This window comes from Grampus griseus, assembly GCF_964374135.1.
Source record: "Grampus griseus genome assembly, chromosome: 1".
NCBI classification, from domain to species: domain Eukaryota; kingdom Metazoa; phylum Chordata; class Mammalia; order Artiodactyla; family Delphinidae; genus Grampus; species Grampus griseus.
Genome location: NC_139017.1, coordinates 170761881 through 171036598, shown reverse-complemented (window position 1 = coordinate 171036598; position 274718 = coordinate 170761881). Strand labels below are relative to the sequence as shown.

Sequence of the window (274718 nt, the reverse complement as noted above, 5' to 3'; positions counted from 1 at the left end):
TCCTCCTCCCCTCCTGCCACCACCTTCCTGGTGATGGGGGTTTGCTGGGAGCGACAGGGCTGCGCGGCCTGCTGACTCAGCGCCTGGAGCTGGGACTTGCTTAACAACCAGCACAGGCCCCGGGCAAACAGAGCCGCGGGCCGCCACGCCCGCACCACAGGAATGCAGCGGCATTCCTGGGGGTGCCTGCAACTGGGGGCAGGTCAGCACCTTGCTCTGCCACCTTGGCACCGGGAGGGAGGAGGGGGCCTCAGACAGAGGCGCAGGGCCTTACAACTGTCCAGGCCCTGGGACCAGCCTGCTGGGATCCCAGCCCACAGCTTGGCATCTGAGACCGGGGGCCAAAGTGAGGTCGTGAGGCTCTGACATCTTTATGAGCTGTGTGACCTTGGACAAGGCCTCTCTGAGCCTCAGTTTTCTCATCTGTCAAGTGGGGGATAAATGATTCTGGTGCAACTGCTGTGAGGATTGGATGAAAGCACGCAGGTCCAGGCCTCAGCACAAGCCTGCCTCACCGAAGGATTCAGTGAAGGGGGCCCTCAGGCATCGCCATGACAGAATGAGGAGGTCTTCTGGCTCTGGGGCCCTAGAAGGAGAATGAGGCCCAGAGAGGGATTTTTACCTCCCTGACGTCACACGGCAGGGCAGAACCTCAGGGTCCAACTGCTCCCCTCATCCTCTACACCCACCCAGAGCCCTCACTGTTGAGACCCGCACTCCCTTCTCTCCCAGGTGAGTCTGAGTCCCAGGTCAGTGAGGACCCCCAGGCCCCACTCCTCACACTGGCCGGGGGCAGACCTGGTACAGGAGGCTCTGGGTGGGGAAGCCCTGGGCTTTCATCTCCCCTCGTCCTGGCACTCCGGCCTCGTGGGGTCCCCTGTCCCTCCTCGGCTCTTCTACCAGACCTGGCACAGTCCGGGCGGCACTGCAGCCCTCGTTCCCCAGTGCCCCCCTCAGGCGCTCAGGAGGGGAAGCTTCCCCTAGGAGAGCCCCTCTCTCTTCCCTTCTGCCAGCTGGTGTGTCCTCTCTCTGCCTGCCTTTGCCCTTTTCTCTGTCTCTGGAAGAGGCCACAGGACAGGGGTGTCTTAAGCACAGAGGAAACTTGTTTCATGAAAAAAGCCCTGCGTGGGAGCTGGGTCACCTGGATTTGAAGCCTGGCTCTGCCTCCGACTTGCTGTGTGAACTTGGGCAAGTCCCTTCCCTTTCTGGCCTTCCAATTCCCATCGTTACCTACACTGCCGCTGGCCCTGAGGACTACGTGAGATCAGGGGGTGCCCAGCACATAGTACGGAGTCCCATGTGAGTGTCCCCAGCTCCTCCCCAGCACCCGCAGCCTCTCACTGCCTCCTTTAATCCCCCCAGATCTGCCTGCCTTTGATACTCCTGTCGGTGGCTGAGCCAGGGTTCTGAATAGGAAGCTGAGGGCTCCCAGGCTGTGGGGAAGCAGGCAGGAGCGGAGCCTGCCAGGCCTGCGCACGGGAGGGGCCGCGGGCCCCTCGCCATTCACCACTAAGCCTGGGTCCGGATGCCTTTGTGCCAAGAACAAAACCCCAGGGATCAGTTGTCCTCAGACCTGCCTCTCAGCTCCGGAAGGGACAGGAGCCCGGGCCTGAGGGTGGAGGGCGCCCCCTCCACGGGCCCTGGGATGCCAGGGGCTGGCTTCACACCCCAGAAGCTCCTCACTGTCCCAGGGTGTGGGGCTGTGGTGGGTGAGCAAATCCGGGTTCAAATCCCACATTTTACTCATGAAGAGATTTGGGTGAGCGTGTTCACTCCTCTGGGCCTCGGTTTCGTGATCCGTGAAGTGGACGGACGTTATGATGGCTCCAACCTCATGGGGTGTGAGGATTCAATGAGACGCTGCATTCAGCGCTTAGCAGTTTCTGGGGCCCCTTAGGTGCCCTACAAACGCTAGCTGCCCTCAGACTAGCTTCACTCCTGCCTGGGTCCCTGGGGCTTAGGCCAGACCACAATTTGGGGTCTGAGTGCAAAATATGTGCGTGTGAGATGGAGGGGCTCTGAGCAAGCCTGGCCCCCGACCCAGCCCGCCTGCTCTTCCTCGCATAATCCCCTCCATGGTCCCCACGGCACACAGGTCACTCCCAGCCAGGTGCCCTCGACCCAGGGCTGCAGGGACCCCTGCTGACCAGGCCCCAAGTTAATGCCGAGCCTGACCCTGTCCCTCCTCCTGGCCACGCTGCCCCGCCTGGCCCTCGGACTCAGGCCTCATCGTGGCTGGTTGCTCCCAGCCCGGAATGACCGCGAAGCTCTGGCAGGGGCAGCCCCCTTGGGGGGGTATCTGGGAGAAGCCTCAGGGGCCCCGCCTGCTCTGGGGTCCCTCCTGGGCCCCTCAGGCCTGAGCGGTGCCAGGGGACGAGGCTCTGTGTCAGAGGTGGCTGAGAGCAGAGCCCCAGGCAGCTATGACTTGAGTTTCCCAGGCAGGGGGCCAGGAGGCCCGTGGGCACACTCTGCCTGGGGCCTGGGTTCCAGCCAACCGTCAGCAGCAGAGATTGTTGGGTCGGTTTTATTTTAAACAAAAAAGAACTTTGAGTGGAAACATGTGTCTCTTCTTCTCCCCTCCCCCTCTCTCCCTCTCCTTCTCTCTCCATTTCGTTCTCGAATATTTCTCTTTTGGGGGCCTCCCTTTCTCTGTTTTTCTCTGTCTTGCTCTATTTCACTCTGCCTCCCTGCCTCTGTCTCTGTCTCTGTCTATCTCTGTCTTTCTATCTCTTGACTTCTCTGTCTTTCTCCATCTCTTTCAGGGGTCGAGGGTGGTACCGGACTCCCTCCCTTGGGGTGTGGCCCAAGACGTAGCATCCCACCCCTCCCTACAGGTGCAATCCCCAGCGGTCCCCTCCCCTGGTGTCTGAGGAGCTGAGGCTCCAGGACCCCAATCTTCCACGCTCCTGCTGTCGGCCCCTCTTCAAACCCCAGCTTCCCCAGCTCTGTCCCTCTTGTGTCTGTTTTCTATACCAGGCACCTAGACAATCATTCTGCAGCTTAAAACAAGTTTTCAACCACTGGTCTGGTCCAAACCGCCAATTTTGCTGCCAGAGAGACTGGTGTCAAGGGGCGGGGGTGGGGTGGGGGGAGGGACCATGAATTGCCCAAGGACACACAGGGAATTAAGGGCAAAGCTGGGCAGACCCAGGTCCCCACCCGCAGGCAGCATCATCTACACCTCAGGAAGGGGAGTGTTCCACCCCCAGACTCACCTTCACTCCACTTCTCAGGGCCTGGGGCTTGCAGGAGGGTGGTCACCAGCAAGAGGGAAATTGTAGGCCTTGACTGGTCACCCATTCCCTCCAGCACAGCCGTGTTCCTGCGCCACTACCTTCCAGCCCCTTCCACCACTCACCAGGTAGCAAAAAAGAGACTGTCCATCCAAGGACCGGGTCCAGGTCCCAGCTCAGCCTCTGAGTCCTTGTGCGACTATGAACATGACCTTTCCCCTCCCTGGCCTCAGTTTCCCCATCTTTGCAGCAGAAGGCTTGTCTTTGCCATAGGTCCCTTTCTGCCCTAATATTTTGTTGTGTTCTCCTGTTCTTTACAAAGAATCTTTTAGAACACCTGGCCAGGAATGCAGTCTTCCCTCCCAAAGTGAGAAGGACCCTTCTCAACATGATCAGCTCCCCTTAGCTGCCAGGCTCACTGCCCCTGGATGCAGGCGTCTTAGATGCCAAAACCAAGAGGAGAGATGCAGAGTGGGGCATGGCACCGTGATCTGGTACCCCACTGTCAAAGGAGGGCTCCCTTGGGTGCCCAGGGTCCTGCCAGCATTCAGGTAGGGATAGGAGGGGCTGCATGGGTGGCGGAGGGGAATTCCTCCCCCCTCCCACGGTACAGGAATTAAGCCAGGGTGAAAGGAGGGGATTAGCCAGACTCGGGCAGATGAGCCTGTCTTTCCAGGTTTGGGCAAACTCTGTTGTCACCACTGAGCTGCTCTGCCCACCCCCTTGCTCCACCCGCTTCCGGAAGTGGCCCAAACAGAAGGGCGGGGGGCTTCGTGGTCACCTCCACTGGGCAACCCAGGAATCCTTGGGCCGGGAATCAGAAAGGAAGGATAGGCTGCCCAGGAGTCCAGGGGTGGGAAGGGGATGAGGTGCCGGTCTCCCACAGCTGAGGCTCCTGGCTGCCCTCTGGGCCCCCTCAACACGCCCCAGCCAGGGCTGGAAGGTGGGACCTTCCACGGTGCCCCCCTAGACTTGCTGATCTCCCGGCCTCTGGGTTGGAGCGTAGAAACAACCCATTTCATCCTCACGACAGCCCTGCAGGTAGGAGCCATCAGCACCTCCACTTTACAGCCGAGGAAGATGAGGCACGGGAAGGGGACGAGCCTGGCCTGACAGGCTGGAGCTGTGGCTCGTCTGGCTCAGGGAGAGCGTGTTGTTAACATTTCATGAGTGTTGTGAGCCAGCTTTCATTGGTTCCTTGAAATAACCGTGAGTGGAAGCATCTACACCATAGCCATCAGCAAATGAGGCAAACCAGAGCATTTGTTTTCTCCTTTGAGAGGGCCCGTTGGTAAACATTTACCAGCTCACCAGTGGCTGGAGGCCTCAGCTTTTATAATGTCTCGGGAGGGTCCCAAGCTTAGAAAGTTTGAGAGCTCAGCAAGACTGCTCCCTTGTCTCAAGATCTGTGACAGATCTGAGTCTGTCTGACTCCAAAACCAAAGAAATTCCTTCCTTCCTTCATGATGCCAAGAGATAGCTTCTCCTTCTACTCCGCCGTGATAACTTCCTGTCCAGATCAACAGACCGTCCTGGCTGTCCCTTGGGGGCAGCGATTAAAGGTACTGCAGGGTTCAAGGTGCCTGGCCAGTATGCCCTGCCCTCTGACACTATGCGATCAATTCCATAAACATTTACCAAGCACCTCACTTAACCTCCCTGAGCCTGTTTCTTCAGCTGCAGAAGGAGGTTCATCCACCTGACAGCATTCATTCATTCATCCATCCATTCATTCAGTCAGTGGCTCCCATGTGCCAGTCACGTAGTGTCTTGAAAAGATTGGGATCAGCATTCCTGCTCTGAGCCGTGGCTCTGCCTCTGCCTTCCCATGTGACCTTGGGCCTCAGCCTTCCCATCTGTACTTTGACATCGTCTGTAAGGGTTTATTCCAACTCCGCCCGCATTTCAGGGGGTGTTGCAGGGTCCCAGGACAGCTGTTGGTGAAGCAGCTGGAAGTGACGGTCATCAGGGTAGCTAGCCTGGCTGAGGACACAAAGGCAACAGCGGCTTATGCCCTGGAGACAAAAACACCCATGTCATTCACACCAACAGTGGTCCCTGTTTCTGTCTACTTGAATGGAGAGTTCAGAGAGCAGGGAGTTGTGGGATACTCAGGCAAGACTGCCCGATGGGGCAATAACACAGTAACAGCGAACATTTTTTTTTTTTTTGCGGTACGCAGGCCTCTCACTGCTGTGGTCTTTCCCGTTGCGGAGCACAGGCTCCGGACGTGCAGGCTCAGCAGCCATGGCTCACGGGCCCAGCCACTCCGCGGCATGTGGGCTCTTCCCAGACCGGGGCGCGAACCCGCGTCCACTGCATCAGCAGGCGGACTCACAACCACTGCGCCACCAGGGTAGCCCCAAAAGCGAACATTTAATGAGCACTTAGTCTGCGTCAGGGTCTGTGCTAAACACACGCTCTAGATCTCATTTAACCTTTACAGACTCGCAAGATGGGAACTCGTATGACACCCATTGTGCAGGTAAGGAAGCTGAAGCTCAGGGCAGGGAGGTGACCAAGATCACCCATTTATTGATAGCGAGTTATTGTTTCATAGGGTCAGAGTTTCAGTCTGGGATGATGACAAAGTTCTGCAGATGAATAGTGGTGATGGTTGCACAACGATGTGAATATACTTAATGCCACAGAGCTGGATACTTAAAGATGGGTAAGATGGTCAATTTTTCATTATATGTGGTCTATTTTAACACAATAAAAAATCAACTAAAAAAGTATTTATGGATCTCCAACTATGTTCCAGGCACTATGCTGTATATCTCGGACACCAGGGAACAAAGCAAATGATTATCTCTGCCCTCGTGGAGCTGACATTCTATAACAGTGCCATCCAAGAGAACTTTCTGTGGATGGAGTGATGGCTGGATGGCAGTGTTCTGTATCTGCTCTGTGCCATATGGTGGCTCCTGAGAACTGGCATTGTGGCCAATGCCCCCGAGGACCTGGCTTGAATTTTATTTCATCTCAATGAATTTAAACGTAAATAGCCACCTGTGGCCAGTGCCCACTGAACCGGAAGGTGCAGTTCTCAAAGGTCAGTCGTAGCACAGGTACATGGTAGAGCTGGGGTTAGAACCCATGGTTGTCCGTCTAACCTGGCTTTGTCTTCTTCAAGCTTTTCACCACTGTGTGTCAGCAGTGTGGGCCTCCTGCATCTGAATCACCAGGGAAGCACGCTCTGAATTCAGATCCCCGGGTTCTCCCTCAGACCCACTGAATCAGAAAGTCAGAGGATGGGGCCCAGGAGTCTGTATTTTTGTCGAGGTTCCTGGGTGATTCTGAGGCACAAGAGTTCAAGTTTGAGACCCACCACACTACTTGTTCAAGACTCCCAGCTGGGGAGGGTTTGAATTAGGTCTGACCTGTGCTGGGCCTCCTCAGCCAGGCCTAGGTCTGCCCAACCCGACTAACCCAGTAACTTGTTCTGGCTACCAGCCTGTGATTCCCTGAAGAGCGAAAAGATTTGGCCTTTCCATACTCTCTGCGGAGGAGCTGGGGACGGCTCCTGAGCTCCCTGTCTCATGCCCCAATCTCTGGGTTCCCCAGTCAGCCAGTTCAAGGCTTGGGCCCTAGCTGGTGGGCAGCAGGAGAGACAGGCTTGGCCCAGCTCCCCAGGGCAAACCAGCCTGGTCAAGTAAGGGGAGGAAGGAAGCAAAGCCAGGCCGGGGGCCAGTGGGGACAGGGGTGAGAGGTGATGCGGGCCTCAGGAATTTGAAAACAAACATTTAGCCAGCAAAGGAAGAGGCTGCTGTTGGTTGCTGAGCTAGGGCGGGCCCAGTTCCCTCCCTCCCGAGGCAGGGGTGAATCCCACTCCTGCTGATCATGGCCCCTGGCTGGAACCAGTGCCTGGGGAGTTTCCACTCACCAGCAGGATGGGAAAGTCTTTTGGGGGGTGTGCCCAGACACTGGAGCATCCTGGCTGGAGTGAGGAGAGGAAGCAGCAGAGAGCAGGGTGCTGGCAGTACCCAGGAGGAGGCCCAGCAGCAACAAGTTGCTTCATCAAGCTTTTATTGAGCACCCAAGGTATACCAAGAATTCAGAGACTAAAGCACTGCCCTACTAGAGAGGGAAGCAGGCGCAGGGGGAAGATAATACTGAGGGAAGCCCAGGAGCCTCTGCAGAGGATATCAGAGAAGGCTTCCTGGAGGAGGTGGCACCTGAGCTGAGCCCTGAAGGACACATTTTGCCAGGGCAGAACAGAAACATAATTCTCACCCCTCCTTTTCCCAGAGCTAGCACTCAGTGAATGGATGAGTGAGTGAGTGAGTGGCCAGCAGATATGTGGAATGAATGAATGAACGACCTACGAAATAATGTGGAGTCTGAAGTCTCAAGGTCCAGACTGCAAAATCCAGCTTCCCACCACTCAGCTATGAACTCTCCTCCTAGTCCTGGGGCTGTGCTCCCATTTGGTATCGGGAGACTCTGGAGCCAGCCTGTAGGGGTTCAATCCCAACTCAGTCACTTACCAACTGTATGACTTGGGGTAAGTTACTTAACTTCTCTGTGCCTCCATGAAATGGAGGTAGTAAGACAGCTTACTTTTGTGATGACTGAGTTAGTACAGACAAGGAAAGGGCTTAGAACAACGCCAGGCATGTAGCGAGAGCTACCTAAGTGTTTGCTAATATTGTTTAGGCACTAGCTTATTCATTAATTCACTCACTCACTTATTCATTCACTGATTCACTCTACTCAATCCACCACTCCCTTCCCACTCTTCCCACTTCACCGGTCATTTGTTGAGCAATCCTGGTCCCCAGGCTCTCTCCCCTTCTTTCCCAGCCCCCCTTGCGAGTCCTGGATGGTGCCCACCACACTGCTAATTACAGAACAACTTCACTAATTCCTCCCAAACCCAAAAAAAAACAAGAAGACGCTGTCTGGAGCAGGGGTGCCGTGCTACACCAGAACCAGGGTGTGGGCACTAAGCCTACAGCATGGGCTCCTTGGCCGGGGGCCATCACCTGGAGCTGCCCCGGAGAGGACCAGGCCTCCCCTCCGAATCCCCCCACAAGGCAGTCTTGTCCGCTCTCCTCTTGGACAGGCTGGATTCTTCCAAGTCCTGACCTCGCCCAGATGGTGGCCTCTGGCCGTGTCCATTCCCTGCCCACACCTCAGGCTCTGCTAATGCCAGGAACTCAGAGCCGGCTCAGGTGGGAGACTCAGGTGGGAAGCTCGAACCCATTTCACCAGTGAACCAGGGAGCTGTATGATGAGCACGACGATTGATGCTGATGGATGTGAGGTGGGCGAGCAGAAGATTCCACAGCTCCCTTCTCCCCCACAGGCCCTGGGAAAACAGGTCATGCTGGAGGAGAGTCTGTAAAAGCCATTAATTCCCTGAACACCTCTTGCCTGCCGGCACCCTCTGGGCCCCTTCTATCCTTTGAACAGTAAGGCCCAGTGGGGTGACAACCTGCATCTCATCAGTGAGGAAACTGAGGCTCAGAGAGGTAAAAGGACTTGCCCAAGGTTACAGAGCCGGTACGTGTGGTCCCGGAATTCACACCCAGGTCTCCTGACACCCCCTCCTACTGCAGAGCGAGCAAGTCTGGCATCTGGGAAGTTGGAGAGAGGCTGGTTCGGGGCATGACGTGATGTTTGGGCTAGAGGTTGGGGCAGGAGAGAAGGAGAGCGAGAGAGGCAGGGCTGGTTGCCAGGTAGGAACAATGGTGCAGGGTGGGTAGCGGGAACCTGGCCAGGTCCGGGGATCCTGGGCAGGCCCTGCTGGGCCCTGGAAGCAACAGGTTCATCTCGTAGAGCTGCTAGGGTGATACCAGCCTCAATCCGTTGACTCAGCGATTGCGTCGGCCTTTTCCTGGAAACCAGCAGACTCGGTGGGGGTGTCCAGTAGGGAGGCACCTGTTTGGGAAAAGGGGATGTGGGCCCCCCTTCCTTCCCTATGCTCCTCCCCGAGCCCGTCCACATGTCCTCACCTCCAGGTGCACTGACTGCACGCTTGGACCCCCAAACCACCCCCAGCAGCCCGAGTGGCTGTAGGGCTGAGTGGCCAGCGTGCCACTGGGGCCCTGAGTGACCAGTGCCACCAGCCACTACCTCAGCCGAGAAATACAGCCTTCCAGCACATGTCCACCCCTGCCTTTGCAAAGCCTTGCTTCACCCCACCCTGCGGGGGGCAGGTGTAGACAGGCATTGAGGCAAGGTGGATGTGACACCATTTGGTGTCACTCTTCTTTGGCGGGTCACAGCTTGAGGGATATCAAAGTCGGGTTCGAGGCATCCCACTACCCGCTGGGCACAAGATTTACCGGGGGGGGGGCCAGGAGCACCCCCAGTCCACAGGCAGGAGGAGGGAGGGGCAGGAGGCCCAGCAGGGCCAGTCACAGGCACTTGTCACGCCCTGGAGGGAATAATAGGATCAGGGGCGCAGCTGCTGAAACTGCATCATTCCCACACCCAGGCAGGATGTGAGCAAAGAGGGAGGGCAGAGGCTCCGGGGGAGCCAGGCAGAGGGGCTGAAGCCTGGCTGGGAAGCAGAGATGGCCTGTGAGCATCTCAGTATCTTCACTTCTCTCTGAGGCTCGGTGGGCTCCTATTCATCCAGGGGTGTGCTGGTGAAGGATTAACAAGCTCTGACGTCGGGTGGTGACAGGGATGGGGGGCAGCTGGTTTCAGTAGCGTAAATACGCCCAGCATGGCTCATTTCCAGCACCAGCCTGACATCACTGAACGCAGAGCTGGGAAGGGCTGCTCCTGAGCGACCGTCTGAGTGAACCGTGGTACGACACTGCCCCATGCTTCCCATCCCCATCTGCCCACCTTGCAGGGCTGCTGTGAGCACCGTGGTGACTGGCGGACATGCATGGGCTTCCTGAGTTGGGAACCGCTGCAGAGCTGGGAGAGGGTGGTTGTTAGAGCAAAGGACTTCAGGGAGTAGGCCCTGGGTCGGGTGGGTCTGGGTTCAAAGAGGCTCTGCTTCTTATTTGCTGTGTGACCTCACTTCCTCTCTCTGAGCCTCTGTTTCCTCCTTTGAAAGATCTGGAAGGTATATATAGAACCTGTTTGGAAGGTTGTCACAGGGGTTAAGGAGATAAACAACGTGGATGAAATGACAAACAACATTTAGTACCTGGTGGGGGTGATTTTATGGTCGCATTGTGCAGCCAAGACCTTGGCATAAAGATTCAGACATCCCAGGGCCAAGTGGGTGGTCTCCGGAGCCTCTGGAGATAAGCATCTTTCAGTCTTAGGAATTCTCCCTTCCCCTTCGCTCCACCTTCGGGGCAGTCTCAGAAGGAAGGGGCTCTGAACCCAGCTCAGACACCCGCTGCCCACATACATGTATTCAATAAGCCTTAAGCACCCCTGAGAGCTCGGCCCATGCTGGGACCCCTGAAGGAGTCAGAGTGCACGGCCCTCAAGGTGCCGGCCGTCCAAAGGGAGCATAGAGAAGGTGACGTACCCTGTGATGCTGATGCCGTGGATTCCAGGGCTATGGGAGCAAGAAGAGGGCTCCTGACCCAGCCCGGGAGTCAGCGGGGGGCTTCCTGGAGGAGGGTGTCACGACCAACCGCCATCTTGCTTGTCAGACGTTTTCCTCTCAGAACTGAAGTCAGGACTGGGCATGTGCTCCTATTTCCCAAAGGCTGTGCCATCTCTTGCCCCCTGGCCAGCCCGCTGCTCTGTGCTCCTACCCTCCAGCACACAGCTAAGCATCAAGAGGGCTCAAGACCCAAGGATGTGAGAAGTGGGCAGGGCACCACCCTCAGAACCTCTGGGTCCCAGTCCGGGGCTCTGCTGCCCTCTAGTGGCAGGACTGAGAAGTACTCTGCTCCCTCTAGAGCAGCGGTCCTAACCTTTTTTGGCACCAGGGACCGGTTACGTGGAAGACAATTTTTCCACAGACGGAGGGGGATGGCGGGTGGCGGGAGATGGTTTCTGGATGATTCAAGTGCATTATATTTATTGTTCACTTTATTTCTATTATTATTACATTGTAATATAAAATGAAATAATTATACAACTCACCATAATGCAAAATCAGTGGGAGCCCTGAGCTTATTTTCCTGCAACTAGATGGTCCCATCTGGGGGGTGATGCGATACAGTGACACCCGAAGTGTGTTGCTTATGTCCAGTCTACTAGGTAAGATGCAGCTTAATTGTCACTTGCCACTCACTGATAGAGTGTTTTGTTTTGTTTTTTAAATGTTGAGTCTTCTTTTATTTATTTTTATTTTTGGCTGTGTTGGGTCTTCGTTTTTGTGCAAGGGCTTTCTCGAGTTGTGGCAAGCGGGGGCCACTCTTCATCGCGGTGCGCGGGCCTCACACTGTTGCGGAGCACAGGCTCCAGACGCGCAGGCTCAGTAGTTGTGGCTCACGGGCCTAGTTGCTCCGTGGCATGTGGGATCTTCCCAGACCAGGGCTCAAGCCCGTGTCCCCTGCATTAGCAGGCGAACTCTCAACCACTGCGCCACCAGCGAAGCCCACTGATAGGGTTTTGATATGAGTCTGCAAGCAATTGATTTATTATGGTCTCTGTGCAGTCAAACCTCTCAGCTAATGATAATCTGTATTTGCAGCCGCTCCCCAGCGCTAGCATCACTGCCTCAGCTCCACCTCGGATCATCAGGCGTTAGATTCTCATAAGAAGCGCACAACCTAGATCCCTCGCCTGCGCAGTTCATAGTAGGGTTCACGCTCCTATGAGAATCTAATGCCGCCGCTGATCTGACAGAAGGTGGAGCTCAGGCGGTAACACGAGCGATGCGGAGGGCTGTAAATACAGATGAAGCTTCGCTCGCTGGCCTGCCGCTCACCTCCTGCTGTGTGGCCCAGTTTCTAGTAGGCCACAGACCGGTACTAGTCCATGGCCCAGGGGCTGGGGACTCCTGCTCTAGAGGAAACTAGTTAATGAACAGCAATCACTTTTTTAAAAAAATAATGATGATGATATTCATCATTTTACAATTTGTAAAGTACCTTCTCAGTCAATCATAGGCAGCAGGGGGAGGGTGCAGGATACTGGACTAAAATCATACGGGATTTAAGTCCTGAGTCAGGTTCCAGCTGGTTATGTGACCTTGGACAAGTCATGTCACCACTCTGAGCCTCATTCACTCTGTAGAATGGGTGACAAAAATAGGGTTATTGTGGGAATTCCCTGGCGGTCCAGTGGTTAGGACTCTGCACTCTCACTGCCAAGGACCCGGGTTCACGGGACATGACCAAAAAAAAAAAAAAAAAAAAAAATTAGGTTATTGTTAGGATGAAATGATGTTAGGATGAAATGACCTTATGCATGGCGCATAATTTGAACTGAAAACAAAACCACCATAATTGTTATCATAATAAAACTTGCCCAGTCTGCCATATATCATAATGCTTTTTGTCAAGTCCTTTTTCAAACTGTCACCTCCTTTAATCTGCATTATCATTCCAATTTAACAAGGGAGGGAATTGATCAAAAATGGGAAGTAACTTGCCTAGAGCATCATGGCTTATAAGTGGTAAAACCGGACTCAAAGCCAGGTCTGCCTGACTCCAGCTCCAGTGCTCACTTCCCCACACCCTGCTTTGGAAACTCTAAAGCACCTTAAAATTCCCCGAGTCCTTATTGCCTGATTTAAATAAACAAGCACAGCCTCCGCCCCCTTCAGCCTCTTTCTCCACCTTCTCCCACACCCACACCAATGCCGGGTGGGCCTAACAGCTGACCCCTTCTCTCCTTGCTGACCAGGTCCCTGGCCCTCAAGGCAGCACGTGAGCCAAGAGCTTGAGAGTGGCTTCCAAAATTCATCTTGTCCGTACTCCTGCACCCCAGTCCAGCAGATGACTGTTCATCCTGTTCTTCACGCTGCTCAGGGGAGGAGATTCCATAACTCCACTTCCTCCACCCGCCCAGGTGTTTGTTACAGTTCCCACAGCTCAGAAGTTCTACTTTATGTCTAACCAGAGTCCTTCCTGCTGCAGTTTCGGCCCATTTCTTTTTGTTCTTCCTCTGAGGAGTGTCAGAAATATAATCTTGGGCGGATACTTGAGGCCCAGAGAGAAGGACCCTGGAATGGGGAAGGATCACTCAGGGACAGGAAGTGAGAGCTGAGCCCAGGTTCAAATCCAGGTCAGGGCAGCAACAGTGGCTGAGCTGGTCTCCTGGCGCCCAGGGCAGCCTCATCCGCAGCCTGAGGACACCTGTGCTCACCCCCTGCCCCACTGCCACCATGTGGCTCCTAGCAGGGGTGTGGTGTGGGAACCGAGGGGCGGAGCAGGTGCGAGGGGACACAGAGACCTCAGGCTCAGGAGTCACGTGGAGCTGGGTTCGAATCCCCTTAAGCCCCTCAACAAACATTTGCTGAGTGTCTCCTCTGTGCCAGGCGCTGCATGCGGCACTGTGGCCACAGCCGGGGTCCCTGCCCTGGTGGAGCTCACAGTCCAATGGGGCAGTGACAGTCAACAGGTCAATAGATAAATAAACAAGGAATCCCAGAGTGGCAAGAGGGGAGGTAGGGAGACCACGTATGCCACGGTGATTATGGAAGGGGTCCTGAGGAGGTGGCATTTGAGCCAAGTTCTGAATAACAAGAAGGGGCCAGACCTGAATATCTGAAGGGAGAACATGCCAGAAGGAGTGAGCAGCCAGGGCAAAAGCCCCGAGGCTGGAACGAGCTTGTAGTCTAAAGACCAACTAGAAAGATGGACAGGGCAGTGAGACTGCATGGGGTTCTCGTTTCTGGACTCACATGGTGCCTTTCTCTCCCTTTTCTTTTTTAAAGGATTTTTTTTTTTTTTTTTTTTTTGGCCGCACCTCGCAGCATGTGGGATTTTAGTTCCCTGACCAGGGATCAAACCCACGCCCCCTGCAGTGGAAGTGCGGAATCTTAGCCACTGGACCACCAGGGAAGTCCCCCGTGCCTTTCTCTTTGAGTGTCAGTCTTCTCTGTAAAATGGAATCAACAATACCCCCTTAACATGAAGATGGACATACAGGCCTTACCCCAGGGCTTGGTAAGTGGTCAGTAAATGGCACCTGGTATTTTTTTTTTTTTAATACATTTATTTATTTATTTATTTTTGGCTGCGTTGGATCTTCATGGCTGTGCGAGGGCTTTCTCCAGTTGCGGCAAGCAGGGGCTACTGTTTCGTTGCGGTGCGTAGGCTTCTCATTGCGTCTCCTCTCGTGTTGCGGAGCTCGGGCTCTAGGTGCGCAGGCTTCGGTAGTTGTGGCACGCAGGCTCAGTAGCTGTGGCTCATGGGCTGTAGACCGCAGGCTCAGTAGTTGTGGTGCACGGGCTTTGTTGCTCCGCGGCATGTGAGATCTTCCCAGACCAGGGCTTGAACCCACGTCCCCCTGCATTGGCAGGCGGATTCTTAACCACTGCACCACCAGGGAAGCCCGGTACCTGGTATTTTATCATTGCTCTAATAACAGGTTCATGGGTGGCATCCTTCAGGTTTACTTTCAACACCATGCCCCAGCCCCAAACTACCCACACCACGCACACGGGCTGCTCAACCATTCAGTGACGTGTTGAAGTGTTTTAGGTCTTGTCCAAGTGTACTGCACTTCACAGTTTATAAAGCATTTCCTCCCATCTTTCCATTGCCCTGCAGAGTTAGGTGGCTGTGGAAATCTTTGGAGTCACTGGATGGCAGAGTGTCTGTCTGTCCCGGGCCCACAGCAGGTGCTCAAAGGATTTCAGGTCCAGGTCCTGCCACTCCTGCCTCCATGATGAACTTTCAAATTCCAAAGGCCTTTCTTACCAAACTTCCTTCATCTGCAGAAAGGATCATTTTCCAGCCACATAGATTCCTAATCCTGGGAGGTTCTGAATCACAGCTAAGCTCTGTTGGAATCAGAAGCTGAGCCTCCATGTAAACCCAGAAAGAATACTGGAGCAAGAATGATCCTTGGACCCTCTCACATGGAAGCAAATCAGGAGCAGGCCAAAGTCAAGGTCAGGTCAAGGACTCAAGCCACTGACTCCTTCTCTCTTCCTGACAGGAAACAGCTTCTCCTCAAGCCGCTGGTTCCCAGAGGAGGGCAAATCCTGGGTATCTCTGCTCTGCTGTGTCCTTGTCCTGCCACCTCCATTTCAGCTTTTCAAGTTGTAGCTTGGGTGACACCACCTCCAGGAAGCCTGCCCTGATCCCTTGTAAGAGCTGGCTGCTCCCTTATTTGCCCACCCACAGCCCCAGGGTTCCTCCCACCAGGGTTAAGTTTCTGTTGAAGTTTACTCACAGGTATAAAGTACACAGATCTTGAGTGGTTAGCTGAATGGATTGTCCCCAAATGAACAGCCTGTATAAACAGCATCATCAGACTCCTCCCCCATAAGTTACTAGTCCTGCCGCAGGGCATCTCCACCCTGACCTCTACCCCTCAATTAGTTTTGTCTGTTTCTGTACTTTATGCAAAAACAATTATCTAAGAAGTCCCCTTTTGCGTCTGGCTTCTCTCTCTCTTTACGCATAGTTGCCGATGGTTTATTCTCATTACTATTCCAATGTGAACGGTAATACTCATAGCATTCCCATGTGTGACTAGACCAGAATTTATCCATTTCACCATTGATAAGCATCTGGGTAATTTCCAGTATTTTTGCCAGTTAATGAACAGTACTGCTAAGAACATTTTAAATAGTTCGTGTTTTGGGGGGCACGTGTGTACAGATTTCTGTTGGGCGTATATGCAAAGAAAGAAGCAAGGGACTTCCCTGGTGGTCCAGTGGGTAAGACTCTGTGCTCCCAATGCAGGGGGCCCAGGTTTGATCCCTGGTCAGGGAACTAGATCCCACATGCCGCAACTAAAAAAGATCCCGCAGGCTGCAACTTAAAAAAAAAAAGATCCCGCACACCGTAACGAAGATCCCACGTGCCGCAACTAAGACCTGGCGCAGCCAAAATAAATAAATAAACAAACAAACATATATATATATTTAAAAACAACAAAGAAAGAAGTGAAATTACTGGGTCATAGGGTGGGCATGTACTCGGCGTTAGCAGATGCAGCCAAATTGTTTTCCAAAGTAGTTGTGCCAGTTTACACACTGCCAGCAGAGTAGGAGAGTTCCTGCTGCCCCACATCCTGCCCTACTCTCAAAACTGTCTGGTAGCCCCCGCACTGCATCTGTTCACTTGTCTGTCTCACCAATTAGGGTAAGAGGAAGCTGTCTGAGCCCACCTGGCCCACAGGAGACACAAATGAGAGAGAGGAGAATGAAGGGGATTAGAACGAAGCACAGAAGGGGACTTCCCTGGCAGTCCAGTGGTTAGGACTCTGCACTTCCACTACTGGGGGCCCGGGTTCGATCCCTGGTTGGGGAACTAAGATCCCACAAGCCACGTGGTGTGGCCAAAAAATAAACTGTAACAAAATTAACTCTAAACAGACTGCAGTAGGGCTTCCCTGGTGGCGCAGTGGTTAAGAATCTGCCTGCTAATGCAGGGGACACGGGTTCAAGCCCTGGTCCGGGAAGATCTCACATGCCGCGGAGCAACTAAGCCCGTGCGCCACAACTACAGAGCCTGCGCTCTAGAGCCCGCGAGCCACAACTACTGAAGCCTGCGTGCCTAGAGCCCGTGCTCCACAACAAGAGAAACCACCACAATGAGAAGCCCGCACACTGCAATGAAGAGTAGCCCCCGCTCGTTACAACTGGAGAAAGCCCGCGCGCAGCAACGAAGACCCAATGCAGCCAAAAATAAATAAATAAAATAAACATATATATATATATATATATATATATATATTTTTTTTTTTTTTTTGGCGGTACGCGGGCCTCTCACTGTTGTGGCCTCTCTCGTTGTGGAGCACAGGCTCCGGACGCGCAGGCTCAGCGGCCATGGCTCACGGGCCCAGCCGCTCCGCGGCATGTGGGATCTTCCCGGACCGGGGCACGAACCTGTGTCCCCCGCATCGGCAGGCGGACTCCCAACCACTGCGCCACCAGGGAAGCCCAAAATAAATAAAATTTAATAAAATAAATAGACTGCAATAAGTTAAACTATATTAAAAAAAAAAAGCACAAAGAGGGAGAGAGGGAGAGAGAGGAGAGAGGGAGAGAATGAACAAAGAAAGGTGAATATCTCTGTGCTGTGGGCTCCATGCTGGCTGCCCCGGAGGTAAGCGCCTGCTGGGGCTGAAGCTTGGCTCCTGGCTCACCCTGAAACCTCACTGTGCCCTAAAAATGAACAATTGAATAAGTTTCTTTCTCAATTCATTTCAGGATAAAGTCTTCTAAACAATACGTTCAGAGTTTGGGAACTTTTGGGGGGGCGGAGAACAGCAGGATCCCCTCAGTCACTGCAGAAGGGGCTTGGCACTGGGCGGGAAGCCTTTGAGATGAGCTCCTGGAAGCCCACGGCTTGGACACTGGCTGAGCAGACAGCCTCAGGGGCCAAAACCCCTGCCCCAGACATGCCCACCCATCTCCTGTCCTGCCCAATAGCACCCCCACCTCCCTCCGTCTCCTGCAGCAAGCAGGGGCAGGGCCCTGGGTCCTTGGCCAAGGCCAGATGCCAGGGCACAGCCTACTGGGCAGAGGTACCACTGAGAGAGGGGCTCCCCCAAGATGGCTTGCCTGGATATACTTCCTGAAGTAGACCCCATGGGACCCTGTGCAGCCTGCCTCTCTGCCCGGCAGCACGGCCCCAAAGAGAGCCACCCCCTGCCCCCGCCAGCTCCCAGCAGCCTAGCCCAGACTCCGGTGTCAGCCAGATGTGCCAGGGCAGGTTGAATGAGGAGCGCTTGTTTCCTCTGCTTTGCCAACCTGGTGCCAACCTTGGCTATCTCCGTGCAGATTCAGTACTGGAAGAAGCAGAGAGGCCGTTTGGTCTTTACTCAGTGCAGGGAAGTCCCATTCCTGGACTTTCCGAGTTCCTTAAATCCTCAAGAAACAGAGGCCTCACCACCTCACAAGGGCTCCCGTGTTTTGGCTATGCAGCTCTCACAATAAAAGCCACCATTTTCTGCAATTTCTTATGGACCAGGCACTGTGTCAACCTTACATACTTTATTTCACAGTGGCTCCGTGAAGTAGGTACTATTATCACCATCCCCATTTTGCAGAGGTGGAAACTGAGGTTTAGAGCCATTATGCATCTTGCCTAAAATCACATTTTGTGTGTGTGTGTGTATATATATATATATATATATATATTTTTTTTTTCCTACCTCTGTCTGATGAAAGGGCCTAGAAACAGTGACACCTCAATAGCAATGAGCACATCCAGTGCCCAGATCTTAGTTTCTAAACACCACCCTTCAGTAAAAGGAACCATGCTCCTTAGAGAAATGGCTGATTCTGGTGCTGAGAAAGGGAAAATACAACATGAACCTGGAGCATCGTGTGCCAGAAAGTAAGGAAATGCTCAAAAAGAAAAAAAAAGGATGGGGGATATCACAGACACAGGAGCTAATCTGACAGAGTTCCCAATGGCCAAAGCTGGAACAATCTGAACAATAAAATAAATAACTTAGTATTGAATTATAACCCAAAGAATAAAATAGATAAAGGCATGGGTCCACGCTGATAGAAATAAATGGGGGGAGGGGGAGGTGGGAGGAGGAAAAATCTTCCTAACAGAAGAATTCAAAATAATATATGTAGATATAGCTTCCAGGAGGTGGAGTATGGCTTCCCCCCAACTTGAGTGTGGGCTCCACTTGCTTCAAATAACAGACTGTGAAAAGGAGAAAATAGTTACTTCACAGTGGAAAAGGCTGGCAGACACCAAACTCAACCATGTAATCAAGGTTAACACAACCAGTAATAAGTCATGGGGACATGATGTGCCTCCTGGGATGATGTGACAAGAAGGGCACTTCACCTCTGTGGTCTTCTTTCCCCAAACCCACAGCTCCTGCCCAGTCACGAGCATCACACAAACCCAAACAGAGGGACAGTCTAACAAGATACTGACCAGAACTCCTCAAAATTGTCAAGGTCATGACAAACAAGGAAAGACTAAGAAACGGTCACAGACTAGAGGTGTCTAAGGAGACGTGACAACTGCATGCAATGTGGGAACATGGACTGGCTCGTGGAACAAAAAAAAAGGACATTAGTGGGAAAATCTGGTGAAATCGGAAGAAAATCTAGAGTTCAGTTAATAGTCATGTACCAGCGTTGGTTTCTTAGTTTTGACAACTGTTCCATGGTCATGTAAGATGTTACCATTAGGGGAAACTGCATAAGGGGTATACAGAACTCTCTGTATAATCCTGCAACGTTTCTGTAAACCTAAAATTATTCCAAAGTAAAAGCTATATTTTAAAAACTCATACGGGGGGGCTTCCCTGGTGGCGCAGTGGTTAAGAATCCGCCTGCCAAGGCAGGGGACACGGGTTCAAGCCCTGGTCCAGGAAGATCCCACATGCCGCAGAGCAACTAAGTCCGTGCGCCGCAGCTACTGAGCCTGCGCTCTAGAGCCTGCGAGCCTCAACTACTGAGCCCACGTGCCACAACTACTGAAGCCCGTGTGCCTAGAGCCCGTGCTCTGCAACAAGAGAAGTCGCCGCAATGAGAAGCCCGCGCACCGCAACAAAGAGTTGCCCCTGCTCACTGCAACTAGAGAAAGCCCACGCGCAGCAACGAAGACCCAATGCAGCCAAAAATAATTAATTAATAAAAAAAAAGTCATACGGGGGACTTCCCTGGCAGTCCAGTGGTTAAGACTCTGCACTCCCAATGTGGCCCAAAAAATAAAAAAATCATACAGGATATAAATGAACCAGCATTCAAATTCAAATATGTCTGTCCCCTTAGCCCATACATTCCACCTTCCCTGCACCATCTCATGTTAGAAAGTCATTCCCAAAGCCTTCTTCATGGGTCTGAGCTTCTTCCCATCTGCCCATGTTTGCCCTCTCGGACCACCCTAACTCATTTGTTTCCTTTGCCCCATGACCTCCTCTTGAGAGATGAAGGATGCTCCTATCCCCTCAGGTGCGTACACATCTCCAAGCTCATTATTCCCAGGTCCTTCCACTCTCTTGGGTGACTTGGGTTTCAGTGAACATTGGCCTCCCTAGCACCTACTCCTCCTTTGCAGCAGCCATCAGATTCCACTTGGGGATCCATTGGGGTTCCAGAGAATATAACCTGGTTCCAGAGATAAAGCACATGACTTAGGCTAGGTCTATTAGCACACACCATTCCTTGGCCACCGTGATCAGCCCAGAGGTAGCAATGTGACCCAAGCAGGTCTAAAACATCCCAGGACTTTGACAGGGAATGCTAGGACAAAGACAATTCTCTTCCTCCATTTTGGATGTAAATGAAGAAGCCCCTGGAAGCCTTAGGATGAAGCCAATTATAGGGAAAACAGTGTAGAGAAATGGAAAAAGCTGGGTTGTCAGTGACATCAATGAGCCACTGGATCAAGCCTTGCCTGAAGCCCATCCTGCCACTACACTTCTCAGTTGGCTGAGAAATGCTCCCCCCCCAAAAGATATCCACATTCTAATCCCTGGAACCTGTGAATGTTATCTTATAGGACAAAGGCAGGGGAGGGGGGTTCTTTGCAGATGGGATTTAAATTAAGGATTATAGGATGGGGAGATTATCTGGGTGTGCCCCAAATGCAACCACATGTATTCTTTTATTTTTTTTTTAATTTATTTATTTTATTTTTGGCTGTGTTGGGTCTTTGCCGCTGCGTACGGGTTTTCTCCAGTTGTGGCGAGCAGGGGCTACTCTTCGTTGCAGTGACCAGGCTTCTCATTGCAGTGGCTTCTCTTGTTGCCAAGCATGGGCTCTAGGCTCATGGGCTTCAGTAGTTGTGGCTTGCAGGCTCTAGAGCGCAGGCTCAGTAGTTGTGGCGCACGGGCTTAGCTGCACGTGGGATCTTCCCGGACCAGGGCTCGAAGCCATGTCCCCTGCATTGGCAGGCGGATTCTTAACCACTGTGCCACCAGGGATGCCCCAACCATATGTATTCTTATAGGAGGGAGGCAGAGGGAGATTAGACAGACACACAAAGAAGGCAATGTGACCGCGGAGGCAGAGAGTAGAGTGATGCGGCCACAAGCCATAGAATGCTGGCAGCCACCAGAAGCTGGAAGAGGCCAGGGAACAATTCTCCCCTAGAGCACATCTCCTCTACAAGACAGAGCACAGCCCGGCCGACACCTGGATTTTGGCTCAATGATACTGATTTCAGACTTCTGGTCAGAATTGCGATGGAATAAATTTCTGTTGTTTTAAGTCATCTAGTTTGTGATAATTTGTTAAAGAAGCTGTAAGAAAAAAATCCAAGAACTAATATATTCTCTTTAATATTTAAGACTGTTTGAATCTGATATTTTGTTAATTGCAGCCCAAAGCAGTCTAACTGATATAGAGCCCCTCTCTCACCCTCCTCTGGTTAAGAGGTAAACTCTACAGAAGGGCCAATGCCCAGTGGGAGGCAGCCAGAGACCCTCCTGATCTTTAGCTGGGGAAATAGGGCTGGGGTGGAGGCAGCACCAAAAGGCTCACAGACTCCAAGCAAAGGCATTATGGGACTTTATTTACAGACAGGTCACAGCAACCAGGGCCCCCACAGGCTCAGGCCAGAAGACTCCAGATATATATACATGTACAGGTCCCAGCACCCAGCAGCACCACAGCCATTGCCAGCCAGGTCCCTGCCAGAGGGACCAAGAGTCAGGCAGTGTCGAGGGCAGGAAAGGGAGAGGGCCCCAGCCCTTGCCAGATATCAGAGGTCACAAGTTGTGGCCCCCAAGCCAGAGGAAGAAACTACCCTCGTCCCTGAATTGTGGACACTGAGTAGTATGACAGGGGAGAGTCCCTCCTGTGTCCAGCCTGTACTCTCAACGCCAGGTCTCGGAACAGAAGTCCCAGTGCCAGCATCTTGGGGCATGGAGACACTGCAGGCCCCCTCCAGGCCTGTCCAGGAGCCGGGTGTGGAGCAGGTGTCCCAGGCCATGGCTGCCCATCACACGGGCTCCCCCAGTTTGCTGGCGGCAGTTGTGATCCGCTTATTTTCCCGGAGGTTTCGGAGGCGGGCACTGAGGCTGCTGATCTCTTCCACGTAGGCCTGGGGCACCCACCCTTTCTCACCATCTGCCAGGCGGACCCCCTCCAGCCAGCCTAAGGGCACATAGGCCAGGAGTTGCATCAGTGGCATCAAAGGAACACCTGGGCTATGTCTGCGAGGAAACACCTAGGCCCTGATACAAGCCTCGTCTGCAGCCCTGGGGCCGAGGTGACATCATCTCAGCATCCCCCAGATCCCGGAAGGAGCATGCCTCTAGCAGACTTGTAGATGAGCTTCTGACCTGTTTTTCCCGACATCCTCTGAGAAGGGATTTCCCACTCTCCCTCATCAGTTACTCTCAATCCTAATCTTTGCAAGCAGGAAGTTCCTCCTCTTGTCTAACTTGATTCTTTTTTTTTTATTTTTTTTTTTTAACTTGATTCTTGAATGCTGTGGTTGACCAACACTTGCATAACCTTTTTCCTGTGCAGTCTTAGCTACCTAGCTACTTCCTGCCACCGAAGCCCCATCAGGGCGGCCTTCCCAGGAGGCCCCTCTCACCATCACTGGTCCGGGTCCTCACTGCCAGGATGTCAGTCTTCTCCAAGGTCAGCTCATCTGGCTGCAGTGCCTTGTATGTCCTGACACACTGAACCTGGGGGCGGTCTGAGAGCCCAAGGGAGAGTGAGGGAGTCCCCAGGGTAGGATGGGGCAGGGGGAGGCAGGGAAAGGCAGCAGGAGCAAATAAGGGCTGGGAGGGTAGTCTCTGCTGCTGCTTTTCCTCTGTCCACCCTGGCCACTCTTTTCTCTGACCCTAAACACAAGTTCTAGGTGAATCCAGTCTCTCCCGGCTTCAATACTGCTTCCGTGCCTGGGCTCTCATCTTCCCAGCCCAATTCAATACTTTGTTCCTAACTTCCTGGTCTAACTGCCCCCAGAAAGCCCCCACAAAACAGTAATGGTCCCTTTGTATGTCCCCTCATGCTACTCTGGTGTTCCCTCCAGTCCCTCCTTCTCAGCTGAGATTCAAGCCACATCACTCCCCTATTTATAATCCTCCAGGGCTTCCCGCTCCTCTTAGAATAAAATCCAAAGTCCTCCCCACAGCCTACAAAGCCCTACACAGCCTGGTGTGGCCCCCCTTGCTAACCTCCTCACCTCCCTCATCTTCCCCTCTCTCCTTCGCTCACGAAGCTCAGTCACACTTGTCACCCTGCTGTCCCTCAAACACTCTAGGCTCCCTCCTCCTTCAGGGCCTTTGCACTGGCTGTTCCGCCTTCCAGGAATGATTTTCCCCAGATCTTTTCATGGCTGCCCCTCCCCATCCTTCAGGGGCCTTCCCTGACCACCTCTTTGGAGTGGGAAGTTTACCCTCCAACCCAAACAGGACCTCTAGCTCAAGTCAGAGAATCAGCTCCAGTCCAGGCCCTCAGCTGCGTCTACCAAACTAGGTGGGCTGGGAGTATCGGGAAAACCACAGGCCTTGGGGCTAGACCAGCTTATTGGCTGTATGACCTTGCAGGTTACCTAACATTCCTGGGCCTCAGTTTTCTCAGATAGGAAAAATGAATAGGATTTTTGACTAATGACTAATAGGATCGTCATGAGGATTAAATAAAATAAAGGCACATACAAAGCCCCTAGCACCCTGGCACATGGAAGGTACTGGGTGGAAATGAGTTCCCTACCTTCCCCTTCATTAGCTTAGCCTTAACACCCTCTCTCAGAAACCTTCCAAAGCTACCTGGTACCCACTACACCAAGATGCTCTCTGATTGGGCTGCACCCTAGCTTACCAGCCTCATTTCATACCCAGAAGCCTCTGGCTCAACAGAGCAGATCCCTCATCCTACCACCCCCACCCCCATGCCCCAGCCACTCTGGTTTCCGTCCTCTTTGCAACTGATGCAACGCTAGAGACAGACCTGGGTTCCAGTCCCAGCTCTGCCACTTACTAGCTGAACTTGGACAAGTCACTTTACCTTTCTGAATCTGTTTTCTAACTTGTAAAATGGGGACGAAATGGGAGGATGTAAAAGGCTATGTCATCTCCAGGGTGCTACCTGTGCACGTGGAGGTTGGTCTGTCCTATGTCAAGCCTACCCATCCTTCAAGCTTTCACAGAGCTGCCCCTGCCTGCCCCAGGCCAGTTGATCTCTCTTCGCACTAGCCCCGCTGGCAACAGGACACCCGGGGCTGGAGGAGAGGGGAGAGCAATGAGGTACCCAGCCCAGGGAATGTGGCTCCAGTGGGGGTAGGGGGCAGGCTGTTACCTTCCCCCTCGCTGATGACCTCCCTGTCCTCCTGGGGGGTAGAGGGGCACATGGCTGAGATCCATCGCTGCTTCTCACTTCTAGGGAAAGGGGGTCTGAGTTGTCACAACATGCAAAGTGCAGTCTCCCAGGGCCAGGGTGGTGAAACCGGAGCTGGGAGAACTGGATACGATGTCCAGACCTGGGACCCAGAATCAGGTCTTCTCTACCCCAGGGCCCACTCACGGCCCTGTTCCCAAGCCGGTGCCCACCCAGCTCTGAGCATAAGAACAGAACAGGTGCAGGACACCCTGGATGCCAGCTCTGCCCATGTCCAGCCTTATGCCACCATCCTGAAGCCAGAGATAAAGGCCTTGTGCCTGCCGGGGGGTCCTCTCCCCACACCCAAGCCCACTCACTCTGTCCGGGCCCTCAGCAGGAACTGGTGCTTCGTGTGCTGCCCATGGAGGAGCTGAAGGAGGAACACGTGGCCAGGGATGCCCTGGAGCTTCAGGCTCAGGTCCTTCACCTGCAGCTCAGCCATCCTGGCGTGGACGAAGACGGCGAATTTCCCCAGCCTGCAGGACCAGAGGAGGCGAGGTCAGCCTGGCCCCCACCCTCAGGACGAGGTGAGTTCTGATTGCAAGAGAGGAGAAGGGGTCACCTGTCCCTCTAGGACCCTCCTCAAAGAAACCTGGCTGCACAGGATACCGCTTCCCTGGCAGCCAGCAAAGTCCCTAAAAGGAACGGGGGCTGCATTCGTGCCGGCTCACTGACAGAGGTGGAAGGTGATGGAGACCAGTCCCTGGTCCCCAGGCACACTCTCCACTTCTCTCTGAACCTCTTCCTGGAGGCTCTGCTCCGAAGAACCAACTGGGCAGCTCCCATGATGAGATCTATGGACTGTTTCGTGTCTGACTCTCTAACTGGTAGAGAAGCTGAACTTTGTCTCGTTTGCCGCTGTATCCCAGCGCCCAACACTGCCAGGCCCACTGTTTGGGTCTGATAAACCCTTGTGGGAAGGATGCGTGGGTGGGTGGGTCAAGGATGTTCCATAAATTCCTTCATCTCAACCCATCTAAACAAAACCAGTATCTCCTACCCTAAACCAGGTCCCTTCACTGTTCCCCATTCCAGTGAAAGACGCCACCAAGTTGCCCAAAAGGAGACTCAGTCCTCATTCTCACCTCTTTCCTCCCGCTCCCCCGACACCCAACCAGTAGCTGTGTCCTATCTGTCTATCTCCTTATTGTCCCCAGAATCCAGTTATCCCCAAGCCCATTACCACTTCTGGAGCATTTACTCTCATTTGGGCAGTTACAAGAGCTTCTGGTCTCTGCCCTTCCAGCCCATTCTCCAAATTGGCCTGGAGTAAATATCACGCCTCTGCTTAACTCCCCATGTTCCCTACTGCCTTCAGAAAGTCTAGCCTCCCTGCCATGACTTTCAACATCCCAACTTCCTTCTCCTGCCCTTCCCCTCTATAAATCCAGCCATACTAGGCTTCATCGTCTCCCAAACATACTCTGCTCTTGTACCCTTCTGTGACTTGGCTATATCCCCCCAAATTCCTCTACCTGAAAAACTCCTACTTATCCTTCAAAACCCAACTCAGATGTTCCTTCCTCTGTGAAACTTTACTGATTCTCATCCCACACCAGGGGATACTACAGTATACTACCCCCTTCCATCAAAACCCTGAACAGGTGGTTATCAGGATGTATTTTCACTGGTCTGAGAGCTCCTACACACTTTGGAGGGCCCAGTATAGAATAGGGATTCAGTGATGCGTCATTGAATGAATGAGTAAATCAGCAATGAACTCTTTTCACGGCATAGGATGTCCATCCTTTTCATGGCATAAGATGTCCCATCCAGCCTTAAGGCTTACATCATTCCAGAAGTCTCTCCCTCATCCCAAACTTATAATAATCAAGGCTAATACTGAGTGAATGTTCATTATGTACCAGGCACTCTGCTAAACTCTTCACATATTATCACATTGAATCTCCCTTCTCTTTTACATATGGAAGACAGGATAGTACAATAGTTAAGAGCCTGCGATCTGGCATCAGACAGACCTGGCCTCCTCCTGGCTCCTGCACTTACTAGCTCTATGATCTTGAGAAAAACAAGGGAGACTACTTCTCAGGAAGATGATTAGAGGATTAAAGGGAACAATCCACACCGCATGCCTGGAACAGAATACACGCTCAGTAAATGTTGATTAGTATCATTATGACTCAGGGGAGACTGGGACTCTAGGGTTGTGCTTTTAATCTCTGCTCCAATTAGCTTAAGCTCAGAGCAGCTTCAAAGTTCTTGGCACACAGTTCAGCCCTTGATTCTCAGGTCCAGAAGATGGACTTGCCCTGGCTCTGCCTTTCCTAGGGGAACCTCCAAGGCTCAGGGAGCCCTGGGAGCACAGCCTGTCAGATGGACTGATTGTGAGCCCGTTGGCGGGGAAGAAGAGAGCTCCACTCTCACCTACACCCACCCCCGCCCCAACTCACTCCTTCCTCCGGGAGAGCAGCAGGCAGTCGTTGAAGAGGTGCAGGTAGACCGCCTTGCTGGACAGCTTCAGCTTGGAAGGGGGTGCTGCGGGCAGCGGGGCCAGCTCCACCAGCTCCCCGTGCCGAACCAGCCAGCGGGCCTGCGAGATCAGCGGGAAGATCTGGGAGGAGAGAGAAGGCAAGCGGGAGCCCAGGTCAGGCCGGGGGCAGTGGGGCAGAGAGCACAGGGCAGGGGATGGGAGGGTTGGACAGTGATGAACTGGCTTGCAGCCCCCAGGGAAGGAGGAGACAGGGCTGCCCCTTCGCGTGCCCCATCCTATCGGCTGAGGTCACGCACCTTGCCCTCAAAGTGGATCTTCTTGCTCAGGTGGATGAGCTCCTCCGTCCTCTTCATGGACTGCACACTGGCATTGCACTCTTGCACCAGCTGGGGAGACCAGAGGTGGGTCACCTGCAGCGCCCCCTACCCCGGCTCCCACAGCCCAGCCTCAGGCTCCCACCTGGGGACCAGAGACTCTGAAGGCTGGGGCTCCTTTAGAGGCACACAGGGATTCCGGGGAGGCCCTTGGAAGCCAGACATCCCCCGCCCTGCCGAGCTCACCTCCTTGAGTGCGTTGAAGGCCCTGGTGGCCATGTCTTCGTCTTCTGAACCCTGTGCTGTCCGTTTCAGGATGTTCTGGAGGGTGGGGTCAGCACAGTGAGGCAGGCTGTGACCTCTCCCAGTGACCCTGCCCAGCTGTGGGTGCCCGGAAGGGGCTGCGGAGGGCACAGCAGCATCTCCCCCACCCAGCCCTCCCCACAGCCTGGTGCCCTCTAGGTACCTCCACCAGCATCTTGAGGCGGGTGATCCTCTGAAACGGCAGGATGAGGAAGGAGGTGAGGGGCAGACGCTGGCACACGGGAGACTCCTCCAGGCGAGCCAGGATGCTGGGGAACTTGGGGTTCTCCAGGCTGGAAAATGGGGAGAGGGGAGGGTCTGCGATCACAGGTGACCCTGAACTTCTGGATCCACGACTCCAGCCACCCCCTTTGTCCTTGAGGTGCGTTCTCAGGAGAGAGCCCTTCTCAGGTACCCTTCCCCTCCCAGGTCACCCAGTCCTCTGCACCTACTGCTGCCTGAGACTCCCCTATCCTCCCCCACCTCCCCTTTCAGAGCCCCCAGCCCTACAGCAGCCGCTGGTAGGTGCGCTCCTGATAGGCCTGGTTGGTGACATAGGGCAGGTAGACGCGGCGGAAGGCCGGACAGTGGTGCAACACAATATCGCACACGCTGAAGCGCAGGACATCGGCCTCCAACCGCTGCTCCAGGTCCTGTAGGAACCTGAAAGGTCAGAGAGGGGTCAGGGCCAGCACCAGGATGAGACCCCAGATATGGGAGCCCAGGCTCGGTCCCTGACTCCGGGCGAGGCCAGACCACTCCCTCACCTCTCGCTGGTGCTCTTGACCTCGGGCAGTTTGGAGAACAGCCACTGCTTGTCCTGCACCCCCAGGCACTCACTCAGCTCGGCCGAGCCTAAGAAGTGGCCCACGGCCACCGACAGGCTGTGGATGTATGAGGCCTCGGACGTAATCAGCTCAAATTTGGCCTGAGTGAGGGCGGACGCAGGATTGAAAAGGCGGAACCAGCCCACGCTGAATGCGACCGCTTCGCCCACCACGCACACCCCAAGCCCTGGACACCACCTCCTCAGACGTAGCTGCACTCCTGTGTCGCCTCCCCTTCTAGCCTCACCCAGGATCTGGCGCCAGATGGGGTTCGGAGACACGCCTCCTGCTTCTTGCGATTGTCCAAACCCTACTGCAGCCCTGGTTTGCGCCCCTAGCTCCGCCCATCCAGCCGGGCCCTAGTCTTCTGATGGCCCTGCCCCTCCCTGGTGCGCCCTCCCATTAGCCCCGCCCTCCCTCCGACCCCGCCCCTGCTCTTCTCGCTAGGTCCTGCGCGCACCTTGCGTTTTGCGCTCTGCATGGCTCCCCCATCCCAGTCCCCGCTTTCAGTGTTCTCTGTCATAAGGCCCAGCCAGATTCCGCCCTTCCTCTGGCCCTGCCCTATCCTAGGCCTTGCCCCGTTGACACCGCCCCTCCATCGAGCTTCCCCACTCGCCTTTGACTCCAGGGCTCCTGCGTCCTCGCTTGCATCCAGCCTCACCTTGTCGTGTTCTAGACCCATCTTCCCCATTGACAGCCCCTCTTTTGTGGCCCCTCTTTCCCCGCTGGATCCCATGCCCACCTACTGCAGTTTGTAGTCCCGCTGGCCGGGTACCCCTGCGGCCCGCGTCGCCGCAGAGTCCGCGGACCACCTACTCCTGACCCCGCCCCTTATGTTGCCCCGGCCTCTTTGGGCCCCAGGACCGCCTCCCACGGCTGGCAGTCCCGCCGGCCCCGCCCGCCGGGTCCCGGCGCCCACCTCCTGCAGTTTACAGTCGCGCAGGCTCAGCGTAGCCAGGACGCCGCTGCCGCGCACGTCGGGGATGTCTTGCCACAGCGAGAAGGTGGAGCCTCGCGCCGAGCGCTGCGCCCGGAAGGAGCTGCTCGGGGAGAGGTTGGCGCGCGGCGGCCCGGGCCCCTCCTCCGCGCCCTCGGCCTCGTCCCCCGGACCCTCCTCCTCGCGCTGCTGCCGCCGCAGTTCGCGGGCGCTGGCCACGTCGCTATATTCCTGGTAGAGGACCGCTGGGCGGGGAGAGGGGCGGGGGAGGGCCGTGGGGCGCCCGCCAGACCTGCCCGGCCCTTCCCAGGCTCCCCCGAGGGCCCGCCTCGCTTAACCAGCCTTTCCGATGGTTCGGATAGCGGGACTCAGTGAATTCATTAATTCACTCACTCATTCCACGAACACTACTTGAGCACCAATTGCGTGCTAGCCCCTGTGCTGGATACTGAGAGTTCAATTCTCTCCCTCTCACAAGAGCCCTACCTCTCAACTCTCCAAACCCCAGTTTCCCAGTACACCAAAGCCCCCAGACCCTTCCTCGGTGACCCCCTCCCACGTACAGTTAAGGAGGAACCGTGACTGGCGCCGCTCGCTGGCGCTTCTGGAACCCGGAGCCGGCTCTTCCTGCGCATCTAGCCTAAGAAAGGGAGTGTCAGGGCCCTTCTTCACCTGTACCCCGCCTCGGACCCAAGGCCGCAGTGGGAGGTGGTACCTGGGCTCGGGCCAGCTGCCGTGGCCCCCGCTCAGGTCAACAAGAGCCGGCATCGCCATAGCGTCCACCCGCATCTCTACACAGCGCGACTCTCTTCCAGACGCTTTCCCTGGAGGGGGCAAGAGCTGAGGGAGGGTGGCCCCAAGAGTGGCGCTGGGCACCGGGGCACCACCACACTCCAGTTGACCAGGCCCCAGTCTCAGGTATCCAGTGAGCATGAGCTGTGCCCCACCCCGCGTCTGGCTCTTGGGCTGTTCTTAGGGCCCAGGGGAGGAGGCTGTACCTTCCCGGGCAGCAGCTCCAGGGCCTGACCCTGGGGTCAGTGCCCTGGCTGCCGAATTCCGTCCCAGGCGCAGGGAAGAGTGCAACCGGGTCATCAGCTCAGAGGCTGAGAAGCGCCTCCGCTCAGGCCCCTCGAGGCCCACTCGGGTGGGCCCAGGCAGCTCCAGCGGCCTAGGCTCTGCTGTGCTCAGGGCCTGTTCTGTCGCCTGGCTTGGCTCTAGGAAGACAGCATGGGCCTCAGGGCTGCCAAGGGCCTCTTCTTGCTGGTACACCCGCATCTTGCGCCCTGCAGGGGGAGGTGGGGTGAGAGAGAATAGGCTGGCACCCACTGGGGTCTCTCCTCTCCTCCCTGCCACCGCTCTGTGGCCCTGAGCATCAGCGGGATGTGCCTATGAGAAAGGCCAATGTTTTTGCCGGGTACTTTCCCCAGAGTAATGGGATCAACAAGAGGGGCAGAGAGGAAGCAAAGTGCCTGACTGCAGTCGGCAACGGGTGGGCAAAGGACCAGGGAAGCCAGGCCAGCCACTCACTGTGTAACCTCGGACAAGTCACTTGCCTCCCCTGAGCCCCAGTTCCCTTATCACTAAAATCTATCACTTGTCCCACCTATTTGGGGAATTTGGGGGCTTACGGGTCCTAAAAGAGCCACCCAACCTCTTCCTCGTCCTCCCCACCAGGCCACCACCCCCCCACCCTGAGTGACTCACAGGCTGACTTCTTCTCCGAGCCGTGGCTGGCCCGGCGCTGTGGCTGTAGGTGCTGGGAACTCCAGGGTCCCTCCAGAGCTGGGGACTGGGCACTAGGACAGTGTGGCCAGCTGCCAGCCCTGCTGGGCCGCATTCCCCCACCGGTAGAGATCTCGGTGTCTGGGCCTCCTGGGGATGGTGGCCATAGCAGCCCTTGGAGAGGAGCAGGGGTCCCCAGAGACCAGCGGCTGCCAGGTGCCTGCAGCTCCTCTGGAGCGACGGGGAAGAGATCCAGACACACAGGGCTCGGGGGCTGCAGGGTGGGCAACTCCGCAAAGGACAGACTCTCCTGCTGGCACACAGCTACTGGGCGGTGGGCAGTGCCAGGTGGCCCAGCCAGATGGGACTGGGGGGCGGGAGGTGGCCCACAGTCCATTCCTCCTTTGCTCTGCCACCCACCTGGGCCTGCAGGGGAGAAGGCATCAGAGCGAGACACAGGACAGCAGGGCTGGCCAGTAAGCACCATGTCCTGGAGACCTGGACAAAGCCTTGTGTACACACATCTGTACAAGCACACACACACCTTATTATATAGTAATAGCTGATGCTTACTTGGCACTTACTGAATGACAGGCCAAGTACTTTACACATCTTATTTCATTTAATCCTCACAACAACCCCGAGTTGATACTATTATTAGCCCCTTTTTATAGGTGACGAAAGTGAGGCACAGAAGTTGTTATTTGGTAAATAATGGAGCCAGGATTCAAACCCAGGCAGTCTAGCTTCTGAGTCTGTGCTTTTAGGCACCTTGCACAGTTCCTAACTCTCACTGACATGCAATCAGACATACAGATACACACATTGTCACACAAACCCATGTCTGTTCCATGCACATCCGCACACATTTTCTTCCAAGTATACACATTGGCATACATACTTGCACAGATACTCAGACATTTCTAATTCGCAGGCTCACACACATTTTTATACAAGTACATATATTCACTCAGACTTTCACAAACACATGATGACCCATCAGATATTTCCATATCCACTCAAGTTTTCTCACACTCCTGTTCCATTCACACTCACACACCATGATGCAGATACAAACACACAGGCCCAGAAATCCTTGCTTTGGTGTTACCCAACCTCCCCTCCCGCGCCCAGAGTTGTAGCCTTTAGCGCTGAGTGGTGCCCACACCCATGCCAAGCTGGCTGGGAGGGTCACACACTGGCAGGCGGGCCACCACGCAGATCAGACTGGGCCCTCCCAAGAGACGGGCAGGGAAGTGCCCCAGCCCCTCAGCTTGGGGTGAGGGAGGGGTTCTTCCCTACCCCAGCTCCCCGCCCCAGGATCGGGCCAGGCTGAATGGGTCCTCTCTGGGCAGGACGTCGTCCCGAGGCAGGCTGCCGGAGCCTCAGGACAGGTCTACTGATCAAGGGGTCTGAGCCCCCCAGCCCTTGCCCCGTGGCCCTTTGCCGGCTGCCCTCCTGCAGCCCCTCACCTCTCCAGCCAAGGCCCACAGCTGATGTCGCTCGGCTGCTCCGGCAGGGGAAGCCCTCTCTCTGCCCAGCTGGCTGGGGGAGATCCCACCCAGACAAAGAGTTTGATTCATCAAACCCTGTGGTAAGGCAAGCGGGTAGGGAGGGAGGGAACAGGCAGCGGGCTGGGCGGGGGCCTACCCTAGCCTGGCCTCGCTGTGGGCAGGCTGGGCAGCGAGGACCCCCCCAGAGGCCCCTTCAGGCCAAAGGGGCAGTGCCCAGCCTCGCAGGGCCAGGAGACCCAGGAGACAGAGACTGAGAGACCGAGGGACTGAGACCTGGAAAACTGAGACCCTTTAGACAGCAACCCAGAAACCAAGACCCCAAAGCACTCAAAACCAGAAAACCACAGACGCTGAGACATTCAGGGACCCAGAGATGGAGACACAGAGACAGAGACACTGAAAATTTCAGACAGACCAGATATTCAGAGACAGATGTGAAGCCCGGAAAAACTCGGGGAGACACATGGGCAAATGTTTCATGCCCCGCAGGATTGCCAGTCTCGTGGGGAAGCCAGAAATGAAAACAGTTACAATCCAGGTTGGCAAGAGCCAACCCAGAGGAACCGTCAGATTAGGGTGCTGGGCTCCGCTCAACCCGGGCATTCCAGGAAGGCATCCTGGAGGAAGTGAGAGTGAACTGTTCTGGCTGAAATACCCAAGGACCCAGGTCCACAGAGATAGGGAGAAAGCCTCAGCCTGAGAGAAACAGTGACAGTGTCAGTGACCCTGGGAGAGAGGGAAAGAGGGGAGGACCCAGTGGAGGACAGCTGGATCTGTGACTGGGTCCCACTCTCTGCAGTCCCTCAACCTGCTTCCCCTGCTTTCTCATCCCCTGCCTGGAGTACAGGTAGGGTGGCTGCTCCTGAGGGACAGTTACTCCTCCAGACCCTCCCCACAGGGAGCAAGTCTCTTCTTATCTGGTAAATGGGACAGTCATGCTTCAAAACGCTAATAGGAGAATTAAGAATAATTTAGGGGGCGCTTCCCTGGTGGCGCAGTGGTTGAGAGTCCGCCTGCCGATGCAGGGGACGCGGGTTCATGCCCCGGTCCGGGAGCATCCAACGTGCCTCAGAGCGGCTGGGCCCGTGAGCCATGGCCGCTGAGCCTGCGCGTCTGGAGCCTGTGCTCAGCAACGGGAGAGGCCACGACAGTGAGAGGCCCGCGTACCGCAAAAAAAAGAATAATGCAGGGGGACTTCCCTGGCAGTCCAATGGTTAAGACTCCTCGCTCCCAATGCAGGGGGGCACAGGTTCAATCCCTGGTCGGGGAACTAAGATCCTGCATGCCTCACGGCGCAGCAAAAAAAAAAAAAAAAAAAAAGAATAATGCATATGAAGCACCTATCACACAGTGGGAGCTTTGCAGTTGACAGTCATTCTTCTGAGTGTTATTAGTCTTTCTCTAGTCAGATGGATGGCTTCAGCCATCACAGAATTAGGGAAACTGAGGCAGTGAGGGTGAGACACACCCCATTTTGTAGGAGCATGTGGCAGGAGACACAGGGGACCACTGCCCACCAGACAGGTTTCTTTCTCTGCTGGAATCAGAAGTCCTTAACACAGAAGTCCCACTTGCTTCTGTGGGTACACATGTGCAAGAATACACACTCTGCTCCCTTGTATTCTGGGTGATTCTCTCCACTTGGGTTCTAGAAGCCCCTAGAGGGCAGGGAGGAACCCCCTGCCCTTGTCAGTTGCAGGGACAAATGAGCAAAACATGGAACCCTTGGGGCAGGAGCACCCCCAATTTTTTTTTTTTTTTCCGGTACGCAGGCCTTTCACTGTTGTGGCCTGTCCCGTTGCGGAGCACAGGCTCCGGACGCGCAGGCTCAGCGGCCATGGCTCACGGGCCCAGCCGCTCTGCGGCATGTGGGGATCTTCCCGGACCGGGGCATGAACCTGTGTCCCCCGCATTGGCAGGCAGACTCTCAACCACTGCGCCACCAGGGAAGCCCGCACCCCCAATTTTTAAAAAAATTTCTTTTTTTGGCCATGCCACGCGGCATGCGAGATCTTAGTTCCCTGACCAGGGATCGAACCTGTGCCCCCTGTCATGGAAGCGCAGAGTCCTAACCACTGGACCACCAGGGAATTCCAAGGAGCACCCCCTATTAAAGCCTCAGAGGAGAAGGCTGAGTAAATGGAGGGGGCGTGTAAGGCTTCCTCAGGGGCCACAAGGCTGGAGGCAGGTCCCTAGGGAGGAAGTCAGGAGTGGGTCAGCCTCCACCTCCGTCCAGGCCAAGGGACAATGAGAATGACCCATCTAGCCAGGATGCCAGCCCTGTGGCCTTCCATGGATGTTGTCCACTCAGCCTCAATGCTGGGGACCAAGGAGGGGCAGAACTATGTTCATAGTGTTTATAGCTTATCCCTGCTAGAAGAAGAAAAAAAAAAAAACCTCAGGAAGAGACTGGCCCCAGGTAACAGAGGGACATTACCTGCCCAAGACATTGTCACGGGATACTCTAGTGCCCACTAGGCAAGGGTCATTCTGGAACCCACAGGGGAAAACCCCTGCCAACGTTCAAGGCCCTGCGTTGACACTGGCCTTAGGCAAATCATAGCCTGGGCCTGGGCCTGAGTGTGCCCATCTGTAGAGCAGCCCCTAGGGCCCCTCTCAGCCACCCCACCTAGGAAACTTTGGTCATCGTGAGTATCTCTGCAGGCTGAGAAGGATGGGCAGGGCCAGAAAGTGTCCCATCCAGTGGGCACTGCTAATCACATGGACAATGGGCCCACTTGGTAAGGCTGGCAGGGAAGGTCCCTGGACACTACTATGGTCCGGAGAAAGCATCTCTGACCTCCTGTGCCCAGCTTTTCCCTTCCCCCTCCCTGGTGCCCCCTGCCCTGCTGCCTGAGGAGTAGGGCCCTGCCAGGGCCCCTCTTCTCCTTAAGGGACAAGGCCAAGTGGGAGGTCATGACTGGAAAGGGAATCCAGGCCAAGCAGGCTGTGGAGCCCCAAGAGGCCTTAAGTGTGTGGGAGCCAGGATCAGAGGCCAGGCAGGCTGCACAAAGGACTCGCTTGGGAAGACTGGCGGGAGGAGGAAGGGGTTGCTGGCAGCCAGGTGGGGCCCTACCTCAGCCAGGGAGCTCCGTCCAGCCTCCAGCACGGTCCAGGGCTCCAGGACACCCTGAGAGCTCTGGGGATGCAGCCGGGTCCTCAGGGGGCGATGTCAGCATGGCCCCTGAGCCAGGCAATGCAAGCTCCCGGGTATTGTGTGGGGCAGGGAGAAGGGGAGGCAAGGGCGGAGGGAACCTCGCGGGCGGGCAGGCGGCTGTCTCAACGTGCCTGCTCCCCGCCCCCCTTTCCCAGAACCGGTTTGGCCAGTCTGAGGTACAAGAGGGGGGCTGGAACAATGGGAGTCCTATGCCCAGGAGAGGCTCTGAAGGACCCCAAACCGACATCCTAAAGATGGGGGAGGCACTGCTTTTCCTCCCAGGGGACAGACAGGTCACCCCTCTTCTGGAGCTTCCCAAATGTGAGATGTGCTCAGGGGGCTTCTTGGGGCTGGGGAGCATCCTGGGAGTTTTGCAGAGAAACTCCCAAGCCTTGGTCCCCTCAGGGATCCTGAGAACTCTGCAGTGTGTTGATCCTCTCTGAGCCTGCTACAGCATCTATAAAGGGATCACTCATCTCTATGGTTGGGAGACGGAAATCGTGAAAACCAGTGATGTGACACACCTGGCACCATCCTGGCCATCCTCCCAGCATCACAGCTCCTCATGAATGATCTGTCCTCCCCTGCTACCTGTAATGACCCACCCTCACCATCTCCAACAGCCTCCTCCACCAGACTTCCCAGGCTCTAGTCCACACTGAATGAGCCCTCAAAAAACCAATTCAATGTCCCGAATGGATAAAGAAGATGTGGCACATATATACAATGGAATATTACTCAGCCATAAAAGGAAACGAAATTGAGTTATTTGTAGTGAGGTGGATGGACTTAGAGTCTGTCATACAGAGTGAAGTAAGTCAGAAAGAGAAAAATAAATACCGTATGCTAACACATATATATGGAATCTAAAAAAAAAAGAGGTTCTGAAAAACCTAGGGGCAGGTCAGGAATAAAGACGCAGATGTAGAGAATGGACTTGAGGACACGGGAAGGGGGAAGGGTAAACTGGGACGAAGTGAGAGCGGCATGGACATATATACACTACCAAATGTAAAATTGCTAGTGGGAAGCAGCCACATAGCACAGGGAGATCAGCTCTGTGCTTTGTGACCACCTAGAGGGGTGGGATAGGGAGGGTGGGAGGGAGACGCAAGAGGGAGGGGATAGGGGATATATGTATACATATAGATGATTCACTTTGTGATACAGCAGAAACTAACACACCATTGTAATGCAATTATACTCCAATAAAGATGTTAAAAAAAAATTCAAATAGCCCAGTGGTATGCAATCTTTGCATGCCTTCTTTTTTTTTTTTTTGGCCACGCAGTGAGCCTTGTGGAATCTTAGTTCCCCAACCAGTAATTGAACCCCCCGCCCTGGCAGTGAAAGCGCCGGAGTCCTAATGGACCACAGGGAATCCCCTTCGCATGCCATTTATTTGAGCAATTGGTAATTGCCAGACACTTAATATGAAGATGTATACAAATACTAATACTCACGTTGCTTAACAACTCTTATTGTACACTCACTGTGTGCCAGGCACTGTTCTGAGCACTTCACATAAATAATCATTTAATATCCACCACAACCCAGACAGATACTGTTACTGCTCCTACTTACCAGATGAGGACATGAGACTTGTACATGTTAAGTACATTATCCCATTTAAATCTCTCATCAGTTCTATGAAGTCCCTACCTTACAAATGATGAAATTGAACTTGCCCAAGGTCACACAGCAAATAAAAGTCAGAATTCATATTCAGACCCAGGTCTGTGACTCCACCACCAATCTGTGCCCTTAACTACTGCCCAGTACTGTCTCACCAGGCTTTGCGGAGGATCTGGTGAAAAGTGTGTGGAAGTCCATTGGGAGGTGTCTCAGCTGACCTAACTATAGACACTTTCATTACTATTGACACACTACAGGTCTTGATGAGCATACAGGGCAGGAGGTCCACGCCCAGACCCTAATGAGCTCTCCCTTACCAACTGCTGACCATTCAGTTCAGAGAGGTTAGGTCCCTTCACTCCTTCATATCCACTTCGCCCCCCAGAGCACAGTCACATAATGAGGAGACACTGCACAGAGTGGTTGGGGACCAGATGTCCATGGAGAGGTGGCACGCTGGGGCGCAGAGAGGATTATTGTCAGCGTTGCACATAGAGCAGGACACTGGAAACATGAAGAGGGAGGCAATGCAGGACTAGGGGTCTTCAGAGAACCCCAGCCCTCTCATCCCAACTCCAGGGCCGACCTTGGGGCCGCTGGCCAGGGTACTGCCCAGACCCCTAGCTGGAAGCAGAGGACCCCAAAGGAGGGAGGATCCTGGGGGAACTAGGGTCTTGGAAGGGCAGTCTCTCCTCACTCGACCCTACGTCCTGGGCTCTGGGAACAGCGCCCTTGCTGCAGTGGACGGAAAGCAAGGCTAGGTCAGGCTGAGCAGGAGGGCCGTCCAGAGCAGAAGCGACAGTGGTGGAAACAGTGTAAAAGAAGGGGCGTGGCGTGCGCGGAGCTGGATGAAGAGGGAGGCCAGGCGAAAATTTGAGGGCAAGCGGCCAATCCTCCCCCTGGGCGAGGCCAAACAAGAGGGCGGGGCAAGAAAGCAGAGCCTAGGCCTGGGGGCAGGCATAGGGGCGCGGTCAGAGGGGTGGGGCCAGGGTCCGTGGGCGGTGCTAACCGAAAGTAGCGCCTCCCTGTCGTCCTCCAGCGCCTGCTTGGCCAGGTAACTTAACGCTCGCGCTTTATCTTGGTAGCCAGGGCGGCTGGCACGTCGGGCACGAGCCAGGCGATGAGGCCCAGGAAGAACACCACGTGCTGGGGAGAAGGAGGGGCCAAAGAGAAGGACTGCTTTAGCAATCTTAATCTGCCGAGCGTTTACTAAGTGCAAGGCACTATTCTGAGGGTTTCCGGGTATTCATTCAGTTAATCCTCACAACTCTAGGAGGTGAGTAAATTACTTCCCCTGTTTTACCTGTAAAGAAACCGAAGCATAAAGAGGTCCTCATTTGCCCAAAGACAGGGAGGTATAATTCGAACCCCTTAACACTAGGGACCCTGTTAGAATCAGAGCTAGAGAAAGAGGATCTTGAGCAAAGCTGGAAGGAGCTCCAGGGCTGTTGCCAAGAGACAATAATAGTAGTAGTCGTGACATTAATTCACTGCGCACCCACTATGCTGTGCAAGTACTTGCCACTGAATCTTCAGAGCGATCCTATGAAGTAGATCCTATTCTGTAATATACCCCGTTTACAGCCAGTCAGCCGCACAGCCTGAACTTGGACCCGGGTCCGTCCGACGCACAGATGGCTGAGCCTACCTCGAAGGCGATGATGAAGCCCAGACGCACAGCCAGCAGCTTCCAGTAGAAGAGGGTGAGATTCCTCTGAGCGTCGCGAAAGCCCTTGTACCTGGGTTGAGGAGGGCGCGGGGTCCCGCGAGGTTCTCGACTCCGCGACCGGCACTCCCACCCCTCCCCACCCTAGAGCCTGGCCCTGCCAGGTTAGCAGTACCCTCAGCCAGCTCTGCCCTCTAGCCGCCCCCTAGACTCAGCTTCCTGCCCTCCCAGTTAGGCCCCGCCCCACCCCTCCCACAAGCTCACTGCCCCGCCTCCAGATTCAGCACCCCGCCCCCAGCCAGGCCCAGCGGGTCCGCAGACTCAGGGCCCCGCCCCTCCCAAGCACGCCCCGCCCCACCGCGTTCAGCCCCGGCCGGTCGTTCTCCCACCTGCAGGGCGTGTGGTTGACCTAGGCAAGGTAAGCAGGGGGTGTGGGCGCCAGCATGAAGTTGACGTGGCAGGAAGTCCGAGGTGAAGGCCATGAGGAAAGCCTGCAAGGGGGCTTCACAGGAAGGCCGTCCCGCCTTTCAGGGCCCAGTCTCCTAACTCATCCCCGCCCAGGTCCAGCCCCACTCCCGCAGGCAGGAGCCTGTGCCCGAGGATCCTAGCCTTCTGCCCCTATTTCCCAATCTCTCACCCTGATTTCCACCCTCAGCCCCCATTTCCCTATTCCCGAGCCTCCTCCCAGTCTCTGATCTTCATTTTCCCCTCTGACCCTGTATTTCCCTCCTTACCCCCCTCTCCTCACATTCACGATGACAGAAAGGTAGGCAATGGCTTCAAGCAGGAGCAGCCGGGTCCGCTCAGCCGCCAGCCACCAGTACTCACACAGAACTTCTGGGTGTCCGGTCGGATCTCCACCCAGTTGTTGAGCAGAGCAAATAGGGGTGCCGGTGGGAAGGCTGCCACGAAGATGGTGATGAACCTAGACTGGAGTTGGGGAGTGTCAGGCCTGGGGTCACCTCCCCTGCTGGGCCAGGCCCCCAGGAACCCTGCTGGGCCTGGTACTGCTGGGCCACTGCTCACCCATCTCCAGGTATTCATCAAACTGGCCCTTGAACTCAATGAGCTCACAGTCCTCCTCCCAGCGCCGCTGCTCCTGCCTGATCTGGGTGTCCTGCAGCCCGGCCAGGTGTGTCTTCTGCCGCCAGGTCTTCAGCTTCCTGGGACCAGACAATGCCATTTCTATCCTCCCACTCCCTTAAAGATAGGCACCATGATAATTCACACTTTACAGAGGAGGAAATGGAGACTCAGAGACCTGGCCCAAGGCTCCCCAAGTTGTAAATGGTGCAACCAGAGCTCAAGTCCTGTTTGTTAGACTCCAGAGTCCAGGGCTCTTAAACTCTGTGCTTCCTACATGGCCATCCTCGGTCTCTGAAAGCCCTTCCCCAATCTAAAATGCTAATAGAAAGCCCTCCTCTTTCCTGTTCAGCATATCATTTAATCCACTCAACTCTCTTGGAGAGGTATTATTGTCCCCATTGTACAGGTGAGCAAACTGAAGCTTAGAAGCAAAGCCAGAGCTTACAGGAGGCAGAACTAGGACTTATGTTCCAGGGTCCTGACCCCCATGGTGGGGGGTGGTTTCTGCTTTGCTCTCATAAAGGTCCCCTGCCCCAGCCTGACTAGGCCCAACCCCCAGATCATCCCCTGCGCTCACAGCACAACGAACTCCTGCACATTGCTGACCAGCTGTTTGCCCACTGTGATGATGAAGAGCTGTTGAGCAAGCTCGAGAAGTCAGCCTCCAGGCTCACTGTGATTGGCAGACACACAGCACCTTACTCAGGGCTTAGGGGCTGGCCCCCTACTCCTTGGAGGCCCCAGAGGCAGATCCTGCCCTGCCAGGCCTGAGGGTGTGATGCCCCCCGCCGTCCCGCAAGAGCTGGCTCTCTAAGGATACTCACGTCCTCGTTCCACATGCCAAGCAGCCTGCCGTGCTCACCAGGGTATCCCACAAACCTGTAGACCTACCGCATCTGTTGGCAATGTGCCCACCCCTTCTGGAGCCAGGCCACAGCTAAACTCCACGCTGAGGCTGACCTCTCTCCCTGCCCACCCACTGAGAGATAACTCTGGTGACCGGGCTGCTGGGAGGCCTTGTCCCACCGCCCCCAACTAGGCTATGTTCCCAAGGCCTGTTGGGACCATGGCCCATATCTACTGCTCAACCCATAAGAAGTCAATTGGGTATTTCTGGCCCAGGAAGAGGGAGTCATGCTGCTGGTGGGGGGAGGGGTGGTTCTTTTGGTGATTCTCCCTCCCATTCCTGCCAAATGACAATGGCAATTACACAGTAACACCACCTCCTGGGAGTCTAGCCCTTGAGGACTCCTGACCCATCCTTGTTAAAAACTGGAAGCTCCTAGAGGGAAGGCCCAGCTCTGGTTCATTTCTGTGTCCCCAGCATCCAGTCCAGACTGCTCAGTGGAAAGGCGACCACAAAGATGGTGATGAAGCCAAATGTCAGCAATGGGAGGTTGAGTGAATGAATGAATGCAGGTGTTCGAGTTTCACATTTACCCAATGATGCACTGGAATATTACAGTTGAGAAAATTGAAGCCCAGGGATTTCCTTGGGGCAACGGTTCAGACTCCATGCTCCCAATGCAGAGGGCCCAGGTTCGATCCCTGGTCAGGGAACTAGATCCCACGTGCATGCCACAACTAAGAGTTCACATGCTACAACTAAGGAGCCTGCGAGCCACAACTAAGAAGCCTGCCTGCCACAACTAAGACCCAGCACAACCTAAATAAATAAACATGTTTTTTAAAAAATTGAAGTCCAGGGAAATCAAGGACCAACTTCAAGGTCAAGACCTTGGTAGAGACAAATCTAGAGGCTCAAGGATGCTGCCACTCTGCTGGCAAATCATCTGAGAGTCGACAGCCTTGGTGGGGGTGGGTGGGAGAGTCCTCACCTGCCTTTGAAGAATGCCACAAAGAAGGGAGAGGAGTAGATGGACTCCCCTGGCGGTCCAGTGGTTAAGGCTCTGCACTCCCAGTGCAGAGGACATGGGTTCTATCCCTGGTTGGGGAAGATCCAGCATGCTGTGTGGCGTGGCCAAGAAAAACAAAAAAAGAAAGGAGAGGAGAGAAATTGACAAACTGGAAGATGAAGACTTTAAAAGTGAAGGCATCTTCATGGAGGGTCTGGGCTCTGTGCATCTCTGGGAAAAAGGCAGAGCTGGTCAGAGTTTTATTGAGTGTAAGGGGGCAGGCCCAGCCCATTGGGTCAGCTCATATGCTTCTGTCCCCAATCCACCTTCCCCTAAGGCCAACCATGCCCCCCTGGCCACCTTCATCTGAGGTTGGCTGAGCAGGCTGGGGACACCAAGGTGGGAGCTGCAGGCTCTGAGATGCACGGAGCCCTGCCTCAGGGCTCACAGTTCCCAAGTGATGCCAGGACACCCCTGCGATCTCCTGCCCTTACTCATCCCACCTGGTGAGCTGCTCAGCCAGTGAGGTGTAGATCTGGCCCAGGAGGAGGATTAGTACCAGGTAGGGCACAGTGCTGCCGATGTCGGCAACATTACCAGCCTAGGCAGCGTGATGGCTATCACCTTGAGCCCAGCCACGTGGAGAGGCAGAAGGAACTTGAGGATGCCCCCGTTGTGCCCAGAGTCTGGAACAGTGGTCCCACCCTCCATTGCTCCAAGGGGCACTCACCTGGGTCATGAGCACAGAGTTGGCCGTGTGGAACATTGCAATGCTGATGATGCCACAGTAAATGATGACAGACACCAGGAAAATCATCAACACACAGAGCTGGGGGCCAGCAGGGAGAGCTGTCAGAGCTGGAAGGCAGGTTCACCAGGGCACCAGCGCATCCCGGAGGGCACAGTCCTTCCAGAGCAAGGGCCCAATGCCCCCTCACCATGATGAGGATGGCTGCAGAGCTGGTGAGTAGGCGGGGAAGACGGGTGTGGGGTGGGAAGTAGGGCTCCTTCAGGCCTGTCACTGGGTTCTGGGCCATCTGTGGGGCCAGGGCAGCAAACTCTGGATGTGGGCACTCCTATCAGAGGGGGCAACAGAAATGTACATCCCAGGGCCCAAGGGTCTGGGTGTCATGACCCTGGGGTGGGGGAAGCCTCCTGCCTTTTCCTGTTTGCACAGGGAGCTCTGGAAATGCAGGAATGAGGTCTGATTCATTTTTGTTTCTGCAGGGCCTTTTTTCCCTAAGGCCTGGCTAAGAGCCTGTGGATGGATGGATGGATGGATGGATGGGTGGATGGGTGGGTGAGTAAACAGAGAAGTAAACAACAAATGGATGCACGTGTAGGAGAGGGCTGGATAGTCTGAAGGACGGGTGGCAGTAGGTGGACAGGTGGGTGGGCAAACTAGACAGGCAAATCTCTATAAGTGAATGCACAGATGTGTGGGTAGACGGGCAGATGGGTGCATGTATGGATGGATGGCTAGGCGGAGGAGGACACGAGGGTGTGGTTGGATGGACGATGGACATGAGGATGGATGGGTAGATGGATGGATGTGTGGATGAATAGATAATGTATTAGTTATTCAATAACTATTAACCGACCACATACACTCTGCAGTAGATACTGGATATGACATGATGAACAAACTGGACAAAATCTAAGTCCTAACAGAGTTTACAGTCTAGTTGGGGAGACGGACATTAGATAAATGAACACAAATATGTACTTGTGAATAACTCTTATGAAGGAAAACTGGTCTTCAGGGATGGTCACTCAGAGGAAATGACATTTTAGCTAGGACCTAAAAGACAAACAGGTGCTAAGTAATGAGAAAATGAAGGGGAAGCACGGCAGGGGTTGGGGAGGAGACTGTGCAGAGGCAGGGTCACTCTTTGAGTCACATGAGTTGTATAATTCACTGCTCTAAGAGGTGCCGGGGGCTTCCCTGGTGGTGCAGTGGTTGAGAATCCGCCTGCTAATGCAGGGGACACGGGTTCGAGCCCTGGTCTGGGAAGATCCCACATGTCGCGGAGCAACTAGGCCCATGAGCCACAACTACTGAGCCTGCGCGTCTGGAGTCTGTGCTCTGCAATAAGAGAGGCCACGATAGTGAGAGGCCCACGCACCGCGATGAAGAGTGGCCCCTGCTCGCCACAGCTAGAGAAAGCCCTCACACAGAAACAAAGACACAACACAGCAAAAATAAATAAATTAATAAACTCCTACCCCCAACATCTTAAAAAAAAAAAAAAGAGGTGCCGTTCACAATGACTTCGTTACTTCAGTTTTTCCTTCCTGCTTTTTCAGTCCTCCAGAACCTGTTTAACCAATCAATACCTTATATTAAATCCTCTCTGTTGAAATAACTAGTCTCGTTTCTATCTTCTTGTCAACCCTAACTGTTGGATGGATTACATTATGGATATCTGGACAGATGGATAGGTGGAGAGATAGATTTGTGATTCACAGATTCACCCATCAAATGTTTAATGAGCACTTTCTATATGCTAGGGACTGTTCTGGGCCCTAGGGAGACAGCAACGTCACATACAAGGTCTCTGGAGCTCACATTCCAGTGGCAGAGGACAGACAAAAAACAACAAACAAGAAAATGTAGTGATAAATGCTGTGATGTGATTAAAACAGTGATAGGGAGCCTCTTCAGACTGGGTGATCAAGGAAGGCCTCTTTATTTTTATTTATTTATTTATTTTGGCCACCCCCTCGCAGCTTGTGGGGTTTTAGTTCCCCGACCAGGGATTGAACCCAGGCCCTTGGCAGTGAGAGTGCAGAGTCCTAACCACTGGCCATCAGGGAATTCCCAAGAAAGTCCTCTTTAAAAGGGTGACATTTAAGTCAAGATATGAATGACAAAAAGCAGGCCATATAAAGTCTGGAAGAAGATTCTAGCAGCGAACAGCCAGTGCCAAGGCTCTGGGGTGGAAATAACCCTGTCCTATTCAAGAAACAGCAGGGAGCCAGTGGAGGCAGTGGAGGAGAACTAGGCAGAAGCCAGATCACACAGGGTTGTGGGCTGCTGTGAGGGGCTTAGATAGTTTTCCAAGTGCATATGAGAACCCACTAGAACGCTTTGAGTAGGATAATTCAGGATGTGATTCGTATCTTCAAAAGATTGCGCCAGGGGCTTCCCTGGTGGTGCAGTGGTTGAGAGTCCGCCTGCTGATGCAGGGGACACGGGTTCGTGCCCCTGTCCAGGAAGATCCCACATGCCGCGGAGCGGCTGTGCCCGTGAGCCATGGCCGCTGAGCCTGCGCGTCCGGAGCCTGTGCTCCACAGCAGGAGAGGCCACAGCAGTGAGAGGTCCGCGTACAGAAAAAAAAAAAAAAAGAAAAGATTGCCCTGGCAGCTGGGAATGGATTGAATGGGGGCAAACATAAGAGCAGAGAGATATATTGGGAGGCTACTGCAGGGGTTCAGGTAAGAGAGAATTGTGGTTTGGACTGGGGCTAGGGGGTGGGGAAAGTGAGGGTGGCAGTGGAGACGGAGAAAAGCAAACAGATTCAGGATCAATGATTAGATGTTTGGATGGACAGGTGGATGGCTAGATGGGTAGGTGAGTGGAACGCTTCTCTCCTTCTTCCCTGTTTCAGGAAGAGTTTCTCTTTGAGCCTCTAAATGCCTCTAGTATTTAACTTCACCAAACCTTGTATCATCCTGATGTCAGGGGAGGGTGGGAAAGTGACCCAGGAAAATTGTAGGGAAGAGTCAGATCTGGATCCTGGGATGCTGGACTCCAGAGTCCGAGCTGTTCCCGGCATGCCTTATGGCCTCTGAGAACTGCAGGAAGCAGAGTTCTGGGCCTGGAGGGCTGAGCTGGGCGTCACCTCCTCTTCCTGGAAGTCACTGCAGTCCCAGTGGTGGGCCAAGGTGGTACCCTTGTGCTTCCAGTGCTCCAGGAAGGCCGTGGCCCAGAAGCACATGAAGATGCTAAAGAGCACAGTTCCCAGATGGTCAAAGAGCCCATCTGCAGAGGAGGGGGGAGGGCGCACCGCCTTCCCAGCAGCTAGGCCCGAGGTGCTGGGCCCCAAACACCTACCCATTCCCTTGCTCTCTTCCCTGGCTCACCTTGGCCATGGGGCAGATCTCAGAAATATTCCATGTGGCACAAGTATCACAGAGTGAGCACACGAGGAAGGAACTCCTGCTCGCACAGGTCTCCTCCCTATGAGCAAAGGGTACCCCATCCCGGGAGGGTCTATCCTCAACCAGCCAGCTGACCCAGCCCATGCAGCTCATCCCCCCAGCACTCCCAGTCATCACACTGGTACATTTGTGCCCATGGTAACTAGGCCAGAGGTAAAGACCAGGGTACCCACAAAAGCAGCACCCAGGCTGTGTAGGTGACAGAATGTGGGGGGACGGAATGCTCATGAGCCTCCATCTCTGTACTCAACCCCAGCTCCCAGCCCTCACCCCCAACACCAGATGCACCAACCAAAGTAGATAGCTGCCTTGTCCCCAAAGTCCTCCTGTATGTGGTGCAGGGGCTGGTACTTTTGCCAGCACCCCCAGCAGGCCCAGTATGAATACAGCAATTGTGGAGGGTTGAGGTCTGCACCAGGCACCTGGTACCCGGGCAGATCACAGGGGCCCTAGGGAGAGGAAAGGCGGGAGGGCTGCAGGGAAGTCCCAGAATTTTCTCCTGATGCCCCTGCAGTGGAAGAAAGCTGGGTTTGTGTCATCTCTACCTCACGCAGTGGGAAGGCTGCAGTGTAGACTCCCTCGGTCAGCAGACGGGCCATGACCATCTTTGCACGTTTCTCTTTCCCATAGATTGTTCGGGCCAGGATCTCTGCCACCTGCCAGAAAGAATTCTGGCATCAACCCCGCCCCCGTAAGGTCCCAGCTGGACTCTCCCCAGGCAGTTGTCTCACCACTTGGTGCCTGTGGGTGCTGGAGAAGTAGGAGCCATGGGAAGCCCTGCCCAGGAATCTGTGAGCAGAGCAGGGGTCAGAAGCTGAACCCTCCGCCGAATGCGAGACCTAACACGATGGGAGGGCAGTCTCTAGGCTGGGGACACAGGGATAAAACGTGCCATCTGGACTTCCCTGGTGGCACAGTGGTTAAGAATCCACCTGCCAAATGCATGGGACACGGGTTGGATCCCTGGCCGGGGAAGATCCCACGTGCCATGGAGCGACTAAGCCCGTGCGCCACAACTACTCAGCCTGCGCTCTAGAGCCCGCGAGTCACATCTACTGAGCCCGCGAGCCACAACTACTGAAGCCCGCGCGCCTAGAGCCCGTGCTCCGCAACAAAAGAAGCCACCGCAACGAGAAGCCCGCGCACCGCAACGGAGAGTAACCCCCGCTGGCGGCTGCTAGAGAAAGCCCGCGTGCAGCAACGAAGACCCAACGCAGCCAAAAATAAATAAGTAAAATAAATTTATTAAAAAAAAATGTGCCAGCTGCTAAAACCAGAGAGCCCTTCTCCCCACAAAGCTCAGCCTGGGCTGGGTGTTTTGCAGCCAGGCGAGCATCTGAGGGGCATTGAACGGGTGGGAATCAGGGACGGGGAGCCGCTCGGGCACGGCCTGAACCCCAGGCTGCGGAAAGGACAAGCCTGAGACCTAAAGTGAGTTAAGCAGGAGTTGCCTCACTGGCAAAGCAAGGAGGAGCAATGGAGCCTCGATTTGGCTAAGCCTGCGGCTGGCGCCCCTCCCCTCTGCGGGAGGCCCCGCCCACCCGAGACAAGTCCAGCTTGGAGCGGCGGATAGTCCAGTGGCTTATTGGGCACGTGTTGCTGCAGAGGTTGCAGCAGGCGAAGGCGCCGCAGTAGCTCCCCCCACCCCCCGTCCGAGTCCGGGTTACGTCGGGCCTGCAAGACTAGGGCAGGGTCACCGGTACCTGGGAAGACTCCGCCCCCGGGCTGACCTCGCCCCGGCTCGTCCCTCCCACCTACAGCGGCACACGCTGGCTCAGTTCCTCTGCCAGCAGCTCCCAGGGCGCACAGCTTGGCGAAGTACACGGCGAGGGCGCGGCGCTTGGCGAGACACTACTCCTTGGGGGGCCGGGGTCTCCGGATGGGCCAGAGCCCGGAGCCCCACCTCTCATGATCCCGCCTGGGAGTGACAGTTCCCGTTCTGCGCGCGCGGGCCCTTGGCCACCTTCAAAAGCGCTTTGATTTGCGTTTCCTCGTTTGAAATTCAAACGAGGGGGGAACTAGCACCCTCATTTTACAAACGTGGAGACAGACGCAGACGCTGAGTAGGCCGGAGTCATAGAGTAGTGGCTGCTGGTTCCCATTTACTGAGCACCTCCAATGAGCAGGCCGTGGGCTGAGCGCTTTGCACGCTCGCCAGTTTAATCATCACAGCCCCTCTATGGGCTGACGCTACGGTAAAGCCCATTTTACAGATGAGGTACTGAAGTCGCTTGCGCAGGTCACAAGGCTCGTTAGGGAAGCCCGCGCTCGGCCTCGGGGACTGAGCCCCCGCAGCCCGACCGCGCCGCGCTCACCTCCTCCAGGAGCAGCCCGGCCGCGCTCAGGTTCCTCTGGAACTTATCGCGCCAGCTCCGCTTGCAGGAGTCGCTGTCACCACGCCCGCCGCGGGGATCGCAGCTTCTCCTCCCTCACGAGCAGGAAGTCTGTCCCATCGCGGGGGCAGAAGGGCAGTTAGGAACGGTCTGCCCCACCCTACCCCACTTCCACCCTGGGTGGGGAGTTGGGGGCTGGGTTTGTCAGTCCTACTAAGGCCCAAATTAAAGGAAATAGTTCGTGGGACTTCCCTAGCGGTCAGTGGTTAAGACTCCGCGCTCCCAATGAGGGGGCGCGGGTTCGATAGCGCGTGTCGCAACTAAAGATCCCGCAGGAGACAACGAAGGTCCGCGTGTCACAACTAAGACCCGGCACAGCCAAATAAATAAATTAAAAAAAAAAGAGGAAAGTTCGCGCCACAGCAAGAGCGACTGGGCTTAGCTCAAAGGAGGAACTGCCCATTGCAAGAAAAGGACCAGAGATGCCACGGGATTCCTCGCGGAGGTAAGACCTCTCTTTCCTCCCTGTAAGAGAGGGACGGTGGGTGGGCTACTCCGGCTGCCAGAGTGAAGCGGTGAAGTGGGGGTAAGAGTCCTGTCTGGCCCCAGTCTCACCGATTTCGGTTTTCCAGTCGCGGAAAATGTTGCCTCCGGAGTCTGGGACACAAATGCTGCAGCGGGACGCGCAGAGACGGTCGTCCTCCGGTCCTTGTCCTCGGCACCATCGCCGTCCTGGGCGCAACAGGACCGGAGTGCGGGTGAGAGGACCCCGGCGCAGGTGCAGGTGCCAGGAACTTCTCCACCAGCCCAGCTGGGCCGCCCCTCCTTCCGCCCACCCGCCCGCCCACCGCTGGCTAAATATAAAGCGCAACAGTGGAGGCGCTGTCGGCGCGATCTGCGACCCTTCTCCCTCTTCTCCACTCGCTCTCAGCCCCAGAAACACCACCACTACCATAAGTAACAACAGCGACAAAGACAGTAGCCAACGTTTGCTGGGCCCTTAATTCACTGCCTGGCCCAGTGCTAAATATTTTACACGCATTTACTTGTTACAACTCAGAAGAAGTGAGCGGGTGCTCTTGTTCTCTCCATTTTATAGATGACACAAAGGAATTACAGTGACCAACCCAAGGTCACAGCTCTTCACCTTCCTTCTGGACCACGGCCCCAAGCCTCAGTCGGTCCCCTTTGCTCCCAGGAAACACCCCTTCTTTCTAGAATAGAATTGAACACCAACTCTCCCCACTTCACCTCGCCCCCACTGACCCAGCCTCTAGGTCTGAGGTCACAGGGAGGGAGGGGCCCCCCCCACCCCCCTACTCCCAGCTTGGGCCTCTGGGGATTTGCCTCCACACAGCTCTGACTTGTCTTGGGCCCTGAGCCCCATGCCACCCTCTGGGCACTGCTCCCCCAAGTCTGTTTCATGGCACGGGGTGGAGGCCGGGGGTGGTGTCATGGCTGGCACCAGGCTGCCCTGGGAGTAAGGAGATCCAGGGCAGCACCAGGGAGTCCCACCCCCATTCCGGACTCACCCAAGGCTCTGGAGGCCTGCCCAGCAGCCTTTGCAGATCTGGCTCCTGCATCTCCTTTCTCATCCTGGGAGCAGGCAACTTGCCTGGGGTTCTCCTTGTTGTCCACAAGGCCGGGCTTGGCTGGTGGCTGGCAGCAGGCAGGAGCTTCACTTACCAGCTCACTGTGGCCTGGGAAGGATGGGGGAAGGAGAAAAAGAGGAGAGGGAGGAGGGAGCCAGGCACCAGTACCGTATTTCCCCTCCTACAGGCAGCCCCAGGCTTCTGGTTGGAAAAGCAAGACCAGATGGGATCATGTGAGGGGCTGCACCCAGAAGACACCATTGGGGGATGAGGGGAAGGGACAGTCCAGGGGAGAGGGGTACGGAAGGCTAAGGGCATCAGGGCTGCTCCATGGCTCTGCAACCTTGGAGAAACACCTGACCCTCTCTGGCCTCAGCCTCCCTATCTTAGTCCATTGGACGGCTATAACAAAAAACCACAAACCGGGTAGCTTATGAACAACAGAAATTTATTTCTCGTGGCTCTGGAGGCTGGGAGTCCAAGATCATCATCACAGCCCAGTTCTGGAGAGGGCCCTCTTCCTTGTTCGCAGCCAGCACTTTTTCTCTGTGTCCTCAGATGGTGGAAGGGGCTAGGCAGCTCTGTGGGGTCCCTCTTATTAGAGCACTAATCCCATTCATGAGGGCTCTGTCCTCATGACCAAATCCACTCCCAAAGGCCCCTAATACCATCACACTGTGGACTAGGATTTCAGTGTATGCATCTTGGGGGGACACAACCATTTGGAGCATAGCACTCCCCCTCTGTAGGAAAGGGGCTTGGGGAGGGAAGAAGAGGGGGCTGGGATGTCCTGACAAACAGCACCAGGGCTGGGCTGCAGCACATACACACCCCCACCCCTGGAGAAGCTAGTCCCTCCTCCCTCCAGCTTCCCTCTAGAGCCCTGAAGTCTGTGGGCTCTAGGGCCCGGAGGAGCAAACATGGCTTCCCTCTTCCCAAGGATCCCCTCTAAGTCAGGGCTCACCCCTGAACCAGCCTGGGGGCACAGTCACCACCCCTTCCCTCCAGGTAGCCTCAGGGCCCACAAAGGGAGCAGCAGGGTATTTGCCTTTGAGCTGTCGTAAGGCTTAACCTAACAGTGGAATTTCTGGCACCAAAATGGGGAGAAGGCAACTCCCCGACTTCCGGTGGCCTCCGGACAGGCCACAGGATGGCCTCTGTCTCCAAGGCCCTGAGAGAGGAACTTTATCTGGAGTCTGGACCCTCTCCTGTGCAGGACCTACCACATGATTGGTGGTGTCCAGTGGAAAACTATTGAAAAATTATTAAGGATTTCAAGATGGCAACAGCAGAGCATTAAACCAGGTGTGGGCCCCCCAGTGCAGAGCCCTGTGGACTGCTCAGGTGCCAGGCCCACAAAGCCGGCCTGAGTCCGTGTGTGTGTGCGCACACACATTCTCTTCTCATTCGCTCTCCACGACCCTGCCCAGAGTCCACTCTGCGGGGACAGCCACCAGCTATTAGGAGAATTATGGCTCTGCAGCTCCCTCCTCCCTCGTGCTTCCAGTTCTCTGTACTTCGGTGGAGGCCTCTAAGGGGATAGCCTATGAAATACTAAAGTGGCACTGGGCCTGGGCTCTGAGGGGCTGAGAAGGCAGCGCTGGGACGGCAGGTGGCCGGCTCCAAGTCTTAGCACCGGTGTGGTCCCCACTTCGTTCTTACTCAGGGAGAAGGGAATTGTTTACCTCCTGGTTTGGGGTGAAAGTGTGTGAGGGGTCGATTCTCCGACTGGAGCAGTGCTAACCAGTGCCAACCAGTGTCCCGCTCTGCTGTGGGGAGGATCTAGGTTACTTCTCCACAGCAGCCTCTGGCTCTTGGCTGAGCTGGTGGCCAAGAAGGATGCTGACGCTTTAAGGCCTGAGATAACTGGCTGGGATGTGGGGTAGCTGGTGCCCACTACACACACGGGTATCCATAGCTGGAAGGCCACATTCCAGCCCAGAGGCCACCTTTGCTGGGTCCTGCCTTGCTCTGCCTGGTGGGTGAGGTCTACTGGAGCTAAGACCAGAGGGAAATGGGCCAAAGCAGAGCTGAAGGCGGCGGTGGGACACTCTGCGGCGCGGGAGCAGGAGTCGGCCGGTGGGCTGTGCAGGCTGTGAGGCCTGGGTCCTGCCCAGCAACATTCCTCCTCTGGGACATGGGCTAAGCTCAGGTCTCAGCTCTGAACCTGAGTTGGGGGTAAGAAGGTGCTAAAATCAATGCTTTAGGCCCTGGAAAGGTTGACAAACCTACAGGCAGTGCACAGGGTGGACAGACTGACGAGCAGTGCCATGCAGGCCATCAGTAAGCCAGGAGCGTAAGCCAGGGAGAGCATGCAGGAGCCTCCTGTGTGTGCCAGGAGGGAGAAGCGGGGCAGCATTTTAGGGCAAGTACTGGTGTGTGTGGGCACATGATCATGCGTGTGAGTGTGGAGTGTTCAGAGCTGCTTTCTCGAGAGGGGGCTCTGAGGGTCAGCTGGCTGACCTGGGCATCCAGGGCCCTTCCAGCTGGGTCAGACTCAGGCCGGCTCTCTGCCCAGGGGTCCATCTATGGGGCTGGAGAGGGTGTCACCGGGGAGGGAAAGAAAGTATAAAGGCCGATTTTGTAGGCACCTGCCCGCAGGTGCCTACAACTCTAGCCCACATTCACTAGTGTCTGGCTGATGGGGCAAGGGCACAAGGTCACTCACCTTCCTGCTCCTGTCCTTGCTGGCCTCCTGCCAGCTCACGCCCTGACCCCCCACCTGGCCCAGTCCCTGTCCAGTGATACTTTCTGGTTCCCCCAGGCTGGCAGGGCCCCTGTCCTAAGCATAACTTGACAGCTTCATGGTCAAAAAAAGGAATTCCAGAGTGACGTGCTTGCCTCCTGGACACACAGGTGGACTACATTTCCCAACTTCCCCTGCTGCTCTGTGTGACCATGTGACTAGGTGCTGGCCAATGGAATGTGGGCAGAAATGAGGCACACTGTCCTAGGCCAAGTCCATAGAAACCTGCTGGGGGACCTTCCACCTGCACTCATCCCGTCTGCTGACGGGATGTTGATGCCCCAGGACAAACTGGGAAGAAACTCATTGAAGATGTCAGAGGCTGGGTCTCTGAATCAGTGTATAGAGCAGAGCCTCCCCACCCACCTTCACTTCCACCTGAGGTGAGACATAAAAAGAAAAAAACTTCTATTAAGTTAAGCCACTGAGAGTTCAGGGTTTACCTGGTACAGCAGATGGTGTTACCTCAACTAACACGTACAGGCTCTGACTGAAGTCACCTGAGGTCCAGGGCCCAGCTGAGGCACCCCCTCTCCCCAGTCACACTCCATGGCTGCTGCAGAAGCGGGAAGGGCAGGGGGAGGCTGGGGGATGCCTGAGCCCTCAGGCCTTGCGCATACAGTTCCTCCGTTTCCAGAAACCCAGACTCCTAGGGCGGAGGGAGGAGGCCAGTGGACAGCCAGATGCCCTCAGATGGCTGCCCTACCGAGCCTTGTGCCCCACTTCACTGCCAAGAATTCCACAAGGAAAGTGCTCTGGGGCTGGGAGCCTTCTCAGGCCACCATTCTCCCTGACTAGGACCCTCTGGCCAGCCCTCGGGATGAGATCAATATTCCTGTCCCAGCCTTGGGCCCTGGGTCCTGCTCTGGGTCAACTGAGGGTGGGGAGTGCCCACTCATCATGCCACCACCCCTCAGCTGGGGGGGTCCTCTGGGGGGTTGGGGAGCAGGCCAGCTGCCACCTGGTCCTGGTGCCACAACTGCTCTGCCAGGCCGTTGAGCACATGGGCAATGTCGGCCAGCCCAGCCCGCCCATCCAGCGTGCGTCCATCTGCCAGCCGTCGTCCTGGCACACTCTTCACCCGCAGGAGGGGCAGCTCCCAGGCCTGCCGGAAGGCTGTGAGGTCACGCTCAGGCACGTCTGTGTGCATATACTGGTCAAATCTGGAGGAGGGTCAAGGAGCCTGGCCGGGCACCTCTGCTTACCACTCCATCAAACCCAGCCTTCTCCCTCCTCCCTTGCCCCCAACACCCAGGGTCTGGGGGAGGCCCTGTTGCAGCCTTTAAGATAAAGCCCATGGGGCTGGACCCCATAGCTGGGCAGAGGCAGGCTGCCTGACACCCTTGCTCCGTGGCTTGCCAAGTGTGGCCTCTGACAGTCCTAGGGGCCACCCAAAGGATACTTGGAGCCGATGACCATCCTGACCGCACCAGGGGCCTCGCCTGCTACTCGGGCCAGCTGTCCAGGGAGGTCTTCAAAGGAGGCCCGGTCAGTGAAGGAGAAGAGGAAGAGGAAAGCATCTGTTTTCTCCTGGCAAGCCTGGGGATAGAGGCTGATGAGCGGCTCACGCGAGGCTTGTAACCAGAGCCTATGGGCTGCAGGGCCCTGAGAAGTCTCAGCACCACCCCTCCTTTCACAGACTGGGAAACTGCGGCCCAGAGCAGGGAGCGGCTGGTCCCAGAGCAGAGGTCTCCCCGCCCAGGCAGCATCCTCAGTCCATTCACGCCCACTTCTGGCTCCTGCAGACCAGGCAGGCCAGGCTCAGATGCCTGTACTCAGAAGCCCACCTCAGGCAACCAGCCCATCCTGGACCCACCCAGGCCCACCTTCCTGCTCACCGGCAGCATGTGATCAAACTTTTTGAGCGCAGACTCCCCGCAGTCCCAGAACTCAAAGCGGAACATGACAACACGGTCGCTGGCCTGCAGCTTGGCCGGCCAAAATACCACGGTGGTCTGGATGCCTGGGGAGGCCGGGGTCAGTCACTCAGCATGGGGGAGGCAGAGGTGGAGAGGAGTAGGGGGCCCAGAAGGAACAGGAAGAGGAGATATGTCCCTACCTTAATGGGTCCTCAGTCTGATGGGGAAGGCATAGTCCCTGACGTGGGAGAATTCTCAGTCCGACGGGGGAAACTGCCCTCCCCAGAGGAGCCTCCAGTCTACCAGGGAGAGGCAGCCCTAGCCCTAGCCATGACAAAGTAGTTTCCTCTTGTGCACTGGGGAAGCCAAAGGTCCCGGAATAGTCTCAGATATTGCAACATGATGGTCAATCAGCATCCAGTGGAAGGAAACAAGAAAGGAAGATCGGTGTTTTCTGAGCACCTACCCTGTGCCAGCTCAGTGCTAGGCATGTTACCACCACTATCGCTAGCACCAACCCCACCACAACCCCAAGGGGTTGGTACTATTATCCCTTTTGGACAAAGGAGCGAATGTAGGCTCAGAGAGGTGAAGTGACTTTCCAAGGTTGCAGAGTAAATGGTAAGGCTGGTTACAAATCCCAGCTTATGTGGTCCAGGGCAAGTCTTTTCTCCACCCCAGGGAAGGCCTCCTAGGAGGGACTCACCAGTGGTCTCGTGGTGCACCACGGGCACCTCCAGGCCAGCCAGCTTGGCCACCAGCGCTGTCTTGCCCACACCACTCTTCCCAGACACAAAGATCTTGTAGCGGGCGGTGTCAATGGCCACAGGCGGGGAAAGCACTGGTCGCTCGAGCAGCCCTGGGGCAAGGAGGGATCCAGGTGGGGTCAGGGAGTCAACGTGCACTTGCCCCGTCATACTTTGGGTGTACAACCTCATCTCTCAGGGCTTCTTCAGTGCCAACCAACCATTCCCTATACAGCACTCATGACAGAGGCCTGGGATACAAGCAGCATCCCCGGAGGAGAAGCTCTGCTGGGAACACCTGTGCTCTGTGAACTGGGCCAGTGCCTACTCCAAATAACAACATTTTTCAAAAAAGTTTGATGCATGAGATGATTTTTATTATTTTATTTTATTTTTTGCTGCACCACACGGCTTGCGGGATCTTAGTTCCCCAACCAGGGATCAAACCCAGGACCCGGCAGTGAAAGCACTGAGTCCTAACCACTGAACAACCAGGGAATTCCCTGAGATGGTTTTTATTAATACTATCACATATCCTAGATTTCCCACAGGTAAAAGAAAGGTTTTTCCTAATTCTCTCCTCAGTGAAGAAATATCAGCAAAAGTATTCTTTTTTTTTTTTTTGCAGTACGCGGGCCTCTCACTGTCGCGGCCTCTCCCATTGCGGAGCACAGGCTCCGGACGCGCAGGCTCAGCGGCCATGGCTCACGGGCCCAGCCTTTCCGCAGCATGTGGGATCTTCCCGGACCGGGGCACGAACCCGTGTCCCCTGCATCAGCAGGCGGACTCTCAACCACTGCGCCACCAGGGAAGCCCAGCAAAAGTATTCTTAATTAATATAAACTCCTTAGAACCAATACAGTGAGATATTTATGAATGTTTATTTATTTATTCTTTCTTTTTTGATCCCACCGTGCAGCGTGTGGGATCTTAGTTCCCTGACCAGAGACTGAACCCAGGCCCACAGAAGTGAAAGCGCCAAGTCCTAACCACTGGACCGCCCTGAATGTTTTTAATTTAAAGCTTGCAAAAAATAAAGTCTAAACTGTGATCCATCTATAGGTGTAGGACCTGAAAGTCCTAAATTGTGGGTTGCCTGTCACTCTCTGGTCTTAAGCCTTCTGCTGTTTTGTCTCTCCCGGCCAGAGCTGGACTCCTGCAGCCGATGCCAGGCCCCTCTGCTGGCCTGTCAGCTGACCTTGCCTGCGTGAGTTAGCTTCATCCTGGGGAACATGAGTGTCTTACCCTGGAGACAGCAGGATATGGAAGAGGCTTGTCTCTACTCACTAGGGGATCTTGGACAAGTCTGCAACGTGCTGTTGAGAAGGTTAAATTGGAGTCCATTGTATAAAGTGCCCAGCAGAGGGCCTACCACCAGCTGAGGCCTCAATCAACAGCCTCTCTGGTGACAGTGGTTCCTGGCAGGGTTTTGGCTGTTTCCATGGCTCTGATGACAGAATTAACGCTAAGGAGGTTTGGGGGTGGGGACCCCAGGATAGGGCTTCTGGGGTCCCCAAGGTTGAGAAGTGCAGTGGAAAAGGCCCTCACTGCCCTGCTTCTCTGCTCCGCGCCCCCCACCACAGGGGACACTGTTCTCCCCAGGGAATGGCAGGTGACAGGCTGGGGGAGGGGGGCACTTACCAAACACCCGCCGGCGGTTCTTGCGCAGGATACAGGCCAGGTACTCCTTGCCCTCGGCGCTCTCGTGCCAGTCTGGGACAATCACTGAGCCTGGGGCAGGTAGTCTGGCCATGGCTAGGCAACCTGACGGGGAGGGGAGATGGTAGAATGCTGAGAGTAGGGGATGGGAGAGGGTAACTGTTCTAAGCTGTACCCGTGAGGCCTCTTAACCTGCCCTCAGACTCTCCCCTGGAGCCCCAGCTCCCTCCTTGGAGGATGGAGCAACTATGGAGCCCCACCCTTCTCATTATTACGACTAACATTTTTGGAATCCAAGCTCCCTTTCAACATCCTGAGGTGTTACACACCCCCGTCCCCCTCTTATCACCCAAAAGGTGCAAAACCATAGTCCTTTCTCCTCCGTATTGCTCCCTGGGGGACAGCCATCCCATTATTGCCCCAGAGGGCATTTACACAGTCCCTAGCTCCCTTGTCACCTCCGGGGGGTGGGGGAGTCACACAGACCTGCTTCTCCTCTGCCTCCTGGATCCTGACTCCCAAGCCCACCCAGCCTTCACCATCAGCAGTCCCCGCGGGCGAATGGGCCCGGGTGGAGACCGCCCCTTTAAAAGCCCGCCCAGCGCTCCCGCCGCCCAGCCCGCCGAGCCAGCTTCCGCCCTGGTTGCGTCCGGCTTCGGCTCAAGCCGCCAGCCCAGGCTCCGGTGCTTGAGGCGCATGTGCGGAGGCTGTTGTCATGGAGACGCGGGGGGCGGGGTTAGGCTGCCGGGTTCCACGTAGGTCCTATGTGTGCAGCCACCCCGGCTCAGAGACACCCTGGACAGGGACTTGCCCTCTGGGCCGTGGATCCTCTTCACTTTGCTCAGTCCCAGCCCCAGTCTTTCCTACAAAACTTGATCAAATCTCCCTTCTCCAGGAGCCTTCCCTGCCTCTTTGCTCCTCAGTTTCCTCTTCCATAAAGTGGAGGTAAAATACTACTACCTCCTAGGGTTTACAACACTGCCTGGTCCATAGCAGTGCTCAATAAGTTTACTTATTATTGTTGTTACTTATTCCTGCTCGGCAGGAACTCGATATGAATTAAACACCACTGGCTTCACAGATGGGGAAAAAGCTGCTGAGAGATGTCAACGGACTTGCTCAAGGTCTTAAAGTCACTCATTTATTGATTGATTGATGTCACTCATTCAACAAATAATAACTGAGCGCCTATTGTATGCCTGGCCTGTTCCAGCTGCTGGGAATACAATGGCAACAAGAAGTCCCTGCCCTCCTGGAGCTGATGTTTCAGCACTGAGGCCATGAGCCCTTCTCCACTGTTCCAACACTGGGCATTAGGCCTGTTACCCAGAAGATGGGTGCTCAGTAAATGCCCATTAGTTGGACAGGACGCAAAGTGGGTCATTACTGACAGGTTGTCTATTACCCTTTTTTTTTTTTTGGCTGCGTTGGGTCTTCGTTGCTGCACGCAGGGTTTCTCTAGTTGCGGCGAGCGGGGGCTACTCTTTGTTGCAGTGCGCAGGCTTCTCATTGCGGTGGCTTCTCTTGTTGAGGAGCACAGGCTCTAGGCACGCGCGCTCAGTAGTTGTGGCTCGTGGGCTCTAGAGCGCAGGCTCCGTAGTTGTGGCACACGGTCTCAGTTGCTCTGCGGCATGTGGGATCTTCCCGGACCAGAGCTCGAACCCATGTCCCCTGCATTGGCAGGCGGATTCTTAAGCACTCTGCCACCAGGGAAGTCCTCTATAAGTTAACTTTTATTGAAGGCCAACTAAGAGCCAGACAGTGGGGGCTTTACAGAGGTTAGCTTGTTTACTTCTATAAACAAACTTGTGGAGTAAATATTATTATCCTTCTTTTCTTTTACAGATGAGGAAACTCAGAGACAACGGGATTGTCTGAAGTCACGCCATACAGGTGGTCAGTGGGAAAACTAGGCTCAGAACCTAGGGTTCCTGGACTCTGAAGGATGTCTCTGTTCTGCCAGATTGGGTCTTGTGTTTTTAAAACTTTGACCCCAGCCACTAGGAGGGCCATTCCTAGTAAAACTGAAAGCAGCCAGAGGGCCATGAACCCACAAATCATTGAGGTCCGTTATGAGGCCCCAAGGGGGTAGAGGGGACAGGGCACTTGCCCGCAACGTGCTTGCACTGCAGCTAGGCAGAAATACAACAAATGAATAACCATTCCTACAGGATTCTGCAGCTTGAAACCATTGCCTGTACTCCCAGGTCACTCAGTTCCCCTTCCTGCAGTTCCTAGCGCATCTGCCAGAGGCGGGGTTAATCACAGCTGTGTGGAGTTCACACCGTGGACCCCGAGTGCCTCAGTCACAGGCCTCAGATCTGATTTATCTCTGGGTTTCCAGACTTCACACCCAGCCCTGTTCAGGCTTGGCTTGTGGAGGGCTCAGGGAGAGTGTGAGGAAAGGGGGCAACTCGACAGAGTGAGCTTACTAGTTAACCTGGAGGCCAGATAAGATGTGAAGTCCTCTTGGGCACAGAGAGGGAGGCTGGCGGTCAGAGGAGCTAGTGGCTGGAGGGTTGGGGGGATCAGTCTTCACTGCCCTCAGGAGCTCATGGAGAAGACACTTCAGTGAGCGTCAGCAGCCTGTTCAAAACATGGGTTCTCGGGCCCCGACCCCCAGGGGTTCTGCTTCAGGGGGTCGGATGGGTCTGTGAGCCTGAACATTTAACAAGAGCACTGGGCAGCTCAGAAGCTGGGCTCTGCATCAGTCGGCTTGGGCACCACAGACGGGGTGCTGTAAACAACAGAAAGTGTCTTCTCACAGTTCTGGCAGCTGGAAGTCCAAAACCAAGGTGCCAGCAGGGTTGGTTCCTGGTGAAGACTTTCTTCCTGGTTTGCAGGCAGCTGCGGCCTCACAAGGCCTTTTCTCTGTTCACACACACCCTTGGTGTCTCCTCCTCTTTTCGTAAGGACACCAGTAATATTGGGTTAAGGCCCCACACTTATGACCTCATTTAACCTTAATTACCTCCTTAAAGGCCCCACCTCCAAATAAGTCACATTGGGGGTTAAGGCTTTAACACGCGGTGGGGGTGACACAATTCAGTCTGAAACAAGGCCCAAAGGCCTCATTGAACATGGTCACCATTGCTCGGGACAGGAAGCCAGTCGGGGGTTGCAGCCTGGGAGTGGGGTAGTTGGAATTGTGTTTCAGAAGGATGCTGTGAACATGGCCTAGTGAGTTCCTCTCTCCTGTGCCTCTTTGACCACTAAATTGTGTGTCCCCATAAGGATCTCCTCTTTGGGTCTCAAGTGAAACGGGTGGGCCATCTATCTAAAGGCCCTTCTAGTGTAGAACCTTCGGATTAATCCACTCGTTTTTTCATGGTTTGGTCTTCTCCCCAGATGCAGCACCTCCTGGACAAGGCTCCACAAGGCCTCCAAAGGAAGATCTTCAAGGCAGGGACGCAGGTGGCTCAGGAGGGCAGACACACACAGAAACCTGAGGACCTGGAGGGCAGGGCTGGGGGTGGGTGGGACGCCCAGGGAGTGTAAGTGGAGAAGGGACACCATCAGCTTCATGTTTCCATCTCTTGCTCGGATGCTGTAGCTGCTTCCTTCAGGGCTTCCCTGCTTGCCCTCGGGGACGCCACACAGGCACCAGAGTGATCTTTTTGCAACATAAATCCACTACTATCACACCCATGATTACAGTCTTCCAGTAGTTTTCACTGCGCTCAGAATAAAATCCAGACTCCATGCCTTCCAGGCCTTCCATGACTGGCCCCTGACTACCTCTCGCTTTCATCTCAACTGCCACCCTCTTCCCCTGGCCTACTGCACTCCAGCGACTCTGGGCTTTTCCTGTTCCCACTTAGGGCCTCTGCGTTGCACCCCACCCCGGGAGCCCCCTGCACCACCCCAGTGCCTCGCATGGATGACTGCTCCCTGGCTCAGGTCTCCTGCACAGAAGCCTTCCTCCTCTACACTCAAGGATATGCCCGCACACCCCTGGCTCGCTTTCACATCGTCCTTTCTTGATCCTGAAATTTTAAAACGTATTGTCTGTCTCCCTCACCTAGGACATAAGCTAGGATAGGGGCCTTGTCTTTTTGTTCTGTTATATCCCTGTATTAATTTCCTAGAGCTGCAGTAACAAAGTACCACAGACTGAGTGGCTTAAACAACAGAAATGTATTTTCTCAGTTCTGGAGGTTAAATATCTGTGATCAAGGTGTTGGCAGGGTCAGTTCCTTGGCGCGGTGGTCCCCAACCATTCTGGCACCAGGGACCAGTTTCGTGGAAGACAATTTTTTCCATGGACGGTGGGAGGAGGGGATGGTTTTGGGATGATTCAAGCGCATTACGTTTATTGTGCACTTTATTTCTATTATTATTATGTTGTAATATATAATGAAATAATTATACAACTCACCATAATGCTGACAGGAGGTGGAGCTCAGGCGGAAATGCAAGCGATGGGGAGCAGCTGTAAATACAGATGAAGCTTCGCTCGCTCGCCCGCCCGCCACTCACCTCCTGCTGTGCGGCCCGGTTCCTAACGGGCCATGGACCGGTACCAATCTGTGGCCTTGGGGTTGGGGACCCCTGCATTGGAGGGCTAAGAGGGAAGGATCCATTCCAGGCCCCTCTCTTTGGCTTGTCGGTGACCATCTTCTCCCAGGGTCTTCACGTCGCCTTCCCTCCGTGTTAAGTCCCTGTCCAATTTCCTCTTCTTATAATGACACCAGTCCTACTGGTTTAGGGCCCACCCTGAATGATCTCATTTTACTTTAATCACCTCCGTAAAGACCTTATCTCCAGGGCTTCCCTGGCAGCCCAGTGGTTAAGACTCTGCCCTTTTACTGCAGGGGGTGCAGGTTTGATCCCTGGTTGGGGGACTAAGATCCTGCAGGCCGTCTGGCCAAAAAAAAAAAAAAAAAAAAAGAACTTATTTCTAAATATCACATTCTGAGACACTGGCGCTTAGAACTTCAACATATGAACTTTTTCCAGGGTGGGGGAGACATAATTCAGCCCATAATAATCCCTATTGCTTAGAATATGTCTGAAATATAGTAAAAACTTAATAAAAATGTGTTGACTGATTGCCTGGCTATGGCTACAACATGAAGAATGGCTTGAAGGACCAGTTAGGAAGCAGGGCAAACATGCCAGGCACGGGTGGATGAGGACATGTATTTGTCAAATATTTATGAGCGCTCTGGGTGCCAGGCCAGACACTGGGAAGACAACAGTGAAAGAGATGCAAGCCTTGCCCTTGTGTGTTCCACATTCTGACACAGACTGGTAAGCAGGGCAGTAGGGTAGAGAGGATTCTAGTCGGCAGATTGAAAATGTCCAGATTACCTTTATTTTATATTTTTTTTGTGGTACGCGGGCCTCTCACTGCTGTGGCCTCTCCCGTTGCTGAGCCGTTGCACAGGCTCTGGACGCGCAGGCTCAGCGGCCATGGCTCACGGGCCCAGCCGCTCCACGGCATGTGGGATCTTCCCGGACCGGGGCACGAACCCGTGTCCCCTGCATCGGCAGGCGGGCTCTCAACCACTGCGCCACCAGGGAAGCCCCAGGTTACCTTTAAATACAGGATTTGGGGCTGGAGCTGCCAAATCATCCCCAGGGAGTTCTTTTTAGGCTGGGATGTGACAGGTTTGTGCTTGGTGGCAAGGCTGGTGTCCTTGACCTGGACAGCCTCGGGTCAATCCCCTGCTTAAAACCCTCTAACAGCCTCCCACTGCACCTGCTGTCCACACCCCTCCCTCACCATGGTCTACAAGGCCCACCTGTGCACTCTGCCCCTACTCGACACTCCAGCCACACTGGCCTTGCTTCTCCTCCTTGCACTTGTCGAGTTCACACCAACCTCAGGGCCTTTCTTCCTGTTGTTCTCTCTGCATGGAACGCTCTTCCCCCCATCTTCGCATGGCTGCTGTTTCTTACATTCACGTCTCAGCTGAAATGTCACCTCAGAAAGGACACTCTGATGAGCCCAACCCCATCACATTCTGTCGCATCCCATTTTTATTTTCTTCATAGTATTCATCTGGAATAATCTTGCTTAGTTGTTTACACATTTGTCTGTCCCTTCTCCTGCCCCTCCACTGACATGTAAGTTCCACAGGGCAGGGGCAGGGCCTGGAAGTGCCCCTTACAGTGGGTACTATATATCTGCTTAATGCAGGAATCCACGCTGGCCAGACACCTCCTTCTCCACCTCCAGATCCAGCTGGCCACCAGAGGCCGATTTTTCTCTTTATGTTTCTAATCTCTCGTCGTTGCCACTGTCTGGGTTCGGGCACCCATTCCTGGGCTCTGCCTCTCGTCCCCCTTCTCCAATTCATTCTCCAGTTCTGTCCACTCCAGTCACACCGACCTCGAGGCTCTGGAGAGGCCAGTCACCCCCCGGGTCTCTGTGCCTTCGCACAGGCTGCTCCCTCTATGGAAGACCGTTTTCTTTCCTTCCTCCAGCACTTGCCAGAATCCCTCTCATCCTTGGTTCTTGTGGATCCCAGGCACTTCATCTGACTCCTCTCCTTCTATTTGGAGCAAGTACAAGTTTTTACCTCCACGGATTCAGACATTTAAGAAACAGAGCTTTGTTTCCTCGGACTCAATTTAATCTGTCTCTGCTATGCAGACATTTTAATCCAGCAATTTCCTGGCAAACTTAAGTTCAGTGATTCCTCATTCCTCATACAGCTTAAACACTCAGTCTTCACAAGGCTGTTCCTTTTCATCCCTCCCTCCTCTGGCCCTGGGGCTCGTGTTCAGTGGGGTGGCGGGGAGGCATGGTGGAGTGCGGGTGGGGTACACAGCCCGCAGACGTCATCCCTCCTGGGCCTTTGTGGGCCTCCTGCTCCAGAGAGAACTCTCCTCTGTACCTTTGCCATGGCCTCGTCCATGCTGGCCTGTTAGAGGTGTTCTCTCCTCCCACTGCGGATCCTGGTCATGAGCTTCTGTCCCTGCTACATCTGAGGGGATGACCTCTGGTCACTCTGCATTGTCCTCAGCCCTGAACACCGGCTCCTCTGGACATGCCAGACTCCCCACAGCTTCTCTCACCCTTCCTGGAGCACAGGGAGTCTGTCTTCCCAGTCTGAGGCCTGTAGGTCTGCATATTCTGCATTACTGCCTGCCAGAGGCCAGGCCTGGGCCCCCCCGAGCTGGGATCTCCCAGAAAGGCTCGGTCCTCATCTGCCCTCTGCCTCAGTTTAGCAGGGTGAGGCCAGGACAAGGAGAACAAGTTCCTAGTTCTCTGGCTTCTTCTCAACTGTCCTGCCCCCTGCTGGCTGTGTTGGTTGTTCTACTGACTTCACCTTCTCCTCGTCTTTTGGTATGACATAACTGGACTGTCTTTTGGCCTCAGAAGCTCAGGATTTGTAGTCTTTGTTCAGCCAAGGCGACACTCCCTGGCGTGTGATGAGGTTGTGAACTCCTCCAGGGGCAGGCCTCTTTTTGCTTTATCTGTGCCCAGTGCCTCAGGGGTCAGTCCACGTTCAGGGAACATGTGCTGAGAATGAGCGATCCCCAGGGCAGCCCCGGGCCCTCCCGGCCTTGCCGATGAGCGGGCAGCAGCCCAGGTCCCAGGGCCCCAGAGCAGGGGCTTCCTTCTTCCAGGGCCCTCAGCCCTCCTTCTCTTCCCTGCAGTGGGTGGGCGGACAGGCTCCCTGGTAGGGGCATGGCACACTCCGCCAGGCCTCTCAGGCATTTAAAACTTCAGCTCAGCTTTGTGCATACTGACAGGGCCCGGGCCCAGAGCCCAACCCCATGGGGAGAACACTGGCTTTCCCACAGCCGGGGGCTGGAGCAGAGAGGGCAGGCCGGCCAGCTTCGGGATGGTGCTCAGAGGTGTGGCAGAGGCCAGAGAAGGGGTCCTCCCCAGGCTTTACCAACAGAGGTGGAGGAGAAATGGGCAGTTTTCTCCTCTAGCCCATTTAGTTTCCTTCTCAAGACTGCTTCTGATAGTGGCAAGGAGGACTTGAAGCCTTTCACAGGGTGCCCCCAGGTGGTCTTTTGAGGAATCACACCCAGGCCACAGACTAGCAATTATTGCTGGCTCCAGCTGAACTGCTAACCTGTGAAGCCAGCGGCATCATAACCGTTTTAGCTGAGGCTCAGAGAAGTGGGATGACTTGCCCCAGCTCAATGAGACAGGAGCAGCTTTTGAACCAAGGTCTTTCCTGGTCCAAAGTCTGTGCCTATGTCCCTGTCCTGCAGCCTCTCTGGGAAGTTCTAAGTCCACAGAACCACGTCTCAAGAATTAAAAGGGCATATGGAGGTCCCTTGGTCTCATTATTGATCTGATGCATAAATCATCTCTGTCATCACCTCCCATACAATTTACCAGTCTCTGCTTGAATACTCCCATCAATAGTGAAATCATTACCTCATAAAGAATCCACAAGAATGCTGGACTGCTTTTGTCAATGGTATATTGTAGGGAGAAGGGGATAGTTACGGCCATTGAAAGCAGAAGGCAGACTTTAGCTGGAGATGCTCCCCTCTTCCCGGAAGAGGTAAGAAGGGTAAACCCCAGTCACCTGTGGTGACACTACAAGCAGACCAGCCTGCAGGATTTCAAGGTGATGCCTCCTGTACTACCTGGACCTGAGGCTACTCACAGCCTGGTCTTTCCCAGGTTCCCCAGATGAGGGTGATGTGAGGCAAAGTCTTAGGCTGAGGAGCCAGCTCAGGGTAGTAACAGCACTTGTAAGGCCTTTGTCTCCTTGTTGGAGTCAGTTATTCCTGCACTGCTTCCCCACAGGGCCGGCTGGAGAAGAGCTATAGAGATGCGGGAAGCAGACAGGACAGTGTGGCATTGCCCTTTCACTGGCTGGGTGCTGTGATTCAGACGCAAATGTATACAGGCCTCTGGCCCTTTAGTACCCAGGGAAGTGGCCAGGGAGTACTGTGCTGGGACTGCACGGGACTGCTGGCTGCCAACTCCTGCAAGGCCTGGGATTGAGTCATGGCTCTTCTCTGCGCTGTGTTCTCCTTGACGTTAAGGTTTCTCCTCAAATTGGCAAGTTCCCTCCTCTCTGCTCCACACATCCTCTGACGTGGGGTCAATCACACTGCTATCTTCATGCTCTGACGCTTCCAGAGCAGGAGCCTGCTCATCAGTAGTTAGGAGCACGGCCCCTGGCACAGATGGACTGAGTTAGGAAGCTGTCAGGGAGCCTTATGGGACTGACCTATTCTGAAGGCTGGGCATGTGGGGTCTTCCCGGACCACCAATCACCACTAGCACCCTACCCACCGAACATCACCTCCTCTACAACATCCCATAGTCCGACTATCCAGGCAATGCTTGAATTCCTCCAGTGATGCCACACTGGTTCCTCTCATTTACGTAGAGCTCTGACAGTACAAAGTTCTTCCCAATGAGCCTTCTCTAGAGCTTCTACCTACTGGACCTTGTTTAGCCCAATAAAGCCATAAGGAGCAAGCCCAACCCTTCTGCAAGGGCAACTGTGGAAGCATCCGAAACAATCCTTCTATCCCTACCACCACCAAATCAGTACCTGCCAGCACATGGGCCCTCTGTACCCAAGACCCTTCCTCACACCATGGTCTAGTTTGCTATATGCCTCAAAGTACAGTAAACAGAACAGAGAGCATCAGACCACACGTTGTTAGAAATGGAAAAGTTTCATCTTGCAGCTTGGGAAACACAACTGTGCAGACAGGATGAGACCTGCAGGCTTACAGCACCTGAGCCTGGGATAAGGTTAACATTCAGTATGCACTGAATGAAAAGAACATAACGGTGCTTGGCGCGAAGACCCAGGGTTATGAGAAACTGGCACATACTCAGCAAGTGGCTTCAGGGCTGTAGCCCCCCCCCCCCCCAGGCTCCCACACGGGTGGGCAGACTCATGTCATCAGCCCCCAAATGATACTAAGTGTGCCTTTTTTTTTTTTATTACCTACATGAAAACTGGTGTCCTTCTCTTCCTTTATCCTTTAAATGTAGGAGACACAGGAAATTGACCTATATCTGATGGAATCTGAATTCTTCTGAATGTTTTTTAAAAATATTAATATATCTATTGCACAAGGAACACCTGTGGTTACTACAGAATACACATAAGCAAAAAAACCCTAAAATTAGCTATAATTCTACCACTTAGAAATAAGTCTGAAGTGGGTCTCTTGTAGACAGCATATACATGGGTCTTGTTTTTGTATCCATTCAGCAAGACTGTGTCTTTTGGTTGGAGCATTTAATCCATTCACATTTAAGGTAATTATCGATATGTATGTTCCTATTACCATTTTCTTAATTGTTTTGGGTTTGTTTTTGTAGATCCTTTTCTTGTGTTTCCCACTTAGAGAAGTTCCTTTAGTATTTGTTGTAGAGCTGGTTTGGTGGTGCTGAATTCTCTTAGCTTTTGCTTGTCTGTAAAGCTTTTGATTTCTCCACCAAATCTGAATGATACCCTTGCCAGGTAGAGTAATCTTGGTTGTGGGTTCTTCCCTTTCATCACTTTAAATATATCTTGCCACTCCCTTCTGGCTTGTAGAGTTTCTGATGAGAAATCAGCTGTTAACCTTATGGGAGTTCCCTCGTATGTTATTTTTTGTTTTTCCCTTGCTGCTTTCAATAATTTTTCTTTAATTTTTGTCAATTTGATTACTATGTGTCTCAGCGTGTTGCTCCTTGGGTTTATCCTGTATGGGACTCGCTATGCTTCCTGGACTTGGGTGGCTATTTCCTTTCCCATGGTTAGGGAAGTTTTCAACTATATATAATCTCTTCAAATATTTTCTCTGGTCCTTTCTCTCTCTCTTCTCCTTCTGGGACCCCTATAATGCGAAAGTCTTTGCGTTTAATGTTGTCCCAGAGGTCTCTTAGGCTGTCTTCATTTCTTTTCATCCTTTTTTCTTTATTCTGTTCTGCAGCAGTGAATTCCACCATTCTGTCTTCCAGGTCACGTATCCGTTCTTCTGCCTCAGTTATTCTGCTATTGATTCCTTCCAGTGTAGTTTTCATTTCAGTTATTGTATTGTTCATCTGTTTGTTTGTTCTTTAATTCTTCTAGGTCTTTGTTAAACATTTCTTGCACCTTCTCGAACTTTGCCTCCGTTGTTTTCCCGAGATCCTGGATCATCTTCACTATAATTATTCTGAATTCTTTTTCTGGAAGGTTGCCTATCTCCACTTCATTTAGTTGCTTTTCTGGGGTTTTATCTTGTTCCTTCATCTGGTACATAGCCCTCTGCCTTTTCATCTTGTCTTTCTGTGAATGTGGTTTTTGTTCCACAGGCTGCAGGGCTGTAGTTCTTCTTGCTTCTGCTGTCTGCCCTCTGGTGGATGAGGCTATCTAAGAGGCTTGATGGGAGGGACTCCTAAGTGTGCCTTTGAATCCAGGCAGAATCCTTCACGAGCTAGAGGCTGAATTCAACTGGCAAACCAAAGAATAAAGTCCACAGGGAGACGAAACTACTGAGACCATTCTGACCTGATTGATGGCAGCAGCTGCTACGTACTGCTCTCAAGGCAAAAGCCTCAGGGGTTCTCATGGTGACATGTAAAAGACGACTCAGACAACTGTGGACATGCATAATCTTTAGTATGGCCATGCTCCTAACAATTTACACACATTGCCCAGCACTTTCATTCAAGATCACGTATTTTCTTCAAGGGCTAATTATAAATAACAGCCACCACTTATTAAGCATTTATTATGTGCCAGGCACTGTGCTGGTGCTCTTCATATACAACTTCAATTAATCCTCATGATCCTATAAAATAGAAACTATATTTATAGATAGGAAACTTGTATCCAAGATTAAGTAGTGAATAGCGGAAGGCAGAATTAGCCACAGGCCTATAGGGCTCAGGCCTGTGTTCTGAACCCCCATTTGCTATGCTGTTTCAAGACCCGGAGGCCCCGTGTCCTCATCTTTGCTTAGGAGGCCAGTGACGGCGTAGATGTCATGCTGGTCCCTGGGCCTCTGCTCCAAGCTCATCACCTCTCTTGGGTCTCCAATGCAGGGTGGTACTGAGGCTCTGAAACACTGAGTCCTTCAAGCATGATGGAGAGAGCTGCTTTATTAAATGACGTCCTCATGGACGGGCAACCTCCTAGAGGAGGAGAATCTTTCCAACTACCTTGCTTCCAACTTCAATCTCCAATTGCTTTTCGTCACAGCTTGCTTTCTTTCATACTAATAAAACAGTTAAGACAATTCTATCCATTTTGTTTTATTTGTTAAACTGCTAAAAAGTCATTGGGGAAAACATAAACAAAAAATAAAATCGACAGAGATTTAAATATCAATGAAATCAAATCCACTTTTCATTCCTACACTGTTATGTGCCTAAAATGATCATCTCAGGGTAAGCCACCCAGGACCCCTGAGCTGTATGGGAAACATCACTCACAGCACCAGCTTCGTCAGGGCACGACAGGTGTGCACTGACATGAACCCTGGTTGGTGGGAAGGGAGCAGAGGGAGGAGAGAGAGAGTACAGTGGAGCCAATGCCTAAGGGTTGCTTTCATTTGACAGTGAACATGGTGGAGGGAGCCACTTACTGGTGACCATGCAGAACATGCCTTCTGCAGTTCATGGGGAGGCTGCATGGGGTACAGGCTTTGAAGTTCGGCTTCCTTGCCCCTGGGTGTGTTCAGATCCTCCCCACTGACTTGTGCGCTGGTAAGAGACCACAGATAATGCAAAGCAGAGCACATCACCATACCAGGATCGTTACAAGGACAAGGACAGACAGACAAACCAACCAGGAATGTCACTCTGAAGAAGCAAAGCAGAAGGAAATCCAGAAAAATAAAGTGAAAGGAAAAGGAAGCATCCCTTTGTTCTCCATCAGCTGGTGGCTTTCTGTCCTCCAAAGTCAAGACTTCAGTTGCTTTTCTTTCTTCTTCCTCTTCTGCTATTTTAAAGAGTTTGGACACAGTTCCTAGGATAGTTCGTGGTTTCAGCTCTTGATAGAAAACTCAAACATTAAAATGAAATCAATCTCCAGAGGGCTGGGAGGAGAGTAAGCCCAGTATTGCCTTACAACTAAAATGTAAGCTTGTTTTGATACCAAATGTGTGCTTCCAAATGTATGGTGGGTGCGGTGGGTGGGTGGGTGGTGGTTTGTGGAACCCACCACCGAAGTGTAGCAGCAGGGCAGAAACATGAGCAAAAATACAGAACCCTCTCTGCTGCACAGCCTGCAAAATGAGAAAACAGGGAGCTCTGTTCAAGAGGACGGGAAGAGACTAAAATTCTCACGACGTCAATGAGGTGGCCAGTGGAGTCAATGTGACATGGGGGCTCTCAAAGGCACACTTGCAGGAATGGAAGGGGGTTAAAGCTTCAAGTAGGAACAAAATGTATTTTAAATACTTAAATATGGATAAATATTTACTTTAGGTGCTCCTGAGGGTTTAAAAAAATATTTTGCCTCATTTTCCTCAGTGAATTTTAAGACAAAGTCGGCATCATGTCAAAACCAGAGCTGTGGTTAAATCTGATCTGACTGAAGCATCCATGGCGCCGTGGAAACGGTCACCTCAGCTGAGACGCCTGAAGTTCCACTGCATGGGGCGGCTTCACAAGGGCCGGAGGAGACAGTCACCTTGACTATGTTGAGTCACTCTCCCAAGATACACGGCCACAACGCCCAGGAGCCACCAGGACCCACACCACCAGGTGCGGAAGAGGCAGATTCTTCTTCAAGAGCTGTAAACAGACAGTCTGGTTCCAAGTGGCGTGGGTAATACTGGGATGCCATGGAGTTCCGAGGAGCCAGGTTACTTTCTAAGAGAATCATCATCTCTGTTGCCTGCCTACTTGGGGAAAGTAGAAGGAATCAACAAGTTAACAGCTGGCTTAGGAAGGCCACAGGACAAAAGGAAAGATTACAAAGTTGAGATTCTGAACTTGCAGGCTTCCAAATACGTTATATTTAAGTAGGAACTGAGTTTGGAGGCACTGTCCATGCACAAATGCAATGTCATAAACAAGGTTCAGCAATAGCAGTAATGCCAAAATTGCTGATCTTCTAGGCTAGCTTTCTCTTGTGAATAAGGACCCCCACACGATCAAACAGTCTTTGCCAAAGAAGGACTGGCAACAGGCCCAGAGCAGAGAGTCTGGAAAGCTAAGTGCTGAGCTCTGAGCAGTTGGACACCACAGTAAGTAGGCACATGGTAGTTTCCTCATCTAAGGGAGCACATAGAGCAGTTTCTGGAACACATACCCCTCCCCATGAGCTGGCCCTTTCCTGGGCTTGGCACCAGGGGCGCTTTCCCACCAAGACCACATTGTAGAGCTAATGGCTAGGGGAAAGGATTTAACATGACGTTAACAGGAGAAAACAGACTTATCAGACAGACTGCTAAGAGCTGGCCGAGAGCCAGGACCCAGGGCCAGCTGTAGCAGGCTTGCGCTTGGGAAATGCTAACAAGAAAAAGGGGAGTGTGGGGATGAGAAATGCCGTGTTTTGAAATTTAAACCCTAAAGGCAAAATAAAAATCCTCTTTCTACTGATGAGAAATCACCAAAAAAACCCACATTTAAGTGGTGCCAATGTCTCCTATGTCCAGGCCGTGGTTTAGAGACTGGTAACTTGTAATTTCCTGTGTCAACCAAAGAACATGCTCTGGTTGGTTACACCTTATCTCAGAAATGACATGAAAGTAAAAACCCAAGCCTTGTTTGGGTGACAGGTAAACATGACAATGACAAAGAAGGAGCTGCTCCCAAGGTCAGCCACGCATCAGAGAGGCCAAGCACATGATATTCAACCCAATCACCAGTCAACAGCCAGGCAGAAAAATGCGTGTCACAAACAAGGGCAAAAGTCATTTCTAGAAGGAACCGTTATTGGGATTCTCTCCCAAGATCCATTTCCACGTTCCATAAACATGGGTGGGTGTGTCCAACGTGCTTTGGAAATAAAAAGAAGCCCGTAAGGTACAACAGTATCTTTTGATGCTTCAAGGATTTCTCATGATACTGGCATCTCAGAATTCCCTACTGGTCCCCTAGTGACACCAGAAAATGGATTCCAGAAATATTTCTAAGAGATTTCTCTGGGCACCCAAGCTTAATAAAAGAAAGTGCGAAAGGTTTTAGGGCTTAAAAAATCCACATATTAAAGAAAAAGAGGGAGGGAGGGAGGGAGGGAGGGAGAGAGGAAGGAGGGAAGAAAAGCAGCCTATAAATAGCAAAGGCAGCCTCTGAGGATCAGGTTTTAAGGGAAAGAAAAAGAGAACAAATGTGGTTTTTGGCAACTGCAACGAAATATGATTGTCAGAAAATTCCACAATCAGACACCAGAATGTTTTCTGAAACATGGAGAGAGCAAAAACCAATGGACACTAGGTGTTTCTGCATAAACTTTGTTTCACGATGATCCCGGCACACAAACGTGGAACAAAATCCCTTGTTGGGTAACTTTCCTCAGTCACAAAGAGCAGAATAGGGCCAGGCACAGGGCATTACTGCAAAGAGAAGTTTTCACAGGTCCTCTGCGGGCGGGGCAGGGCGGGGAGAAGAACAGTTTTCTACAGGTTACTTTTACCCTGCCAGCCCCTGAAGCATGGGAATCTGAAACCTCTAGTCGTGCATCTTACACATGCCCTTTCTTTTTCTAACTCTAAGAAGGCCAAATAAGATTTACAGGTGGCTCTTCAGTTTCTTTAGTAAGGTTCTGGTATTAATCTATTCCCTAAATTCTTGGTCTAGTTATCAGCAAAGTAGAAAAAGGCAGCACAGCCTCTGCTAAAACACAGCAACAGTTTTATCTGAACCAGGACGGAGATCTCTCCCTCTTTGTAAACAGAGTTGGCTATATAATATATATTTATATAATTCTTTTCTTAATGGAGATTTGATCCCAGCCTGGAGTGAGTGAGGTTGGGAATTGGGGTTTGGTTTATGAGAGTAATTTTGTCCCTTGTTTTCTCAATTCTCAGTCCAAATGCTTGCACGCTGGAAAATTCCAAATTAAAAGCCACAGGAAGGGAAAGGGGTTTAGAACATATTATCTCTTTGCTCGCACAAAGTACAAGGCGTTTGTTTTTGGATAGTACTTCACATTCTGCTTCTTGTCCATGAGTCCTCCAAATATGATGAGTTCGCCCCTGCCTTGTACCACTGTATGCAGGCTGGTTTCGGGAGGTCCAACCACAGAACTGCTGTTAAATACTTTCCATTTGACTCGCCCCTTCTCCTTGGTGTCTTTAATGTCCAGCACGTACATCTGCATGGGCTTGCAGTTCATACTCTGGTACAAGGGTTTGCCAACATTTAGGGACTGTGGAGGGTGGTGGCCCAGGCGCCGGGCAATGGGAGGTAAGGAATGTCCATCTCCTTGGGCAGGCCCTGGGCGGGGAACGGGCACTGTTTCTCCACTGCTCAGGTTCTGGCTCCCAGGGGAGCCTGGAGAAGACCCCAGAGGAGGACTTAGTGCTGCGGAGGCTGGGGGGCCTTTGGACGACATTGCTTTGATGGCTTCTAGGCTCCGACGCAGGGCACCTGGGGAAACTGCTCCTGCAAGGGCACTGGCCACGTGCGGTGGGGTATGCACACCATTTGTCTGTTCAGGAGGGTGTCTCAAACTTCCCCCAACTGTTCTGCTGTCCACACCATCCATGTGACTGCTACTGGAAGCAGGTTTCGGATCCCAGTTCAGATCCATTGATCCCAATCTTAGATCTTTCTGATCTGGTAGTGACCCTCGTCGGGGGGCCAAAGAAAGTCCCATTTTTAGGTCATATCCTTCAGTGGTAGATGGAGTGCTAGGAGATATAGCCTGTACAGGACTGTCCAAGGAAGAGCCACCTACAGCTGCTGATCCTGGAGATAAGTTCCCACCATTGAGGATGGGAGAGCCATCGCCTCTGGCTGGGGAAAGGCTTCCTTCTCGGGAACTTGAGGGGGTCTGTCTTTGCGCTCTGGGCCTCAGTGTTCCCCAGCGGCCGTTAACACAGGGAGCTTCATCCATACTCCTTACCGGAGACTGAGAGCGGTATTCTCGAGGTTCGGGAACTAGGGCTGGAGGAGTGGCACTGATAGGTGATGGGCGAGAGTTCAAACTGGGGCTGAGTGGGGCTCGCCCACTAGGAGCCTGGCTGAAGACCACCACGCACTGCCCTACCTGGAAGACAAAAAACCTGTGCTCAGTTCTGATCACTCATTTAACCATCAAACATTTTATCATGAGCATCTGGGATGTGCCACGTGTTTTGTAGGTACCTGAGATGTAGAGGTGAAAAGATTGCAGTCTGCCCTCTAGGCTAGATGTGGGGATAGATGGGAACAATTTGTTGCTACAGGGAGACATGTGCTACCATTTGAATTATCTCTACAGAATAGGGGTAGAGTGGAGGAAGGAATCAAGTATTTGTTTGGGGGACCCTGGGGCAAGTTTTAGAGACAAAGAGATGCTTAAACCTGGGGCTTAAAGGATAAGTGGGGCCCATGTTAAGTTTTTCCATCTAGTGGCTCATGTATGTGAGAAATACCCAAAAAGCTACGGTCAATGTCCACCTCTTTTGTGACATCAAGGGGTTTTCAATTTCCATACAAAGTTGCTTGGAAATCTGATGAGTTAATCTGGCTTTAGAGTTTAGGACTCTCCTTCTGCCGGCCTGTCAGCTCCCTACTTACTCGGCAAGCTGGGTGGCACCACAGTTCTGGGGCCCCATGGTCTTCATTTTCCACCTTGAGTGGTTGCCAGGCCCAGGGACCTGAGTGCATGTGCAACAACCAAGCATCCTTGAACAGCTGTAAGAGAAGCACCAACAACAGGACTCAGGTGTGGTACATGTCACAAAACACACACACACACAGAGCTGGAATCTCAAAGTTGTGCTGCCTGTCATAGAGTGTGTGAATTCTTCAGAAAGAATAGCAAAATCTCTAGCCATTCATTCATTCATATATTACCACTGGGCTGGCACGTGAAATTGTACTTGTGACCCCATGAATCAATTTTAAGTGGTTTTGAATTTTGCCTGTGGTTTTATGTGTGTATGTGTATCTGTGTGTGTGTACACTGATGAAAGGGTAGATAATATATATCCAGCATGTCTGAATCTGCATTCTTTTTTTTTTTTTTTTTTTTTTGCGGTACGTGGGCCTCTCACTGCTGTGGCCTCTCCCGTCGCGGAGCACAGGCTCCAGATGCACAGGCTCAGTGGCCATGGCCCACGGGCCCAGCCGCTCCGCGGCATGTGGGATCTTCCCAGACCAGGGCACGAACCCATGTCCCCTGCATCGGCAGGCGGACTCTCAATCACTGTGCCACCAGGGAAGCCCTGAATCTGCATTCTTAAATAAATTCCATGTGAACTCTGGCCATTATCCACCTGCTTTTCTGTCCCACCCATCCTTGAAAAAATGACAGCAGCAAACCTTATAGCCCAAAGACTAAGTGGGAGTTAGGAAGACTTTAGATATGAATATTCAATAGATGAATGTTTCTGATGAAAAGCTTCCCTCCGCAAAAAGAGAGTGGAGAGGAAGGCCAGAAAATACAAAGGCTACATACCCAAAGTGGAAAAGGTATTTTCTAAATAAAAATGCTACAGAAATGGCCTTGTACACTTTTACAAGATGAGACAGGGGAAGCAAGTTTTGAATACTTAGCAGCATGTGCATGGGAACGCCATACCAGCAATACTCACAGCATTGGGACCACCACACCCTCCAAGGATTAAAATAGTTGCATCATCTATGACAATCTGGGGAGATGAAGAAATTTAAAATAAACCTACAAAGACACAGGCATCTGACCTCCTATACTTCAGTGGTAAATGAAAATAGTCTACTCAGCTCCCAAATGAGAGTATTCTATTTACCATAAGATCTCCATTACCCAAACCATGTCAATTCTGATCCTTGTAAACAAATTACTGATGATTCACCTGAATGGATTCTTTGTTGATCAAACATTATTAACATGAGAGTGCCAACCACATAAAATGCAGGTTCTCTTGAAAAATAAAAAAGCAAAGTAAATGCTTTCAGGAGAGGCATAATATAAAGGCAACAAAAATAATGATAACCCATTAGAAGTTGAAAAATAAATACCAGCAAGAAAGAATGATAAATTCTCTTTGGCTTATGTATGTTGGCATCTTACCTGCCTCCCTCCTCCCTCTCCTGTCCTAACTGAAAGATGCTACAGTGTTTGCTGAATAGTTATTTTAATTTCTGAGCACCTGAGATTGGCCACCTCGAGGATGAGGACTAGGGCCAGAGATGTTCGGCTTGGACCACGCCCACTGCTCGAGGTCAAGGACCCAGACGTCGTTGCTCCTATAAGACAAGGACAAAAGAATGAAGCAGTTGGGAGCTCTCAGGGACCACAAGAACTGATATAAATGAAGTTACATTCATAAGGATGCCCCCCAAGAGTGCCATGCTCATAGCTAGCACTCAACTATATTTTTCTTCTCCTCCTTTCCCTGGAAAGGAGAGCTTCAAACCTTTGCTCTTTCCATTGACCCATAAGGCCTCATTTGAGTCATGTCTGTAGCCAAACAATAATACCTAAAGTTAGAGTTAATTAATTGGTGATAGCAGGAAATAGATACTAGTCATGATACAGTCTTTCAAAGGCAAAACCCACAAGGAAGAGAAAAAAATTATTCAAAAGGCAGTTCTATCATTGTCCAGGAGATAAAGATTTATTGACTTTGGCTACAAAAGGTAATTTCACCATGGCTAATGAAAGCTGCAGTTTGATCAAGGACAAATTGGCATCTCCAACCCTCAAGGGACCAGTATGGCACGGACAGACTCCTAAATGGCAGTCTCTATTTTACGGTCCCCTCTCTATGGTCAGTTATTCACACACAGAAACACAGGAGTAAGGGCTCCAATACCTTAAGCCCTAAACCCTCTCATCTGGAGGGTAGAGCTCACATTGTCTCCTCCATACCGTTTTAAAATAAGAAGATGGAAAGTACCCTGAGGGGGAACAGGGTTGGATCTGGAATGGTTTTATTGCTGACAGCTCATCAACTTCCATTTCAAAGCACAGAGGAAACGACCGCTACTGGTGCTAACGCTGAAGCAGATACACAGTGATTCAGACAGACTGCTCTGGGTCTGGCCTGGGCTGGCCAGTCGTGGCCAGAGGTGGAGGGCAGTGGGCAGGGAGAACCACCTCACAGGGGATGTCAGGCCTGATACAGTTTTCTTGCTCCTACCCATGCCCTCAATCCATCCTATTTGGAGAGTGAACCATTTCCACCTGTCCTGTCAATCTACCTCTCTCCTTCTCTAAAGCTGGGCCATAAAGGAGAAGAAGGAAAAGTACTCTGCTTCCTGGAGGGTGGCCTTCTGTAGGCACAGGTAGAAACAGACAAGGCGGAGGCCCCATCAGAACTTGATCCCACTGAACTGAACCACATATCAAGCAAAGCAGAGATTCTACATAGCCCTGATTCTATGGAGCAAGTTTTTCAACTTATTGGTCTATGACTAGAATCAAAAAATGGAATACTAGGGGGTGAGATAATTATTGGATTAATTAGAACCATGCTCAGGAGTACTGACCCTGACTAGTTTACTTTTCTGACCTAGTTTACTTTTCCGGGAGTATTTACGTTCAGGTTGACAGCGAGCAAACCAAATATACTTACATCTGCCGGGATCCTAGGGAGCCACCAAAGACAATCATTTTATCGTCTATCACACAAGAAGAATGCCCAGCCATGGGAGGTGGGCCATGGGTTGTCACAATGCAGTTCCACCTAATATAGAAAGACAGGAGGAAGCCAAGAAGTCAGCCCCTCTGCTTCTGGTCTTATGTGTTTAAGGTGGAAAACAGTAAGCAGGCATCCATTTAAAATGACAATCCTACCACCTTCAGTAGAGAAACTGTTAGGATAATAAATGGAGGATGCCACAAGGTATTTATGCCTTTTCTACGAATCTGCTAGCGTTACGTACACTTTCAGCTTCTCAGTGTGTATGGCTTGGAGGTAGAGTGATGAGAAAACAATGACAAGGGATTCCACTATGGTTCCTTAGCTGCTTCGGACTAGTTTGCTGAAGGAACTCCACCTGCTCTTTCTTCCTAGAGGCCTGATCTGATCAGTGGCGGCCGCCAAGAGCCCTGTACTAAGCAGTCCCTTACAAGGAACAGAGGTTACTGTCATTTAAAAAAGACAAGTTTGTAAAACAACTGTAAAGAACCATCTGGGCCCACAGCACCCCTGGGGAGCCAGGAGCCAAGCTGAAGAGCTCTCTATTCTTCAACTGTCTCATTCATTTTTCTCGGAAGAGGAAGAAATGTCTTCTGCATTTTCTCTTTGGAATAAGCGTTCTTAACTCCAAGTTTTAAGGGGGTCCTGTAAACCCTCTGAAACTGTAGGCAAAATCTGTGCATATGTAAAAATTTTGTTTTTCTGGGAAAAGAGTCCAAAGCTTTCATCAAATTCTCAAAGAGATTCCTGGACACACTAAAAAAGGTAAGGAATCCAAACATTTTAAATCTTCTGCTCCAGATTGAAAGGATCTTATCCTTGTGGCTTACCAGTTTTTAGACGGTGAGTAAGTATGTATTTCATCGAAGAACCTCTCTGGTTGGTGTAGGGGGTAAGGGCTTGGCCGTGTCCAACCACCAAACAGCACCAGCAGGTCCTTGTATACAACCAGAGTCGCGCCAGCTTTGGGGGAAGGATAGGACCCTGGGAGAAGTCAGTAACAGCATGGTTAGGATTCAGGGCCTCACAAAAAACCGTAAGTAGGCTGTCTATAGATCACCTTTTCCTGGAAGAGTGGCAAAACAGGAACCAATACTACAAAGCATAAGGGAGAGGAGGAGACAAAACTGGGTTTGCAGGTCTGAGAGAAAACCATCCCCAATTTATACGTCTTTTATAACTGAAGTAAAGAAACCTGAATTAGAGGAAAGTTACTTAGTCTCTCTCAGGCTTAGTTTGCTCACCTGAAATTAGGGATGAGCGTATATATCTCATAAGGTGGTTTTGAGTATTAAACAGTATATTCAAAGCACCTAGCACAGTGCCGGGCACATAGCAGGTACTCAATAAATGTTGACTCTCCTGTCCGTCCCTTCAATAAGCTTAACAGAGATCACAAACGAAAGCATGTAAAGGATCCGGGGAGGAGTATATATAAGGCTAGATACAACTTAAAAATAACTGCTGCTAACAAACATAGGTTAAAAAAAAAAAAAAAAAAAAGGAGGCAGAATGCAGTTCTCATTTGTCCTATAAGTCAAATGTTAACATAGTGACCTTTGGGCCCCTAGCTATGGGCCTCACTAGCACAATGGAAGCGGACTTTCAAGGCTTGATATGAAAGCATTCCAATGAAACTGCAGCCAAGAGTGGCTACTAAGGCCCTCCAGGCTGGACCTCTGAGCCATGATTTCACATTTCAAAACAATAGAAATCTGGCTTACGCTGGAAAACTTTATGGCTAACAAATGTCCCACAGGAGCATCATTTGTCAGAGCTTCTTGTCTTTGACACAATAACTATTTCTCCCAATCTCTTACTCTACCTGCCACCTTTAGTTTGCTTAAGACCAAAGTAATTTGTCTCATCCAGTATTTACTAATACTGGAATATTAAAAAGAATTTTTGTTGTTGTTAAAGCTACAGGATCTATTTTTCAAAGGAAATCTTAAGCAGAAAGAAGCCCAGCAGTATATTAACATGATAGCTGTTGAGGTGCTCCAATTTAAGTGGATAACTTGGCCTCCCCCTTCAGCAAGGGGTATGGGAACACAGTTTGAAAAGCCCTACTCAGTCTGCTTTAATGGTGTCGATTACACAGTCCTGAGGTTGAGAAGGTGAAGAAGAGGACTGTCTTCCCTGGGATGCAACTTAAGAGTAACAACATGAGGAAAGTCCCTGGCAGTTTAGCGGTTAGGACTCTGTGCTCTCATTGCTGAGGGCCTGGGTTTAACTCCTGGTCAGGGAACTAAGATCCCACAAGCCTCGTGGTGTGGTTAAAAAAAAAGGAGTAACAACATGATTTACTAGGAAGGTACTGGCACTCAGAATATGGAGTGAGCATCAGATATTTTGAATACTTTTCTAATAGAACACACATCAATCCAGACCAGGATCTGACCACAGAAACAAGTCTTCTCTAGGAATGGTTCTTGCTGAGACACTAGGTGAAGTATTCCATGAGTCACTTCTTGCTATCCTCATATCTCACAGGAATCACGACTAAGGGGGCTACTCATGATATGTTGTCTTTCATACAATCTCATGATTTCTGGTTAAAAACTTTTGCCCTCCTAGGAGGAAGCCTCCTAGCCCAACTAGAAAGCCTAACTAATACAACAGTCTAGTTAAAATGCTAGTGTTACCCCCAAATGATTTAATTTGTGAAATACCAAACAAAGCTTCAAGTTCTTGCCCCTACTTTGGAACTCCTAAGTACTGTGAAAAAGTTGGAAAAAGCTAATAAAATATGTAACAGACTTCAGCAGAGTAGTAGCTTAAAAACTTTCCAGACTAAAATTTGGATTTGAATTTGAGATACTGGAAATCCCAGCTTTTAAATTGAGTGTATAAAGTGAAGAAGCAGAGAATTCCCTGGTGGTCCAGTGGTTAGGATTCTGTGCTTTCACTGCCGAGGGCCCAGGTTCTATCCCTGGTTGTTGAACTAAGATCCCGCAAGCGGCAAGGTGCACCCTCCCCCCACAGAAAAGTGAAGCAGCATACCAAGGTTCCCCCAATAAGCAAAACATGGAAACAAACAAAAACAGGATTTTTAACTTAAAATGAGCAGTTTGTATCAAAAAAGTTTAAGTGCATATGCTTTGAATCAGAAATTCCATTTCTAGGGATTAATCTAACAAGACAGCTGGGCAAATGAAAAAAGAAAAGATACAAGGATGCTTATTTGGAGTGTTTAAATAGATCAAGGAATATCCATATAAAAGAGTGGTTGGGAAAATTAAATGACTTAAATCACATAATGCATTTAGGACAGTGCCTGGTATTGTTATTATCATTGCTAAAACAAATTAATACGACGTTAATACCAGGTCAATTGGCCACAGACATCTGATAGTACTGCTTTCTACACGGCACAAAGTTTATGAGAACAGAACTGAACTGGTGGACATATTTAACTACTACAATATGATTACAGTATTCCTGGCAGAGTAACTATTTAGCTCAAGAAAGTACAATAGAAATGAAATTGTAACTGATGCTACATGATATGAAAAGGAGGTCTTCCCAAGTCCCAGAAGGGTAACTCAAATATACCGAATTATGATTTGGAAACAAAAACCAATGGTTAACATGATAAGACTAGTTAGGGTTTGCTCTTTCATGTGTACTATGTATTTCCTATAATATCTTTTGAAATAAATTACCAATACTTTACGAGGCAAGGCAAACCAATGTTTACCACTGCTGGGTGTAAAGAGATTACAAATGTAGTATAAGAATACATACCTCTTAAGGGGAAAAACTAGTCATAGAATCAAAAAGAGTGTTTGTAAAACATAACAACATGTAAAATCAAACCCAAGTAAAGACTATACTTTAGACCTGCATGCCCAACACAGGCACCGTTTAGCCACATGTGCTAGTGACTACTGAACTGGAAAGTACAGATACACAACATTTCCAGCATTACAGAGACAGTACTACTCTAGACAAACGATTTTAACTTTCTAAATTCTATGCCTATGTTCACAGGGTATGGGGAAGGTGGTAGGGATGGATGGGTGACCTGACTGACTTTTAAGAGAAATTACGATTACTGCTACTTAAAACTATTACTGGGACTTCCCTGGTGGTGCAGTGGTTAAGAATTTGCCTGCCATGCAAGGGACACGGGTTTGAGCCCTGGTCCGGGAAGCTGCCACATGCCGCAGAGCAACTAAGCCCGTGTGCCACAACTACCGAGCCCATGTGCCACAACTACTGAAGCCCGTGTGCCACAACTACTGAAGCCCGTGCGCCTAGAGCCCATGCTCTGCAACAAGAGAAGCCACTGCAATGAGAAACCCGTGCACCACAATGAAGAGTAGCCCACACTTGCTGCAACTAGAGAAGGTCTGTGTGCAGCAACGAAGACCCAACGCAGACAAAAATAAAATTAATTAATAAAAAATAAAGTTAAAAGACTTTTAAATAGCCTATTACTACTGCTACTAATGATAATGACTAATATTTACTGAGCATTTATTATATGCTAAGCACATTTCTAAGTACTCTGCATGTATTAAGTAATTTAATCCTTCCAAAACTCTAGTTTTACCTCCATTTTATGTTTTTTTTGTTTTTGGCCATACCACACAACATGTGGGATCTTAGTTCCCAGACCAGGGATCAAACCCGTGCCCACTGCAGTGGAGGTGTGGAGTCTTAACCACTGGACCACCAAAGAAGTTCCTTTATTTTCATTTTACAGATGAGAATACCGAGGCATAGCTTATACTCATTCTCTAGATTGTTCTTCATGCACACAGATACATTCCTTCTGAGTAGTTACCACAGACAAGTCAGGCACCTCAAAAGGTCTGAGTGTTTCAAAGCTAAAAAAGTTCTTTCCTAAATCTTTTTTTTTAAGTTCCTTTGTATTAAAAAAATTTTTTTAATTGAAATATAGTTGATTTACAACCTAAATCTTTATTTTCTTTCTTTCTTTCTTTTTCTTTCTTTCTTTCTTCCTTCCTTCTTCCTCCCTCCATTCTTCCTTCCTTCCTCCCTCCCTCCCTTCCTCCCTCCCTCTCTCCCTCCCTCCCTCTCTCTCTCTCTCTCCCTCCCTCCCCCCCTCTCTCTCCCTCCCTCCCTCTCTCTCCCTCCCTCCCTCCCTCTCTCTCTCTCCCTCTCTCCCTTTCTCTCTCTCTCTCTCTCTCTCTTTCTCTCTTTCTCTCTTTCTTTCTTTCTGCGGGCCTCTCACTGTTGTGGCCTCTCCCGTTGTGGAGCACAGGCTCTGGACGCGCAGGCTCAGCGGCCATGGCTCACGGGCCCAGCCGCTCCGCAGCATGTGGGATCTTCCCGGACCAGGGCACGAACCCACGTCCCCTGCATCAGCAGGCGGACTCTCAACCACTGCGCCACCAGGGAAGCCCTACAACCTAAATCTTAATTAATTAAAGCCACAGACCTAGAACAGACAGAGAGATAAGTAAATTGAACAGAAGGCTATTCTTAGGATCTCTTTTCCACAAGGCTCTGGGTCACACTCTACCTCTAATATAGACAGGACCCTTTATTTGTTCTCCAGGCTCTCCAAAGAAAGTAAACTGGGACCAGTGACAATGATAAATCAATCCTTAAGGATTATCTTAAATAAGGGCTTCCTGAAATGACTTCTCAAATATCAAATTCTCAAAAAATTTCCCTCTACTCCTTATCCAAAGAAGTAGGAGAATCCTCTCATCCAAAATTTCCAAGGTCTGTTTTGTCACATATGGAAGCTTTAATTTCAGCATCATACTATCTTGACAGCTATACAGAGTCATACTGAAAAGTTAAATTGTGCTTCTCCACCTCAATTTATAAGGAAAGTGGGGGGGAAATTACCCTACAGGAACAAATGAAGCAGGGGGGAGGGAGGGCACAGAATTCAACATACAACCTCTGTACAGTTGGTGCAGCAACAAGAGGTCAAAGACACTGGTGTGTCAAATTTTCTGTGACCCAATCATGCACGTAATGCTTACATTATTTGTTGCAAATTGGATACTTTAAAATTCCTGTTACTTGAAGAAATCAATATTGTAAAGCCTTTGCCAAGAGCCCCTAATTTTATCATTTTTAAAATTTACATATTTCCTATTTTGAGTTTGTTTAAAGCAAAGGGTCTTCAATTCCCCTCCCAATTATCTTAATGCAAGGTCCACAAATGAATTAAATTTATGGTGAGATCAGAGACTGCAGAGGTCAATGAATTTTGGCAATTTCTGTATCTTAAAGAATAAACAGTCTATTTATCCGAGTTCTGGAAAGCAAACAATATCTTTACCAGAATTCTCAGAAAAACAAGAAAACTCATTTTCAAATTACATACCTTTATTTGCTGTTTTAAAGTTCCAAGAAAAGCAAGCTATGTAAAGAGTAGTATTTATAAACTTTATTAAAAAACAAACAAACAAACAAAATGACTATACGTTATTGGGCAAGGAAAGTAACTTTTATATGGACTATGCCTAGATAAAATATCAGGTCCTAAACTTTGAAGAACTACACCTATGTGCAAGCAATTCATTCCACACAGTAGCTAGAATGACATCACATGGTTGTTTAACACACCCACCTGTGACATTAGAGAGGGGATGAGTCACTGGAAATCTTGTACAGTATAGGGCAGTCTGACAACAGAAGACCTTCCACAGTTAAAAGGCCCATCATCATCACGGTGACATATGATAAAATAAATACCCTTCCTTCAAGAAAACTTATAAGTGGAGGTTTTCTACTCATTAGGACCTTTCTCGGCCTGCCTTCAAAATATGAGGTCACTGGGGCTCTAGACAGTCTAAATATCATTGTAACACAGAAGTGGGGTTAGAAAGGGTGTCACTCCCAAATCGGTTCTCATCAAGCACCACAGGACCAAATATGCCCACGTCAGACTTGGACAGACATGTTACTTAAGCTCATTCCTCCCAGAGCTGATGGCTATCCTCACCGGCTTCTTTCCCCGAACACTAAAGGCTTCTAATCACACAGGAGATATGATCAATGGAGCAAGTTTCAAAACAAGGCACAAGCCAAAAAGGCATCTGTGGGAAACTGGATAATCTGATAGGCACCCTATACACAGAACTAACATTCCCTAAAATCACTAATTGGCTCACATGTTTCCCAAGATTCCTATGAAATCAGAAGAAATTTTCACATATGAAAGGCAGTGGTAGAATTACAAGGCATTCTCGTTTACTTTTGCAAAGACGATGGTAAAACAGTGAAGCGATGCCAAATTCTGGTTTGGTTTCTACGCCACTTTCCCACAACTGCGGTGTCTACTCACGCAGACCCTAGCACTAGAAGAGAAGCGCGATTGTTTGTTTGATACAAGATAAAACAAGCACCCATTCTAATTGGGGGTGCCTGTATTTTATGCATGGCTAAAAAGCTACTTTTACTTCTCCATACTGTGAGCATTGTCTATTAATATTATTGGGTTACTTTTCAGATGTTATAGTTACCGTTCCCCTCGGGCTGTAGTTCTCAAACCTCAGTTGCATCAGAAGTAGCTGAAGGACTTGTTACAACACAGATCGCTGCGACCTATTTCTCAGTTGCCTGTTTAGTAGGTATGGGGCAGGGTCCACGAAGTTGCATTTCTAACAAGTTCCCAGGTGATGCTGATGTTTGGGGACTAGACTTTGAGAACCATGTTGCAGAGAGTTAAATAATCCTTGGGTGAACCTGTTAGAAAATGCTCGAAGATGACATTAAAAGGGCATGTGGTCAGCCTTTTGACTTTTTCCCGTTTATATGATTTTCCTTAACACTGAATCTATCCAGACTTCTTTTATACATACACTCTGTTTATGACTATATGAACATGGGTCCAAAGTGGGTTTTCCCTGCAAGTGCTTTGATTAAAGGGGTGCTGAGGGGCTTCCCTGGTGGCGCAGTGGTTGAGAGTCCGCCTGCCAATGCAGGGGACGCGGGTTCGTGCCCAAGTCCGGGAAGATCCCACATGCCGTGGAGCCGCTGGGCCCGTGAGCCATGGCCACTGAGCCCGTGAGCCATGGCCACTGAGCCTGCGCATCCGGAGCCTGTGCTCCGCAACGGGAGAGGCCACAACAGTGAGAGGCCCGCGTACCGCCAAAAAAAAAAGGGGGCTGCTGAAAGGAACTACTTTAACATTTTCAATACACAAATATTTCCTTGGTCATCCTCATCTACATGTTACTGAACCTAGACTCTTCAAAATAAATAAATGGAAAAAAATTGTTCCACCTACTGCTTTCAGACAAGTCACTTTAAGACTTATTTACAGCAACATAAGTGACTTGCTAATAGTTCTCCATGACTCTGAAAATAGAAAGATCTGATACTAGGAATTAGGTACGTATAAGAGGTAAAGTTTGAAAACAAGAAAACTATGAGCATGAAAAATTTTACCAAGCGAGACTCACTAGCATGCCAATTAATCCAGAAGAAAAGTACTGGACAAAAACATCTCCACTTCGCTCATGGAATTACAGAATGCTTTGGTGTGTGATTTGCTTTTTTAAAAAGGGGGTCTAAATTGCTTCTTAACTGGAAGTCAAAAACTTTTCCCTGGATGCTTTCAAATAATTACTATTTTGTAGTAATGATGCCAAAGGGGACATTAAAGAATGAATAATGGGACTGAGGTTTCAGGGCATACTCTCCAACTCGTATTAACAACTCCTCACTCGCACTCACTTTCTCAGGGTAGGTCCAATGAAAGGCATTCACTCGCAGCTCCAAATGCGGTACTCTCGTCTATCCCACACAAAACTGGCCTTGAGGGCAAAATAAGACCAGATAGACCAGATTAACCAACAACCCTACCTCACAGTTTCTCTTCTGTGGGTACTCGTCTGTGGTAGTGAGGAGCCTGAGTTGGTGTGTGTGTGGGGGGGGGGAGGGAGTAGGGGGAGATGAATTTTGCTGATAGGACCCAAGCTGGGTCTTGGGAAGTGGACCAAGCCCTTGGTGTGACAGAGCTGTCATTATGGTAGTGTGTGAAGTGACTGACCTTGGTAGCACGAGTCACAGGTCAAGAGAAGGATAATTTGGAGAGGTATTTCCCAGAACACCACATTAGCATCTGAAATCAGAAAACCTAGAGGGCACAAGAAGATAGGCTGGCACTTATAACTTAGGAGGGAAGAGACCCTTTAAACAAAAACTACTGGAGTTATAATTTAACTGCTTACATCTCTAAACTGGTTTGATTTTATAGGTAATACTTTGTAATCAGAACAAGAAAAGCATGTTTCATAGTTTTATGACTTGAGGAAGGGGGAGACAAAAGGAAAACTGAGAAGAACACAATTCATGAGTATAAAGTCTGTCTTGGGCACTCTAAACACCTTGAAGACTAATAACTATTCGGAATGGTCTCCAAAGTATGCAGCCAGGACCACAGAGGTTCTATCTGGAACAGACATCAGTTTCTCTTCAGCTAATGAAAATGTTTCCAATTGAACTTCAATGTGGCCAATAATAATTATGTTGAGTCTCCTCAATTATTTACATGCCCAGGGAAGATACAAAACTATAATGCCTATTTTAAAGAACAAAGGTAGGAGATAAATATAAAGTTACTCTTTGGCAAAGTCACTACAGAACCCCTAAACTCCTGCTTTCCAAGACTTGATTCTAGCCAACTGTGCTCTTTAATTCTAAAATAGGGACTTAAGTTAGTCACCAAGGACATGGTACTGGATGCAAAAGAACTAAGTTCTAGACATGGCTTTCTTCAGGACCAGCACATTCCTTCCCATGCTGGGCTAAAGACCCTCCTAGGGGAGGGAGGGGTGAATGGAGAGGGACAACCTTTATCTAACCTCAATCTGAGCATTTAGGACAGTGCTGAAATTATCCATTTAGAATCTCCCAATAAGATTATATTATTATATTATCCTAAAGAACAGGAACTATTTCTCATGAAAATGTTTGCAGAACTGAACCCCTCCAAGGAAGCCAAATGGTTACGGATCCCTTGTGGGCTGGGATAAGACCTGGCTCCAGTTAATCACAACCTACCCTGGAGTTATCAGTGTGCCTTTCAGCAGGGGAAAGACCAAACACTTCTTTAGGTGTTCCCCTCACACTCCAATTTTTTTTTTCCTTTTCCTATTTTTTTCCTCAGTTGCAACATGGTCAGAAAGTTACTGATTGATATCAAAACAACTCACTAATATTAGACAAAGCTTGTCTGGATCTCAGGCTTCATGGCACACATTTTCATTATTAAAATTATACCCATATCTTTAAAAACATCACTACCTGGGTCATTTACAGAACATCCAAAACAAGAGGAACTTTTTTAATAGGCATGAGAAACTTTTAGATCCTGTATAACTATATAGGCCATAGGCATGAACAAAAAGAAATTCCCGGTTGGCACTGTTTTCACTTCTAAACAAACCCACATGAAAGACCACTTGATAAATAAGGCAGCACTTATCAGTTAAAAACTAACAACATGAAAACCAGTAACAGTTCCTTGTTACCATTTTAAGTAGTCTTTTGATTCAATTTCTGGGGAAGGAGATGAGGTCCAGAGTCTGAGTTTAATCTGGTAATTTGTTAATTGCAGTTCTCAGGGTGGGGGGTAGGGGTGGGGTGCCCTTTTAAGTGGTTCTGTTTAGAAGTCAAAACAATGTTGCTAGTCATAAAGTTTCTGGCCTGGTAACAAAACAGGAAAATCCTAGTCAGGCAGGAGAGAGCTAAACTGAAATATGGTATAACCTTATTTATTCTCTTCGTTAGAGGACTAAAGTTCACCCAGATTTGTGCTATGCAAATTTCCCCACTCTTCTCTCCACCAGGAGAGAATGTGTACCCACCTTAGAAAAGCATGTATTCTGGAAAAATCCCAGGATCTGAACTTTATAAATAAACAGAAAGGATTCCTTCCTTTCCTAGGGGAACCCACTGGCTCTGCTCTCATTCACATCTCCCGAGACCACCACAGATCCAGGCTGTTCCAGGATTGCATAGGGCTAGAGGAGACAAGGAGAAATCACCAACTCATAAAGAAGATTAACCAGGAACGGGTCCATGAAGCAGGAAGGAGCTCACTCAACAAAGAATTTAAAGTAGTCACTTAACATCCTATGCCTTCCTCAAAGCGATTAACACTATGGTATCTGGGCCCTGGGTGCCTTCCTACTATGAAAACAAAAAAAATGGAGATGGAGATTCAAATATGTCAGAGTTATTTTTTTAAAAAATCACATAATCTTAATAAAAACAACTAGTCTTGGGCTTCCCTGGTGGCGCAGCAGTTAAGAATCCGCCTGCCAGTGCAGGGGACACGGGTTCGTTTCCTGGTCCAGGAAGATCCCACATGCCACGGAGCAACTAAGCCCACGTGCCGCAACTTCTGAGCCTGCACTCTAGAGCCCGTGAGCCTCAACTACCGAAGCCCACATGTCTAGAGCCTGTGCTCCACAACAAGAGAAGCCACCGAGATGAGAAGCCCGTGCACCACAACGAAGACCCAACTCAGCCAAAAATAAATAAAGAAATTTCAAAACAAAATAAAACAACTAGTCTTAAAAATAAATTGTACCAGGGAATCCTGTGGCAGTCCAATGGTTAGGACTTGGCGCTTTCACTGCCAGGGCTGGGGTTCGATCCCTGGTTGGGGAACTAAGATCCCGCAAGCTAAACGGCGGGGCCAAAAAAAAAAAAAGGTAACAAATTGTGAACAGAATCCTATTTCATTAGTTTACTACTTTTCTCCTCATAAGTCATATTTCTTTTAAAAACCTATCCATCCATATAAGTCCTGGCTCTATATACATTTTATAACTTATTTAAACACCTCCATCTACTTTCTTGCACCACCAGTTATTGTCCTCTTAGTTCTTTATATTTTCTTCGTATTGATTTATTGCCTTATAGATCTTGCTGCTTGTTCACATCTATATCTGCAGTACTTAGAACAGCACTGGGCGTAAATACTCAATAAATAAAGGCATGAAAATGAACAAAGGAATGAATGCACTTTTCAAGCTTTAGGAACTCGAGGATAACTTATGACCACTCTCTACACTCCTCAGCTAGGACTTCAGTATATATATAAAGGTGTATTGTATATAATCTGAACAAAAACTATGAAATGTAGGTATTACCATGTCTACCTTATAGGTGAGGCAAATGAAATGTTAAACAACCTGTCTAAGGTCATCCAGTTACTAAGCAACCTTAGCCTGAAGAGATCAGATGCAAACCTGTGTTTGCTCGGCACAAAAACCATGCTCTTAATGGTACTACCACCAACTAGCCTTCTTCCTCCCATCACTTTAGGTTATGAGGCCCTAATAATGAGTGTACCTTTAATTACTAGCTGAGTGGTCTTTTTTCTTCAAACCTCTAAAATACTTAGTTATATCAACATATCCTCCTACTTAGAGCAAGACTAAGTGAGGAGAGAACTCTCTGGGTACTTAGTGTGTCTAGAATATTCTTTTATTTATTTATTTATTTATTTTTGTCTGCGTTGGGTCTTCGTTGCTGCACGGGGGCTTTCTCTAGTTGAGGCGGGCGGGGGCTACTCTTCGTTGTGGTGCACAGGCTTCTCATTGCAGTGGCTTCTCTTGTTGCACACCACGGGCTCTAGGCGTGTGGGCTTCAGTAGTTGTGGTGCACGGGCTCAGTAGTTGTGGCTCGTGAGCTCTAGAGCTCAGGCTCAGTAGTTGTGGCGCTCAGGCTTAGTTGCTCCGTGGCATGTGGGATCCTCCTGGACCAGGGCTCAAACCCGTGTCCCCTGCATTGGCAAGCGGGTTCTTAACCACTGCGCCACCAGGGAAGCCCCCTAGAATATTCTTTAAAGTTGACAAGTAGGTCTTAAGTAAGAAATGAGTGCATATGTCCACAAGCAAATTTATGTAAGAATGTTGTCTGCAGCTATATTCAAAGTGGAAATAACCCAAGTATCCATCAACAGGAGAATGGGTTCAAAAAAAAGTGGTATATTCATGTTATGGAATACTGACAGCAATGAAAAGGAATAAACCACTGATAGATGCAACCACATGGATGAACCTTAAAAAAAAAACCAAGATGAATCTCAAAAAAATCTCTTGGAAGTCAGAATAGTGGTTACCTCTGTGGGGAGTGGTACTGACAGGAAAGGGGCACAGGGAGCTTTCTGAAGTTATAGCAGTATTTTGTATCTTGATCTAGGTGATCATCACATGGCTGTATACATACATGTAAAAAAGTCTTTGAGTTATACACTTAAGATTTGTTCATTTCCCTATATGTAAACTGTCTTAATAAATTTATTGTTAAGAAAGAAAAAATGGCTAATGCCAAAGCTAGTGTTAAAGCACGCTACACTGTTGTCACATGGCGTCACCCACTACTTTCACCAGTAAACAGAAATACCAGCAATCCATTGTCAGAATTAAAATTCATTATGTGAGGTCTTTAAGAACACACTCCTCATTTAATATCTAACCACTCTATAACTCATATATACATATAAATCAAATAGCAACAAACATTTTAAGACTGGGCAATGGGATTTCACAAAGCTTACTAAAATGGGAAGAGAAAGCAAGAAAGGAACACAGGGCAAAAGCCAACAAACCACACATAAAATCCACAGCCCACAGTCACTTTCAAGAGAACTACGGAAAAGAGAAAATAATCAGGGGTACTACTTGTTTGATAAGTAGTCAATTAAAGTATAGTTCAAGAGTTCATCTCCCAAAGAAGAGATGAGAGGTAGCTTCTGAGCTTTGAAAGGATAAAGTAGTTTCCCAGAATTCAGGCTGATATTTTTAAGTTAATAAATGACCAAACACAACTCTCACCCACCTGGGAAGAGCACCCTGTAGATTCTTTACAAAATCTCAAGGTTAAGAGAGTTGGAAAACTTGAGAAACTGGCCTGATCCTGGATTGTAAACAGCCAAACAATGTGCACTGGGCACGAGGTGGTACACTGTAGTGCTGAGTGTACTAGAAACCAACAGGGTCATTCATGGGGAAGGAGAAGTCAGAAATAACACAAGGACAATACCTTTGTGTTCCCCCATACAGGACTAGCTTTCTAAAACTTCATTCAGGACACAACATTAATAAATCATACAAAATGAAGTTTATTGTGGTCATAAAACATGAAGTGCTCTTGCCCGGGGTAGGGTGTGGGGTAGGGAATTATGTGTATACCTGACAATAAACAGAAACACTAGATGGTCTGAGAGTTTTACTGCACAAGGAATCCAAGAGCAACCAAAAATTGTTTGTCAAGATAGTAGGCAGACATGAACACACGTGTAGATATGAAAGCTCAGAATTCTAAAGAAAGTCACTGCTTATATTCTCAATGACACTCTGAACTTCTATCTAAAATATGAAAAAAGATTAGAAGGTTTTAAGAAAGGACAGGAAAGGCTCATGAGTTGGACCAAATGAATAAAGTTAAAGGATATAGAATTTCCAGCATGGAAGAGATAAACTAAGGACAGATTTTAATACATTTTGGTAATCAATACATCTGGTAATCAAGAAAAGATCTGTAGGTAAGAACAAATTGACTTCTCCTTCATGAAGAAAATATTAAAACAATGGGATCAATGATTTGTTTTTATGACAGAAGAGAAGCTTGAAGTGTATTTGAAAGGCATGCAACCGTGTCCTCTTGCTACACCGTCTAATATTTACCAGTTGATAAGCATCCATCTCTCCCCCTTCTCCATAGACAGGTATTCTCAGAACACATTTACATATAATGGTGATTTTTTTTAAAAAAAATGTATAAAGTGTTTAGATGCAAAGCAACGTTAAAAAGCAGAATCTAATGCCTATAAGTACACTAATACATTTTATTCTAAAAAATTCCACATCCAGCTATTTCAATGTCAGCATTGACATTTGGGACCTAAGGCAAGGGAAGGACTGGGTGATCTTCTCCTGAACACATTTTTCTGTCAGCTGTTTTGGTTATATCTGGTGCCAGGTATCAGTCCCAGACTTCCTTCTTTCCAGGTGATATTACCACAGGCGCAGGAAAGGGCAGTAGAAAACCTAAGAGTAAGCATTTCCACTAGACACAGAACAGAAAGCTTCATCAATGGATCCAAGAACCCTATGAGTATCATTTTTAAGGTATCATTTACACAGAAGAGAAACAGTGACACTCTGGGCAGTTATTTCTGGATAGTTCCAGCACTTCTCAGCTTCTGAGGATACTCTGGCCTTCCTATAAACATCTGATATGACCAATACTCTTTCTTTTTCCTGCCCCTGACTCCAAAAGTAGACTTTCTGCAGGATTACTCAGTGATTTTGTAAGATGTGATTTTTCTCTTGAGGAACGGTCCTAAGGAAACAATATTATTTCCAACAGAGCTTCTGACTCTGGATAGCTGGAAGGATCTTGATTGGGTTAAGTCATAATAAAAGAGAGATTCTGTCTTCAGCATCCTCCTGCTTCCCACCAAAAAATTTAAAAAGGCAAATCATGTTGATATTTTAAAATTCTCTAAGCTGCGAAAGGTTTCTTTGCTGACATACCCTCTGCTCATCATTCTTTCCTGACTCTGATGATAGACATAATGGCCAGACAGCTTAGTTATTCCCCCTCAAATTGAATATCAAGGACCAAGGGCAACTATAAAGAAAGAAAAGAGAATCACAGGAAAATAAACAAACTTTAAAAAAGAATTTTAAAGGGAGGGGAAAAAAAAGAATAATTATTATAGTGGAGAAATCTAATGAACACTATCTCAGCCAGATGATAAGGCTGACATCAACAGTGATAAATCATGGTGACAGCATTTACCCTTGATGGGATGGGATGGGATGAAAAGGGCACTATACCACTATGGTCTTCTTCCCCCAAATCCATAACTCTAGTCTAACCATAAGAAAAACATCAGACAAACCACAACTGAATGATAGTCCACAAAATACCCCTAAAACTGTCAAGATCAACAAAAGAGGAAGTCTGGGAAACTGTCATAGCCAAGAGGAACCTAAGGAGACTTGAAGACTAAATGTAATGTGTCCTGGATGAGATCTTGGAACAGAAAAAGGACATCAGAATAAAAAAATAAGGAAATGTGAATAAAGTATGGACTTCAGTTAATAATAATGTATCAATATTGGTTCATTAATTATCATAAATGTACTATTATGACTAGATGTTAACAACACGGAAAACTGGTTGTGGGAACTCTGTTCTATTCTAAAATTTAAAAGTCCATTTAAAAAGTAAAATTGAAAATGTGAAACTAGCAAACTATAGAATAAAATAAAACTACTCACAGCATGTCATAGTAGAAAAAAACACAGACTCTAGAGACAAAATCTTGCGTTTCAATCACTGCTCCGTCACTTATTGGCTGTGTGATCTTAGGTAAATTATTAGGTGATTCTCTGAGCTTCAGTTTCCTCACCTGCAAAATGGGGATAATAGTAGTGCCAACCTAGTTGGGTTGGTTTGAAAGTTAGGTAGTATGTATGAAGAGTCTGGGGCAACCAACACCCAAAACCTTTCTCCATAATCATTTCCTCAGAAAGTAGGCTATTCCTAACTAGGGTAACAGCTAGTTCTACAAAGCAGCAGCTAAGAGAGCACAGAGTGGCCATTCTTAACAACAGTTAGGGAGTCCAGTTTGGCACACACCCACCTAATAGACTGTGACAACAAAGTGAGGTCACAGTTTGCACAGTGAGAAAGCAAGAAGATTTCGCAGCGATCCAGGGTTTCCAAATTTAGCTAGGTTTAGAATCAACTGGGACATTTTCTTTTTTAAAATGCAGATCTCCCCAATCCCTTGAGAACAGGCGAGTGACTGTTATGAGGCTGAGGAATCTATATTTTTAGTAAGTTTCCCAGGTGATTTGCTGTGTAGTTTTAGGAACAGTGGTCTTGTCTTGTCCTCTTTATACAGTGAAGGAAATCGAGGCCCAGAAAATGCAGACGTGATTAACTTCAAAAGCAAGTAGCTCAGAAGTAGCAAGGCCAAGATTAGAACAGGCATCTAGTACGTGTGTCTCAGACCTTGATATGTTTTTCTAAAACAAAGGGCCTGAACCACAACCCATCATTTGGAACTCCACGTGTGACTAAAAGGGAAGAAACTAGAAAGGGGGAAAAAAATCCTTGGGAAAGAAGATTCTATGGGGAGAATGTGGTAGGAAAATCAACTGTGCTCCAGGACTAGAGTTGACAGGCTAAGCTTTAAATCTTTACCTGACATTTATAGGCTCTCCCAAAATTTACAGACTCTCATAACTATGGAGAGTTTTAAAACTGAAATGTGTTTCCCTTTTGTAAATGGGTGTGAGCTAATGTTTAATAAGTTTTATAAATCACAACAACAGTCCAATATTAAACGTAAAAATTTCTACTTGAAAATTTCTACCTGGATTTAAAGTAACCAAAAAAGGCTGTGACTTACGACATTATATATTAAACAGATGCCAAAATTAGCTTCGGTTTGAATAAAGGGTATTTTAGAAAGAGTGGTTCAAACATTAGTCTTTTGAAGTACCTGTCCTAAGAACTGCTCATTTGCTTTGGGAATTGAACACAGGCTGAGTCAAACAAAACTAAGAGTGAAGGTGTTACCTTAGTACAATACAGGAAGTCGAAACATTCAACTTCCTAGAACCGCCTGGCAAAGACTACAATGAATATAATTGTACATTCATAATCACCAGCCCAGATTTCCAAGGGCTTCTGTTCTGTTCCATTCTTAATTATTTTATCTGAGTGATGAAGCAATCAGTAGAGAACTTCCACCAGTTCCCACATCTACCCATCCACCAGCATCCGTAATCTGATATTCCTTCTTGTTCCTTTGGATAAAGGGTCAGTGTTCCTATCCACAGTCAAGCCCTCCACCTGTATAGCAGATTCTGCCTTTGTCACTATGTGAAGACACTGTCCTAGCAATTAATTCTTCCTCTTTATCCAAATCAATTCCTCCCTCTAGAAGATCATTCCCATCAGCAAATAAACATGTTATATCTGCCATCTTAAAAAAAAAAAAAAACTCTCAATTCTACATTCATCTCTACTTAGCACCTCACTTCCCTACTCTCCTTTATAGTAACACCCTTTTAAAAAAAATTAATGTATTGTTCATACTTACTATCTTTAATTCCTCTCTTCCCATTCTCTTAAAACCATTCTAAGTAGGCATTCTAAGTAGGCTTCATCCTTACCTCTCATTGAAAATACTCTTTATTAAATTCAAAGTCAGTTCTCAGTCATATGACTTGACCTCTTAGTTGCATACGACATGGTTGACTATTTCCTCCTCTTCTGGAAACACGTGCAAGTATGGTAGCTTCCAAGATGCCACATTCCCCTGGTTTTCTCATACCACCGCCCCCACCCCACCCAACCTTGCTCTTTTTCTAATGTTTCCCTCTCCTCCCTGATTTCCAGATGGTGGAGTCTCCCAGACTTAGCCTCTCTATCTTCACTCACTCCCTTGGTAATCTCATCCAGTCTCACGGCTTTAAATCCATCTACATGACTCCCATTTGGCTATCTACACAAAAATCTCTAGCCTGCATTTCTCCCCTGAACTCCAGGCACATATCTTTTTCTACCTGGATGTCCTAATGTGCATTTCAAACTTAACATGCTTCAAACTGAATCTCTCATCTCTCCTGCACTTTGCCAACCCTGGCCACCCACAGTCTTACTCATCTCAGTGAATGGCAACTCTATTCCTTCAAGTGCCTAGGCTAAAAATCCTTACAGCCATCCTTGACTCCTCTCTTTCACATTCCATATCCAAACTGTGGGCTCTATCCAATGCATCCAATTTTTATCTTTCTGCTAACACCCTAGTCCAAATCACCATCATTTCTTGCCTAGACTATTGCTACCATTTCTTAACTGATCTCCTCGCTTCTACACTTGCCATCTGACAGTCTTCTCAGCAACCTCAATCATCAGCCATTTCACTCAAAGAATATGACAAAGTCCACGAAGTCCTTATAACAGCCAGAAAGCCTTATATGTAGGACACCCTCTCCTCCATTCTTTGTCCAACCTCTCCTAGTACAGTCTCCTTTGTTCACTCTGCTCCAGCCACACAGGATTCGCATTACCCCTTGACTGTCCCAAGCACACGCTCACCTCTGAACCCTTGCACTGATTATTCTTTGGAATGTTGTTTCCTTAGATATCCACATGGTTCACTTCTTGTACCCATCAAGTCTTTGTTCTAATGTCACCTTCTCCATGAGGTCTACCGTGATCCCCCTAGTTATAATCTCCCCTATTCCTCATCCCCTTTACTATGCTATAGTTTTGCTTCAATAGCATTAATCATCTTCTAATATATTATATTAGGTACTTGTCATTTTATTTTATTTTTAAAATCTATTTATTTTTATTTATTTTTGGCTGCGTTGGGTCTTGGTTGCTACACGTGGGCTTTCTGTAGTTTCGGCAAGCAGGGGCTACTCTTCTTTGTGGTGCGAGGGCTTCTCATTGCAGTGGCTTCTCTTGTTGCAGAGCACGGGCTCTAGGCGCATGGGCTCCAGTAGTTGTGGCGCACGGGCTTAGTTGTTCTGCGACATGTGGGATCCTCCTGGACCAGGGCACGAACCCGTGTCCCCTGCGTTGGCAAGCGGATTCTTAACCACTGCGCCACCAGGGAAGCCCTGTACCTGTCATTTTAAATATGTCTTCCCTCACTTGAATTTAATCTCCAGTAGGATTTTTTGTCTGTTTTATTCAGTCATGTATCCCCAGCATCTAAAACAATACCAGGCACAGAGTAGGCAATCCATAAATATTTGCTGAATGAACAAATGAAGGATAAAAGAATTAACTAAGCAAAAGGACTGTACTGCCATTTAAGGAAAGTCAAGCCCTCTATTTTAAATGCCAAACTCCTCATAACAACTAATTACTTGATACCACCACTTAAATGTTTAAAGAGGTAAAAAAAAAAAAAAACAAAACCTCTTCCAAATGTTTCTTCTCCATTTCAGCAAATGGCCCCACTACCTACCTAAGTGAACAAACCTGAAACATAAGTTAGCCTTGATTGACCCTCTCACCACCCCCATATCCAATCCATCAAGAAGTCCCATCATTTTTAACACAAAAATTCAGCTCAAATTCATTCACTTCTCTTTATCTCCACTGTGAGGACTCTAGTCCAAGCCATCACATTCTCTCACCTGTACTATTCTGATAGCCTCCTACCTGTTCTCTCTGCTTTATTTTCTTGCCTTCTTTAACCCATTTCCTAAATAGCAGCAAAAGTGTTCCTAAAAATGTAAACAGGATCATAATATTCCTTTGCTTAAAATCTCAAAATCTCACAGACTATGGTCTGTGAATGATTTGGCTTCCATCTATACCTCAACTCCATCTGTGCCACTCTACCCCTTGCTCATTATGCTACATCCACAAAGCTCTGTTTTCAGTTCCTCCAATATGTCCTCTTCTTTGTATATGCCGTTATCACTTCCTTCCCTGCTGCATCTTTCATATCTCAGCAAAAAAGGTCGTCTTCTGTTTAAAGTAGATCTCCCCCTCTTATTCTGTATCTCATTCCTCATTTCCTTCATAACTGCTTTTTTTTCTTCCCCATTACAGTATAAGCTCCATGAGGGTAGGGATCACCTACCCTCATGTAAAAGGGAGGAGGCGGTAACTCACGTAACTCCGAAATGTCGGAGAAGTACTGTAGGTCTCTCTCAACTGTAAGAGCTGTCATTCCAGCACTCATCACCACCATACTCCCTCCAGATGCTCCCTCCTTCTATCATTTCAAAAGGAATGCAAGACAAGGTTTCATTGGCAAATCACATTAATTCCAACTGCTATGGACTGAATTCTGTCCTCCCAAAATTCATATGTTGAAGTCCTAATCTCAGTGTGATGGCATATGGAGAACAGGAGCTTTGGGAGATAATTAGGTTTAGATACTCTTATAAAAAGAGGAAGAGATACCAGAACGCACTCTTTGCCATGTAAGGACACAGCAAGCTCACTAGCTCTCTGAAAGCCAGGAATAGAGCCTTCACCAGCACCCTGATCTCAGACTCCTAGCCCCCAGAATTGTGAGAAATAAGTTTCTGTTGTTAAATCCCCCCAGACTTTGGTATTTTGTTATGGCAGCCTGTGCTAAGACACCAACCAAAATGAGATGCTCCAGTCTCATCTGTAATAAAACCAAATACACATGTAAAAAGATACCTGATACAGTAGCATTCTTTATCAAGATTCTGCTCTTAACCCAAACTGTTCCACTGTTTTTTGATGCTCTTTTCCAAAGAGCTACACTTTTGAAGACTGAGCACTGTTAAAACTATCACCCTAGGCTTCCCTGGTGGCGCAGTGATTGAGAGTCCTCCTGCCGATGCAGGGGACACGGGTTCGTGCCCCGGTCCGGGAAGATCCCACATGCCGTGGAGCGGCTGGGCCTGTGAGCCATGGCCGCTGAGCCTGCACGTCCGGAGCCTGTGCTCCGCAACAGGAGAGGCCACAACAGTGAGAGGCCCGTGTACCACAAAACAACAAAAAACAAAAAACAAAAAAAAACTATCACCCTAGATACCCATCACTTGCAACTACTCAAATGCTAGAAGACGTCACATCTGGTACCAAAGGGTGGGGGTAGCACCCTTCCCTCAGCTACCATGTAACTTAGCCACCACCATGCACTGAAAACGGGTGAGTCAGGCACACCAAGACATACCAACAACTGTGTTTTATTCAGAAAGACTCACTGATGTTTCAGTTAGGAAGTAATTTTGGTTGCGACTCATGACAGCGTATACAAACATTTCCCCAGGCAATCTTCCCATGGGATTTCTGCCTAAATGAGAATCTCATAGGACTCTTTATTAAATTAGTGGTTTTTTTTTTTTTAAAGTAGACATTCAAGAAGCTCAGTTTCCACCCCTCTAAAACTAGGCTCTAATTGTAGATTAGAGGGAAGCAGAAGCTAGATTCTTTGAGACATTTTGTTAGAAAATTACTTTTAAACATTCAGGACTAATATATTTTATAAAAGGGAACAGTCTAACATTGTTTTTTTTTTTTAATGGCGATTTTTTTCTTTATTGAGAAACTTAAGACTTGGGTAACATTGTATTTTTTAAAAATTCAGATCCCTGGGACTTCCCTGGTGGTGCAGTGGTTAAGAAGCCATCTTGCAGTGCAGGGGACGCTGTTTCGATCCCTGGTGGGGGAACTAAGATCCCACATGCCGCAGGCCTACTAAGCCCGTGCCGCAACTAGAGAGACCGTGCACTCACTCTGGAGCCTGCGCAACCACAACTAGAGAGAAGTCTGCGCGCCACAACTATAGAGAAGCCTGTGCACCACAACGAAGATACTGCACCACAATGAAAAGATCCCACGTGCTGCAACTAAGACCCGACCCAGCTAAAAAATAAATTAATAATAATAATAAAAAAATTCAGATCCATTGTAGAATCTGAATTACAAAGTCAGTTATTTCTCTGATGCTTCTACCTCGGGGATTTCAAAGCATTGCCTTTAAACTTAGTATTTAACAACAACAACAACAAAACATCCCATGTCTATCTTATAGGGAGGAATAAGGAAAAATAAGCAAAGTAGATGCCAACAGGCCATGAAGGTCCAGAGCTCCATGTCTACAAGAAAGAGCAACACCCATGCCAAAGGCATAAAGCTTAGTTACGAAACAGAGAAAGGCAGTATTTGTATTTTGCGAGTGGAACATCAAAGCTACTCTGAAATGGGGCCTGGACAACAAGTACAATGGCAGTAGGATGTTTAAGCCAATAAGACCCTCTGCATTTTAGAATCTGTGATTCTAGATTTTAATCAATACTGCATTAAGTACAATAAAGGACAAAGTGCTAGAAAAGGAAATGCTCCAAAGTACAAAATTCTGAAGGCTCTAAAATACTCATCTTCAAAAATTTGAATGATTAACATCTTTATCTTTCCCATAATCTGAAAGCATTTCATCTGTACAAAACCCAGCCCCACTTGTGACTATCCACTGTCAGTATGCTCCTCCCTCCTATATCTGCCTACTGCAGAGGAAAGAAACAGAACTTACAGCTTTGGGGAAGCAAAATGTCGCTTCTTCTCATGAAATGATTTTAAGCCCCTGGCCTAGACATTCACAGCAGTCATTACAGAAATAAACGAAACATAAACCAGCCTTCCCGACCCATTTAAAAGCAGAATCTTCTGCTCCTCCTCCATATTTCTCCCAGAAAGATATGGTAACTTGTTCACAGTTACATGGAGAATTGGTGATTTTGCCAGGAAATGAAACTCATGTCTCCTCACTCTTAGTCCAGTGACCTTTCTAATACACCATGTTGTCTTCCATTTAGTAATCAAAGTAAATCAAGACCTAAATAAGTATGGAATCTGCCCAAGGGATACCCAAGTCTCCTTAGTCCTAGAGTGATTTCCAACCTTGAAAAGCCAATGAAGAATGTTTGGGAAGAGCTTGCCAACAAATCTAGCAGAATACTTTATACTCAGTGGACTCTATTTCTCCATCACACCAGCCCCTCCAATCTCATAACTGTGACTTTTCAAACTGTCCCGCCTCATGAGTGCAAAAACAATTTGTGTGTGTGTGTGTGTGTGTGTGTGTGTTTCTTCCCCAAGAAAGATTAGGTCAAAAGAGAAAATAATCTAGTTTCTTTCTGCCAGAATTGTGGCATAGTGGGACTGTGCAGGAATGTACCTACTGTGGAATCTTCCCACACTCCTGAGTTGTTAAAAGTAACGAGCAGAGGCATGTTCCATACACTCCCCAAATACCTGAGCTGGCAACAACAAGATATTCAGACATCTTAGCCCTGGGACAATAGCTTCTGTCAGTCAACTACAGTTCTCACGACTGTGCTGCTTCTGCTCTTACTTCAACTTCATACCAAAGAACATATCACACCTGTACAAGTACTTCAGAAAACCACACAAATGAATTCACACAGTAGTATAGCAATTTTGGCAGGGTACCAATACTAATGATAAAGTATAATTAAAAAAAAATTCAAAGACCTTACACAAGCATATTACTCTTAGCATTTACAAGCAGATTTGACAAAGGATCTGGGGCCCCAGTAATCTGTTCTTGAGACCAACACCTAAAGGATCAGGTAGAGTTTCCACACAAAGGGGGTTACCTGATAAGGAAGCAAAGATCAGCATTTTCTCTTACCTGAAGCCAAAGGTCGGATCCACTCTTTGCTATTTAGGTCAAGTCTCCAGAGGTCATTGAAGGCAGCATTGCAGCTGCTTTGGGTACAGCCTCCAAACACATACATAGACTGATTAGCATCATAATAGCACGCACCTAGAAAGAAAACAATAAATGAATAACTGATGTCTAATTCTGAAGCCACTCTAAACCTTAACTATAGCCCATATCTTTCAAAGATCAATTACTTCACACATTCCGCAGTTGTTCCCAGGTATCAACCTTTCTATAACCAGCCTCCTGTCTTCAGGTTGATCAATATCACATTAACCTTTAAAATAAGGACCAGAGAAAAGCTATGGAAATGTTATGTTATTTCTGAGCACACTAAGCAAACTGACAATGATATCATTAAATAAGACAATATAATTCTAGCAAGAGAACACAAGAATTCAGACTACGGGTGTTCAATGAGTGAAATTTCAGCACAGCTGCATCATTAATCTAAATCTGCATTATTATCATCTAGGGCTAGGAGAAGATAGTCAGTGCTAACAGAAGTACTCTGTCCTCCCATTCCTCTCCACCTGTCCTCCTCTTATTGCTTTTGCTTTCAAATGAAACATGAGGCACAAGACAATAACAAGACTTTATATGGAAGAGAATGACAGAAAACAATTTTAAGAACCTGCTGTATGTATAAATAAATAAAATTTAAAATTTCAAAAGAAAAGAAAACAATTTTAATCAATGCCATAAAGTAACCACACATACAGAACCAATGTAGCTCAGCGATCTCAGAGGTAGTATGGTCCCCAAACAACTGAGAGAAAAAACATGAAAGTCATTAAGCTCCTAGGTGTGTATCCAAAAGCCACCAAGGCCGACTGGTTGGTGCTGAATAGAAAACCAATGCAGTAGGTAACAGTTAAAAAGCACCAAGGTCTCCAAGAAAAGCCTTTTTAATTAGGTGACTATATACACCTCACCAATGGGCACTATTCTGAAGAAAAGAGTCAATGACTGAGAGAGGGGCTGTTCCCGTAAAACCAGAAAGACCAGAGCCAGAGTCTAGACAAGAAACATGAAAGCTAAGCGCTGCCACCTTGCTTCTCATTGGAAAGTTCATTTAGCCTCTGTCCTTTGGAAAAGATGACCATGCGCTCCTTCCAGTCCTGCATTTACCATCTTGTATTTCAGGAAAAGGGCTGAGCAAAACTTCATTCATTTCATGCATACCACTGGGAAAAACAGACCTCTCAATGTGAAACTAGGCTAAAACAGTTAAGCGTCACATAAAAGAAAGGGTAAAGGGAAAAGAAATTCAGAGATTCAACCCACTAGTGCGTGGCTTCAGCGATCATCCAGTTTACCTGTAGGTCTTGTTCAGTTTAGCACACCACCGTTTCTAAGATCTCTTCTGAACTCTGGCACCACTTATTCAAGTTCAGAAAAAGGGAAACACCACCGCTATAATTACCTCTGTGATATATACTAGCTCTGGGAATAACCCTCCTTTTTTATTTTTTCTTAACTCAGCCCACTTGATATGCCTTTAAGGACTCTACACTAAGAAAGCCAAGTCCAAAAATTGGATGAGTTAAGAGATAATAAAAGCAATGTGTTCAGTCACACCCAGTAATCTCAGCCAGTGGAAGGCGTAAATCCAAAACATCTGGGACTTTACTGGGGGCACAGTGGTTAAGAATCTGCCTGCCAATGCAGGGGACACGGTTTGATCCCTGGTCCAGGAAGTTCGCACATGCGGCAGAGCAACTAAGCCCGTGCGCCACAACTACTGAGTCTGAGTTCTAGAACCTCTGAGCCACAACTACTGAAACCGTGTGCCTAGAGCCCGTGCTCTGCAACAAGAGAAGCCACCGTAATGAGAAGCCTGCACACCACAATGAAGAGTAGTCACTGCTCGCCACAACTGGAGAAAGCCAGGGCACAGCAACAAAGACCCAAAGCAGCCAAAAATAAATAAATAAATAAAATTAAAAAAAAAAAAATCTGACCTCTGATGCTGTGCAATAACAGAGCTACAGACTTTTCAAATTAACAAAGAAATTAAAGAAACTAGAGATGTGAAGAAATGAAATACCATTTAATCATCAACAGGCTCACATCTGCAAAATACTTAATTACTCCCAGAACTCAAACATGCTACAATGGTATATGAAGGTTTAAATGATCTTACACTTTCCACTGACTTTCTTCCTTTTTTTTTTTTTTGGCTGTGCCCTGAGGCTTGCGGGATCTTAGTTCCCTGATCAGGGATCGAACTCGGGCCCCCACAGTGAAAGCACCGAGTCCTAACTACTGGACTGCCAGGTAATTCCCCCATCCCCTTTTTTATTCCTACTGACTTTCTTTGCCTTTGAAAATAACTTCTAATCCATATCTAAATCAGTTTTTTAATTAACATCCCAATAAGAAAGTCTATTAAGAAGTAAAATCCTGGGAATTCCCTGGCAGTCCGGTGGTTAGGACTCTGTGCTTTCACTGCCAGGGCCCAAGTTCAATCATGCAAGCAGCGTGGCCCAAAGGAAAAAGAAGAAGAAAAAAAAATAAGTAAAACCCTATGTAAGTCCACTGCTCATGTTTCAGGTTTGTTGAGAACTGCAAATAACAAAGGATCAAGTTAGATGACATTAAACAAACAAAAAGGATAATTACTGAAGCCACACTTTAATATCCACTAAAGGGGGCAAGCTTCAGGTATCTTGGTCTTCTCATACATACCTTTTTGAACTAGCTACTCCAACAAACTGGGGCAATTTTGAATTGAACTGACTGGTGCCTGGCATAAAAGAACGTTCTCTTCCACCTGATAATCCATAACCCCAGAACAGAAATTAGCAATATCCTCTGGCTTCTGAAACCTTAACTGATCTTCATCGTAACAATGTTTAATAAGACAAATCCATGATTTCATAACTAAAAGAGTCAGTAGCTCATTTATGTCCCACTATCCCTCAAAGATCAACTCTGGGCAGCTGCTTCCTTCGTGCAGCAAAAAAGCACAGCGCCTTTATTTTTCAAAGAGGTAGCAAACATTCTTCTTCTCTATTTGGACTGAAAACCTAGCCAGCAGCTGGGCCCCATGAGGTCCTTACCACGTGTATTTTAATGCTATACTAAAATAAGGCAATTGGCATTTTCCTGCTTCTCTTTGAGCAAACAAAGGTTTCTGGAAGAGGAAGGTACAGCCCAAACCCTATGCAAAGCTAATGCGACTGAAACGACAAGTTTCACACACTGTAGTTTCAATATCCAGCAGTCATTATCAACAAAGCTTGGAGAGGAAGGGAGTCAATTTAGGCAGCTATGTTTAGAACTCAGATATAATGGGAATGAGAAACAGCCATCAATAATACACTCAAATATTTTAAGCATCCTACTGAACTCTGTTTGCCTATTTTTATTTAAGATGCGTACATGTTAGTCTGGGTGGGGACCCAAGTTCAATAAGCCTTTCAGAAAAAATTAAGAATTTAAGCAAATACCACTGCTCAAGTAAATACTTCCTTTTACCAAAGTTCTCCACCCAAACAGAACATTCTCCTTTCAGAACATCTAGACCACTGGAATGTGCTATACAAAAGTTACCATTTGTAGTACGGTATGACTGCTCTGCTAAGAAATAACATTGAGAACGTGATTATTCCAACTGCTAGATCTCTTCAAGCTTTCTGAAATGTGCTTGACTGCTCCACAAACAACTATTGCAAGTCACATACCTCAAGTTAAAATCTAATAATCCCTACTCGAAGACAAGTCAAATATGCACAATTACACTCACGACAAGCAAAGAGTTCCTCAGTGTTCTGAATACTTTTCCTACTGTATTATAATCCTCTGAAGTTCAAGGTCTTCCAGTTGTTTCATATTTTCCATGGTGCCTGGTAGTCACCAGATTAATGTTCACTGAACTCTAATTTTTGCACTTTCAGAGGTTAAATTCTCTTGTTCCCTCACTTGTCTCCAGGGAAAGGTCCTGAGGCATTTATCCCATGCTTAGAGACTATGCTGTCATATGTCTCACATCTACAAGCCAGGACATACTTGATAAGGCCTGTAATTATGTAACTATGGAATAAGAAAGGTTGGTTATCCAGTCTGGGCCTGCTGGCTATTGCAGGAGCAAGATTAGCAAGTGTATGGAATGACCTGGCCATATTTGGAGCCTAAACACTAAAAGGTTTTTCAAAACATAATGCTGGGGATTCAACAGACCCCTATGTCAATCTGAAAGGGACATTCTACCTTAATCAAGGATTGCATGATTGGCCATGAACATACTCATCAAATAGCCAGGAGAACTGGCTTCATTTTATTTTCCCAGCATTTTTTTGTCCCAGACTTCTACATAAGAAAGAAGCTCTATCGCTCGTATCTTTGTTACACAATTCCACAGAATTAATAGATGTCAACTATGAACCTGGTGTTATGAAAGGTGCACAGATGTCTAAGACATGGAGCCTGACTGTCCTCAAGCAGACAACCATCTTGTGGAGGAGACATCATCATCGTCCTATAATTTTGCAGGTTAAAATATATTTTTGCAAGTGTTTCCTCAATTAAATTTCCTAGCAACCCTGTGGCACAAACAGAATTTATCATACGCATTTTACAGATGAGGAAATTGTGGGTTAGAGGAGCCAAGGAATTTGCTTCCCAAGTCTAAAGTTCTTCCTTTGCATGCAGCCTCTCTTACACAGATAATTATGGTAAAAGACAGATGGTAAAACATTAAGAAGAAGGTATGAAGAGTGTATTAAACGAGTATAAGCAGAAAAAGAGAAGAGCTTAATCTCCATGGTGGGGAATTTGAGAGTAGTGTGAAAGACGGTGGCTTTTGGCTTTGTCTCCAAGATGGGTTTTAGAGGTCAGGACATTTTCAATCAATTAACATGGGGCGAACAAGTCTAGGGGTGAAAGAGGAATGGGAGGGGAAGGGAAAATGAAATCAGGGCATCCAAACAAAGCCATGAGGTAGGGAAGTTGAAGACAAACAAGGAATCTCGTGTGGGCAGAGCCTGGCTGTGTAAGGATGCAGCAGTGAGTCAGGCTGAAAAGGTAGGCTTGGTGAATGCCAGGTGGGGTGGAAACTTCTACATGCAGTGCAAAAAGGCTCAGGCTTTTTGGCAGAGGAGTGACAAGGCTGGTTTTATGGTTCAGATTTGCAGTTTTTCCCGACAGGAGCTCCTGTCATTTTGAGCAAGTCAATTCTTTGTGTGCAGGATCATCCCATTCACTGCATGACATTTAGCAACCCAAGTAGGTCCTTGCCTACTAACTGCGTGTAGTACTTTCCAGTCAAGACAATAAACAATGGCCTTACACATTTCCAGATGCCCTAGGAGGTGGCACTGTCCACAGTTTTGGAGATGGCTGCCAAGTGTCTACACCAGGTTCAGATGAAGAGAGAAGAAAGGCAAGAAGATTGTATAGAAAAGACTTAGGGGGACTTCCCTGGTGGTCCAGTGGTTAAAACTCCACGCTTCCACTGCAGGGGGCGCGGGTTCGATCCCTGGTTGGGGAACTAAGATCCCGCATGCCACGGCCAAAAAAAAAAAAAAAAAGAAAGAAAGAAAAGATTTAGGAAAGATGGAATGATTAAGTCATAAGTGTGAGTAATGGGGGGCGTGGTAAAAGGAAAGATATGAGAGAGATTGCAGAGATAGAACAGAATCAACAAGATTTGACTTTTGTTGTTGAGGGAGGGAGAAGAATTGAGGATTAATCCAAGATTTCAAGCTTGTATAATTGAGAGAATGATAATGCCATTAACTAAATTAAAGAGAGGAGAAAACTGGGGGGAAACTACTGAATTCTGCTTTTGGCTCACTAAATGTGAAACATCTGTGAATCTCTGTGGCAGTATGAGCAAAGAACTGGAAATGTGGATCTCAAGCTCCACATGAGTTAGGCATAAGGAATAAAATAGAGCTAAAGGGAGAAATACAGAGATGAAAGTTGAAGGAGCTAAGGAAAAAAATTAAAGGAATGCTTGTTTTCAACCTATTTTGAAAACTGCCCATTCCCTGTAATAATCCTCTTCAGTTTGCCAGTTAGATAGCATGTAGAGACTGATGGAAGAAAACAATAAAGAGACAGACCGAAAGACACAACGAAAGACAATGAGAAATCTTTTCTTGGATATCAAGTAAGGAAATGAAAATACCAAGTAAGGAAATGAAAAAAAAATTTAAGCAAAAACAAGTATCAAAACCCACCAACCCCTGAGCTTCTGTGAGCTTACTCATGGTATTATTCCTTTCTATTTCCCCTTCAAAGAACTGCCTCTATTTTGTGGTAATACTCTTTTTTGAAAGCTAGTTAACTGAAAAATATTTTTCCCCTCTCTTATCAGAAAGCCAAACTGTTGCTATGATAATTATTCACCCCTATTTCCTATTCTAGTTTCAATTTTACCCTGATTCATTTGATTTCCCTCTTAGGGTTCTAAAACTATTTGTTTCCAAACACCATTCTAATAAAACTCCTGTCTTTAGAAACCTCGTCTTTGCTTCTCATTCCAATCATCTGTAGGTAACTGAAGTTACCCCTCCCTCAACAATGAATACTGGACCTAATATGGATCCTCCTGTAATTTCATTAAATGTTCTCAGCAAGGACTCATGTATAGTTTATTGCAGTCATGATCAAAGTGTGGTCTGTGGACTCCTGAAAACATTTGAGACTCTCTCAAAACTACTTTTATAATAATAATAAGTACTAGTAGCAGTAGTAGTTGTAGAGGTAGTAATTTATTGTTTTTTTCACTGTGCTGACATGTGCACTAACGGTGCCAAGGCAATGCTGGGGAAAACTGCTGCAGCCTGTGCATGACTCAAGGTAAGGGAACTCAACTACTCTAGTGTCACTGTGCTCTTCACTACCACACACTCACAGATTAAAACAAATGAAGCCAGTTCTGACTTCACAGATCCCCCCAAGAGTCTCATAGATGCCTTCCTCCCCCAAAGTCCAGGAATCACACTTTGAGATCTACTGCTCCAGGGGATTTACAACAGCACAAAAATAGCTCCCCGAGAGAACTGAAAACACGGCAAATAGTTCGACCCATTCCTTTGATCTGTTTAGATACAATTCAAAGACAATGACGAGTTATCATTATTTACGGAACTCTCCTCTGGATATGAGAGTACAGCATATGGTCTGGGGCAGTCAACCACCAAGAGGCCTCCAAGGATCCTCACTTCCTGGTATTACGCCCTTGGTCAATCCCTGTGTGACTTATAGGATAGAACAGAAAAGATGGTATTCACTTCAGAGATTAGGGTGTAAAAGATACCTTGGCTGCTGTCTTAGTGTCTGTCTCTGTTTCTCAGATCACTCATTTTGTGGAAAGTCAGCTGGCAAGTTGTGAGCAGCTCTGTGGAGAGGTCCATGTAGTAAGGAACTGAGTCTCCTATCAACAGTTACTGAGTGAGCTTGGAAGCAGATTCACCGGGCCCCAGTCAGGCCCTCAGGTGACTGTAGCCCCAGCTGACAGATTGACGGCAACCTCATGAGAGACCCTGAGCCACAACCTCCCAGCTAAGCCACTCCCAAATTCTTGACCCTCAGGAACACTGTGAGATAATGTTATTTTAAGCTGCTAAGTCTGCAGGTAATTTTTACACAACATGGATAACCAATAACTCTCCTTCCCCTCAAGAGTTCAAAATATGGCTTAAAAAAAAAAAAAAGACACAGACATACAAGTTAACAATGAAAGACAATGTGAGTTAAGTGCCAAATTAGTATTCCAGACATAAGCTCGGAACAGGAAAAATTTTTCTGTGGGCTAGAGAGTTGAGAAAAGGTTTCCCAAAGGAGCTAAAACTTCAACTGAGTTTTCAAGGAGAAGCCAGGCTTCAGCTAAGTGGATGGGAATACTCTAGAGAGGAAGAATCAAGTATAGCAAAGTGACAACTTGAAAGAGGAGAGCTCTTGGGAAAACTTGGGAGATGAAGTGGTAATTTAGAAATAAGTCAACTTAAAGAGGGTTTTAAATATAAGATTAAGTTTTTATCTTGTAGGCACTGGATAGACACTGAAGGTTTCTGTTTTTCTTTTTTTAAAATTAATTTATTTTTGGCTGCGTTGGGTCCTCGTTGCTGCATGTGGCCTTTCTCTAGTTGCAGCGAGCGGGGGCTACTCTTCATTACAGTGCGTGGGCTTCTCATTGCAGTGGCTCCTCCTGTTGCAGAGCTTGGGCTGTGGGCGTGCGGGCTTCAGTAGTTGTGGCACACGGGCTCAGCAGCTGTGGCTCGCAGGCTCTAGAGCACAGTCTCAGTACCTGTGGCACACAGGCTTAGTTGCTCCGCGGCATGTGGGATCTTCCCGGACCAGGGATCAAACCCGTGTCCCCTGCATTAGCAGGCGGATTCTTAACCACTGCGCCACCAGGGAAGTCCTGAAGGTTTCTGAATACAGAAGTAATATAACTAAAGCAGCAATTCTGAGAACTTTCTAAGCGGCTTTTCTCTCCTGTCAATGAACTTTCTTTATGTAAAACCATTAATAAATACAGCTTTTGTGGCCTAAGATAGATCACATCTCAGTCTCACTTTGATGGAGGGATATAAATCACTAATAGAATAAAATGGTATCGGGAATTCCCTGGTGGCCCTGTGGTTAGAACTCGGTGCTCTCACTGCCAGGGCCTGGGTTGAACCCCTGGTGGGGGAGCTAAGATCCTGCAAGGCGTGGGGTGCAGCCGGAAAAAAAAAAATAAAAGAATAAAATGGCATCTACAAAAATCAATTAAAATGGAGAGTTAATTCTAGAAGAAGTTGGGGCTTCCCTGGTGGCGCAGTGGTTAAGAATCCGCTTGCCAATGCTGGGGACACGGGTTCAAGCCCTGGCTCGGGAAGATCCCACATGCCACAGAGCAACTAAGCCCGTGCACCACGACTACTAAGCCTGCACTCTAGAGCCCCTGAGCCACAACTGCTGAGCCGACGTACCACAACTGCTGAAGCCTGTGTGCCTAGAGGCTGTGCTCTGCAACAAGAGAAGCCCGCACACCACAACGAAGACCCAACGCAGCCAAAAATAAATAAATAAAATAAATTAATTTTTTTTAAAAATCCTAAAAAAAAAAAAAAATTCTAGAAGTGAAAAACTCTAAATTGTCTATTTGCCAAAACATTTTATTTATAATTTTACTATTTAAATTTGTATTTTATAAACAATATCCTTCATGTTCAAAATTTTTGTGTGACCCTAGTCAAATTCAGTGTTTGCTGAACATACACTACGTTAAGATAAAGAGTTATTGCAAAAATTAGTGCTAAGCTCTGGCTACTCCCTAAGCAGGATCCCAGAAAAACCCTCATGTATGCCTTTCCTTTGTTTGCCTCTTACATGATGTCAAATGTTTAAAAACCTAAGCATAACACCTTGACCTCTTTGGAGTAGAGATAGTACAAAAATCCAATGAAAAAGCAGAATACAAAATTATATCACAGTGCCTACAATATATTTAGGCTCATGCTCTTCCCTAATTCTGATTGTAAAATTAATACAAACCCTTATTTAACATTTTCTTCATTAAGAAGTCAGACAAAATACAAGCCTCCAAAGTAGCTTTTGGAAACACGACCACAGGCAGGATGGGATCTGCTTTCACAGTAAATACTTACTGTGTGAGAACCGCTGAGTGATTGGGGTTCCAGGATAAGGGTAAGTCCGACTCTCCCACTGAATGTTTCCTTCCTGGACAGCCTTTATGAAACCATGATAACACTGGTGGGCTACACCTAAAGACAAAAATAACAAAAGCTTCAGCCTGGACTCTTCGCTTGTAAATCAAATTATTAAAACTGCATCTATTAATTGTCTTATCACTTTTATAAGACATAAGTTTCTTTGAGGAACTCCAAATTTCTTTGATTTTTTCATTCAAAGACAGAAAACAGAATCACAGAATTTCAAAACTGGAAGATCTAATCCTTTCATTTTACCAAGGTTAAGTGACTCCCTCAAGGTTACAAAATCAGCTCACACTTAAAATCTGCTCCCCTTTACATCATATCATGAGGCAACACATCAAAATAATTGGTGCTATTTACTCCAAAGCAAAGGGGCTGGGAGATAATTTAGTTTTATGAGAAAAAGCGTGGTAAAACAGTCTCCGGAATATAACAGCTGTTCAGTAAATATCTATGGTTAGACCATGGCAACCAAGTATTCTCCATCTTAAACAAGGAGTAATAATAAGCTTACAGTGGATTATGAAATGATGAATTTATAACAAAGGAAAGCTGTTTTTTTAAAAAAAAAATCAGAGTTTTTACTATAATGCTGGATACATGTCATTATATATATGTCCAAGCTCACAGAATGTACACCCTATGTAAACTACAGACTTTGGGTGACAAAGATGTATCAATGTATGAGCGTCAATTGTAAGAAATGTACCCCTCTGGTGAGGGATGTTGAAAGTAGGGGAGGCTGTGCATGTCTGGGGACAGGGGTATACGGGAAACCTACGAACCTGCTCAGTTTTGCTGTGAACTTAAAACCACTCTAAAAAAGTAAAGTCTATTTTTAAAAAGTGAGAGCTTTATACTTCTGGAACAATCTGCTTTCCCAACACATGAAATTACTTTCTTATTTCAAAGACAAACATTTTGAATGAAGAGTACAACCAATTTTTTATATATATATATATATATATATATATATATACACACACATATATATATAAATTTTTAAATAAATTTATTTATTTATTTTTGGCTGTGTTAGGTCTTCATTGTTGCGTGTGGGCTTTCTCTAGTTGTGGTGAGCAGGGGCTACTCTTCGTTGCGGTGCAAGGGCTCTAGGCGCGTGGGCTTCAGTAATTGTGGCACGTGGGCTCAGTAGTTGTGGCTCGCGGGCTCTAGAGCGCAGGCTCAGCAGTTGTGGTGCACGGACTTAGTTGCTCCGCGCCGTGTGGGATCTTCCCGGACCAGGGTTCGAATCCGTGTCCCCTGCATTGGCAGGCAGATTCTTAACCACTGCGCCACCAGGGAAGCCCCAATTATTTATATTTTGAAAGAGTGTATCATTCTTGAATTTATGCCACCTTAGTGGATCCTTAAGCAGGATCACAGAACATATTTTCTAATGATGATCATTATCCCTTCGTTGAACTCACAGTTAAGAAATGGAATATTAAAAAGACATGGCCATTTTTTGGTTTTGAAGAAGCTGGGGGCAGGAGAGGAATAAAGACGCATATGTACAGAATGGACTTGAGGACACGGGGAGTGGGAAGGGTAAGCTGGGATGAAGTGAGAGAGTGGCATGGACATATATACACTACCAAATGTAAAATAGATAGCTATTTTACATTATATTCTCCATAGCAAATGGAGATCAGCTCAGTGCTTTGTGACCAACTAGAGGGGTGGGATAGGGAGGGTGGGAGGGAGACACAAGATGGAGGAGATATGGGGATATATGTATATGTATAGCTCATTCACTTTCTTATAAAGCAGAAACTAACACTCCATTGTAAAGCAATTATACCCCAATAAAGATGTTTAAAAAAAGAATAAAAAAAGACATGCCCATTTTTAATGTGTGACCATACTGCCAACTACGCACTGGTGAAGTAATACAGATTTGCAAATGTTGAAATGAGGTAAGGCAGTAATGAATAAAAGACAGACACATAATGATTGAGGGGAACAAAAGCTGTCTTGGCAGTGACTTCCCGCAGAAGATCTAAGAATGCGAGTACCAGGTTAAGGCTCTTCTCTCTTAAAGAAAGATCAGAATGATAAGAACGCCAAATAAAACCTAAGAATAAATTCATATATTTGATTAGATCACCACCCCTTGTCTGTGATTCTCCACCTCTATTTTAGAGGTAAAACCATCTATTTCCACAGTGTAAGGAGCCAATCTCTCCTGAAGAATCCATTAACTCTGCAAACAGAAGCAGGCTGTGCATACCAGTATTACCAGTTGGGAGCAGATGAGCACAGGGCCCAGCAAGCAGTTTCAACACAGCTGGTCCTTATTAGCTCTCTAGGTTGGACTTTGGACAAATGACAGGGACCCTAATCCTCAGAGAATCACTCTGATTTGAGGAAAAGATTTTAAGACTGATTCTGATCTAGAGGTTTTTCTCTCTCATATCTCTGGCCGCCTTGTTCCCAACAGGAAAGAAAAAATTGATACGACCCTTGCTTTGATCAAAGATTATTCAACTGGCTCGGTCATCTTCATTCAAAAAATGGGCCCTTTCCACCTAAAATGGAATGAAACCAAATAACTGCTATTAATTAAAACTACAGTACAACTAGTAACCTCAACATTTAGCCAAAGTTGAAATCTTGATTAGAAAATGGAGGGGAAAAAAAAAAAGAGAAACTCACTTAAAAAGTAAAAGACATACATAGGGCCTGTTGTGTTTAGAGATAAAATCAAGCAGTAAATGCTTTCATAATCCCACATCTGCCACAATTAGCTACTTTAAGCTATTCATAGTTCGCTATGAGGATTGTAAAACAGTTATAATAGTCCTGACAATAATAAGAGTTATATGAAGGTTAACTATTACTGTCGATACATATCCAACCCTACTCTACCTATTCAAGAACAATACAACATACCAGATCAACTCCAAGAATATGCAGAAAAAGAATCCTCATTTTAAAACTGGAAATTGGATTAAATACTATAGTATTCAAGCTGTTCATAAAATTAGGCAGGATAAAGAGAAAAGAAAAATGTACAATGCTAATCGTCTAACACTAAATTTTAGAACCACAATAAATTTAAGGGAGAAAAGAGAAAATGAAATTGGGAGGTAAAAATAAATCATTCAAACAAATTTTAAGTAAATAAATAAAACTTTCCACTTTCCACAGTACCTTTAATAAGTCGGTACCACTGTTTGCAGACAAGGGCTGCAGTTTTGTGTTCCTGGTATGGTGAGAGAAAGGACAGGATATACTCCAAAACCTCTTCTGGCAGCTCAGACATGGACCTATTATGTCTAGTCTCCTCAACCTCCAATACTGGGCGGGGCTCCTCATCTTGCTCCATTGTCCCTTCCAGCACAGTCTCTTCTTGGTCCACAGCCATGAAACTATCATCTTCACTGTCCGAGGAGCTGGCCATGACATTCCACTTGACAGCTACAGCGGGAAAGAAACAAACATCAGTATACACTGTCTGAAGTTCTGAAATAACTCAGGCAAGGCATCCAAGCTGTTCATGATTTCTTTTAGATGCTCAATCTGAAATCTGTCCTTTAGCACTTTCCCACACCAGTTGTGAGCCACCTTAATTTATCAAGTACAGCTCAAATACCAACGCCATCCCAAATATCTAATAAATCCCTAAAGGCTTCTGATGGTATTTTTTTCTCTCCACTGAAAACCAGAGTGACAGCCGAGTTCTGGTAAAACCATAAAACCAAAAAACTTGTTCTCAACAACTCCTCTAACTCAAGGATCTGACTGGTAGACAGCAAAGGGAACAGCAACTAGCTTCCCTTGGCCAGTAATATGATTCAAGACCTCAAACTTAGAAGAAAAAACTAATTGTGGGTCCTAAAAGAGTAAAAAGAACATTCTGAGGATATAGGAATAAGAAATGACAGGTTTTTTTAGCTTTTATACAAGGTAATTCACTTAAGAGGACAATAAATATTTCAATAACAGGCTTAACTAGCTATAATACCAAACACAAGGCAATATTTATATTAGAAAACATCATAACAGATCCAAGGAGTGAAAAACTGGAAATAATACAAATGCCCACCACCAACAGAACAGGTAGACTGTGGTACATTCATACAACAGAATACTATACAGCAAGGAACCACAGATACACACATGGGTGAATCTCTTAAACATAATACTGAGCAAAGAAGACAAAATAGTACATACTACATGACCATGCTTATATCATAAGTTCAAAACTAGGCAAAATTAATTTATGTTGTTGCAAGTGAGGATAGCGGTTACCAAACGTAACGACTGGGAGGCTCCTGGGGTAGTGGTAAAGCTTCCTGATTGGGTGATGGTTACACAGATGTGTTCAGTTTGTGAAAAATTCACCCAGGTGAACACTTAACACACTTCTCTAAAGTTTACCAAAATAAGCCACTATTAACAGTTACCTCTAGTGGAGGTTAATTAATTTTTAAAAAAATATTATGGGTATTTTTAAATGTCTTTGTGCTACCTGTATTCCCTGAATTTTCTAGGAAGAGCACAAGTTAAAACACAGAGATGGACTTCCCTGGTGGTGCAGTGGTTAGGAATCCGCCTGTCAATGCAGGGGACATGGGCTCGAGCCCTGGTCCGGGAAGATCCCACATGCCGCAGAGCAACTAAGCCCGTGCACCACAGCTACTGAGCCTGCGCTCTAGAGCCCATGAGCCACAACTACTGAGCCTGCGTCTAGAGCCCATGCTCTGCAACAAGAGAAGCCACTGCAATGAGAAGCCTGCGCACCACAATGAAGAGTAGCCCCTGCTCACTGCAACTAGAGAAAGCCGCATGCAGCAACAAAGACCCAGCACAGCCAAAAATAAATAAATAAATAAATAAATAAAACATACACAGAGGCAGGTAATTTATTTATAACACACCAGTGATGTTTCATGCAAATCCTGAGGTAAAAGCAGTACAATGTTCAGGAAATAGGGTGATTTATGTAAGAAGTGTGTCACCGGTTAGATTCTAGAGGAAGCAGATGCTAAAATAAAAGTAGGAATGAAAAAGGTTTAATGGGGAGAACTCTTATGAGAAGAAAAGAATAGGATTTAGCAGGAGGAGCCATCAGACCATGAGGCAGATCTGACAAAGCCTGTCCAACAGAGAGCTCGGGAGCAAGGACGGCCAGCAGAGGACTCCAGAGCTGGGCAAGAAGGTGAGGCTCTTAGATCACTGCTCTGCTCACCACCACTGCCTGCCCTGAGAAGAGCATGACCTTGTTTCCAATGCTGTGGCAGACCCTGAAAGGACTAACAGCTTTCTTTTGCTACATTCCTTACAAACGGGCAGCAAGTCATTTCTTGAAGGGGCATCTGAGTTCATTTTATAATTTGTTAATACATCTATTCCCTTGACCATACACACCTACCCTGATCATTCACTACGCCATCCGCCTTACAAATTTCCAGCATTCCCTCCAGCACTAACGAGAAGGATAAGAAATAACAGGAAGAGAAGAGTGACCCTGAAATATACTTTGGGGCCTAGAGAAAGATCTGAAATGTTCCAAAAGGTGAGGGGCGGGGGTGCGAGGAGAGCAAAGAAAAGAAACCTCCAACCTCATCTCTACCGCTCCTGTAATTCACATACTAATTATGTACAGCATCTTAAAAACTGGAAGAATGATCACATTAAGAAAAACATGAGTCAAAACTCATGAAATTGCTCCCAACATAATTTATCCACAAAATTAGCTCATGATACTGCAATGTATCCTAGCAAAGTGGCTGCTAGAATCTTGATGATGATGAACAACGGGTGGCTAATTAGAAGTAGGGGAGGGACATCCCTGGTGGCACACTGGTTAAGAACCTGCCTGCCAATGCAGGGGACACAGGTTCGAGCCCTGGTCCAGGAAGATCCCACATGCCAAGGAGCAACTAAGCCCGTGCCCCACAACTACTGAGCCCACGTGCCATAACTACTGAAGCCCACACGCTCTAGGGCCTGCGTGCCGCAACTACTGAGCCTGCGTGCTGCAACTACTGAAGCCTATGTGCCTAGAGCCCGTGCTCTGCAATAAGAGAACCCATCGCAATGAGAAGCCCATGCACCGCAACGAAGAGTAGCCTCCGCTCGCCGCAACTAAAGAAAGCCCACGTGCAGCAACGAAGACCCAATGCAGCCAAAAAAAAAAAAAGGTAGGGGAGTAGCCTAAATCCCCCTAGCTGGGGGAGAGTGGTGGCGGCAGAGGGAGGGCAGCAGCAATTCCCTCCATTCCTCAAAAGTAGAGAAGTATTGTGATAGGTTCACTATAAACTGTGTTAAATAAAAAATCCTTAGCCACATCTGCCCTATTTTCAGTGAACTGTTTTTCCACATGCTTAACTTGCTAGAGGAAGGCCTTTCCATTTCTAGCCCTAACTCCTACCCTAAAGAGAACAGTTACATATCAAAATGACTATACTACCCAAGGCAATCTACAGATTCAATGCAATCCCTATCAAATTACCAATGGCATTTTTCACAGAACTAGAACAAAAAATCTGAAATTTTATATGGAGAAACAAAAGACCCTGAATAACCAAAGCAATCCTGAGAAATAAAAATGGAGCTGGAGAAATCAGGCTCCCTGACTTCAGACTATACCACAAAGCTACAGTCATCAAAACAGTATGGTGCTGGCACAAAAACAGAAATATAGATCAATGGAACAGGATAGAAAGCCCAGAAATAAACCCACACACCTATGGTCAATTAATCAACGACAAAAGAGGCAAGACTATACAATGGAGGAAAGACAGTCTCTTCAATAAATGATGCTGGGAAAACTGGACAGCTATATGTAAAAAAATGAAATTAGAACATTCTTTAACACCATACACAAAAATAAACTCAAAATGGATTAAAGACCTAAATATAAGACGGAATACTATAAAACCCTTAGAGGAAAACACAGGCAGAACACTCTTTGACATAAATTGCAGCAATATCTTTTTTGAGCCATCTCCTAGAATAATGGAAATAAAAACAAAAATAAACAAATGGGACCTAATTAAACTCAAAAGCTTTTGCACAGCAAAGGAAACCATAAACAAAACGAAAAGACAACCCACAGAATGGGAGAAAATATTTGCAAACTATGCAGCAGACAAGAGATTAGTCTCTCTCCAAAATTTACAAACAGCTCATGAGGCTCAATAGCAAAAAAACAAACAACCCAATCAAAATAAGGGCAAAAGACCTAAATAGACATTTCTTCAAAGAAGACATACAGATGGCCAAGAGGCCCATGAAAAGATGCTCAACATCTCTAATTATCAGAGAAATGCAAATCAAAACTACAGTGAGATAACACTTCACACCAGTCAGAATGGCCATTATTAAGAAAAAAATCTATAGGGAATTCCCTGGTGGTCCAGTGGTTAGAACTCTGTGCTTTCACTGTCCAGGGCCCGGGTTCAATCCCTGGTCAGGGAACTAAGTTCCTGCAAGCTGCACGGCACAGCCAAACAAACATATCTACAAATAATAAATGCTGAAGAGGGTGTGGAGAAAAGTGAACCCTCCTACACTGCTGGTGGGAATGTAAATTGGTACAGCCTATGGAGAACAGTATGGAGGTTCCTTAAAAAACTAAAAATAGAGCTACCATATGATCCAGCAATCCCACTCCTGGGTATATACCCAGAGAAAAACATGGTTCGAAAGGATACATGCACCCCAGTGTTCACTGCAGCACTATTTACAATAGCCAAGACATGGAAACAACCTAAATGTCCATCGACAGATGAATGGATAAAGATGTGGTACACATATACAATGGAATATTACTCAGCCATTAAAAAGAATGAAATTATGCCATTTGCAGCAACATGGATGGACCTGGAGATTATCATACTAAGTGAAGTAGGTCAGACAGAGAAAGACAAATATTATATGATATTGCTTGCATGTGGAATCTTAAAAATAATGATACAAATGAACTTATTTACAAAACAGAAACAGACTCACAGACTTAAGAGAATGAATTTATGGTTACGGGGGGGAGGGGGGGAGCAGGGATAGATTGGGAGTTTGGGACTGACATGTACACACGGCTATATTTAAAACAGATAACCAACAAGGACCTACTGTCAGGGAACTCTGCTCAATATTCTGTAATAACCTAAACGGGAAAAGAATTTGAAAAAGAATAGACACATTTATATATATTACTGAATCACTATGCTGTACACCTGAAACTAATACAACATTGTTAATCAAATATACTCCAATATAAAATTTCTAAAAATCTTTTAAAAAAGAGTACAGAAAACAATAAAAATAATTAGAATTTTTCTGGCCCCTCTCCCACAAAAGTGCCTTTTTCTACTGGAAAAAATATCACCTCCCACAATCCTTCTTACTCTTTCCCCTGCAAGTTATCATTTTTCAACTCCCATTGACCATATTCCTTTATTTATTGACTTTCTCATATATTTAACCCTCATTCAGCTCTGAAATTCACCAAGGAAAAGAGTCCAAAGAAACAGATTCCTTGAGTTCGGCTGCATCTTTCACATTTGAATTAAATATAGCATGTGAAATACAACTGCTCCCTTACACATCTTGACAGATTGTGAGCTGAGGGTCTGCTTCTGAACAAACTGAATCAATGAAGGCTGCAAAAGGTTATCTATTTTACTATTTTTTCCCAAGCAAAATAAATCTGTTTGGCTCAATAAAACAACTTCTTACTCTCTTTCCAAACCTTCTCAAAATACAATTAGCAAGCTTAAATAAAGGGACTCACACTTTTGTAATTCCAAGTTTTAAGCAATTCTCATTGTTCAACCATTTCACTGTCCATAAAAGCAGCAAACCTCATGCCCCCGAGGGCATGTTTGCTGACTTGGCTTTGAGCACAGATGCCAATGAGAACACACAGGTATGGGCTCAGATGCAAATCCTCTGTAATTACGTGCCCTGCACCAATTTGCACAACCCTTCATTTTCATGTTCATGATTAGGTAATGAAATCATCACTCATACTCCCAGAGGATATAGACACTTTGAAACAGTTTTTCATTTTTTCATGCCAAAAGGTGTACACTGGCCTGAGAGTCTGCTGCCAGACTCCTGAGCCGTACCCAATGACCCATTGCTGGGTCAAGAGGGATGGCACTGAAGAGAAACCATTTATTTGGCCCAGCTGTATCTTTTCTTTTGAAAAACTACTACACTATATCCAACTAAATACAAACCAATATTTAAAATCCAAATATTTTGCCCTTCTGGAGTTTAAATTAAGGTTAAGACTTTGAGACTGGGAGATCTGGCTACTGCTTCTAGCAATAATGATCTGTTACCCAGGCTAAGTCACACAGTTAAAACAGGAAAATCTCTCTATCCCTAAGTAATGAAAGTTCCCCACCTACTTCATAAAGATTCTGTAAAGCCAGCAACTGGCAACAAACTCCTCTGAACTTATTGGAGGAAACAGATTAACTTGTGAAGGGTTAAAATCGATTCAAAGAAATTCAAGATGGGAATGAAACTACTTTGTTATCCATGTAACAATCACTGCCTAGTACAATATTTGACCAATTGTACCTTTGATTTCTACACAACTAGACATCTGACAATCCTCTTGGAGTAAACACATTTTCTTTCCTTAAGAAAATCAGAATACACTTCACTTACCTGAAAGGAAATTGAACATTTAAAATACAATCAAGCTTATTCTTCACAATTTCAAAAGGTTAAAAAATGCAATTAAGGAAGAACCTTAATGATGATGGTAAAAAAAAGCACTGAGACCTAACTAAAGAATGCGTAGCTGGATTGAATGGAAAGCACCCACAGTCATCGTCAGCATGAGGGCCTCTCAAGCTTCAGGGGCAAAGTAGCAACCCTGCACAGACCTCATTATGAACTCACGAAGTTACCCACCCCGGCCACACTAATGGGAGCTAAGTATTTTTTTTTAATATTTATTTATTTATTTGGTTGTGCTGGGTCTTAGTTGTGGCAGGTGGGCTCCTTAGTTGCAGCACGTGGGCTCCTTAGCTGCGGATCGCAGGCTCCTTAGTTGTGGCCCGCGAGCACATGAGCTCCTTAGTTGTGGCATGCAAACTCTTAGTTATAGCATGCACATGGGATCTAGTTCCCTGACCAGGGATCGAACCCGGGCTTCCTGCATTAGAAGCGTGGAGTCTTACCCACTGCACCACCAGGGAAGTCCCGTGAGCTAAGTATTAAATACTATCCTTGAAAACAGAAAATACTGTTGAATGAAGATTTACAGACCACAATATGATCCAGTCTAAGATGATAATAAGTCTTCTTCATATTAATATACCACCATTATTATCATCATTGTACTAGGTCAAATGAAAAAGTTACAAGAAGTGAAAAAATGGTAAAATATAAATTTCTACCTTACTTCATGCACTCAGTAAATACCAATGGAACATTTGCTATATGTGAAAATACTGTGCTTAGATCTCATGGGAGTTATAAAAAGAAGATATGCCACTGTTTCCCCTCAAAGAGATTCACCCAGTAAGAGCCAAAGACACATAAAGAATACCAGCACAGGACAGACTGTGGTACCAATCAAGAAGCTCTAGCAGTTCAGGAAAGGAAGAGATGGCTTCCAACTAGTATGAGAAGGAAGTAACACAGAAGCAAGCATTTTGGCTTTGAAGAATAGGTAGCATCCCAGAGAATGAAATGGGGGAAGGTGGAAAGAGGAAAGATTTTCAAGTTACTGTCTCCTGTACAATATTCTTTGCCACTTACAGAATTACTTTTAGGACAAAAGGGCAAAAACTGGGCTTCCCTGGTGGCACAGTGGTTAAGAATCCACCTGCCAATGCAGGGTCACGGGTTCGAGTCCTCATCTGGGAAGATCCCACATGCCACGGAGCAACTAAGCCCATGCAACATAACTACTGAGCCCACGTGTCACAACTACTGAAGCCCATGTGCCTAGAGCCCATGCTCCACAACAAGAGAAGCCACCGCAATGAGAAGCCCGTGCACTGCAACAAAGAGTAGCCCCTGCTCGCTGCAACTAGAGAAAGCCCGCGCAGCGACGAAGACCCAACGCAGCCAAAAATAAAATAACTTTAAAAAGAATGATAAAAAAAATTTTTTTTAAGAAGAGCAAAAACTTTTTTACTCGATGGGCATTTTACCACATGTACAAACTACTTAATATTTTATCTACATTAACAGAAGCTCATGATCTGGAGACTCCTTAGTTCCTGACAGTCAATGTTTTGATATAAAAAAAGCCTAGAAATAGAATAATTTGGCATAACTACTGTTGCTATTAGCAAATTGTGAGCTATTTTGACAAGTAAATTCAGAGAGCTGTTTCTAGAAAGCATTCCAAATTTAATAACAGATATCAGCTGCAGTGAGGTTTGTTCTTTTTAAATGGTTAACTCATCTCTGTGTTATCCAAGTAAGAGCCCCTTTAATGAAACAGAAAAATAAAGTATTTTCCCAAACTACCCAACAGTATACTTTCTTATCATTCTTTGCAATGGCTGATGTTAAATGAAAGCATTTTATGACTGTTACAGAATAGTAGCAGAAATGTACAGTTCTCAGGGCCATTCCCCATATTCGTATGTAGCAGCCAAAGGATTTTACTAAGTATAAACGGCTGAGAAAAATATACTGGTTTCAATCATCAATGAAGATGTTCTAGGTTCTGAAAATTCCATATGGAGAACCATATACTCTAGGTTCAGCAAAATGTTTCATGTGGTACAAAATGAAAAAAGTATAACAAAACTTTAACACTCCAATTTATATTTCGTGAGAGCTTGAATTTTTAGATTTTAAGAGAAGACAGTAATAATATACAAAGTATAGCGTAATTCTAATTGTAGTAATTTAACTGTAGGACTTCCCTGGTGGCGCAGTGGTTAAGAATCCGCCTGCCAATGCAGGGGACACGGGTTCGAGCCCTGGTCCGGGAAGATCCCACATGCTGCGGAGCAACTAAGCCCGTGTGCCACAACTACTGAGCCTATGCTCTAGAGTCTGAGAGCCACAACTACTGAGCCTGCGTGCCACAACCACTGAAGCCCGCACACCTAGAGCCCGTGCTCCGCAACAAGGGAAGCCACCTCAATGAGAAGTCCGCGCACCACAAAGAAGAGTAGCCCCCGCTCGCCGCAACTAGAGAAAGCCTGCGCACAACAACGAAGACCCAATGCAGCCAAAAATAAACAAATAAATTTACAAAAAAAAATAATAATTTAACTGTAACAGTGATTTTAAACAAAAGGCTTTCATTTGAAGTGTAGTACAAATCAGAGGAGAGTTAGAGAAAAGGTGCATTAAAAGGTGCAATTTTCTAGGCTTGGAAATTATTTTCCTCTTGAAAATAATTATTTAGGAAAGTAAGAAAATGCAAAAGAGGCCAATAACCATACTGTAACAGTAGTAAACTGTGTTAACTCAAAATTGACTGCACCAGGCTGCAGAAACGCTCAAAGCACACCTACCTCTCCCTCTGTGCTTCCACAATACTAAGTACCTGCCTTCATACTAGCAATTACTATACTGTTGTCTGTCTGCCGCCTCCTCTCCCCTTAGGGCACAAAAGAAAATAATTCTATTTCTTGCATTCATATACACACTCAGCAAAAGGCTGCTGAATGAATAAGCAAACAAAGCTTTATGAATTCATTTTAGAGTCAACAAAAGCTAAATGTTCATTTCTAGATATTCTGATTGAAAAAAACAAACTTCATATCAAAAATTTAAATGAAAAATAATAAGATTTCAGATGATTAAAGACAAATAAAACTAGAGGGTAAAAATGGGGCATAAGGGACTTCCCTGGCATCCCAGTGGTTAAGACTCCATGCTTCCACTGCAGGGGGCACGGGTTTGATCCCTGGTCAGGGAACTAAGATCCTGTAAGCTGCGTGGTGCAACCAAAAAAATTTAAAAATTTTTTTAAATTAATAATAAATAAAATGTATAGTACTTAAGCAAATCATTACTATTTTTAAAAAATATTTATTTATTTATTTGGTTGCACCGGGTCTTAGTTGCAGCTCGCTGGCTCCTTCTTTGTGGCACATGGGCTCCCCAGTTGCGGCATGTGAACTCTTAGTTGTAGCATGCATGTGGGATCTAGTTCCCTGACCAGGAATGGAACCCGGGCCCCCTGCATGGGGAGCGCGGAGTATTAACCACTGCGCCACCAGGGAAGTCCCAAGTCATTACTATTTTTAAGATGCTCTGATTTTTCTGCCATTATGTACCCTCATTCTGAAAACAAGGGAGGAGTATGCAAAACCACTGCATATCAGGATTCTCTTAGCTTTTTGGGGAAAGGTTCTATCACAATGGTTCCCAGACCTCTGAATTTCACAGACCAGCAAGTTTTTTTGAACTGACATAGGGTCGACAACTTTTTATTTTCCCAAATAAGGCAGGAAAAAAAAAAAAAAAACCTACCCACCCACACCCACAAATCCTACCATCTAATATCGTCAGTTTCATAAAAGGACGTTTAAAAACCTGAACAAGTTGGATTGGAAGATCATAATCTCTGATAAAGGCTTTTCCTTCCAAGAAAGGAAACCTTATAAACACACGCATGCACAAACCCTCAAGACAATATGAACCTGAACCAATTTTTTGGGGACTACTATTTCACTACTATGTCAGGCTATTTCATTTTACTACTTATTTACTTTATGAAAAAAAAATCCCACAATTTAAACAAGTTATACAGTCTGAAATTTTTTAAAGGCTAATTTAAATTAAAACTCCCAGTATGCTGGGAAACCATTTCCAAATGCTAGAAAAAGAGAGACAATGATGGCTACTGGCAAGAATGCATGAAAGATGAATGTAACCTGATTTCTTTTAAAAATAGCTTAGCTGCTCTTTTGTTTCACTGGCTGGTGAATTCATAACTTTTTTTACTCAAGTGTTTCCCCCACTAAATTCTTAAAGTCTGTATTTTTAACAAGACAACTGTAGCACCTTTTTTTCTTTTAAACTGCAATGGAATATATCAAATTTTATTACTGTTATTAGGGATACTACAGTCAAACCATAGAGTTTCAAAACTTCCCATAGAAGCTAAAGTTTAAAACATAAGATGCTATTTTATGACACATTAAAAGAAAAAAGAAAAAAGAGGAAAAAAAGGAACAAGTCCAAACCTCATTCCAAAATGATCTAAGTTAGAAAACTCTTCAAAATCCAGAGGAAAGTCTTTTTACAGAGGAAAACAAAAGTCTCCCCTGAGTTAAGGATAGTTAAAGCAATCATCACTTCATGGTTTCAGTTTTAAGAAGGGCTAACATCTTTCTAGTTCAGTCATCCACTGCAGATCTATTTCAATGGAAGGAAGAAATTTTTTTTGTTTTATTTTATTATTATTATTATTTTTGGCCACACCGTGCAACTTGAAGGATCTTAGTTCCCTGACCAGGGATCAAACCCGTGGCCCCTGCAGTGGAAGTGCAGCGTCCTAACCACTGGACCGCCAGGGAATTCCCAGAAGGAATAATTTTTAAAAAATCAAATTCATTTTACTTTGCATAATCAGCTCTGTAGCATTAAATGAATATTTTCCCCATGATTAAAAAACAGCAATTGATATTAAGTTTCTTTTAAATATATCAACATATACAAGTATTTCTACTATTGCACAGAACTTCTTGTATAGCTGATCCTTGAACAAGGCGGGAATTAGGGGCGTCTACCCTCCTCCACTCAGTTGAAATCTGCGTATAACTATTGGGTTGGCCAAAAAGTTCCTTCAGTTTTTAAGTAAAAATAAAAGACACATTTTTCATTTTCACCAAGAACTTTACTGAAAAATGTATTCACCATTTTGTTCCACTACCTTCTGCCATTTTTCAGGCAACTTCATAATTCCATCTTCCCAAAACTTTTTATCTTTTTGAGCAAAGAACTGTGCCAGGTATCTTTTACAGTCTTCCAGGGAATTGAAATTTTTCCCATTAAGAGAATTTTGTAAAGATTGAAATAAATGGAAATCTAAAGGTGCAACGTCTGGTGAATACGGTGGATGAATCAGAACTTCCCAGCCAAGCTGGAACAGTTTTTGCCTGGTCATCAAAGAAACATGCAGTCTTGCATTATTCCAGACGCTTTTCGACAACTGCTGCTTTTGGTTGGTCTAACTGGGAGCAGTACTTGTTGGAATTAATCATTTGTTTTCAGGAAACAGCTCATAATAGAGGACTTCCTTCCAATCCCACCATATACACATTATCACCTTCTTTGTTTTTTGGGTTTTTAAAAATAAATTTATTTATTTTTGGCTGCATTGGGTCTTCGTTGCTGCGTGCGGGCTTTCTCTAGATGCAGCAAGCGGGGGCCTCCCTTTGTTGCGGAGCATGGGCTCTAGGTGCGTGGGCTTCAGTAGTTGTGGCTTGTGGGCTCTAGAGTGCAGGCTCAGTAGTTGTGGTGCTCGGATCTTCCCAGACCAGGGCTTGAACCTGTGTTCCCCGCATTGGCAGGTGGATTCTTAACCATTGTGCCACCAAGGAAGTCCCAACATCCCCTTCTTTGGATGAAGCCTTTGGTGTGCTTGGTGGAAGTTCATTTCACTTGCCCCATGATCTCTTCTGTTCCACATTATTGTACAGTATCCACTTTTCATCGCCTGTCACAATTTGTTTTAAAAACAGAACGTTTTCGTCACGTTTAAGTAGAGAATCGCATGCGGCTATATGGTCAAGAAGGTTTTCTTCACCTAACTTATACGGAACCCAAACATCAAAGCGATCAACATAACCAAGCTAGTGCAAATGATTTTCAACACTTGATTTGGATATTTTGAGCCTGTCGGCTATCTCCTGCGTGCTATAACGTTGATTGTTCTCATTAATGTCTCGATTTGATCGCTATCAACTTCAACAGGTCTACCCAACAGTGGAGCATCACCCAGCGAGAAATCTCCAGCATGAAACTTCACAAACCACTTTTGACGCATTCGATCAGTCACAGCACCTTCTCCATAAACTGCACAAATCTTTTTGTGAGTTTCAATTGCGTTTTTACCTTTCTTAAGATAACAAAGCATAATATGCCGAAAATGTTGCTTTTTTTCTTCCATCTTCAATATTAAAATGGCTACACAAAAATTCACCAATTTTGATGGGTTTTTTTTTAAGTGCACGCTGGTATGACAGCTGCCACAATACAATCTAACAAAATTGTTTTTAATCAAGTTAAAGACAACTAAGTGCTACTAGAGCCATCTTACGGAAACGCCCAACGCAGTTTCTGGCCAACCCAATAACAGCCCTCCTTATATGCGTTTCCTCCATATCCACCCCCAGATGGTGTACTACTGCAGTATTTACTACTGGAAAAAGAAAATCCCTGTATAAGTGGCCCCTTTGCAGTTCACACCTGTTGCTCAAGGGTCAACTATATAAGCATTTCCTTCTTCAGAAGAAGGAAAATTGCAGTAATGTATCGGATTTGGTGGCAATGACTTGCCGTTTGACTCAGCAAGTTAATTTTCAGGCATCTTTCCGACACAAACATCTATACATGTGCACTAGTGGAGGTTTGCTGCATCTTCTCAGTAATGACAAAAACTTGCAACTACCTAGAAGTCCATTAATAGGACTTCCCTGGTGGTCCAGTGGTTAAGATGTAGCTCCGCAGGCGGCACGGGTTTAATCTCTGGTCGGGGAAGTTCTGCATGCTGCGCAGTGCGGCCAAAGAGGAAAATAAAAGTCCATTAATGGAAGAATGGCTACGTAAATTATGCTATATCTAAGCTACAGAATTTAAAGCACTAGTTTTTTAAAATGTGGGTATGCCAGCATATATTGGCATGAAAAAATCTCCAAAAACTGAAAAATAATGATTAATATAATACCACTTATGTTAAATAATAAATCAATGGCTGCCCATCAGAATCGTCTGAGAACTATTAAAATTCAGATTCCTAAGCCCATTCAAGCCAATCTAATCAAAATCTCTGGGGGGTTGGATCCCAGGCATTTTTATTTTTAAGAGAGCACCTGAACAGCTCTTTCACAGCCAGTTCAACGACAACAACAACAAAGGAACAAATCAAAATTGTATATCCACATAGGTATCTATATCTATATGCATAGAAAATGATCTAGAAAGACACACATCAAAGTTAGGAGCAGTACCTCTGAGGAGGGAAAGAAGGAGGCTTTGCCTTTTTAAAATTAATTTTTAACAGCCAAATATTGATATATCATACAGACAAAACCACAGAGAGGTACAGCCACAGTGGGAAACAGTATGACAATTTCTCAAAAAATCAGTCAGAATTACCGTATGATCCAGCAACTTCACTCCTGGGTATATACCCAAAAGAACTGAAAGCAGGGACTCAAACAGGTATCTGTATACCCATGTTCATAGCAGCGCTGTTCACAACAGCAAAAAGGTAGAAACAACTCAAATGTCTATCAGTGGATAACGGATAAACAAAATGTAGTATACACACGTAACAGAATATTATTTAGCCTTAAACAGGAAGGAAATTCTGACACATGCTACAAGGAGAAGCCTGAAAACATTATGCTAAGTGAAACAAGCCAGACATGAAAGGATAAGTACCACATGATTCCGATTATGTGAGGTACCTAGAGTACTCAAGTTATACAGCAAAGTAGAATGGTGGTTGCCAGGGGAGCTAGAGGGTGGGGAGAACAGGGAATTATTGTTCAATGTGTATGGAGTTTCAGTCAGGGAAGATAAAAACATTCTGGGATGAATAATGGTGATGGTTGCACAATAATGTGAATGTACTCAATGCCACTTAACTGTACAGTTAAAAATGATTAAAATGGTAAACTTCATGTTATGTAAATTTACCACAATTTTTTAAAACTGCATAGGACTTCCCTGGTGGTGCAGTGGTTAAGAATCCTCCTGCCAATGCAGGGGACACGGGATCGAACCCTGGTCTGGGAAGATCCCACATGCGGTGGAGCAACTAAGCCTGTGCGCCACAACTACTGAGCCCACACGCCACAACTACTGAAGCCCGCGCACCTAGAGCCCACGCTCTGCAACAAGAGAAGCCACTGCAATGAGTAGCCCCCGCTCGCCACAACTAGAGAAAGCCCGCACGCAGCAACCAAGACCCAATGTAGCCAAAAATAAATAATTTTTTTTAAATTGTAAAAAAAGAATTTTTAACAAAAAATACATATATATTCCTAAGCAATACACTGCTTAGTTGTTAAACGTAGCTGCAGTTCATTTTCACTGCAGTGTAAAACCTTGATGCATGAATCAGTCATAATTTATCCTTGTTGAATGAAATCAATTGTTTCCAATGTTTTGCTCTTATGAAATAATGAGCATTTTTTAACTTCTCTAGAATACTGGCTTTCAAATTTTGACAGCAACCACAATAAGAAAATACACTTTACCTCATAAATCAGTCTACCCACACATACACAGATACATAGCTAGGAATAAGTTTCACAAAATAATACCCTTACAGTAAAGTACACTGATATTTTCTATTGTATTTACCAGTTAAGAAAATGGTTGGTCAAATGCCACTAAATTGTCTTCATTCTAATGGGGTGCAAGCCACAGGCTGAAAAACAACGCTCTAGAGTACATGTTTAGGAGTGAAATTGCTGGGTGTAGGTTATACATCTTTACTAGATAATGTCAAACTGTCTTTCAAAGTGACTGTTCCAATTTACACTCCCACCTGCAGTGTATGCAACAAGTGATTTTAATTTGACTTGATTTTAAAATCATAAAGGGGCTTTAAAAGTCTATCAAGGGCTTCCCTGGTGGCGCAGTGGTTGAGAGTCCGCCTGCCGATGCAGGGGACACAGGCTCGTGCCCCGGTCCGGGAAGATCCCACATGCCATGGAGCGACTGTGCCCATGAGCCATGGCCGCTGAGCCTGCACGTCCGGAGCCCGTTGCTCCGCAACAGGAGAGGCCACAACAGTGAGAGGCCCGCGTACGGCAAAAAAACAAAAACAAAACAAAACAAAAAGTCTATCAAATGCTTTTGCTCAATTATTAAAATATCATGTTTCCTGTTAGTCTATTGGTGAAATAAGTTATATTAATTGATTTTTTAAAAATATTTATTTATTTGGCTGTGTTGGATCTTAGTTGCGGCACGCCGGGCCTTAGTTGTAACATGTGGGATTAGTTGCGGCATGCAGGATCTAGTTCCCTGATCAGGGATTGGAACCCGGGCCTCCTGCATTGGGAGCGCAGAGTCTTGATTAACCACAGGACCATCACTGGACCACCCTACTAATTGAATATCTAATGTTAAAACAAGCTTGCATTCCTCAGATAAACTGAATTAGGCCACAGTTTATTATATGTTTTATGTTAGATTCATTCTGCTAACGTTTAGTTTAGGATTTTTGCACCTATGTTCATGAGAAACACAACATATAATTTCTTTCTTGTACTGTCCATTTCTGGTTTTGGAATCAAAATCATGCTAGTTTCATAAACTGATTTGGGGACTGTTCCTTTCCCCCCCATTCTCTGGAAGAGTTTACATAAAACTGGAATTACCTGTTCCTTGAATATTTGGCAGAAATTGCTTGCAAATCTATATAGGCCTGCAGTTTTCTTTTTTTTAAAGGAAGTTTACTTATTTATTAATTATTTTTTGGCTGCGTTGAGTCTTTGTTGCTGCACGTGGGTTTTCTCTAGTTGCAGCAAGCGGGGCTTTCTCTTGTTGCGGAGCACTGGCTCTAGGCGTGTGGGCTTCAGTAGTTGTGACTCGTGGGCTCTAGAGTGCAGGCTCAGTAGTCGTGGCACACGGGCTTAGCTGCCCTGCAGCATGTGGGATCTTCCCGGACCAGGGCTCGAACCTGTGTCCCCCGCGTTGGCAGGCGGATTCTTTATTTTTATTTTTGGCTGCATTGGGTCCTTGTTGCTGTGCGTGGGCTTTCTCTAGTTGTGGCGAGCGGGGGCTACTCTTCGTTGTGGTGCATGGGCTTCTCATTGCGGTGGCTTCTCTTGTTGTGGTTGTGGCTCATGGGCTCTAGAGCGCAGGCTCAGTAGTTGTAGCCCACGGGCTTAGTCGCTCCGCGGCATGTGGGATCTTCCCGGACCAGGGCTCGAACCCGTGTCCCCTATACTGGCAGGCGGATTCTTAACCACTGCGCCACCAAGGAAGTCCCTGGAGTTTTCTTTGTGAGACCTTTCTGTCCACTGATTCCATTTCTTTTGTAATAGGACTACTTGAGTTAGTCTCACTAGCCAGAATCAACTATAGCTTTTATTACCATACAATTTAAACTTAGACTAGTGACAAAACATAGAGGTGAGTTACACTGATGTCATGTAAGCAGTGGGTAAATGCCCTTGAACAAGTTTTATCTGTTCTGAAAACTTTCAATTTATGTTGAGCCAACTAACCTCTTCTAATCTCCAACAGACGTCACCAAAAAGTCTGTTCACTTACACAGCCCCCATGTCTATAACCTGCTTCTTCTCCACTAGATTCCTTTCTTCCCCACTACACTGTACACTCCTTGAGTGCAGAGACTAAGTCATATTCATCTTTGTACATCTAGCACATTAGTAGTTACCTTACCAATATAAATACTTTTTTTTTTTTTTTTGGTGGTACGCGGGCCTCTCACTGTTGTGGCCTCTCCCGTTGCGGAGCACAGGCTCCGGACGTGCAGGCTCAGCGGCCATGGCTCACAGGCCTAGCCGCTCTGCAGCACGTGGGATCTTCCTGGACCGGGGCACGAACCCGTGTCCCCTGCATCGGCAGGCGGACTCTCAACCACTGCGCCACCAGGGAAGCCCACCAATATAAATACTTTTTTTAATGAATGAAGATCACAAGGTCCCTTGCTGAAGAGCTTAATGTTAGTGACTCACTTCTGGGTTGCCAAGTGTACTCCTGAAGCGTTTAGTTTTGAAGAACTCTTATCAGACCATTCTTTCACATGGCCCTCCTTGTGACCAAAAGCACATCTACTAAGACAGTTTGCCTTAGCTGGTAGTACGATATAAAATAGGTTTTTGGGGGGGCTTCCCTGGTGGCGCAGTGGTTGAGGGTCCGCCTGCTGGTGCAGGGGACGTGGGTTCATGCCCCGGTCTGGGAGGGTCCCGCGTGCCGCGGAGCGGCTGGGCCCATGGGCCATGGCTGCTGGGCCTGCGCGTCCGGGGCCTGTGCTCCGCGGCGGGTGGGGCCACAGCGGTGAGAGGCCCGCGTACCGCAAAAAAATTTTTCTTCCCTGATGAAGCTACTGAAATAAAAGTAAATCTTGAGCTACTTGTTGCACCTGAACTCCCTGCTAACCAAATGAGTCAACTAAGTATAAAACTGTAAAATGAACAATAGGGATGACACTTCAAAATGATCAGGGGAAAACGCCAGGATATTATTCTGTGACAGATTACAAATAACTGCCATGATTCAATCACAGATTCTAAGACGCCTGGAATTTTTGAAGACATACTAATCCTCTATGGAAATCTGCATGTTGCCAAAAACAAACAAATAAGCAAGCTCCCACTCCCTTGCCCCAAACTGCCAACTTTTAATAGTGCTATGTCCCAAAAGAAAAACATTAAAGGGAGGCCACAAAGAATGATAAGCATTAGAATCATAGCACTGGGACTTCCCTGGTGGTCCAATAGTTGAGAGTCCTCGCTTCTACTGCAGGGGACGCAGGTTCGATCCCTGGTCAGGGAACTAAGATCCCGCGTGCCGCACAGTGGAGCCAAAAAAAAAAAAAAAAAGAATCATAGCACTTTAGAAGTGGGACTTAAAGTTCTGGCCAAACCATTTTTAAAAGTATTTTAAAATTCAAGTAAACCTTACTATCCCAATCCACATTTGTCAAAACCCACAGAACTTTACAGCACAGAGTCTTAATATATGCAAATTCTTAAAAAACTTTTAGGAAGGAGTGAGACTATGACTAAAGAATCTAACTGTATTACAAATATATAAAACAGTCCTGAGTGGATGAAAAGTTGCTGACCACATGAGTGGCATCTGTAACACTAAATGCAAAAGGAACTGCATGTAAGCACTAGACTCTACTTGAACTCGTTTCCCACAGAAACACAGTTAATTCTAATATAGCTATATATGTATAATGGAGCTGAACAATTAGTAGATGAATGGTGGATGGCAGGAGCCAAGCTCCTCACTGTGCTGGAGTGCGAATTTACAGACAAGTGAGGGAAGGAGTGTAGAATGATCATGTGATGATAGATCAGAGTAGAGATACAATGTAATATAGATGGTTACATATAGAAAGTTATAGATTTATATATATACAGGGGTTAGTATACATACATATATAACCTTGCACTGTCAGCTGAGAGGGCCTAGAAGCAACAACACCCCCAGTAGCAATTAGTATATCTAGCACCCGGATCCTGATTTTTTTTTGGGGGGGCTGCATTGTGTCTTTGTTGCTGCGCACGGGCTTTCTCTAGTTGTGGCGAGCGGGGGCTACTCTTTATTGCGGTGCGCAGCCTTCTTATTGTGGTTGCTTATCTTGTTGCAGAGCAGGGGCTCTAGGCGTGTGGGCTTCAGTAGTTGTGGCACATGGGCTCAGTAGTTGTGGCTCACGGGCTCTAGAGCGCAAGCTCAGTAGTTGTGGCACATGCGCTTAGTTGCTCCAAGGCGTGTGGGATCTTCCTGGACCAGGGCTTGAACCCGGGTCCCCTGCATTGTCAGGCGGGTTCTTAACTACTGCACCACCAGGGAAGTCCCCTGATCTTGATTTCTAATACCATTTTCCAATAAAAGGAACAACGGCAGCTTGGTGAAATGGCAGAACTAGGACTAGGACAGGAACTACACACGATGAGCCTGAATAATTTTGTAGTGCCAGAAAGCAAGGATGTGATTCAAAAACAAAACATGTATGGCATTATATCAAAAGAACATAAGAGACAAATGAAAGAACTCCTGATGGCCAAAGATGAAACAATTTGAGCACAAAATAAATATCCATGAGTTCATACTAATATAAATGACTGAAAAAGGGGCGGAAAAAAAAAGAGGGGAGAGAAATCTCCCTTGCAAATTTCCAAATGATTCATGTAGATTCTCCCCCTTCCAGTAGGTGTGGCTTAATTTCCCTCATCTTCCTAATTTGTCTCCACCTAGGTAAAATTCTTATGCGCATACAATGTAGCTTGATACTAAGCTAGTTTTACAGTGGATAGGAAATAATTTTTCTTTTTTTTCTTCAGCTAAGACAACAAAAGAGATGATTTATTGTACATGTGTTATATTCAACCACACTGAGAACAGAACTAGTCCAGAAAGTCACAGGTCCAGGATAAAGGACCAAAGGGGACTGATTTGGTATGAGCAAGAAGGGCCTCTCAAATGTGGTGGAGGCCATCAGATGGCAATGGATGCTCTAGATCACTGAGACAAGTTCTAGATGTTAGGCATGCAATCCAACAATTTGCACCAGTGTCTGGTTTTCCTTGTTTCTGCTCCTGTGGCTTCCATGCTGCACTAGCTAGCGGTTTATCTGGACCTCTGACTCATCTTTCTTCTTTTGTGCCTATTCGCTTCTTCCTCCACTTGACTCTCAGAGCGCCAAAATTTCTAAGAAGATGGCACTAAGGCCGAGAGAGCTAGAAAATAATTTCAACCAGAAGACTGCTGCATAACTTCATTCTTTATACCTTGGGCAAATAAAACTTTCATGTATATCTATGCCAGGAAATTCACAATGGGGAAATGAAGGTTAAAAATAAAGAAATGAAAAACAACCAGTACTTTCCATTAGAAGGCATCAAGATGGCACCCAAGACCTCACTTCTAACTGTCGTATGACTGCCAATTTGTTTACCCCCACAAGCGTTCCTTTACATTTGCACACCCAGAACTAGACTGCTCGTTTAAGTAGCTGACTTAAGAATTAAGTAAATCACAAAACCCTTGCTTACAAACTATTCTTCCCTTTGCTGAAGTGAGCTATCAACATTTATTAATATATATTCAGCTTCTGTGCAAATAACTCAAAATATAGATAGTAAAAGAGCTGTATGACAAAAGCATATCAATACTAAGGAGGCAAGGCCTCAATTGACCCCTTTGAGAGGATTTTCCGAAGCTCAATTTTGATCACATTATTAAGCAAACTCTTAAGATCTTCTATTCATTTCCTTTGGGAATAGTCCTGAAATGATAAAAACATAAAATACCGATGAGGAACTCTTATTACCATCTGTTCTGGACTGAATGTTTGTGTCCCCCCCTCAAATTCATATGCTAAAGTCCTAACCCTCAATGTAATGGTTACTTGGAGATGGAGCATTTGGGAGATAATTAGGGTTAGGTGAAGTCATGAGGGTAGGGCCATTATAATGGGATTAGTGCCCTTATAAGAAGAGACACCGAAGAGCTTGCTCACTCTCTTTCCCCGAAGCAGTCGTGTGAGCCTACAAGAAGATGGCAGCTACCTACAAACGAAAAGAAGAAGCCTCAGAACGACAACTGCTTTGCCAGCACCTTGATTTTCGACTTACGAGTCTTCAGAACTGTGAGAAATAAATTTCTGTTGTTTAAGCCAACTATCGTATGGTATTTTGTTATGGCAGCCTGAGCTAAGACACCTTCCCTCTAAAACACCCCATAACGAAAATGTCAACAGAAGTACGTAGGAAGTAATAAATAAACTAAATTTTCAAGGACTTCGAGGGGGGACTGCCCTGGCAGTCCAGTGATTAAGACTATGTACTTCCACTGCTGGGGGCGTTGGTTCGATCCCTGGTGGGGCAACTAAGATCCCACACGCCTCCCCGCAGCCAAAAAAAAGAAAAGAAAAGAAATCAGGCAAACCCATTAAAAAATAAATAAATAAAGGACTTAGAGGAAATACATAGTATTAGTCACTGGTTATATCTCCTCATTTTTAATATTTAGTCACTTCTGACGCAGCGTATTTTTTCCTTAGAAAAGATCCACTGATTTCGGAATGCCTTTGCTTCCCCCCAAAAGTTATGATAAATTGATTGATTCTGGGATAATAAGCAGATATAGGGAGGGGGAAGGAAACAAATGATATCAAAATGTCACTGCCATCTTCAGTAAATTTAACCTCACATACGGAGAGCTCTGCTTATACTTAAAAATGATATTGCATTTATAGGTTAAAACTTTAAAATTTCTCCAACATAGGAAAGCAGATTGCGATTATTACTATTGAATGAAGGAAGATCAAATACATGTATTTCTCTCCAAAAAGAGAACACTTATGGAATACATGAAAAGATTTAATGGAAGAAATTCTGATAGAATGTCAACTGGACAGAAAGTAAATAGTTATCCTCCTGAACCCTGGAAAATATATCTTATTTGGTTTAATTCTTCCCATCAGAAATATGAACATTTTAATAAAATGAATGAAATTACCAGGTAATATAAAATAAATATACCAGTCATTTTGAGCTACTTGTTCCTGAAATAACCTAAACTCTTTTCCCATCTCTGGTCTTTGCTCCTGCTGGCCACCTCTCTCTCTTCCTCAAATCCCTTCTCCTACTTGCCAGTATGGCAAATTCCTATTCATTATTTGAGTTCTTTCTTTTGGAGGGGATTCTCCCATCCCCTCCAGCCAATTAAGTATGCTTCTGGCCTTCTATTCATCTTGTACAGTATCTTCATTATCTTAGAGTTGTATAAATATTTGTTGAGTTAGGTGGCCTATAAGACCTAAGCAACATTAGATAAATAATACAGATGGTTTCTACTTTTCACCACTTCACAAGTTACGACTCTGCTCATTAATAACTTGTCTAATTAAAACCCATATTTCACGTATTGTTGTTGCAGTTTCCGATAAAGTCCAGACAAAGGCAAGAGCACAAAAGGCAATCAAGATGCAACATGCACAGCCAGAACTTTGCTTTTAGGCAGACAATATGCTGTAAGATACAGCGTCCAGGAACAAGTGAAAATTGCCAATGCCACCTGCCCTTTTATATGTGTTGTATCATATTGTATTCAGATGGATACTGTGATGGCTGAAAATCTTTAATACTCTAATTCAAATTTAAGAGTCCACATTTAAAAGGGTGGAGTCAGGGAAACTAATTTCTATCTTTGACTTTCTTTAAATTTGCTATAATCTCAGGGAAGCTGATTCTGCATACTGTATCAATTGTCTGGTTTAAAAAAAAAACAAGAAATGTCAAAATGCAGTATTTTGTACCATTTTTATAAAAATAAGTGAAGACTGTGCAAAATACAAATGTATTCAAAGGAAGTTTATAATATTAAATTCCAGGTAGAAAGAAATACGTGATGGTGAGATTTTGTCCTTGGAGCCAAAGGTCAACTGAATGGTCTATCCTAAACAGCTGCCTTTAAATATTCTTTTTTAAAAAATTTCATAGAAATATAGTTGATTTACAATGTTTTGTTAGTTTCTAAATATTCTTTAAAAGAAGCCTATAGGGCTTCCCTGGTGGTGCAGTGGTTGGGAGTCCGCCTGCCGATGCGGGGGACACGGGTTCGTGCCCTGGTACGGGAAGATCCCACATGCCGCGGAGCGGCTGGGCCCGTGAGCCATGGCCGCTGAGCCTGCGCGTCCGGAGCCTGTGCTCCGCAACGGGAGAGGCCGCAACAGTGAGAGGCCCGCGTACCGCAAAAAAAAAAAGCCCATAAATAATAACATACTATGAAACGAAATGCCCCTGATTTCACTGCTTCACATTTACTATTCCAGATCAGTTCACAAATTCTAAAATCAAACTGACATACATTTGTAGAATTCCCACCCACACAATAACATTACCATACAAAAGAAAGATAACACCTGGTTTGTGAGGAGTTATGTACCTCCCTGTTACTTCTTTTAAGCTGCAAACCATAATCAAAACTCCAGACAGGAGAAATGTTACATGGAGAGTACATGAAGATGAACCAAACAGACAAACAGGTATGCAGAAACATTCGACTTCTTTTATTCTTGTACAATGAAATTCTCTGGACGAAAGTAAACACCCATTAAATGGAGTTTCAGAAAGGAAAGCAGTGATCTTGAGAAATTAACAAGAAGAAAATATTTGAAAAAATAAAATTACTTAATTGTATAACAAGTTGGTGGCATAATACCACTGAGAGAGAAATTAGTTCAAGTAGCTTTAAAAAGCAGTGTTTCTTACTGCATATCTTCTGTGCGTTATATTTTAATTACCAAAAAAATTCACGAAAAAAATAAAGCTGTATTCAGTTGTCTTACTTGTAGTAACAATATTGTCATTATTTTTTTTAAACTACTACAGGTGCAGTGTAAAGCAAATAAATAATTACGTTTACTCCATTAAAAACAAAACAAAAACAAAAACCCAACATAAAAGAGATACAAGTATAAAATTAAGGAGATAAATAGGGGCTTTCCTGGTGGCGCAGTGGTTAAGAATCTGCCTGCCAATGCAGGGAACACGGGTTCGAGCCCTGGTCTGGGAAGAGCCCACATGCCGCAGACCAACTAAGCCCATGCACCACAACTACTGAGCCTGCGCTCTAGAGCCCGCAAGCCACAGCTACTAAGCCCGCGCGCCTAGAGTCCATGCTCTGCAACAAGAGATGCCACCGCGATGAGAAGCCCGCGCACCACAACAAAGAGTAGCCCCCACTCGCCACAACTAGAGAAAAGCCTGTGCCCAGCAATGAAGACCCAATGCAGCCAAAAATAAAAATTAATTAATTAATTAATAATTTAAAAATCACTTAAAAAAAAGAAATGGCCGTTTCTACAATTGGGGCAGGAAATGTACAAGATGAGCCTGGAATATCTTCCTGTGCCCAAAAGCAAAGAGGCTATTAAAGACTAAAGCAGTCATGTCAAAAGGTCATAGGACCCAACTTGAAGGCACTCCCATGGGCCTAAGAGGAAACAATCTGAGCATAAGAAACACAAAAACCTAAGAAAACTATTATGGAGTCAAATGTATCCAATATATAAAAACTTGTAAGTTCAAAATGATACCGAAGAAAATTTACCGGTCACTAGGAGAGGCTGCTAAGGGACTAATTCATGATTACTAAAACTTCATTAATAAAGGGAAAGAATCCAGTCCTCTTCCTGCCTTTCCTATACTAACCAACAGAGTAACCAAATAGCTAAAATAGGAAAGAACCTTGTGAGGAATTCTATTTAGACGAAGAAGGAATGACTGAATAAGAACATTATCATTTTGCAAACTCTAATAATTTATAATCAACAAAGGGTGCTAAAAGCATTATATAAAAGATTGATGGAAAACACTCTAATAGATAGATCAGGCTGATATCTGAACCTAGAGCTCAATCTGTGAGACCAACAGAAATTACACCTCATGAGGAATACAATGGGAAGTATGCAGAACTGCCTGTGAAGCTTTCTTGCTCTAAAATTTTAACTTAATCATGCCTTTAGATCAAGCTAAAAAAAAGAGTGATTGCCCAGGCCTTCTGCCTGAAGGCAATTTTTGGACCTAAAGAAGTGAGGGGGAACCAAAAGAGCCCATCAACTTCTCTGACTTGAGGAGACAGATAACAGAGTTCAGGGAGGCTGAGGAGGCTGGAACTTGTGAGGGCAGAATTCCAGAAAGGAAGGAAGCCATACAGAAAAAGAACTCCAGAAATGGTCAGTGACCTCTTGAATCTTTGCTTAGTATTGGGCAACACATACATAGTGAAACTCCACAAAGTCAGGCAAAGAATTACAAGAAAGTTGTAAGATGATCAATTCCCACAGCTCACAAGCAGGAAGACATTCAAGTTCCATCAAGTCAGACTGGAGAGTTTTCGGTGATCACCTAGGATATTCAGTGCAGACCCCAGAGAGTTCACCTTAATATAGAGCTAAACTGTCCCTAAATTGAGGACCACTGTAGATCCACCTTAGCAAGACTTAAAAACAGACCTCAAAAAGATGAAACTGATCAGCAGGCGACTTACCTGTCTGCCAAAACACTCTTTAAAGAAAGACAACAGGGCTTCCCTGGTGGCGCAGTGGTTGAATGTCTGCCTGCCGATGCAGGGGACACGGGTTCGTGCCCCAGTCCGGGAAGATCCCACATGCCGCGGAGCGGCTGGGCCCGTGAGCCATGGCCGCTGAGCCTGCGCGTCCGGAGCCTGTGCTCCGCAACGGGAGAGGCCACAGCAGTGAAAGGCCCGCGTACCACAAAAAAAAAAAAAAAGAAAGTCAACAAAGGCTTCCCTGGTGGCGCAGTGGTTGAGAGTCCACCTGCCAATGCAGGGGACACGGGTTCGTGCCCCGGTCCGGGAAGATTCCACATGCCGCGGAGTGGCTGGGCCTGTGAGCCATGGCCGCTGAGCCCGTGCGTCCGGAGCCTGTGCTCCGCAACGGGAGAGGCCACAACAGTGAGAGGCCCGCGTACCAAAAAAAAAAAAAAAAAAAAGACAGAGACTATCAGACTGGCTAAAAAAGTAAAGCCTAATACAAGCTGTCCACAAGAAATGTACTTTTTTGTTTTTTGGACACGCCGAGAGGCTTGCAGGATCTTAGTTCCCTGACCAGGGGGATTGAACCCGGGCCCTCAGCAGTGAAAGCGCCAAGTCCTAACCACTGGATGGCCAGGGAATTCCCTGAAATGCACCTTAAATATAAAGGTGGAGAGAGTCTAAATGTCAAAGGATGGGAAGGATATAAGGGAAATTTCAAGCGTTAGAAAGCTACAATGTCTATATTAACACTTGACACTGTAGACTTCAAAACAAGGAATATTACTAGGAAAAAAAAGAGAGAGATTTCACAATGATAAAGGCGTCAATTCATGCAGAAGAAAAAGCAATCCTAAATGTGTACTCTCTCAATAAGAACTGCAAAATTCATGAACAAATCACCTCCAAGACCCCAAAATCAGCTAAAGATGAATAGCTAGGTATTCATTAGTGACATAATAGGGTATCTTGACTTGCTTTAAAATACTCCACCACCACCCTGCCCAAAAGTGGGGAGATAAATGAAATAAGACAGTTAAAAATGTTGGTAATTTTTGAAGCTGAGTGATGAGTACACAGAGATTCACCATATTATCCTCTGTATTTATGCATGTATTTGACATTTTCCATTATATAAAGTTAAAAAAGGAAGAAAGAAAAAGAGTTTACTGAACTAATTAAACTGCTACACTAATTAAAAGGATACTACTGGGAATTCCCTGGTGGTCCAGTGGTTAGGGCTCTGAGCTTCCACTTCAGGGGGCACGGGTTCCATCCCTAGTCGGGGAAGTTCCATATGCCACTTGGTATGGCCAGAAAAAAAAAAAAAAAAAAGCAATATTTTAGAGTTTCTTTAAAAAGCCTTAGTTTCCTTATCTATAAAATGTGGGTAATAATAATACCTATCTCATAGAGGCTTTGTGAAAATTAAATGCTTTAACACACGTAAACTCTCGGAAAAGTGTAAGGCATATAGTAAATATTCCTTGCATTTTGTTTTACATTCTATTTGCAGAAGTTAATGGTTAAAGTATCAATATTAATAGAACATTTTAAACAAGCCAGTAGTGAAAATACATTTGTTTTACCATGTATACCAATTTTATACCAGAAGACATGCTTATTAAAGTTGCCTTTGAGAAAAGCAGTTGTATATTCTGAAACAATAAACTGAACGAATCAATGTTTTTAATAAGCACAAAGATGTAAACATATTTAGCTTTATTTCAAGCTGGTTAGCAAAATAGTGTGCCCTATATTGTTACACAATGAGGCAAAAATTATTCAAAGAAAAATATGCAATTTACAATCACTTATACCAGCAGTTCTAAGCCTAGCAAAGAAATTTCCACTGGAAAGCAGTACCACGTACTACAGGTCCAAAGGGAGATAAAATAGTCTTTCGTGATCAGTTTCACTTGATTTGGGTTTCCAATGAGCATAATCCTTTAGTCAGAGAACATTGGAGATGTCTTTATACACACAAGGCATACACAGAGAAATAATACTATATATGTATATATTTTATACCTTTTTAATGACAAGTAATCATCCCACAATTACAAATCTCACACTGTTATCCTTAAAATTTCCTGAAACTATTTTTCATCATGTAAAAAGTATCTATGTCTTGACTTCCGAATGATTTTATAATCTCTAGTTTCATTCTGATAGAAGAGTTTGTTACTGTTACTTTGTACAAATATAATATTCCTATTCCTGCCTTCTGAGTGGAACAGAACACTGTATATAAATAAATATTTTCTTTCACATTTCAAATAATTTTCTAATTATGATCCTCTACAGAGAATTAGTATAGAAACTATATTTACTGATAAAATAACTAAACCTATGCAGTTTACTTATACTAATGCTCATCTGCTTATATTACACTAGTAGAGAAAAAAATATTCTTCCCTCTTATTTCCCTCCATAGTTGACTTCTAGACTAAAGTTTTCCAATTTAGGAAGCCTAACAACTTTAAAGAAAACTTTCCTTTAAAATCAGCTTACCCACAAGTTGTTTATACCAATTTTTGTAAAATGCAGAAGTACTTAAGGGAAGCCTATGGTTATATTTCTAAGTATTTATTTTAATTTTATAGAGAAAAGGCTTCTTAACTAAAACAGCAGATTAGCATAATTAATTACCTTCATTATTACTTCCTATTTACATAGTGTTATGGCCAGAACAAGAAGCTATCTGTAAACTTAAAAGAACTGAAGGAAAAAATTAATTTTCAGAATTCGAACAAAACAATTGCACCAAATTCTACAAATGTTTGCTGCCTACCAGAATCTAATCTAGAAAGAAATGCAAAATCTCACACCTATATATAGGTGCAGGGGGTGAAATCACACACACATATATAGGTGCAGGGGGTAAGGAGGGAGGAGAAAGAGCATTGAAGATTTAGATGTTACACAAGAATTTTACTATTAATAACATTCACTTGCAGTGATACTGATATCAAATTTGTAATAACTGAGATGTAGTCATTTATATGCAGACATGGAATCATCAAGACTCTTCTATTTATTCTACTTCTATATTCTGAACTAAATTTGCAAAACTTTCCCAGTCAGAATAGACACTGGCAGTTTCGTACACTGCTGAGCCCCCTCTGCTGGTTTGGCAACAGTGGTTGTCCAAAAACTACTTGAAGTAATAATGGATACACTTTTTCATTAAATTAACTTAAAAAGTTAATATATTGAAATAAATATATTCATTAAATATACATTTCATAAAATACATACTTTCAGGACTTCCCTGGTGGCGCAGTGGTTAAGAATCCGTCTGCCAATGCAGGGGACACTGGTTTGAGCCCTGGTCTGGGAAGATCCCACAGGCTGCAAAGCAACTAAGCCCGTGCACCACAACTACTGAGCCTGCGCTCTGGAGCCCGCGAGCCACTACTGAAGCCCGCACGCATAGAGCCCGTGCTCCGCAACAAGAGAAACCACCACAATGAGAAGCCCGCACACCGCAACGAAGAGTAGCCCCCGCTCGCCGCAACTAGAGAAAGCCCGCACGCAGCAACAAAGACCCAACGCAGCCAAAAATAAAATAAATTAATCTTAAAAAAACACATACTTTCAGTTTAAAGCAAGTTACATTACCTTTAGACCTCAAATGTAAGGGAAGTAAAAAAAAAAAAAAAAGTTACATATGTTAGTACAAACGATATGCTCCACCAACTCACTTTTCACATTCACAAAAATTACTTTATAAAACAGAATGTAGGGCTTCCCTGGTGGCGCAGTGGTTGAGAGTCTGCCTGCCGATGGGAGGACACGGGTTCGTGCCCCGGTCCAGGAAGATCCCACATGCCGCAGAGTGGCTGGGCCCGTGAGCCATGGCCACTGAGCCTGCGCATCCGGAGCCTGTGCTCCACAACGGGAGAGGCCACAGCTGTGAGAGGCCCGCGTACCGCAAAAAAACCCAGAATGTAATTTGTGCAATATTGCTCATTTTAAACTTAAAACTGACTGTCATTTATATTTATACTTGCATAACAATACATTCACTATATACTATAGTGTGAATACATGAATATATAGTAAAATATACAAACATGCATGGGAATGATAAATACCTAATTCATTATGGTTATTTTAGAGAGAGATAAAGACAATTGGGATTGGAAGGGGAATACATAGGGTTTCAACTACTACCTGTGTCTTACATTTTCCTTAAAAAAAAAAAAAAAAAATCTGGGGCTTCCCTGGTGGCCCAGTGGTTAAGAATCCGCTTGCCAATGCAGGGGACACGGGTTCGAGCCCTGGTCCGGGAAGATACCACATGCCTTGGGGGAACTAAGCCCATGAACCACAACCCCTGAGTCTGCGCACCATACCTACTGAAGCCCGCACGCCTAGCGCCCATGCTCTGCAACAAGAGAAGCCACCACAATAAGCCCGAGCACCGCAACAAAGAGTAGCCCCTGCTCGCGGCAACTAGAGAAAGTCTATGCGCAGCAATGAAGACCCAACGTAGTCAAAAATAAATAAACTAAAATTCTGAAGCAAATACGGGAAAAGGAAACTTGATAAAGCTAGTAGAAAGGTTAAAAAAATTTATTGCCCCAAAACTATTTTTCTGTATAATATGGTATAAAATATAAAACATTATATTTCTTTTTTCAAAGAAACAAGGAAAATGAAGTATTTTTTAAAATTTTATTGAGGTATGGTTGATGTATAATATATAAGTTTCAGATGTACGACATAGTGATTCACACTTTTTAAAGGTTATACTCCATTTATAGTTATTATAAAATACTGCCTATATTTCCTGTACAATTTGCTGTACAATATATCCTTGTAGATTATTTATTTTATACATAGTAGTTTGTGCTGCTTAATCCCTTACCTCTATCTTGTCCCTTTCCCCTTCTCCCCTCTCTCCCCACTGGTAACCACTAGGTTGTTCTCAATATCTGAGTCTGGTTTTTTGTTATATTTACTAGTTTGCTTTATTTTTTTAGATTCCACATATAAGTGATATACAGTATTTGTCTTTCTCTCTCTGACTTATTTCACTAAGCAGAATACCCTCCAAGTACATCCATGTTGTTACAAATGGCAACATTTCATTCCTTTTTATGGCTGAGTAGTATTCCATTGTGTATATATACCACATATGAAGTATCATTCTTGGATCAACCTTACTAGGTACTTCAAATTAAATAAGTTAAATATTATAGTGAAATTAAATAAACAGAATCAATTTTCTATGTGGGAAAGATGAAAACTTGTTAGGAAAGAGGTTTGATTTAAAAAGCAGTAAGAATAAAGAAAGGTATTATTATTACGTAAAAAATGTGGGCCTTCCCTGGTGGCGCAGTGGTTAAGAATCCGCCTGTTAATTCAGGGGACACTGGTTCGATCCCTGGTCTGATAAGATCCCACATGCTGCAGAGCAACTAAGCCCATGTGCCACAGATACTGAGCCTGCACTCTAGAGCCCGTGAGCCACAACTACTGAAGCATGTGCGCCCTAGAGCCCATGCACCACAACTACTGAGCCCATGTGCCGCAACTACTGAAGCCCACATGCTCTAGGGCCCACGTGACGCAACTACTGAGTCCATATGCTGCAACTACTGAAGCCCACGTGCCTAAAGCCCGTGCTCTGCAACAAGAGAAGCCACAGCAATGAGAAGCCCGCGCACCGCAACGAAGAGTAGCCCCCACTCGGTGCAACTAGAGAAAGCCTGCGCACAGCAACAAAGACCCAACGCAGCCAAAAATAAATAAATAAATTTTTAAAAAATTTTTTAAAAATGTGAATACACTTAATGCCGCTATACACTTAAAAACAGCTAAAATGGTTAATTTTATGTTATGTATGTTTTACCACAATAAAAAAGAAGTATATTATGAGCTAGGTCAATTTAGATTGAAGGAAGACCATACTTTATTTTATTATTTTTTTTAATTAATTATTTATTTTTGGCTGCACTGGGTCTTCGTTGCTGCACGCAGGCTTTCTCTAGTTGTGGTGAGCAGAGGCTACTCTTAGTTGCGGCATGTGGTCTTCTCATTGTGGTGGCTTCTCTTGTTGCAGAGCATGGGCTCTAGGTGTGCACACCTCAGTAGTTGCGGCTCGCGGGCTCTAGAACACAGGCTCAGTAGCTGTGGCGCACAGGCTTTGTTGCTCCGTGGCTTGTGGGATCTTTCCCAACCAGGGATCGAACCCATGTCCCCTACAATGGCAGGCAGATTCTTAACCACTACGCCACCAGGGAAGTCCCGACAATACTTTATTTATAGGTAAAAACTAAGGACAAAAGTTCCCAGTGGGAATTTCTGCTGATGACAGCAGTAATCCAAAGCTGAAAGCACAGCTGACTGGCACACTAATGTAATTCTATCTCAATCAGTTATGGATCAAAAAATATAAAAAATGGCAAAGAGAAAAAAAGGAAACAAGATTACATTGTCATCACTCCCATGGACAAAATAAAAATAGCAAAACTTCAAATTCATTTTAAAGAAATTTCTGAAATTTTCCAACTTCATCTTAGCACTATTTTGATTCCTCAAATTCAGCTTACTTCTTGATGACTATATATGTTCCCCTTGGTGTCTACTATCTCTCTGTCCCCTCATTTTGAGGTTCCTTTCTCCTTTGATACCCCAAATGTTGAGGTGGACCCCAAAATTCCATTTTTGCCTTCTTTGCCCTTGCTACATTTTCTCCTTAGAGGATCACATGGTTTCAAATATGACTACTAAGAGAGCGACTTGCTAGACTGTGAGATCCTTGAGGATACAGACTGATGTGTCCATGTTCTATGCCTGGTATAAGGCAAATTCAATGAAACATTTGTTCAAAAAAATGGATGGATGGACAGACGGATGGACAAATTAATCACTCCAAAATTCTAGGCCTGATATTCCTGAACTACCTCTCTGCATCTTCTTATTTTCAATTGCCTTCTAGACAGCCGACACCAAATTCCTATTGAACATTTTCCCAGCTACCCGCTTATCTTCCTTCCTTCCATTTACCTGACTCAAAACCTAGAAGTCCCTTTTATTTTTCCTTTTCTCTTTCCTCTCACATCTAATTAGTTGACAGATTTCTCTCATATTATCCCTTCCTTCCAATTACCTCACTGTTACTCTAAAGGCCAAAATCATCTCTTAACTAAACTACTGCAATGAAGAGGATTAGCTGGTTTTCCCACTGCTTACTCCTTCCTTCCCCAATCCAGCCTTTATTTCGATTCAGGATTGATCTTCATGGTGCAAATCTAGATCATTGAGTCCTCAGTGCCAATTCTTTAATATTCAAGGTCTTTAACGTTGCATTATTTTGTGTTTTATTGTAGTAAAATACACATAAAACTTAACATTCTAATCATTTTAAAGTATACATTTCAATGGCATTATCCATCTCCAGAACTTTTTCATCATCCCAAATGGAAACTCCATACCCATTAAATACTACCTCCCGGGCTTCCCTGGTGGCACAGTGATTAAGAATCCACCTGCTAATGCAGGGGACACGGGTTCGAGCCCTGGTCCAGGAAGATCCCACATGCTGCGGAGCAACTAAGCCCATGAGCCACAACTACTGAGCCCGCGTGCCACAACTACTGAAGCCCACGCGCCTAGAGCCTGTGCTCCACAACAAGAGAAGCCACCACAATGAGAAGCCCGCGAACCGCAAGGAAGAGTAGCTCCCACTTGAGGCAACTGGAGAAAGCCCACACGCAGCAACGAGGACCCAATGCAGCCAAAAATAAATAAAAAAATTTTTTAAAGACCCTGTTTCCAAATAAAGTCACATTAAAAAAAAAAATACTGGGCTTCCCTGGTGGCGCAGTGGTTGAGAGTCCGCCTGCCGATGCAGGGGACACGGGTTTGTGCCCCAGTCCGGGAGGATCCCACGTGCCACGGAGCAGCTGGGCCCGTGAACCGTGGCCGCTGAGCCTGCGCGTCCGGAGCCTGTGCTCTGCAACGGGAGAGGCCACAACAGTGAGAGGCCCTCGTACCGCAAAAAACAAGAACAAAAACAAAAACTAATTCCCCTCAGCTCCCGGTAACTACTATTCTATTCTGTCTCTATGAATTGGACTACTCTCTAGGTATCTCATGTAAGTGGAATCATAAAACATTTGTCCTTCTGTGTCTGGTTTATTTTACTTATTAACATAACATCTTCTAGCTTCATCCATGTTGTATCATGTGTCAGAATTTCAATCCTTTTGAAGGCTGAATAATATTTCATTGTATGTATATACCACATGTTATTCCATTCTATCCCTTCATCAATTGATGGACATTTGCTGTTTTCACCTTTTGGCTACTGTGAATATGTTACTATGAACACTGATATACAAATATCTGTTTCAGTTCTTGCTCTCAATTCTTTTGGATAGACACCTAGAAATGGAACTGCTAGATCATACGGTAACTCTTTAATTTTTTTTAATTTTTGGCTGCGCTGGGTTTTTGTGGCTGCGTGCAGGCTTTCTCTAGTTGTGGCAAGCGGGGGCTACTCTTCGTTGCAGTGCGTGGGCTTCTCATTGCAGTGGCTTCTCTTGTTGCAGAGCATGGGCTCTAGGTGCGCAGGCTTCAGTAGTTGTGGCTCGCGGGCTCTAGAACGCAGGCTCAGTAGTTGTGGTGCACGGGCCCAGCTGCTCCAAGGCATGTGGGATCTTCCCAGACCAACGTTCAAACCCGTGTCCCCTGCATTAGCAGGTGGATCGTTAACCGCTGCGCCACCAGGGAAGTCCCTTGCTTAATATTTTGAAGAACTGTCTTCCACAGCTGGTGTATCATTTTAAAGTCAACACAATCTGGGTCTAAGCTCTCTTTCTGTGTATCTCTCCCTACTGCAGTCTAGTCCTCTATCATTCAGCCAAACTGAATCTCAGCAGAGCCTCTTCCTTCCTACCTCCAAAATCCTTTTTCCTTGCTGCTCTCTGTTTGGGAAACAGTTTCCTAAGTGCAAATCTACCCATCCTTCGAGGCTAGCTCAAGCACCACCTACTGTGGAAAACATTCCCTGATTTCTCCAACTAGAAGGAATCTCTCTTTATGAATTCCCTTTATATTTCCCTCTCACTTTCTACCATATATAATAATCAGGTACACATCTTTCTCAGCAAGTATGTCTAATTCATATATATATACTGCCTTCAGCAACTAGCAAGTAGTAGACAATGGGTAAATGAATAGAATGGATCAATGACAAAGGAATAAAGATAAATTTTAAAAATAAATTAAATAATAAATAAATAATAAATAAATAATAATAAATAAATAAATAATAAATAATAATAAATAAATAATAAATTAAAAATAATTCAAAATTTCCGATCAAGTTGAGGACTGTCAAGGAAAACTAAACCATACCAGTTAAAATCTTTTTTAAAGTGTTATCTATCAACATTTTAAATGCACAGGCCAGATGACTCAGACATTCTAGTTCTAGAAATATGTCTGAAGTAAACCTTGGCACAACTGCAAAAAAGGTGTTCCATGCAGCACTGTTTTAACAGCAAATTTAAAAAATAAATAGAAACAAGCCAAGTGTCCATTCACAGGGGAGTAGACAAACATATTATGACACAACATAATCTTAAGTAGCTGTTAAAAGGAGGTGGACAATACTCTACAACATATTACAAAATTTAAGAAGCCATTTCTGCCTAAAAATGCAGAAGTGAATTTTTTTTGAATCCACAGAGAAAATTTCATTTCAAACTGTCAAAAGTAGTTATCTGTGGTAGTTTGTAAAAAAGGATTCACTTATGTGAATTGATTACAACAAACATCTATTCTGTAATTTGTAAAAATGTCTCCCAAATTTTCAGTAAATTCAACTAGGTTCTGATTTTTAAATGTAAAAATACATATTTAAAAGTAGAATGGGGGGGCTTCCCTGGTGGCGCAGTGGTTGGGAATCCACCTGCCAATGCAGGGGACACGGGTATGAGCCCTGGTTTGGGAGGATCCCACATGCTGCGGAGCAGCTAGGCCCATGCGCCACAACTGCTGAGCCTGCGCTCTAGAGCCCGCGCACCTAGAGCTGGTGCTCCAAGACGAGAGACGCCACCGCAATGAGAGGCCCGTGTACGGCAATGAAGAGTAGCCCCTGCTCACCGCAACTAAAAAGAAAGCCCACGCGCAGCAACAAGGACCCAACGCAGCCAAAAATAAAAAATAAAAATGAAAAAAAAAAAGTAGAATAGGGACTTCCCTGGTGGTCCAGTGGTTAAGAATCCGCCTTCCAATGCAGGCGACACGAGTTCGATCCCTGGTCAGGGAACTAAGATCCCACATGCTGCAGGGCAACTAAGCCTGCGTGCCAAAACTACTGAGCCCACGCACCACAACTAGAGAGAAGCCTGTGCGCTGCAACAAACAGCCCACATAACGCAACTAAGACCCAAAGCAGCCAAAAATAAATAAATAAATAAAAATAAAAGTAGGCTATTCTACAGTGTGATTTTATTTTATTAAAATATTTATCTATCTATCTGGCTGTACCAGGTCTTAGCTGCAGCATGCAGGATCTTCACTGCCATATGCCAGATCATGCAGGATCTAGTTCCCTGACCAGGGATCAAACCCGGGCTCCCTGCATTGGCAGCCCAGAGTCTTAGCCACTGGACCACCAGGGAAGTCCCCTCTACAGTCTAATTTTAAAACAAAAGACACCCAGGAGAGTGTATAATATTCCTGCCAAAAATAAATATAACAAAACTAGCAATTTTGTAATATTTAGAAGCAAAGTGCACAGTGGTTTAGATATTACATCTATGTATCTTTAAGTAGAGGAGAAAAAAACAAACTGTATAAATGGGTGTTTTCCAAAGAAAACTAAGCATTAAGGTTTTTGTTTTTAATTGAGGTATAGTTGATGTACAATATCATATAAGTTTCAGGTATACAACACAGTGATTCACAATTTTTAAAGGTTATTATAAAATATTAGCTATATTCTCTGTGTTATACAATATACCCTTGTAGCTTATATATTTTATACACAGTAGAATGTACTTCTTAATCCTCTACCCCTATCTTGACCCTTGCCCCTCTCCTCTCCCACTGGTAACCACTAGTTTGTTCTCTATATCTATGAGTCTGTTTCTTTTTTGTTATATTCACTAGTTTGCTGTATTTTTTAGATTCCACATATAAGTGATATAATACAGTATTTGTCTTTCTCTGTCTGACTTATTTCACTAAGCATAATACCCTCCAAGTCCATCCACGTTGTCACAAATGGCAAAATTTCATTCGTTTTTACGGCTGAGTAGTATTACAGTGTGTGTGTGTACCACAACTTCTTTATCCACTCATCCACTGATGAACACTTAGGTTGCTTTCATATCCTGGCTGTCATAAATAATGCTGCTATGAACAGTGAGGTGCATATATCTTTTTGAATTAATGTTTCTGTTTTGTTTAAAAAAAATCAAGGTTTAATACTACAGCTAAAATTATTCAAAACTTGCCAGAATTTTTTTGCCCTCTACTACTTTAAAAAGAAAATCTATACAATAAATGGATACATCTCTAATACTGACCAGAAGAAGACAACAAAAAAATACACGAAGTATGATTCCATTTACGTAAAGTTGACAAACAGGCAAAACTAAACTACTGTTTAGATACACAGGTGATAAAACGATCAAGAAAAGCAAGGAAAGTATCATGAGACAAAACAGTAGTTACTTCTAAGACAGGAAATGGTTGTAATCAAAAAGGGCTACACTGGAAGTACCTCTGAGGCACTGGCAATATTCTATCACTTGACCTGGATGGCGGTTACACAGATGTTTGCTTATAATTATTCTTTACACTGCACATATTTTATGCACTCTTCCGAATTTCTCACTATAAAAAAATCTACCTAAACCTAACTTTTAATAGTATTTAATAATAATACGTAAACACTTCTGCAGGTGAACTTTTATTCTGAACACGTGCTCACATATTTGATCTAAAATAGCTTTAGCTAATAGTGCACAGCAAAACCAACCTGCCAAAGGTAAAAAGAACAACGAAATCATTAGGAACTCAGACAAAAAGAAAATCTCTTAAGGTTCCAATGCTTCTCAAATTTTAATGAGCAACTCAAACTACAGATTCAGATTCAGTAGGCCTGGAGTGGGACCTGACATTCTGCACTCTAACCCTGGTGATGCCAATGTTGCCAGTCCATGGACTCTGAGTACCAACTTCTTAAGAAATCATTAAAAGGCAGCTGGTGTGAAGACTAGCTGAGAGGAAAGGGAATCAACAGGTATTAAGAGTTTGTGCCAAGCGCCTTATCTCATTTAACCCTACCTCAATTCTATAAGGGACATATTATCAGTTATGTTTTACAGATGAAGATTATGAGACCCAGATAAATTCATTTGCCTACAATTAGCCAGCTTTGTAAAAAGAAAAGGAACCAGAACTGGAATCCAATATGTTCTGAAGTCTCTAGGAAGGAATTCACTAAATGTGAGCAAATGAGAAGCATGGTGAAAACAGTGTTTCAGGAAGCAGAATTCAAAGCACTCTACAACTGTATGGTATTCCCATCAAATCTCTCAATTTGCATATAGAACCAGCAACCTCACTGACACAAAAACATTCTGCAAAGAACATAGTACATTTCGACAAGATGCTGTAAGAGAATGGAAATTTTCATTTCTACTTATATTTCTTCTGGTGGTGGTCAGAGAAAAGGAATTCATGAAGGGTAAATAATGTCCTGACTACTCCCTATCCTCAGGAAACCTAAAGGACAATGGCATATGCACATGAAGTAAATCTTGTTTCACAAGCTTGATCATTAAAAAAAAAAAAAAAAAATCACTTAGTAGGTACACTTCCTAGAGACTGTTTCAGAAAACAGGGATGGGCCCAGGAATCTTAATTTTTTTAACAAGCACCTGAACAGATTCAAGTTTAGAAAACCCTCAGTAGTACTTCTAAAACTTAACCTTACGTTCTCGTTTATAATTTTCCTATGCTTTACATACTTTACTGAGCAATAGGTTTAAAATACGGCTAATAAAACTGTCAGAAAAATATAAAATATTATAGCAGGAGATCTTAGAGATTATGGAGCAATTTAACCCTTATTCTACAAATGAGGAAACTGAAGTCCAAAAACAGGTGACTTCCTTAAGGTCATGTATTTAGTGGCAAAACAGAACCTGTTATCAGCTCAATGCTCTTTCTAACACACATACCAAAATCTATTTTAAAGTAGGGTGGGTTTTTTTTTTTGGCCACGCCACATGGCTTGTGGGATCTTAGTTCCCCAACCAGGGACTGAACCCAGGCCCTCGGCAGTGAAAGTGCCGAGTCCTAACTACTGGACCGCAAGGGAATTCCCACCAAAATCTATTTTTAAAAGATCAGCAGTAAAGCATTACTTACTGATTACCATCAAAAAGTGACTAGTTGAACAAATCTGGCACATCCACACAATGAAGCTGTGAATATGATTAGGGACTACCTCTGTTCCAATAAGGCATAATCTCTAGGATATATTAAGTGAAAAGAAATGCTGAACAGTGTACATAATATGGCAATCTTTTGTGTAAGAACGGATAAAATAGAATATATGTAGATATTTGTTTATTTTTGCAAAAAGAAACACTGTAAGGATAAACCAGAAACTAATAAACATTAGGAAGAGGATGATCCAAGCACCAGCCATGTGGCGTATCTTGGCAATTCCCCCTCTTGGTCCCAGATCTGAAAGTGGCAGCAGTGCTTGAGGTCGTGGGTGACCCCCTCTCCATTTTCTTTAAAAGGTTTGATAATACCATCTATCCCTTTTGTTCCCAACTCTTGAGATAATAGTTTCGCCCCAGTTACTTTATTTATTTTTTAATATTTATTTATTTACTTGGTTGTGTTGGGTCTTAGTTGTGGCATGCAGGTTCTTTGTTGCAGTGGGAAGAATCTTTAGTTGCAGCATGCAAACTCTTAGTTGTGGCATGCTTGTGGGATCTAGTTCCCTGACCAGGGATTGAACCTGGGCCCCCTGCATTGGGAGCACGGAATCTTAGCCACTGGACCACCAGGGAAGTTTCAATTTCACCCTAGTTATTAATCTCTAAATCACCCTGCCCTACTCTTTTTTGCTCTCTCAGTCTTGCAACCTACATTAAATCTCCTATATTTGAACTATCTAGTATGTTTTCCATTTTCTTTACTGGATGTTGACAGAATGTTCTAAGGGTAAAAAAAGAATGACAAATAAATTTTAAATTTACCTCAGTAATTTTGTTAGTAACAACATGAAGACTATATATATATGTATATGTACATATGTATGTGTATATATATACGTGTGTGTGTGTGTATATATATATATATATTTTTTTTGTGTGTGTGTGTGTGTGGTACGCGGGCCTCTCACTGTTGCGGCCTCTCCCGTTGCGGAGCACAGGCTCCGGACGCGCAGGCCCAGCGGCCACGGCCCACGGGCCCAGCCGCTCCACAGCACGTGGGATCCTCCCGGACCGGGGCACAAACCCACGTCCCCTGCATCGGCAGGCATACTCCCTACCACTGCACCACTAGGGAAGCCCTGAAGACTATATTTTTAAAAGTTACGTATGGGACTTCCCTGGTAGTCCAGTGATTAAGACTCCACGCTCCCAATGCACGGGGGCCGAGATTCAATGCCTGGTCAGGGAACTAGATCCCGCATGTTGCAACTGAGATCCCGTGCGCAGCAACGAAAATCCCGCGTGCTGCAACAAAGACCCGACACAGCCAAATAAATAAATAAATATTTTTTAAATAAAAATATGAGTTATGTATACTGTAGTATAGAACAAATAAACGTGAACAGTACTAAAAAAGTAAGATTTCCAGTTTAAGGAAAGAGAGACAAATATAAAATCTAAAGAAAAGAACCCTGTAAAGATTCAAATTAAATTGGAAATATCAATATGAAGTTTTGATTTCTAAAAAACATATTTTCTATCTCTGCCCATTGAAAGGACCTAGAAATAATGAAGACCCAGTGAGCAATGAGCATTCGCAGCACTCAGATCTTGGTTTCTAATGGCATTCTCTGTAAAAGTAACTAGGTCTTCCTAGAAAAATGACTGATTTCGGGTCAAGAACAGAGAGAGTACAAGGTGCACCTGGAAGATCTTGCAAGAGAAAACAACCCAAACACCAAAGGGCACACGGGGCACATCAAAAGGACACAACACTAGCTTGAAGACACTCATACTGGTGAAAGTTCTGCGTTAAAGAGACTAATGGGGCTTCCCTGGTGGCGCAGTGGTTGAGACTTTGCCTGCCGATGCAGGGGACGCGGGTTCGTGCCCCCGTCCGGGAAGATCCCACATGCAGCGGAGCGGCTGGGCCCGTGAGCCATGGCCGCTGAGCCTGCGCGTCCGGAGCCTGTGCTCTGCAACGGGAGAGGCCACAACAGTGAGAGGCCCGTGTACCGCAAAAAAAAAAAAAAAAAAAAAAAAAAAAGAGACTAATGGCTGTAACTAACTGTAAAATAATGAATAAATAAAAATTCACGTGCCTACAATGATACAGAAAATAGAAAAGAAACTCATTTGCTACCACTGAGGTGACCAGTTCTTCACCAAGAAAATTTACAATGAAAAGCAAAGAATTAAACAAAACACCCTGCCTTATTAGGAGAGAATTTTAGTAGTTAATTCTCAGTTGATTCTCATTTATTAGCCAGCTAATAAATGTGGAAGGAACACAACAATAACAATCATCCTTTTGCAACCTCCAATGAAACAACTGATTCAGGCAAGGATCTCTGACGGACGTTAAAACCAACAGGTGAAAGATGGAATAGAGTCATTGTGTTGTATTAAATTGCTACCCACAGATTACTTGATCCATGTAAAGGGAAACCTTTACAATGGAAAGATCTAGGACTTGCACATTAACCAAGTGATCAAATTCAGCATCATTATAATGGCAAAAGCTGACATCAAGTGTGATACAACTTAAATACACAGTATCACAAAGGATTGCAAATTGTCAATTATCTTAAAAGGTGATAAAGGAAGGAATTAATTGACACAAGGAAATAGTAAGACAAATCATGAATGTGGAAGAGTCTACCAGAGACCCAGACTGGTCTCTTCAAAAAGGCAGTGTCGGGCTTCCCTGGTGGCGCAGTGGTTGAGAGTCCGCCTGCCGATGCGGGGGACACGGGTTCGTGCCCGGTCTGGGAAGATCCCACATGCCGCGGAGAGGCTGGGCCCGTGAGCCATGGCCGCTGGGTCTGCGCGTCCGGAGCCTGTGCTCCGCAACGGGAGAGACCACAACAGTGAGAGGCCCGCGTACAGCAAAAAAAAAAAAAAAAAGGCAGTGTCATTGAGCAAAAGAAAAAAAAAAAAATGGGAAGGGGAGGAGGCTATTTTAGATTATGAAGCAAAAACTAAACAACAGCCAAATGCAACTTGAGAGTCCCAACTAGATCCTGGTTTGTACTTTAGACCTTTGCGCTAGCTGTTCCTTATGTCCCCACAACTTAGCATTAAACATTCTGCCTTGTGTCTTTCAGCCTGAATATCACCTTCTCACTGAGGCTTTCTCTAAACCAATCTCAATCTTCCCTTTTAGCTAACTCTCTTTTATTTTCTTTGAAGCATTTATTACTGTCTGAAGTTTTGTTCATTCATTAACTGCTTTCTTCATTCTCGAATGTAAGATCCTAGAAATCAGAGCCCTTGCCTATTTTGTCCACTGTAACCCTAATATCTTGAACCATGCCTAGCACACAGCATTTAATAAATGTTTTTTGAATGAATGGACCAATGAACAAAAAGGCAAAAAAGACGCAACAGACACTTAGGATCGTGCAATGCCTCAGAAAGCTGACGAAGAACATCAGCCCATAAGAATCAAACGCATACACTGAATGAATATGAGTGCCTAATATGTAAGTACTAAACGTGCACAGAAGACACTAAAAGTATTACACGTGAACTACACTGCATGATATACCCCTTCTAAGTATTTGGCGGGAATTCATTAGCACAGGGCAACAGTGGTTAAGTGGCGGAGCCTACAGGAGATACTCTACAGAGCTGGATAGAGCAGTTAATGAAAAATATGCCTCCTACCTAGGAAAATGAATATTCCAGTCATAAAAATGAACATGATATACATGAGAGGCAGTGAGACTAGTCTGGCTTGAACAGACCGCATGATGGGTATCATGTAAAATAAGGCTGGAAAGGTACAATGAGGGCCAAATGGAGAGCTTCAAAGATCAGTAAGGGAGTAGGCAATAATGAGTTACCGTAGGTTCCCGATCAGAGGGGAAACATTCAGGTCGCAGTCCCTTAAGATTGGTCTGTTGTAGTACTGTCACTTCAATCTTAACCATTTCCAAAAATTACCAAGAAGAAAAACTCAAGCAACAGCAAATACTTCTTATGCAGTGTTCACCATGTGTTAGACACTTAGTTAAAAATTGCACACGTATGTCATGCAGTAGGAATTGTAACTCCCATTTTGAAGATGAGGGAGGCTGAGATCATACAACTAGTAAGTAGCAGAGCCCTGGCAACAAGACTAGTTAAGAACTACAGCAGTACTTCAGTCTGCCCTCAGCTCATAAAAGCCTGGTCTAGAGTCATGTCAGCAAGTATAACGAGGAGCAGGGAAACCTAAGGGATACTGAGGAAGATAATACAGATCTACATGGCAGGATACAAAAGATTTTTTTTAAAAAAAGGGTATTAACAAATGACTCCCAGTTTCATGGTCTATCAGACCAGAATAAACGTATTCTATCTACAGAGATGGGAATATTAAGAAGGGAACTTGGTTAGTAAAGGTTTTTATGTTAAGGGAGGTAAGAGGTGAAACAATGGACTCAGTTGTGAACACATGGACAGCTGAGTTAGAGGATATGCTCTATAAAGTCCCTGGAAAACCAAGAGGCATAAAAGAAAGATCACATCTAGATGGATTTAAGAGACATAAGGGCAGTGATATCAAATGAAGACATGAATAAGCCCAGTTCTCCAATCAAATACAGAAAGGGAAGCACGGGAGAAACCAGAAAACACGTATTCCTGCTACAGGTATGTCTGCATACAGGACAAGTATGCCATTGGACTATGCTATGAGGAAGCTAGGAGACAAGTTCCCCTTGTCCCAGTTTTAATGTTCCATAAAACATTGTAATAATAATGTGTAAGATTTAAGTGTTTACTATATGCTAGGCGATGTGCTGAGAAAGTTCACACGTATTCCCGCATTTAATTGTCCCAAAACGTGGGGGCATCATCCTCATTTTATAGATGAAAAAACTGAGGCTTAGAGAACCTAAGGTGCATACGCAAGCAAAGTAGCAGAACTAGGGTAGGGGCCTGGGTCTACCTGGGGCCAAAGCCTATGATCTTAATTACTATACTGAAATAAATAATTATCAAGCCAGCCCACAGAGCACACGTAAACCATTAAGCTTCCTCTGTGTGTGTGTTAATGTATACCTTGACATAAAAAACGCCATTTTAACCATTTTCAAATATGCAGTTCAGTGGCATCAAGTACATGCAGATTGTTGTGCAACCATCACCACTATCCATCTTCAGAACTTTGATCCCAAACTAAAACTCCATACCCATTAAAGGTAACCCCCCTTTCCCTCCTCTCCTCCGCCCCTGGCAACTACCATTCTACTTTCTCTCTCTATGAATTAGACTATTCTAGGTACCTCATACAAGTGTAATCATACAATATTTGTTCTTTTGTGGCTTATTTCACCTACCATGATGTCTTCAAGATTCATTACCATTAAGTTACTTATAAGTTAAATAAAATGTGAAATTCTAACGCACACATCATTATGCAGCTCTATGGGGAATTATATTCCAAAATTCCATTATGATTTATGAAACACACTTGGAAGAGAGAACTGCATTTACTGGAAAAAAAAAAAAAGGTGGGGGGACGTAAGGAAGACAGACAAATCAAAATCTGAAGGACCCACAGGAAAGTAAAACTTCAGATTCAGTAATAAGGAAGACAGCAGCTTGCTCGCTTTTGACTAGACTGAAGGATCTATCTAAGTATCTCAAGGCAAAAGCTAAGAAAGCAGTCCTGCAGAACAGACTGCAAACATTTAACACTGCTGGATCAACCAAGAAAAGACAAGACACTGTCGCTTTTTGGCAAAACACAGCAAGACTACTAAGCAAAAAAGCTTTAAAAATAAATACTAAAACAGAAGGATAAATTCCATTTTCCCTTGATTTGCATCTGAAAAACCAGCAGATGGGAGAGGCAACATTTAGTAAAACTGTATTGATCAATTTATAATTAACATCAATCTTTCTCCAAACAATGCACCAAGAGGTTCATTCTGGAAAAAAATTTCTTGTTCTCTAGATAGTAACATGAATCAAACATTTAAAATGAGAATAATAAAGGAAACACAAATTTGGAAGAGTATGCCATACCAGTGAATTCCTTAAAATAGCTGAAACAAACGTATCCTAAATGTTAAATATTCTAAGGGAATGTTAGTAGCTAAAACTGGAACTTGCTTGCCTTTATAGAAATTAAATGAACTGGGACTTCCCTGGTGGTGCAGGGGTTAAGAATCCGTCTGACAATGCAGGGCACACGGGTTCGAGCCCTGGTCCGGGAAGATCCCACATGCCGTGGAGCAACTAAGCCCATGTGCCACAACTACTGAGCCTGCCCTCTAGAGCCCACGAGCCACAACTACTGAGCCCCCGTGCCACAACTACTGAAGCCCATGCACCTAGAGCCCGTGCTCCGCAACAAAGAGAAGCCACTGCAATGAGAAGCCCGCACACCACAACGAAGAGTAGCCCCTGCTCGCCGCAACTAGAGAAAGCCGCAGCGCAGCAACGAAGACCCAACACAGCCAGGAAAAAAAAAAAGAAATTAAATGAACTACCTGAAATCTATGTATTACTAGGAGACAAGAGAAAATATGTTACTATTTAAGCTAAGTTACTGTCCAGAGTAGTAAAATTTACAAGTAACTATTGCTTTATAGAATATCTGTACATTTATCAGATTTATATATATAAACAAGCATCAAAGTACCACAAGATACTTCCACCTTTGAAGCAAAACAGCCACCTTTGAAGCAAAACAGAACAGCAACACTAGAAAAAATTAAATAAAAAGCCTAGGAGAAAACTTTAGAAATTAAAAAGTAGAAACTTAATAAAGGAAGAATCAGAATTCAAAGCAAATTTGCTTTCCGATACATGCATGAGTAAGTAAGCACAAAATTAAGCTATACAGGAGTACCACTAATTTTACAAGATATTTAGAAGAATGTCATAAGAAACAATTTTAAAAATAAGCTGTAGTGTTATGAGCTTCATACTGGGCAATTTTAAAATGACTTGTCTGTAGGTCATACCTTTCTACATGTGACAAACTGCCACAATATAGAAGAATGAACAAACACATCACCTTCACTTCCTTGTCAACCACCACCTTAAAGCACTCATGTTCAGTTAAGATACAGATGGTATGTGTTCAATACTGCACCACTTACAGATTCCACTCAATCCAAAAATCCATAAAATTTCTGCAATGTAGGTGACAACATGCTAAATGAATCATAAAATACCACAGCACTAAGACGAGGAACTTGCATTGAACAGAAGTTTAATATCAGAGATGCTAAGCAGCCTCGATCTACATAAATAGATTCTATAAAACAGTTTAGTATACTTCTGGCTTAAACTGTCAGCTTCACCTCAAAAGGAGAAGGACCTTCTTGTTTTATTTATTATTGGGAGACCGGAGACAGTACATTAATCACTTACAGTCAACATTCTAAGGGACTGACAACTAAACACTTATTAACTGAATGTGATCAAATTCAAATCATACAGTACTTCTTGTGCCAGTTTACAAAACAAAAATAAAAGCATCACCACTCTAGAGCTGTCACCACTTAGTAATCGGAGATATTTGAAACTGCAGCTGCAATGTTTGTGTTTATTGCCTGTGCATATGACTCACTCTCAAAAAGGTTCTCCCAAGACTCTGGTGGATTTTTGAGAATGCAGAAACCATAACTGGGGCATACTGTGTGGGAAGTGTCATGACAATGAATGAATAAAAGAGGAAAAGAACTTGTGACAGAAAATTTTTAAGTTTTTATAAAAAGCAGGTTGCTCACAAAAGGCATATTTTTCTGCAGAATAACAGGAAAGGTTGGGGAAAGACATCCTGGCTCTGAGAAGCCTTCCTTGACTCCCTTGGTTGCATTCAGTGCATTTTTTACACTACAATATATTTAACTAGTTTCTCAGTCTGGCTCCCCGACCAGACTGCAGGCAACTTGAGACCAAAAACGGTTAGAATCATCAGTACCTACTTCCCAAAATGTCCAACACACAGAGGGCTCTCAATAGGTATTTTCATAAAACTGGTTATTGAATAATCAATCTTACATTCACCTTCTATTTTACAAAGCACTTTCACAAACATTACTCTTTTGCTTCACATTAACAATCTTGTGAAGTGGGAAGGGCAATATTTAAACAAATGGCTTCTAGTTTTATATAGACTAAAACAACCCTGAAATCACAAAGATAATCGCGTATTTGTTCATCTTTGAGATAACTTCTCCTTGGGACCTCAATATTCTTGTAAAACCTAGAGGTTTTGCTAGCATTTTCACAATGGGTAGCAATTACACAGCTCTGAGTCCTACAGAAGGGTTTTAACTATATAAAGCGGTGTTAGAGAAGGCTCTTCTAGAAATCAGACATTTAAGAAGCATCCTAAGCTATTTTTCCTGATCCTCTTTCTTTGTGACTCTGAGAAGGCAAGAAACTGCAAAAGGCAAAATGCTGGAGAGTGAATGATGTCATGGATGTCATGAAGGTGCATCAATATCTGATGATGATTTAGCACAACAATGCAACACATTATGCCAAGAAGTATAATGTCAAACCACCAGGATGTTTCACTGCATTAATTTCATGACTCTTTATTAGCAAATTGAAATGGAGAGTGGCTCTCCAATTGTCTAAAATGGAGAAGTTGTTGGTTTAGGTTTATGTCCTTAGCAAAGGCACTAAGAAAATGTACAAATCTCTATGGAAAAGGCTTTAAGAAAAGAAAAAAATGGTCAAAAAATTAGCTACTATTAAACTAAACAGTTGTCATTTTAACAATTAAAAGCTTTTTGAAACAGACAAAACACCCATAGGTCAATGTAGATAAAGTAATATATTCATACTGGGCTTGTAAAAAGCAAACAGTTACAGGATATAAAATGACAACATACAACAGAAAGGAAACCAATCAGATTATACACATGAATACGCTCAAAATTAGGGATCTGAAACAGAGCACCACTATTCACTGTAAAAGCTATAGACTGAATCTTAAATGTTCAATTCTAACTGATGCTATTTCCTCTCAAATTTTCCTTGTCCCTTTAAATCCATGACGTCATCATTCTTAAACACAAATTTAAGTTATAAAAGGTATTTGGTGTGCCCAAGCCAATGCTATCTCCTCAACAATTCCCCGTAGCACAACTGCAACTGAAGCCTTCATTCCTCAAGGAAGAGACCACAAGGCTTCAAACCGGCTTCCCTACTTGAAAGAAACAAAGTCTCCAAATTAGCATTTGAACAACAACAACAAAAGTTGTTCTCAAAAAGGGTAAGTATAGTACAATGTCCCTGCCAGCAAGCGAGAACTGGTAATGTGTCTGAATCTTCACGCTGAGCAGTAGGAATCCCACCACAGAAAAGTCCAAAGACTTTGGCAATTGAGAAATGAAGCTTTTATTTTCCTAATAAAATTCGGGAGATTAACGGACAAAAGCAATTGGGTATTCCGAATCTCAACAATCCAAAGGTTTCAAAGGATCGAGAGGACTTCATTAGCCCCGAAGTTACTTTCCAGACACTATCAAGATCTTACGACTGTTTTTTTCTTCGTTTACAAATTGGTTCCCACCCTCCACGGTTCCCTTTGCACCAATTCTCACCAGAAGCCTTCCACGGTCACAACGTGGGCTGCTGTCTCAATCAAGGAGATCCGCAGTTCCTACCTCACTGGGGGAACACTCAAAAAACTAAGGGGTAGGAAAGGCTGCTTGTGTTTCATTTTTTAAGCCACTTCCAAAATCTTCCTTTTGCAGCTTCAGAGATGCTGGCCCCTCGCCGCAGCCCCAATTTTGGAGGGCACCGAACTCCGGCTCCTCTCAAAAGGCGTTAAAGATTTGGGGGTGGGGTGGAAGATAATTTGACACCCCAAAGCCATCCTTACACTGGCCACACACCCTTTCGTGGCTCCGGTGCGGGGACGAAAACCGCCGTGCTAGAGGGGAGAGGCCGGGTTCGCCCCCATCCCAAGGGCTGCCTGGAAAGGGGTTCTCCGCCCTGCCTCACCCGGGGAGGCCGAGAATGACTACAGCAAGGCCCCCAGGGCAGCCGGCACCGACCCCCGCGCGGGGTGCAGGGCCTGCGCCGGACCCGTGGCATAAAGGGCATAAGCCGCCAGCTCCCCGCCGCGGCCCCGGGAGAGGAAAAGGCCTCACCTGGCCCAGCCAGCGCCACGCTCTCGGGTACGCTCCGCTGGCGAAGAAGGTGAGGGAGCCGGGGATAGGATCTGAGCAGAGGCGCTCCACCCCAGGCCGCGCTTGCCGCACTCGGGATTCCTCACAGCTGGCGGGACACCCAGCCGCTCCGAGCCGCCATCTTCCTCCGCTCTAACGCCGCAGCCGCCTCCGCCGCCGTCACCGTCGCCGCCGCCGCTCCTGCTGCTCTGGCCGGGAGAAGACCACACGGAGCGCGCATGCGCCGGAGACCGGCACACAGGACACACGCGCGCGCACACACGTCAGTGCGGTGGGACCGCGGCAGGCGGCCTATGGGCGGCGCCATGTTGGGAAGGTACACGCCGCGGCCCGCCGCCCCCACCCCCCTGGTCCCCGGAGATTCTCCGAGGTTGGAACGCCGCCTGGGGGAGCCAAGCTGGAGTGAGGAAACCTCGCGCTTCCGCGCCCGCTTTCTTCGGGTGCCTACAAACGGCATTAGAACTGCACTCACCCTCCTCTGCGCTGCTAGGGACAACCGAGCAGTTTTCCCAACGGCTTGAGTCTATGATAGATGTTAGACCAGGAATTAATTCATGTGTACCCCGAGGGCCCGATGAGCACAAGCGCTCTTGATATCAACTGAAGGAGAGAAACTCAGTGCCTTGGTTATGCAACCGAAGCCTCCCATAATTGTGTACCAACCATTGTGTGACTTGTTACTAGCTCCATGTTTCAGATGAGGAAACTGAGGTGCGGGATATATCAGTTATTTTCCCAAAGCCACATATCTGGGGAGTTGGGGGGGAAGGTAGGATTTGAACTCAGGCGCTTCTGGTTCCCAAGCTCTTGTACTTTCCAGTATCACTATCACTGGTTCCAGCAAAATCCCCCTTCCAAGGGAGCAGCCTGGTGTGTAGGTGAGAACCTCCGTGAATTACCTGCACAGCATGTGGTCTAAGGAAATGCCAGAGATACAGAGCCCAAGGGCTTCAGTCTTCACCCCTTGCACCCAAAAATGAAGCAACCTTGAGCTGCCAGCCCACCACCCTGGGTAAAGTGGACCTTCTGGGACATCTCTTAGGACATAGGGCTGGGCCAGAACCCAGGTCTGCTCTCAAGTTGGGAAGGCAAGATGCTATTGAACAAACTTGGGTCAATCTCACACTAGAAAGCACTAGATCAGTGTTCCACAAACTTGAATAATGCAAAGACCCCTGGGTAAACACTCATGGAATCCCAGTATGAGAAACACTGATTTAAGAAACTCAAGACTTTCAGTTAGGAAATATCACTGCAAAAGAGAAACTTGGCAATTATAAATATAAATAAATATTAAAATTGTATCATTAAAAATCCCAAACTTAAAAATTGTCATAGAACTTGTGAACCCCACCACCCTGACCCCCAAGTACCCTGTAGACTCAATGTCAGAAACACTGGACCAGCTTTTGAGCACTTCCTTTTAAAAATGCAGGCTCCACCTTTTGGCTCTCTGAACAGTACCACGGAGGTCAGCAAGAACAAGCACCTTATGAATAGCAGCAAAAAGGGTACCAAGAAGAAAGTGGTTGATCTGTTTTCTAAGAAAGATTGGTATGTTGTGAAAGCACCAGCTATGTTCAATATAAGAAATATTGGAAAAACACTAGTCATAAGAACTCCGGGGGGACTTCCCTGGCAGTCCAGTGGTTAAGACTTTGCCTTCCAATGCAGGGGGTGGGGGTTTGATCCCTGGTTGGGGAGCTAAGATCCCACATGCCTCATGGCCAAAAAAACAAAACATAAAACTGAAGCAATATTGTAACAAATTCAATAAAGACTTTAAAAATAGTACGCATCAAAAAAATCTTAAAAAAAAAAAAAAAACCTCTGGGAACCAAAATCCCATCTGATGGCCTCAGGGGTTGTTGTTTTTGAAGTGAGCCTTCCTGATCTGCAGAATGATGAAGTTACATTAAAAAAATTCAAGCTGATTACTGAAGATGTTCAGGGGAAAAACTGCTTAATTTCCATGGCATGGATCATACCTGTGACAAAAGGAGCTCCATGGTCAAAAAAACAGCAGATCGTGATTGAAACTCATGTTGATGTCAAGACTACCAATGGTTATTTGCTTGTCTATTCTCTCTTGGCTTTACTAAAAAAATGCAACAATCAAATTCAGAAGACCTCTTACGCTCAGCACCAACGGGTCTGACAAATCCAGAAGATGATGCAGACAAATGACTAGATAGAAATTGTCAATAAGTTGATTCCAGACAGCATTGGAAAAGACATGAGGCTCACCAGTCTAATTATCCACTCCATGATGTCTTTGTTAGAAAAGTAAAAATGCAAATATATATACATATGTATAATAGAATCACTTTGCTGTACACCTGAAACTAACACAACATTGTAAATAAACTATATTTCAATAAAAAAAATTTTAATAAAAATAAATAGACAATAAAGTAAAAATGCTGAAGAAGTTCAAGTTTGAACTGGGAAAACTCATGGAGTTTCATGATGAAGGTAGTAGTTCTGGAAAAGCTACTGGGGGTGAGATAGGTACTAAAGTTGAATGAGCCAACTAATATGAGTCATGAGTCCAAGAATCTGTTTAAAATTCAGACTCTTAACAGTGACAAAAATAAAATCTTACTTGTATAAAAAAATGCAGGTTGCAGGGCTCACTTTAGACACTGACTCAGACTTCTTCTAAAGCTCCCCAGGGATTCTGATGTCCAGTTAGGTTTGGAACTGCTAGATTATGTTAGAACAGGTTCAAATACAGAAACCACTCCACCCTGAATCTCCTAGCTCAAGGACGGCAGGGATTTTTGTCTGTTTTGTTCAATGCTTTATCACATAATTATAGAGACTGGCACCCTGTAGGGACTCGCTAAATATTTGTTAAATGGATGAAAGAATGAATGAACTGGGAATTTGAAAACTAAGAGGGCATTCAGTCAAATATTTAGTGAGCACCTAATATGTGCCAAGCCATGTGGTATGTACAGCAATGTACTTTTAAATAAAACAACAAAGTCCCTGCCCTCATGGAGAGCCCAACAGTTTACTGGGAGAGACAGACAATAAACAAATAAATAAGCCAATATAAAATTATCAGTTGTGATAAGCACAAAGGTATTATTATTAAAGCAAAGTCTTTAATAATAATCACAGTCGATGTATATTGTATACTCTCATTATGTACCAAATACTGCTAAGTAAGTGCCATTGTTGAGCTTATGTTACAGATGATGAACCTGAAGCACCCAGGGATTAAGTGACTCAACTCATGGTCATGGGTAGGGTTTGAACGCAGGTGGTCTCACCTCTAAGCCTTTGCTATTGAACTCTACACAATGTTGCTTCTGACAAACAACAGGACATAAGATTGAGGTCAGTTTATATACGGCCTGGAATATCAGGAAGAAAACTGGGTATTACCTCCTAGGTCATGGAGATTGGGGGGCAAAGAGGATATGTGATGAAATGGTGTTTTAGCACAATCTCTCTGCAGTGTGAAGACAGATTGGGACATGGCTGGAGGTACGGGGACGAGATATAAGGCTAGGATGAGAGGAGTGGCTATGGTCTCTCTCATAAGTATCATGCAGAGTTCATCCCCACAATCCATTACTGAAATTCATTTCTTATGCTCTTACTTATTTAGAATAAATAATATATGTACATAAAACAAAAGTCAAAAGGTACAAAAGGACATATAATAAATATTAAGTCCATCCTACCAGTCCCCCCAGCTACCTGGTAAACCTTGCCTCTCCACCAAAGTGACCACTGTTACAAGTCCCTTGTATCTTTCCAGAGATGCATATACAAACACACACATACACATATAAATAGATAAGCCTACAAACAGCAGCCGACTATACACACTGCTCTGGATCTTGCTTTTTGTTTAAACTTAACTATAGTTCTTCGAGATCATTTAATGTCAGTTTATTTAGAACCATCTAAGTTAACAATTCATTCTATTCCTTTGCATGGCTGGACCATATAGTTTTTTTTTTTTTTTTTTTTTTTTGCGGTACACGGGCCTCTCACTGTTGTGGCCTCTCCCGTTGCGGAGCACAGGCTCCGGACGCGCAGGCTCAGCTGCCATGGCTCACGGGCCCAGCCGCTCCGCGGCATGTGGGATCTTCCCAGACCGGGGCACGAACCCGTGTCCCCTGCATCGGCAGGCAGACTCTCAACCACTGCGCCACCAGGGAAGCCCGACCATATAGTTTTAAAATGAATCCTCTAGGGATGGACATTTGTTTCCAGTCTTTTGTGATTATAAACAAAGCAGCAATGAATAGCATCATAATTTTATTTGCATATGAGCCAATGTATCTACAGGGAAATTTCCTAGAAATGCAATTGCTGGCTCAACGGGCATGTACATTTTAAATACTGGTAGGTTTTGCCATTTATTTAACTGTCTGCATAGCCCCACCTTGGAAATCAGATGGAAAGTCTTCTCACTATGGGCTTTGCTCTTATATTCCTATCACATACCAGACTGTTTCACGTGATGGATCAAAGGTACCTGCAGGTCTGAGTGCAAATCACTAAGCCCCAAACATGAAGGGTATAACAAACATATTTCACAAGAAAGAGAAGCTCATGCTTTAGGGTCTCTGCCCGTGCCTGTTTATGCCACTGCCTCAACTTTTGGGGCTCTCCCCCTGGAGGAAGAAACTTCCACCACTTCCTCAATTTTAGACCTTACTTGGTTCCATCCCCTCATTTTACAGATGAGGAAGGGACTTGCCCAGGAGGCCTATGTGATTAACTAGGGCTGGCCTCTTGATTATCCATTTAGTGGAAGAAAAGCTATTTCCTTTGCAAAGGAAACGAGCTCAATCGAGCTCCAAGATATCTATCTTTCTGGTCTCTTAGTAGATTCAGTCTTAAGAATGCCCACCATGGGACTTCCCTGGTGGTGAAGTGGTTAAGAGTCCACCTGCCAATGCAGGGGACACAGGTTCAATCCCTGGTCTGGGAAGATCCCACATGCCGTGGAGCACCTAAGCCCGTGTGCCACGGCTACTGAGCCTGTGCTCTAGAGCCCACGAGCCACAATTACTGAGCCCGCGTGCCACAGCTACTGAAGCCCACGTGCCTAGAACCCGTGCTCCGCACCAAGAGAAGCCACCACAGTGAGAAGCCTGCACATCACAATGAAGAGTAGCCCCCGCTTGCCATAGCTAGAGAAAGCCCACGAGCAGCAACGAAGACCCAACGGAGCCAAAAATAAATAAATTAATTAATTTTTAAAAAGATAATTGGAGAATATCAGAAACAATTTAAAAAAAATGCCCAGCAAATTCCTTTGTTAAGTGAGGCTCATTGCCAAATGTAACACAATTGTAATAAACTGTCTCCCTCTGCTGGTAACATACTGCAACTACAAAGCCTAAAACGACTTCATGACTTGCAATTACGGAAAACTAGACATAGGTGATGACTGATTGATGGTCTCATCCACCTTTCTGCTGCCAAGGCTCAGTTAGGATAATTTACTTAAAAGAATGAGTTCACGGGAGGATATATTCAAAGTAAATATAGTTCCAGAGAGTGAACAGACAAAATCTTTTTTTTAAAATTTATTTATTTATTTATTTTTGGCTGCATTGGGTCTTTGTTGCTGCGTGCGGGCTTTCTCTAGTTGCGGTGAGCGTGGTCAGTGCAACGGGCTTCTCATTGCAGTGGCTTCTCTTGTTGCAGAGCATGGGCTCTAGGCACGCGGGCTTCAGTAGTTGTAGCATGCAGCCTCAGTAGTTATGGTTCACGGGCTCTAGAGCACAGGCTCAAATTCTTAACCACTGCGCCACCAGGGAAGCCCAAGACAAAATCTTTCATCTTTGAAGTTGGTCAGGCCGTTAACGGTATTAGTGATATTTTAGAATAGAGTATTTGAGCTGCTAGTGGAATAGCCATGTGAAGTGCCAATAAGAAGCCTAGCTATATGAATCGGAAACACCAGGTCAATTCAGGGCTGTAAATCAACTTTGGGAGTCACCAACAGTGGGTGGCTTACACTATGAGCATCTAGGTAAAAACAGTGGACTGAGGACAGACTCAGAGATGACTGATATTCCAGAGACAGGAAGTCATGAAACCAGAAAATTAGTAAGCATGTTACTTTAAATAAAGACTAGTCAGTTAATACATGACTGCAATTTATAATAATCATTAGGAATACAAATGGCAACATTTCTCAACAGGAAATTGTCACTTTAGAAAGATTAATGGTGGACTTCCCTGGTGGTGCAGTGCTTAAGAATCCGCCTACCAAAGCAGGGGACATGGGTTCGAGCCCTGGTCCAGGAAGATCCCACATGCCGCGGAGCAACTAAGCCTGTGCACCACAACAACTGAGCCTGCACTCTAGAGCACGTGCACCACAACTATTGAAGCCCACATGCCTAGAACCCATGCTCCGCAACAAGAGAAGCCACTGCAATGAGAAGCCCGCGCACCAAAATGAAGAGTAGCCCCTGCTCGCCGCAACCAGAGAGAGCCTGCACGAAGCAAGGAGGACCCAACGCAGCCAAAAATAAATTTATTTAAAAAAAAGAAAGATTAATGGCATGCTAATAACACAAGAAAAAACCCATTCAAAAAACCCACTCTAAGTCAGATAACTTGATTATAGTAGCCAAATGCAACACTACTGAATGATATGGTTTTAATACTGAGAGGCCTACAGGAACATGTCAGTGAGAATAAAATCACAAGGTGTTTGCTTTTCCTCCTGCTTTTGTGTTTTGGGGAAAAAAGGATAACTAGAGAAGTGAGAATTATAAGTCTTCTTAAGGCAGGCAAGACACCTCTATAATGATAATAGCTAATTTTTAGAACTCTTACTATGGGTTAAGCATTTTCCTAAGCTTTTTAGCATAGTAACTCATTTAATCCTTACAATCTACCTTTGAAGGAGCTATTATTATTATCTTTTTTTACACTTGGGGAAACTGAGGCACAGAAATCCTAAGCAACTTCCATAAGATCACACAGCATATTAAAGTTGGAAGTGTCCAGGGCTTCCCTGGTGGCGCAGTGGTTGAGAGTCCGCCTGCCAATGCAGGGGATGAGGGTTCGTGCCCCGGTCCAGGAAGATCCCACATGCTGCGGAGCAGCTGGGCCCGTGAGCCATGGCTGCTGAGCCTGCGCGTCTGGAGCCTCTGCTCCGCAATGGGAGAGGCCACAGCAGTGAGAGGCCCGCGTACGCAAAAAAAAAAAAAAGTTGGAAGTATCCAAAGTTGAACTTTAAAGTCCAGGGTCTCCAATTCTATACTGTAGAAAAAAAAAAAAAGAACATTGTTTAGGAAGACACATAAAGTAACTTTCGAAGTTAATGTACGTATCTGTCATTAAAGACTCAGGAGAACTTCAGCAGTTCTGGTCATCCAGCTCAGGTGCAATTTTATCAACTAATGTTGATAAAACAACTAATGTTTTCACCTCAAGGATATAAACTAGTGTTAATAGATGCTTGGAATACTGCTTTATGAGCAGGAAATACTGTAATCATTTTCACTCTACCAGATAGAAATAAGAAAATGTTTTATGCATCAGCGGATATTTTTCATCCTTTTGTTACCAAGCAAGGGCTCACTGTCTAACACACATAGAAGCAAATACTATGGCACCAGCTTTTAAGAAAAGAAAGCATTTTATTGTGAGTCAACCGACAGGAGGCAGGGCTCAAATCTGTCTCCCTGTCCAGTGTTCAGGGCAAAATGTAAGTTAGAAGAATTTCACAAGCTTATTGGCTAGTGTTGACAGTCAGAAGCTGATTGGAATCAAGCTATTTGGGCAGCTGGAAGCTGGATTTTTCTTACTGAAGAACTTCTTGCTTGGTAAAGGGCTCCAGTGGCAACATGTCTATTGTTTGAGTTCTGCAGACTGAAGATTCTTGGTTCTGGTGTCATCCTGGAGACATGGGTTCCTGTCTTGCACATGGGAGTGCTGTCTCTGTAGAATAACTCAAGATTTGATTAGTCAACAACCTATTTGAGACAAAACCAGGATAAGCAGGTCAATATTTTATGTGCTGTTTTAGTGCCCCCCTTTTACTTTGTACATTCCTCAATCTTAAGGGAAATAGGGCGACGACCGCTCTAGCTGCTTCCTGCTGAGAAGGGGCATAGATTTTTATAAGAGGAATGAAATTGTTTTTGCACTTGATTGTAAATATTCACGAGTCCCACTTTGAACGCTTAAGTCTTGGGCAATCAACATGTGAGTGGGGGAGGCCTTTTTAAATATATGAGATAGACAATAAGTAAAAAATTTGGTGAGTAAAAAGATTAACCCCATGATACACAGAACTATGATTCCTAATTTTAACAGTCCTCCAGAAACAGACCTTATTCTTTGGGAACCAGTGAAAACATGTTATTTTTAACATTCTTAGTGACTGAATTTGGATTTATATCAGCCTGGTCCAGACTTCTAGGTGGAGCTGTCTACTTTCAAGATGTCCTCGTCTTCTCTTCCTGACCAGGTGGAGACTTAGCTGTCCTGTTTCTATGTGAAAAGTAACTTAAGTTCAGTTAAGGGTTTACAAGTGTAATTAGGGGCCGAGAAATCAGTAGTGGGTTTCCAGGCCCCTCTAGTGTTAGGAAGGTTGGGTCCTCCTACTTCCTCCTGTCCATGGAGAGCGTGCCCTGTTTGGGAACTGTAAAGGGGACAAGGGGGGTGCTGGTTAGAAATGGGTACTATTTTTACTCTGGAGGGGTGTATCCAAGGTTTAACTCCTTTCAGCTCTACTGAAGAATGTGTCACCAGAAGGACTTCATAGGCTCCAATCCACTTGGGTTGCAGTTGATCCTCAGGGCAGTCATTTTTCCAAGTTTGAGGAGGACCCAATTCCCTGGGCTTATGCAGTGCACAGGAATGTCTGCAGGAAATGGTAATTGGCTAGAGGCATATTTATATACAGAAAATAAGATAGCACCAAGGGACTGTACACATTTTATAGTATCTACTTCTTTTACAATGAGATCACTTTCAAGACAGCAACAATACTTAGTCTTAAGGAAGGGTCTCCTGTTAACATTTCATAAGGGCTCAAGTGGCGCTTGCTTCTAGGGGCTGCTCTTACCCTCGGCAGGACAACTGTTAAGACATTATCTCAAGTGAAGTTGGTTTCTTAACATACTTCGGTGATTGTCTCTTTTAAGGTATGATTCATCATTTCAGTCATAAGGGCTCCATGAAGCATGTAACTTCTATTGTAGTCCGAGGGCCCCAGATACCCCTTGCGTTACCTTGGCTATGAAAGCTCCTCCACTGTCACTTTGAATGGAAAGAGGCAACCCAAAATGAGGGCTAATTTCTTTTAGTAACGCCTTTTTACCTAGGAAGATTTCTCTCTCCAGCACAGAAAAGCTTTGACCCGTCCTGTGAAGGTGTCCACAAATACCAGCAAATATCTATAATGTCCCATGGCTCTTGGCATAACAGTAAAGTCTATTTGCCAGGCATCTCTTGGTTCTGTCCCTCGGGTTTGCACTCCTTTGAATATTGGAGGTGGCCCGGCTTTAGGATTGTTTCTGGTGCAAATCAGGCAATTTTGTATTACCTTTTGGATGGTCCTTTGCATTTATGGACTAACAATAAACTTTAGTAGCCAATGATAGGTTGCATCCTTCCCGTAATGGGTTCCTTGATGTAGATGAGTGATAATTCTTTCCATTAAATGTTGGGGCATAAGCACTAATCCCTGTTCATTATATATCCAGCCTTCTTTGTTTGTTTGGTACTGATCACCATCTATGTCTCAAGAGTCAGTGTGAAATCCCCATCATCATCTCTCTCTAGATCCATTTCTGAATGCTGAGTCTTAAACAGGGACAGGTCCACACTTTGAATGAGTGCTAGGGTGTTTGGCTCTGGCTGCCTGTTTTGCTACGTGTTCAGCCAAACTATTTCCTTTAGCTATACAGCTATCAGTCTTTTGGTGCGGGCAATGTACTATGGCTACTTCTTCCGGCATTAAAAACAGAGTTTAATAAGGCCAGTATCGCCTCTGCATGTTTAATTTTTTTCTTTTCTGATGTTAGTTGACCTCTCTTTTTCCACATGGCCCCATGTGCATGCATGACAGAGAAGGCATACTTAGAAGCAGTATAAATGGTTACCTTTTTCTTAGCTCCAAGATGCAGGGCTCTCCTGAGGGCTACGAGCTCTGCCTTCTGGACAGACGTACCTGGAGGGAGAGCTTCTGCTTCTACGACCTCCTGATGAGTTGCCACTGCATATCCAGCTTTTCGGAGTCCACGATCCATGAGGCTGTTCCCGACTGCAAACATTTCCATATCTGGATTCTCTAAAGGCTGATCAGTCAGGTCAGGTCTGCTAGAATACTCTTCTTCAATTTTTTGTATACAATCGTGAACAGGTTCTTCTGTTTTCATGTACAATCGTGAACAGGTTCTTCCGGGGAGCAGAGTGGCTGGGTTTAAAGCAGATACTTCTTTTAATGTTACCTTTGGGTTGTCAAATAGTATGGCCTGGTATTTGCCCAGTCTCCCCAAAGTAAGCCAATATCGGCCCTTTGGTTCAAGTAAAAGTTGCACACGATGTGGGGTGTGCACAGTGGTAGGACAACCCAGGGTAAATTTTTCAGCTTCTTGTAAAAGGTCCCAGGTTGCAGCCACAGCCCAGAGGCAAACTGGCCATCCTTGAGTTACAACATCCAATTGTTTGGAAAAGTAAGCTACTGGCCTTCTGGCAGTATTTAAATTTTGAGTTAGCACTCCAAGACTCATGCTCTGTCTTTCATGCACAAAAAGATCAAATAACTTTCTAATGTCTGGAGGACCAAGTGCTGGGGCTGTTGAAATTTTCTCCTTGATGGTACGGAATGACTCCTGGCATTTCGCAGTCCAGCTTAATGGCTCATTGGCATTTCTTTTGAGAGACTCATATAGAGGTTTGACTATAAGTCCGAAGTTAGGAATCCAAATACAACAAAACCCAGCCATTCCTAAGAATCTTCTCAATTGCTTTCTGGTGGTGGGTGCTTCCCTTCAATCTGGCAAGTTTCTTTCTCCTTTTGATAACTCAATTCCTAGATATTTTACAGCTGGTTGAGAAATTTGTGCCTTTCCCTTGGAGATTTTATATTCCCGGTCTGCCAAAAACTTTAAAGTGAAGATTGTATTTTGGTCTGAAGCTTCCTTAGTTATACTAGCGCTTAGTAAATATATCATCCACATACTGGAGTAAGACTCCTTCATTTAATTGGAGATCCTTTAAGTCCTTGGCTAAGGCCTCCACAAAGATGGTGGGGGCATTTTTAAATCCTTGTGGAAGTACAGTCCAGGATTACTGCTGTTTTATATTAGTCTCTGGATCATTCCACTCAAAGGCAAACAGTTCCTGGGACTCAGGACTTAGGGACATATGCAATAAAAAGCATCTTTTAAGTTCAGAATTGTAAACCAGCAAAAGTCTCCAGATAAAGTTGTAAACAAAGTATAAGGATTTGGCATCACCGAATGTACATCCTCTACAATTTGGTTGATAGCTCTCAAATCCTGTACAAAACGATAATCTCCAGTCCCAGGTTTTTGTACTGGTAGGATGGGAGTGTTATACGGGGATTGACAAGGTCGGATTAATTGGCATTTAAGAAAAGTGTTTATCAGAGGCTTTATACCTTCCTTTGGGTGCCTCTTTAAAGGGTACTGCTTTAACTTTGGAGCCTGGGCACCTGGGTGGAGTTTTACTACTATTGGGTCAGCCGTCTTGGCTCTTCCTGGTGTCCCGTCAGCCCAAACTTCTGCTCTTACCTTTTGAAGAATTTCTTCAGGGACATCTGGTTGAGGCTTGTCTCCCAATTGTAATGGCGCAGCTTGGAGGGCGCAGTCTTGACCTGGGAGTACTTTGGTGTCTACTTTTTCTGCTGAGAAACCCACTTGGTCATTTAAATTTGTTAGTACCTCTTGCCCTGGTTAGGGACTATGACATCCAGGCACATACACAAAGCTGTACTTTACATGTGTTTTCTCTACATGACATTCAAGCCATTGTAGAAAAGGTTTCTGAGAGACTTCCCCAGATACACCAGTAATGGATGTTATCTTGGGGGAGAGGGGGCCCTGTCTGCTTTTGGGACACTCCCTTTTCCAGTGCCCTTCCTGTTTACAAAAGGCACACTGTTGTGGCCCAACAGATGGATGGCCTTTCCGGCTGGGTTTTGGAGGTCCCCAGGGTCTTACCCGTGGTCGTCTGTTCTCTCCTGCAGACGTCCTGCTGGGTTTTGACTGGTTACAGCTGAGCAGAGCAACCTGCCTCAGGATGCATTGCTCGATGCATTGCTCCTGCTTCTCCCAAATTTCTTATCGGCCTTTGAACGCTTCAAAAGCAATCTGGACCAACTGAGACGTTGGTGTCCATGATCCCCCTTCCAGTCGTTCTAGGTTTTTTCTTATATCTCGGGCACTCTGACCGATAAAGTTTAAATTGACCAGTCCCATGTCATCTGGGTGTTCCGGATCAATATCAGTATATTTTCGGAAAGCCTCATAAAGGCTTTCAAGGAAGGTGAATGGGCCCTCCTCAGGCCCTGGCTGTACATTCCGGACCCTCTTGAAGCTGTTTGCCCCTTTTTGCAGTCCAGTTATTAAACAATCTTTATAATGATTCAGCCTTGCTTGATCCCCTGGGTCACTGGGATCCCATTCTGGTTCAGTTCCAGGGATGGCCTGCTTTGCTGGAGTTCTGATTGGATTATTTGGTTTTAATTCATGAAGACTTTTGGCTTCCTGGAAGGCCTTCTCTAATATCATGCTGCGTTCCTCTGGACTGAGTAGGATACACATGAGGGTCTGTATGTCAGCCCAGTTAGGATGAAAAACAGCAAAAATATATGTAAAGAGATTCTCCATATTCCTAGGATCATCTTGATAAGATGGCATTTTAGCTTTATAGTTAAGGAAATCTATGACTGATAAACGATGATGCATGATTCCAAGTGCTCTGGATTGGCCTTGGTCATCCAAGCCTGCTGGGACCTGCCTTAACGGAAATTGTCCCGCCTACAGTCGAGTGTTCCCTGGGCCAAACTGAATACCCTGGAGGGTACAGGGAGGGTAGACCATTCCTTGTTGACCATCTGCTAAGGGCGAGTACAGAGCCGGACCAGCAGCCCTAGGAGGACTGGTAAAAGCCTTGGCACTGCCTGCAGGAAGATCCCCTTCAGGATTCCCGGGAACCACAAGAGGTGCTGAGGGAGGGGCTACCGTAGGAAGTGCCCACAGTCCGGCTACTGCAAAAGGTGCAGACGGAGGGACTAGATCGTCATTAGACTTTGACTCGGGTAAAACAGGCTTTTTGTGAGGTTCTTCCCTCTGACCCATCATTTCATCAATAAATGCCTTATGCATATCTCTCCTCTTATATAAAGACATAAATGAGTCTACATATGGGATTTCGTCCCATTTTTTCTCTCTCTTACAAAACGAGTCTAACTGTATAATAGTATTATAGTTCAAAGACCCATTTGGGGGCCATTTTTCCCCTGACTCCAGTAGATATTTGGGCCAGGCAGTGTCACAAAAGAAAATCATTTTCTTTTTTTTCATACCTCTTTCATCATTAGAGGTAAACATTGACCAACCTCAAAGAACACTTTTCAAGGGAGTGCCGTCTGGTACGCTGTTATCATTCCCCATCTTGGAAGTATTTTTTTCTCAGGATGACCACAGCAAAATGACATAAAACAGATTCAATAAAGTTTTTCGGTGGTCATCCAATAGTTAACCCTATTAGCCAATTCCTAACAAACAAAACAGTCAGACATAGACCAAGAAATCCAAAGGCCTGGGATTCTAACCGGATCTTTTGGGTACCTCGGTGGTTATAACTTTTTTTTTGGCCGCGCTGTGCGGCTTGTGGGATCTTAGTTCCCAGACAACGGATTGAACCTTTTATACTGTCTCCCTTAGAGTGGGACTCTAACCCACAATCCTGATTAGACATTTATTGTCTAATAATTGTTATTAGACAATTTAGGCACAAGCGCGTTTTAATGAGGTTACTCACCCAAAAGATCCAGGAGCTGTTTCTTTCCCCAAAAGTGAAAGTAGCGCGGAGGAGCTTGGAGCGCAGCTGCTGCGGGAAGCAGGAACCCGACAGCCGAGCCTCTAGACAAATCGGGTCTAGGTGTCCACTCAGGGTCGGTGACGAGGGCCTACACCCAGCCGGAGGCTACAGTGCCTCAGCCAGGCGATCACAGGAGCTTAGTTCGTTTGCGATCGCCAGAAATTCTCACCGAGCAAGGGCTCACTGCCTGGCGCGCACAGAAGCCAATACTATGGCACCAGCTTTTGAGAAAAGAAAAAGCTTTATTGCGAGGTCGACCGGCAAGGAGACAGGAGGCAGGGCTCAAATCTGTCTCCCCCAGCCAGGGTTTGGGGCAAAATTTAAGAGGTTAGGGACATTTCAAACTTGGCACAAGCTGATTGGCTAGTTTTCAAAGCAGTCCATATATGGTAAACAAGGTACTATGGCAGATGGAAGCCGGATTTTCCTTACTGAAGGACTTCTTGCTTCAGCTGGTTAAGGGGTCCGATGGCAACATTTCTATTGTTTGAGTTCCGCAGACTGAAGATTCTTGGTTCCGGGGTCATCCTGGAAACGTGGGTTCCGGCCTTGCACATGCGCAGTAATGTCTCTATAAAAAACCCCTCAAGATTTGATTAATCAACCTATTTAAGGAGTCAAAACCAGTTTAAGCTGGTCAATGTTTTATCTCCTGTTTCTCTTTGTTGAGGTATAAAAATGTTTTCAGAATTTTGAAAAAGCATAATATGCAGTTTATGGAAACTACGACTTAAAAAAAAGTAATTGTTTGCCCTTAGAAAAGATGGTTCCAGAGACTCCCACTGAGAGAGAGAGAAAGGGCGGGGGAGGGGGACGGGGAGGGGGCGGGGGAGAGGGAGAGAGAAAAATCACGTTGCCCTTAAGAAAAATGGCAACTTTCTGATTTCTCTGCCCTCTCCCAAGATGGCTTCCTGGATGATCTTGGGCCTTGGACTGAAGCCTCTTCCGGGCTTGGAACGGGGCGGGGTTCATTGAGCAAAACCTTGCGCGCTGGCGCCCGCGACCGAGACGCGACTCAGGGCGCAGGCGCGGATAGGGGGTGGGGGAGGAGGGAAAGCGGCGAGTAAGATGGAAGATGAGGAGGTCGCTGAGAGCTGGGAGGAGGCGGCAGACAGCGGGGTAAGGAGGAGCCGCCGCCCCGGGGCTGGGCCGGGCGGGACCTGGCGTGAGGGAACCCTCCGGGGAGCGGGTCTGGGGATGGTTCTCCCCGAGGAAGGGCCCCGCACGCCGGACCGGGGGCGAAGGAGAGGCCCCCGGCCCCAGAGCGCCGTGAAGGCCTCTTAAAGGGGCCGCGTTCCATTTCTCCCTCCACCTTTGCCCGGTGCGCCTCCTTCCACCCACCACCCCCTTAGCGACGTGCACGTCACCCGGGGCGCCACACCCGCCCCCCAGGGCCTGTTTTTCAGGCGCCTGCTAACCCGCCCCAAGTTCCTTTGATCCTTCCTTTCCCAGTCGGCCCTCCCCCCGCCCAAAGCACCATTTTAAAGTTCATGTGCTTTGAAGAGGAGCTACACACCATGTGGGGAGGGGGTGCGCGGACCTGGGGCGGCAAGCCCGGCTCCGCAGAAGAGCAGGAGGAGGAAATTGAGTCATTTCTGGATCCCTCAACTCTGCTAAAATCCCCCACTGCTTTGCGCCATACGCCACGGTGGGCGAGTCTGGGGTTTTTTTCCTCTTTCAATTTTACTCTGAGAGCCCGCGGCAGGCTCGTCTCCCGGGGACCTCGCCGTAACAACCGAAAGCCCAGCGGGCAACCTCTCTCCCCGAGGCCCACCCAACGATCTGAGCACCGGGGAAGGGTCTCGAAGTGTGATCGCCGGGGTCGAGGGGGGAGGGGTGCGGTATGTGAAGTAGGCGCATTCCTGGGAGAGGAGGGGGAAAATGGACCGTTCGACTTCGGTCTTTGGAGTTTTGTTTACCTCCATAAGCTATAGGAAATTAGTTTTTCTTAAGCCGAATAGCCAGTTCCATTAGGTTCGTGTTTAATTTGGTCTTTTCAGAGTATGTGGTTCTATGGTGACCCTTGTGAAGGTGGGGAGATGTCTTTTTGTCCTCCCCGTGTTCGTGTCTGTTCAGTGCTGGCTCGAGTGACATCCACCGTGAAGGTTTCTGTGTCGGAAGTAGGGCGTGGAGAGCCGAGTGTACCGGGGTAGAACAACGAGCTGGGTTTTTTTCCCCCAAGCGCACTTTAGGGTGCTTGTCAGCGCTTGAAGAGGTCGAGAAACGGATCCCTTAACATTTCCTTAATGTTGAAACTTTGGCGTTGAAGTTTTTCCCGGTGGTGGTTCAGCGTTTCTCTCAAGGTCTTTGTTTCCCACTTAGCATAATTGAGGATTTGAAGAATTAATTCGTTCAGAAGGTATTCGGTACAGCTCTTCTGTGCCGACTATCTTTCTTGGATTTTGACTTGAGTAAGGAGAGCAATCGAAAGATTTTATAGGGAGCAACAGGTGTCAGCTAGGTATTATTCATTCAACAGACATTTGGGAGTGTCTGCTCTGTGCTAGACAGCGTGCTTAGCAGTGACTTTGTGCCAGAGAATTTACAGTCTCCGGTAGGGCGTTTATTGCCTACCACCAATGTGAGTGAATCATTCAGAACCCCTCATGCTGCTTCCTGCAAAAAAAGCTTGGCCTACAGTTTGAATATGACTCAAATGATAAGTTTCTTGAGCATCTTGTCCTTTCTTTGTTTTTCCTCACATGTTTCAAAGGGACATGAGTTTCTCATGTTAAGGAATAAGAAAATAAACAAAAATGAAGGTAGGGTTCAGAAATTGAGGATTGCTTTAGTTTTTCAGAACTGGTAAGCTGCTTAGAGATCAGCTAGCACACTCCTGCATTTTATAGCTGAATAAACACCAGAGATGTAAGATTTAACTTAGATCTTTCTGGTGCTCGTCCAGTGTTTGTACTGTACTTTACGAAAACCCTTTATAAGTGCCAGGTACAGAAATAGAACCCAAACCTTATTTCATTGACATCATGAGCAGTACTGCCAAAATGCAAGTTCCCTCATATAGCTTTTATTTAATTGAAATACCCGTAGAGGTATTACCTTCCTTTAGTAAATAAGGAAACTGGGGTTTAGGGAGTAACCTCTCTTGCTCAAGGCACACAGGTAGTAATTGGGAAGCTGGCATTTTGACGTGACTCCAAAGCTGGATTCTTCAGCATTTTGCTGTCTCCCGCCTGGGGACCTATGGAAGATTTGGGAGTTGGGCATTAACTTTCATTTTTAATATGTTTGTTTTGGGCTTATATTTGAAGGTTCTCTTGAATTTGATTCCCTTTGCGAATTTCACAAAGGGTCTTGTAAATGTGCACTTTAGAAGGAGGGGATGAAGCATAGTGTCCATATCACTGGGAAACCAACTAACTATACAGCGTCTGAAGACGTACCCGGTTGCATATGTGAAAGTCTTAGCTTCAGGTTACCCTGTCTCTCAACTGATATATGGTAATGAGTGTTAAATTACACATACACAACCCCTTGCAAAAAAATGAAACACCGGGATGGCAAGACTAGCAAATGGGGTCGACTAATTCTAAAAGTGAGCATTTAAACTTTATGTGATTTAGAGGCAGTTCTAATCCTTGAAAGTAGAGGCTTTTGGTGATCCCTTTCCTCCAATACCACAAAAGAATTTTGCCATCATGCTAGAATTTTTTTCTTATTTGTCAGTACATGTGAGGTCATTGTCTCCTTTGTATTTTCAGAACACTCAATATCAAGTTCTGTTGTGTCCTTCAGGGGAAGACTGACTTTGAGAAACACCTCAAATATTCTGTAAATACATTGCTTTTTGCTTTTAGTTAATATGGTGTATCTGATATAAAATTGTCCCTTTACCTGTTCTCCCAAGGAGTTACATCCTCAAAAAAAGGACAATTCAAAAAATGTAACTTACATTCCGTTGAGGAAATGCTTCTTTAAAAATATGCTGCCTTTGGGAGAAATGAAAATGTAGAATTGAGTTTATGTTGATTCAAACTCTAAATTGCGTCCTTGTCTTAAGCACATCTCAAGGGACAAATAGGGTACAGTAGTTTGTAATCCTTACTCCCCCCCGAAATCAGATCAGCAGTTTGCTCAAGTTGAAAAGACGAAAAGGGCTCACGTGCCCAGGGCACAGCAAAGTAAGGTGTTTGCAGCAGAGTAAGGATTTTATTGCAAGGTGCCAAGCAAGGAAGTGGGAGACAAGTCTCGGATCCACTCCAACTTGGTCTTTTAGTTAAGAGTTGGTTTTTTGTTTTGTTTCTGTTTTTGTTGTTTTTTGTTTTGGGGGGTTTTTTGGCTGAGCCGCACGGCCTGTGGGATCTTAGTTCCCTGACCAGGGATTGAACCCGGCCTCTCAACTTCAGAGCATGGAGCCCTAACCACTGAACCTCCAGGGAATTCCTTAGTTAGGAGTTTTTAAAGGGGAAGGAGAGGGGAAGCTGGTGGTTAATCATGCTCTTGTGACATTTCTTAATCATAGTTCCAGGAGCCAGGCTATCTGTGGTCTATGTGCCTCCTGCCCGGTGGTCTGTGACCTGGTGGTCTGGACGTGGAGCCTGCAAAGGTCATCTTGTTCTGAAAACAACTTAGGCTTGTGCATCAGTGATGTTATCAGAGGTTACAGTCTTCAGATATCTGGTACTGGTTAATTATTACTGTGCAAGCATGGGGTAGAATTTAGAGGAGGAAAAAGAAAAGGGAGAAGGGGAAAAGTTTAAAATCAAAGCTTTCTTAAAAGCTGGTTAATGGACTCAGGCTCAAATTTCTGATAGTTTGAAGCTTTATATTCACTTGTTGTTTAGACACACAAAAAAGATACGACCTAGTCCATCTTGTTGGTAATGAGCTAACCCAGTCCTAGGGGAAGACAGATAGTACATAAATGGAATTGGACTGGTATTTATTATAAAGAGTTGGCAACCTTTCTAATTTCCTTGCATCTCAAAAGTTGCGTTTTATTCTTTTTTGCAAGGGCAAGTCATGTAGCTAATTGGAAAGAAATGCATCTTGCGTAAGTTAAAGGATACTGGTCTTCTGGATTAAGAATTTAAATTATGTTTACTTTCTACCCTCATTGAGCTAGTCATCTAAACATTAGCCCTTCAGCAGTACTGCATGGTATATAAGTCTCTAGTAAGGTGCCAGTAAACATGGAATACCTGCTGTATTCCAGGTACTAGGCACAGCACAGTCCAGTGGAGGAGTCAAGTGGGGCAGCACTTTCTTTGGAAGAGGCACAGACAGGGTACCGTGGCTGGGATCAGAGACAGTCTTGTAGAGAAGGTGATAAGATTTGAAGGACCAGTTGAATAAAGCAGTAGTAGGTCTGAGAGGGGAGGGGCAGGTAGAATGTAGGACAAATGCACACATAGGCAAGGAGGCAGTGAGAGAAGAGTTTGCAGCATTGGGAGAGCTACAAGTATTTCCTTCTGGCTGGAGGGTAGAGTGTTGGCAGGACTGAGTGGAAAGAGATGAGGCCCGAGAGGTATGCGGAGAGGTATGCAGAGGCCAGATCAGGAAGAGCCTCCTTGTACTTGGTTCTGGGGAGCTTGGACTTTGTCCTGAAAGCAGAAAGGAGCTTTGGAGGCTTTTTTTTTTTTTTTTTTTTTTAGCAGAGTAGTGACATAGTTAGTTTTTAATTTAAGAGATAAGACCTTTGATTTGCTTATCTTTCTTTAGAGAAGAGGCCATTCTCCCTGAAGTGTGGCTGCCACCTCACTTTGGGGTCTTCAGTGCTACCTGTAATTGCTGTCATCACAGAAGGTGTACAGTGGCTGTGGATAGTGGGCAAATACTAGCTATTTTGGGGCTACCTGGTGCTGATTTCCTTATGTCTGTCCTTACAGTAAAGAAGATATTTAAGATTTGTGCTATCAGCACAAATCTAGGTGTACTGTGCCCAAAGGAACCATTTCTAAGCTGTTTCTGGTCCTTTTGGAAAGACTGAGTTCTAGGCACTTACGTCTTCAGAAAGGACTTTCTATAAAGCAGTTAGTTTAGACATGATTGTGCTGAGCAGTCTGTCCCTGGGACTCTGGAGAAAGCTTTTCACTCGTTAACTGCTCAGCTCTTTTCTTTGAGGCTGCACGGGGGTCTTGTTCCCAGCATGCTCTGGGTGTACAAGAGAACTGCCATGGTGCTGTGGGTTGGAATTCGGAAAGTTGCTTTTCCTTCTACAACAGGACAGAATTGTGTGTCTTTCTAAAGCTTTTGGTAAAATCCTCCAAGAGAAAAGGCACTGTTGTCTAGATCTGGTGACTCAAAAGTATTCTTGGGGCCAGCCCTTTCTTTCCAGTTTCTCCCTTTACACTGCTGTGGGCCTCCCACAGTTAATGTCAGTTTCTGGCTGTATCAGTTAGCTAGCCTTCACAAGGTGGAGTCGGTTCTTTCCTGCACACTTTCCATGGAAATGGAAATTTTTTCCTGTCATGACAACTACTGACTTGTTGGTTTCCTAGGAGAAGATTGAGTTTAGCTACTTTTATCTGTGGCCAAAATACAAAATGAAATGTTTTTTTTTTAAGTGGTAGCTATAGAGATTTCTCTTCCCAAGGGTTTTTTAAACTATGCTAGACTCCGCCAAGCATCCTTCTCCTTAACATCCAGCTCAGCTCTATGCAAGATAAAGGTTAAAACCAGCCACCACAGAAATTAGCAACAAATCCTAACAGTGGTCTGTGTGTACTTAAAAGAGTCTTAGCCCTGAGGGTAAGAGATTTTAAAATGTCCCTCACAGTAAGTTATCCACTCCCCACACCCAAAACTCTTTTCCTTATAAAATGAACACAGGAAATAGTCATTCCTTTCTAAAAGGAATAATAAATATGTACAGTTAAAATTGCATTCTTTGGGACTTCCCTGGAGGTCCAGTGGTTGACTCCATGCTTCCAACACAGAGGATGTGGGTTTGATCCCTGTTTGAGGAACTATTATCCTGCATGCCGTGTGGCGTGGCCAAAAAAAGATTAAAAAAAAAAGTTGCATTCTTCAGGGGTGTGATCCTTAGATGAGATTGCACAGGACAGTTATGACTCGAGTCTGGAAAGGTCAGGACTGTCGTTACTCTTTATAGACATTGGGAGCCAAATTACCAGCCCTCATGCTCTTGCCTTCTTGGCTTATAAAAGCATTTGCGACCCTTCAGCTGTCAGTTGTGTTTCTGCTACCTAGTTGCACATCGCGGTGGTGAATGAATGAACACTGCCTATAAACCTGTGAACTCCCAAATTCCACTGGCCTTTCTGAAAGGGCTTCTTAGACAGCATCTTGAGAGCTCGTTACTGGGCAGGTGGAGTGCCTTTTTACGTTCATTATCCCATTCTGTTTCAGTGACCTAGTGAAGTGTAGGTACTATTATTCCTAGTGTCCAGGAGAGGAAATCACATGGTCGGTCTCAGCCGAGGCTTTTGGCATCCTGAGCCTACACTTAGGGATCTTATTGGACAGTTTGTTTACCTTTGCTTCTTGGCAGATATTTAACTAGTTAAGTGCTTTAGGGTGCTTAGTTGCTAGTTCCTTTGAAGTATTGTATTTGTTTTGCCTGGGATTGACCTCCTGCTTCTGGATGACCAGCTAATAAATTTTGTGTATCTGAGAAACTTGAACTCGGTGCTCAAGAGCCAGAAGGACAAGGCTTCTGTTAGCTGTTAATACTAAGAACAGTGACTGCAAGTGATTGAAGTCTTTCTTTCAATCTTTTTTTTTTTTCTGGCCGCACTATGCAGCTTGCAGGATCTTAGTTCCTGAACCATGTATTGAACCCAGGCCCTTGGCAGTGAAAGTGTGGTATCCTAACCAGTGGACTGCCAGGGAATTCCCTGAAATCTTGATTATAAATGGGAAATAACTTTTTAACATCCAGCCAAGCAGAGAGAGAGAGAATGTAAATAATTTTTGCTCAGATCTCCTGAGAAGATTGAACATCTCTGCTATCTTAGCATCCCTTTATCTGTACTTCACACTGCCAGCCCTCAGGTATTCGACCTATAGACTTTTTTGGGGTGCACGTTGTTTTTTAAATATTGAGTCTGAATGTCTTTACCTACGTCTTGATTCCTCTCAGTCTCCTCTCTTCCATAGTCCCCACCGCATGTTACCTACCTACGTATTGTGTTACCTGTTGTGTTTTGTCCTGCCTGCTTTATTGATTGACTTGGCCCTGGAGGCATTGTTTGCTGACCCTCCTGAGTGCGCGATTCTCACTAGCCTTTGGTGAAGGCGCCCTTGGGTGTTTGAATAAAACCTGGTGTTGGGGGGTGGTAATAGTGACTTTGCTCCGTCTCCCAGTCTGTATGCCTAATGTTTCCTTTGGGAGAGGAGACTTGCTGTCTTCATTCTAAAAGGTAGCAAGAAAGAATAGGTTGCCTCTGCCAGTCAATGATGCACTTCCACCATCCGTGGCAGAAGTCAGAAGTCTAGGCTAAGGGTTCAAGTGCCATGTCTGATTTTGGGGCAAGTCACTACCTACTGTCAATGAAAAAATTAATCAACAGTCAGTCTAAGTAAGAAATGGAAAATTTTATTCTAGCCAACCTGAGGATTATAACCTGGAGACAGTCTCTCAGAGAGCTCTGAGAACGGTTCCGAAGAGGTAAAGGGAGAGGCCAGTAGATGTGTGATTTTGGCGAAGGGGTGCATGTACTTCAAGCACACATCTTGGTAGAAGGTTACTGCTGTTTACGAGGAACAGGTAATCTCAGTTAATGGTTTTAGTGCTTTCTAAGTATGGGAAGATGTGAGAAACTGGGTCCATACAATCTTCTCCTGAAAATATCTGAGGGCCATTTCTGCCAGTTTTCCCAGAGCACAAAATGCCTCATCCTGATCATCACCCTGAATTCTTTTTAGGTGTATTGTTAGGTCAGTGACTGCAGTGGCTAATGGCCTGATTCTTGTAGAACTGGATGGTGGGCAACATTCTTTATTGTACGGTTCCTTCCCTTTCGGTCTTAATTTCAACCAAGGTTTGGGAGACATTTCCTGACCAATTTGCCCCATGGCACTAGGAATGCTCATTCCCAGGTCAGGTGAGGATTTTGTTGATAGGCCACTTAATGTGCTATTACTCGACTAGGCCCTGTTAACAGTAGCCAAAAGCTTCTGGACCACCTGACTTACTAGTCTGTTATGGTCCAGGAAGTGGTTCCCTCTTGTTGCTTCTTCCTGTATGTAGGGTTAGACTATTACAGTCATTGATCTTACAGAACTGTATATCTGGTCAATTGTTTCAAGTGACCTAGTCATCATTAATTTTATTAGAGGCTCAGTCATACATTTGGCAGTGCAAAAAATTATAATCTTGTAAAACAGGTAGAATACAAGTAATAGAGCTAGTAACGTTAATAAGGTTATAAGTAAGTATTTAAGCTGAGAACTTGCATTAGGTGCAACCCAGTATCTCCCCAGGTTGTCTGACGAGTCTGTTCTGCACCAATCACTGTGTTTAAGCAAACTGATATATTGGCATTGTACATAAAGTTCACCAAAGATGTCTGCATGTACAAGGCAAGTGGTAGGTCATTCTGACTCCTTACAGGATTGAGAAAGGAACGTTATCTACTAAGGAGGTGCGTAGCCGACACCAGAAGAAAAGTGGATCTTTACCGTTGAGCAGGTATTTCTGCCATTGGGAAGGTGTGGTTAATGCATAATACAGGTGCACAGTGCACACTAGAGGGGGAGGGAGGGGGCCCAAACGGGCAGAGGAATCTTTTGTGTTTAAATTTTTCCTGTTTTGTCTTAAAATAATTTTTATTTCATCACTACCTTTCAGCTTCGTTTTCCTCATTTGTAAAGTTAGATTAATAAAATCTGCCTTGCCTGGTGATGAGAGGTAAATAAAGCATCATTCAAAGACAGTGCTGGAGCAGAGCGTGTTGCTGCTCTGAGTGTGAGGGCTGCTCTCCAGCCATTGACAGTGTGGCCTCTGTCCCATTAGGGTGCAACAGGACTGGCTGAGGGGTCTCTTTCTTGGCGCCCCAGAGGACTAATTTGTATGTTGTTTTACTCTAAGAGTTGTATTGCTTAGTGTTGTATGAAAAGGGAAAGGAGAAAGCAATAATAAACATGGAGAAAGGGGACCCCCATTAGACTCTGCTTCCTGTTTTATTCCAGGGGTTGGGCTCACCACCGCTACTCCCACCCCTGCCTGTTCCACTCCTTTAAGGTAAGGGACTGTGTGGATTCCCTCCCCCATGGAGACCCTCTGAAGAGGCACTCGAAGCAGAATAATACATCGTCTCAAGATGGCAAGTTACAGAGTTTCTGAGGGATACATCTAAATTGCTAGGCCTGTTCTGGAAATTTGTTCCTTTGGGGCACTTCTTAGATTTAAGACCTGGACTTTGGAATTGAGCTCTGCTGTAGTCCTTCCTCAGGAACTGTGGGCTTGCACTCACCTGGCTCGGGGTGCACAGGCAGGCAGGCAGGTTGGTGATCCCTGTCAGTCTTTTTTTTTTTTTTTTTTCTTCTGTACGCGGGCCTCTCACTGTTGTGGCCTCTCCCGTTGCGGAGCGCAGGCTCAGCGGCCATGGCTCACGGGCCCAGCCGCTCTGCGGCATGTGGGATCCTCCCGGCCCGGGGCACGAACCCGCGTCCCCTGCATGGGTAGGTGGGCTCTCAACCACTGTGCCACCGGGGGAGCCCTCCCTGTCAGTCTTTATTCTGCTTCTTAGTTCCTGCGGCCACACACCAGCCACACTCCTGAACCTTTTTGCTTCCTCCTCTTGAGGTTTAGGGTTCAGTTCTCTCACTTACTAGTTGCGTAGCCTTTGGTAAGTCAGTTAACCTCTGAGCGTGCAGCAGGGGTGCTGTACATCGTTTGAGTTGTGGTGAGGATTAGGGTGGTGAAGGAAGGACCTGGTGCCTTCCTGACACATATCTGTGGCAAGTGTTAGGAGAGTGTGCTCCCACCACCACTACTGTGAAGTGCTTAAGGCAGCCTTAGATTTTATTTGGAACATGGAGAGTGTCACTGCCTTTGGATCCGGATAGACCCAGTTCATATTCTGGCTCCACCCCATAGTAGCTGTGGAACCATGGTCAGGTTACATAACCGCCTCTGAATTGGTTTGTAAATCATTTGTAAAATGGGGATATAGCGCTAAAATCTTGTTTCATAGGATTGTTCCTTGATTTATGTGTTGGGTAATGTTTTAGGCACTCCGGACAGCTGTAGTGAATGAAGTTTCTACTCTCATAAAGCTTACTTTCTAGTGCAGAAAGATGGACAATAAATAATATTTTATGTACACACACAATGAAGAAAAATAAAACAAATAAAGGAGCATAGAAAGTGACTGGCAGGAGTACCTTTTTTGTTTTTTATTATTTATTTTTATTTTTTTAAAATTTGGCTGTGCTGTGTGGCTTGCGGGATCTTAGTTCCCAAACCAGGGATTGAAACCGGACCCTCGGCAGTGAAAGCGTGGAGTCCTAACCGCTGGACCACCAGGGAATTCCCCAGGAGTACCTTTTCTTAAAAACAGTCAGAGAAGGCCTCTCAAATAAAGATAGGCTGAGAGAGCAAGCCATGTAGAAGCTGCAGAAGTACATTGCAGGCAGAGGGAACGCAAGTGCAAAGGCTCTAAGGCTGAATTGTGCTTATTTTATGTAGTAGGAATGGATGAAAGAGAAAGTGGCAAGAGATGAGGTCAGAGGTAGCAGGGAGCCAGATCCAGTAGAGAATAGGAGGCCGTGGTGGAGATCGCCTTGAAATAGGAAGCCATGTGAGGGTGTTAAACAGAAGTTAACTTGGTTTTTAAAAAGGTAGTTTTGGCTGCTGTGTGTAAAATAAACTTCAGGGGCAAGAATGGAAGCACAGAGACTAATTAGGATACTGTTACAACTGACCATTCAGAGACTGTTGGTAATTCGGACCAGGGTGGTCACAGAAGCAGAAGTGTTGAGAAAATTCAGGGTACGTTTTGAAAATAGAACCAACAAGATTTGCTGATGTGGGTGTGTAGGAGGCATCGAGATGAGTGCAGAGTCTTTGGCCTGATCCCTAGAAGACTGGAATTGCTGAAATGGGGTGAGTAAAGGGAATGTGGGAGGAGCAGGTTTGGGTGATGGGGTAAAATCAAGAGTTGGGTTTTGGACACAAGGTTGAGATACCTTTTGAAATGCAAGTGGGAATGTCAAGTTGGCAGTTGTGTATCAATGGTTTTAAAGCTGTGGAACTAGATGAGATCACTTAATAAGCCAGCTTGGATACAGAAGGGGCAAACTCTTCAACCTCAAGGGATCAGGAGAGGAAAAGGAACCTATCTTGTTATAGGAGAAATCAAATATGGAATGTGAGAGGGAACTACCAGGAGAGTAGTGTCTGGAGACTGAATAAAGAAAATGCTTTATGCATTCTGTATATAAAAGCTTACTTCAGTTAATTAATGGACTTCCCTGGTGGCACAGTGGTTAAGAATCCTCCTGCCAATGCAGGGGAAACGGGTTCGAGCCCTGGTCCGGGAAGATCCCACATGCCGCGGAGCAACTAAGCCCGTGTGCCACGACTGAGCCTGTGCTCTAGAGCCCGTGAGCCACAACTAGTGAGTCCGTGTGCTGCAATTACTGAAGCCTGTGTGCCTAGAGCCCGTGCTCCGCAACAAGAGAAGCCACCGAAATGAGAAGCCCGCACACTGCAACGAAGAGTAGCCCCTACTCGCCACAACCAGAGAAAACCTGTGTGCAGCAACGAAGACCCAACGGAGCTAAGTGAAGATTTGGAGTTTACGAGTGATTTTGGCCAATGACTGCATGTCTTTGGCAACTTCGACAAGAACAGTTTCAGTGGGACAGTGGGACTTAGAGAGCTGGATTGAAGTGAGGTGGTGAATGTTACCCAGAGTAGGACCTGAGCCAAACATTGGGCGCTGGATGAGTGCTAGTTGCTGTTATGCTGACATGACAGATAGGACCCACCAAAGTAGGTCTTGCACATCAATACACACCATGCCTCTTGGGTCCTTAAGACACTCAGTCACTAGTTGCCGACAGATGAAATGTACAAGAGAGGCACATGTTATTCTAGGGTTAGATCTAAAGCAGTGTTGTCCAACAGAAGTATCATGCAAGCCACATAGGTAATATAAAATTTTTCTAGAAGCCACATTTGAAAAGTATAAAGAAACAAGTGAGGTTAATTTTAATATTTTTAATTTAATCCAGTATATACAAAGTAGTATCATGTCAACATATAAATATTGAAAATATATTAATGAGCTATTTTACACTCTTTTTTTTTTGTACTAAGTCTGGGAAGTCTGCTGTGTATTTGGAACTTAAAGCACGTCTCAGTTTGGACTGGCCACATGTCACGTGCTTACCAGCCACACGTGGCAGTCACCACTGCACTGAGTGGTATAGCTGGATCTAGTGCAGAAGAGAGTGTGCCCAAAGGATTCCCTCTTCCTGGGCAGGCGCAGAGAGGTCCAGAAAGCTGTAGCGAACTTGGAAAAGAAAGCAGGAAGTGGTTGTTCCTTACAAGCAAGTACGAATTGTTTGGTCTTTACAGTGTACCACCCCAAAGCCTTTTGTGGTTTTCTGGTGTGCCTAAGTTCTTCTAGTTCGTATCATGCTGGCCCTATGAGTTACAACTAATTTTATGCAGTAGTTTGTTTTTTTGTTTTTTTTTTTTGTGGTACGCGGGCCTCTCACTGTTGTGGCCTCTCCCGTTGCAGAGCACAGGCTCCGGACGCGCAGGCTCAGCGGCCATGGCTCACGGGCCCAGCTGCTCCGCGGCATGTGGGATCTTCCCATACCGGGGCATGAACCCGTGTCCCCTGCATCGGCAGGCAGACTCTCAACCACTGCGCCACCAGGGAAGCCCATGCAGTAGCTTTTTGAGTAGTGTTGACACCAAATATATTTTGTTTTTTTGTTTTTCTGGGGGGTTTTTTTTGGCTGCTTTGGGTCTTCGTTGCTGCACGCGGGCTTTCTCTAGTTGTGGCGAGCGGGGGCTACTCTTTGTTGCGGTGTACGGGCTTCTCTTGTTGCAGAGCACAGGCTCTAGGCACACGGGCTTCAGTAGTTGTGGCACGTGGGCTCAGTAGTTGTGGCTTGAAGGCTCTACAGGACAGGCTCAGTAGTTGTGGCTCATGGGCTTAGTTGCTCCATGGCATGTGGGATCTTCCTGGACCAGGGCTTGAACCCATGTACCCTACATTGGCAGGTGGGTTCTTAACCACTGTGCCACCAGGGAAGTCCCCAAATAATAAGAACCATTGCTGACTGCAGCTAAAGTAATCTCAGATGGTTTTCCAAACCTAGATTTTTTAAAAGAGAGATGGGTCCATTATCAAATACCTTTCTAGATTTGAATATCTCCATTTAAGAAGTATCTTATTTGGGGTTCCTTTTTTCTTTCCCTCTATTCATGTTTTCATTCTTTCTCCCCAACTTTATTATGCCCCTTCTCTTCTCCTTGAAACTCTAGTCCTTTAAGTTTCTGCAGCTTCCCTGACTTCTCATGGCAGGCTCGTCCCGCCTTCATTTCTCTTTCCAAAACACTGTTGTTACAACCAACATGGCAACTGTGGTTTATCTGTCTTCTCCCACCTGGCTAGGCTCTCCTCATCAGCGGGGATTGCCTTACTCATCTCTGGGTTTCCAGCTTCTAGCACATCTACTTTATAGTAGGTTTTCCATAAATGCTTGTCTCCAGCTTTTTTTTATCACTGTAAAGCAAAAGGAAAATGGCCTTGAGATACATTAACAAAGCGTAGACTTCCTTAGGGAGGGAGCTTTAGAACTATATCCTGTGCCCTACAGTGGCCCACGTAATTAAAGTGGAATGTTTTCCTTGCTGTGGGAGTAACAGAGGAAGGAGGAATGTTTTGCGGGAAATGGAACCTTCAAACAGACTAACCTGCGTCTGTATTAAAAAGGCAGCTGATGGCCTAGCTGTGCCCCCACAGGTCTTCTTTGTGTCTCAACTTCTGATTTCTGCCATTTGCTTTTTCTGAATTACCCAATCATGTGTGCTCAGGAGTTGAGTTGATTTTCTGAACTTGACAGTAATCCTGAAGCATCACTGTAAAATCAAACCTGGGGTGGTACGACTTTGGGTGCTTCCCTCCCTGGAATTAGTCGGGGGAGGTAGAATAAGCAGAAGCATTGGAGACGGCCAGCCCCACTGGGGCAGGACAGTGTCACTGCCATGCCACTGATGTAGAGAAGCAAGGCAGGGATGAAGCACGGAGTTACACACGTCGATATGAAGGTTGTTTGGAAACGTCTCTATGGATTGCACATCTGGACTTGAAATGACCAGTGGTGCACTTTAAAAGTTACAGGGACCTTCTTATCTGGTTTTAGACCAGATTTTGCTGGTTCTCCCCATGAATTCTTTTTGCTTTATTCCTGAATGAAATTGAGGCCCTCGTGGAAGGAGCCAGAATTCCATCCTTGTGTGTGGTATGGAGACACAGGCACCTTTCTGGGGAGACTGCTCTCCAGGAGGCCCTGACACAGGCAGTCTTTTAGCCAGGGGAATGGGCGCTGATGTCCTGCCCAAAACTTAAAGACATTAGGCCCTGCTTGGGCACTTCCTGCTGTGGTGGGAGTTCGGGAGCCGGAACGTACTTGGAAGGTGGTCTCACCATCAACTCCTTGACAGCGTCTTCTCTTTGCTTTTCATCAGGACCGGTCAGGCTCTGGTTCTGAGAGAAACACTTGTACTTTCAGGACTCCTATCTCTTCAGATCCCCCCAGTGGTCTGCTTGTAGATATGTGCTCCCCAATTTGGGATAGCTGGACGAGACCAGATGAGCCTGTGGGGCATAGTGGTTCACAGGGAGCCCAAGACCAGTTATTAATTCCTTGAATCTGAGAGGAAAATCAGAAAAGATCCTCTTCTGAAATGGAAACTGACAAAGAGAGGCAAATTGCCCCGGAAAAGTCACTTAAATAGTAACTGTTGCTGATAAAAAGATGTTATTTCCTGACTCAGAGCCAAGACCTCTTAGACCTCCATTCAATACAAGATTACTTGGATTCTTTGGAGTTGTGCTGGCTGCATTGGTGACCAGAGGATTTGGGTTATCAGCGAGAGGGGTGCTGTGGTGGAGCAGGACACCGTGCGGTGGGGGCCCTGGGGAGCTGGTAGCCGGAGGTCAGGCTCCGGAAAGGACAGGACACCTCCTCCCACCCCTCCTAGTGTAACAGATCAGGACTGGGGTTTGTTCACTCTGTCTCCTGCGAGTGTGGCTAGTGTGGGTCAGCTTCACCGTCCCTAGGTGAGCTGATAAAGTCTGGTTTTGGGGACAGTAAGCTATAATGGTGCTGTACTTGCTGTACTTTGCACCAAGGCCCAGAATAACCTATCTGTTTCTCTCTTCTGCCTTTTTTTTCTCACCTCCTAACCTCACTTTTCTTTCTTCCTTTCTCATGCGCCTCTTAGTGTTACAGGAGTGAGGCTCTCACTGTAGTCTGCCTGCCCTTGCACATACATCCTGGTCCTCTTTGTTGCCTCTGCTCCTTTTGAAGGTTGTGGCTGGGTCACGGCTTAGGCTGTTTGAGGCGTCTCCTCCCCTCCCATGCTTCCATTCCCAGCTCTCTGCTGGAGGTTCACGTGAGCATAATCATTGCAAGACTAAGGTCCTCGGCAGCCGGTGAAGCTGTGCTGCTTCCCTGGGTGAGCTGAATTTGCAGATGTTGATGTCTTGTGTCACTCACCCGGTGGCTGTGGCCTCCCCTCTGCCTCCCATGAGGACGAGCCCATCCAGAACCACCTTGCTCCCCACTGTGGCTCTTCATGACCTCCTGCCCCCATGCTTGCTTTCTTTATGGTTTCGCTTGTTCTCTCAGACCAAGAAGCATGTACCTCATTTTTGTAGAGGGGTAGCTCCACAGGAGAAGTGATAACCTGTGCTTGGTAACAAGAGATCTTTTGTTTAGAATTTTGACCCAAAGAGAGGTGGCCACCCCACTTAGCAGAGAGCATCATCTTCTGGAGTCTCTTCAATGCTACTTGACAAACAAAGAGCTTTTCTGGAAGGAGAAGCCGTAGGAAATCAAACTTTCTTAACACCTCCCCTCTGATTGCTTATCCCCTAAAACTTGCCTTGTGTCCCGGTGACGCTTCCTCACTCAGAGCTGAGTTATAAAGTGATGAGCTTATGGGTTTCTTTCACTAACACAGAAGTCCTTGGTCCTCTAACACAGGAGCCTTGACCTTGGGCCGGGCCTCTGTGCATCTTTTTAAAAAGAGAAGGTGCCCTTAGATCACTAGATTCTTTGTTGGGGCCCACATCTAGATGCTTCCTCACACATTCTGAGGCCTGTTTAATTCCTTTGGGCTATTGCATCTCTGGAGGAGACAAGCATTCTCCTTGTAGTGCACCCTGTAGGAAAGTTTCCACTTGGTCCAGCTCTTCAGAGCATGAGTCTGAGAGCAGATTGATTGCAAAGCCTTGTCCAAGGAGAGAATGGACTGACTCATGGTACCTGGACAGACTCCAGAGTGAGGTGCAGTGCCCTCTCTAGCTGCTGGCAGAGCACCCCTCTCCTGCTTGGACGGCGCTGAGCATGCTGGTGTACAGCTGGCCATCTGGAGATGGCCAGGATCCGCTTTCCACCAGAGCTGTTGGGTTCATATCTTGTCCTCTCATCTGATGGAAGAATTCTTCAACTCCGATAAACCATCCTGTCTGACGCGATGGAAATTGGTGGGAGTATTAGTTATTGGAGTGCCAGGGAGCAGTGTAGGATTCAGGGGCTATATGGAAGAGGGGATCAATATCTAATGACTCTAGCAGCATTTCCAAGGGTTTGAGCACTCCTGGGGGTGTGGCAGCACGGGACAGGGCCTCCAGAGGCCGTGGTTCTAGGGCTGCCTCCATGATGTACACCTTGTGACCTTGGCTAAGTTCCTTAATCTCCCTGAGCAACTTGCCTTCATCTGACAGAGACGGATACAAGCTACTTTGTTTATCAAACAGAGTTGGTGTGCCAGAAATGAGTGTTTGGGAGTGTATTGACAGCCATTAAGCATTATAGTCCGTATGCCCTCTTGAAAGGCTTCTTTCCACCCGAGCTGTATTTGCTGGGCTTGGGCAGATTCCTCATCTTCCCTAAGGCCCTAGAGAAAGAAGGAAGCAGTTTGCCTTCCTGAGAGGAAACCCGGATGCGACCTCTCAAATTCAGCCACTGTAATGTGTATTTTTCCACAGTGTTTTAAAAAATCAGCTACCGTGTTAGGCCCATTTGCCTCTTGTCTTATTTGGCCCTTAAGGAGATATGAAAGCCAGAGTTCACATAATGACGTTTAAACATTTAGAGCTTTCCCATAAAAATCTCCTAAAATAGCAGCCCTGGCCGTGTCCTCCAGGGCTTGGCTGCCTGTCTGTAGGAGGAATGAGTGTTCTTTGGTGCCTCACAGCCCGGCACCCCCTCACTGTGCTGCCTGCTTATGGAGTTTGGTTACTTGCCCGCCTGTGGAGGCATTTGATTTTGACTGTTTGAAGACACCTGAATCCCACAGATGTGAAACCTTGCATTTATGATGGAGAAACTTGAATAGGAAGTCTCGTCTTCAGATTGGAGCAGAATGATAGTGTGGAATTTTAAAACTGCACGTTATTTGTGAAAAGCCCATAAAAGGTAGTGGGCATTAGACTAATGTGAAACATAGTATTTACTCAGGCAGTAACACTGTTATTAATCCAAAAATTTAGAAGAATTACATTACTGACTGTGCTGTGGCATAGATTCCCTTAGAGTGCGTGTCTGTCTGTTCACAGAAAACATCTAGGCCATTCTCTTACCCTCCGTGCACCATTTCTATTCAGTCATTTAACAGCCATCGGGTGCCAACTTGTGTTCCATGCTTGAGTGAGAGGTTTTTGTTCTGTGGCTTCCTACCCCCTCCAGAGAGTTGATGGTGCCCTCAGAATACAGTTTGTTGTGCTTGCCTAAATATACTTTGGGTTTTTCATAAAAACAAAAAATTTTAAACACAACTCAGCATCAGTCATAATGAGTGTCAGTGTCAGACTCGATTTAAATTCAGCTTCATATGGTTAGGCTAGCTTCATCTTGCTCACAGGAAACAAAAATAAGGACATGGAGAGACAAGAAGTAAGAGAGAAAAACATTTCAGGGGATACTAACCAAAAAAAAAAAAAACTGGCATAGCTTTATTAATGTGAAATAATAGATTTTAAGGTAAAGAAGATTACTTCACAATGATAAACTTTAATGTACTAGAAGGAATAATTCTTGATTCTTTCTGTAGTCCATAGATCAAACAAATCAGTAAGAATGTAGAAGATTTGAATAATATGGTTAACCAGCTTGAACTGCAGAAGAAATACAGAGCATTTGTGAAAACTAGCTACACGCTGAGCTCTGAGATGGAACTCAGCAAATTTCAAAAACGTTTTACTAAGGTAGTCATTCTTAACATTTTGCAAGTAACAGACTCCTTTGAAAATCCCATCCATCTTATAAGTCAGGGTTTCTCAGCCTTGTCACTGTTGACATTTGGGGCTAGATAATTCTTTGCTGTGGGGCTATTCTGTGCATTGTAGGATTTTAGTGGCATCTGTGGACTCAACCCACTAGATGGCAGTAGCAGCTCCCTTCCAGTAATGACAACTAAAAATGTCTCCAGACGTTGCCACACGTACTGGTGGACGAAGTTACCCCCGGTTGAGAACCACTGTTGTAGATCTACTCTCCAGAGAAATACATAATTTTGCATAATCCAGTAGCTGGATGGTCTTGCCGTTGCAGGTTGGTGGAACGTTTTTTAAGAAAAAGCAGTGGGACAGCCAAGGAGCCTGGAGGTTTGGGCTGTGCTCTGTGCACAGCTTCCCTGTCCCGTGCATGGAGGCTCGTACACGAGGCTGTGGAGGAGTTCCTGGTGCTGAGTGCCTGAGGACTCTGACTTCCATCCAGTTCCACAGGTGTTAGGCTTCTGTTTTGTTCTAGGCCTTTTGCTAGGTGCTACTCACAGTTCAAGTCCATACGAGTAAGAAAAATAGATCATAAAATATGTGACACACATGATCATGAAGGAATGTAAAAGGGAGAGCTTATGTCTGAGGAGCAGGTGATTAACTGTATGGGATCAAAGAAGACTTCAGAAAGAAGAGGTGGACATTCAAGCTGGGTGTTGCAGGATAAATGAGAGTTTGCAAGGAGGCGGAGATTGCAGGCAGGCGGATCAGCACGCTGGGTTCTGGGGGTTGCCACAGTTCGGTTTTGCTGTGGTGTAGCACAGGGACAGAAGCTAACGGGATGTGTGGGCGAGGCACGCTTAGGAGCTTGGACTGGATCCGGCCAGCAGTTGAAGTGTTTTAAGTGGGGAAGTGACACAGTCAGACTTAGGTTTGGAAAGTTGATACGACTGGCTCTGTGAAGGACTGATTGGTGACCAGGAGACTAGTTGGAGGCCATGCAAAGAACCCAGCTGAATGATGAGGTCTAGAACTCTCACCGCAGCCACGGGGCTGGAGGGAGATGAGCCTGCAGGGAGTCAGAGCCCCAAATCCCGGAGTCTCATAAAGGGAGGGCTACATCCGTTACTTCAAAGGACACAGTAATGTCCCTGGTCAGAAAGGACAGTGCCCTTAGCTCTGAAAATAAAGACGTAAGTTTTTATTTGAGAGAGATTTTTTTCCACTTTTTATATACATTTTTTTCCTCTAGGAAATAGACAGACGGTTGGAAAAAAAACTGAAGATCACACAAAAGGAGAGGTAAGGCTGCTGTCTGGTCTGAGGGCTCATGCTCTCTGCCGTGAGAGCTGGGCAGTCAGTGGTGTTCTCCAGCTGGCCGTTAGATACAGGCAGGTCAGGCTCCTGGGCAGCGAACCCTTCCCTTAGGGACACGGTGGCTTGCGGTTTTGGCAGTGAGGCTGGAGTGTTGCACCTGCCTCCTGCCTTAGTGGGCACCCTGTGTGAGGTGGGGGGTGACAAGTCAGAAGGCTTCGGCTTGAGGCCTGACTCTGAGGTTTGGAGCAAGTTGTTTCCCTTTCTGGACATCACTTTCTCTCTCTGTGACACGAGGAGGTTGGACAGATGATTTCCCTGGGCCCTCCGTGACTTGGTGGCTTGGGGCATTACGAGGGTATCCTAGAAGAAAAGATTCTTGGGAATCCTTCAAGACCTTTAAGGATAGCTTTTTTCCCCCACCCAGGCAGCAGAGGAAGTGGGTTTCCGAAGCAGGTGAAAGTTGACTTCAGCAGTCTGTCTTTGCCCTGGTAACCTGTCAGCTTCCCCCAGGGACAGGCGGCAGGGAGGAGGGGGGGCCTCTCTGGACTTGCTTGATGGGCTGCACAGTCATCCCCAGGGAACTGGGGGTGCCCTGCCCATCTGCTGACTTTCCTGGCTCCCTGCCTCTGTGATCCGAGTGCTGGCTCCTTGTCTGTCTGCTCATCTCAGCAACGACACTAGCGCCTGGTTACAGTCCCCTGGCCATGCTGTCCTGTCCCACCCAAGACTTGTTCCAGCCCCCCTGGCAGCAGCCCTCCAGTACCTACTCCTCCTGACAACCAAGGCTCTGAAAACAGGCCCCTGAGCGCTATTTGGTTCTGAAGAGAAGCTAGTTGACTGCTCTGGGGAGGGTCTCTGTGGCTGTTGAGGGGTGGCTGTTCCTGCCTGGATCCCTTGTTCTCCTGTGGCTTTTGTTTCTTTCCCTTCCTGTGTCGTTTTCCTCCTCCCCTTGTGGACACATTGCCCGATGTGCACATCTACCAGCCTTGGACAGTGCTTTTCCTTTGAGCACTGCCAAGCACTGTTTCCAGGGTCATCCTTGACCCCAGCCCCGCCGCGTCCAGCAGACCAGAGAGCCCTGGTGAGGGAGGGGTCTCTGCTCAGAAACTCTTCTGAAGAGGCCATCCAGTGTCTGGAGTAGCTTGTCTCTGGGAGGCACAGGACACTCACCAGAGGCTGAGGCAGTTTGGTAAATCCTGTCTTGATGCCAGGCAGGGACGGCGGAGCTGGAGTGTTTGGTCTGAGCGCATGTTGTGGGACCTTGACTGGGAGTGAACACTTTGCTGATCCCCAAGCTAAGGGGCTCCCACCGCACTGGCCTGTTACACGCTGGTCTGTGTAGGGAAGCTGGGGTTTTAACTGAGGCCATTGGATTCTGGACAAGAGGTGTTTTGCCGCAGGGGCCCGACAGTGGTTGATGTGACTTTGACGAACACGGGGATAGAAGTTCCAGAATGAGCTGACGTTCCTGCCCCCCTTGCCTGGGGTTCGGTCTGAGGAGCAGACCTGTGGGCTGCGTGAGCTTAATAGGCAAGGTTGCTCTTTCGAGAAACCCTTCTTGAAGAGTGAGAATTTTGATGTCTGGTCAGAGGCCAGAGAATAACGAATAGAATTAGGAGGGGGAGGGAGAGAACAGTGGTGAGGGGCGGGTGTGGGACACGGCTGGGGCCTCTGTAGTCAAGGGTAGGATTTGTGAAGCTGTGTTTGCTCTTTGCCAGCAGGAAATGCAAATCTCCTCCCAAAGTGCCCATTGTGATTCAGGACGGTAGCCTTCCCACGGGGCCCCCTCCACAGATTCGCATCCTCAAGAGGCCCACCAGCAACGGTGTGGTCAGCAGCCCCAGCTCCACCAGCAGGCCAGCCCTTCCCGTCAAGTCCCTAGCACAGCGGGAGGCAGAGTACGCGGAGGCCCGGAAGCGGATCCTGGGCAGTGCCAGCCCCGAGGAGGAGCAAGAGAAACCCATCCTCGACCGGTGAGTGTAGCTGGCAGGGGTGACCTGCCAGCCAGACTTGACCACTCCACCAGGCCACCTTGAGGAGGAGGAGGAGAGTGGGCTGGCTGCCTGCAGAGTAGTGAAAAGCAGGCAGAATCATGGCCGGAACCATCGTGGCTGCAGCCGCCCACCCCGGCTGGTAGGGCTGGTTTGTTTTCTGCACTGGCTCCGGGACTGCTCTGAAAGCTTTGCTGGCATGCTGCCTCTGCAGGCGCCAGGGGCCAGTGTGGCATACAGGGTAAAGGCATGGACTTTGAGTCAAAATCAGCCAGTCTGAGCCCATCTCTGCCACTTAACTTCTTTTTTTTTTTAATATAAATTTATTTATTTATTCATTTATTGGCTGCGTTGGGTCTTCATTACTGCCCGCAGGCTTTCTCTAGTTGTGGTGAGTGGGGGCCACTCTTAATTGCGGTGCGCGGGCTTCTCATCGCAGCAGCTTCTCTTTGTTGCAGAGCACGGACTCTAGGCATATGGGCTTCAGTAGTTGTGGCTTGAGGCTCTACAGCGCAGGCTCAGTAGTTGTGGCGCACGGGCTTAGTTGCTCCGCGGCACGTGGGATCTTCCCGGACCAGGGCTCGAACCTGTGTCCCCTGCATTGACAGGTGGATTCTTAACCACTGCGCCACAGAGGAAAAGTCCCCCTTTGCCACTTAACTTCTGCTTAACTTAGACCTACTTAACCCCTCTGTGCCTAGTCTGAAAAATGGGATAATGATCGTACCTGCCTCGTCCATTTGTTGTGCAATTAAATAAGTGGGTTCTGGATGTTATCTTTTGGGCCTTATAATGGCCCACTGTGATGTTTCTGTGAATTTTCTAAATTCTTTTTTATTCCTGGCATTTTTTTCTTTGCAGTCCTAGAGGTTGTATTATGTAAGTTTGTCACCTCCTGGTAAAGCAGTATTTGTTGAAACAGCCTCTTTCTAACTTTGAGACTCCTCCTTGGATGGTGTATTCTGGGACTTGAAGTGCTAATCTGTACCTTATTTCTACGCCTTCATTATTTTGATGGACTTCTGTTATCTCTCCTGTAAGCCTTCATTTGGCAAAGTAGAAAAAGTCCATTTTCTTGTAGTTTTCCACAGTAATATGAGTCAACCATTAATCCCATGATTTGGAGAGAAGCAGGAGAGCAGCAGTGGCGGGAGCCAGGTCACTCTGATGAGCTCTTGGTTAGAGGTCTTTACCTTGGCCCGACCTCTGGGGAGTCTGTGCCATGAAGTTCTGTGGAAGAGATGCTATCCATGGTCACTGCCTCTGTACAGGATGGGCCCTTGAGCACTTCCTCTGCCTCCGGTGAATGATGGCAAACCAGCCTGTGGGGAAGAGTGCTGCAGGCGCTAGAGGTGAACATGGACCGTCCACCCCACCTGCTCCCAGGGGCTTCCCAGCTTGGAGCTGCACTGAGTCCGCTTGCCAAAGAAGCAGGCTCAGAGAGCCAGAGCTGGCTAATAGCCACTGTGACTTCTGCCCCAGCTGCAGAATTGGTTGATTTTAAGATTTAGGGGCCTCTTTTATACCCTTTTTCAGGCCTCACTCTGATCTTCTTCCCTTCAGGCCAACCAGGATCTCCCAACCTGAAGACAGCAGGCAGCCTAACAATGTGATCAGACAGCCTTTGGGTCCTGATGGATCACAAGGCTTCAAACAGCGCAGATAAACGCGGGCAGGGAAGGATGCCGCCGCCACCGCCGTCACCACCTCCTGGGTCGTCCGCTGCGGGTCGCATTGCCGTGGCAGACAGCTGGACTTGAGCAGAGGGAACGACCTGACTTACTTGCACTGTGATCCCCTTTGCTCCGCCCACTGTGACCTTGAACCCCATGCACTGTGACCTCCCTTTCCCCCCCTTCCCACTGTGATTGGCACTTCTACAAGGGCTGTCCCAAGTCCATGGAAAGGGAAAGGGTGGGGGTTAGAGGAGGGTTGGGGGGACCCACCAAGGACTCAGAGTAGAGTCAGACAGTGCCACTTGGCCACTTGGGGTGAAGCCAGTGCCAGCAATAACAGTTTATCATGCTCATTAATTTGGGATTTCAAAACACAAATGAGAACTCCCGTCCACCCACCCTCAAGTGCATGTCTTCATCACTTAAAAGCAAGTTCCATTTGAAGATATCCTTTCTTTTTTTTTTTCTTTCCTTCCTATTTTTGTTTGTTTATACAAATATTTGATTTGCAAAAAAAAGTACATGGGAGGGGTTTTAGCAGTTTAATGAATTTTTAATTGAGAAAGGGTAGTTTGGTAGTCTACTTAAAAATGTTTCTGGTCAATCCACTAGAAACATTAACCAATAGGATTTTGGTGAGCTTAGCTTCTGTATTCCTACTGCCGCCGAGAAAAGGGGCAGGGCTCTGCAGCCCAGGACAGATGAGCACCCCATGCCTATACCTCCCTCCCCCCAACTAAGTACCAGAGCATCTGGGCCCTACCTGGAGACTGGGCCAGCTCTGTAGGCTCAGAGAGCCTGGGGAGGGTGCCAACCCCTCACCTTTAGTATTTTGGGAGATAGGGAAAGTGAACAGACTTTCCCTTCCAAAACCCCTCAGGGTGGTTCCCTACCAGCTGGGCTTACTACTTCTAGAAGAGGGCAGGGAGTGAGGCTGCACTCCCGGGCTTTAGGAGTGAGGCTGCAAGCCTTGCTCAGTATTTTGCTGTCAGCACAAGGAAAGCCAGGAGAGAGTCTGACTCCAGGACTCTGAGCCTCCTGCCTAGTGTGGTCAGAAGGTAGGTGGGTCTTCCCACTCCAGCAAGGCTTAGAACTCTCAGGGGTCTGTGGAGCACCATCTCTGTTGATGGCATCAGCTCGGTAACTCTACCCGGTACATTTCCCTTGTGAAATCACTACCTTGGGAGCAGACCATTCTGAATAACATTTGGGGAAAGACAAGCTGTGCATTGCAAAGACTGGTAATGACAGACGGGTTCCCCATAGGCCTAGGTTACCCTCGACCCCTTTTTCCAGAGCAAGGGCCTGGAATGAAGGCAGTTTCCCCTCGGTCTTTGGAGCCTGGAGATTTGCTTTGGCTCTTTGAGGTGGAAGAGGCTTAGGGGGCCCAGCCCAGAGCAGCTGTGTGTGTACAATCTGGTCCCTCTCAGGCTGTCCGATCTCTTCCGTTCCACTTCGCCTTATATCCCTCAGCCAGCCAGACGGCCTCCTTGCTCAGCAGATGAGTTTTGGAGTGGTTGGTGTGACATTTGTGATTAGGGCAGCTCGCGGTGGCCAAGGTGGCAAGCTAGGTCTTGCAGGCTCACTCCACCTTTGGTTTGCTGGTTCTCAGCCTTGCCCTGTGGGGATGTCAGCCGGGCCCAGCAAGCCTTGGCCCACTACATCTTCCCATTAGGAGGAAAGGTCAGCTGTCGGTTAAGTCAGTAACTAGTCCATAGCACAGGCTTATAACTGCGTGAAGCCAGGATATTGTCCGTGAGCAGAGCTGGAACAAAGCTTCAGTCAGTAAGAACCCACAGAACATTGAATGGTGCCCACATTGCTGTTCTGAGGGGAAGTGACCTCCAGGAGTGGGCAAGGGAGAAGGTTGCTGCTGTCTTTACAGTTCCACTGCCCTGACCAAGTTTCTGCATTCTAAACGGATAGTGTCCATCCCTCATGTAATAGTGGTTTCTGGCCCAAGATGAGACTGTCCTTTTCAGTTGGAGAAGGTACAGAGGTAGGCCAGGTGGGAAGGCCAGAAGTGCTGATTGCTCAGCTGTCGGGACCACCTGTCCTTGCTGCCCTCCTCTAGTGGGAGCCAAGGGGAGGCTGGCTGATGGGTGTCTGTGGATCAAGGATGTAGTAGGGACTGATGCTCCCACCTCCCTGCGGCCAAAGATGGGGCTCTGCCCGCTGTGTGCCTATCACCACCCACCAGCGGTCATGTCCTGGCTTCCCAGATGGAGAGGTGACAGGCAACATTTTAAAGAGAAAGAAATGAAAACAGGAAACTATTGTGTTGGGGGGAGGTGGGAGGGGAGATGAGAGAACGGTTTGGATTTTGTGTGTGTGTTTGTGGTTGTTTTGGGGGTTTTTTTGGGGGGGTAGTTGTCTGTAACTTTCCTTAAGTGCTTTTTTTTTTTTTTTTTTTTTTTTTAATTTTTTAAAAGTAAGCTGCAGGCTTTGGCTTGGAAAACCCCAGGGGAGTTGGGGGCAGAAACCTGAGGCTGCTGCCCCTTTATCTGCCTTCATGGTACTGTCCCCTTCCCCCAGCTCCTCCCTGACTCCGTGAGCCAGGCCTCAGACCTTCCAGCTAACTGCTTCCCATGAGCCACTACTCTGATGTCAGCCTATAACCAAAGGAGCTGGGGGTCTGGGCCTGGTGACCAACCCTTCTCCGCCCACTCAGTCAGGGTGCTCCCCACCTGCAGGCAGGAGGCAACACCCTATCTGCTACCATCAGCCCCTTCCAGAGCCCACTGCCTCACCCCACCCTGTCTAGCCCAGCCGTACCCTGCTCTGCCCCATCTGGGGATGCTCTGCTCAGGGATGGGCCGGCAGGGCTGCCCCAGCCTCCCTGGTAGGCAGAGACTCTGGAAACCTCTGGGGTCCTGTTTTCGGCCATGTGATCCCAGGGGTGCATATGGGCCCCTTGGGTATCTGAACAGAAGGGCATGGGAGGGAGGGCCGCACCCCTGCAGTCCTGCTCTGCTGGTCTAGCGGGTAGCTGCCCACCCTACCCCACCCCGCACCGCGGGCTCCTGAGTTGGCAGATTAAGCATTTTATAAATTGTATTTTAAATACATGTTTTAAACTTGTCAGAACCTTGTCCTCATTTCAGTTTCTGGCCTCCTAACCTCTTGCTGTGGCTGCTTGTTTAACCACTGGGAAGCTATCTCTGCTCAGTCCTAGGGAGGGGCTCTCGCTTTGAGTAATAGGCCTGGGGTGGTGTATGGATTGGGGCCACGGACCCACATGCTTAGGCTCCAAGGGAAGGGCACCCCTGGGTCCTGGCCCTCTGTTGGTGAGAGCATGGCTGAGGCCCCTCCTGCCCTTCCACAGGGTCTGTCCGTTTTAGGGGCCAGTGTCTTTCCCAGGTACTTCCATTGTGTTCACCATTCCCTTCAAGCAAGTGGGAAAGAGAATTCCTGCCCTTATGGGACTCCTAGTCCAAGGCGTGGAGGCACCCATCTGAGAATAGTCCCAGCTCTGTGCTTTGAGAGTGCACAGGAGGTCAAGACTTTGAACCCAGGGCCACCTCTAGCAGGACTCCTGACCCTCGGCGGTGTTTTGAGGCGAGTCTTGCTTCAGGGGCTCCGAAGCCTGAGGGAGACTGAGGCCCTCCGCTCTGAGAGCCGAGTGGAAGGGTGAAAACCTGGGGCCTTCCCTGGCACCAGGCACAGAGGCTGAGGTTCTTGTTGTTTATTGGCTTACCAGGCCACAAAAGCAAAATCCAGCAGCAGTCCCTGCCTGATGACCCGTCCGTCTGCAGGCCCTGATTGCTAAGCTGCCCAGAGTCAGGACTCCGCAGGGTCAGTGGGTTCGAGCCGGCACAGAACTGAGCCACTTTTCGGCTGTCAGAGCTGGGTTCCCTAGGGAGAGAGGTGGAAGAGAAGGGTGGGAGGAAGTGAACCACCCCATGTACCCAAGGGGAGAGGAGTCCTTCCCAGGGAGGTGATGGGGCCAGCAGTCGGGCTCAGAGGCCTGATTCCAAGTCCAGTGTTCTTTTATCCCAGGATGCCTGGAAGAGGACTGCTGCAGGGGAAGCTTCCCTCCACCCAGCTGCTAAGCCTGTTTCCTACTACTCCTAACATGGAATCAGACTCAGGCAAAGGACTTAAACCCCCTGCATGAGAAAGGCAGGTAGTGCTACCGAGTCCCGGGCACAGAAAGGCGTAAGTACCATGACTTAGGAACAATCTACCTGGGACACAGACACTCAAAGGTTAGTTTCTTCCCCCTTCCATCCTTTCCCCTTTTTCCTCCCTGGAACAACCGTCTCTGAGGCATCTCTTGGAAGGATGGATTTCCCTTGGGTTAGGCCAGGGACTTCATAAGGAAGGAGGTGGATGGGCCTGGGCTGCAGTCCCTGCCCTCTGGGTACCCACCTGCTTCCTTGAGATCCAGTCTGGAAGAAGAGGCTACGGGTGTCAGGGCCCAGGCTTGTGGGGGTACACAGCTCCAGCATGTAGTGGCTGCCCTGCTTCCGGCGGACCGTATTGTCCAGCCTCGGGCAGAGTGGGATGCAAGGCACCTGGGCATAGGGGCTTTGCAGGTTGGCAGCTGGCAAAGGTGGAAGAGGCAGGAGAGGGGAATGTTTCAGAGCACGTCCAGTGCTGGGAGGCAGGCAGACCCATGTGAAATCCCAGCTTTGCCACATAACGACCTGGGTGGGTTTGGGCAAGTAACTTAACCTCTCTGAGCTTCTGCATAAGCTGGAGCTGATGGTGGTATCCGCCTCAGAGTTGATGATGAGGATTAAAGGGATAATATATGCAAAGCACTCAGCTAAATGCTGAGAACAGTGTAAGGGCTAATACCTGCTTAAAAAGGAGCACATGTCTTTGGGATGAGTCCTGGCAGGGTCTGATAGGCACACTCTACAGACTCTAGAAAGCTTCTAGCCCATCACTTGGCACACAGTAGAAGTCTACTATTATGGGAAGGTAACCTTGCCCAGAGGAAAGAGCACAGGTTTTAGAGTCAGACCTGGGTATAATCTCCCCTTTCTGACACATGCTAGCTGTGGGACCTTGGGCAAGTTGTTTAAACTTCAGTTTTCTCATCGTGAATACGTGGGGTAAGTATGTGATTATGAGGATTAAATTCTAGCATGTCTGCAAAGGGCTTAGCATAGTGAGTGACCCCAGAGGGTGCTCAATAAATGATGAGGTGGGATTGCTAAGCACTCTTCCTCCTCAGTCCAGGCTCTTGGGACCAACCTGTGCTCAGGGCTAAGGCTCAGGGGAAAGGGTGTGCGGAAGGCTGGAGATGGGTGGTGATTATCAGCCAGCTGGCTGATGGCACACAGTTAAGCCCGAAGTGGGAAACCATGTCTCAGCTCCTGGGCCTGGCTGTGTGGCACCCAGGGCCCTCACCATAGTTCTGCTGCTTCCGCTGGCTCAGGATCCTGAGGGCTCTTCGTTCTGGGACTTCCAAGGAGTCTGCCTGCTGCGGGTTGTAGGGAAGCTTCTTCTGGGACTGCAGCCGGCCAATGGCCGGTTCCATCTCTCGGGCCTTACAGGTGCCTTCCTTCAGCTTCTTCTGGTAATAGCTGGGGAGGCAGTGCCACCCAGCTCAGCCCAGCCGTGTTTAATTCACCCTCCTCCTCCCTCGCTCTTTCTGAGCCCCTGTTCTGTCTGGCCAGCTCAGGAGCAGGGCCACAAGAGATCTGGGTTTTAGTCCTGGCTCAACTATTAACTTCCTGTAACTGTGGGCGAGTCACTGCTCTGCTCTGGGTCTCGGTCACCCCTATAAAGTGGGGGGAAATGGTTATCTCTGCCAGTCATTGGAAGTCACTTCTCTAAGCAGATCAGTCAGCGTTTTTTATGGGGTTAAAAACAAAGATTAAATAACAAGACCCATTAAGCATTCAGCAAATTGACTCAAGGAAAGAGCTTGGTAAATGTTGCCCATGATTTCTATCACTGGTATTTTTACTTAGATGTGCAAGTGCTTTGTAAGCCAGCTGTGCAGTTAACTCCTCCTCATCTTCCAGATCGCAGTTTAAAGGCTGTCTCTTCCAGAAAGTCCTCTCTCCTCCAATAGATGGGTTAGGCTCCCACTATAGGCCCCCTGACAACTTGTACTTAACCCTATCACAGCCCACTTAATACTCTTAACTCATCACTACTTGCCTTTTCCCCACTAGACTGCAGCACCATTCATTCATTCATTCAAATATTTATTGAGTGTTTACTGTATGCTGGCCACTCACCTAAATGCTTGGGAAAGAGCAGTGCAGGAGATATTCATATAAGGTCCTTGTGTCATCTCTCAGCCCCACCTCTTAGTCCAGCCACTGTCATAGCAACCACTTCTACGTGGGCCTCAACCAGCTCTGCACAGGGACAACCTGGCCCAGTCTCACCTCAGATCTTACCTCTTGCTGCTTGCTCCAGAGCCTCTCTGACACACATGCGCCCCAGAAGTGCAGGGGAGTTAAACATCTGTGTGGGGCACCCTTGACAAAGGAACCAGCAGCTGAGGTATACAGGCTCCTGTCTCTTCCCCTGATGGTTCTGAGCCACCATTCATAGTCTCCTCAGAAGATCCTGGGGATGGCTGACTCAGTAGCACATCATTGTATTGGCTCCTCCTCCTTCTGTGTTCATGTCCCTTCCCTCACGTCTGCTCCCTGGTATCACTTTTTAAATCAACCACCTAGGCACATATCTAGTGGGAGAGTCGGACCATGAACAAGTAAATAAATTATGGTACCATGTGGGGAGTGATGGGTGTTCTGAGAGAAAGTAAAAGCTGAGTAGGAGGTAGTGATGAGCTATTTTGTCCATAGTAGTCAGTGAAAGTCTCGAGGTGGTGGCATTTGAGCAAAATGAGGGGAGGAACCAAGCTAAGTGGATATCGGGAAGAAGCCTCTTTCAGGCAGAGGGAATGGCTTGTGAAAAGGCCAGGAGGCGTGAAAGAGCTTGGTGAGCTCTAAGAACAGAGAGGTGCTAGAGCTTGTGTGTGAGGGAGAAGGGGGTAGAAATGGGCAGCAGGATGGGGGGGGCAGACTACCTGAGACTTTGTAGGCAGTGATGAAGGCTAGGCATGCTACTCAGAGTGTTAGGAAGCCCGTAGGGCTTAAGCAGGTGGTTCTGCTAGGACCTCTGCATATCCCTGAAGCCTGGAATTTTGGGTTTTAATGAGCTTCACACAGAGAAAATAGAAAATGAATACCAGAGCCCTCAAATGGAGATTGGATCTAGACCCCTGTGTAGAATTAGAACCTGAAAAGACAGCATCCTGAGTAAAAAGATGAACTAGGAAATAACTTCACCCCACAGGGGCCAACAGGACATGAGCAGAGTGTGTGCAACTTTCTCAGTCGCCATTTTAAAGGAAATTGCTTGCTCTCTACTTCCTCTCCTTCCCCTTCTTATGGGCTTGAATTTAGATGTGTTGCTGGTAAATTGGCTTAGGATTGACCTAGGGAATGGCGGAAGAATAAGTGGGAAAGAAACTGGGTGCTTGAGCAACCTTGCCTTCCTGCCTGCTTCCTCCAAGCCATCAATATGAGAGAAATAAACTATATTGTTTGAACTGTAGTACATTGGGGTCTATTCCTTAATGAATACACTAATCTAGAATTCTGTACCTAGCTAAATTATTCAGTAAGTGTGATGGTAGAATAAACAATTTTGTAGACATACAAAATCTCAGAACTCATGCCTCCCATTCATCCTTTCTCAGGAAGGTACTGGAGGGCATGTTCTTCCAAAATGAGGGCATAAACCAAAAAGAAAAGGAAGATATACATACAGAAAATAAGAAATCTAACACAGGAGAAAGACAAAAGTTAAAGGAAGATGGTGAAGGGAGATCCCACAATGGCAGTGCAACTGCCATAGAGGACAACCAGTTTAGGTTGGATCACTATAGCTTAAAAGACAAAAATTTCAAGGGCTGGCATTCCCATATCTGTCGCTGAATTACTGCCTTTCTAACCCCAAAAAGCTACTGGTGAAACATGCTCCCGTTATTTTTTTTTTTAAGCAAATCAAACCAAGAAAGAGTAAGCAAATCAAGGAAAAGTAAGACATGTGATCCAGTAGACAGAATTCCAATCAGAGGAAAGGAAGAAAGAATTCCTAGGATGACAGCAGACTCCCAAGATGACGGCTCTGCAGCATGCCTAAGAAGAAATTAATCCAAAAATGAGAAAAATGGAATTATTTAGAAAATGCCTCCAAGAAAAAGAAGCTCTAGGATGGTACAAGAATTGTCAGTGAGTACAAAGAAAAAAAAAAAAGGCAATTGTCAACTTTTAGGAAATGAAAAAATAAGAAAGGAAATGAAATCATTATATAAAAAATGCTCAGCTATGAATAATTGTGTAGCCATAATATTAGAAACCCCAAATATTTAGTTAAAAAATGATAATATATTTGAATGGGGAAGGAGGAGCTGAGGGGATAGTTGTATCAGACAGCTAAATTCTTACCATAACAAGAAGTCAGTAGATACAAGTCTAAAAATCATTAACCAAAATATTGTAGTACATCCATATTATGTAGAAGTAACTGCCAGAAATACTCAAGAAGAAAGAGAAAGCCTGGAGAGGGTGTGGAGAAAAGGGAACCCTGCTACGTTATTGGTGGGAATGTAAATTGGCACAAACCACTATGAAAGACAGTATGGAGGTTCTTTTAAAAACTAAAAATAGAGTTACCATATGATCTAGCAATCCCACTCCTGGGCATATATCTGGAAAAGCTGAAAATTCTAATTCAAAAAGATACATGCACTCCAATGTTCATAGCAGAACTATTTACAATAGCCAAGACACGGAAGCAACCCAAATGTCCATCAACAGATGACTGGATAAAGATGATAAAATATAAAATGGAATAAAAAAAGAATGAAATAATGCCTTTTGCAGCAACATGGATGGACCTAGAGATTATCATACTAAGTGAAGTCAGAGAAAAGACAAATATCATATGATATCACCTGTATGTGGAAAATAAAAAAATGATATAAATGAACTTATTTACAAAACAGAAATAAACTCACAGACATAGAAAACAAACTAATTGGTACCAAAGGGGTAAGTGGGGGGGTGATAAATTAGGACTTTGGGTTAAAATATACACACTACTATATAGAAAATAGATAAACAACAAGGACCTACTGTATAGCACAGGGAAATATATTCAATATCTTGTAATAACCTATAATGGAAAAGAATCTGAAAAAGAATATATGTATATATGTAACTGAATCACTTTGCTGTACACCTGAAGCATTGTAAATCAACTGTACTTCAATTAAACAAAACAAACAAACAAAAGAACCTCCCCACAAAGAAAATAAGGTCCAAGCGGCTTCACTGTAAGTTCTGTCAAACCTTTAGAGGAGACTGAATACCAAGATTTCATGAACTCTTTCAGGACATGAGAACACGTAACTCATTTTATGATGCCAGCATTATACTAACAGGAACACTAGATATCACCCAAAAAGCAAGTTAACGACCAATATCTCCTTTGAACATAGGTGCCAAAATTCTTAACAAAATAGCAGGTTGAATCCAGTAATATATTAAAAGGATAATACATTACAACTAAGGGGAGTTTTGCCAAAGAATGCAGTTAGTTTACATTGAAAAATCAGTTTTATCTACTATATTAACAGAATGTAAGAGAAAAACCTTATAATCATCTCAAGATGCAGAAAAAGCATTTGACAAAATTCAACTCCCATTCATAATAAAAACTCTCAGCAAACTAGAAATAGAAAGGAACTTCCTCAACATGATAAAAGTATCTACGAAAATCCTGCAGCTAAAATCAAGCTTAATGGCGAAAGATTGATTGCTTCCCCCATGATCAGGAGCAAGGCAAAAATGTTTGCTGTCATCACTTTTGTTTTACTTAAGGTCTTAGCCAGTGCAATAAAACAAGCAAAAGGAATAAATGCTAATGGATTGGAAAGGAAGAAGTAAAGCTGTCTTTATTCACAGATGACATCATTGTGTGTGTAAAAATCTTAAGAAATCTATTATAAAAAGCTACCAGCACTAATAAGTGAATTTAGCAAGGTCATAGGATACAAGGTCAATATACAACAATAAACTATACTTCTATAATACCAGCAATGAGCAATAGGAAAATGGAAACATCTACAACAGTATAAAATATGAAATACTTACGGATATATATATATATTTTAAACTTCTTAACCGTGAACTCTCATGCTTTGCAGAGGTCTAAACTCTCAGCACCTTATCACTACTTATGGATATATTCAACAAAATATGTAAAAGATCTATATCTTGAAAACTATAAAATCCTGCTGAAATTAGAGACCTAAATAAGTGAAGAGTTACACCATGTTCATGGACTGAAAGACTTGTTATTATTAAGATGTCATTTCTCCCAAAATGAACATATAGATTCAATGCAATCCCAACAAAATACCAGCAGCCTCTTTTATAGAGATTGACAAACTGATTCTAAAATTTATATAGAAATGCAAAGGACCTAGAATAGACCAGGATCTAGAACTCTTTGAAAAAGAACAAGTTGGAGGACTTACTCTACCTGATTTGAATACTTACTATAAAGCTGTAGTAATCAAGACCTATGTGGTATTCGCAGAAATATAGACACAGGAAGAGAATAAAGAATCCAGAGGTAAACCCAAGTGTATATGGTTAATTAATTTGGGGGGGGGACTTTCTATTTATAGTGTATTTTTTTTCTTAACTAAGGTTTTTTTTGATAGACTTTTTTAGATTCACAGAAAATTGAGTGGAAAGTATAGACAGTTCCCATTTACCCGCTGCCCTTCCCCCACACACACACCCACAGACTCCCCCATGATCAACATTCCCCACTAGAGTGGTACATTTGTTACAACTAATGAACTTACACTGACATATCATTATTACCATAAGGCCATAGTTTACCTTAGGATTCACTCATAGTGTTGTACATTGTATAACGTTGTGACAAATGTGAAATGACATGTATCTACCATTATGGCAATACAGAATAGTTCCATTGCTCTAAAAATCTGTGTTCCACTTCCCTCCCTCTCCCCTCACTCCAGTAAGCACTGATCTTTTTACTGCCTCCATTGTTTTCTCTTTTCCAGAATGTCACATAGTTGGAACTGTAAAGTATGTAGCCTTTTCAGATCAGTTTTTTTCACGTAGCAATATGCATTTAAGTTTCCTCTGTCTTTTCATGGTTTGATGGCTCTTATTAGTGCTGAATATTCCACTATGTAGGTGTAGCACAGTTAATTTTGTGTGGACTAAGTTTTCAGTTCTTTTGGGTAAATACCAAGGAGCACAATTGCTGGATCATATTGTAAGAGTTTGTTTAGTTTTGTAAGAAACCACCAAACTGGAACTTCACTGATGGTACAGTGGTTAAGAATCCGCCTGCCAGTGCAGGGGACACGGGTTCGATCCCTGGTCCGGGAAGATCCCACATGCCACAGAGCAACTAAGCCTGTGTGCCACAACTACTGAGCCTGTGCTCTGCCTGCATGCCACAACTACTGAAACCCACGCACCTAGAGCCCAAGCTCCACAACAAGAGAAGCCACCGCAATGAGAAGCCCGCACACCGCAACTAGAGAAAGCCCATGCGCAGCAACGAAGACCCAATGCAGACAAAAATAAATTAATTAATGAATTAAAAAAAAAAACCCACCAAACCGTCTTCCAAAGTGGCTGTACCATTTTGCATTCCCACCAGAAATGAAACGAGTTCCTTTTTTTAAATAGATTTATTTATTTTTTAAATTTATTTATTTTTGCTGCATTGGGTCTTGTATGTTTATGTATACATGTATATATATGTATATATATAATATGTAAGTAATGTTTTTCTACTCCAGATGGTATTGATAAAAATTAACTTGTAAGAGAGCTGTATTTAATTGGCTTAAAGAAAGGGGGAAAAAAGCTTATGTAAATTAAGACTAGTCAAACAAGCATATATTATCTCTACCAGATGTTTAACATTATAATGCTATGAATTCAACCTAAGAACAAAATGCACAATTAAAGTGCACTGTTTGATGTATGTCAACCATGACAGTAAATTAAAAGTAAAAAAGAATGGAGAGAGCCATACGTTTAACTTTCTAGGTTCTTTGTCTCTGTGATTTCTTTTTTCTTTTTTAATTTTGTCCAAGCTGTGCAGCTTGTGAGATGGTTCCCGGACCAGGAATTGAACCCAGGCCTCCACAGTGAAAGCGCCAAATCCTAACCACTAGGCCACCAGGGAACTCTTTGTGATTTCTGATACTTGCCTGATTTGTCCACAAAGAAACTAATATATATATACACACGCACACTAATATATATATACACACACACTAATATGTATATTAGTATATATTAGACCTGAATCACTTTGCTGTACACCTGAAACTAACACAGCATTGTAAATCAACTACACTTCAATAACAAAAAAAATTTTTACAGACAAATTAGTCTTACTTTGATTATCTGATAAAAATGGAACTGATTGTGGAGAGAAAAATTCTGTGTTTCAATAAAAGCTGTAACACCCCTTTGTAGGTTGTTATAAACTGGCTCCTGCCACTTGTTGTATTCACAAAGTGAATCAACATTTCTAGTTTCCCTCCACCCTCCTGACCTGGCATCACTGAAAACTAGGACTGCCCTTTTCCCAATGTCCTGCAAGCTAAGGCAACTTAATATAAACGTCCATAAGAAAAAATCACTGCAACAGATCATGTATAACAACCCTGTATGCCTGCTGCTGTTAGTTCACGGGAACACCCAGTGCCGTCACCAAAGACATTCAAACTGCAAGCCAGAAAATTCATCAGAGAGCCGCCAGATAGCCTCACTCCACCTTTTTTTTTTTTCTTTTTTGGCCACTGTGTGGCATGCAGGATCTGAGTTCCCCAACCAGGGATCGAACCCATGCCCCCTGCTGTGGAAGCGCAGAGTTTCAACCACTGGACTGCCAGGGAAGTCCCTCCACCATCTGAAGATGCTTTGAGACTGACATGTAAGAATCTCACAATTAACTGCCCTCTGGTCTCAAAAACTGAGTTTACAATTTATTCTAACCATTAACCTCTGTTTCTCTTTTTCCAAAGAAATGCCCCTCATTAAATGCTTGCTAGCAGCTCACCATATAAAGGCCTAAGTTAGGCGGGTGCCCTACTCCCACCTATACCATTGCCTCCTAAAGTGAGCTCCGACTGTCACTGAACTGACCTGTTCTCAGGACTAAGAGACGGATCCAGGGAAATACAGGATCATGTGCTTAGATTTGTTCTTTTCTGCTTGTTCCAATCTGTGTTTTCCTCCCCCTTTCACAGATCTCTTTGCAACTTCTAACCCGACTTTTTCTCCATGGCCACCAACTCGGCTTTTAATAGATGAACCTTCTAGGGAAGTGCCAGATGGAGGGAAGGAAGGAGTTTAGGACATGCCATCCCAATATGTGCCACTTCAGCATGTTGATTATTTTGAGTTAAAGGCACTTGAAAAACAGTAGATGCAAGAAGGGTCCACTGACTTTTTCTTTCTAAAAGCAGGAGACAAAATTCCCAGGTGAAAGCTGCCCTCCCTGAACCAGGAGGAAGAAACATTCTTATCACAAGAGAGGAAGAGGGAACTTCGCAGCGGTCCAGTGGTTAGGACTCTGTGCTTTCACTGCCGAGGGCCAGTGTATACGTGTGGTGCGGCCAAAGGAAAAAAAAAGAGTCCAGGCCAAGAGAACGCTGTACAAACAGACATGGTTAAAATAACTCTTATCTTCCTACTTCTGCCCATATATATATATATATATATATATATATATATATACACACACACATATATATATATGTTTTTTTTTAGACTGTGCTGGGTCTTCGTTGCTGCGCACGGGCTTTCTCTAGTTGCAGTGAGCGGGGGCTATGCCTCGTTGCAGTGTGCGGGCTTCTTATTGCGGTGGCTTCTCATTGCACAGCACAGGCTCTGGGCGCGCGGGCTTCAGTAGTTGTGGCACACAGGCTCAGTAGTTGTGGCTCGTGGGCTCTAGAGTGCAGGCTCAGTAGTTGTGGTGCATGGGCTTAGTTGCTCCGCAGCATGTGGGATCTTACGGGCCAGGGCTCGAACCCGTGTCCCCTGCATTGGCAGGCGGATTCTTAACCACTGCGCCACCAGGGGAGCCCCTGCCCGTATATTTTAGTTACTCTTCTACAGTTGCTACTCTTTTCATCCTTGTATGCAAGCCCCTCGGGCTTGTCAGTTCTTTGGGTCTTCATTATTCTTGTCAGGGCTCCCATGTGCGTGTAAGTTAAACTTGTATGCTTTTCTCCTGTTAGTCTGTCTTACATCAGTCCCAGCTGGAAGCTCTAAGAGGGTAAAGGAAAATTTTACCTCCCCTACACACTAAATGTCATTTTTTACTTGAAAAAAGGACAAACTATGGTTATGCAGCCTTGCGTATTTTGGCAGGTATTTTCTCGAAAATGGATGAAGTTAGCCCATCCTTTCAAGGAAAACAGCTGACAGCATTTGTTACCTATGACAAAATGAAAGCTTTCAAGTAAAAAATTAGAATTTGGGAAAGCAAATCTATTATCATGGGACTTCCCTGGTGGCCCAACGGTTAAGACTCCGAGCTCCCCATGCAGGGGGCCCGGGTTCGATCCCTGGTCAGGGAACTCAGATCCCCACATACTGCAACTAAGCCCGAGTGCTCTAGAGCCCACACACTGCAACTAGAGAGCCCACGCACCGCCACGAAGAGCCTGAGTGCCCACGTGACACAATGAAGACCCAGTGCAGCCAAAATAATATAAATAATAAATAAAAATTTTAAAAATCCATTATAATAAGCATGTGTCATATGCATGTTCATACACGGAATAGTTTATAACAGTCAAATGAGTGAACTGAACTGTAGCCTCACACAACACTTCTAATATTTAAAAACGTTTTTTTTTAAAGCAAGGATGACTTTATTTTATTTATTTATTTATTTTTGGCCATGCCATGTGGCTTGTGGAATCTTAGTTCCCCAACCAAGGATCTAACTTGGGCCCCAGCAGTGAGAGCACCAAGTCCTAACCACTGGACCGTCAGGGAATTCCCTAAAGACTTGTCTGACATTAGGGGTGATATTAATAATTATACATATGATATATAGAATAACTACAATGAAATGTGTCAACATTTAGAAGATACGCAATATGTTCTAAATGAACAATGCATGTTACAAAAGGCATTCATGGGAAAAGATCCATTTAAACTACAAAAACAATAGATTTTTTATTTAAAAGAGTACAACGAGGGTACTTCCCTGGCTGTGCAGTGAATAGGACTCCGTGCCCCCAATATAGGGGGCCCGGGTTCGATCCCTGGTCAGGGAACTAGATCCCACATGCATGCTGCAACTAAGAGTTCGCCTGCCACAACTAAGGAGCCCTGGACGTGCAACTGAGGAGCCTGCCGGCCGCAACTAACACCCCACACAACCAAATAAATATTTTTTTAAAAAAAGAGTAAACGAACAGTTCACAGATATGGCATCAGATTCCATATGGCATCAGATTCCATATTGCAACCAACTTTTAGGACACTACTCGTCAAGTTTGGTGTACTATCAAAGAAAACTACCTCCATGATATATGGGATATTAAATGAAAAGGCTATTAAAATACTTTTTCCAATTACATATTTGTGTGAGGCCGGATTTCTTCATATACTTCAACCAAAACACCAGATTGAATGCAGAAGCATATAGGAAAATCCAGCCAACTTCTTTTATGCCAGACACTGAAGAGATTCTCAATATTGTAAAGCAATGCCATTCTTCTCATTAACTTTCTTGTTTGTTTGTTTTGGAAAATATCGTTATTTTTTCATTTAAAATGTTTTTTTTCTATTAACATGTAATGGGGTTATCTTTGTTAAATAAATTAATATTTTTTAGATCTCTCAGTTTTAAGTTCATATATAGAAAATATTGACAGTTTCCTAGACGAAAAAGTTTTAAAACTGCTGCTCTTGAGAAACTCTTGCCCAGGTATCCTGGAAACATATACAAAATTTTAACACTGTTTCTACCATGGCTGGAAACTGAACATAGACCTAATGTCCATCTGCAGAACAAATACATACATTGTGATGTAGTCATACCAGATAATAGTATGTAGCAGTGAAAATGATAAATGATCTACAGCTCTGCATAAGAACATGGATGAGGCACAAATACCTAACACTGAGAAGAAAAAGTAACAGAGGACTTACAGTATGAGTCCACTCCGATAGAGGTAAAAAAATATGGAAAGCTAAACAATAAAGTATTCAGGAATACAAACAAGTGTGAGTCAAAATTTAAAAGTGCCACTGCAGGGCTTCCCTGGTGGTGCAGTGGTTAAGAATCCGCCTGCCCATGCAGGGGACACGGGTTCGAGCCCTGGTCCGGGAAGATCCCACATGCCGTGGAGCAACTAAGCCCATGCGCCACAACTACTGAGCCTGTGCTCTAGGGCCTGTGTGCCACAACTACTGAGGCCACGTGCCATAGCTACTGAAGCCCGTGTGCCTAGAGCCCATGCTCCGCAACAAGAGAAGCCACTGCAATGAGAAGCCCGCACACAGCAACGAAGAGGAGCTCCCATTCGCCACAACTAGAGAAAGACCGCGCGCAGCAACGAAGACCCAACGCAGCCAAAATAAGTAAATGAAATTTTTTTTTTTTTTTAAAGTGCCACTGCATATCCACCAGACTGAAACTAGCAAGACTGACAGTATAGATTTGCACAAGATGTGGAGCAACTGGAACTCGTACATTGTTGATGTGAGTGTAAAATGGTAGAATCACTTAGATAAAAAAGTCTGGCAGTTTCTTGTAAGTAAAATACACCTATCCTGTGACCCAGCAATTCCATTTCTGGGTACTTACCCAAGTAACAAAATATATGTCCACACAAAGACTTGTACAAAAATGTTAATAGCAGCTTTACTCATTATAACCCCAAACTAAAAACAGCTCAGAAATCTACCAGTGAAAGGATGGATGAATGAACTGTGGTATATTCATCCAATGGGATACAGTAATAAGGAGGAGTGAACTGTTGCTGCCCACAGCAACATGGATGAATCTCAAAAGCATTATGCTGAGTGAAAGAAGCTAGACACTAATGACTATATACGGTTTGTTTCCATTTATATGAAGTTGTCAGACAGGCAAAATGGCAACAGTAGAATCTAGGTGGTGGGTATACAAATGTTCACTGTAAAAGTCTTTTAACTTTGCCGTATGTATGAAATTTTCAATAAACGATAAGGGAAAAATAAGCAGTGAAATTTTAAAACAAAAAGCAAAGGAATAAGGGTTGGTTCTTGTTAGGGAGAAAGTACTTTGTGATTGGGGTAGGGCACACACGGGCTTCAAGATTACTGGAATTTATATGTGTGTGTATATATATATATATATATATTTTTTTTTTTTTTCCGGTACGCGGGCCTCTCACTGCTGTGGCCTCTCCCGTTGCGGAGCACAGGCCCCAGACGCGGAGGCTCAGCGGCCGTGGCTCACGGGCCCAGCCGCTCCGCGGCATGTGGGGTCCTCCCAGACCGGGGCACGAACCCGTGTCCCCTGAATCGGCAGGCGGACTCTCAACCACTGCGCCACCAGGGAAGCCCTGTTTTTAAACTGGAGAAATTGATACCTGGCAATTTGTTTTATTGCTTTTAAAATGATACATTTGTCGTCTTCAGACTTATATATGTTTAGTGATTTATAGATGCCGGGAGGAAGAAAGATCTCTTGTCTTTGGGGTTTGCTAAGTTGGTATTAGTGGAACAGCCTGCAATCATTCCCCCTCCTCCGGCCCCTGCCGAAAAAGCCTGGTCTGTGGCAGGAAAAAATGATCCAACTTTCTGAGCGATAGGGACAAGCTTCTGTGTGCTGCAAGAGAGACCAGGTGGGCCATTCTGCCTTGACCCTCTGCTTCTAGCCCTCGAATGTTCGTGGTGTTTTTGTACACAGCCGTCTCTTCCTTAGGTGAACCACTAACCACCCACCAGCCCACTCTGGCAACACGGGGAGGCTTCCACCTCGTGTTCTCTAGCCCTAGACAGGCCCTATCACATTCCCTTTCTGGGACTGCTGTATGAGTACTGCAAGAAGGTATTCCTCTTGCTGCTGAGGTTACAAGACAAGGAGGGTATGCGTAGAGTAGAGGCTGCCGGTTGCCATCCTTCCCACTGTGCGAAGAGGCTCGCTGAGCTTGAAGCTAATGCAGAGATGAGCGGGAGAGATAAAGCCTGAATGGTATCATCTGGTCTCCTAGATCCAGCCATTCCTGAGGCCCTGAGCAGTGATGTGAGCCAATACATTCCCCTGTTGTATAAGCCAGTTTTATGTGGGTTTCACTGGCAACTAATAGTCCTAATTATCAAAAGTCCTCAGCTGCCAAAACGCTAGGTGCCATTTCCGTGTCCGCAACCCTCCACTCCCAACAGCCAGTCCTACTCACCTGGTGATCTCCTCTAAGGCTGCCTCAGGTAAGGCCAGCATCTCCACCAGCAGGGACAGGATCTCAAAGAGCAGAGTGCGGGGGTTTGGGGGAGCCACGTCCGTCAGGCCTCTGCTGGGGACGTGGGATGGTGGCTGCCGTTACCACTTAACAGCCCTGGATGCCTAACAGCCCCAGCAGCCACCTGGCCCCTCCCCCCAGCTCTGAGTGCCCTGGGCTCACCCCTGCTCACCCACAGCAGAAGAAGCTCTTGTTGTCTGTCTGTCATCACGGCCAAGAAGTCTTTGAAGTTCACGTGGCCGTCTCCTGTGGAGGCCAGAAGAATACAGTGTGGCCAGGGGCCTTTCAGAGCAGGCTCGGGCGTTGCGACCCAGGCACGGTTATTAGCGTTTACTCATTGGGTTTGATGATAAAAGTAACGCATATTCAATGCGGAGAGCGTGGTGCACACAGGAGAGTGGAAGGTGAAAATTAAAATCTCCTGGGTTAGAGGCTCCCAGAAGTTCCTGGAAGCAGCAGACTGGTTTCATGTCATAGGTGTACCACTTACTATCTTTGTGACCTTGGCAAAGTCTCTTAACCCCACTAAGCCCTAGTTTTCTCATCTATAGGGTGAGGATGACCTTAACACCTTTCTCATGGGAGAGAAATTGAGGCAACGTGCTCAGAATAGGGCCATGCATATAATACACGCTCATTAAACGTCAGCAACTCTTATTACAGTGTGCTAGTCTCTGCATGAGAACATATTTGTACCTACAGTTTTCCCACTTTGGCCTTCAAAGTCCTGCTAGACCTGCCCGTTACCTGTCTCCAGCCTCACCTGCTACCAAACTCCCCAGCGCTAACCTGCTCTCCCTCCAGGGGCCACATTCTTCCCTGTTGCGGGCCTTTGTGCACGCTGCTTCCTCTTCCTAGACTTCTCCCCACCACCCTCCAACTCTTTTTGTTTGTTTGTTTGCTTGTTCTTGTTTGTCTGTTGTGGCCCTGGAGGATCTTATTTCCCCAACCAGGGATTGAACCCGGGCCCCGGCACTGAAAACGCAGAGTGAGAAACGCGGAGTCCTAACCACTGGACTGCCAAGGAATTCCCTCCAACTCTCTCACTTAATGCTCCCCCTTGACCATCACTTCCTTAGGGAAGTCAGACCAGTGCAGGTCAGACCCCCTGTTGGACACTGTCATAGAACCCTTGTACTTGAACCACACACTCATAAGATCTGGGATTTAACTGAAGCTCTGGGAGACAGGAACTGGCTGTTTTGTTCTGCACTGTGTCTTCAGGGCTTAAGACAGAGAGGTGCTTGGCAGATGTTCTCTGAACTACTTGACAAATTGATGAGTGGTCTGTAATTCTTAAAGCCACCCTTGTGGGGGGGTGGGGGGGAGGAGGTGGGGGGGTCGCCTAATACTCTTATCCCCATGTCACAGATGAGGCCTGAGGCATAGACAAAAGTAGGCTGTTGCCTGGGGTCATGTAGGGGCCGAGCTGAGGTCCATTCTTAGCTTGTGTCTGAGGATTCACACTCAGGCAGTGATGGAGGAAGCAGAGCTGACACTCAGAGGTCAGGAGCCCAGGCCCCCTACAGCTCCGCTGTGTTCCCTGCATCTAGCCAACCAAACCACATGTGATGCTTCTCACCCTGTGCCCTATTCCCTTTGTCCAGGTTATTTCTGCCACCAGCAATGCCCTTCTTCCTTCCCCTCTCCCTGCCTAACTCCTGCTTCATCTTTCACAATTTGGCTCAGGCATCACCTCCTCCAGGAAGCCTTCCTTCCTGATCCCTTCCTCCAAGCCACCTTAAGCACTGCTTCCTTTAGCAACTCTTCCTTCTGTGTCATTGACTGTGTGAGCACCTCGAGGGCAGGTCTCATAGGTCTTACACATGTCTTTATTCCCTGTGCCCAGCACAGGAATGGACATACAATAGCCAGTTAATAAAGATTTAGTGAATGAATAGTACCAGCAGTTAATGTCTCCCGGATGCATGCTCTGCACCAAGTGTTGTGCTCCATGCTTTGCCTGGATTATCTCATTTAATTATTTTAACAGCCCAGTGAGATGGGTATTGCTGTAAGCCCCATTTTACAGGTGGGGAAACTGAGACTTGGTGAACTTCAGTGATTTGTCCAAGGTCATACAGCTGGTAAAATGAGTGACCAAGTCATGGAGGAATGTCCAATGAAGCACACATAAAGCTCTGGAAGGAGTGATCTCAGAGATCACCTACATCTTAGGTCATGAAATAAGTCTTGGTCATCTCTGGGTCCCCAGAACCTGGCACTGAGTAGGTACTCAGGGAGCCCTAACTTTGGGGCCAGGACAAGCTACATCATTTGTGGGGCCCAGGTCAAAATGAAAATGCAGAATAGGGCCCCTCTTTCAAAGATTATCAAGAATTTCTAGACTGTAACAGCAGAGCATTAAACCAAAGTCAGGACCCTGTAAGCGCAGAGCCCTGTGTGACTGCACAGGTCTCATGCTGCCCATGAACCTGACCCTGCCTGGGGTTCAGGATGAAGCCTCCCTCAACTCACCATCGATATCAGCACTCCTCAGGGCATCCTCCACCGATGGAGGAGTCCACCTCCTCAGGGCCGGTGTCAGGGACATGCCCATGAGGAGCAGGATGTTCTCCAGGCTCTGTGCATCCACCTCGCCATGACCACTGAAGATCTCAAAGTAGCTGCGGAAGGCTGGGGTGGGCAGTGGGGTTGTTTCTACCATTCATCCCATCCGCTCCAACCACCACCTGTCCAGCCTTCTTTATCACCATGGCTGGGTAGAGGGACAAACTTAACGAAGACTGAAAGTGGAGGGGTGTGGGCCCATTGACTCACTTCACTCTCTAGTACAAGGTCAGACCAAGGGCTCAGCTGGTGTGGCAAAAGCTCAGCTAGTTAGCTGCCTTCACCTTGCACCAGAACATGCCCACTTTAGGGCACCCCTGCTATGTGCCAGGCACTGTGCTAAGCTCTTTATAGCCATGTTCTCATTTAATTCTTACAACAGCCTGGTAAGAGTAGAATGCTTATTCCCTTGTAAAGATGGGGAAACTGAGGCTCAGAGGTTAGAGAACCAGATAGATCTTTCTGACTCCGAGTCTGTGCCTTGGCCTTGGGGCTCTGCAGTTACTTATCTGGATAGACATAGCCTCTAAGACAGCTCTGTTTGTCTGGACCGGAGCAGAGGACCAGGAAAAATGCTGAGAAAGTCCCAGAACAGCACCACTTGATAGAAAAGTCGTGTCCTGGTCATAACGTGTGGTGTCTGGTTTCACAGCCCACAGCAAAATCCAGGTTAGAATCAACAGACCTAGTGATAAGACTGGCTCTGCCATTTACTAAGAAGCTGGGTTGCTGTTACGAGCTAAATTGTGCCTGCCGCCTAAACTCATGTGTTGAAACCCTAATACCACCCCACCCCCATACCTTAGAATGTGATGATGTTTGGAGATAGGGCCTTTAAAGAGGTGATTAAGTTAAAATGAGGCCACTGGGGTGGCCCCTAGTCCAACCTAACTGGTGTCCTTAAGAGAAGAGGAAACTTGGGCACACAGGAGACACCAGGGATGCATGTGCACAGAGGAAAGACCATGTGAGGATACAGGGAGAAGGCAGATGTCTGCAAGCCAAGGAGAGAGGCCTCAGAAGAAACCAAACATACCAACACCCTGATCTTGGACTTCTAGCCTCCAGAACTATGAGAAAATAAATTTTAAGCCACTCAGTTTGCGGTACTTCATTATGGCAGCCTGAGCAAGCTAATATAGTTGCCGTGGGCAAGTCACTGTGCTTCTCTGAGCCTCAATTTTCTTATCTGTAAGATGGACAGAACAACAGTACACCCTCCCAGAGAGGTTGTATTAATTCATTGCTTGGCACATCGTAGACTAAGTCTCTGATGAACAGAACTGAAATGTGGGGAAGAGGTAGGGCTGGGATTAGGGTTGGACTAAGTGGTGAGCTGCCACAGGCAGGCACGCTGAAGAAGGAAAACGGAACAGCTCTCAAAAGTGGTAAGATCATCCCCAATGCAGGGTGGTTTGGACCATCAGAGCAGGTAGCCAGCTCTTTCCTCACCAGGCAGGGCTGAGCCTTGGGGAGAATGCTGAGTCTCTAAGCCAAAGTGGCACATTGTCCATGAACTCAGCTCAAGAAGATGGGCAGTGGGCGCTGGACCTAGAAAAGCCCCTCTAAAAATGACTAGAGACTTTTAATGCTAAAAGGAGTGAACTTCAAAGATGGGGTCCTAGGGAGCCAGAGAGTGCACTCAGGGAAGGCAGAAGAAGGGGCCGCTCTGGCCCAGACTTTGGGGAAGAGCGGAGGGTGGAAGGAGGGCACACACCTCCTCATCCAGGGCAAGAGCCGGGTGTGGCTGGGTTGGCAGTGGATGTGGACGGCTGATTAGGCCACCTCCAGAGCCCAGAGGAAGCAGCAATCACTCCTCAAAGCGCAGGTAAGTGGAATCACGGGGCCCAACCCCAAGGACGACGGGGAGCAAAGGGCACAGTGCCTCGCCCAGGGTGCATGTTCAGAACTTTTAAATTTTTTGGTGGAGGTGGGATGCAGTGGAAAATGGGGACCTGTGTGTAACTGAGCAGGACCCTATGGGGCCTTCCTGGGACAGAGCCCACACACACACCTCCCATGTCCTCTGCCTCTTCTTGTTTGTAGAAAAACTTTAGCCTCCTAGGCTTTCCCCAAGTTCCAAAGAATGGATTTAATCAGAGAAGTGAGAAAATGCAGAAAGAAAGGAAAACAGTCAAACAAGACAACCTAATAATAGTTCAGACATTAAACAAAGTTAAACAAAACAATAATAGTTCAGACATTAAACAAAGTCAAGGACATTTAGTTCCTCCTCAAGGGCTATAGATAATATTCTGAGCCATGTCCTTTGAGCTGTTTTGCAGATACTGAAACCCCTACCAAGTGGAAGAAGTTAACTGTATGCTGACCATGAGCACGTAGACCCGAGACCGGTTGAAACCAGGTTGATAATGTCAACTCTCGATTACCTCACCACCAACCAATCAGAAGAATGTCCGTGAGCTGATCACACACCCCACAACCCTGTCTCTCACCCTCTCTTTAAACACCTTTCCCTGAAAGCCATCAGGGAGTTTAGGCCTTTTAAGCGCTAGCTGCCTGGACTCCTTGCTTGGAGCCTGCAATAAACACTGCCCTTGCCTTCACCACAACCCGGTGTCAGTAGATTGACTTTACTGCGTGTGGGCAAGCAGACCCCAGTTTGGTTCAGTAACATGTCCAGGGCGGGTGGTCTTGTTAAATGGTGAGGGATGGTCTAGGACAGGTGGAGGCTCTACAGCCCTGCGTCCCATCCAGGTGGCCTCTGCAGAGGACCAGTAGCACGGGCTTGGGTTGGGGTAGGCACAAACGTCTCCAGAAGCGAAAGAGCTTTGCAGGGCTTGCTCCATTCATTCAGACAGGTGGCTCTGGAACAGAGAAGAGAACTGGACCCCAGGTGAGAGGACCCAGCAGGATTGTGCTCCCCAACTCAGTGGTGTGAGAGTTTGGGTCAGCCTCCTACCCCACTAGCCAAGTGCAGGGCTGGGGTAGGTACCAGGGCAGCAGCACGATCAGCAACCCTGTCCCCCACCCCGGGCTTATAAACCCAAGGACTGAGGGTTCTGCCTGCCCCGCAAGGGGCTCCCCTGGCCAGGCCCACCCTCACCTTCCTCTTGCTTCAGTGTGAGGTGCTCTTCCGACCTCTCCTCCCAGATCTGACACACCTTCAAGAGGCAGTGTTCTTCCAGCTCCTGCCTGCAGAGGACAGAGCCCGGGCAAAGGGCACACATTCAGCCACCCACCCTGGCCCTGCACCAAAAGCTAGGGGCGGGTGATGGGGAGCCGAGGCAGAGGGGGTCATGGGAGGAACCCCGGGGGAGGCTTTAAGAGGTCAGGAGAGTCTATGAGTGACCCAGGGGAGGAGCAAGGCAGAGGTATGGGGAGTCTAAAGGGGGTTAGAGAGAAAAAGTGGCCTAGATATGAAAGATCAAGAGCTGGGAAAGACAGGAGACAGAAGTGAGGGGAAATGGAGCGGGGACACATGGGAGGGAACAGACAGGTGCAGTGACAGGGACAAGAATCTGGAAGAGAGTAGCCAGGGGCCCTGGGACCAGGACCTGATCCCAGACACCCTTTCTGGGGTGGCTCCTACTGTGCCTTGGGGTAGTTCAGGCTCCTCTCCCCGCTGTGGTGCAAAAGTTCTGTCCTTCTCCAGCCCAGGTCTGATGCAGGGGCCGGCAGGACTGTGATGCGCACTGAAGCTGGGGCTCCCATGGGGGCAGGAAGTGGCCCAGGGGCTGGCGGTCGGGCCCAGCATGGGGCCATGGCAGGAGCTGAGGCAGGACTCTGAGGCAGGGTCAGAGGCAGGGTTGGGGCTGAGTTGCCAACCGGGACAGAGACGGGCACGGGGGCCAGTGTCCTGGGGGACTTCCGGCTTGGCGGCGCACGGGCCTTGGTGACCCCCCAAAGCGTAGCCTTCTCCTCTTACACCTCCAACAAGCACTTCATGAAGCCCGGCCGGGGGTTGCCAAGGTCCTGGGCCGCCGTGGCCCCCGCGGGATCCTGAGGCTGCTTCTGGGTATGGTCCATCTCCCTCCTCTCTCCGATGTCCCTCGCCTCCTGGGGACAGGACCGGGGAGGGGATTTGGGAGGCCTCCGGCCAGCCAGATTGTCCCACAAAACTTCTCCCAGCCACCCACTCTGCAGCGGATCCTCACCCTGCCCCTCCCTCTCTGGGCCCCTGGGGAGGCCCACCTCTCTCCTGCAACCTACTAGGCTCCCGCCCCATGTCCTCCCCCACCCCTGACCTGGGCTCTGCCCCCTCCTGGCTCTCTGAGCTGTGGTCTTGAGCGAGTTACTCCCCATCTCACCACTTGTTTATTTGCTTCACTGCAATCAACACAATTTGCAATGGCCCTGTCCGTGCCTGTTGTTTGCCTGCCTGACCAGAAGTAAGTTTCCAGAGGGCAGGACCTCGTCTGCCTCTTTTATCCATATTGACCCAGCAGCCAGCTTGTGGTAGGCGCTCGATAAATTCCCACTCATTCATTCAGCAAATGCAGCACCTCCTGCATCCGTCCCATTAGAGGGATGAGCTGTCCCCTGCCCACCTCCAACCAGGCCACGCCACGCAGGCTCCAGCCCAGCCCTTTCTCTGGTTCAAAGATGTAGCTCTCAAAAAAAAAAAAAAAAGATGCAGCTCTCACCACACACCCGCTCTTCCTAAAGTATCAGCACTACCCTCTCCGCCAGATTATTCCCATCAGCATGGAAACATGCTGTATTATCTTCCCTCTTTAAAAGAAAAAACTCTCCCGACAGTACAAAGCCTTCCAACTACCATCCCAGTTCTCTGCTCTTCCTTTAGAGCAAAATTCCTTGAAAGATTTGGCTGTACTCCATCTCCACTTTCCTCCTATCTCCAGTCTGGCTTCTGCCACCACGCCCCAACCAGACCCTTGCAAGGCGGTGGTCAGATCTCTGCCCTCCTCAGAGCCTACCACTGACTGGTGATAGACCCAGATGACCACTCCATCCCTCTGGAAACGCCTTCTTCTCCAGACTCCCGCTCTCTCACGAGCTGGCTCCCTCCCTGAGTATTCGGCAGCCTCCTTCGCTGGCTATTCCTTGCTCTTGCTCCATGTTTTTAAAATTAATTAATTTATTTATTAATTTTTGGCTGCGTTGGGTCTTCGTCGCTGCACGTGGGCTTTGTCTAGTTGAGGCGAGCGGGGGCTACTCTTCGTTGCCATGCACAGCCTTCTCATTGCGGTGGCTTCTCTTATTGCGGAGCACAGGCTCTAGGCGCACGGGCTTCAGTAGTTGTGGCGCATGGGCTTCAGTAGTCGTGGCTCGCGGGCTCTAGGGCACAGGCTCAGTAGTTGTGGCGCATGGGCTTAGTGGCTCCGCAGCATGTGGGATCTTCCCGGACCAGGGCTTGAACCTGTGTCCCCTGCATTGGCAGGCGGATCCTTAACCACTGCACCACCAGGGAAGTCCCTCCATTTCTAAATGTGGTAGAGACCCAGTGACTTGTCCTCAGATGCCTTCCTGCTCTATATTCACTCTCCTAGATGTTATCCCCATTTTTTTCACATTTACATCTCCCATCCTGACTTCTCTGTCCTTCCTCACTCCAGACGTCCTCCTGGCATTTCTTCTTGGGTGTCTAGGACATGACCAAAGCAGAACCTTAGGTTCTTCCTGTCTGCTCCTTCCCCAGTGTCACCACCTTGGTTAATGACACCACTTGTTGCTCAGGCCCCAAACCTAAAGCCTCTTTTTTTAAATTGAAGTACAGTTGATTTACAATATTATATTAGTTTCAAGTGTACAACATAGTGGTTCAGTATTTTTGTAGATTATACTCCCTAAAGGCTCTTTTGATTCCTCTTTTTCCAACCTACCATTCCACCAGGCAGACGATGACTGTATATTCACAGGTTGCTCAATGAAATCAAAGAACTGGGAAGTGGCAGAGTTGGCAGAGGTGGGGATGGCTGGGAGGGGGATGGGAGCCTCCCAGGTGTTCAGGGAAGCTTTGGGTTGTGTGCTGTGACTGAGAGCAAATGGGTGGAAGAAATCCGTGCTGATGTGGAAAAAGCCATGACCTGGGGTGAATCCAAGGACTCTAGAGTGTAAGAGCATCCTTGACCCCCACCCAAGATGCACACACATGCACATGTGCAAACACACACGCATGCACATACATGTGCACACTCATGCAAACACACAGGCACACGCTCACACCTTCCCCAGTTTGACTCCAAATACTGTCCCATTTCTGCCTCTGCCCCCTTCATCCTCCTGATCCCCAGCCCACCCTTTCCCCATCCCCACTGTGGCTCTACTTACAGGTGGAGGAACAGGCCCCAGTGCTGCCTGGATCTCCTCAGCCTTGTCCCTAAACAAGGGAGGAACTCCCAGGTGAGGGAGGGGCTCGGCTCAAGGCTTGCCCCTTGCACACTCCTTCTCTCAGCCCCCAGGACACTCAGGTCCACCGCCCCAGCTTAGTTCCCCTGGCCTTCTAATCCCAGACGGGCTCCTCATACCCTCACATCCCCTGTGGGGACATGGCTCTTGAAGAATAGGCCCGTGGAACAAAGAATTCTGGTATTAGAGCTACTATACAGATGGGGAAATGGAGGCCCAGCGGGGCATGACTTGACCAAGTTCTACATCATATCAGGAGCTGTCAGGACTAGAATTCACCTCCCCTGTAGCTTAGCAGAACAGCAGTCTTGTTGGGGTCAGGGAGTGGGGTGGGGGGCCATCAGAGGATGCCTTACCTTTCTTTGGGTGTGTTAGGTCTTGGCATAGATGGTGGGGAAGAGTGGGCCGTCTTTTCCTCCAGAGTTGCCGTGGGCATTAGGGACATTGCTTCCTGGGGACTGTCCTCATGTCCCCCTGAGCCAGGCTCTGGCAGAGCTCCCTGTGGCCTGATGGGTGGGGTGTCCACTTCCTTGGGGGGCTTGTCCCCCAGTTGCTGTCCACAGCTGTCCAAGGTGCAACAAGGCTCTGTTGGCTGCACTATGTCTGACTCATTGGCGGCCAGGTGACCTGGGAAGGGCTGACACTCTGGGTCCTGCCAAGGACAAGGACATCAAGATGGTGAGCCCCATCCTGGCTCTCAGTTGACCCTCAACACTCACCAGAGACCAGCTGTCAAACCCTTACTCAAGCAAGCACCGCAAGCATTACCTTACTGAGTTCTCCCGGCACCCCTAGAAGGTTGCCCACTTTCCATCATTTTGAGGGATGAGGACATTGAGGCCCAGAGGAGGCAGGACCTGCCCAAAGTCATATCCAGGCTTCTCTGTGCGGGTAGAATGGGAGCCTGCAGAAAGTGAGATGATCCTCTTTAAATGGGATTTCCCAAGGGATGTTTCAAAGAACCAGAGTCCTTCACGGCACTCCCTACAAAGGGGATTTTTACACTAACTGATTTTAAGACTTTAGTAAGTTGCTATAATCAAGACAGTGTGGTGTTGGAATAAGGATAGACAAATAGATGAATGCAACAAAGTAGAGAGACTCACACATATGTGGTCAAGTGATTTTCGACAAAGGTGCACACTCAGCAGAGAAAGGATAGTCTTCAACAAATGGTGCTGGGATGGTTGGACAGCCATATGCAAAAAATGAACCTCAATCCATCCCTCAGACCATATGCAAAATATTAACTCAAGGTGGATCACAAACCTAAATGTTAAACCTAAAACAATAAAACTTCTCAAAGAAAACATCGGAGAAAATCCTATGTGACTTCAGGTTGAGTAAAGATTTCTAAGAAATAATACCAAAAGCACAGCCATAAAGAAAAAGCTGATCAATTAGACTTCATCAAAATTAAGAACTTCTGTTCTTTGAAAGTCACTGTTAAGAGAATGGAAAAGACAGCTCCCAGACTGGGAGAAAACATTTACAAATTAACATATATTATAAAGGACCTGTATTCAGAATAGATAAGAACTCTCAAAACTCAAGAATAAAAAAAAACCCAGTTTTGTAAAAAAAAGGTCAGAAAGTGAAATGACAATCCATAGAATGGAAGAAAAAATTTGTAAATCGTAGATCTGATAACAGTCTCGTATCCAGAATATATGAAGCGCTCTTACAACTCAACAATAAATTGACTAATTCAATTAAAATGATGGGCAAAGTATTTGAATAGGCATTTCTCCAAAGATATACAAATGGCCCATAAGCACATGAAAAGATGCTTGACATGATTAGTCATTAGGAAAATGAAAATAAAGACCACAGTGAGATTCAACTATACACCTATTAGAATGCTTAGAATTATAAACTGACCATACCAAGTTTTGGGGAGGATGTGGAACAAGTGGGACTCTCATACATTGCTTATGGGAATGTAAAATGGCACAACCATCTTGGAGAAAAGTTTGGCAGTGTCTTAATAAGTTAAACATACAAATACCATATGGCCCATTCTACTCCTAAGCATTTATTTGCCCAAGAGAAATGAAAGTACATGTACATATAGACATGAATGTTTCTGTAAGTCTTACTTGTAGTAGTCAAAAAGTTGAAACAAACCAAATGTCCGTCAATAGATGAAAGAATGAAGAAACTGGTTTTTGTTTCTTTCCACTGTACAGCAAAGTGATTCAGTTATACATATATAAACATTCCTTTTCATATTCTTTTCCTACATGGTCTATCACAAGATATTGAATATAGTTCCCTGTGCTATATAGTAGGACGAGAAATTGTGACATATCCGTACAATGGAATATTACTCAGCAATAAAAAGAATAAAACATTCATCCCCACATTAACATAGCTGACTCTCAAAATAATCATGATAATTTAAAGAAGCCAGACTAAAAGAGTGGATACTGTATGCTTCTGTTTATGGAAAATTTTGGGAAATACAAACAAATTTATAGCGACAGAATGCAGATCAGTGGTTGCCTGAGGCTGGGGGTGAATGGGAAGAGAGATGACAAAGGGGCACAGAAAATTTTGGGCGGTGATAGATGTGTTTGTTTTCTTGATTGTGGTGACGGTTTCGTGGGTGTACACGTGTCCAAAACATCAGATTGTACACTTGAAGTATGCACAAGTGTATGTCAATTACACCTCACTGAAGCTGTTTGTTTTTTTAAAAAAAACTTAAATCTTAAAATAAAAATAAATTAAAAGGTATTTTACATTCAAATAAGTTTGGAAAAGGTACCATACTCTAACCACATCTTGCAGGGTCCCATAGTGCTCAGCAGCTAAGAAACAGACGCTAGAATATCCTAGCATTAAAAAAAAAAAAAATTGAGGGCTTCCCTGGTGGCGCAGTGGTTGAGAGTCCGCCTGCCGATGCAGGGGACGCGGGTTCGTGCCCCGGTCTGGGAAGATCCCCCATGGCTCATGGCCACTGAGCCTGCGCGTCCGGAGCCTGTGCTCCGCAACGGGAGAAGTCACAGCAGTGAGAGGCCCGCGTACTGCCAAAAAAAAAAAAAAAAATTGACCTTTGTTTTTGTTTTTTTATAGTGAAAACTTTTATATTGAGAATTGGCCAGCTGGACTCAGTATAGATGATCCCAATTTTGTTGGCAACATCTAAAGCATCATAGTCAGGAGCCAGTCAAACATGTGCCTTCTTCTCTCCATCAGGCCTGATCAGGGTGTGGACCTTAGCCACGTCAATGTCATAGAGCTTCTTCACAGCCTGTTTAAACTGGTGCTTGTTGGCCTTGACGTCTGCAATGAACACCAGTGTGTTGTTGTCTTCTATTTTCCTTTCTTTTGTTTTCTTTTTATTTATTTATTTTTGGCTGCGTTGGGTCTTCGTTGCTGCGCGCAGGCTTTCTCTACTTGTGGTGAGCAGGGGCTACTCTTCGTTGCGGCGCGCGGTCTTTTCATTGCGGTGGCTTCTCTCGTAGCAGAGCTCGGGCTCTAGGCGCGCGGGCTTCAGTAGTTGTGGCGCACAGGCTTAGTTGCTCCACAGCACGTGGGACCAGGGCTCGACCCCGCGTCCCCTGCATTGGCAGGCGGATTCTTAACCACTCCGCCACTCCGACAAGGAAGGGAAGTCCCTTGTCGTCTTCTATTTTCTTCATGTCTGACTCGGTGGTGAGGGGAACTTGATGGTAGCACAGTGGTCAAGCTTGTTTCTCCTAGGGGGCTCTTCTGAGGATATTTGGGCTGCCTCCTGAGCCGCAGTGTTTTGGGCCATCGGAAGGTGAGTGACGTCCGGATCTTCTTTTGTGTGTGTGTGTGGCTATGGACGCCTTTCCACACTGCTTTCTTGGCCTTCAAAGCCTTTGCTTTAGCTTTGGCTTCAGGAGGGGCAGGGGCTTCCTTCTTTGCCTTCGGCGCCATCTTCGTGAAAAGCTGTCTGAGCTTTGTTAAAACCAGCATGTCCCGATTTGAATTTTACACAGAACCCCCCATCATCTCCTCCACCAATTCCCTGCTCCCTCGCCTCCCCTGTGGGTCAGTCATTCCATACCCTCCTGCCCAGGTCTCCATGGACATTACCTGGCGGCTCTCGGGGAACTGACCCTCCACAGTTCCTAGGTTCTGCTGGCTCCGCTGTTGGTCCTTGGTCTCCTTCCATGAGCTCTGCTGCTGCAGCCTTTCCTGTGCTGCAGGAACCCTGGAGGGCAGCACTTCCAGCTCACTTCCTGGCGTGGCCTGATTCTGGCCTGCTTGCAGCTCCCCGGGCCCTTCCTGTGGGGGCCAAAGATGACTGCTTCATCCTGGGGAGAACAGACAAAGGGACACCTCAGCTCCCAAACTGGGGCAGAGTTTTACATTCTTATATTTCTTCATAGTTCCCAGAGCACCCGCACAGGGCTCGGCACACCATAGGTGCATAACTTAATGCCTAGGAGAAAGAATAAAGGACTAATGTGAATTCCCCCAATCACAGACACTTTGAGGTCAATGTTTAAGAGAGTTAGGATTTAATATTTTATTATTACTTATTGCTTTTTAGAAAAAAAAAAAGAAAGATCAGGGAGAACTGAGATTCAGAGAGGTCGGAAGACTTAAGCCTCGGGTCATTAAGCTGAAGTTGGCAGGTCCGGATTTGAATCTACACCTATCTGATCTCACTTTAATATTCCGGAGTATTTCCTGCAGGCTTCTTCCTAAGGATATACATACATTTTTTTAATGGGGATTCATTTAAATACCATCTTCAATTATTACATAATTTTACCTAGTTGTATTGCGAATACAATTTTGCAATCTTTTTTCAATTAACAGTATAATCTAAATTTTTCCCATGCCAAAAATCTCTCATAAGCATGCTTTTTAATGAAAGTATAAAATTCTCTCTCTCTCTCTTTTTTTTTACTTCTTGGCCGCACTGTGTGGCATGTGGGATCTTAGTTCCCTGACCAGGGATTGAACCTGCGCCCCCTTCAGTGGAAGCGTGGAGTCTTAACCGCTGGACCGCCAGGGAAGTCCCCTAAAATTCTCTATTTTATAGAAAATCATAATTTACTTAACCATCCCCCTATTGTGAGCATTTAGTGCACACTGGCATTTCCAATTTTTTAGCATTTAAAATACTGTGGAAATCTTTGTGCATAAAACTTTGCCTGAATATGCACTTATTTCCTAGATATTTCTAGAAATAGATGAGGGTAAAGACAGTTTTAAAGCAGTTTAAACAAATTGCCAAGTTGTGTAAGCAGATGTGTGGAAATGGTTTCTATTTCTGCCAGCACGGTGCGCAACGCCTGTCTCAGGGGTGCTGACACCTGGCTTTGATTGATTCCCCTAACTTATCGTGTAGAAGAGATTATTTAGAGGTTTTTGGTTATAATCAAATTTAAATGATAAGCTGACCAGTCTCCCAAGTCTTTCACTTTGCCTCTTTCTGGCTCTCTCTCCATTTTCTCTCTTTTTTTTTTTTTTTTTTTGCGGTACGCGGACCTCTCACTGTTGTGGCCTCTCCCGTTGCGGAGCACAGGCTCCAGACGCGCAGGCTCAGCGGCCATGGCTCACAGGCCTAGCCGCTCTGCAGCACGTGGGATCTTCCCAGACCGGGGCACGAACCCGTGTCCCCTGCATCGGCAGGCGGACTCTCAACCACTGTGCCACCAGGGAAGCCCCTCCATTTTCTCTTTTTAAAAAGAATATATTCTCACTGTAGGCAAGCTTAAAGATATATACGATATTTAGAAAGTAATAACAATAATTCCACATAAATGTGTGTTTCTGTGTCTCTCAGCCTCTCTTTTGTTCATTCTTCTATGAATTCAGTGAATACGTATTTATTGCTCATCTGCTACAGGCAGAGTCCACGGCATGAGGGATGTGAGGTTAAACAAGACATAAATGCCCCTTGAACAAGACACATCACAGAAGTTTGTGGTCTAGTGGGGGAGCTCAGACAAAAGGTCGACATGAATAATTATTTAGTGTGATTCATGCTATGAAAGAGGCTGTGACTTGTCACAGGGGCTGTGACTTGGTGGATCCACCTTAGCCTGGAAGTTGTCCCTCCTCTCCCCCACCACCAGGTGAGTCACAGGGGATTCTCTCCTGGAGCTGCTCTCTGGGAAGCCCCTGGCTCACCTTGGCCCCGCCGGAGGCATCTGCTCCTGGGTGCTGAGCTCTGGATACCTCTCCTCTGATGCCTCTCTGTGTCTGGGCCCGTCCTCTGGCTCTCCTGGTTCTGATGAGGGCTGCTTCCCACCGTCTATCCCTTCAGCATCTGTAAACACAACCTAGAACGAAGATGCCCATGGTACTGGCTCAAATGTTGGCCCATTCTGGAGGGATTCTCCCACTCTCTGGTATCGTCCTGGCCTCCAGGACGGGGAGATCCCGTGCCTAACTGGGGAAGACATTGGAGAGAGGCAAGGAGGAGACAAGGGGCAGGGGGAGAGAGGCTCGGTCAGCACCGATGGCTCCAGCGTGAACCTGGAGTCCAGAGTAGTACCTGGGCCAAGGGGATGCCACTGAGGACAATTTGACAGAGTGCCCTGGGGGACTTCAAGACCCTCACAAGTTCCAAGAGAGGCTTCCACAATTTCCGCTACTTCAGAGCTCAGGCTCTGGAGCTGGGTTTTGATGCCCATCACTCTCTAGTTGGGTGACCTTGAGTCAGTGACTTAGAGGCAGCTCCAAGCCTCGCCTGAGTCAGCAAACTCCAGGCAACCTGGCTCAATCAGTTGATAAGACAAGTTTTCACTGTGAGCCAACACTAAGGGCATCTACCACGGGGCAGGGCCAGTGTCAGGTGCCTCCAGGGACTTAACTCAGTTAATCCTCGACATGACACACATGAGCCCATGAGGCTCAAAGGGCTGCAGTGACATGCCCAAGGTCATACAGCTGGTTAAGTGGTGGCACTGAGACCCCCTGACTATGCGCATTGGAAAAATAAATGGGCAGGTAAAGGAAGCCCTGAATGTTTACCCCAGCCTCCTTCCAAGACCCCCATTTCAGGCCCTCTCCAGGGGCCTAGGAGAAGCCATGATTTATAACAGAGGCTACAGGGAGAGGGTGATACTTAATCCAAGGGAGTGTTGACTATTTTTATGGTGACATTTTTGGCTCTGGGGACACAGAAAGGAAGATCTTCTCTGTGCTCTTCAATTCATGCCACTTGGCATTTAAAAAAAATTTTTTTTTTTTTGATGGAAAGAGGCCGAGAGGAGCAACGAGAGCTTAGGTTGCAGGCTAGGGGATGAGGAGGGTCATGGATGGAAGCTTTGAGCAGCTGTCGGTGGAATGAAGGATATAAGGGACAGGGAGGCTAAAGGCCATGGAAGTAAGTAGGCAATTCTTGTTTTGCTCACCCAGCCAGCATCTCTTTTGATAACAAAGCCAACATTCTTTTATGGGAAACTTACTGTCTCCATTCGGCCCACGCGGCTCAGCAGAGCAAGCTGAGTACCACCTCCGGTTCCATTATGCCAAGAGATCCAGGCCACTCTGCCCTGCCATGGTGACTGGTTCAGGGATAAACATGACTACAAGCTGGGCCAATGACACTGATACCAGAGACTTCAACTATTGCAAAGAGGCTCTCCTCCTGTTAGGAATGCTAAGCCAGAGGATGTAAGATGGGAAGATTTAAGCCTGGAGTGGCCAGGGCAATTCTTGCCATTTTGCAGAGAAAGCCTGCCTGGGAATGCCACAGAGGAAGGCAGAGCTGAGAGACACTCACTGAGCACCTTGATCCAGCCATACCTGAAGTCTACAGGTAGATTTGTCAGTTACACAGGCTGATGTGTTCTCATTCCTGCCTAATCCAGTTTGAATTGAGTTTTGTGCCACTTGTAATAGAGGCTTAATTAAAGAAGTTGGGGAGGGAAGGAAACCTGGGCAGGGGAAAGGAAAGGTGGCTGCTGGGAGTAGAGATGCAGGTCCCTACCTGGCTGACTTCTGATATGGTGGGCTCAACACCAGCCCTGTTGCTGGCAGTCCTCAGGCCAGGACTCGGCTGGGCCTCTGGAGCCTTGGTCCTACCCTCCACGTACATCTGGGCGTTTCTGTTGTGCATTGTGCCAGGGCCAACGAGGGTACCAAGTGAGGAGCATCAAATGCTGTGTTCCCAGAAAAGAAATCCAATCAAAGTTCCACCAAGCCCATTACCTAACTGCCTCTTCAGCAGCCCACATGGAGTCTGTCATGCAGAGAGCCTGGCTCAGGGGAAGAGGTAGGACCAGGCCTGGCATAGGAGAGGCATGCAGCAAGACCAGAGAGCCAGCCACATGCGTTACCCACATATTTTCCCCAATTCTCATGATGACTCTGGGGAAAAGGAGGCTCTGGGAAACAAAGTGACTTGCCCGAGGTCCAACACCAAATAGGTCACAGAGCAGGAATCAAACCATGGCCTATTGGGTCCCAAAACCCACACACTTTTCCCTACAGCAGCATTTCCTAACAGGTGTTCTTGGGGATATTGGTCCCATGAGGTACACCACAAAAAAAAAAGGGTTCTGAGGCCAAATGTGTCTGGAAAGTGCTGAGTTAAAATGAAATAGGCTCTTTCCTGCAGGATTTCTCAGAGCCCTTAATATCCTAAGATGCATTTTAAGGAGAGCCCAAGAGGGAATTCCCTGGCGGTCCAGTGGTTAGGACTCCGCGATTCCACTGCAGGGGGTGCGGGTTCAATCCCTGGTCGGGGAAGTAAGATCCCGCATGCTGCACGGCGCAGCCAGAAACAGAACAAAACAAAAATAAAGAGAGCCCAAGAGTGTCACGGCTGCTGCTGCTATAGAGGAAAATTCCGTTCTTCTTGGAGCTAAGGAATAGGAGTGGGGAACCTCTGTCTTGGGGGCCCTAAAGTCACCAATGGCAATAGGTAGTTCACCAAAGCACCCTGACCCTGCCCTGGACACATCCCTTTCTAAAGCCTTTCTTAGGGTCATTTTTTTTTTAATAAATTCATTTATTTATTTTCGGCTGCGTTGGGTCTTTGCTGCTGCGCGCAGGCTTTCTCTAGTTGTGGCGAGCGGGGGCTACTCTTTGTTGCAGTGCGCGGGCTTCTCATTGTGGTTGCTTGTCTTGTTGCAGAGCAGGGGCTCTAGGCATGTGGGCTTCAGTAGTTGCAGCACGCAGGCTCAGTAGTTGTGGCTCACGGGCTCTAGAGCACAGGTTCAGTAGTTGTGGTGCACAGGCTTAGTTGCTCCACGGCATGTGGGATCTTCCTGGACCAGGGATCGAACCCGTGTCCCCTGCATTGGCAGGCGGATTCTCAACCACTGAGCTACCAGGGAAGCCCCTAGGGTCTCTATTTTTGCTTCTCCTACCCAACCTCCTATTTGGCTGTACTGCCACACCCTACACAACATTCTGTTTTAATCTGGGCAGACTCCTGCGATCCTAACCCTGCAGATCCCCCAGCCTCTCTGCTCGTTTCCCACTTCTCTCTCTTTCTCCAGCACCTCCCACCCCATCCTTCAAGCTCCCACCTCTTCTCCAAGCTTCCAACCACCTTAGCCCTCTCTCCGGCCTCTGAATTCCTTTGAGGCAACATCAACACCCTTTCTACGGAGACGCCACGGACCTCTCTTCACTGTTAACTGGTTTCTAAGGGTAAATGCTACCCCCTCATTGAGACCTTGAGGATCTTGATGTTGCTTCTTCCACTTTAAATCATGACAGACCGGCCACCATCCATGGAGGAACGTTCTGTTTGCTGGGCACGTTTGCCAACGGTATTCTAACCACCCTGTCCTTGAGGTCAGTGGGTTCAGCCCTGTTTTAAAGATATGGAAACGGAGGCTCAGGGTAGCCCAGAGTCTTGTCCAATACCACACAGCAAATCTGCAGAAGAACCGGCTTCAAACCCAGGCCTGTGTGACTCCCAAGACTGCTTATCTCACCACATTATCTTGCCTCCAAAGAAGCTTAATTCATTCCCTCACTCACCCATGCAATCACCAGTTGTTTAACAGACACGTGACATCAGGCCTTGGGGATACACTGGGGGTCTGGTAGCTCTCACAGTTTGTTTACAAGGGGCACAGGGGAGGTACCCTTAACAGCTGCCGACCCGAATCCCCTCTCCCTTCTCCTTTCCTCCCAACCTTGCCTACCCTCCAGCCCTACCCTCTGGGCCTGTATCCCCACAATGCAAACAAGCCTCCGCTCCCAGGTGACCCCCACTCCAGGTGCAGCTCCAGCCTCCCAAAGGACCTAGGCTCTCACCTGGCACAAGGAGGTCAGCTCTGTGACCGAGCCCCTCTCTCTCTCCTTGGAGTTCCTCCCTTCTCTCCCATTAGGGCTCCCTAAGCCTTCCCCTTTCCTCTGAGCCTTCCTGCCCCAGGGGTAGATGACCCATCTGGGGGAAACCTGCCCCCCTCCCAGACCCCTCAAACACCCCCCCCATCGTCTCCACCTCAGAAAGCGCAGTCTCAACCTCAGAATTCTCAGGTCCCAGTATTCCACAAGCTGGAGTTTTAAGGGGGCAGAGGCTCCAGAGGGGATCCAGTCCCCTCTGCATCCCCATCTGGAGCTTACAACCTCTGTGAGAATCTAGATGAGAAGAGGAAGCCCCACCCCTAGCAGAAAGGCATGGGATCTGAGGATAGAATTGAGGGGGGTGGGTGGCCAATAGAGACTCTGTCCCCCTTTCAGGGCACGTTCTTCCTCACAACTTCATTGAGATTTAATTCATGTATTGTACCACTCCTCCACTTAAAGTGTACAATTCAATGGCTTTTAGTATCTTCACAGAATTGGACAATCCTCACTCCAATTTTAGAATATTTTCATCACCCCCAGAAGAAGCCCCATACCCCTTAGCCATCACCTCAGTCCTCCCACCCCACCCCTAGCCGTAGGCAACCACTAATCTTTCTGTCCCTATAGACTTGCCTATTCTGGACATTTCATTTAAATGGAATCATACACTATGTGGTCCTTGGTGACTGGCTTTCACGGGGCAGATGTTTTCAAGGTTCATCTGTGTTGTAGCTTGTGTCAACCCTTCATTCTTTTTATGGCCAATATACTACTTTTTTTTTTTTTTTGGCCGCACCGTGCACCTTGCGGGGTCTCAGTTCTCCAACCAGGGATTAAACCTGAGCCATGGCAGTGAAAGCCCGGAATTCAAACCACTAGGCCACCAGGGAATTCCCCATTTTGTACATCCATTCATCAGTTGATAAACATTTGGGTTGTTTCCACTTTTTTGGATTATGAATAATGCTCTTGTGAACATCTGTGTACAAATCCTTGCTCTGCTTACCTCACAGGGATTATTGTGTCAAGGTAACCTCTTCCAGAGAGCCTTCCCTGACTGCCCCCAGGCTGAGTGGGATCTCTCTTCTCTTCGCTCCCACATCCCCCTGTGAGTTTCTTCCATCATAGCACTTTTCACTCCGCATTCTCTCTGTCTCCTCCTCTCTGTTAGCTCCATGAAGGCAGGAGCTGGGGGGGCCTCATCTCTGTGGTCCCATCACCCAGCACCTGGCCTATAGTCGATGTTCAATGCCCATCTTTGTTAGACTGAACTGAACGGGAAGTGCTCTGAACACATTGTAAAACCTGGCTGCCCCCTGGCACGGAGTGAGCATTCCCTTCCAGATTCATGAGAGGAAGGTGTCCTACCAGGGGCAGCTTCATGGGGAGGCCCAAAACAGTCACCGTGGGCTTCCCTGATGATGCAGTGGTTGAGAATCCACCTGCCAAGACAGGGGACACAGATTCGAGCCCTGGACCGGGAAGATTCCACATGCCATGTGCATCACACTACTGAGCCTGCACCCTGGAGCCCGCGAGCCACAACTACTGAGCCCACGTGCCACAACTACTGAAGCCCATGCACCTAGAGCCGGTGCTCCGCAACAAGAGAAGCCACGGCAATGAGAAGCCTGCGCACTGCAACGAAGAGCAGCCTCCCACTCGCCGCAACTAGAGAAAGCCCATGCGCAGCAACGAAGACCCAACGCAGCCATAAATAAATAAATAAATAAATAAAAACAGTCACCGTGGGCCACCTTCACACTGCTTGGCTTCCAGAAAGGAAGTGACGGATGTTGGTGCTGATGGTGGATGCTATCCCAAAGTTTAGCTCTTAAGAGCTGGTCCTAGATGCTCTCCCAGCTGAAATTTTCTCCAACTCAAAGGGTCCAGGTGCTTTACTCCTGGGATACCCTATTTTCCCCTACTGTTGTGCAGCACATACTGATGCAAAGACAGTGTGAAAGAGGAAACACAGTGCCTCATTCCCAAATTGCCCCTTGGCTTTGGGATGTAACCAAATGAACGCACACGCACACACACACACACACTCATTTACCCATTCATTCACTGAGCACTTACTCTGTACCAGACCCTGTGCTGCTGAACACAGGGATTCACAAAGGCAGGGACAGGGTCCTGCATCCAAGAAGCTTGCAGTCTAGGGACTTCCCTGGCAGTCCAGTGGTTGAGATTTTGCCTTTCAATGCAGGGGGTGTAGGTTCGATCCCTGGTCGGGGAGCTAGGATCCCACATGCCTCATGGCCAAAAGACCAAAACATAAAACAGAAGCAACGTTGTAACAAGTTCAATAAAGACTTTAAAAATGGTCCACATAAAATAAAATAAAAAACCTTTAAGAAAAAAAGAAGAAGCTTGCAGTCTAGTGGGAGAGCAGACATGTAAACAGAATGATGAGAATGTGAGGGGACAAGATTGTCAGTGTGGGAGTGTGCTCTCCCCTCCCATCTCAACATCTCTCCCCTCCAGCTTCTAAGGGGACTTCTGTCTCTGCCACTCCAGGACTTTAGGAAAATGAGTTAGGAACAAAGAACTAGGAGGAAGAAATCTCACTTCTCAATTTCTTCTTTGCTGTGCAGAATCAGGGTAAGGAGCAAAGTTGAAATTAGAAGTTAAATCAATTCACGTAAAGAGAGGTTAACTTCATACCCAATGGAATGACTATTATCAAAGGAAATGGAATATAAGTATTGGCAAGGATGTGGAAAACTGGGACCCTTGCTGGTGGAAATGGAAAATGCAGCTGCTGTGGAAAACAGTTTGGTAGTTCCTCAAAAAGCTACACGTAGAATTACCATATGGGCCAGCAAGTCCACTTCTAGATATATACTCAAGAGAACTGAAAACAAGGACTTGAACAGGTATTATTCACCAGTAATCCACAGCAGCATTATTCACAATAGCCAAAAGGTGGAAACAACCCAAATGTCCATCAGCAAATGAATGGATAAAATGTGGTGTATCCGTTGTTGACCTGAAATAAATAGACCGTCAGAATTTCTCCAGCAAAGATGGGTTTACATGCGATCAGCAGAGAATTGCAACTCAGAGGCTGCAACAATGGCCAGCCATGTGCAAGCTCCCTCGGGGCAAGGGAAGCAGAACTCTTTCACAGAGGGGGAAAGGAAGTTGGGAAAAAGAAGGATACAGTAAACAAAGAGTTCGTGGCTTTTCATTGGCTGAATTCTTGCCAGGAAAGAAGAGGAGTCTTTCTTCTTCCTGTTGGGCTCTGCTATCATCCCAGGGTGTAAGAGCTCCCCATTCTGGTCTCCTATTTAATTGCAGTTTCTGTTTATTAATTGTTTTACACCATACAATAGAATATCATTTAGCCATTAAAAGGAATGAAATTCTGATACAGGCTATGACATGGATGAACCTTGAAAACATTATACTAAGTGAAATAAGCTGACACAGAGACAAATTCTGTATGATTCCACTTATATGAGGTACCTGGAATAGGTAAATTCATATACAGAAAGTAGAATAGAGATTACCAGGGGCGGGGGGTGAGTAGCAGGAAATGGGGTGTTATTGCTTAATGGGTAAAGGGTCTGGGATGATGAAAAGTTCTAGCAATAGATAGTGGTGAATGTAGTTCATTTCACTGAATTGTACACTTAAAATGGTTAAAATGGTAAAGTTTATGTTATGTATATTTTACCACAATAATTTTTTTTTTAATTTAAGAGGGTAGATCAATCCTATAATAAAGAGCTTATAAAGAGTGAGTGAAAGGAGAGAGAGAGGAGAGGGAAGAAGGGAGTGGAGAAAGTTTGGGAGCATTCAGTAAAATCAGTGAATTTGGGATCAGCTGTGCCCCACAGAGGACCTGGCACATTGTAAGCACTTAATTAAATATTTGTGTAATGAATGAGAGAATGGTAGAGGAGAAGAAGAGATTTTGAGAATTTGACTCCGGTTAGACATTGTAACTCCTATAAGATTCTGTGAGAAATCCAAGTTAAGACTGGGATACTTTTTAAATTATTTATGTTATTACTAAACTTTGCTTCTTTGAATACAACCTTTTGCTGAGTCTAGGCAACAGGGGCCCTGGGCCCACAGTGGGTAAGGATAAGGGTGGCAGGGTAGGGACATCGCATTTAGCTGGTGGGACAGGTAAGGATTTCTCTAGGAGGAAACGCCTCAGTCGCGGCTTACGAGTCAGGAGATGGCAGGACATTCAGGAAAAGTCGAGGGAAGCAGAGGCTGGAGGAGAGAGAGGCGTCAGGCTGAGCTGTCTAGGTAGCTACAGCTTTGAATCTCAGCCAACTGGACACCAGCTGTAAGTGTTGAGGCGATGGGGATGACCCACAACCAGACAATGGATTGCAGTGGGATCTGTATTAAAGTTTTCTTTGCAAAGGCCCACGAGACCTCGTGGAAGAGAAAGCCCCCAGACAACCCTAGTCCGCTCCGCATCAAATGAGCTCCTAGGTCCGTCCGCCGCATGTCTTGAGCCAGAGCCTCCAGCAGAGGGCGCGTGGGCGATGAGCGGCCGAGGCCCGCGAGCTGCCGCTCTAGCCTGACATGGACCATAGAGTCGCGCCGCTTCCGCCCCGCGGCGGGGAAGGAGCCGGAAGTCCAGCGGGCTCCGGGCGTCGAGATGGAGGAAGGCGAGTACGAGTCGGTTCTCTGTGTCAAGCCAGAGGTCCACGTCTACCGCATCCCGCCGCGGGCCACCAACCGTGGTTACAGGTGACCACCCGCCGCCGGGCCAGGCTAGCCACCACCTAACCCCTTCCCTGTCACCCCCGACACGCCCACTGTGGGAGCTGAGGACGGCCCCGCCAATTGACGGGCGAGGGGCAGGGTGCGCGGGGAGGTAATGCTGCGGTTTCTTCCAGTTCGAGGCCAGAGTAGGGAGGACGACCCAGACTTTCGCCTTTCTCTGTCTGATGCATGGGGCTCCCGGCAGCGGGGAAGGCATGAAAGCCGAATCTAGCGCCGAGCGGGCTGCCGGGGATCCAGGTGGGCCAGGGACCCTAAACGGGGTCAGGAGTGGTGGTGTCACAGACCTATATTTTTCAGAGCTAATCGATGGCCTTGAAGGGATCCTTGAAAAGCCTTCGGGAAAGGCACTCTGTCACTGGCAGAAATCCCCGAGGGGAAGAAAGGGAGCCCCGAATCGGTCAAAAGAACTCGTCCCGGGTAGTTTTAAGCTGATGTTGAAAGCCCAGGGACCCCTCCCTGCCCAGCTTCTTTGGCACGAGCTGCAGTCCTTATCACAGCGTGTGGCAGTTGGGAAGCATCCATCCGTACTTCGCTGGTGAAATGTTCACCTGAGAGAAATAAATACCCGTGTTTGTAAACGTAGAGTGTGTAGAAGGGAACACAGGAAACTACCCCACCAGAGGAAAATGGAGGTTGAAAGGAGACTTCCTGTGACTTGATATCTCTTTGTACTGTTTGCATTTTGTCACCATGTATCAAAAGAAGAAAAATATTAAAAGAAAATATGATGTACCTGACACAGACAACCTGGCCTATGGCTGTTTGTGCCACCGGGGGTGGGGGGGGGCTCTTGAAAGCAATGTTTGTCCAAGTTAGTTGGAAATACAGGATTGGCCTGCGCCACAAGAATGGTGGAGTGTCCACATACCTGGCCTCTTGTTACTTTCCAGTTGTGTTAATGTGGGCTTATAGCTGATTTTCTTTTCTTTTTTTAAAAAAATTCATTAATTTTTGGCTGCGTTGCGTCTTCGTTGCTGCATGCGGGCTTTCTCTAGTTGTGGCGAGCGGGCCTCTCATTGCAGTGATTTCTCTTGTTGCGGAGCACAGGCTCTAGGCATGCAGGCTTCAGTAGTTGTGGCATGTAGGCTCGGTAATTGTGGCTTGCGGGCTCAGTAGTTGTGGCTCACGGGCTCTAGAGCGCAGGATCGGTAGTTGTGGCGCACGGGCTTAGTTGCTGTGCGGCATGTGGGATCTTCCCGGACCAGGGCTCAAACCCGTGTCCCTTGCCTTGGCAGGCGGATTCTCAACCACTGTGCCACCAGGGAAGCCCTTATAGCTGATTCTCTAGTGAACAAATATTTTGTTGAATACTTACTACATCCATGACATAATTTTAAAATAATATGAAAGCAACAATAGTAAAATAACAAACATTTTGCTTTCTATCATCAAACTGGAGATGGGCCATCAAACCAGAGGTGATCATCTGCCCCCATCCCCTTCAGTAGGATGAGTTTGGTCCCTCTTGGTCCCAAGAGATCGAGGTTACCAAGTGTTAGGACTGGCTAGGTTGGCATAGAGGAAACTGCCAACCCCTGCCCTTCAGCCTCAGAACTCTGCTTATCTTGAGTCTAAGGCCTCCTGCCCCAATAAGAGGAACTGAAGCTGAGTCAGCTGACTTGTGAATCGAGAGTCTGCATTTGTGTGGCCTTCAAAACAATCTGCGTCCACAGTTAATGATATCTCTCCAAGTCCTGGCATATGCTAAGGGACTTCCAAGAAAAGCCTCTTGGAAACACCCAAGGTTTTTGCTTTTGGGGTTTTACTGAGCTGCTGCTTAGAACTAAAATATGAAGTTAATACTTTAAAAGAGCCAAAAGAGGCCATTGTGATAGGTCTGTGGTTTCCTGGGTTTATTTCTTCTTAGGATACCTTTGAGAATGTATTTCTTGAATGCTCATTCACTTATCCCACATGTCCTGTTGCTCTCCTTTTCTCTTCTACTGATGATTGCTCCCCTCTCTCCTTTTCCTTCAGGATGGTCTCAGTGGTCCCAAATGTTTGCTCTGACCACTGCAGCCTAGCAGTGTCATAAACAAACCATGGGCCCTGGTAGCTGCTTTCTCTACAGAAAGAAAACTGGAATCCTACTTCAGAGACAGTCTCTATAATCTGAAACTGGGGTTGGCCAACTACGACCCACTGTGTTTTTGTTTGGCTCATAAGCTAAGAATGGTTTTTACATTTTTAAGTGATTGGGGAAAATTTGAAAGAATATTCCATAATGTGAAAATTGTATGAAATTCAGGTTGTCTATAAAGTTTCACTGAAATACAGCCATGCTCAGTAGAAAATATTTGGTTAAAATAATTAAAGCACCCACATGTTCGTGCACCATGACTGCTTTCCCTCTGCAGTAGCAGAGTGAGTAGTTGGGACAGAGATCGTATGGCTCTTCTCGCAAAACGTTTGCCAACCTTTGGTCTGGAGCGAGCAGCCCACATGTTCTTCCCATTCCCACCCCCAGCATTGGAGTAGTGGAGCAGGAACCTCTGGCAGAGGCACAATGGTTTTTGTCCCTTTAGGGCTGCGGAATGGCAGCTGGACCAGCCATCATGGAGTGGCCGGCTGCGGATCACTGCAAAAGGGCAGGTGGCTTACATCAAGCTGGAGGACAGGACCTCAGGTAAAGGCAAGGGAGGTCTGCGTGGTACCATACCTCCCACTTCGTGAAGGGATGGGTGGCCCGAGCCTGGCCAAGCCACTCAGGGATCGTGGGGCCCTGTCCTAGAAATCAAAGGCCCGGGTATACTTACAAGCCGCTTCCATTCCCCCAGCCTTTAGTTTAAAAGGAAGTATTTCCTGTCAAGCACCTGTTCTTTTGGGCATCCTTAAGAAAATACTAATTTTGGAGCCCAGGGAGAGAAGACATGCAGGTTGGTCCCAAGTAGGAAGCTCCGGAGCTTGCCTGGAAGATAAGCCGGGTGAAGACGCATAGCCCTCTGCTGCTGAGCTCGGGTTCTTAATCAGGAATTCTGCTTATCGACCAAATGGTAACCTCCCAGGTTGACCACACCCATTAACTGAAAGAACTGGAAACTGTCCTTCTCAGCTCTTTCTGTGGTGAGAGGACAAGCCAAGCTGGGCTGTGCTGGGGTCAGCTGGCAGCTCTCACCTTTGGTGAAATCTCTCTGAAGTCCTGCACCACCAGGGCCTCTGGGTGAGCTGTGCAGGGCAGCGTGGCCTGGAATAGTGCCAGCCCCCGCAGCCAGAGCCGGAATCGGGCGCAGGGCTTGCCCAGTCAGATGCCCCGGCATTCGGTCATTTATTTTTTCTAACATGTAGAGATTTTCCTTGTGGGGCAAATAAAATGCCAAGATTCATAGGCAGAACCGGCTGCCTCTTCTCAGGTCTGCATCACTTTTGTCTGAGCTGTGGGACCTTGGGCAAGCCACGTGACCTTTGGCACCTTGGCCTCCTTTTTGGTGAAATGGGGCTCACATTAGCTCCTACTTCACAAGGTTGTTGGAAATACAAAGTGAGCACCTATTTATCCGAATGCTTTGTGAACTGCAGGGTGACCCAAAGCATTGATTTGTTTTGAGCATGACTGAGCATTGGTGGCAGAGGAGTTTGAAGGGACAGCTGCTGTGGCTAGGCCAGAGAACTCTGGCTGTCAGAGTTGCTGGGTTGTCCCAGGTGGTGTCACAAGGGAATGGCAACACCTGTTCTCTAGGGGCCTTGGGAACTGACTTTAAGGTACACACCTGGTGTACCAGCCACTGCTCAAAGCTGAGCCTCACCTGCAGGACCCACCCCAGGACGCTCTTAGCTTGAGGTCATGCCCACTGGGTCGTGCTCGTCTCTCACTTTCCAATCACTCCAGGCCAGAGTGTCTCAGCCTCAGCACTAGTGACATTTGGGGCCAGCTGAGTGTTGTGGTCTAAGTCATATTTAAGATATTTAGCACCATCCCTGACTTCTACCTACTAGGTGCCAGTAGCACCCCCCAAGTTGTGGCAAACAAAAATGTCACCGCATATTGCCAGATGTCCCTTGGTGGAAGGGAGGGACAAATCAGCCATGGTGGAGAACCACTGCTCTAGGCTGAAGGCATCCAGGTGAATCCCAGTCCCCAGGTGCAAAACTAGAGAGAGAAATTAACAAGAAGCTACAAACTCAGGCCACCGATTTGGATTCAGTTCAGCCTTAATTACACAGTCACCTCTGAACCATAGGACTTAGTAGAAACTATTGGTTAAATACTTAAAACGTCAACTGAGATCAGCACACGCAAAAATGATGCCAGTCGTAAATGTTCACAGAAGGTGTGTGCTGCACTGCACCCTGGAGAGCCGTAGGTAATGAGGGGATGCATTTCACAAGAGCTCCTTTTAAAAGCAGTCACTCTTTTGGCCTGAGATTAGATTAAATCCACTGGCTTCAGATTCTTCTGTGAGTGCAAAAACCCTCCCCCCTTTCCACTGGGTTCACCTGCTCCTCTGGAGGCCTGCCTCAGGCACCAGGTCTTTTCTGAAGGTATGATCTCCGTGAGCCAGGGCCCTGGGGGTGCAGGCCGTGGCTGTGAATGGCTGAGGCAGGTGGAATGAGTGGCCAGCAGCTCCAGCCCATCGTTCTCATGTAGAAATGGAGGCCCAGCGTTGCTAGAGCTTTTGATTTTAAGAGAAGCCAGACATCTGGATTATTTTACAAGTAATCTGATTTTGAAGTGTTTGGCAGTTAAATTGAAAATGCTGAAACTGTGAGTGGATCTGACCTGTAAGCCACCTCTGACTTAAACCTCTCCTTGGTTATATTCCTCTGTTTTCCCTTCGGCCAAAGTGGATTTGACTTGAAACCCAGAGTCAGGTTTGCCCATCTGCCTCTCAGGAAAAGGCCCCAGTCATGTGATAGAAACAGTCTGGGGGGTCCTCAAGGCTCACCCTCCCTTATGCTTTCAGGGGAGCTCTTTGCTCAGGCCCCAGTGGATCAGTTTCCAGGCACAGCTGTGGAGAGCGTGATGGATTCCAGCAGGTACTTCGTTATCCGCATCGAAGATGGAAACGGTACGCATGGGACTTGGAGCTTCTTCCTCTGAGAAGGGTTTTCTCTGCCTCTGGGAAGTGGGATTGATCGTGTGTTGTCCCCCAGGGCGACGGGCGTTTATTGGAATTGGCTTCGGGGACCGAGGTGATGCCTTTGACTTCAATGTTGCCTTGCAGGACCATTTCAAGTGAGTGGCTCCAGGAGACACATACTCATGCCTCCTCCCTCTCTCCCCAGACAGAATGGTCTCCCAGGTTAGGATACCCAGGTGGTGGTGTGTGGTACGTCTGCCAGCAGAGCCTCAGGAAAACTCACTTCTCCTTCGGGTCAGGTCACCTTCTCTGCGCTCTGCCAGTCCTCATCTCTGCTTTGAAGTCATTTCCTTTACCCGAGGTGCATCTCTGCCATCCCAGTCAGCTGGCCCAGCCTTTGAGGTGTCACATCTCTTCCCTCATCAGGCCCCTGAGCGGCTAGAGTCCTTGTCAGGCTCCTTTCGCCTTTCTGGGCCTGTCCCTCCATGCTGTGATAAGCAGTGCTCGGATTCCCAGGCCACTCAGCACACACCCTGGTGGTGCTTTCTGAAGCTAAATGGGCAGGAAAGCCTTCTCCCCTGCCATCTGCAGGCCTCCACCTCTGGCTGCGGGGAGTGTGCAGCTGCTCTCGTGGGCCCCTCTAGCTCTTCTCTGCTTCGGGTGGCTACTAAGAGGGGTGTATGGAGGGTAGGAAACCTTTTTGGTTGCTTTCAATACTTTCTGGGCACTTGTCCTGTCTCACCATCTACTTTTTAAGCCCCTGGAAGGATGTGGAGAACTTGTCTTAGTCTTCATGCCACATGCTGAGGAGGAGATGGCCAGGTTCTCAGATTTCCTAAAGACCAGTGTTAGGACTCTCTACATAAGTGATCTCATGATTTTCATAGCAGTCTTTAAGGCATAGAGAGTTGTCATCCCATTTTGCTGATGAGGAAACTGACGTGCGTGCAGCTGCGTATGCGTCAGAACTAGGATTTAAATTCACACCTAACTCCCAAGCTGCTCTCAGTTTCTACCCCGCTGCTGCAGTAAAAGCCTCGTCCTGGACTGGTGGCAGGTATGAATGAAGTGAGTGCGTGAAGGCAGGGCAGCTCGCCTCCTCCTCACCTTTTCCTTCCTGTTCTCTCCCCAGGTGGGTGAAACAGCAGTGTGAATTTGCAAAACAAGCTGAGAACCCAGATCAAGGTCCCAAATTGGACCTAAGCTTCAAGGAGGGCCAGACCATCAAGCTCAACATTGCAGTGAGTCCCCCCCTCACTTGGCTGTCACGGCCACCACACCAAGCCCAGCCCAGAGCCCATCACTCTTTTCTCACAGTTCAGCACATGTTTATTGAGCAGCTGCCCGGTGCCAGGTACTGTGCTGGGGGCGAACGAAAGGGCTCTGCTGTCATAGAGCTCAGAGTTGAGCTGAGATGGGGGGAGTCTGGGTGTGATTACAACATGGCGGGATGGTTCTATGACCTAGGGATGTCTTCAGTGCCATGAGCTCCTAGAGGAGGAGCGTGCAGTCCAGAGTTAGGGGGAACCAAGGAAGGCTTCCTTGCAGAAGCGACCTGTAAGCAAGGGAAGAGGGGTCAAAGGGTGGTTCAGGCAGAGGGAACGGCATGTGCCAAGCCTCTGCTTTAAGGAACGTCAGTCACTTGCTGCCAGAGCTGGTGTTTCTGTCCTGGCTTTGGGGGCTGGGGTGGGGTGGGGGGTCAGTGTGCTCATCCCAAGCTGTGTCTTGGTCTGAGCCTTGAGGAAAGAAGATTTGGTAGCACTCTGGGCAGGAAAGCCTCGAGGGTGGGCACTGGGAGTCATGGGCAGCTTCTGCTGGTGGTGTTGTCCTGGCTCCCTGTGTCTTGTCCTGAGCTGCCCTACATCTGGCTTTCCCCCGTTAGCTCCTGTTGAGAAGAGGGAAAGGTCGAGCTGGGCTGGACAGCCATGACTTGGCCTTTACCTGGCTATGGGGGTGGAGATGAGTGATTTGGGGGAACCAAGGACCCCGTGGATTTGTTTTCTGAAGAAAGTTTGTAACCCTAAAATAACGCTCTTCCTCTTTACTTACTATCTCTTTCTCCTCTTTTCTGCTTCATGCTGGTGATGGTTTGGGACCCTTGAAGTTGGCCAGCTGGCCCTTAAGAGAAAATCCAGGTCATGTCCAGTGAACTGTTGGGGATGTGAATCTCTATCTTGCTGGGAGGAAACTAACATTTAATGAGCATCAGCTGTGTGCCAGGTAGTGTTTTTTTTTAGGTACTTCTCGTGTGAATTAAACATCCTCCCCTTTTATAGGTGGGGAAATTGAGGTTTAGAGAGCTTGAGGGTCTTGCCCAGGGTCGTAGAGCTAGAAACAACTGGCACAGCTGGGCTCACGCCCAGGTCTTTGAGGGCTTTTGCCTTCAGGCTGTGGTCTCAGCACGTGATTAAGCTGCTGCTCTCCTGACAAGGTGGGAACCACGTCGTCTTCACCTTTGAGCTGCTCTGGTTTCTGGTTCACCTGGGTGTTCAGGTTTTTGTTTTTCTTTTTTAAATGTTTTGTCGAAGTATAATGCGCGTACAGAAAAGTACACACGTTATAAATGTAGAACTCAGTGAATTTTTAAAAACCAGGTTTACCCCTACAGACTAGCTCCCAGATCAAGAAAGTGGGTGATTCTCAGCACTCTGGAAGCCCCTCTCCTGCTCTCTCGCACAGGATGGCGTGGCCACTGTGCTGACTTTGAACACCCTAGGTTTTGTTTTCAGTGTTTTATTAATTGACTCATACACTTCATACCCTTTTGTGTATGACTCCTTTCCTTTACTCTGTAGTATTTGTGAGAGCATCCATATTGCTTTGTGTGGTTGCTTTATTCTCGTTGTGGCATGCTCCGTTATGAGAATGTATCCCAGTATCTACCCATTTAACTGATGGTGGACATTTAGGTAGTTTCCATTTTGGGGCTATTGCAAGTAGTTCTGCTGTGAATGTTCAAATGTGCGTCTTTTGGTGCACATGTGTATGCATTTCTGTTGGGTCCATGTAGGAGTGGAATGGCAGGGGTGTCGGTTCATACGTTCAGCTTTAAAGATCCTTCCAGTTTTTCAACGTGGTTTTCTCTGGTTACGCTTCCACTAGCAGAATGTGAGTGTTCTGGTTGCTCCATACCCTTGTCAGTGCTTGATATGCTACGTCTTAGCCGTCCTGGTGGGTGTGTAATGGTATATCATTGTAGTTTGATTTGCATTTCCCTGATGATTAATGAAGTCGGGTGCTGAGTTTTTAAATTAAAAGCATTTGTGATAGCTTTAGAATTGTGATGCATTGAATACACCCCATAACAATGGAAGTGTTGGATGGATGGCTCTTGACCATCTTTTGGTGATACGGACGTTTGGGGCCCAGGGGTCACCTTGGGCCTCCTCTTGAAGTTTTCTGATCGCAGAGGCACTCCAGCAGAACTGACTGATTCGCATTCCTGCCCTCTCTTTAGAACATGAAGAAGAAGGAAGGAGCAGCTGGGCCTCCCCGAGCCCGGCCCGCCAGCACAGGAGGACTGAGCCTGCTTCCCCCTCCCCCAGGGGGGAAAACCTCCACCCTGATCCCTCCCCCTGGGGAGCAGTTGTCTGTGGCGGCATCCATTGTCCAGCCAGCAGTTGCTCCCAGTTCAGGTCAGTGCTCGAGGGTGACTATTCTTGGTGCTAAACCTGCACCTTTGGGTTCTTCTTCCTCTCTGGCAGCTGGGGCCCCATGGCTTTCCCTCCTTCACTCACACTGGTCACACTTAGTACCCGTGTGTGACAAACTGGAAGGTGGGTGCCACAAAGCTGGTCCTGTCCACACTGGGTAAGGGCTTCCTCTCTTCCCACCACTTACCCCTTCAGGGCGTCTGTCCCCCATGACGGGCAGGGGCTACAACTCATTTGTTGCTGTGAAATCATCAGCATGTGGGTTCCTGGTTCTCAGAGGCTGCTCATTGAGTGAGTGAGTAAGTGATGGAGACATGGTCTGTGCTCACAGGGAGCTCAGTATAGTAGGAGAGAGGAGTCATGGGCACAGAGACCAAACGTATGGGGACCAGACTAACTACCAGCCAGCATGATCTGGGGAGGCTTCATGGAAGAGGTGGCATTGAACTGGACCTTGAGGGAAGAAGATTGGGGCTGGGGACACTTGCCATTCCAGACAGAAGAGCGTGAATAAGGCTTAGACTTTTAATGTTTAAAACACTGGCTGTGTTTAGGGAGATGAAGGCAGCATAAGTGTTCCAAGGTGAGTGGTGGGAAATAAAATTGGAGATTTAGTTTGAAGCAAGCTCCTCAGTGAGGCTGTTTGGTGCTAGAAAGCTGGGAGGCAGCTCCCCCAGCAGGTGCACTGGTGCTTGTTCCAGGATGTAGGGAATGCCTTTTGGAGACCCTGGGATTCCAGAAGTTAGTGCCTAGTGCCAGCCTCTGGCAGTGCTGGGATGCCAGCCCAGTCCTTCAATGTCCTTGCCCTGCCTGCCCAGCCCGGCTTGATGCTCCTGGCCTTCCCTAGGCTGGGTGACTGTCACCAGCCCGCTTTCTCCACACAGCTTTCACCAGCATCTTGGGGGAATGGGGGGCAGGATCCAGACAAGAAGCCTGCTTTCTTTCCCTTTTAATGGTCATGGACATTGGCTCCCCTATCTGGAGGTCAGGCTTCAAACCTCAGCCCTGTGGGAAATACCTTAATCTAGGAGGGTGGCAGGAGTAGCAGTCAGGGAGCCACCCCTGCCTGGACCCTAGCAGTTATTCTCAGAGTGAGGTCAGAGGACCACCTGCCTTGGCATCACCAGGGACGGGGGCAGGACTCTGCATATTTAATGTTATTTGTGTGCTTACTAAGGTCTGAGAGCCACTGTCCTAGGCCGTCCCTCCGTTGCTGGTGCTTTTTTTTTTTTTTTGTGGTACGCGGGCCTCGCTATTGTGGCCTCTCCCGTTGCGGAGCACAGGCTGCGGAGCACAGGCTCCGGACGCGCAGGCTCAGCGGCCATGGCTTACGGGCCCAGCCACTCCGCAGCGTGTGGGATCTTCCCGGACCAGGGCACGAGCCCGTGTCCCCTGCAGCAGCAGGCGGACTCTCAACCACTGTGCCACCAGGGAAGCCCTGCTGGTGCCTTTTTAATGGCCAGTTTGGAGATCCTGCTATGTGCCAGGTAGTGTTTGAGACCCTTTTGATACTACAGGTACAGCCCAAGTCCCTGCTCTCAAGGCCTTTACGTTTTAATGTGTAAGACAGGCAGTTGGCATGTTTACGAACAAAATGGTGTCATGTAATGAGAGTTGTGAATAGCTAGCATTTTTTGAGCACTTACTCTATGTTCCAAAATCAGACTGGCTGAGTTCAAATTCAGAAAATTGCCTACTACTTTGTTCCTCAATTTTCTTATCTGTAGGGTAGGGGTAGTAATGATCCCTACAGTACAGGTTTCTTGTGTGGATCCGATGAGCCAATCCACATACAGCACTCAGAACAACGCCTAGAACATTGTAAGCACTCGCTGAATGTTAGCTCGCATTTTAGTGATGTTGTCGTCATTATCATCACTGTTTGCTGGGCCTGTTCTAAGCCTTCCACATATATTAACTTATTTAATCCTCAGACCAGTCAGTCTTATGAAGTAGTCACTGTTACTGTCTATTTTAGAGATAAGGAAACTGAGACTTAAGTAACCTGCATAAAGTCAAACAGCTGGTCCTGGCCTGTCTTCCTCCAGTGACTGTGATGAGGTTCAAATGAGACAATGTCCGTTAGGCACTTGGTGAACTGCAAAACTAAACTGTGGAGGGCCCTAGTTTTATCTGGTTTCCCAGCCCAGAGCACATTAGACATAGCAAAAAAAAAAAAAAAATTTTTTTTTTTTTTTGCCACACCACGTGGCATGCAGGATCTTAGTTCCCTGACGAGGATCGAACCTGCGCTCCCTGCAGTGGAAGCATAGAGTCTTAACCACTGGACCTCCAGGGAAGTCCCTAGACATAGCAAATTGGTGGGAAGGTGGAGGGTGGCAGGCACAGGCCCTTCAGAAAGGACAGCTGGCAGCACTGGGGGAGGTGCCAGAAAGACACAAAAGCAGCACTGCTGCCCCATCATGCCACCCACCCCAGTGAAGAGATACACGCAGCTGTATAACTAAAAATGGTGGAACTCTAGGCATTCTAAACAGTAGATATGGAAAGACTGATAATGCTATCCATAGCTTCCAAAACAGCCCAGGGATTAAAAAAAAGCCAAAAGGAGTAAATTAAACTTTATCATTCTTATGAAAAGTAGGAAATTAGAAAAGAAATTAAGCATGGTAAACAGAAAATACGAAGTAAAATGGTAGAAACTAGTTCACGTGTTCAGTAAAAAGGATAAACTGGCAAAATATAACGAGAAATTGCGGGATCAAGTCTAATAGTGGGAGAGGTCCAGAGGCCAAAAGCCTACAGTGCAGCCCTCAGCTCCCCACAATACTGCACATACACACACACTTAAAAAAAAAAGATACACACAGATGCCCACTTCTTTGTTACTTCTGGAAGGCTCTCCCCAGCCCCTAACCAGTTTGGCTCCCAGCACTTGGTACTTGTCTGGCACAGAATTGTCTCAACTTGTTGATGCAGACTCTGGACTGAGGACTTTATATGAAGACGACCTTGTGGTTTTGGTGGGCATTCTCCATCCAAGAGGTCAGGGCAGGAGATTGTAAATTTTAAACAGATTTCCAACATAAACGGTTGAAACGAGGTCAGCCTCAGGTACAGGTGATGGTGTGTGACTAGCCCTTGCTGGTACCCCTCCCCTCCACCGGGTGTGTGGCCTTCTGCTGTCTCCAGGAGCCCCTCAAGGGCTCGTAAGAAGACAGTGGAAATGTGGCTGCTTGTAGGTGTTTTGTTGCCCCAAAGCACGTCTCTCCGCGTATGTCTTTCTCAGTCATCTGGAATCTCGAGTCTGATTTCGGGGTCACTGAGACAACCAAGAGGGGAGATCTCTGACTCCTCTGTCTCCTTCTCTTCTCTCCCTTCCCTTCAGACTTGGAGACATCAATTGGAGGTGCCACTGTGTCCTGGCCGCAGCCCAAGCCTGCCGCTACTGCCACCGCCGACATCTGGGGAGACTTTACCAAATCCACAGGGTGAGGAGGGTCATGTTCTCTGTGGGGGACTGGGGCCAAGGCTCTTTCTCTCAAAAACCTGGGAGCAACAGCTCTGGTTCAGACATTTTCCGGCCAGCCAGAGGACAGAGCCCCAGAGTGCCCACTTTGGGAGGCATGTTTCTCTCCGGGAAGGCTTTTTGCTGGTGTCCACTGCTGGGTGGCCTGGAGCCACCTTCTGCAACTCTTTCTGGTCTTTAAACCACCTCACCAAGTGCTTTGGCTTGTCACCAGTACCTCCCTCTTCCCCTCCTCCCCTGCAGCTACCCTAGGATACTGGGCTGAGAGTTAACCTGGGTTCTGGCCTTGGCCCGTTGTCATGGGACCTCTGAGGCAGGGTCTCTTGCCTTTTCTGCTTCCTTAAAATTTCGAGCCTTTACTTGGTGTCAGGGTGAAGAGATGCTAAATACTAGTCACACAGTTGTTTATGTGGACAAGCTCTAGGACAGGAGTCAGCACACATTTTCTATAAAGGACCAGGAAGCAAATAGTTTAGACTGTGCAGACCATGTGGTCTCTGTTCCGGCTGCTCAGCACTGTTCTTGTAGCTCAAAAGCAGCCACAGACAGTATATAAATGAATGAGCATGGCTCTGTACAAATGAAACTTTACCTACTAAAAAAGGCAGAGGACTAGATTTGGTCTAGTCCTGGGCTGTAGTTTGCTGACCCCTGTTCTAGAACATTCGGGGACTGGCCTTTTGGAGCTCTTTCTGCCCAGAAATAAGTCCCGTCTTATCTGCTTTGTATTTTCAGATATCTGAAATCTCCCACCCCTCCCTATCTAACCTTTCCAGGTCCACCTCCAGCCAGACTCAGCCAGGCACAGGCTGGGTCCAGTTCTGACCTGAGCACAACTCCTTTTCCTCACACAACTTCTGGAAAGGAGCTGCCTCATCTGGGCAGAAGGAAGGAGGATGAAGCACTCCCTGGCCAGCCTCTGTTTGGAGCATGACTCTCTCCTCTCCTCTTCCTTGCCTGAACTCGCCTGACAGACTGGGCGTGTCAGGCAGTAAATGGGCACCATGTCGCGCTGTTTCCTGGGATTCGAGCGTGCAGCCAGAACATGGGAGAAGAGTTGCAGGATTCCTGTCCCTGTCTGTCTTCTTGACTTGAGAGAGACTCTGAGACTTCTTCCATCGCAAAGACTCGTGTTAAACACAAGCCCCTGAAGCAAAAGAAGGGGTCGAGTGTGCTGCCTGGATTCAGATCACCCCTTCTCGGGGGGTTACAGGTGTCATATGATCAGTGTCTGGAGGGGGGCTTTCCTCACTCCCATTGGCTGTAGCCATTCCAGTCAGGTGCCTTAAGAGGAGGGATTCCTTCCTGATTTCTAGCAGGTTTATAGGCTGCAGCTTGGACAGATAATCAGGAGGGAAATCAAGAGTATTATCCAGACTTTTAAGATTTTTTTGATACTTGCTTTGCTAACATGCTGATCTGCACTAACTCATTGTCTTTGCAAAAGGCTTGCTTCTGTAGTCTGCGCCCGCAGGGGCCTCTGAAAGCATTCCTCACTGTCAGTCGCAGGAGCTGCTCCGAGCCCCAGGAAGCAGTGTTCATCTCGGCTATGGGGCCTGGTTTCCGTGTTTGCCGGGCCGGGCAGACGCTGGAAACCAGGTGCGACAGTGTTTGCGCTGGAAAGTGGCAGCTGTTCTCATGCAGGTGGGGCTTTGGCCTTCCCGTTCGCTGGCAGCTCTCTGGGCTCACAGTGCAGTTCCTGGCGGACTTGGGTTTTCTCCTGGGTGGTTTCTGAAGTGCCTTGTCTGCAGACAACCTCTTACTTTCTTTTCTTCTTCAGGGACTGTACATGAAAGACAGAAGGAGTTCTGAAGCAACTGGAAGTCTAGAGTTGCCTGGTTTATAAGAAATAATTTTATAAGAAATAATTTTATCTGAGCACAACCTCTAAAATTGCTTTTATCGACGTACGTTACCTCTTAATTGAAAGATTTCTTTTTTTGAAGGGTCAAGATGATGAACAGAAAAGAAGTGTTAGCCCCTTTGTGGGACCAGATTTCTAAGATGAAAAATAAATATTTCTACTCTGTCAGTGTACATCAGAGATGGCAGTGTTTTTGGCAGCATGGCTGCCAAACCCTCCAGGATGCCTCAGCCACCTCTCACCACTGAGCATTTGTCCAGACTTAAAAGTCTAGGGCCATGGTGACAGATTGGCCAAAATAGGGGAATTTGGCCCTCTTGCCCTAAGGCAACCAGCAATTTCCCTTCCACATAGAAGAGACAGTCTTTCTGCCATTCTGGGACATTCTGGGCTCCTTGCCTTCTAATGTGGGAGGAGAGTCCTGCCTCCCACCAAGACCTCCCCATAGAAGCATCTTCCTAAATAGTAAGGGTATCTGGGCACACAGAGGCCAAAAAATAAGATAAAGGCCTTGGTGCTTGTCATGTCTGGGTTCTGTAAGAAAGATGCATTTTTGTTGTTGGTTATAGAAATGGCCACTCTGGCTAATAAACTGTCTAAGGGAGGACAAAGAAAATTGGAATTGAGGATCCTCATGTCCTTTGAATAAGGAAAAGGAAATTGCATCAAGGGATTCTCAGGAGTGGTAAACTTCTTTGTGTCTGCTTCCCATTACTCCCTATCTTCTTTATAAGTGCTTAGAGGCTAGAAAAGAGGAAGCTTAGAGTTAGAGGAGAGCCTTAACCAGAAGCATATACCATTGAAGGTAAGCCCTTGGGTCCTGCAGACAGACCTGGGCTTTGATCTAGGTTGTCTACTGGTAAATGTGTGACCACAGGCTCCTTAAGCCAAGTGTCACTCAGATGAGGCATATGAAGCACTAGCGGGTGCCCATCCTATAATTTGACCTTAATCACCTTGATGTAGAATCAGGTAACGCATCCAGAACCATTACTCATAATGGTGCTGATAAGGCAGCTGATGAAGAAACAGCAGTCACAAAATCTAACCTGAAAAGCACCTTGAGGGGTCTCTGGTGGGCAGGGGATAGTCTGGTGCTCTCCATCACCAACTGGAATCCCAGCTATGGGACCAGGGTCCCCAGGAAAACTCCCAGTACCAAACCAGGCATCTCTTCATTTACACCCTTGACTGGAGCTTCCAAATTGGTGGGGTGGGGGTAAGAGATGGGTGTTGGGTTTCGGGATTTTGAGACCTGAGCTGCTCTCTGTACAGCAGGAGGACTTGGACACATTGAGGTGGCAGGCGGACTACAGCAAGATGTTTCCATGATTAAATGACATGGCATTGCAACATCTGTCGTGCTTTAAAGAAACCACCTGCCATGTTGTGTGAGTTGCCCTAATCCGAGGGTCACAGTGTCAAGGTGGCAAAAGTAGCTTCTGCCGATAGCCAACAAATAGCTGAAGCTCAGGGCAGCGGTCTGCATGGAACCGGATGCTACCAAAACCACCTGAGCTGGGAAGCAGAGCCTTCCTCAGTTGATCCTCGGATGAGCCCCGCCTGCCAGCACTGTGAGTGCAGCCTTACAGAGGACCCAGCCAAGTTGTGCCCAGACTCCTAACCCCCGGAAACTGAGTTAGTAACTGTGTTTCAAGCTGCCAAGATGGTAATATCATTAGGCAGCAATAGATAACTAATACAAGAGGTGAGTGAAGGGCATTGGAGATGGGAGTCAGTGTGAGAAAAGAGTCTGGACAGGAACCTCCCTGGTCATGCATGGTTAAGAGTCCGCCTGCCAGTGCAGGGGACACGGGTTCGAGCCCTGGTGTGGGAAGATTCCCATGTGCCGTGTAGCAACTGAGCCCATGCGCCACAACTACTGAGCGTGCACTCTAGAGACTGTGAGCCACAACTGCTGAGCCTATGTGCCACAACTACTGAAGCCCGTGCGCCTAGAGCCCATGCTCTGCAACAAGAGAAACCACCAAAATGAGAAGCCTGCGCATCGCAATGAAGAGTAGCCCCTGCTCGCCGCAACCAGAGAAAAGCCCGCGTGCAGCAACGAGGACCCAACACAGCAAAAAATTTAAAAAATTTTAAAAAGAATCCTCCTGCCAATGCAGGGGCACGGGTTCGAACCCTGGTCCAGGAAGATCCAACGTGCGATGGAACAGCTGAGCCCCTGCACCACAGCTACTGAGCCTGAGTGCCACAGCTACTGAAGCCCAAGCGCTTAGAGCCTGTGCTCCGCAACAAGATAAGCCACCGCAATGAGAAGCCCGCGCACCACAATGAAGAGTAGCCCCTGCTCACCGCAACTAGAGAAAACCCGGGAACAGCATTGAAGACACAATGCAGCCCCAATTTTTTTTTTAACGTGGACAGATTTAATGGCTGTATGGCCTTGGGAGGTCACTTAACCTGCTCCTTGGGGGCCTCACTTTCCCTGTATGTGGACAGCAACTATTGCTTGTGTGCTGCTTACTCTGCACAAGGCACTGTTCTATGCACTTAACATAAAATTCATTTCAGGCGGTCCAGTGGTTAAGACTCCTCGTCCCCACTACAGGTGGCACGGGTTCGATCCCTGGTCAGAGAACTAAGATCCTGCAAGCCGTGCGGCCAAAATAAATAATTTTTAAGATTCATTTCATTGTCACAACGGCCCTATGAGATAGATACTCATCCCTGTTTTACAAGTGATGAGACTGAAGCACAGTGAGATGATGTCATTTGCCCGAAGTCACATAGCTGCTAAGTTGGAACCCAGGCAGCCTGGCTCTAGCATCCATGCTTTTAATCAGCTTGATCTTGAGTGGTGCTGCTGACAGGGCTGGCACCTAAGACCTGCCTAATACATGGAAGTTCCCATTCCCTCCATGTGGATTAAGAAAGCCCTAATATGGGGGCTTCCCTGGTGGCGCAGTGGTTGAGAGTCCGCCTGCCGATGCAGGGGACACGGTTCGTGCCCCGGTCCGGGAAGATCCCACATGTCGCAGAGCGGCTGGGACCGTGAGCCATGGCCGCTGGGCCTGCGCGTCCGGAGCCTGTGCTCCGCAACGGGAGAGGTCACAACAGTGAGAGGCCCGCGTACCGCAAAAGAAAGCGTCCCTAGTATGGCAGGTGTTTAATGACAGACCAAGGGGTGGGGCTTTATTCCATAGGTAATTGGAAACCACTGAAATGCATTATAGACACACAGTAGGTGCTCAATATCTGTTCATTTCTCTGAGCAAGGAATGACAGGAATATACCATCCTCTGTGGGCAGAGTAGACCTGATTATGGATGTGTAATGCAATAAGAAAACAGAAAAACACAATATTAACAAGCAAATGTAATATTATCATAGCAAAGACTGGAAATAGCCTACACGTCTATATTAGTTATCTATTGCTGGGTAACAATCACCCCAAAACTTAGCTTAAGACATTTCTTGTCTGACACCTGGACTGCAGCCTGTGAGAGGTGTGGAGACAATACCCAGCTAAGCTGCACCTGGATTTCCCACCCACAGAAACTGAGACAATAAATGTGTTAAGCTGCTAAGTATTGGGGGTAAGGTGTAGACGTGCTCTCTTTCACATAAAATGGGAAGGGGAAAATATACTTTATGTGCATAAAATATCTGGAAAGGTATATAGGAAACAGCACCACACAGGTTGCCTGCAGGGAGAGACTGGGTGACTAGGAGACAGGGATGGGAGGGATACTTACTTTTACTTTACAATGTTCTGCACTATTTGAATTCGAACCATGTAAATGTACCATCTTTTCAACAAAAGAAAATCTATGTTTAAGAGGTCATCTGTCATCCTAACACCTAAAGATAGCATGGTTAACGTTTTAGTGTCTTCTCATGTTTTTCCTATTATATCTATATACAAGAAATATTTTTCGGGAATTCCCTGGTGGTCCAGTGGTTAGGACTCGGCACTTTCGCTGCTGTGGCCCAGGTTCAATCCCTGGTCAGGGAACTAAGATCCTGCAAAAAAAAAAAAAAAAAAAAAAATTACAAACAAGGGCTAATTCTGTCCTACTATTCCGAAACTTTTCCCTTAATATAACAATTTCTGGACTTTCCTGGTGGTGCAGTGGTTAAGAATCTGCCTGCCAATGCAGGGGACACGGGTTCAAGCCCTGGTCCGGGAATATCCCACATGTCAGGGAGCAACTAAGCCCGTGTGCCGCAAATACTGAGCCTGCGCTCTGGAGCCCACGAGCCACAACTACTGAAGCCCGTGCGCCTAGAGCCCATGCTCCACAACAAGAGAAGCCACTGCAGTGAGAAGACTGAGCACTGCAACAAAGAGTAGCCCCTGCTCGCCGCAACTAGAGAAAGCCAGCAAGCAGCAATGAAGACCCAACGCAGCCAAATAAATACATACATACACACATAAAATTTTAAAATATATATGTATAACAATTTCTCCAGTTGCTGAACTTTTTTTGTAACATTTGGAATGACTTCATAGTATTCCATTAAATGAACAACTTACATATGCAAGTCCCCTATTGCTGGACATTTTGGTCTTTCTAATTTTTTGCTGTTAAAGCCAGGCATTAAAAGGCATTGCCAATTAGCCTTAAGATATCTGGCAAATCCAGTTAACCAGAACATCTGTCCTCTAAGCCTCCTGGGTAATGTGGTTTTGCTGTTGGTGGGCAGAGTCCAACCCAGCCTAGCACCTGGGTTCAGCAGGCACTTGGCTCCAGCAACCTGGGGTTGGTAAGTCCCAGTCACTTGTTTCCCAGTTACCTGAGTTGCAGACTTAGAACCCTCCGCAGTGAATGGGTGAGTACCCAACACAACTCCCTTCTGGTGGCTGGACCTTGGGGCTCTGGGCTGGGCACCACCTGGTTATGGAGCAGTGACCAGTGGGCAGCAGCCCTGGGTATTCAAATGCTCACAGGCCAGGCTGAGCTGAGCAGAGTCACTGAGTCAGCACAGCAGGGGAGCTCAAGGCCTCTGGAGGAGGGTTGGTGTAAGTATGTGCCTCCCTGCAGCAGGATCCTGGGGCCCCCGGGGATAGGGTCAAGGAGAGAGGAACCGTGTTTGCTGTCCCTCCCAAAATCTCACATTAGGCAGCATGGTGTAGAGGAAAGAGCATGGGTTTGGGGACTTCCCTGGTGGCACAGTGGTTAAGGATCCGCCTGCCAATGCAAGGGACACGGGTTCGAGCCCTGGTCTGGGAAGATCCCACATGCCATGGAGCAACTAAGCCCGTGCACCACAACTACTGAGCCTGCGCTCTAGAGCCCGTGAGCCACAACTACTGAGCTTGCGAGCCACAACTACTTGGCCTGTGAGCCACAACTACTGAAGCCCGTGTGCCTAGAGCCCGTGCTCTGCAACAAGAGAAGCCACCACAACGAGAAGCCCATGCACCGCAACGAAGAGTAGTCCCCGCTCGCCACAACTAGAGAAAGCCCGCGCGCAGCAACAAAGACCCAACATAGCCAAAAATAAATTAAAAAAAAAAAAAAGTTAAAAAAAACCCCAAAAAGCCCAGGCTCCTCTTTGATAAATAAAGCTCCCACTTATCCCCTCTGACTGATGGCGAAACCATTGGCTGTAGGCCTGCTGCTTTTCTTTCTGGGTATTTACTTTTTTTCAAATGTAAAATCATAAAATGAAATATGCTTTTATAGACAAAACACCCCTCCCTAAGCCCTAGAGATTCAGACCTGCCTCCCCCCCACCTTTTTTTTTTTTGTGGTACGCGGGCCTCTCACTGCTGTGGCCTCTCCCGTTGCGGAGCACAGGCTCCGGACGCGGAGGCTCAGCGGCCATGGCTCACGGGCCCAGCCGCTCCGCGGCATGTGGGATCTTCCCGGACCGGGGCACGAAGCCGTGTCCCCTGCAACGGCATGCGGACTCTCAACCACTGCGCCAGCAGGGAAGCCCTGCCTCCCCCTTTTGAGGTGGATCTGGTGCCTTCAAGAATGCAGGGAATGGACTTCCCTGGTGGCGCAGTGGTTAAGAATCTGCCCGCCAATGCAGAGGACACGGGTTTGAGCCCTGGTCCAGGAAGATCCCACATGCCGCGGAGCAACTAAGCCCGTGTGCCACAACTGCTGAGCCTGCTCTCTAAAGACCTCAAGACACAACTACTGAAGCCCACACGCCTAGAGCCTGTGCTCCACAACAAGAGAGGCCACTGCAATGAGAAGCCCGCGCATCACAACAAAGAGTGGGCCCCGCTCTCTGCAACTAGAGAAAGCCCACGCACAGGAACTAAGACCCAATGCAGCCAATAAATAAATAAATAAATAAATTTATGTAAAGAAAAAGAACGCAGGGAAGTTGAGGCCAGGTGAGAGGATGGACATCTAACCTATTGTTAGAATAGACAGGACACATCACTGTTTAGTTTCAAAAGCATGGTTTTCTCTATGGTCTCATCCCCATCCCATGTGGAGAAGGCACCTGAGCTTGTGAGAAAGAATGGGCAGCTCCACCATTTTACCGATGAACAAACTGAGGCCAGAGTGCCTCAACCAAGGTTGCAGGTCAATCAGGAAAACAAAGACATTCTCCCTACAGGTCAAGTCATTGAGGTCTCACATGGCTTGGGCTCTGAAATGGGGCAGGCATGCCCCCTTAGTCTGGTTGGGCGACGGGTCAAGGCCAGATCTTAGGAGTTTAAGGCCTTTTCTTTTCTTTTTTTCCTTTTTTTTTTTTAACATTTTTATTGGAGTATAATTGCTTTACAATGTTGTATTAGTTTCTGCTGTACAGAAAAGTGAATCAGCTGTATGTATACATATATCCCCTTACCCCCTCCCTCTTGTATCTCCCTCCCATCCTCCATATCCCACCCCTGTAGGTGGTCACAAAGCACCGAGCTGATCTCCCTATGCTATGCGGCTGCTTCCCACTAGCTATCTATTTTACATTTGGTAGTGTATATATGTCATTGCTACTCTCACTCTGTCCCAGCTTACCCTTCCCCTCCCCGTGTCCTCAAGTCCATTCTCTACATCTGTGTTTTTATTCCTGTCTTGCCCCTAGGTTCATCAGAACCATTTTTTTTTTATTCTATATATATATGTGTTAGCATACAGTATTTGTTTTTCTCTTTCTGACTTGCTTCACTCTGTATGACAGACTCTAGGTCCATCCACCTCACCACAAATGACTCCATTTCGTTTCTTTTTTTTTTTTTTTTTTTGCGGTACACGGGCCTCTCACTGTTGTGGCCTCTCCCGTTGCGGAGCACAGGCTCCGGACGCGCAGGCTCAGTGGCCATGGCTCACGGGCCCAGCCGCTCCGCGGCATGTGGGATCCTCCCAGACTGGGGCACGAACCCATGTCCCCTGCACTGGCAGGCGGACTCTCAACCACTGCGCCACCAGGGAAGCCCTATCATATGGTTTTTATCCTTCAGTTTGTTAATATGGTGTATCACATTGATTTGCATATATTAAAGAATCCTTGCATTCCTGGGATAAACCCCACGTGATCATGGTGTATGATCCTTTTAATGTGCTGTTGGATTCTGTTTGCTAGTATTTTGTTGAGGATTTTTGCATCTATGTTCATCAGTGATATTGGCCTATAGTTTTCTTTTTTTGTGACATCTTTGTCTGGTTTTGGTATCAGGGTGATGGTGGCCTCTTAGAATGAGTTTGGGAGTGTTCCTCCCTCTGCTATATTTTGGAAGAGTTTGAGAAGGATACGTGTTAGCTCTTCTCTAAATGTTTGATAGAATTCACCTGGTCCTGGGCTTTTGTTTGTTGGAAGATTTTTAATCACAGTTTCAATTTCAGTGCCTGTGATTGGTCTGTTAATATTTTCTATTTCTTCTTGGTTCAGTCTCAGAAAGTTGTACTTTTTAAAGACTTTGTCCATTTCTTCCAGGTTGTCCATTTTATTGGCATAGAGCTGCTTGTAGTAGTCTCTCATGATCCTTTGCATTTCTGCGTGTCAGTTGTTCTCCTTTTTCATTTCTAATTCTATTGATTTGAGTCCTCTCCCTTTTTTTCTTGATGAGTCTGGCTAATGGTTTATCAATTTTGTTTATCTTCTCAAAGAACCAGCTTTTAGTTTTATTGACCTTTGCTATTGTTTCCTTCATTTCTTTTTCATTTATTTCTGATCTGATCTTTATGATTTCTTTCCTTCTGCTAACTTTGGGGTTTTTTGGTTCTTCTTTCTCTAATTGTTTTAGGTGTAAGGTTAGGTTGTTTTTTTGAGATTTTTCTTGTTTCTTGAGGTAGGATTGTATTGCTATAATCTTCCCTCTTAGAGCTGCTTTTGCGGCATCCCATAGGTTTTGGGTCATTGTGTTTTCATTGTCATTTGTCTCTTTTTGTTTTTTTTTTGCTGCGTTGGGTCTTCGTTGCTGTGCACAGGCTTTCTCTAGTTGCGGCGAGCAGGGACTACTCTTCGTAGTGGTGCACGGGCTTTCTCATTGCAATGGCTTCTCTTGTTGCAGAGCACGGGCTCTAGGAGCACGGGCTTCAGTGGTTGTAGCATTTGGGCTCAGTAGTTGTGACTCATGGGCTCTAGAGCGCAGGCTTTGTAGCTGTGGTGCAAGGGCTTAATTGCTTTTCAGCGTGTGTGTATTTTTTACAGTTTTTTTTTCCTGTAACTGATATCTAGTCTCATAGCGTTGTGGTCGGAAAAGATACTTGATACGATTTCAATTTTCTTAAATTTACTGAGGCTTGATTTGTGACCCAAGATATGATCTATCCTGGAGAATGTTCCATGAGCACTTGAGAAGAAAGTATATTCTGGTTTTTTTTGGATGAAATGTCCTGTAAGTATCAATTAAATCCATCTTGGCTAATGTGTCATTTAAAGCTTGTGTTTCCTTATTTATTTTCATTTTGGATGATCTGTCCATTGGTGAAAGTGTGATGTTAAGAGTTTAAGGCCTTTAAGGCTGGGCCAGGGAACACAAAACCGAGACTGCAGCTGGGTCTTTGTTCCCAAGCATCCAGCTCTGCCACCCTTCAGCTTCGAGACCCTGAGCAATTAGCTTAATCTTCACTTTCCCGTTTATGCATAAGGAGCTAATAATCCCTGTTTCCTGGGTTGTCCGGCGCAGTAAATGCGATCGTGTATGAAAAGCCCCCCATCTAGTGCGGCTCCCAGATAAGCGCTTGTAGACTGAGGCTGCCGCACGCTCCCAGCGGCCGGCCCCGCCCCAGGCCCAGGGCGCGCCCTCCACCCCAGGCGACGCGGGGACGCGGGCGGGTCGGGCGCGGGCTCCGCCCTCTGGCTTCGCCTGGCCCGGCCCGCTCGGCCTCGGCGGCAGCGGTGGTTTCGCGCCAAGGTAGGAGGTCCGCGGCGCGCGCTCCCGTGGGTCAGGGGCTCGGGCGCGCGGGGCGGGCTGCGGCGGGAGAAGGCCGCGGGGCCGAGATTGCGGCGCGCGCGGAGGGCGGGAAGGCGGGCGCGCGCCAGGGGGCGGGCTGGAGCCGCCGTCCCGGCCCTGGAGGCGCTCAGGGCGTACGCGCCGCACCCTCCGGCGCTGCCCGGCTCGGCCTCCTGGAGAGCGCGCCCGGGGCCTCTGCGGACATCCTGCCAGCCGTCCTGCTCCAAATCCTGCCCGGGTTCCCGCGGGCTCGGGTAGGCGGCAGGAGGCGGGGGCCTGCCCGGGCGCAGCGGCCTGCAGACAAGCGCCTCTCCGCCCCGGGGGTCACCTCTTTCCAGGCTGAGCTGGGGTAGGAGGCTTTTCCCAATTGTCACCACCAGCAGCGATAACTTGCTGCGGCTTCGTGTGGGCCAGGCACCGTCCCTGCCCTCCTCGCTTGGGATTGTGTTTCAGTGCAACCTACGGCGTCGAAAGTAGCTGCGTTTTACCGATGAGGAAACTGAGGCCCAGAGCAGCCAATTGAACTGCCCAAGATGGCACCGCCTGTGCAGGGATTTGGGCCCTCCTTGGGTTACTCAAAGTAGGGCCTGAGACCCCACCCTCGTGCCAGTCTCTGGGGTTGCCGTTACGAGCAGGCTCCCTTGTGATCTTTTTGCCAACCCGAGAGGACAGCGCTCTGAGGCAATGTCTGCCCCCTTGGTGGCCAGTCTCCCCAGCTCCATCTGGGACCTTGACTTGTCTGGGGGATTGGGACACTGGGGGAGGGGGCCCTGTTTTCCTTAGCTAAGCTCACAGTAGGTGCTTAACAAACAAATCCTGTGGCCGGATCAGACCAGAGGCTAAGGCCAGGCTCCTCAGCCAGGAAAGACCTCAGGAGTTAGAACCCCTGGATCTTGGAGGTTTCCTTGCCTTAGCTCCTCCTCTATGGTCTTTCTCTCAAGCCCTGGGGATGGGGGTCAGCCCTCAGAGACTAGGTACCCCTCCCACCCAGGAGTCCCCTGTGGGGGACACTGCCTGGTTTTTACCTTGAACTCCTGCGAGGTGTTCAGGGGTTGGGTATGTGTTCGCTGGGGCCCTTATGGGAACTCAGTCTGTGGGTCACATCAAACATGGCCAAGACTTGCCTTGTGTGACCCCTGCCAAACCGTTTCTTTTTTTTTTTCATTTAATTTCCTATATTACTACTTGTCTCCTAGCATTTATTCACTCACTCAACAGCTGTTCATGGCGCTTTGGGCCTTAGGCCCTGTGGAGACAGCAGTAAACAAGGACGACTTGGTCCCTGACCTTGGAGCAGACAGACAACGTACATGTAGAAGAAAACAGTGAACAGTTACTGGCAGGAACCACTTTGGCTGGGAAGTCAGAGTTCACAATCTCAGAAGGTGACATTTTTGGCCAGGGTCTGGAGTCAGCCATGAAAGGAAGGGAGAAGAGCATTCCAGGCAGAGAAAATGACAGATGCAAAGGCCCTGAGGTCGGAGCATGCTTGGTGTGTTTGAGAATCAAGAAGGCCAGCATGGCTAGAGTGGAATAACTGGGGGAGAGGGGAGATGAGGTGGAGAGGTAGACCAGGACTAGACTGAGCAGGCCTTGTTCACTGCGGTAGGACTTTGAATTTTATTTTGAGAGTGATAGTAGCCAGCGTGGGGGTTGAATAGAAGAGGGATGTGTGAGAATAGACTGGGCTGGGGGACAAGAGAGGAAGTAGGGAGACCCATGAGGAGCCATCTCAGCAGGCCAGGCAAGCAGTGGCCGTGGCTTATATAATATACATCAGAGACCTAGGGTGGCGCCTGGCGTACAGTAAGCACTACATGATGGTAGCCATTGTGTGATTGTTTAAAACTTTGGAACCAGGCATACTTCTCACCTGTGGCTTCAGCTCTTCATGGCTGGATGACTTTGAGCAAACCATTTAACTTCACCCAGCCTCAGTGTTGTCATCTGTAAAGTGGGTAGAACAGTACCAGCATCATGGGACCGTCAAGAAGGTTAAAACAGATATGGTACAGATGCAGAAACTGGAGCACAGAGCCTGGCTCATGTTTGGCTCAATATTTTTATTATAATTTCTAGTCAGCAACTGGAGAATAAAGAAAGGATAAGTGGGTGAGAGCAGCTGGTATGTTTGAAACTCATGAGTGGCCTTTGAGGGACTTTTTGGCTAGGGCCTGCAGCTGGACCTGGTAAATGGCAGCTTTGCAGGGTGGTCAAAGGACTAAGCAGAACTGGGGAGGGAGCGAGTGCAAAGGGTGTGTCCTCTGTGTTTATTCGCCCAACCATGGCTGAGGGTCTACTGTGTACCAGGCAGGGTTCTAGATTGGGTAGGGCGCTGGCTGGGGAGAGGCACAGAATAATTCAGTTCAGTTCACCAAGCACACTGGGTACTGGGAGGAGCCAATAATATTAGTGATGATAACACTAATAATAGACAACACGTATGCACTATGTAACAGTGGGTAATCATTAAAGTAATTCTAGCTGATAGGATAGTGAAATCCTGAAATCTCAGTGGCTTAACACATCAGAAGTTTATTTCTCATTTGTGAAAAGTCCTGTTCGGTGGCTTTCTACATGGTGACCCATGGACCCAGACCCCTTCCAGCTTGTGGCTCTCGCATCCCCTAGGAACTTAGCGTTATTTCCTTCCAGCTGCGGGGAGGAGAGGAGTCCTTGTGGGAGGTTTTTATGGGCCAGGTCCGAAGTGGCACACCTTCTTTCTGTCTTAATTCTGCTGGTCAGAACTTGATCACATGGCCATATCTGACTGCAGTGGAGTCTGGGAAATGACTTCTAGCCATATTCCTAAGAAGAATCAGAAATGTTTTTTGGTGAACACAGAGCAGCTTCTGTCACCCCATATCCAGGCACATAGCTAAGCGTAGATCATCTTTTTTAATCCTCCTAATAGAAGCAGGCACTGTTATTATCCCATTTTACAGAAAAGGAAACTGAGGCTCAGAGAGGCAAACTCATTGGCCATTGGCCCAGGGTCACACAGCTTGTGGGGAGGCACAGCCAGATTGGATTCCTGGCAGTCAGACGCTGAAGCTGTAACATCCAGATCTTTCCTATGAGGAATTCAATTGTTGTTCTGAGAATTGGGTGGAAGCTGCAGACATTAGAAAATGCACATACATGCAGGGTTTAGATACGGTTTCTTGGGCTTTATAATAGAACCCAGAAGGACCAGAGGGGGAGAACTTTGTGGACAGAGCCAAGGGCTGGAATCACTCAGCCCAAAGGGTTCTGGTATCCTGCTCCCTTCCCCCATCCCCTAGGGCACTGGCTGGGGAAGGGCACAGAATAATTCAGTTCAGTTCACCAAGCACATCTGGGGCCCCGTCTCTGCCAAGCTGGGCAAGCAGGTCTGGAGAGCCTGGCCTGCGGGTGCTTGTGGCTTCCCCCTGCTCTGGTTATGGGTGTGCAGCCTGTAGAGGGGCTTTCTGGAGGCTGTCTGGAGGGGGGAAAATGGAGTCCCAGGGTTTTGTAGTGACGGCTTCCTGCCTCTGGCTGCGTTTAGTTTTGCCTAAATCTGGCCTTGGTTGCCATGGCAATGTGGAGGCACTTATTATTTTGGCCCAGTGTACCCTGTTTCCTGGTTTTCCATTTCCAGAGCAGATTCCCTAGTTGCGGGTGAGGGTTCCAGGCTCCGCTTAGACTGATGTACGTTTATGCAGCACCTGCTGCATTCCTGGGTCTGACTTAGACACGGTTGGTAGAGCATTGAAGTGCAAATGCCCCGGTCTTGCCCTTGAGGCACTTATTGGGAGGCTGCCTGGCTTAAGTGGAAAGAACTTAGGGCTTCCCACTTCCCTGCAGCAGTGTGCCACTTTGAATAGGTAGGAGCCCCAACCTTTCTGTGTCCCGGTTTTCTCATCTGGAAATGGGTTGAGGTGAGGATTTAATGAGATAACATGAATGTGGCTCCTATGGGACACGGCATTAGAGCAGAGGGCACCCTTAGGCCATGGGCCAAGAGGTAGCAGGAGCCCAGACACATGGCGCTAATGACAATGGGAAGAGCAGCCGCCGTTTACTCACTGCTCACCCCGTGCCAGCTGTGGTGCAAACCCCTTACACTGTTCAACCCATTTAATCTTCACAGTGACTCTATGTGGTAGGTGCTATCAGTTTCATTTTAGAGATGAGGAAACTGAGGCTCAGAGAGGTAACTTGTCCAAGGTCATACTGCCAGCAAGTGGCAGAGCTGGGGCTCCGATGCGACCCCATATCTGACCCTGATTTCAGAGCTGACAGCCTAACCACTACACCGCACAGCCTCCTTGCCTTAGGGAAGGAACAATGGCAAGCAGTGGGTGGACCTCTGAGCCCCAGGGTCCGGGGTACAGGGACTGTACATTTCAGATCTTCAGATGAATGAAATCAGTACTGATCACATGCTCACTCTGAGCCCGGTGCCCAGTTGTAAGCTCTCTATGCCCCCAGGTGACTCCATGGGATGGGTGCCAATATTCGCATCTTGCAACACGGCGGCTCAGATAGGCAAAGTTGCTTTCCCTGGGGCACACAGCCAGTGCGGGGGTGGGGCTGGGAGTTGGAGAAGGGGGATTCAGCTCCTTGCCTGGACTGGGCAATTCCACAGCCTGCACCTGATGTGGGAAAACGTCATCCCAGCACCCTATAAAGACATTCTTAGCAAACCCTGTGACCCCTTTTCTGGGTCAGTAAAGACCGTCTTGAAGACTGGCCTTTCCCGCCTCCTGTATGCTGACCCCACCCCCTGTGCTTGGAGAGGGTAGAGTGTGTGTGCGTGTGTGTGTGTGTGTGTGTGTGTGCGCGTGTGTAGTGGGGGGGGGTCTTCACCTCCAGGTCCCTTCCCCCTTTCCCTTCCCCCTCCTCTCCATCCTTTCCCTCTTCTTTCCACTCCTTCCCTTTCTCCCCAACCTCCTCCCCTCTCTCCTCTCCTCCCCCTATTCGTCTTTCCTCCTCCTGTTCCCCGCTGCCCAGCTTCCCGCCCACCCTCTCCTTTCCCCTCCCCTCCCCCCTCAGCCCCGCCCACCTCCCTGATCACGTGGGGGCGCCGCCGGATTTAAGCCTAATCTGCCCAGCGCTCAGCACAGCAGTCTGGCTGTAGGGTGGGCGGGCTGTGTTGGTCTCTAGGGCCCTGGCGCAGGGCCTGGAGAGGGGTGCCCACGGCCTCCACCCCGTGAACTTGGGGCTGGAGGGGTCGTTGGAGGCCCAGCTGGCACTGGAGGCAGTTATCCAGGTGGGTCCTGGGGGCTGTGCCCACCCTGTCCAGAGCAGGGGAGTGTGGGCCTAGCAGGAGTGGGAGGCGTGGGGACATCTTAGGGGTCCAGGGGTGGGAGAGGTGTGGTGGCGGGGTGTGCAGGGACCCCAGCTGGCAGCTCCCGGCCAGACTGGTGGTAGAGGGGTGCTCAGGGCTCAACTCCATGACTCCCTTATCCAGTGCCCCGCGAGTGAAGGGAAGTCCCTACTTCCAGATTTTAGGGTTGAGGTGACCTCTGCTGGAGCAGTGGGGTCATCACCCATCTAGGGCGGGAGCTGGATTGGAGCCCCCAATGCTCTGTGCTGCCCTGGGAGGTCTGTGAGTGGGCTGTGGGCTTTGGTTTGCTTCTCTGGCCCCCGAGGGGGCCTCCTTCCCGGGGCAGGGGGCACACAGAGTATCCTCCCATTGGGCTTTTTGCGATTCTTACTCCCAGGCTTCCTTCCATTTGGGGGTTTCCCGAGGGTCTCCTGGGCACCCACATCTTTGTTTGGTGCGGCAGGACTTTGTTTCTCTCCCACCCACACCAGGGAGCCCAAGGTCCCAGGTTCCCCGCAGACCCTCCTTCTTTCCCTGCAGATACTGGAGAGCAGCATCCTGGGGTCGGGCCAGGAGAAGGGCCTGAACGTGCAGGACCCGGCCCAGGATTCCCAGCCCACCTGCCTGCCTGCCCGCATCAGGGAGATTGTCACCCGCAACTTCTCCCAGCCTGAGAGCCCAGGTACCACTCCCCTTCACAGACACTGCCTGCATCTCACCTCTTCTCACATCCCCCTCTTCAACAGTCATAATGACGATAACGAGTGCAGCTTCCATTTCTTGAATAATCACTGTGAGGCAGGCACAAGCCTGTGATGGAGGGTCCCATTTTACAGATGAGGAAATGGAGGCTCAGAGGTGTAATTTTCCCAGACTTGTTCTCCATGTGATGCTGCTGGAAGGCAGGGCTGAGCATCCCCTCCTTGCTTGCAGGCAGCCTGCTGCAAAGACTTAAACCCCAAACACCACATTCTCTCCCAGGGAAGGTGTGAGCTGGATGAACCCAAGATTAGAGGGGGAGGGCAGCTCAGCTTAGCTCAGGGCTTTGTAGAAGTATAAGGAGCGGCAGTGTCCATTC

At 47.0% G+C, this 274718-nt stretch overlaps 7 protein-coding genes, 1 long non-coding RNA gene and 1 pseudogene across 13 annotated transcripts; 3 read left to right on the top strand and 6 right to left on the bottom strand.

The window, feature by feature from the left end:
* Nucleotides 1–21723: 21723 nt before the first annotated feature.
* ARHGEF19 (Rho guanine nucleotide exchange factor 19) lies at nucleotides 21724–31537 on the bottom strand. The gene is made up of 15 exons (XM_082678833.1): nucleotides 31090–31537; nucleotides 30384–30668; nucleotides 30101–30209; nucleotides 29949–30025; nucleotides 29368–29630; nucleotides 28389–28549; nucleotides 28132–28284; nucleotides 27785–27914; nucleotides 27565–27639; nucleotides 27301–27390; nucleotides 26964–27124; nucleotides 24870–25028; nucleotides 24472–24551; nucleotides 22760–22864; nucleotides 21724–22311 (listed from the first exon to the last, which is right to left on the bottom strand). The coding sequence occupies exons 1-15, from the start codon at nucleotides 31502–31504 to the stop codon at nucleotides 22157–22159; spliced, it is 2418 nt and encodes an 805-aa protein (XP_082534959.1). The 5' UTR covers nucleotides 31505–31537; the 3' UTR covers nucleotides 21724–22156.
* Nucleotides 31538–38354: 6817 nt separating this feature from the next.
* LOC309835583 (anoctamin-7-like) lies at nucleotides 38355–52382 on the bottom strand (the record flags this gene model as incomplete). Its single annotated transcript, XM_082675151.1, is given in 25 exon segments — nucleotides 38355–38360; nucleotides 38423–38473; nucleotides 38476–38559; nucleotides 39062–39152; nucleotides 39469–39488; nucleotides 39492–39531; nucleotides 39533–39570; nucleotides 39828–39910; nucleotides 39913–40004; nucleotides 40099–40242; nucleotides 40743–40813; nucleotides 42179–42252; nucleotides 42520–42622; nucleotides 42752–42850; nucleotides 42960–43097; nucleotides 45867–46006; nucleotides 46478–46634; nucleotides 46731–46841; nucleotides 47480–47587; nucleotides 47727–47859; nucleotides 47954–48036; nucleotides 48501–48613; nucleotides 49134–49250; nucleotides 50051–50218; nucleotides 52343–52382. Coding segments are annotated over 25 exon segments (2304 nt in total).
* A 933-nt stretch (nucleotides 52383–53315) lies between these two features.
* Nucleotides 53316–57664, bottom strand: CPLANE2 (ciliogenesis and planar polarity effector complex subunit 2). The gene is made up of 6 exons (XM_082679492.1): nucleotides 57607–57664; nucleotides 57103–57225; nucleotides 55422–55574; nucleotides 54695–54819; nucleotides 54259–54395; nucleotides 53316–54019 (listed from the first exon to the last, which is right to left on the bottom strand). Exons 2-6 carry the CDS (start codon nucleotides 57212–57214, stop codon nucleotides 53770–53772), a joined length of 777 nt encoding a protein of 258 aa, XP_082535618.1. The 5' UTR covers nucleotides 57215–57225; nucleotides 57607–57664; the 3' UTR covers nucleotides 53316–53769.
* Nucleotides 57665–69293: 11629 nt separating this feature from the next.
* On the bottom strand, nucleotides 69294–164282 carry FBXO42 (F-box protein 42). The gene is made up of 10 exons (XM_082674633.1): nucleotides 164069–164282; nucleotides 114778–115044; nucleotides 111553–111669; nucleotides 101912–102046; nucleotides 78597–78750; nucleotides 77701–77811; nucleotides 76273–76369; nucleotides 75736–75792; nucleotides 74717–74833; nucleotides 69294–74204 (listed from the first exon to the last, which is right to left on the bottom strand). Exons 2-10 carry the CDS (start codon nucleotides 115025–115027, stop codon nucleotides 73089–73091), a joined length of 2154 nt encoding a protein of 717 aa, XP_082530759.1. The 5' UTR covers nucleotides 115028–115044; nucleotides 164069–164282; the 3' UTR covers nucleotides 69294–73088.
* Nucleotides 164283–164412: 130 nt separating this feature from the next.
* Nucleotides 164413–166635, top strand: LOC309835504 (small ribosomal subunit protein eS1-like; annotated as a pseudogene). The gene is made up of 4 exons: nucleotides 164413–164547; nucleotides 165543–165753; nucleotides 165942–166393; nucleotides 166522–166635. The product of its transcript is annotated as a small ribosomal subunit protein eS1-like (transcript).
* Nucleotides 166636–171721: 5086 nt separating this feature from the next.
* Nucleotides 171722–178669, bottom strand: LOC309839261. Its single transcript, XR_014298491.1, has 2 exons — nucleotides 178124–178669; nucleotides 171722–172077 (listed from the first exon to the last, which is right to left on the bottom strand). It is a non-coding gene; the product is annotated as an uncharacterized lncRNA (long non-coding RNA).
* A 530-nt stretch (nucleotides 178670–179199) lies between these two features.
* SZRD1 (SUZ RNA binding domain containing 1) lies at nucleotides 179200–205606 on the top strand. 4 transcript variants are annotated; one of them, XM_082680439.1, is made up of 4 exons: nucleotides 179208–179302; nucleotides 198833–198882; nucleotides 200619–200870; nucleotides 202452–205606. In XM_082680439.1, exons 1-4 carry the CDS (start codon nucleotides 179252–179254, stop codon nucleotides 202552–202554), a joined length of 456 nt encoding a protein of 151 aa, XP_082536565.1. In that variant the 5' UTR covers nucleotides 179208–179251; the 3' UTR covers nucleotides 202555–205606. The 4 variants fall into 4 exon arrangements, with proteins under 4 accessions (XP_082536566.1, XP_082536565.1, XP_082536564.1 ...); XM_082680438.1 differs by having other exon boundaries at nucleotides 179209–179302; nucleotides 200616–200870; XM_082680440.1 differs by lacking the exon at nucleotides 198833–198882 and having other exon boundaries at nucleotides 179200–179302; nucleotides 200616–200870; nucleotides 202452–205603.
* A 714-nt stretch (nucleotides 205607–206320) lies between these two features.
* On the bottom strand, nucleotides 206321–238047 carry SPATA21 (spermatogenesis associated 21; the record flags this gene model as incomplete). The annotated part of the gene is given in 16 exon segments (XM_082674915.1): nucleotides 206321–206396; nucleotides 206398–206419; nucleotides 206936–207110; nucleotides 207926–208101; nucleotides 221028–221138; nucleotides 221250–221284; nucleotides 221287–221333; nucleotides 223566–223724; nucleotides 226726–226814; nucleotides 227212–227543; nucleotides 227547–227678; nucleotides 229914–229962; nucleotides 230348–230643; nucleotides 234060–234251; nucleotides 236123–236263; nucleotides 237919–238047. Coding segments are annotated over 16 exon segments (2121 nt in total). The 3' UTR covers nucleotides 206321–206360.
* A 6813-nt stretch (nucleotides 238048–244860) lies between these two features.
* Nucleotides 244861–263491, top strand: NECAP2 (NECAP endocytosis associated 2). Of its 2 annotated transcripts, none has more exons than XM_082664210.1 (8): nucleotides 244861–244961; nucleotides 247523–247623; nucleotides 249899–250003; nucleotides 250089–250170; nucleotides 251148–251256; nucleotides 253473–253650; nucleotides 257018–257120; nucleotides 257935–263491. In XM_082664210.1, exons 1-8 carry the CDS (start codon nucleotides 244870–244872, stop codon nucleotides 257981–257983), a joined length of 819 nt encoding a protein of 272 aa, XP_082520336.1. In that variant the 5' UTR covers nucleotides 244861–244869; the 3' UTR covers nucleotides 257984–263491. The 2 variants fall into 2 exon arrangements, with proteins under 2 accessions (XP_082520336.1, XP_082520337.1); XM_082664211.1 differs by having other exon boundaries at nucleotides 257894–263491.
* Nucleotides 263492–274718: the final 11227 nt, after the last annotated feature.

Bases quoted from the DNA above. Each gene is read 5' to 3' on its own strand.
- FBXO42 (XM_082674633.1), bottom strand. From the start codon at position 115,027: ATGGCCAGCTCCTCGGACAGTGAAGATGATAGTTTCATGGCTGTGGAC. The intron at 74,834-75,735 runs GTGAGTATTGCT...CTTCTCTTACAG, and splicing joins GGTGTGGTGGTCCCAATGCT to CTGTTCAAGGATGCTTGGTT. The intron at 74,205-74,716 runs GTAAGTAGGGAG...TTTGTCTTCCAG, and splicing joins GGTGCCACCCAGCTTGCCGA to GTAGGGCAGTGCGTGGTGGT.
- NECAP2 (XM_082664211.1), top strand. From the start codon at position 244,870: ATGGAGGAAGGCGAGTACGAGTCGGTTCTCTGTGTCAAGCCAGAGGTC. The intron at 250,004-250,088 runs GTACGCATGGGA...GTTGTCCCCCAG, and splicing joins CCGCATCGAAGATGGAAACG to GGCGACGGGCGTTTATTGGA. The intron at 253,651-257,017 runs GTCAGTGCTCGA...CCTTCCCTTCAG, and splicing joins AGCAGTTGCTCCCAGTTCAG to ACTTGGAGACATCAATTGGA.
- ARHGEF19 (XM_082678833.1), bottom strand. From the start codon at position 31,504: ATGGACTGTGGGCCACCTCCCGCCCCCCAGTCCCATCTGGCTGGGCCA. The intron at 29,631-29,948 runs GTACGTGGGAGG...CTCCCCGCCCAG, and splicing joins GTCACGGTTCCTCCTTAACT to CGGTCCTCTACCAGGAATAT. The intron at 27,640-27,784 runs GTACCTAGAGGG...CCCACCCTCCAG, and splicing joins GCCTCAAGATGCTGGTGGAG to AACATCCTGAAACGGACAGC.
- CPLANE2 (XM_082679492.1), bottom strand. From the start codon at position 57,214: ATGGCCAGACTACCTGCCCCAGGCTCAGTGATTGTCCCAGACTGGCAC. The intron at 55,575-57,102 runs GTAAGTGCCCCC...TCCTTGCCCCAG, and splicing joins GAACCGCCGGCGGGTGTTTG to GGCTGCTCGAGCGACCAGTG. The intron at 54,396-54,694 runs GTGAGCAGGAAG...CTCTATCCCCAG, and splicing joins AGTTTGATCACATGCTGCCG to GCTTGCCAGGAGAAAACAGA.
- SZRD1 (XM_082680438.1), top strand. From the start codon at position 179,252: ATGGAAGATGAGGAGGTCGCTGAGAGCTGGGAGGAGGCGGCAGACAGC. The intron at 198,883-200,615 runs GTAAGGCTGCTG...GCTCTTTGCCAG, and splicing joins AAGATCACACAAAAGGAGAG to CAGGAAATGCAAATCTCCTC. The intron at 200,871-202,451 runs GTGAGTGTAGCT...TCTTCCCTTCAG, and splicing joins GAGAAACCCATCCTCGACCG to GCCAACCAGGATCTCCCAAC.